The 242,735-nt window shown below is 35.9% G+C and overlaps 1 protein-coding gene and 1 long non-coding RNA gene across 4 annotated transcripts; both read right to left on the reverse strand.

Annotated features, from left to right (window-relative positions):
- Positions 1 to 95,847: 95,847 nt before the first annotated feature.
- Positions 95,848 to 114,456, reverse strand: LOC138693825 (uncharacterized). Its single transcript, XR_011330527.1, has 2 exons — positions 114,296 to 114,456; positions 95,848 to 96,220 (listed from the first exon to the last, which is right to left on the reverse strand). It is a non-coding gene; the product is annotated as an uncharacterized lncRNA (long non-coding RNA).
- Positions 114,457 to 115,417: 961 nt separating this feature from the next.
- Positions 115,418 to 219,202, reverse strand: LOC138693824 (conserved oligomeric Golgi complex subunit 4-like). 3 transcript variants are annotated; one of them, XM_069817655.1, is made up of 13 exons: positions 219,056 to 219,202; positions 207,593 to 207,809; positions 178,850 to 178,977; positions 169,151 to 169,348; positions 166,998 to 167,156; positions 156,595 to 156,791; positions 151,646 to 151,787; positions 144,376 to 144,599; positions 142,311 to 142,533; positions 138,945 to 139,141; positions 134,508 to 134,709; positions 125,651 to 125,888; positions 115,418 to 115,579 (listed from the first exon to the last, which is right to left on the reverse strand). In XM_069817655.1, the coding sequence occupies exons 9-11, from the start codon at positions 142,317 to 142,319 to the stop codon at positions 134,508 to 134,510; spliced, it is 408 nt and encodes a 135-aa protein (XP_069673756.1). In that variant the 5' UTR covers positions 142,320 to 142,533; positions 144,376 to 144,599; positions 151,646 to 151,787; positions 156,595 to 156,791; positions 166,998 to 167,156; positions 169,151 to 169,348; positions 178,850 to 178,977; positions 207,593 to 207,809; positions 219,056 to 219,202; the 3' UTR covers positions 115,418 to 115,579; positions 125,651 to 125,888. The 3 variants fall into 3 exon arrangements, with proteins under 3 accessions (XP_069673756.1, XP_069673757.1, XP_069673758.1); XM_069817656.1 differs by lacking the exons at positions 138,945 to 139,141; positions 207,593 to 207,809; positions 219,056 to 219,202 and having other exon boundaries at positions 178,850 to 179,509; XM_069817657.1 differs by lacking the exons at positions 138,945 to 139,141; positions 207,593 to 207,809; positions 219,056 to 219,202 and having other exon boundaries at positions 178,850 to 179,506.
- Between the last annotated feature and the right edge of the window lie 23,533 nt (positions 219,203 to 242,735).

A 242,735-nucleotide genomic window follows, 5' to 3' on the forward strand; every position in this document is an offset into this window, starting at 1 on the left:
GGACTGCGTGAAGCATGTGGCGATGCAGCGTTGCCAAATCGCACAGTTGCACGATGGGTTAAAGCGTTCCGGGAAGGCGTTGTTGCAGCGGTACCAAAGGTAAGGTGACGACTTTCTTGGACGAATCGTCGCTATGGACGAAACCTGGACTCGCTCGTATGAACCAAACTTGAAACGCCAATCAAATGAATGGAAGCATCCCGGTTCTCCTCGTCCAAAGAAAGTGCGCCCTACACAAAGTGCTGTGAAGGAGATGTTCATTGTGACGTATGACATTGATGGGGTAATACTGCACCACGCTGTACCTCCAAGGCAGACGGAAAACGCGGACTACTGGAACATCCACCGTACTCACCCGATATGATCCATGCGATTACGATCTTTTCACCAAAGTGAAAGAACCACTGCGAGGGACCCGGTACAATACCAGAGATGAACTTATCCGTGCTTTAGGGCGGTAAATACGTAACATCAACAAAGATGGAAGCGCTGATGGTGTAAGGCGCCTTCCAAACATTTGGCAAAAGGTAATAAATAAGGGGGCGACTATGTAGAAGGTACGTAAATGTTGTACCCCTGTGAATAAAGCCATGTCAGAAATATCGAACTGTTGCCATTACTTTTTATCCAACCCATGTATTTAAAAACAAAATAAGTCAATTTGTAATCTCTAACTTACTTTAATGAGTCTCCGATCAACAGCGTCCATGACCTGGCCTTATGTATGTACCACTACTTGTAGTTATCCTGTTTAGCCAAAGAAGGACGCATTAACCTTTCCATTTTACAGTTTTTATTGTGTTGGTAGGTAACGTTTTACTAAGAAATTTTATGTAAGTGACATCTTAGAAATTTGTTTTAGGCCTAAACATGAATTAATTAAAATATCGTGTGTCCCAAATAAGGCAAGTCACGGAAAATTGGAAAAATACTTTCAGCCATTAATAAAACTGGCATCATGCATCATTCTTTGTTTCACCCGCTCGCCACGATGAGGCACAGGATATGAGCGGGGCCTGAAACAAAAGAAACAAAATAAAACAAAAAAGAATTGTATTAGTGAATATACATAGTTTTATTTCTATTAATATCATTTGAGCACTACCTCCATTTTTCCTTCACTTACATTTACTCTCCCTTCATAAATCAGGATCCTGAGTCTGGTGGCTTCTGAATGCTGCATATAAAGTTGTAAGAATTATAACAAACGGGGAAAACCAAATATTGCAATGTGTTCAAGATGTAAATCGGATAATTCCATAAATAGACACAAAATATTTATATTTTATTTGCAAATAATTTATTATTATATTTAGGAATTGGTTGGGTCACTGGCTGAAAAGAAACTGCCTACTGAAGGATGCACTGAAAGGAATGGTGAACGGGAGAAAAGTTGGGGGCAGAAGAAGATACCAGATGATAGACGACATTAAGATATGTGGATAGTATGAGGAAACTAAGAGGAAGGCAGAAAAGAGGAAAGATTGGAAAATGCTGGGTTTGCAATGAAAGACTGCCCATGGGCAGAGCACTTATATATATACGCACACACACAATATATATACATATTATACAAAACCATCACGATGGTCCAGTGGCTATAGCGCTGGACTCAATCCCGTGAACCCAGGTTCGATCTCCGTCATAAGCACGCATCCATTAACACAGGTATTCTCCGGAAGCTCCTGTTCCTCTGAGGTATCCTACAAATCTCCCACAACCTCTTCTCAAAGTGGGTGTAGTGAATATCAGTCTTCTATGGCGCACCGTGGATGACTGTCTGTAAATTGGTCTACACAACTGGCTTCATATCATGAAACATATTGATAAACGCACAACAATTTAACAGAACCCATCTACATAGAGAAGTATTCATTCTATGCTAAAAATATATATCAAGAGAATTTTAAACTGATTTATGCTGAGAAGGAAAAGTAAATAAATGTAATAAAAATTTATTGAGGAAAGAAGAACACTTATTTTAAATATTCACGTTATTTTTACATACACTCTTTAGAGAGGGAATTTCAGTATTTTATAGGGCAACATTTTACTTTTAATTAAACTATCAATTCTACGGGGAATAGATTCTTCCTTTTCTTTTGTTCTACAGCCGGGTTCCAGCCTTGACCGCCCCAACGATGCTTTTCCATGTCCTTTGATCTAACACCTTTATTTTCCATCCTCTAACACCTGCTGCTATTATATCCTTCTCCACTTCATCCAGCCATCTTAGCTGAGGTCTCCCTACTTTTCTGGTTCCAAAAGGTATAGTGAGAGTTAATTTCTTGCAAGGATCATTTTCATCCTTCCTACAGATATGGTCCAGCCACCTGACTCTCCTAGCTTTAATTTCTCTGCAAACATCTGTTGCTTTAAAAGGTTGGTATAATTCATAGTTATATCTTTTCATCCAACTGCCCTCATCATTTACTGGTCCGTATATCGTCCTCAGAACCTTTCTCTCAAATATACTCAGCCTACAATTGTCGGCACTGCCAACTGCCCAGGTTTCAGATCCATACAGCAAGACTGGTCTTATTAATGTTTTATATAATTTGCACTTAGTGTTGAGGTTGATATCATGGGAATAGATTCTACTAATTCTAATTTGTTTGGCAGTCGTAGCTCAAAGTAAGATGTCCTTCTTCATTAGACTTAAGTAGAAGAAAAATACATCAGTTCGCTTTTCATATAGTTTAAGGTGTAATCGAAAATCATCTTTTGTTGCAGGATTTGCACAGTTTTTAATTTTCTCCTTCATTCGTAAACATGTTGAACAACAATCAGTTGCAGGACTTGCAAAGCTTATGTTGTACTCATTAACAAATATACTTCGAAAGTATTCATAATTTACATGAAGCTCCTAGTCATGAGCTTTCTTGTACTCAACCCACATAGCTGAAATACTTAAATGGCTGGTTTACATTTTTTGATCTGCAGTAGTGACTCTGAGATGGTTATTTCTCAATTAATATTTTAACTGATTGTCTCTTATGAGCAAATTTGTTATTTCGAAAAATGCCACCTCTTGTTTTTTTGACCAAACACCTTGCTTGAGAAATTTGTTACATAAATTTTGAAGACGAGACCTTCCTATTTGAAGTGCTTCTAGGAACAGAATTACTTCTACAGAGCGGTCTGTGACATTCTCTACGGCACTCGGCGGCAAGCGGGCCCAGCGTCAGCGCTTGTCATTCCCGGTGAACGGGGTCCGCCACAGTCGCACGCTACAGTCTTTCTCTCTCTGTCCCTGCTTTCTCTCTCTTTCCCTGCCTTCAAGGACACATTGCAACAGATAGCTGCTCTTCTGTCGTCTATGAGCTCTGTTGACGTTTGGATTGATGTACGTACGTCTTAGATGAAGAATAAAGATTGTGGCTGAGTATGGCATCACAAAAGTTTACATGCCACAGTTATTAAGCCACAATCTTCAATCTTCATCTAAGACATAGGTACATCAATACAAACGTCAACAGAACTTATAGACAACTGAAGAGCAGCTATCTGTTGCAATGTGGCCATGTGCTATGTCCTTGAAGGCAGTCAAAGAGAGAGAAAGCAGGGACAGAGAAAGAAAGACTCTAACGTGCGACTGTGGCGGACCCCGTTCACCGGGAATGACAAGCGCTGACACCGTGCCGGGCTCACTTGCTGCCGAGTGTTGTAGAGAATGTCATAGACCGCTCTGTACATACCTGAGTGAACATTATCCTCTCTTCATATTTACTCGGTAACATTTTACTGATACAGACTTGCTGAAAGAATTCTTGCCAGATCGTTTGCGTTTTGGTGATAGCACCGTCACATACCTCAGAACCATTTCATTTTGCATGTAGATCTGGCTCCTGGAAGAACTTCTGGTTGATTAATCTCACATCCTGTAATGCAAATTCAAAGCATCTGAATTTTGAATTTGTGGATGCTGACAATTTGGGGGTCTTGGGAAACGTTTGCAGTGTATCTGAAACAATATAAAGTAATATTGTAAAATTACTTGCATTATAGAAACGATAATAAACTAAGCAAGTTATCATAGAGCATAAAATAAATTATTTATACTAATATTTGAATACAGTAGGCAGTAACTGAACATAGCTAAACTCATTCGTTGCGCCTTGTTTCCTTTCAAGGATTGTTCATTTCTCGTCTTTTTTCGAGCTCTGTCGGGAGCAGCAGATGTTACTTTGTTGTCTGAGGTTGCCACTCTATTTTCCTCATTCATGATTACTATCAATTCACTGTATTAAATGGCAACAATTAAAACTTCAATCGTATCTACAAAAGCACTTTTCCTTTTAACAATAATCAGTACATAGCTGTTCTTCAATGCTGAAAACATTACAACATTATTTTTAAAATTCTCTTCAAATCATTAAAATAACATGGTACCACAACAAAGAAGAAATAGCATGAATTATACACAAAGAAATCATTTATTGGAGAGTAATTACTTTGGTTGCAGATATAATAGTGGTAGCAGAGGATTTATGATTGAACAAAACACATTTTGCATATTTGAGGAATTAATACATTATGTAACTGTAGAGTAGGAGGACAAAACATTCCTTGCATATGCACCTAACTTCTTCAATCGTTTTCTACCATGGACAGAACACGTTTAGTCGCTTTATTTGTAGCTTTATCGATAGAGAAGATAATAAGGAACAATATGTTGCAAAAAGCAACAAAATATTATCAGTGGACATAACACGTTTTGCAAAGAACAACTAAAATGTACTAAATACTCCTTCGGAATTTAAATAAGAATTGCCACGTTATTAATAATATAATGCTGCAAACAAAAGTACATGCAAATAATATGCATAAAATAAAATCTTATAATGTAATACCAATTAAACTTATAATCCCAGGATAGAACTGGCTTTTCTTAAGAAACGCTTCGATGATCACTATACCTTAGGTTGCAGATTGAGAATTCATGCTATGTCTATAGTTAACGCCAGACTTCATTACAAATCACATTGCAGTGAAGTTTCTAAGTTATTGTATCTTACTGGACTCAAAATCAAAGTATTTTGAAATAATCACACTGAAAAAATACCTACTAAACGCTCCTTCCGAAATTAAATTTCGCATATGTTCTACAAGAATGCCACGTTATTAAAAATATTGCGCTGGAAATAAAAGTACCCGCAAATAATATGCATGGAATAAAACTTTATAATGTAATACGAATTATACTTCGAATTCCAACATAGCACTGGTCTTTTTGATGATACGTTTCGATAACCACTAAACTTATATGTTAGGCTATAGATTGAGGATTCATGACATATCTTTCTTGAATTAACGCGATGTTCCTTTACAAATCATATTGTAACAAGAGATTCTACGTTATTGTTCCTTTCTGTACTGAAAATCAAAGTTTTTTAAAATACATACACTGAAAATAAACTTGTACTTCATACACGTTTCGAATTAAATTATCGCACAAGTTCTGAAGAATTGCTAATATTCATAGGAAAAAAAAAAACATCACAATTTAATCCGAAATCAAATTCCAATCTTAAATATAGAAAACATATTAAAAAACAGAACTTGTCTTTCTAATAACACGTTTCCATTATCACTAACTTATATATTAGGCTGCAGACTGAGGATTCATGCCATGTCCTTCTGCAAGTAACCGGAGACTTCATTACAAATCATATTGTAAGAAGAGATTGTATCTTACTGTACTGAAAATCAAAGTATTTTGAAATAATCATACCGAAAAATTATGTACTAAATGCTTCTTCCGAAATTATATATCGCATAGGTTCTACAAGATTGTCACGTTATTAATCATATTATGCTGGAAAGAAACGTAGGGCCTACACGCAAATAGTATACATGAAATAAAACCTTATAATGTAATATGAATGAAACATCGAGGCTGACGAGAAGTGGAGTAACGCAAGTAGGAGATAGTTCAGGGAGTAGTGATGAAGGAAGAGGGAAAAACAAGGTGAAAAAACAGCATGACTTAAGGAAATGGTGTGGAGGGGAAATAAATTGTGAGAAAAGAAAACTAAGACCTAAAAAGTAGCAATGTGGAAAAGTGAGTAGTGAAAAGTGCAAATAGACTAATTAGAGATGTTGAGTGAGGGGAAATGTGTCATACAGGAGGGAGTTATAGTATTTTTGGTATAATAATGGGTTAGGAGTAAACTTGTGGAAGAATTGATGACAGACAAGAAAAGACTAGTGAAAGAATTGCAGTAATAAATTAAAAATAAGTAATTTCCTAAATGACTTGTACGTGAGGCGTGTAAAACGGTGAGTCGGCACTGTATACTAATAATGTGAAGTGCCGCCTCACCAAAAAGTACATTGCTTGAAGACAAATATACATTCATTCACATTCAATATGAATGAAACTTCTAATCTTAGATATAGGACTGCTTACAATATAAATTAAAAGCGATCCTGATGAAACGTTTTGATGATCACTACACGTTATACTGTAGACTGAGGATTCATATCACATCTGTCTTGAATTAACGTGTTTCTTCTTTACAAATCACATTGTAGTAAGAGATTGTACGTTAGGCCTATTGTTCCCTACTGTTCTGAAAATCAAAGCATTTTGAAATATTTACACAGAAAATAATTTAATTATCGCATATGTTTGATAAGAATTGCCACGTTATTAACCATATTTTGCTGAAAACATAAGTAGGTCTACATGGAAATAATGTGCATAGAATAAAACCTTATTAATTTAATGTGAATTAACTTCCAATATTAGATACCAGTATATAAATGTTTCGATGATCACTATAGGCCTACTGCATATTAGGCTGTAGACTGAGGATTCATGCCATGTTTTGCTTGAAGTAAGCGAAGGCTTGATTACATATCACATTGTAGGAAGAATTTATATTTTTTGTCCCTTGCTGTATTTTTTAAATACACTGAAAGTAAAGTTTTACTAAATACCCCTTCCGAATTTTAGTATCTCATAAGTTATATAATTATTGCCACGTTATTAATCATATTGTGCTGGAAGTAATATACATAATAGCATATAGCCTTTGTTAATTTAATGCCAATTAAACTTCTAACCTTAGATTATTTAATAAAAAGGATGCAACTGATCTTTCTGATGAAAAGTTTCATTGATCACTAAACGTGAGGCTGCAGACTGAGGATCCATGCCATGTCTTGCTTGAATTATCTGAAGACTTGATTACGGATCACATTGTAGGCAATACCTACGTCACAGCGTTACTTTTAGATATTTGTTACAGATGTAGATTGATCCTGCTCATATTTCACGCGCTTTGTTACCCACTAATCAAGTCACAATTAGCACGATATTAAATGCATCGATTGAAATAGATGTCCATAACCGTAAAGGTAATTGGTAACCATGAAAACGTAACAATATCATTTCGACATACTGTGTTGTGTATTTCAGCGCTCTACGCTTTGGATAAGCCGACACATAGATGGGAGGGTAATATTAAAATGTATTTGAGAGAGGTGGGATATGATGCTACGGACTGGATTAATTTACCTCAGGATAGGGACCGATGGTGGCTTATGTAAGGCCGGTTTCTGTGAAAGCCATTTATAAGTAAGTTGGCTAACAATTTAAACAAGGCGAATTTCTTTCTGTGCGATTTCACCGAATGGAATGTATCGAATACAAATTATACAAACGTACGGACATATATGAATATATCATACGCTTGAAATACGAAATTTTCTTATTTAGGTCTGATATGTGGATACGATTTAATAATTTAATTGTGCAATTTGTACCATAATTCATGTTGTGTAACTTTGTATCTTGAAATAAAATATGCGGTATTGCAATCTCTTTGTTAATGACAAAATTAATGTTGTCTTACTAAACAAATGAAAAATATTTTACAATTAATAAAGGAAAATTTTATGAAGTATGAAATAATTCTTATACTATGGAGCTTCGATGTAAAACAATAACGTGATGTACTAAAATTCTTTTCACCCAACCCAGGTATGGGACTATTGTTTGAAACTTGAGGTACTATCCCCAAATGAATAAGATTATTTATGCTACAGAAATATTATGCATCATGTAAAGAAGCGAACTGTGAAGGAATCGCTGCGGTTCGCAGGCAGGTCTGCTTGGGCTCCGCGGGCTAGCGGTCTCGGTGTCCGTTGGGCTAGAGTTCATTGCCTCGAGCTCGAACTCTGAAGCAAAAGTTCACGAGGACCGCGGGTACTGCTGTACAGGTGGTCGGCGGGAGGACCTCGGTTTGCCCGTGCTCAACTCTTGGCCTAGCGAAGAAGTCCTGTGAATCAAAGTACTCCAAGTACTCCAAGTACTCCAAGATGAAAGTGGAAGCAATATTGATGTTCTCAGCTATGAACATGATGACTTCTCAACATTAGCTATTAATGTTCTCTTTCTTCTTGTGGTCCTACCGAATACAATTTAATTTTGTAGCTTATGATTTTCAAATACAGGTTAATGTTGTTATGTTTACAGTATGTTTGATATCTACCCACAATTTGTTCTAGTTACCGTTGCTTCAGGATGTAGACTACCTTTTTAACAAGGTATCTGATATATATTATTTTAATGTACCGAAGTACATATGATATTTCCATGCAGATATTCTGCGTCATCATACGATGAAAGAGTAATGGAACGGAGAAAAATTCTCTCCGGCGCCGGGATTTGAACCCGGGTTTTCAGCTCTACGTGCTGATGCTTTATCCACTAAGCCACACCGGATACAACTCCGACGCCGGTTAGAATCGTCTCAGATTAAGCTCCAACTCTTGGGTTCCCTCTAGTGGCCGCCCTCTGCACTACGTCATAGATGTCTATGAACGCAGAATATCTGCATGGAAATATCATATGTACTTCGGTACATTAAAATAATATATATGATATGCGTAAATCACTTCGTGATTTAAGACGGCGCTTATTCCGTCGGATCCCGGCCCACTAGTCACTCATATCGAGTGCACCTCAGCACATGTGTGGACTTCGGTCCTGCGTTCATAGACATCTATGACGTAGTGCAGAGGGCGGCCACTAGAGGGAACCCAAGAGTTGGAGCTTAATCTGAGACGATTCTAACCGGCGTCGGAGTTGTATCCGGTGTGGCTTAGTGGATAAAGCATCAGCACGTAGAGCTGAAAACCCGGGTTCAAATCCCGGCGCCGGAGGGAATTTTTCTCCGTTCCATTACTCTTTCATCGTAAGGTATCTGATGTTTACGTGTCGCGCGGATAACTGTAGAATCGCCGTCTGTACTCGTATTTCCGGACGATATTTTCAATGTGTTCTAAAACGTCCGAAAGTTTGAATGATGTGTTCTAATGATTTTTTTGAAAACGGAAGTGCCACACTTCCACATAATTTATTAGTACTCTTGGCCAGTCGACCTGGTTGGCGAGTTGGTATAGCGCTGGCCTTCTATGCCCGAGGTTGCGGGTTCGATCCCTGGCCAGCTCGATGTCAAGTGTGCTTAAATACGACAGGCTCATTTCAGTATTCAGTAGATTTACTGGCATATAAAAGAACTCCTGCGGGACAAAATTCCGGCACATACGGTGAGGCTGATATGTCTTCTATTCCTTTTCAAACGCTCAGTAAAGATACATTTTATATGCAATAGTAATGTTACTTTTTAACCTAGAATTGCATATTTTAAATTGCTTGAAAAGGAAATACAGAACATTACCATTAATTATAATTAACACAACTTGAAACTGAATTTTTATGTAGACACTTTTTTATTTGTGAATACAGTATTTCGTTCTAATAATAATTTAGCATACGTAATGTAAGTACCTTTCGCTCACTTTAAGTTACTGTGAAGGAAACTGTTTATGCGTTACTATCCGTACTACTGAATTTATCCCAGAATTTACTGCTCTATATCGATAAGCTATACCTTTTAGATAAATGCAATGTGCTTTACTTTGCCCGCGGATTAGAAGTTAAGGACAATACAAGCCTGCATGATATGATGACATTAAACTCTGATGGCGTTGAATGATATGGAACGCAGAAGTACAAAACAGTGGGTGCCAGAGATTTTGGCAGGTGAATTTTGTTAATCTGAACCAGAGACCTGCAAGAGAGCGATGCTTAACGATATCTGAGATCGGTTTTACCGAATGCTCTTCGTGTCTAATCGCTCGAGCTCGGGTTTGGCCTGCGCTCGCTCGAGCTCGCCAGCCAGGGGGATCGCTCCCCTGTCAGAACGAGCGCTCGCTTCAACCACTGTACGCGAAGCAGTATGCTACAGTACTACGTAGTACAGCATTGGTAAAAATAGAATGAATTCATTTGATTATCAAAACCATTCGAAATAATAGAAATATTCACAATATCACTCGATTATTCATTGATTTTGCTTACCACCACAACAAGCCTTATGAAGTTACACAAAATATGTACTCGCATAACAGAATATGTTCCATTTTAAGATAATGATAAGAGCTTCGACTTTAGAATCATATGACGCAAAAATAGAATGATAAGCTTCGAATGTTCTGTGTGGTTGTAGCGTACTGACTCTTCTAACAGCCCCAGTATCTGACCCTGATCTTCATTAAATTAAACACCTGACCTACATGGCGATAAGAAAAAAGAGCGCTGCTCTCAGGCTATAGACCTACGTATAGAATGACTAATCAACATACTGCAATGTTATTGAACAATTCATTCATGCATTCGATGATTTAATCCTACAATGGAATAATCATAGAAATCATTCGATTGTTCTCAACTTTTATATATTTTAGTGGAAATTTAATTAATTACACATTTTTCTTTATTTAGATTGAAACAGCCTGAAATGATTTTCTGTTTAAATATAATTCGTTCCTACTCAGTTTAACATTTAACTTCAAAAACAAACTGAGACACAAATTTAATCGCGATTATAACTGTAAATGCAAATGAAATGTTTGGTTATATTACTATAAAATGTATATAAAACCGAGAAATTACATTTAATACGTGATAACTAAAAATGTCTATCGAAGTATGAAATGCAAATAATAAATTAGTAGCGATATATTTTGTTTCATCTCGAACGTAATATGAACTTTACTCATATTAACTTGGGAATATTTTTATTTTTTATTTTAGTAGCTTATTTTACGACGCTTTATCAACAGCTTAGGTTATTTAGCGTCTGAATGAAATGAAGGTGATAATGCCGGTGAAGTGAGTCTGGGGTCCAGCACCGAAAGTTACCCAGCATTTGCTGTATTGGGTTGAGGGGAAACCTCGGAAAATAACGTTAACCAAGTAACTTGCCCCGACCGGGATTCGAACCCGGGCCACCTGGTTTCGCGCTGACCGTTACTCCACAGGTGTGGACAATCCTATGTACTTTAAGGTATTCTTATCCCTTACTTCTCCGAATTTAGTCCAAGCAGAGCTAGTAATTGCTTTCCCTTTTTTTCCACTACTCTGACTCTGCTGATTTAACTTTATTTTCGATATATAGGCCTACTTTTGACATCGTGTCTTGTAATCTTTTACCATCAACAGAGACGGTGTCCGAGCCTCTGCTTGAGATCGACGTCAATACTATTGAATCATCTTCAACATTCGTTGTGATGAAACGTACTGATTAGACAAGCCTACATTCACCTACTGCTACCGGAAGAGCACTCAGGAACACCGAGCGCTCGTCGTCAGACCCGATCGCTCGCTGTGTTGCTTTACTTCGTGATTTATCGGAAATAGTCGTATATGATCGTCATTCATTCCGTCAGTGCTTCCCTGGACTGATAACGATATCCCGCGCTCGCTCTCTTGCAGGTCTCTGATCTGAACTCCAAAGCGAGTTACTCACCGCTGTTATCTCTGTCGCAAGTAACCTGCAGCTGGAATGGGTGGGATATAAAAATAAGTATACAGGCCGAGCACCAAAGACGTTTTATAGTTTAACCTAGACTCATTAGGAGCGCTGTTCCTCGATCCAAAATTGAACACTTTCGCGCATCGCCATCTTGAAGTCAAGAGATATGTGACTGCTCACGGTCGACTTTATTTTTACCCAAATTAAAGCTTGGGGGTAAAAGGTGTTTGCTACAGTTGCAGTTAGGGCCTACTTTCACTCTTTATCTTATGATATAATAAATAGTTTTGCAACGTGTAGAGAGACTGGGAAAACAATTTAATAAAACCAACCGAATCATACTCGTTCATTTTACAGGCAATTTTGCGGGTCGCATTTAAAAGAACCTAGGAATATTAATATTTTCTTCAGTATATTTGCTAGGCTTCTTGTCATACGTACATTACAATTTTGCCTAGGTTATTCCTTCTAGGAATAGCTCAAGTGTTTTGAATTTAGCGTACATAAGGTCTTTATTTTAGATCAAGTTACTAACACATATTTGACGAAATACTAGGTTTTTCCACTTCAGTTTAACTGATTTATGCAAACGAAATTTTGACAGCTGGCGATTGGGCGCTAAAGTTAATGGCGGACGTTCGTACAATTTTCTTCAAACATGGCGGCACAATGGCCACTCTTTATCTCTCTCTTTCTAACTCGTTGTGGGCTATAGTATGGATGATGATTGTGAATCAATGAGTCCGAGGTCGAACGACGAAATTTACCCAGCCATTTTGTTCAATTGGTTGAGGGAAAACCCCGACAAAAACCCCACCAGGTATGGAATGGAATTGAATTTCGGGAGGGGACACTATGACCCAGCACTGCGACATTTCACGATCTATTGTGCTAACCTTCAAGCTAGAGTCTAGACGCATTCCCAAACCCCATCGTCCCTAGGCCAGCCCCCATCGTGCGTCGCCAGCCGGAGTTCAGGGAATGCTATGAGTAGAACCCGGATTCCCATGCACTCTCAAACCTGAAACATGCATACATTCATGCATTATCATATGAAAAGTCATCCACAATGAAGCGAAAAAACAGTAAAAATATGCGGTATCGATATTGAGTTCTACTTTATTACACCAGAAGTATTGTTCAATATATACTTTTAACATTTATATACTCGTAATCTTCTGGTTTCCTGTTGTGGTGGGGTGTGTTCATGATTGTGTCGAAAAGGGTGTGTGTTTTCAAATTGAGTTGAGCGGTCAGGATGTGTTGGGGGGGGGTGTATTTGTATGTTTTTAAATTTTATATTGTTCTAGAGTGTCAAGTTTCTGGTTTATTGGCTGGTTGTGTATATTTTCATGTCGGTGTCTATGTTGCTGTAGTTGTGATTGGAGTTTGTGATGTGTTCTGCGTACATTGAATTGTTGTGTAGTTTGGTTATGGCTGTGATATATTCCTTGCAACGTGTTTGAAATGATCTTTCAGTCTCTCCAATATAAAAGTCATTGTAACTATTGCATGATAGTTTGTATTTCTTTTTAAGTAGGTTATTTTACGACGCTTTATCAACATCTTAGGTTATTTAGCGTCTGAATGAGATGAAGGTGATAATGCCGGTCCAGCACCGAAAGTTACCCAGCACTTGCTCATATTCGGTTGAGGGAAAACCCCGGAAGAAATCTCAACCAGGTAACTTGTCCCGACCGGGAATCGAACCCGGGCCACCTGGTTTCGCGGCCAGACGTGCTAACCGTTACTCCACAGATGTGAACTGAGATGATAGTTTGTATAATCCTGTTAAGTTGTATTTATTTGTGGGTTTTGTCTGTGTGTTAAAATGTTTTTTGATGATTTTGTAGTATGTTCAAGAAACTAAAATACAACATTGCATACAGAACATTTTACAAAAACATCTTAACACATAGTCAAGACACACAAATAAATAAAACTTAACAGGTGTATACAAACTATCATGCAACAGTTGCAATGACTTTTACATTAGACAGACCAGAAGACCATTTCAAAGACGTCAAATAAAATCATTTAACTCATAGCCCATATAAGAAGGTAAAGCTTCCTTTTTCTGTATCAGATATAAAAGGCATTCTCTTTAATTCCAAATTCAAGACAGTTGATTTTTTATTTCATGCAGGCTGTAATTTATACGGATTAAATAGAAACAGATTATGCCTACATAAATTTACATGAAGTAGCTTTGACATGAAGAGATATAAAAAAAACATAAGTTCGACAGATAACGAAGCGCGAAACGTATTATACCTGGTAAGGTTTATCTTGTCTCAGTAGCAATAAAACCAAGTCCCTTCAAATGAGGGTGGAGATTATGGGAGGGTTGTAAATTTTCAGGATTCCTTTCAAAATCTTGTTATTGTACAGGCTACCGGAACTCAGTTTCTTGAAAGACAAGCTCAGTGACGGAACTACATAGTACGAAGAGAGATATTTTGTTATTTTATTTTGCGCTACAGAATGTATCAACTAGTCCTTTCCGCCACTGGATGGATGGACGGCACCGCTCCACTCCCCCATCGCCATAACAACACAGACGAAGTAAGACATATCTCCTTTCTCTCTCTTTTCATAGTGAGACAAGATACATCACACAGCCTTTAGTAGCTGACATTGTGTGCACAACAAATGACGCCAAGAACGCTATTGAGCCTCATCAAGTGGGAATTGTAACTTTGGCTATTCAACTATTGTTACCATAGCAACAGGCATTCCACGCTATATTCAGTTGTTTTTCCGATCGCAGCGCTAATGTCATAGCCCATCTTTAGAAAAAACAGGTATAGACAACTCATTAGGATAAAAAATCAGCTGTTGCTAGATAATTAATTCTGCCAGTGAGTTATAAGTATAGTCGTTAGTACCAGGTAGTACTTCTGTATCTCTCTACCCACTGTAATGTTGGTACAGATGGTGAAAGCAACAGTTGATAGGCAATTTATATAGAAGTTCAGTTCTTAATATTTAGTGTTTAATAAATTTTGAAACACCCTGTGAAATAGTATGCATGAAGGTAAACTGACATCAATGCCATCTCTACACAGCCACTTTCTAGTTTATAGTATTGAATCTGTCGCACAATTTGTGATTGGTTTCTTTGCGTTTGATCGAAGTGTCTGTCGTTGTAATGTAAATATTTTCATATTATTATGATCTACTATCTACATATTGAGTTCATTTTAAGGCAAGAAAGAGTTTCAAATTTCTTTAAGTAGTTGCGCTGATGAGCCAAAATCAAGACAATTTTTTTAAGTTTGAGTTCACCAGTATTATTGTGTAGTGCGTAGTTTTCCTTCATAGTATTCATTCGTTGGAATCGGTTTGTGTACACGTAAATAGTTTCATTAAAGTTCAGTGTAAACTTGAAGATAAAGGAACATATTACGAAGAAATGATGCAACATAACGGTAAGTTACATACTGATAATTTCACAGGAGAGGCGGTGTAAATATATAAAATAATTATATACATTAAAATTTTGTTTTTTATTACGTTTAACCTCCAAGTTAAAAAAAAAACTTATTTGTTTTGTACGTTTATCATTATAGTAGACCCTACTTATGTCCAAGTTAGAAGTTGAAGCTTGCTGTGTATTATGTAGGTATTTATTATTATCTGTATTTTAAGGGAAGTGTTTTGGACAGAGCTACAGTATGTATTTTTTTTATTTACAATACGGGTAAAAAATATTTACGCGTTGGAGAAGAAATATTGCCAGTAGGTACACGTTATATAGCCTATAACTGATTTATGGTCATATTTCTGACGTGAATTCTGACCATTCCAGAAAATTCTTCCTTAGAATTCATTGTTTGCTTTATACATTATTTGTTAGTATAATAAGGAAACAAGTGCGCAGTACCGGAGCAGCTAGATTTTCACATATGTCGGTTATGCATTAACTCAAGTAGATTGCGAAAGTAAAGAGGCGGGGAATAAAAACTATTCTCTTTTTTCTACTCTTTCTTTCTCTCATTTCCTCCTTTCTTCTCACTTTCTGCTATCTTTACGACAACACTTATATAAGCTATTTATACGGTAATTTTAAAGATATGATGAAAAGATATGTCGTAGATGACGTCACAAGGTAATTACAGTAGGTATATATCGCCATGTTTTTTTTTTCTTTCAAAATTGATGATTTCATTATATATTTATAGAGTTATGCTATTAAATTAAGCGTATATATTATTTAGTACTCACCATTCTGTTTCATTCATAATCTACTTCGAATACTCCTTCACTAGTACAAGCTTTGGAGTTAACTTGTGCTTCCTGTATCCTGGGTAAACTTTGGCGATGTCTTTCAAGAATGTGGGTATTGTTTTGGAAGGCGTACCGTATTCAAACCATAATATGATCCTTTCAGAAATACAGATATGTTGAAGTTCGATTTTTTAAAAGTTTGCCCTTTTTGTATTTCCTCATAACAATATGAGATTCATCGAAATCTACTATCTGTCTTGGCCCACCGATAGGAGTCGAATTATTTGTTGGTATTACCACAGTCTAGTATATACAATCACGAAGCTTGAGTTTTGAGGGTACTAGGAACAATAGACTGTGCAGGTACTATTTCTCATTGTCTGTAATGAGACGATAGTAACGATCCTAGTGGTTAGCAACTATCTATGGATGCATATTTACCACGTATTGAGCTTCGTGACTGTATATACTAGACTGTGGTATTACGTTACAAAATTCTCTACAAAACCATAATAATCACGAACGGTAACCATGCTTAAACAGCTATTTCTAATGTAATTCCAATGAAACCCAATATATAAGCATGATATTTTGTTGAATTGAAAATTTGCAAGTATTATTTGTAATACCAGTCTTTGTATTACATTCACTACATTGCACTTCGAAAGGACACTGTGGTATTTTTTTAGTAGGTTATTTTACGATGTTGTATCAACATCTCAGGTTGTTTAGCGTCTGAATGAGATGAAGGTGATAATGCCGGTGAAATGAGTCCGGGATCGAGCACCGAAAGTTACCCAGCATTTGCTCGTATTGGGTCGAGGAAAAACCCCGGAAAAAAACCTCAACCAGGCAACTTGCTCCGACCGGCAATCGAACCCGGGCCACCTGGTTTCGCGGCCAGACGCACTAACCGTTACTCCACAATTTGATGTTCTAGTGATGATAGGCCTATTATATGTATCCACATTAATATGTGTTGTGTATCTTGAGCACTTTCCACAGTTTCAGTAGTACATGCTGCCATAGTAAATTAATGTTTGCTACTGACAGTACTTAGCAATTTAAAATCGATACGCATCAAAGAATAAATATTTAATTTTTAAGGTTCAATTATTAAAAATTTAATTGTTTCCCTGAAACATGCAGCTCTTTTCTCTTTAATTATAAATAAATATAAATCTTTTATATTTACGCATCTATCCATACTGATTTCGACATAAAATTGAAAATCACGAATATATAATTTACTATATTTTGAAACTACAGCTATCTCTTGGCTGACCGTGTTAAACAACTGGTAGAAGTAAAAAACAAGTTTTATAAATCATATACAATAACCGGGCTGGAATCCATGGAGAAAAACATTATTGAGGCGAGCTATGAAGTTGCGTGGGAAATTGCCAAAGCATATGGAAAGAGAATTTATTTAAAAAAGTATAGTGTCATCTATTGTTTCGTTTACAGATTATTACCTACAAATAATCGATGTAAATTGTACAGATAGATTATTCTGACGGTCAGTTTGTAGTTTGTCTTCTTGACCTAATCATTCATTCATTCATTCATTCATTCATTCATTCATTCATTCATTCATTCATTCATTCATTCATTCAGTGTTCTGCTCAAGGGCAGGTCTTTCACTACAAACCCAACATTCTCCAATCTTTCCTATTTTCTGCCTTCCTCTTTGTCGCCTTTTCTTCTCTTTGTTGGGTTGCTTCGTAATGTGTCCTTCCCCAGCATCCCCCTCCCGGACATCCGAATGGGAGCATAGTTTACGTCTGGAATCTTTTAGCATGGAAAGACTCATCCTGCCATGTTTGCAGTTTTTCTTGGGTACAATAAATACGGTTGCTTCCCATTGTTTTTCACACACCACTCTCTCTTTCGCATCTTAAAAGATCCCAGGGGGGGCCAGCGTGGAGATGAGGAGAGTGGATTTGACTAATTAGGCCCTCCGAACTTCATCAAATTCACCGCAAGGGTTAAATATAGTTCTATCTGGGTTTTTGTTCCAATCAGAGACCGGAGAATCCCAATTAGCCTTTGCCCCCTCTTAATGGTTAAGGCAGTGACCGGCATGTTCCGTGCTCTGTGACGTCATACCACGGAGCCGCCACGCTCTTTGCTCGGCAATCTCTGCATACTGAGCACAGCGAGGAGAGAAGGTTCAACTGAACAGTGGTGGTACGGCGCCTATGCACTGACAGAGCGCGATCCATTCGTCTGAGGTAGTATGGGAACAGCACAATTACAATACATTTGTACGAAAACAAAACTGTACATCCGTGATAAATCAATGTAACAAAATATTTTGGTTTGTAATCAAATTTAATATACTTATAATAATATGAAATTCATAATACAGCCAGCTGCAGAAGCGTTCGCATTATGTAAATGAGGCTCCGAGACTGCTATAAATATACAAATATAGAAATAAATAATTTGAGCAGTACTACAACACTTTGTCTAGTCGGAAACTTTTTAACAGACATTTTCCTACACAATATACAGATTGAACTATCTAGGCCCTAACTTGGTGAGTAGTATGCAAAGTATATTTCAACTTTTGAAACACACCATCACTTTGTGTTACTATCGTGCCCAAGCTAAATGCTTTGTCGAGATCAAACTGTGTTATGGAGTATGGAGGAATGGCGAAGTGTTTGATTTGTGGCAAGCTGTTTCAGCATGTAAAGAAATTCAATATACAACGCCATTATCCTGTATGCCACACAAATGATTATGACAAATATCGGGGAGAATATCGACAAATACTAGTGCAGCAATTGAAAGATAAATTGTTAAGTGAAGCTAGGGAACACACTGTCAGTGAATCAATGGTAAGCTTAAGGCTTAAGATATAGGATTTCACTAGCCATTGCAAAGAACATGCGTTCTTTTAATGACGGGGAATTTGCCAAGAATGTTGCCATCATGACCGCAGAGTAGTTATTCCCTAACAAAATACAGGAATGTGATTCCATCAATTTATCTCCAAGAACTGTCGTATCATTGCTGCACTGACGCCACTGCGCTGGTGCTTGTTAACAGTAATACAACTCAACTGCTCGCTCTTCCAAGCTCCTGAGGTCTGACTGGCTCTTACGTCATAACTGCAGCTTTTGCCGGCCACTGGGTTAAGGTGTCGAATATCTGGTTGGATGTAAGGATTCTTGGTTCGAATCCCGACGTCGCACAGTGTGCAATTTGCGCTATCTAGCTGGATGTGGTATAGTGTAGAGCAGTCTTTTTAGGCACATGGGTTGCACCCTTAAGCCCTAGCTGTCGATAACAGAAGTAACGAAGAGTCAATAGTAGATACAGTAGATATTTTATTCTGGTAGATGTGTTACAATTTAAGTGGACTTTAAGTCACATACGGGCTACAATGTTCCTTCTCTTTTATAATATTTTGTCAGCATGTGAAACAACCTTTCAACCCTTTAATTACTTTGTTGAGTAAAAAGTGCTTTCTCAAGGGACGACATTCTCGGGAAATTAGGTCTGGGCAGGGTCGTGTGAAAGGCTATTTCACCCCCTTCTCACCACATATGTTCCGTGAAGCAAGACGGATATTTCCTCCGAAGACTTCAGTTTAAGGGTTGCTTTAGTTAGGTGCATCTTTCTTCTCTCTCTCTTGTACGGAGGAGGGACCCGAAGACTTACACTTCAGCCTGAGGCTTATTGTGCTTCCCACTCCTATCCTTGTGAATGATTGGGTAGCCGAACGGCCCCGCTCTTGTACAAGTACAACAAGCTGCACCGTGAACTTAATCCGGACTGTGGTATGGCTGATGATGATGATGATGATGATGATGATGATGATATGTGAATTAATGATGGCGAAATCAGTCTGAGGTCCAACGGCGAAAATTACCCAGCAATTCTGCTTCAATCAGTTGAGGGAAAACCCCGGAAAAAACCCCAACCAGGTAATTTGTCCCAACTAGGATTTGAACCCGTGTCCGCTCGTTCTTAGCCACACTTGCTGACCATTACTTCACAGCGTTGGACAGGATCCATCTTATTTCCTAATTGTTACATGGTACATTCTACTAATCCACTACATTAACTGACATGGTTAGACTTGCACAAATATTACATTATAACCTTGCACTTGCGTATGGTACAGACACATTTCATCACACATACATATTTCATCATATGTACAAAAATGAATTTTCGATTTTCTGATTCCGGCACAAATGAGTAGGTCTTTTGATTATTGTTTTGACTGTATAAAGAATTTTTAAGTGCATCCCTTTTATAACTGTGTCAGCTATTTGTTACCTGTACTGTCGGTGACTCAGGAGAAGACGAGAGCGGACTGAGGAGGAAGGGATGTGAACAGATAATGTACGACAACAAGTGCAATATTTGTACTGCAGTAAGCGGAAACATTAGGTCTCCTTCTGTTCAACTTAGCTTTAATTTCCATACACATTGTTACTCATGTTTCCTGCACGAGTAATAACCTGGATACTGGGATGCTTATCTGAGCGATGTTTATAATAATCAACAGCGATAGTGAAGAAAGTCACATTCTTTCCGCTCGTCTTCTCCTGAGTAACGGACAGTATTAGCACAGTCTAATATATACAGTCGCGCAATTCATACGTATACAATATGCCAACATTTGACAACTGGCGCGATAGTAGCGCTCTGGCGGCAGGCAAGGTAAAAGTGTGCAGACGACGTATGATAACATATCAGAAAACGGGTTTTGCGTAATTTATTTTACACTTAAATGTTTTACAGTAAGTTTATATGGTTCTCATTAATTTTACTTTAGAATCCTAGAAGAATTTCACACGCAGTTAATCTACAAGTTTCAGAAGCTGGGAATAAACGTAATTCTTTCTGTTTCTTACAACTGAATCACGGCCCTGGTCACGTATCATGGTTTGAAATAATTGTTCTTACGTGCACGGTCATTTCAATTCATTCCTAAATATATTTATGCATCATTGGAACTCTATAATTCCTGTGAGAAGAGTAAAAAATAGGAGCTTCAAAATTGTAGGGCATATCTCGCGTAAGGTACTACATCGCGTGGCGAACTCCTCTCCCTATTTCCTGAGGAATTAACTATTTTCCCTGCCGCAAATTGGAGTAAACTTGACCACTGAGATAAACTTGAAAATAAAAGAGGGGAGGATTTAAACCTTAATATGATAGACACTGATTTATAAAGTTCATTATTTTTTTCCATTTCTTAAGAACCGGTATTTCCTTAATTATTTTGAGTCACAAATAGTGCTGATATTATGGTTTAATTTTTTATGGCAAGTTTACCGCATTGTACATTACATTTCCAGTTTTCACACATAGGCTTAATTTTAACTTATCCTACCTATTTAGTACGTAATTTACATGCACTTACTGTTAATATGACGTAGGTGAGAACAAATAAATGAACACACAATTTTGTTGAAAAAATTTTAACTTCGATTAACTCAGAAATATACTTTTATTTTCAATAAATAATCACTGGAACTGTAAAATCAACACCAATAACAGTCATGCAAGTTATTACAGAAAATATTGCTATTTTATATTAAATTTAAAAAGGATCTTTTATTTCTTGAGAACTTAATGCGTCTGTCACATGAATCTACACCATCACATCAGAAATATATCGACACAGTCTGAATTTATCTCAAGAAGTGAATAACTTGCAAAAGGATTACAATACTCCATGAATTCTTGAAAAATTAACACCATGATCTCTACTTGAATGCAACATAACATTCAACTTTTGAAAAACATAAAGAAAAAAACACGAGTACAAAAAAAATTATGAGATTACTTGCAATAAAAACTGTAGATTCATTATCCAAAATCGGAATGGTTACAAATTTACACATTAATATGATCTCTGCAACAAAATAATATATTGTAACAGGTATTTATTTCCTTTTTATTTAAACTGTAGATTAACTGCGTGTGAAATTCTTCTAGGATTCACTGTAAACTGTCCTTCCTGACTTACAAATAGGTAACTGATAACTAATAAATGTTTTATAGAACACAATACGTAGGCTACCTAGAATGTGGATTATTGGTTATGACTGAGTTATGATTTTCTGATATGCATTTAGGCCTACCTCTCTTGGTCTTTAGGGAATATGAAGAACGACAAATTCGGAGATTTAAACTTGTTACTGCAATTTATAGCACTGCACACATTGCCTTTATTCCTACACATGATTAAAACGTTATTATAACATCTCGCATCCCTTAAAAGCACGTGCTGACTGTATCAACACTATGGTCTGTGCCTTGCCTGCCGCTTGGGCGCTAGTGTCGCGAATGTTGGCAAAAAAGTGTTGAAGTTGCGCGACTATATGTACTATAGACTGTGGTATTAATATAAACATTGCCTTATCGCTTCGACCCTCCACTGCGAGTTAAGTCTTGCTGCAAAGCGCTCTTTGTAAGAATATTTAGCTAATTGGTGGTTATTGTGTGATAATTTGATTCACTGTGATGGAATCTATTAATCCAAATATGTTCTTTATGATAACATACTGTATCTTAATCACGTTTCTGTGGTACACTCTTATTGTAGAACAGCATCATTCCGATCTGAAGAGTATTGCAGCTATTCTTAGAGACTACTTTTACACTACTTTCATCAGGCGGTAGGCGAGTTTGCCTGCTGATGTTGAGCTGAGCTTGGGTGTGGGTTTGATTCCTGCTTGGGTTGATTAACTGATTGAGTTTGCTCAGGTTTTCCCCAACTGTAAGCAAAATGTCAGGTAATCACATGGCGAATCGTCGATCTCACACTCTTCAAATAATATTTCGTTATATTAAATTTCCATAATTCATATGCGTAGAGTGTTGCTAGCTAACAGCCCCCCAGCCGTTATAGCTGGTTTGCGTAACCGGATTTCGCTACCTATCGTAGCTCCCCAAGTGCATCACGATGCTGGGTGGGCACCGGTCCCATACACTGGCCGAAATTTCATGAGAAAATTCTTCCCCCATGAGGACTCGAACCAGCGCGCATTCCGTAACGCGAGTCCTAGACAGGATGCCTTACACCGCGACGCCACGGCGCGGGACCCAGAATTACCAAACTTTTTTACAATAGCCAGGGAGTATAATAAGTTGGAATTACATTTTCTTAGAGACGAATTCTGAGACTCCGAGGCAAAATGGTAAATGGAACAACTAGATAAGCCCAAGAGCAACGCCGACTGCGCTGGCCACTAGTCACCGGACCGTACCGAGCTCCTACCACGCCGTAGCGGAGAAGTGAGAAATACAGAATGTCCCCAAATAGGGATATCTTGAACTAGCACCAACAGATAGCAGATAGCGCGCGTGTACTTTGAGGGATGCGCTTTGCGTGTGCATTTGTTTTCCGTTATTTAAACATTGAGGATTTACGTAGATATTAGTACATTAAATACTCTTAAAAACAACTCAAAATGCCAAATTTTTGTTGTGTTCCTATATGTAAAAACCAGGGAAAGCCTTTTGTCTTCATTCAGGTCCCGAAATATTCTGAATACATGTTTTAAACCTTAAAAATGTAACTAATTAAATTGTGCCTCGAAAGTGCTAGCTATTAAACAAACATAACACTTCAAGTAAGGAATTGCTGGCTACAGTTTCATTTTGGAAGAGGGAAAAGGAAAATTAATAGAAGCATATGCAACCTCGACAGCAAGCTATGTTCATTTAGATTATATTCAGTACTTCTAAGACTCTCCGAAGTTTATGCCTGCAAGTAAACTCTCGATTAACTGGGATATTTATTGTCCAGGTGAAATCCATTTCGTGAACAATGTTTTTAATATGCTCTATATTTATTATTAAAATCATATTTTTACTTCAAATTTTCAAAATCATCCTACATAGTATTCAAAACTGCATGTCCTTAACCTACAAAACACGGAATAATCGTGATACTGCGATCACATTATATCATCTTATCTAACATCGCATTTGGTCTTTCTGCAACTATAAAAAATACGAGAAATTCAATCTCGAACAAACATCATTGGCTCCCTTTCGAGCCTGTCCTTCGTGATACACGTACAGCACACATTGGTTGGATTTAAAATCATGAAAGCAAAATATGTTAACCTATAATTGCCTCATATAGAAGACTTCTTTGAATTGGTAATTGGGGGAAGGGCAGGTTTATAATATTATGCTGACAACGTTCATCACGTCTTTGTATTTTAGGGGTCATCTTAGCGAAATTACTGGCTCATGTATTGACGCACACAACTTTCTCTGTTGTGAAAATACTTTAAGAATAAATAATAATAATTATGTAAACAACTTATTACTTTATTATTACCTTTATAAACATACATTTTGCTGTATAAATACATGTTTCGTAAGCAAGTCTAACAATATACCAAAAATTAATTTACCGGTACCATAACAGAGTTACAAACGATATGTTGTCATGTTTTCGATGTCCAAACGGTGAAGAAACGCACTAACTTCCTGACTTAGTTCTTTTCTTTACCGTAGTATAAACATGACAGTGATGTTAGAGAAGCATGGAAAGGTCTAAGTTCCTTTCTTCGCCAATCAGTGTGTCTTAGAAGTAGTAACCATTTGGCTAAGAAGTACACTCTTAGACAAAAAAAAATGACCGGGCTCCAGACTCTATGTCCGATTCGGAAGACTTCGGGTGCATTCGTCAGAGCATGATTCACACACGGATGAATTTCTTCTGTCGTAAATGTTTCCGATACTCCACTGCCACCACTATATGATGATTATATAACATGCTTCTTAAAGTCACATCGTCTCTCTCGCAAAGCGTAGTCGGTAGCATTGTGGCCTTATATTCGAAAGGTTTCGAGTTCGAATCTTAGTCTATACTTTTTTTTTCATTCTCATTTTTTACTTCTTGTATAATGATATAACCAGTATTGTGAAATATTTAACAGAAAGTTAATATTTACAAAGGGCAAGTTAGATACATAATAGCAACATTTTCCCTTGTATCTTGTATTTAAAGAGACTAAACGAAATCTTCTCGGATAGAAATAAACAATAATAAACCTTAAGTAAAAAAATCCTTCTCGGATAGGAATAAACAGACATCATCCTTTTCTTTGTATTAAACAGAATAAAGAAATACATCTCGGAGACCAATAAACAAAAATCAAAATAGGCAAAAAAATTCAAGACTGGCTATGTAATCCCTCCGCATCTATAACCGCCTGCATTCTACGGGGTATGGATGCGATCAGGCGTCTCAGGTACTGTCGACGTGAAGATACACGGTCCCAAGCGTCCTCAATAATGTTCCAGAGCGCATCTTTTGTGGTCGGCCGACGTGGTATTGTATTTATCATCGCGTTCACAGTTTTATTCACCTCCGACCACACATTTTCTAGGACATTCAGATCTGGTGAACAGGGAGGCCATTCTATCAGTCTGATATATGGCCTCTCTGAAAACCATCTCATGACCTCGCCACATGTGTGAACACGATGATTAACCTGTTGAAATATGATATCATCATCATCATCATCATCATCATCATCATCATCATCATCATCATCAGGATGTATCATCCGTACAGAGGGAAGCATAACATTTTCCAATAAGACCTTGTATTGTTGGGCATTAAGAACTGCGAAAGCGAATTGCCACATGCGTAGGATCGTACCGGGATCCCCATGAACGGTAGACATTTGCCTCCCGTAATTGTCGGAGGAAAAAGTGACTTCATCTGAAAATATAACCTTATTCCAATAGAAATTAACATTTTCCTCTGAAAATGCAAGGCGGAATAATCTGTGGTCATTATTATTATTATTATTATTATTATTATTATTATTATTATTATTACTACTACTACTACTACTTATACAAATTATAGTAACTGATCAATATTCCTTATGGAGAGGGGAGAAGATCCAAGAACTGAACATCTATTTTAATTCAAGGGTAATTAGGAAGAAGTCTCCGATATTGCTGAATGTTTTTGTTTAATTGTTCAACTAATCCAAACTCCTGTGCACGTTAATAAATGTATCATTTGTTTCTAGCCAGAGAAGAAATAAAACGAAATAAATATATATACTTAGCCTACACGAAGGCGGGTACGAACCCGGGTTTTCTGTGCGGGAAGCCAGAGTTTTACCACGGAGCTATGACACATACACAGTTCAAACCGTTGTTTGCCGGTATAAGAGTATGTTCTTGGATCTCGCTGGTTTCGTCCTTACTACTCTGATTTTAGTCTTGTGTATCAGGCGCACAGCCGAACGGAACTTAGAAAAATTTACGCTTCAAGAGTCCGGTCATTTTTTTTTTTTTTTTGTCTAAGAGTGTACAAAAATGGCAAATTTTGATTTAGTGATTCAATTACGTTTCGGATAAAGTAGCTGTTATCAGGATAGGCATCCTTGGTCCATGGGTTTAGATTACTTTTACAAATCTGTAGGTCTGTACTGTACATTCACTGATGTTTTAGCTAGGGGTGGGGATAGCTGTTCCCAGCAGTCAATGTTTGTAAACAAAACGCAAGGACAAATGATGCCTGTGAGGAAACATTGCAGTTTTCAGATGAGGGCGCTCGTGTGTCGTGAATGCGATACTCTCAGTCTCGATGCGTGGCGAATCAGCTGGAGAAATATTGGTACAGTCTGACAATAAAAACATCAACAGCTGTTATAATCAAATAAAATTACCAATGCCATAATTGAATTTACTTTTTCTGTCATATGTACGGTATATACACGTACAGTATCTTATTCCAGAAATAGCTGTATGCCCGACGCAGAGCCTCAATTTCATCTGCATTATCAGTTGAACTGCCTTCGTCTGTGCTGCTACCTGGCCTATCATAATACATCTCAGCTTCATCACACTCTTTATCACTACTCATGTGTATTACTGTCCTGTCAACTTCCTCTTCCATTAACGCGTCACGATGCCAATATTCGTCCCCGATATGTTTAATAGATTGGCAGCATTTTATCCAGTCTTCTTTGGTGGTTTTGCATTATCTAACACAACAATGCACTCTGATGGAAGATTTGGTATGAGACGTTTCAATAACCATTTATAATAATTTTCGCCGTTCATTTCATCACGATAATCTGCAGATTAAGATTTGGAGTCATATATCAACTCAGCCCCTTCGATGAATTCTATTTCGCCACCAGCGTGAACAACGATAGCCCTATGCCCAACACTTTGGTGCACATGCACACCTTGCACTTCATCATGCTGCCAACACTTTTATACGGTGTAATGAGTATGGATGGACCCATGTGTCATCTGTATAAACAATTGGCTTCTTTGGCCCCTTTTCGTTTTGTTTTAGCATTATCAGGTATGCTGCACGACGTGCAACAGTGTCCGACAGCTCCATTAAAACATATCGTATGTTTCTGCATTTCTTAAATTTGTATCCCATGGATTTCAGCAGTCTCCAGAATGTATCTTTTCCTTAACAGCATTCATAAGCTTGCTTAGGGTCGGAATTTCTTTATCTCTGCTCATAAAATTCTAAAAAAGTTCTGCGGATGACACATTTTTCAAAATCATCAAGTACAATTTTCTTTGGATGTGGGCGGCTTTCACCTCCAATGCGCTTTGCTTCCTCACCCTCCTTAGCTATAATATGTTTTGTTCTTTCACTCTTCCCCATCGCCGTTACTGTTCTTTTCACAGCGTTCGTTAATGGAATGATAAGACCTTTCTTGTTCTCTTTACAAAATTTTAGCACATTGTATGTAATCTTCTGCTTTGCGTGACGAGTGTCTCGGCGGAGTTTCCATTCGCTCTTGTGTACACACACACTTCCGATACCGACTAGCAGACTGAACGAACTGAACTGTGGCATTTCTTTACTGCAGCGCTGTGCGTAGTACGTCAGAACAGGGTGACGTAATGCAGTATCGATCGCATGTTTATGTCCAAGCTTACTATACCTGCCGTCTGCAATGATTCTTCAGACTTCATCCGAACCGTACTAATAATATTGCTGTATCATTACTGCTGCAATTTAGTGCTATAGCTCGCGCAAGAAACGATTACCGAAAACCAACCCCGGGCTATAAGCTTGAAACGGTGGAACCAAAAAGGTGTGCTAGTATGGCCGCCAAATTACCCATAGTTCATATCTTTTTCCGGTGTGTTAAACAGCTATTATGTTCGTAGTATTACGATTACGACTTCTGTTTTGTGTTGTGAATATTTTGAAAGTCTAGTAAAATTAAGCGGGTGTTATTTTTATAAAAGCTAATATTCTTTTCTGTTGGTGGATATAGTGAACAGCAATAAAAGAACGTAGAAATGAAGTGTTCAGTCCATGTAACAACCATAATACGTTTAGTAAAGCTACAGTAAAATGTACATTGATATAATAATCTACTAATTTACTCCTGTTCTTTCCACACCCATTCTAAGTCATTTACGTAAGACAAAATATAATTTTTGAAGCTTCATATGTTAGATAGAGCATAGGTGGACATATTGTGCTGTTGAGTCTAATTTTTTTAATACCTGGCTTTATAAAATACCGTAAGTTACTATACAGAAAAGTACATTTTTTATAGTACAAGGTGAAGGTCAACCATGTCAAATATAATTATGTAAGGTAGTTCGACAATAAAATATCATTATAGGCTGCAGTATTTTCAAAGAATGTAGGCTATTATTTTTATCGTGTAGTTGCTACATGGCCTAATACTGGTAAATTACATTATTTTTTAAATATAGGCTATAAAATATTTTACATTTTTATATACAGTACAAAGAATATATACAGTCCTATTATAATGCTAAATTACATTTTTAATGATCAATTGTTTTATTAATAATGTTCAGAAAAGTGTAGGCCACATTTTTATATAGGTTATGTAGTAGGCCTATCTTGTATATAGATGGACCATTATACGGCCTAACACAGTACTAAGTTATATAGCTATACTTTATCATGTCTAAATTTACAGAAAAATGAGAAAAGTGTGCATTTGTTGCATAGGCTATAGCCAGTGCTTTTCTTCTGCAGAAAAAAGTGCTGGAATTCTGTGTAGAATTATAACAGACTGGGAGGTGATTACTGTCTAGTGTCGTTTTTAACCTCCTTTTCGCCCAACTTTCTTGGTGTGTCAGAGTTTGATGGCAGTTCTGATGATGTTGAAATTATATAAGGAACTTCTTTTAGAGTCTCTGGATTATGATGCCGAACCTCAAACGGAAGAGAAAAAAACTAGGCTAATTTGTATATGAAATCTTATAGACTATAATTAAATGCACTATACTTCATCATTGTTAAATTCTATATATATATATATATATATATATATATATATATATATATATATATATATGGGTGGATGATATCTTACATATTTAAGTCTTTCCACATGCAAAGTTGGAACTGCATATGATTTCAGTCTAACACTAGAGCAGGAGGAGGACCTGTCAAAACATTCTTCCAGGATATGTTGCGAACAAATAACGCTTCTTGCCGTTGGCTGCCAATTTGGCTTATTTTTAAACTTTAGCCATTCATTTTTACGACTTAAATCTTTCGGAAATCTGTAAAGAACGTAAGCCATAATGGTTAGGCTTACATACTATTATATCAGTTCCATTCATTATACATAAATATAACAATATAATGCTTAGATATGAAAGGTCAAGGCATTTCCTGAAGATTTTGGTTTAGCTGTTACACCACAAACGCAACAATTAACCATTATTAAAAATGTGAGTTAGACATTTAAATTTCGCCATGTGACATAACAGCCAGTAGCAAAATTAAATACTAGGCGGTATTTCGCTTAGAATTATGGGACAAAAGGTGTAGTTTGACGTCACATCCGTCCCATCGCTTGCAAGCATTTCCCCTTGGATCGCTCTCTCCTTTCCTTTTATCCTCTCAGCCGAAAACCAATGGTGGCGTTGCTGTCTGTTTTGACGTGTGTATGTAGGCATGCCGAGGGAGGAGAGGTGCGAGCCGATGGAAGTACTGTCTCTTCCAAGAAGATGAACAAATGAGGACATCGCTGTGAAAATAAAGAAGGTAGCAAGAGAAAAATTCGAAGCTAATTAAACGCGCAACATATGTTTACGAATGAAATAATAATGCCGTGCGATACAAGACACGCATTCACATGCAATGGAACAAACTAAAGTCATAATGTAATAATCACAACGCAAGACTGATTCTATCGATGTCATTTATTTTCCGACTGTACTCTTGAATATCATTCAAGTTATCTCGTGACCTTTCCTCTCGCCCGCTCTTCCTTATCGCAGTGTTTGATTCGCATTCCTTCCGTCGCCACAGTGGGGTATTTGCATCAAACAGTTGGCCAAAAGTCGATATTGTCAATGTTGTCCTACACCTGAAACTCTTGCTGCCTGAAAAAAGTAAATAGTGGGGGAGCAATAGAATAAAAGTTTGTGTTTAATTTACTTGATCATGTGGCCGTCAGCTCAGTCCAAAGTTGAATGTTTGTGACACTATACATGTCTCGTCTTGGCGCTCTGCGCAAGTTCACAAGTTCATTATTGTTTTTCTACGTTTTGAAGACACAGTATGTCCTGTTACAAGTTGGATCCTTCTCAGCAAAGTATATACTTCACTTTTGAGCAATTTTTATGCTTATATAAAGTATCTTTAAGAAGTTATTGCGGTTAGAAAACCATCTATATTTCAGTATTTTTTTTTTACGAACGTAAATTTTCGTTTAATGATTTAGTCCACTTCAGGGTGAGTCCCGATGTTTCTTCTTGTGTTATTACAAAGACTAGATCTCTGGGTATGTAATAGGAAAGAAATTGGCTGCGATATCGTGCGAATTTTATATTTTTATACATTTTTTGTTACGAACACTAATTTTCAATATTTTAATCTGCTACAAATAAATATTTTTTTTCTTTTACTAGGGCCATCTACAATCAAAACTTTGTTAAGGAAACAGTTATATGATATCATGAAAGAGCAAAAAGACTGTGATATCAAGGAAAAATTTGAATATCGTGTTAATGTAAGAGAATTGTTCAGGGGAACAAGTTAACGCTTTTAAACAAACATTTTCGAATGTGAAAGCAGAGTTAAAAATGAGATGGTTGAATGCACACAGGAAAGATTATTTATTCAGAAAAAAGAATGAAAGCTGACGTCAAAGGACCTTGGAGTTAGGCCTACCAAAAACAGGACAACGGCTACGACGCGATCGAGACGGCCACAAAAATCTTTCAGCGACTCTAGTGAACGAAGTAAAAGAAGGAAGACACAAGGACTTAGATAAATAATAAACATTGAGGAATTAATTTTTGCCACCCAGATATTGTTGTGAGCCTCTGTAAAATCCCACGCACTAAAAGTTAACGAAATTACTAAATCTCCTAAGTGAGCCACAAAATACAGGAATGCGTACTCCAGCATTTCACAAGAAAAAAAGTTTCATCTCCACAAGCTCTTTCTATGTTTGTGGAAACTGGTAATTTATTACAATATTTCCAACTAATAATTAAATTAAGAAATGTTAGTTTGTATTATGAAGTCAGGGGGGAGTGACACAGTGCAAATTGTGCCATTGTGTATGCTATAGAATAGCAACTAGTGGTGAAGAAAACATTTATCTTCTTCTCTCAGCAGCTTTCTAATGTGCCAGTTGATACAAACAGCAATAAAATGAAATATTAACACTTAGTATAGGCTTTCGAAATATAGATTACCGGTAAACATTTTCAATAATAAAATTTTGTCACTGTGTTGAAAGTCAATTAGTCGAACGTTAGTAAGATGGACAGTAGCAGCTTCCCCTTCAGTGATGGTAGAGACTGTGAGTAGAGGGGAAAGCCTATCAACCAAACTGAAATGGGGTTTAGCTACAAATGTCGCAACGTGTGGCATGTCATGTGGCCACACGTAGTGACATTTAACGCAGAAACTAGCAATAATTGTAGCGCCCGTGTGGCCACCCATTTTGCGATAATTACGCAACTACATTTGTAGCAGAAAACTTGCCACAAATGTAGCTCGTGTGGCCTTACCCTTATGACTGGGACCTTTGTTTCGTGAACTCTTTGAAATGGATACTCAGGTCGCAGTTTAAACAATTATAAATTAGACTCGCTGCCTAGCAGTGGCCTATGACGTCTGATCATCAGCTGGATGTGGAGTGTTGCTGAGTTCCGGTCCTCCGCGATACTCAACGATACTCAATGCAGAATCAAACATATAAAAGCATGCCGAAGAGTGTTATAAATAGCCTAAGTGACAGCTAATACGAATGCTAAAATAAAACAAAGCAACATCGACAGTGCCGAGATTCCTGTTGTTAGGTTTCTTAACAATTTAGTTCGCTATTAATTGAAAAACGTATTGCAATATGTAGGCCTAATTACACTGAACAACAAGATTTTGCTCCGACTTAAAACACTGTGTCCCTTATGGTTTGATCTGCGCTGAATCCGAAAATGCATCTCTTTTCTTCGTATCACGTAAGGTTTTTAAGATAAACTATGATTTCACTTTTCGATAAGCGCTCTGGCACAGGTTCGGGGTTGTAAACCAAAACAAAAGCTAATGCATTTTATGACTTTATGACCTATTTCCGGTTTCTTATGTTTGTTGGCATGTTCTTTTGTACCTACTTCTAATAAATAAATATATATTGGTATCTTCTATTCAATAAATTTCATAACCGTTCAAAGTGAGGTCTACGCAATGAACAAACGAGGATGTGGTTTTCAGTATTTAAAAGAAAAGTTTACCAGTTTGAGTGAAAACAAATTAAAAGAGGGCATTTTCATTGGTCCAAAATTCGCAAAGTTATGACTGACTCTTTGTTTGAGGAAAAACTTTCCGTTACATAAAAATGGTACGACACGCTTTCAAAGATGTTTGTTTAAATTTTCTTAGAATAAATAAATTGTGGTTTATTTAACGACATTCGCAACCTCAGAGGTTATATCAGCGTCGCCGGTGTGCCAGAAATTTGTCTCGCAGGAGTTCTTTTACATACCAGTAAATCTACTGACATGAGCTTGTCGCATTTAAACATATTTAAATGCCGTCGACCTCGCCGGGATCGAACCCGCAACCTAGAGCATAAAAGGCCATACCAACTACGCTATCGAGGGTGAAAAATTTTCTTAAAATGTTCTAGGGTAGACAACTGCATCGACTTGTGGAAACTATGTTAAGTGCATATGAGAAGAAGGGGTGTAATATGTCTCTCAAAATACACTTTTTACATTCTCATTTGGATTTCTGTCCTCCTAACCTTGGAGCGGTAAGCGAAATACTGAAATGAAAGGGCGATATGAGCCGTTCAGAGCAGAAGTGGTGTAAGTCAAATTTGGATAATGAGGTTTAAAGTAAAAATTCTGTAAAATACACCGCAAAGTAGCAAACAATATGTCCTTCGTGCTATCCATCGACTACTAATAGTTTAAATAAACTGAATGTTAACTGTTACTTTGCACTATATTATGTAAAATCTTTACTTTAACCCTCATTACCCATTTTTTATTTACACCACTTCTGCTCTCAACGGCTCATATAAAGGTAGATCATCATCCAGCATGATTGCAGACTATTGTTGGTTCATTTTCAAAGACAGTCCTGGGTCTAGTTATACACTGGTCATTTTTTTTATTTTAGTAGGTTATTTTACGACGCTTAACAACATCTTAGGTTATTTAGCGTCTGAATGAAATGAAGGTGATAATGCCGGTGAAATGAGTCCGGGGTCCAGCACCGAAAGTTACCCAGCATTTGCTCAGATTGGGTTTAGGGAAAACCCCGGAAAAAACCTCAACCAGGTAACGTGCTCCGACCGGGAATCGAACCCGGGCCACCTGGTTTCGCGGCCAGACGCACTGACCGTTACTCCACAGGTGTGGACCACTGAAGTCATCCTGAAAATCATTTTAAATGGGAAGTTCGAATTTCGAGATTTTTCTCATGCACATGAAATATTATTATTGTTGTTCTGTTTTTTGTGTTTTAAACTATGTAATATCATTTTTGTATCCAGTAGTCTACACATTTTTTCAAGTATTAAGAGGCATTTTGAATCCTTAGTCTGTTGTAATTTTATCAGTAGCAGCGAAAATAAAAAAGAGAATTTTTTTCATAAAAAAATTCAATTCATTTTCGCCGAAAGTGGTACGTGATGGGGCAATTTGGATTTTAATTCAGATTTAGGGCACACATATTAGTAATATTCACCTATTTTTATTTCGGAGCAAGACAAAAAGTGAAAATTTGTTGTTCAGTGTTATTAATAGCTAAGACCCGGAACAGATATTAGAATTAACTAATGAAAAAGTTGAAACTTGGAAGAATGTTGGTCCGTAAATCGTACCACCAGTACGAGTTAAGAAACCTCGGGATGGTACGAGTTAAGAAACCTCGGGGTGGTACTAGTTAGGAAACCTTCTGTAGATAGAAAAAAAACACTTGAAACCTAATCTTATAGTGGTATTCCACCAGGAATAAGCTATTGAAAACTTGAGGATAGGGCCTATGTCATTTTAATATAATTAATGCTTGTAAGTAAATACCTTAGCCTAAAGCTTACCTTTTGGCTTCGTATACAGGCTTACGAATGATGTTTGAAAGCTAGGTACTTCCAGAGGCAGTGAAACAATGAAACTTCGGCAACGTAAATCCACCACAGCGTTATTTTCCTCAACTGGCGGGAACAGGAGCAGCTTCACTTATTAGCCAGCAGAGTTCGTTGTCATCCACATTTGTCAGAAATACAGAGGTGGAACCATTTAGGAAGTGGTACGAAATAGGAGTCTTTCCCCATCGAGTGTCATTGCATGATAAGAGTAGGGTCTACTTTTATCATAGTTTTACGTACTTTCGGCTCTCGCTGGCCTGAAATCCACCACTGACACAAACAAAGTGCCTTACCTTGGATGAATATATAACAGGATGCGAAACTTTATGTTCACTTATAAGTTTCTGTCTGCCATCTCGCCTTCTCCAGCAATATCTCGAACGGATAAATAGAGAACTCTGGGTAATGTACCCAACACGTAGCCTAGTTCTAATGTTCACCACCTACGACGTTTGGCGCTGATCATCTTATTTCAGTCCCCCATCGCCAGATGGTGCTGACCGCAGTTTCGCATCCTATTATATATTCATCCATGGCCTTACTTTGCGCTTGTTTATGAGGAGGTGTAAGAAAAGAGGACGTGGGTGGGTGTTTCCCCGTCTCCATCCACTTCCCCTTCGCGCCCAGGGCTGTAAGGGCTGTAATAGACCATTATGACATCTATATGCCTATCTTACTACGATACCAAAGAAATAGTAGCTAATCTATCAAGAAAGCTCATAATTTCGTCTGTTCCGTATTTCAGTAGATAGGCCTAGACCTAATGCACATCTCATTATTTCAATTAAAACTAGTAGTGGAAATGGAGGCAGGTTGGCTACAGAGGCACGTTGGTACACCAATTTTATTTCGGTAGTTAGGGGATGGATTGCAGCACCACGCAGACAATATGGTCCCTGCTTTATAAAGCACGCTCCACGGAAGCGTCAGAACTTTGTGGCAAGTGGTAGAAGAAAGAAGTCATAAAGTTGTTTTTGCAGCAAGTTAAGTAGATTTCCACCGTCTCGTGATTATTTTTTACAGGGTACATAATGTAATATTAGGTGAACTTTAAATAAATCGTTGGAAAGTACATTTAATTGGTTCTGTTTTGTGTTAATTTCATTTCGATCATTCATTACTTTAATTCGTAATTTTTAATCCAAATCAAATATCTAGACCATAGGCAAATGGCACAGTTGTTAGGGAACAGATTGGCACGGTGTTAACCTACCCCGCTGTGTTCCTTTAAATGATCAGGCCTATATAAATTATATAATACTTACATAATTTATTTATTCGTACAATTTGTTATTATGTAAGTTCAATTTAATTGATTGTAAATATAAAAAATATGTTCATTGTAGTGAATGAGAAAATGAGGACTTTAAAAAAACTGACAGAACTACTACCTCTACTGATAATATGATGCTGCGAGCTGTCAGTCCTGTAAAGTTACAAAACAGAAGTGTGGCCAAGGGGCCAAGGATTTTAATATCCAATTCCATACTCCCACTCGGTATTGTAGGTAAGCTATGAATGAGGACATAAGGGGAAAATTGTCTATTGCGATCTTTATTGACTCTCCAGTTAAGAAAGCACTGGAGGAGAGGATATCGAAATAGGATAATGAATCTGTTCAACAAAAACACAAGAGGAGACTTTAGTAGTGAGAAAAGGAATCTTAAGACCAGTCGAAAGACAAAGAATAATTCAAGAACGGAAAGTAACGAAGAAGACAGAGATCTATATTGCCTGTATCGTGTTAAATCTTATTCAGAATGTGCACCATGTGAAAGGCGGATAGACTACTGTGTCTGGAGTGTAAATTATGTCACGTAACAATTTTACAGGTGGAAACAGAAACTTTGTAATGCATAAACTCCTTCTTAGATATTTTTCATAAGACGATATGATATGTAGTCATTTACATGTTCAAAATTAATTTTTCTACCCTGTTTTTTTAGGATTCAGTTCTTCTTTTATCTGAGTGTTTAACTCCGTGGTTCTAGGCTGTAGTGCGTTCGTCATATTGAATCATTTGCCTGTGTAAAGAAATACATTCTAAATTTAAAAAATCTAATCTTACAGCCTATGCAGTTTGCTCTTATTTAACATTTAGCCAATTTAACCATAAAATGTGTCAATCTGCCACTAGGGCGCGGTAAGTTGACTCAATCTGCACGTTTCAAAATAATAGCTACATTTCAAATTTAAATCGTGGTGAAATCTAAATTAAAATATCTCTCCACATTGCCAAAGAACCACGTAGAACGACCATCTTTGAGAATTTCATAAAATGCAATGCAAATTAGCTACAGAAAAAAATGAAACATAAAATTTGAGCCAACCTGCCTCCCTCTTCCCTACACCGAAAAAATAGGCTATGATTTTTCAAAATGTTGCGGACATAGACTAAGTGGGTTTAACTCACATTGTGGCAGCTGAAATGTTCAGAGAAATAACACGGACAACAAGTTGTAGGCTTACCAAGTTAAGAACTGGACATAACAACTCGAAAAGATGTAGGCCTAGGCCTAATAGCCTACTTTGCGTAACTCCTTAGGCCTACTTGTCTCAGTTTCTTTGCGGCCATCCTTTTTTTACTTCCGGACTCATTATTGTGCCATGTAGGGCTTACACCAATTGAGGAGTGTGAAAAAAAAAGAGCAAGAGAAACTCACGTCCGTACGCCATACTGACGTCGGTGAAGGCGGTACAATGTCTCGGCTTGTGTTATTTTATCGACTTCAGATCAGACTGATTTATCCTTGGTTAAACACGTAGCTATATTGGATAACCAAACTCATTTCAGGCTGTCCTGAAACCGTCTCCTTTATTCTTGCCAATGTTTGTTATCACATTTAGGCTACTTAGGTATGTCAGGCATAAAATTATTAAAACAATAGTAGGCCTAACTTATTTAATAACCCTCTGCTTAATTTTGTACTTACTCCAATATGGCGATCACAAAGTACGTAGGCCTATGTGACCGTAAATCCTCTACGATTTTTTCAGGGTATCAGTGGCGCACTTAGACCTATGATAGGAGTCGACCATGTAGGAGATGGACAGACCAGTTTTTAGCCTCGTAACAGGTCTAAAGGCCTAAACTTTGTCTGGCAGAAGAAGAAGACTATGACAAGCCGCTAGACGTGAACAGGGCCTATTGAGTTCCTGGAGAAACAGTGATGCTAAAATGTTTATCGCTAGTTAGACTTTGCCAACCGATATCCGAATAAAAAAATAAAGAAAACGCAGCTACACTTATAAAATGGCCGTAGTATTGCTGTACATATTGTGAGCAGCAGTAACACTAGCGACAGTCAGTGGCGTATCAAGTTTATATCAGGCAGAGCGTGGCTCTATTAAGTCTAGCCTATGTTATAGGGAAAAATCTGATGTCTCATTTTACCTTTTTGCAGGAGAAAAAGATAAAAGTTTGAAGATTCATTATTCTATTGTCTTTGAGAGTTATCATTCTTCAAATTTATTTGGACTAATGAGGTTGTTTCTACAGTTAAACCACATAAATCTCTAGAAAACAGGAGGCGGCGTCTGGACGCGCGCCGGGGTGGACGGGATTACCACAGTAGGCTATATACAGTGACGAAGCTCAATGCGTAGTAAAGATGCATCCACGACCATTCCGTGTCAGACCAGCAAGTTACTGTGCATTTGGAATAGGAAACTGTACTGTTTTCGCTGTAAGAAAAATCCTAATGTAAACATAAGCACGTTGCTGTCATACCCGTGATTGGCTCCCAGGCGAAACACTCACATGGCGCAGGAAAATATAGTTCGCGTTTGGATACCACAATCTTGTATTATTTGAGAATAAAAAATTGAATTCTAGTTGTTAAATATGATGAAACATTTAACGTCACTCATATGTAAAACGCTATGTAAAAGAAAAGTTACTTTTATATTTTGTTATGTACTATGAACGCGGATGAATACCAACAGTAATACCGAGGTAGTCTGTTCTAGTAACAAGGTGGCGTCACTTGAGCTCGTAGTTGTTCACGTAAGCACGTGGTACTGAAGTATGGCTTCTGCATTCTCAACTGTCCTTTGTGAAGACATAAGACTTAAAAAATTTAATTACAATAATTATAAAATAAATGTTTCCTAAGCAAACGAATGCATAGTAGTAAGGTTAGGCCTACTTGACGAGTAACGGGAAATGTTTAACATGAAACAGAATGTACAACAGTACTGAGAATCTATGGCGCCAAACAGCTGCCAATGAAGCCTCACTTCAGTCACGTGCTACTGTTTACATTAGGATTTTTCTTACAGCGAAAAGATTATATGTTGCTATTTAACAATAGCTCTTGGAAGAAATATTTAAAGAACCTTAGTATATTGGAACTCAGCAGGTATAGAATTGTGAGCTTTAAACCACTACCGCTTGTCGCTGGGTTCGTGCAAACGTATTACTATCCAGTGTCGATTGCCAATCTATTCGCTGTTGTAGTTTGTGTAAATACTGCGTGTTGTTTTGTATAGGTACAATTAGTTTTTAGTTTGGTTTAGTTCATCTTCAAATCGCTGTGTAAGAATAAGTCAGTGTAGTGCTTTTAATTAGTTTGCTCTTTTTGTCGTACTGAAACAATAGAAAAGTCGCCAGAAAGCTTAAAAAAATTGCGAACCCGGAAAATAATATTGAATTCCGACGAAAGAACTATGGTGTTAAACGTGTATTTGTACTTTCGTATTGCATTTTTATTCAGTGTAACTGAAGCTGCTAAACATACCGCGTCAGTCACAAAATTTTCTTACAAACTGGTGCTAACAATAAGAAGGAATTTGAACTGAAGGGGAAACTTTCAATACCCTTGAAAAAGAAAAGCCAGGCATTCAAAGGACGAGAACACAGATATATGACTCAATGACTTAGGCTGCAATAAGCCAAGTGCATAATAGATGAAATGGCTCGATCACATGGACATGAAGTATTGCGACTCCTACCTTACTATTGTGAACTAAATCCAATTGAAGAGGTGTAGAATCAAGTCAATAGGAAGATTGCGCAAGAAAACACCACCTTCAACATGAATAAAGTGCGAGAGCTGTTGGAATCAGGAATCAAAGAAGTAAGTAAGTAAGAAGTTCCTATTTTATTTTACTTATTTATTTATATTATTATTATTATTTTTTATTTTAATATTATATCTGAACTGCGACCGAGCACGAGCGCTGCTCATTCGGTCTCAAATTTTGTTAATACTACTGTATCTTCTTTTTATATTGCTTGTATTATTTTATTTGTATTTATCTTTGTTTGTTTTTGTAATTATATTTCTTTATTCTGTATATTTGAATTTAAATAAAATTAAAACGCAACAGCAATGGACCAATTACGTGCGACATGTACGAAATGTGGAACAGCGCATGTGGCCACCTGGATTTAATCCACGACGATGTAATCATCAATCTTCGCGAATCATCTGAAGAAAGTGACAATGAGGATGAAGATATAGGAGTCGCTCCTCTTCCTGATTAGTGTGGAGTTACACTAATTTTATTCTTTAATTCAATTAGTTTAATTGTGTGCGTGATGTAAAAGAAAACGTATTTTTATAATAGATAGTATACACAAGGAGCCAGTACGCTCTACCGTACTTGCCCTCCCCCACGCCCCTGGACTATTACTGTTACTGATTGTTTGGCTGTGGCTGTGGTGTGAGGGTTTGTTGTCCCATAAAGCCTGCAGTAACTTGTTGGTCTGACACGGAGTGTAGGATCGCTACTATCGCCTCATCACAGACAATGCGAAATAGTACCGGCACAGTCTATTGTTCCTAGTACTCTCAATAACTCAAGCTTCGTGACTGAATAAAGCCTAGGCCTACTAGATTGTGGGATTACGGAACACCTTCCACGGCTGGGGTCCTCGTAGGACTTGTCGCCAAAAAAAAAAAAGAAGGTCTAAGTCGAAAATCTGCTTCATTACTCATCATTATTCTTATTATTATAGCCTATTATAAGTTATAGGTATATTTTTGTCATATTATTACTTAGGCCTATGTTTTTATTATAGGCCTATAGGGGAACTAGGCCTAAAATGACATACCTTAAGGAAAATGTTGAAAAAAATAGGCCTATGTATTCTTACCAAATTTGTTTTGGCCAATTATAGGCTATATAACTGATACTACAACATTAACACATATATTAAGATCAACAGAAAGTGGAAAATACTGACAATCTTTAACTGAAATGTATGTTTGAAAATAGACAAACTATGTCGTTTTACCCAAGTTACTAGGGTAAAATGACACACTTAAGTTAATTTTTACATAGTTCAAAAAATTTTTTTTGTTCTCTTAGATACACGTGCACATTCATTGTGTGCCCATGAGAAACATTTCTTGCACTGTAGCCATGTTTCTTCTGGTTTATATTGGCTGTAAAATTCATTGCAGTACAGACAAGGTGCATCGTTCTCAACATCACCATCGAAGTCACTCTCTTCATCTTGTTCCCCTTTGCTTAGATCAAACTGAAGATGTGTTTTTCCTCTGTTTGCTGAACGCCTTTCTTCTACAGCTCTTCTTTCAGCTTCCTTTAATTTTAATTGGTTAATAAAAGAGATGCTCGATTTGGGACCCTTCATGTGTTCTCTTTCTTCTCGCTACAGATCTAGTGCCAGAGGGAATCGGGGAGATTTGCGTGTCACATGAGGTGAAGGCCTCGTTTGTGACGCTTCCGCAGCTGGTGCAGTTAGTGGTGATGGCTCTAACATATGTTGTTTTGCATTTCTTGTTGTTGAACTGCTCTTCTGTGTTACACCCTTTGGCCCGTCTGTAGGGACTGCATTCGTTAGAGGACTGTCTGTGGGCGCTGCAGGACTAAATAAGTGATCAAGAAATATGTCCGAATTGAGTGGACAAATTCCTGTTGAAGAAAATCCACCCAATGCATTGGTGATGGTTTCAGCTTTTCCATAGACTTCAGAAAATAAGTCCGCAATTTGAAACTGTGTAATCACCCATCCAGGATGGTTCTTCAGTCACTTTGTAACGGCCTGATCATATGTTTCCAAAGGCCCGAAGAAGGAGACATCAAGTGGCTGGAGTCGGTGGGTGCAGTGACGAGGGAAGGCTAACATGACGTGTAATCACTGTTGCCAAATTCTGTGCACTATAAAGCAGTAAATCCTAACATCTTACAATGTTTTCCACAAAAGCGCTTTTTGGTGAAGTAGGTGCAAGTAAACTTCAGACTCGCCAAGCCTAGCTCATTCATAAGAGGATAAATCAGAGTGACAGAATTCAGTGCATATAAATATTGAAAATATATTTATTTTAGAAACTTTAGGGTTTTATATATTTTTAAGAAATCCCCATCTCACCTATTCTAAAATCAGTTAGCTTTACGAAAAATTCAGTGGAGCAATGAGAGAGATGCCACTATATATTACATAATTTCACAAAATGTAATCACTAATCAGCCATTGTAAACAAATTTGACACCAATTTTGCAAATCGCTATCGCCCATAATATATGGCTTCTCATTTCCAGTCAGAAACATGCACTTGGGTAAAATGACATAGTATGTCATTTTAGCCAAGTAGGTGGTATGTCATTTTACCCGGAATGAAGAAGAATAAGAAGCAGTGTTAGTACGACCTAACCTCTTAATGAATTTGGATATTGTAATGCTTTTTATATAGAGAAATATTCATGTTTTCAGTCACGAACATTAGTTCACTAATATCTGAAGCTTAAAAGGACAAAAAAATACATAACATACCTCAACAATATTATATCGTCTTGTACTTTTTTCCTTTAGTTGCACTTGCTTCACCAAAAAAGCCTTCGCTTGCTAAAACTTGGATGTAATCACTGTTTCCAGCTTCAGTGTACTATAGAGCTGTAAATTCAAACTCAGCTTACAGTGTTTTCACAAAACACATAGTATGTCATTTTACCCAAGTATGTCATTTTAGGCATAACTCCCGTATTATATTAGGCTATTATTATTATTATTATTATTATTATTATTAGGCCCATTATTATTATTATTATTATTATCATTATTATTATTATTATTATTATTATTATTGTAGTATTATATGTCCATAATTACATTCTTAGCCTATGTGTCAGAGGAAGACGAATTGTTTGCGTGCATCTGAAGTCTGATTAGTGAAATATGTAACTAATCGGCGATGTAGGCCTATGCATTGGAGAGGAAAAGGAACTGGCCATTATACCCCATTATCTCCTGGCCTAGTTGCCTCATGAGCAGAGGGCGGATCAGAATGACCAGGTTCCGTGACTTCATGTTACTGATGCAGAGAGCAGAATGTCTCGGCACTTGTTCCCTAGGTATAGAGGATAAAGAATTATACAGTAGGCTATGTAGTAGGAACATCACGTTCCGCTTCGCAAACAGGTGGCGTATGCTACTACTAGTGAAAGCGAATGGTATTTGTGAATACGAGGTATCCGATGAACTACACATAGTAATGGGCCTACAGGTAAACAGAGCAGTTAGGAACAAGCGTGTGCTGTTGGCGTTGTTATTTATAAACTGCCAGAATGCCTAAGGAAAAACGTGTGCAAAGTGAACGCTTGTACACCAGTTCGAAGGTAATATCTTCAGCAGTGATGGAGAAATAATTACGTGTAATATATGTAAAGTAAAGTTAAGAGCTACGAAAAAAATAACAATTAGAAAGACACTGCAACAGCAGACATCACAGGGAATACATACAAGAGAATCCGTCAACATCGGATGCAAATTCAAATGCGACATTTTGCAGCGACTTGTGTGCTATGATGATCGGTGCAAATATTCCATTAAAAAATTAGATAATCCACACTTTCGAAGTTTTCTACGTAAACATACAAAGCAACATATTCCGAGGGAGTCAACACTACGGAAAAATTACTTCCCCCCCCCCACTTGTACCAGGACGTTGTGAACAAAATTAGAAACGAAATGGGTGACAACAAAATATATGTTAGTATGGATGAAACAACTTGGTTCTACCAAGCGCTCTAGCAATTGAGCTACGCCGAAGTTCAATCCACGGCGCCGGAGTAAATTTTTCTCCTCTAATATCAATTGTTACCATAACATAAATTCTGTACGATCAAAAATTAATCTTTATGTAGAGTCTTCGCCCAACAGTGCATATTACTGTGGAATCTTGGCCACCAAGTTACTCAATTGAGTGCGCTCCTCGTATAATGGCAGTTGACTTAATATAAAATGTCAACATACATGTCGAACTTGGAGTCAGACAATAAAGGGAAAAACACTGAAAGAGAGAGATTCGATCCGGTGCTGTGGATTGAACTTCGGCGTAGCCCAATGGTTAGAGCGCTTGGTAGAACCAAGGACCCGGCGCCGGAGCGAATTTTTATCCTCTAATATCAATTCTGCCATTCTGTTATACATTGTTTTGTTTTTTGCGAACAGGATTTTATCCACCTTCGAAACGTTGCAAATAAAATAAAAATCTGAACATAGGGATGACCTTTTCTTCGAGGAAAACAATTTATATGAAATGATGACTGTAACATGTAAAAGTATAATTTGGAACATTGTTAAACAATATACTTTCGATGAAGTTCTCCAAAGTGTGTGTGGATGAGAGATTAAAAACGATAGCGATGTAGTGGCAGTAACCATCCAAATAACACACAAGCACAAATTGAAACATCGACTACGTGTAATGTTCCTTGTGTGATACTGATCAGACCCACAGCATTGCAAATGTAGTACAAAAGTTCCATGGTTCTAAACATTTCATTTTTTCCTAACGGTTTTGTCACCGTAGATAAAGACGATACATCTCTTCAGTTTTTCACAATACTACATGACTGTCGTGTCTAGATTAGAATGTATCCACTGCTACCAACATACTGTTTACGATGGTAATCCGCATTCTAATTCGTGACGCGGTCAACTCGTAGATCGTGCCACATTATTCACGCCGGTTAGATGTGTTTCTGTGACGTTCTTGCAAATTGTCCAACAGTCCGCAAGCAAGTTAGATTTCCACCTCCATTAGATACAATGTCTATAAACATTTATTTGTTGCATTTACACTTAGTAGACCTTTCCCTCTCAAAATCTTAGCTCGTCAGTGACGAACACGGTGAACATTTTCACGAAGATAGAAATTGAATCACCAAAACAATTGTTGTTTAAGAATATCTCCTAAACGACACGTCTCAGAAAATGTTTTGTCTGACAAAGAATTGTCCTCAATGCGAGATCTATCATCCCTCCAGAGTTTGGTGCGGAAAAAAAACAAAAACTTCGGAAACTGCACTGTACGAGGCGTGTCCAGAAAGTAAGTTTCCTGTGGCCGTTTAGAGAAAAACACACAATTTCATGAAACATTTTCTGGAGGATATAGCCAACAGCAATTATTGAGCTATTTTTAACATATTCCCCACCGAAATTGAGACATTTGACATAACGTGGGATCAACTTTTCTATCCTTGTGTCAATTCAATTCAATTTATTTGGCCATTACACATACAGTTTTAGGCTTCGTCAGAATACATTGAAAAACATATAAATACATTTTTTTAAAAAACACTAATAAAAGAAACAGTAAAATTTAAATAATACAATGAAAACATGAAATAATTTGAAACTTTTAAATTAAAGAAAACTAACTAAATTTCAATTAAACTTATTTATTAAAATACAATTTCATACAAATTTGTGTTGAAAAACTCAACAACAGAATAAAAAGGATTATTTAATAACCAATTGTAAAATCTAGTTTTGAAGCTATTGATTGGTAATTTATAATATTGACTTGGGAACTTATTATATAATTTCATCCCCATAATTAAAAAGTTTGTGTTGCTCTTGTGTCGCAGAAGTCTGCCGCCTGGGATCGGAACAAGTGTACGAGAGCCGCCTGAACTTCTGTCCCTGTGAAAATACTGACCGGACAGGAATTTCTTGAAGTGTACGAATAGATGGTAATCGCAGGGTGCGAGATTCAGGATGCAGGGTGGATGTTGAAACACTTCTCAACTCGTGCAGAAGATTTGAGCCGTAAGTTAATGTGGCCGAGCGATTACCATCTTTTGGCCTAACGACTTGACGACTTGACCTAACAACAATCTTGTCACCATGGTGAATTAGTGACAATGCCATGTAGCGAGTTCCAAAGCAAGCCATATAAAGGCCCGTCTCCACTATTAAACATTTACCTGCAAAATGTAAATTGTTTACAGTTAAAATCTCAACATGTTGATTGAACATATTAATGCTAATTTCATTCAACGCTTTTTCCACACTGGTAAACATGTTAAACTTGACTTTCTTTGCGTAGTCCACCATAAAAAAGTATAACATTTTAATGTAGATAATGTCTTATTTTCAAACCTTGGACAATGGACTCAGATGATGATTTGACTTTTGTAATTGCCTCTATTGCTTGAAAAGGAAGAAAATGTGATTGTGGGTGCGGCAATATCTTAGTAAAAGACACTATGCAGAAGATATTCTAAACGAGCTTAAAGTTGAAGATCGATTTGGATTCAAAAACTTGCTGAAAATGTCAGAACACGATTTTAATATAATGCTGCAAAAATACTTCCTGTTACATCAAAGAAAGACACAATTTAAGAGCAGCCATTTCATCTCAATTAAAAAACTTACAGCGCGATTGGTTGACTATCATAGAACCTACGACATGATAGATGTTAAAGGAGCGGGTAATATCGTATAATTATTCTTTCCGAAGTTTTACGAACGTTAACATACATCACCAAATACGACCATTACTGACGGCAACATAGCATTAACGTTTAGCGTACGACGAGAGTGCGAAAACTCTCTATTGTATTCTCGAGAACAATTAAATAATTATTCCAGTTCTCTAAAACAGTCGGCCTTCTTTGTTTTGTCTCTGTATTCTTTTGCAGACACATCTACAAACAAGACCTTTCCATCGTACAATAATGAGCTATCATGTTTCAAGTTGTATGTCAAAATTATTAACAAAATAATTTTATAAGAAATTTAGACATAATTTTAAGGGATCTGTTCACTTCATCCTTTTTCTGGTACCATTCTCAAATTTGTATAAAAATTTTACAGAGCAAAATTATGCAAAACAAAATTTTTTGTATGTAAAGGTGTACATATACTTTAACATGTTGTTGTTAAATGTTTAATAGTGGAGACGAGCCTTAACACAGTGGCGTCAAGATTTCCGAACTTTTCGACAAATGGAAAAATTATATTCTGCAAGGCATGTAACAAAGAGTTTAGTTGTAGGGTAAATTAGGGTCTGTTGGACAGTCGGGCATGTTGGACACTTTGTAATTTAACGTGTTACCTCGCCACTTGTGGGCACCACATTCTGCTAGAAGTCAATGACAGAAGTAGCCCCACTCGTGGCTACTTCCGTCATTGACTTCTAGCAGAATGTGGTGCCCACAAGTGGCGAGGTAACACATTAAATTACAAAGTGTCCAACATGCCCGACTGTCCAACAGACCCTAATTTACCCTATGTTTTTTTCGCAATTTTTTCTTGTCTTTAGTTCAGAGTAACGATTTTCTTTTCAGGACACTATTAGAAGAACGCGTTACACCTAATATTACAATAAGCAAATATCAAGCAGATGACAGGCCTATTAATTTATCGACAAACGCCAAACTATTCTCTAGAACACTTAGAGAAGATTTCAGAAATATTTATTGCCAAACCAACTATGGTTTGAATAGTTGAAACAATTTTTGTCGAGTTTAAATGCATTTACATTGAAACGTATTATTTTAAGTGATAGTACCAGTGCCTAGGCTATGATAAAGTTCAATGTCTTATATAAACATAGTTTGGACAATCAAGTACTGTTAAATATAGTTTACAATCCTATATCTAGGTCTAATGTTGGTTTCTTTGCCTTCGTCAATGTTGAGGAAGAAAGGTGTGGAAGCATGAGGAAAGAGTTTGTTCCACATCCACAATCCCCCTGCCTTAGTTGTTGGTGGCCATGACACACCCCACCTCTTCCCATCTTGATATTCTCGCCTTACTCCACACCACACGATTGCCATCTCGCCATGGCATAATATGTGGCGGGAAGTTCCACTGTCAGGGCCTTAGTTGTTGGTGGCCATGACACACCCCACCTCTTCCCATCTTGATGTTCTCGCCTTACACCACAGCACACGATTGCCATCTCGCCATGGCATAATATGTGGCGGGAAGTTCCGTTGTCATGGCCTTAATTGTTGGTGGCCATGACACACCCCACCTCTTCGTCTCTCCATTTATTTGCCTTCCACCACACCAGACGTATAGCATCTCGCCCTGTCATAGCACTGGCGTGGTGTTGGTGGCTGTGGTGGTGGTGGTGGTGTTGGTGTTAGTGGTGGTGGTGGTGGTGGTGTTGGTTGTGTTGGTGTTGGTGGTGGTGTTGGTGGAGGGACGGCAAGGTTAATCCTGCAACAAAATTATTAAAAAGTAATAATATACCAGACATAGTATTACAGAATTATAAAAGTAATTCATACATAATATATTACTACAGGAAATAGACATTTTGTTCTCAGTAATAAAAGGGAAAAGCGTGAGACTTGAAGTATTTTATTGAAAACTATGCACGATCAGGAGTTTCCTGGTTTTAGTATTAAAGATCTTGTTGTTTTGCATATTGTTTCTTTCCATCTGGAATTTTGTTAAAGGGTTTATCACCTGTCACAGAAGGTTTCTAATTTAGAAGTTTCAGGTTGCAGTGCTTTTTTGTGCATGTCGCTTTATTCTGGCAATTTATTTTGTTAAGTTTATGTATACACGCTTTATCACTTGTGGTCATATAACGTTGTTAGGATCTGTGGGTATATCAGTAGGTCGTTATTTCTCTTGTTAAGTCCCTGTTTCTATTGTGTTTTGTAGATGGCTTGTGTTCCTGTAAGTGATTATAAAAGTTTGATTAATGTTCGTGATACTCGTGATTGAGGCGGTATGGATCATGGCATGTAAATTTCCAATCTGGCATTTGCCTTTGTGAATGAGGGAAACCATGGAAAACCCCAGTCAGATTGGCTGGCCACGGGATTTTTAACCTGCGTCTGCCGAATACGAGTCTCAAACGCTACCATTTGTGTATGAATGTTTTTATTATATTATATACTTATCACTTCCATTATATGCAGGAATTTAACGACCTTAATCAGGGATGCGATGCTTACTGGTAATTCCGAGCACGAGCTTTTTTAAACTCTCTCCTTAGGCGGGCGGTATTCTGTCTGAGGCACATTGCTACTACTGCAGTAAGAAAGGGCTACAGTAGAGATTGACAACGATCGGGAAAGCGAGATTAACAGCGCCCGCAAAGCCGAAATCCCGCACGACAATGTTGTATTACGTCGCGGCCTTCACGTAAAGACAGGTTGTGAGTGTTCCGAGACTCGAAATTGATCACTCCCGAAGTCAACCTTGAATCAGAACATTTTGATAACTACGATACTGTTCTATTTTGTCTTTTTGTCTCATTTAAACATTTATAATGTTATTTATTTCAATGATGTACGTTATTCAAAGTTACGAGATCTTTCCACGCCGACAAAATGGTATTTCGAGAATGATGAGCGAGACTCGAAGCGCACGAGAATGACGAGACGAGACTCAAAAGATAAATGCGAGCGAGAGCGGCAGTTAGTTTTGTTCATTTCTAGTTTACAGCACATACAACTTTGCAGACCATGACAGATCGCAAGCGAGATTACAATAAAGATGTTTAATGATAAGTAGAAGCTTCAGTTTTTATATAGCCTATTGAACATGACGGTGAAGTACAGTGTTTAATGAATAAAATTATATTATTTGTAAAAAAAAAAGTCAAAGTACGAAACACAACACAAACACCGATATAGGCATTATTCTGGAGAAGAGATAAATTGACTTCAGACAAGACATCACATATTTACGGGGACACTGTGTGAAATAATGCTGACAAATTAAGAAAATCCAATTTTGTGTTTTTATGATTGTAATTATATTTGAGACTGTTTTAAAAGATCTAACCATATGCGGCCAAACACACGGTGCGTGAGTTTAGAGAAACGCTAACATACGAAAACAAAAACACACATAAAATTGCAACTTCATTCAAGAAATTAAATTACAACATCGCACACAAAACAAATAACACTCTACAAAAACATCTCAATAAACAAACAAATACAAACACACAGGCGTATACAAACTCAAATGTAACACCTGCAACAACTTCTACATAGGACAGACAGGCAGATCATTTCAAACACGTTACAAAGAACACATCACAGCCATAATAAAAGTTACAAAACACCTCCACATATGCAGATCACATCACAAATGCCAACCACACCTACAGAGACATCAACACAGACATGAAAATACTGCACATCCAACCAAAAAGCCAGAAACTCAACACACTAGAAAAATATGAAATAAACAGACACACGAAAAACACCCCAACGATATTCTCAACATACAACTCAATTTCAAAACACATACAGTCTTTGACTGTACACTATGAACGCACCCTCACAGGAAACAAGAGGCGCCAAGACCAACAACGACCAGTTCTGAAGATGACCCAAAATAGGTCGAAACATGTTAACAAGGTACGTTAAAATTTAACACAAAGTTCTTATCATACATATTCCGAAAATATATAATTTCAAAAGTATTGTTAGTGAAGCCTTTAGATATAGCAGTGGTTCTTCTCCGTTAGGTAGCGTGTTATTCTTTTGATTGTATTAGTGAAGTGTTTATATTTAGCTTGATCACATGGCACCACAGAAATTTACATTAGAGCAAAGAGATTTCATGGTAGAGATTTATCTGTAAAAAGTGATTGCAGAAAGGAAAACAGAAGATTTGCAAGAAAATTTCCAAATTTCACCGTTCCACATAGAAAAAACATACATAACGTCGTTAAAAAATTTATAGGAACGGAGACAGTATTTAATAAAATAGCAGAAGATTACGGCGTGTAGGGGAAGGAAAGTTATTTTCGTGATATTTTTAATATTATAGCTAGTTTTTCCCCATTTTGAGAATGATACTATATTTTTCTATTTCTATGGCATTATTGTAACAAAATATATAACAGAGAGGTGTATTTTCTATTTTTTTATTTTAATTATTAATAAAAATAGGATTGAAAATATGCGTGTTTGGTAGGTCATTTCGTGATAGGGGTATCTAATTTCGTGATTGTGGTAAGGCAATTTCGTGAATGAAAGGCATACATAGCTACTTCATATTAAACCTTCTGTATATTTATATAAACACTAAACTATTTACTGACCTCTTATTTATGCAAGTCTATAAATATATATCAATGGTATAGAATATTTCATCAGTTTTAACAGTTCATAGGATTGTTCACGAAAAAAAAAAAATCTTCTAGATTACTGTCTTTGAAATATATTAGGCTCAATAAAGAACAACAATGAAACAAAGAATAAAATATGAAACATAAACACATTTTTTACCGTCATGTAGAAATAGGCCTATTTTGATTAATTTGAACATTTTACAGGGACTGTCGATGTAAAAATAAGAGATCGTCCGGACAACAGTCTAAAACATCTTAGGGCTAATAAAATTAAACACATTTTACCCGCCAAAATTATTCCAAATATTTTTTTTATTAATAACTGACATATTCCTATTCGGTGGGATGATATTACACCGAAAAATAAAATTTTATTAATTTTCTGCACATAGAGTTCTTACAAATGACCGTCCCATAAATGGGACATTGGCACATTGCATTAGCATAATTAACATATACATATACGTTATTGTAATTTCAACTTTGCATGGTTATTACTTGAATGAGGTGATTTCCTTGGTCAAACCTTACGTCCGTGCTCACCCTTCCACTCAAAAATTTACTACCTTGAAGACCTATACTTTTTGGTGTGGACTTAGTCTTTCGTTGAGATATGTTAGAACTAACTTCCTTCGGACATCCAAAAGTGAAACATTTTCTTCTTTGTTGGCAATTTGGTAGGTTCGCCAAGCATTTACAACCATTATATCAATCATCATAATAGATAGAGGCCGCCACCATTTTTTTGAGTGGACCCGAATGCGATTCAATGATTTTTTTTATGCAGCAAGTCCACTCCACCCATATGCAGATTATATTCTTTTATAGCTTTTCGGATGGGTATATTTATTTCTTTCTTCTCTTTCTGAGAATATCTACCAACATTAGTGAACGGTTCTACTGCACTGAAGTTAGTACCTACAGTGACGACTTTGTTATCTTTCCACTTTAGAATCAATATCTCATTTGTTGCATCGAATCTGAAGTCTCAAAATCCTCTCTGTTCCTTCTTCTCTATGTCTTTAGTAGACATGACTGGACACTTGCTCGTGCGATTGTCCCTCATTGTCCCTGTCGCTTTGATGTTCCTGGCTTTTAGTTCTGTAAGTGCATCTACACTAGTGAAAATGTTATCAAAAAACAACTTGATCTGTTGTGTCTTGTCCTCTGGAATTACAGTAGTGAGCTCAGAAATTACTCTCAGGCCTAAAAGTCCTTCTTGATTGTCTGTTCTTCCACAGCATGGTGAAAAATTATACAGGTAACCATTCGAAGTACATAAGCACCATATCTTGTATCCAAATTTGATTGGCTTGCGCCTCATGAACATTTTTGACGGGTGTCTACCATAGTAGCGTTCCATCATTTTATCTAAAGAAAGTTCACCATGAAAAATTTAAAATTTTAAAAATTCTTCTCGAACAGTATCAAAAAATAGCCTCAATTTGTACATTTTATCAGATTTATCAATTTTTGAATTATTGTTCAAATGGAGGAACTTCTTAATTTCTCTGAAACGATTTTTTGGCATCGATTTATAAACTAATGTAGCTAATTTCTATATCTGGAGCTTGTTCCCAGTACAAGTCTGCCTGAGGTAGTTTATGGTAGCCGGAAAGCAACAAAATACCTATAAATGCCTTTAGTTGCTCTTTGTAATAATAATAATAATAATAATAATAATAATAATAATAATAATAATAATAATAATACAATCTGTAACATCACAGTCCTTGAAGGACCCAGACCGACCAGCCGGCTGCTGACATCATGGCCACATGCCAAAGCAGAGGTGGCAGAGGTGGACGATCATCCAACCAGAATAGAGGTATCGTGTGGTTAGCATAATGAGCCACCCAGCCGTTATAGCTGGTTTGCGTAACAGAATTTGGCTACCTATCGTAGCTCCCCAAGAGCATCACGATGCTGAGCGGGTACCAGTCCCATACACAGGGCGAAATTTCATGAGAAAATTTCTTCCCCCATGAGGACTCGAACCAGCGCACATTCCGTAACGCGAGTCCTAGGCAGGATGCCTTAGACCACGACGCGGGACTTAGTTCCTCTTTACTTATAGAAAAACCAGGATGAGTCTTCTGATTAGCATAAATTTCACTCTGATTTATAACCATCCTCAACACTTTGTCAGAAAAAAAAAATCCTCAAAAATATCTACTACGCTTTTCCCTTGTAGATTAGATTATCTAAACTGTCATCAATTTCACAGTAAGTACTGTCTGCACTGTGTGTTGCTTCACATTTCATCCATTTGTAGCTCAATTTTTTTTTATGATGTTGGTTTTTCAGTACCAGCACATGTTTTTCTCTTTTTATTATGAGGAATTTCTGAAGCCAACGGAAGAGTTTCATCTTTTCCACAATTTACTGATACTTCTTCAGCTCTTACAAATACTTCTATTATTCCAGCTACATCCTGCACTTCACTTTCAGTGAGGTCATTCTCACGCACCTCTTCCTCGTCCGTTACTTCATCTGGATCTGGGGGTACATTTACAACCTCAATATCATCCACAGCCTGTTCGTCTCGTTCCAGGTCTTCCATAACACTCTGTATCTCTTTGAGTGTTAGACCCTTAGTGTAATAACGAAACATAATGTCGTTTACGTATCTGAAATAAGAAATATAATAATGTTGTTTACTTATCTGAAATAAGAAATATAATGTCCGTTAGGGTATATAATGTAGTCCTACCATACAAGTATACTAGTCTATAGTAAATTTGACGCCTTTATGTCTCGTTAATGGGTCTCAGAAAATTAAAATAATAATAAAATATCGCTAAATCATTCGTGTAATACAATAAATAATGAAACCTGAAACTGCAAGTGTACTACGCCAATGTCCCAAAAATGGGACGTTATAGAGAAAAACATGTATAATAATTACCTATGAATTAAAATGAGTGAAATGTTGTATTGTAGTACTTCTTAGAATTGTAACTAATGATTAAGACACAGTTGGAATTACTATAACGCATTTGCAAATGCCAATGTCTCACGCCAAATAAAAGAAACAAAAATTAATAGAAATATCTGATAATCAATTATTCCTACACTAGATAAGGGCAATCAACAATGCAAAAAGTGTTTCCCTCTCTTTAACAATATCCAGTACTACCAATATAAACACAAAAAGTATGACCATTGTTGTTCATCTTGTGTAGAAAAAATAAAATATAAATGTCCCAAAAAAGGGACAATGGTAGGAAATGGGTTAAACAAAGAACAAAACATGAAACACACGTATTTACGACTCTTGTGAGTTCATGGCAGCAAGACTTTTAGGAGCCCTTATTGTGAGATTGTATCTCTGTTTAAAATGAAACCATCATCATTACCTGGCACTTTCGCTAGCTGCATTCAACAAATATTTTCGCCCGACACTCCAGGCCATCTGGTGTGCTACTTTCATAATTGGCGCCGTCAAGCCAAATCCCAACTCCTGCAATTGTATAATACGAGAGTGGATCGGAAAGTAACGCACATTAATGTTTTTCTGCGTTGGTATTGCAGCTGGGATGTTGACATTTCACCTAGATATACCTAGTTTGAAGTTTTCACTACAACACAATTTGTTTTGCATGTGCAGCTCTAGCGAGAGAAGCGTGTTCGTGAACTACGCAACAAAGATGACGCGCATGTTACTATCGTCAAATTGTGAAGAGCAGCGAAGTGTTGTGCGATTTTTGTGGGTTAAAAGACACAACCCGAGTGAAATTCACAGGGACACGTGTGGCTGTAAGCGGAAGACTATGGACTGTAGCAATATCTCCAGGTGGTGTGCATTATTCTCAAGCGGCCGTGAGAACCTTTGTGATTCGCCACGTTCCGGGCGGCCGATAACAGTTGCAAACCAGCGGAATGTCACAGGCATTGAGGTAGCAATTTTGAAAGACCGGCGGATCTAACTGCGAACCTTATCTCAGCAGTTCAGCAGCAGTAAACCAGCAGTAAACCGTCGAACCAACTGCACAATAGAGTACGGACAGAATAGTATACCTGTGAGCAGTGAATTGCCGATGCACATGGGATGCTCGATCCTGACCCCTAGCATAAACAGCTCTCCTGCCTCATTGAAGCATAGTCAAGAAACGAAAAGTGGTAGATATGTGTATTCCTATGAACTAGAGCGGTCAATTAATGCAATCTTTGGAAAAAGGGCACATACGCCCATGTTCCCTTATTCCGGAACCCGCCTCAATTGTGCGAGATGTTATAACTTCGTGTGTTTTTATATAAAGTCGTTCTTAATCTTTACAAAATTACCAGATCAGGATCATTTGAAATACAGGTGTACTAATTACATTTATACTTACATATCGAATGAAGTACTGTAAATAAAAATGATATTAATCATTGGATAAAGCCAACTGGAATGTTAGGATGTAGTGTTTCTTTGTAATTTTTTTACGTAGACGTCCAATTCCTAAGAGCAAAGATTTTCAGAAAAAAGCTAAGACAGCCCAGCCACTAGCCTTCTACAGAGGGGCCAGCAGAAACGGGTGGGGGAAATCGGGAAGGGACGTAACCAAACGGACACAGTACCTGTGCGAAAATATGATTCAATAATGAAGGGTTATTCTTTGATATAATCCAAACAAAAAAGTTTAATAGAATTTTACTCGTGTTTGCTTCATTTTCGAGATATATATTGTTTTATATGAAACATTTCATAGCGTGTTTTGAGAAAGAAATTGATTTAATTCCAAATACGCTCAGTCAATTTATGAGAGCAGTTACTATGATAGCAAATAATTGAAATAAATTTATTTATTTTTCTTTAGATATGCAGAAACGATGGCGGGCTTATGCTAGGGCGGCAATGAACCTGCGGGTTCCTTAAAAGCCATTTGTAAGTAAGTAACTAAGATATACAGAAATTTGATCCGAACAAATGCAACATTGTAAAATTCCTTTGCAGAACATCAGTAACTTGCAGGATTCACTGTTCTTGAAGCATTATCTTGATCCACTTTTTTAATTACAAAATGAACAAGGAATGTCTTTAATAACGATATAACAGTCACAGTACAATACAAATCGTTAGATATATTTCGATTATAATTATCAATCCAGTGTCATAGGTAAATCATGCTTGGCAATAGTTTCTTTTTTTCCAAACGGGCCACAGTCTAGGACTGACGTCCATTTGTAATAGAACAACATTTCTATACCCACATTTCACATATAACTATCAACTGGACTGAAGTTATTTTGTTGTAAAATGATGCGCCGAACTCCTAAACTGCCAACTCCAACAGAAAACTCGTTTTTCGAAAAGATGGACTGAAGCCCTTTTGGAAAGAAGGATTCAATTACAAAACTTCGAGGCTTCTCTTCCGCTGGGGCATCTGTTGGTGAGCTGGGGGTCTCCTCAGGTTGAGGTGGAGGTGGGGGTTCTTCTCCGAGGATTTCCTCTAGAGGATCGGCAAAAGTTACATGTTTTTTGCCATCTTCCTCAACCGTTGGTCCCTCATCCGAGGCGTCTTCCGTGCCGGCATTCTCCGGTCCTATTGCCTTGTCTCCCAAGTCAGCACTTCCCGGTTCTATTGTCTCGTCTTCGACGCCGTCACTCGCAGGTTGTTTAGTTTTGTCTTCGGCGCCGTCACTCGCAGGTTCTTTAGTGTTGTCTTCGGTGCCGTCACTCTTGGGTGCACTTGGTTTGTCTTTTGTGCTAGCACTCCCAGGTTTTCTTTTCTTGGCTTTCATGGCACTAGATATTTGACCACTAGTGCCTGGGTTGCTTTTATCATCCTGGTTCGGTTTCAAAATATACAGTCTTGTCATATCTCGGAAGGGTGGCTTTTCTTTGCAGTTGTTGTAAAGAATGTAAGCCCCAACTGCAGCCTCTCCGGTGACCGCCAGTTTACTGAAGGTCCCTGCATTGGTCCAAGACCTTGCAAGCGTACTTAAAATAAACTTAGTGCTCCACATCTATACTAATAATAAATCTGTAGCCGAAATTTTTCTGGTAATTTTCGAATTTCCAAAAATAATTGGTCCTAACATTTATAATTAACCACCCTGAAACCGAAAATCGCTTTTTTGAAATTTTTGTTTGTCTGTCTGTCTGTCTGTATGTTTGTTACCTTTTCACGCGATAATGGCTGAACGGATTTGGATGAAAATTGGAATATAAATTAAGTTTGTTGTAACTTAGATTTTAGGCTAAATGGCATTCAAAATACATTTAAAATGGGAGTTATAAGGGGGCCTGAATTAAATAAATCGAAATATCACGCTTATTATTGATTTTTGTGAAAAATGTTACATAACAAAAGTTTCTTAAATAATTTGCGATAAATTTTATTCCTTGAAAAATTTTGATAGGACTGATATTTAAAGAGATAAATGAGTTTTAAAATTAAAATAACTGCCATCTAAGGCCGTGAAATGAATTAAAAAACAAATGACTTCGTCTATAAGGAGCCTTGGACAGCAACAATCGAAAGCTATGAAAGATAGCCTACAGAGAATGTTTCTGTATTTGTATAAAGTAATATCGGAAGCTAAATTAACCGATTTGTATAATTAATTATTATTTCACCAATGGAAAGTGTAGTTTCTCTAGATGGACACAATGCTATAATGTTATTACAGTAACTTATAATATAATATAATATAATATAATATAATATAATATAATATAATATAATATAATATAATATAATATAATTTAAGTTATTTGAAGGGTTCAGAACCATAGTGGGCCAAGCGCCATTTACTGAATACGTAGAAAACAAGGGTTAAAATTAAGTTATTACCATTATTCAATGGAAACCTATAACAAGTAAAATAAAATATACACATTAAATCTAAATGATGTCAATCTTCATTAAACTATGGTTCCATGTAATAAAAGTTAAGAAACATGTTAAAGGAATTGTCATTGCACCAAATGAGTGTCTCTGGACCAAAATGATCGCATTTTAATTATTTGGATGCAATTCAAATTAAGTAACATATTAAACGATGTATCCTTCTATCAAACACGAATGTTCCCTGGATCAAATGTCCTATTTTAATTATGTAATTACTTTATATTTATTTCTAACTTGTGCAGCGGAGCGCACGGGTACGGCTAGTATTTCTATATTATGATTTGAGGAATGTCTCCAGGCAACGCACCGCATAGGCTCTGTTGTGAATGCATTATTGATTAAGCATATCACAGCCAAAACAATAGGTTTGTTTCCAGCATGCGCCAGTTGTGTACGGTGTCAGAACTAGTTCAGAATTTTACGTTGTTAGAACGTTTCTTGAACTGTTCTTTCACGGCTTTCGGAGTTTCTTCTCATTTTAAAATTATATTCATCTTCCGAACTTAATTTGTCATAAACTATATCACTATCACCTTCCACATCACTCATGGTCGACCAATTTCACTCGTTCTAAAGCACGTTGGAACAGTGATCTGGGAGTTCAGATCGGTTCTAGTCTTGTTGGAACACACATTGGGCTACTGCGCATGAGCAGGCAGTGCTGGAACAAACCTCTTGAGACGAGTCCGTTGTCACTCACTGGTTGAATGTTTTATTTATCTGTCAATTACCTTAAACAGAAGGATTCTTCTCTGCAGTGGCGGATTAGTCGCAGCATAAATGTAGTCAATATATAGAGCCGCAAGTTTCGGGGAAAGCAAGTGGCCGCAGCATAAGGCGAGTTCCGAAATGGCAGGAAAAGTTCGCAGTTGAAGTAGTTTTCAACGTTGTAACACAAACCATGCTCTTTTTAACTCTCGAATTTCCGCGACACAAACATTACGTTACAAGGTTTAAGCTCGGCAATTAACTGCTGAACTGTGGGGGTGGAAATTTGCACGTTATATGGCAAATTCATCTTTTATAAGGCGTTCGCCTGCCTTGCATTGACAATATATGAAGGGCTCAGAGCCAAAGACGACTAACCCACAATTAAAAAGTGAGTAAATAAGAGTTGATATTAAGATATTCCTGACAAAAATGATTGGTTTCACAATTTTTTTTAACTGGTCTACATTGAATAAATACAAAAAATATCACGAATCTATAACAATGTATAGTTTCGAAAAAAAGGCTTAATAATGAACAATACAAAATTGTGGGTTGGTCGCCTTTGCCTCTGAGCCCTTCAATTGGTCTACATTGAATAAATACAAAAAATATCATTAATCTATAACAACAATGTATAGTTTTGAGAAAAGGATTAATAATGAAGAACACAAAATTGTGAGTTGGTCGCCTTTGCCTCTAAGCCCTTCATATAGCATTTTGTAAACATAGTCTTCAAACGAATTACCAAAGCCTCCCTCGTCCATAATCGCCATTTCAATATATTTTTTTGCAAATTTATCCAATCGAGAAAACTAAATAATACAACACCAGAAGCTTAGTTCAACTTTTCTTTTCTTCATTTCATTATTTTAAAATACGGTAATTTATTGTTGCTCATTAATTTATTATCTCTTTACTTGGTAATTTAACGCCGCTGTATCAACTATTAGGTTATTTAGCATCGATGGAATTGATGACAGCGAGATGGTATTTGGCGAGATGAGGGCGAGGATTCGCCATAGATTACCTGACATTCGCCTTACGTTTGGGGAAAACCTCAGAAAAACCCAACCAGGTAATCAGCCCAAGCGGGAATCGAAACTACGCCCGAGCGCAACTCCGGTTGGGCAGCCAAGCACTTCAGCCGACTGAGCTACGCCGGTGGCTACAACTAACAGCAATGCAGATAATATCATTATGTTGCAGATTGAGCTTTAAAATATTCACACAATTAAGTAATTTACTATTTATATCCTAATAATTCTACTTTATGGTAGGTCTAAATGGCAATTTTTCTTGAATACTATTTTATTACACATTTGTGAAAAATTATGTAGCCCTGAATTGAGCTCTTTTTGAGTGTCCATTCAATATGAACACCAATGTCCTCTGTTGTGAGCGACTTCTTATAGTTGAATGGAAAAGAATAAGGAAATTATCACTACTCGCGGAAGCATGTTATTTGTAAGATTACGGACAAAATACTTAAACGTTAAATAATATCGTCATATAGGCTAATTACGTAGCTCCATGGGCTAACTATTTTGTCAGTATTCCCGTCATTCATTCATTGTGGAGTGGAATACGTAATGATAAGGCTAGTCATACATCATAGATACTAAATATAGACGACTGATCTGGTTTATATAACTGTTCCAATCTTATAAATAATGTGTCCGCTAGAATTTAAGAAGTCTGATCAGTGTAATATCTAGCTAACTCGCGATATATATGATTGAGGGGAAAAGAATTTGGCCACCCTACCCCATTACCTCCTGCTTTGTTAGTATCACTTTAGAGGTTCAGATATCTTCGAACAGTTGACTGAACAACTTAGTTAGCCTAATTATAATTAACCTAAACCTAAAATGCATATAAAAGGGTTAGTACGTAAATTTAATTACTGCCATTTTGAAATAATGTTTACAACTTGTTGAATGAAAGAGAAAATATAATAATTAATTAAAATAGAGTTTTAACATCGCATGTGCACGAGGGAATAATCTCTGCACTAATAAACCACGAGGTGCAGACAGAATGGCTTTATAAGGAAGGCTATTAGTGGAAGTTAAAGTAAAATTTTCATTTTTTCATTGTCACATCAAAGTATAATTTACCGTCCTTGTTTAATTAATATATTATTCTTCTATAGCGATAGGTTTTAATATTACATTTTCTTTTGTCAAATTCAACATCTCGTCGAGCCTAAAAACCAATAAAATTGCTGATTGCTAACAACAGAAAACGTATCATAAAAAACTGGTCGACGAGAAGCACACCGATGCAGTGTCAGTCAACGTGAGATTGTACCGATAGTGGAATAAAATTAATATCACTTGAAACTATATAAAAACATAAAAATCAAGCAATGAGCGCGATTGGAACGTCGTAATATTCGTTTGGTACCGACAAATAATAAAACATTACACCATTGAGCTATGACACACTTCGACTACAAGGCTTTGTCGATCTCCATTCCACATCTATACCTGGGCAGCTGGAAAATCTATTCTTGGTTAAATTCGTGTATTTGGAAGTTTCGTGAGTTATATCATTGTCTAGGTTAGCAGACACAATGGCAGAATAGAGTTAGATTGTTCGTAAAGCCGTGGGAAGTAAAACAGTAGGCTAAGCGGGGTCATGAAGATAGTTCGGTAGAGCTATACTCCATGGCCACCATGAAGACTTCTCTAAACCGGTCATTTTTCTTTCCATGAGTGCAGATAGGCCCTAAATAGAACTATCTTAGTTATATCGACTATCTTTGCTTTACAAATTTGTGACAGTCCTTGGGAAAAGGGATCTTAACTTCCCAGACCTCATTTTTGCAGAAGAAACAAAACATATTTCATACGATTATTAGTTTTTTTGGCGAAATATAATTTATTTTTCTTATCGTTTAGGTAGATATGGAAAATCAAGACTTCTTAAGACGAATTTTGTGGACGACTGAGAGCACATTCGGGAGTGAGGGCAATACCAACGAACACCACTACGCATACGTCACGCTCCACATTATAGGAAGAAGGTGCACATTCAAGGCTGCTTATCCATCAATGTTTCATCTTATTTTTTTTATTTTATTGGGTTATTTTACGACGCTGTATAAACATCTAGGTTATTTAGCTTCTGAATGAAATGAAGGTGATAATGCCGGTGAAATGAGTCCGGGGTCCAGCACCGAAAGTTACCCAGCATTTGCTCGTATTGGGTTGAGGAAAAACCCCAGAAAAAACCTCAACCAGGTAACTTGCCCCGACCGGGATTCGAACCCGGGCCACCTGGTTTCACGGCCAGACGCGCTGATCGTTACTCCACAGGTGTGGACTCCATCAATGTTAGGATGGGTATCATTAACGGCTAGAATATTGGGTCCTATATGATCGATGAAAATGTCACCGGCGCAGAATAGTCGGTATTTCTGACTCAGCATTTGGTAGTGTTACTCGACAATATCCCTCTTGATATTCGAGCGAATATTATCTTCCAACATAATGGCCATCCAGCACACAGAACAAGATTTTGTCAAAGTTTATAAAAATATGGAAATTATCCTCGTCTTAGTTTTAATAACCATTTGCATGAGTGGTCACCAAGATCGCCGGATTTCTTTTGATGTGGCTATATGAGCGACAAAATTTACGCATCACTACCCCAAAACAATGATCGTCTTTTGGCAAGGATTAGGGAAGGAAGTGAAAATATCACAACCTTCATGCTGTCAAGGATGCAAGAAAGCGTTATAAGACGTATAGTGCTTTGTGCAGAACAGCAGGGTGGTTATTTTGAACATATGAAATAAATAAAATGTTACACAATAACAAAATATTGCATTGTTTATTTACGTTTTTTCTTATGCTGTACTCTAAGCTTTCGCCTTTAGACCACATTGTCCCGTTGCACACGTAAAGCAGTGAATTGGCCGACATGTCAGGGATTTAGACTGTAATGACCACGTGCATCACCATCGGTTGAAAATGTAGTAACCAGGGTTTACGAAACCACGATTAGAAAATAACTATGGTTAAAATATAATAGCTATGTACAATCACAATCACGAGTTACTTAAACATCGTTACCCTACACCTCATTTAACCAGGGTAAAGCCTGTGGGGGTACACAGTTTATACAAAACTGCTGAAGTAAACCATCCATACCTCTGCGAAGATAATAGTCAAAGTCTAAAAACGAATGCGTTTACTCCGTTCTACATCGAAATGAATGTATCATACAGTATAACTTACCGTATTTTGCGTTGGATTTTTTAGTCATTAGGCACTGTCTTCCTTTGTTTTTCAGTGCTGTTAGATTAGACTCGTACAAAATGGGAAATTAAAAGCGAAAATGATTACATATCCCAATGTGGGTGTGAAGTATTGATAGATTTCATTACTAGATTTAAATATGGGGAATCCTTAACATTCGTACAAAAATTGAGTATTCATAAAGGAAATGGATGAAGAATATTAGTAGGAATGTGTCTACAATCCAAGGCCGGAATTATATCGGGGAAGTACCGGTATGAAATATTCTAATATCCATCCAAAACGTCTCTTCGTTCAGTCTGTGACGTAGGAAAAGAAATAACTGAAGTTTTCCCCATTAAAATACTGAAAATATCAGTTGCATAGAACCATAATGTAAACAGCCGATTCATGTGGGAATGGAACTATTTGTGGGTTATTTCAGTGATCCACTTGTTGCAGCAGAAATGACACGATAGATTCTGATAAACGAAATCGCTTCTGAAATTTCCCGTCACCTAATTCCCAGTAAGAACTCTCTTTCCACTAATAAATCTTCACCTCATCAACATCCCTATCCGAAATAATTAGCGGTAGCTCTGGTAGCCATTTTGTTTTACTAGGTCTGTTAATCACTGGTTATTTCCTTTAACCGCTCGAATACGGCCGGTTAGAGATTACCGTGGTTAATCTCCTTTTTAAGTCCTAATGTAGGTCAATACAGCATAAAAATGCTTAACCAGGGATTTGATGTTAATTTTAACCAGTGCAATGGTTACACTAACCGACATTGATGCACGTGACCATAAGTCTGCTTTTCCCCAGCGCCTATTATTTAGGCAACCTAACCTACTAATCTGTATGCAGCAGTATCTGTTACGAGCTCTACTGTGCACAACGCAAAACAAGATGGGTTAAAGCAGTTTGTTGACACAAAAAACTGTAGATTTATTCTGTACGTACACTAACTTTGTAACATTTCACAACTTCAGTGTTTGAAGATTGAAACCAAAATGAAAATCAGATACTATGAATGTAGGTTTAAGATTAAAACATTGGCCTGGAGTTTCAATTCACTTTCTTTAAATTAACTGGTATCATGTCAAACGTGATATGGGTAACTATATAATTTAAAACGTATTGTACATTTTTAAACACCTTCAAACTGTAAATTTGTATACAAACGGAATTTTATAGATTATTAATCAATTTACAACTAATTTATGGTATCCGGATCTCTACATATAAACCTTTGATTATGCCTGAAATTGCAAACTCTTTCTAAATTTTTTATTCGTTAGAATTTTTGTTATTGCAATGGTCATTTCCAACTACATGCTCGGTGACGTTATAGCAGGCTTCTCTTGTTCTCCGTAGCAATCCATGTGGACACTTTGGAGCAGAGAAAAAACGCATGACCATGGTGAAGCAATGGCGTATGGGAAACCAGTGTTACTGAAATAATATCGTAATACATTACCGATGAGGTAACTACATGCTATTCATTCATAGCGTTCTGCTCAAGAGCAGATCTTTTTCTGCAAATCCAGCATTCTTCAATCTTTCCTATTTTCCGCCATAGTCTTTCTTAGTCTCCGCATGTGATCCATGTATCTTAATGTTATCTATCTTATGATAAATTCTTCCGCCTCGAGCTTTTCTTTGGTTCAACATTCCTTGCAACGATATCTTTCAGTAAACTGCAGGCAATTTCTTCTTATTGATCAGTTTCAGCATCATTCTTTCTTCACCCACTTTTTGTAGGACAGCTTCGTTTCTTGCTCTGCCTGTTCATTTCACACGCTCCATTCTTCTCTACATCCCCATTTCAAAAGCTTCCAGCCATTTCTCCATACCGTAATGTCCATGTTTCTGCCACCATACAATGCCACATTCCACACAAAGTACTTCACTAGTCTCTTCCTTAGTTATGTTTCCAGAAGTTCGCAGAAGAAGCTCCTTTTCCTATTAAAAACTGCATTTGCCATTGCTATCCCCCTTCTGATTTAATGATATCAATTGGACTACTCCGCGAGACGGAATACCTTCGCATACTGTCCGTAGCGCAGGCTTTCAGCAGCAATATATAATTTCTATTTTTCGTAACAATTCTAATTTGAATATCTGGAGCTACTTCAACCGCCATCCAGTATCTCATTGCATCTGTACTAAGATAACTATAATACTTTCATTAAATACATATTAAACAATAAACGCTATACTTCAAAGAATTGCACGTATCCACAAATTTAACGTTTTCGATATTTAGTCTAATATTTGAATGAATCGATGCAATACTGCCCTAACTCACCATTTTGCGCAATTTGGTTTATGTGCTGCTACGTTTTACCCTGATTGGTTCAAGATAATACGTGTTTTGAGTAGTTTCTGACTTCTGTTGGTAAGTATTTAAAAGCTGGCTTTCTTGCCACTGCTCTGTGCAGCACTGCTCTTACTCATTTAGCCTGTAGTACCCAACACAACTTCGTAATGGATACACCGAGGACTGACGTTCTTCTGTCTCGTGGTGTGATTTGGAAATTTTATTGATATAGATGATCCTGATCATAACCCAGTTACAGACGATGTTTTTTCTTCTTTTTAGTATGTTATTTTACGACGCTTTATCAACATTTTAGGTTATTTAGCATCTGAATGAGATGAAGGTGATAATGCCAGTAAAATGAGTCTGGGGTCCAGCACCGAAAGTTATCCAGAATTTTCTCATATTGGGTTGATGGAAAACCCTGGAAAAAGCCGAAAACAGGTAACTTGCTTCAACCGGAAATCGAACCCGGGCCACCTGGTTTGGCGGCCAGACACGCTAACCGTTACTCCACAGGTGTGGACCAGACGACCCGACAGACAGCGATCGACAATTAACTCTTTCACGAGGAATTGAACTCTCGCCTGAAAAATGAGAGAGGAGTCGAGAGAGAGAGAGAGAGAGAGAGAGAGAGAGAGAGAGAAGGACAGAGAGAATGGGATGGAGAGAAGATCATAGTAATAAAGAAAACTAAAAGCGAATTTAGGCCTGGAACATAAGAGAGCTCTTAACGGAAATGTGTTTCCAGGAAAACAACTTTGGCCACAATGTGATTGTCAAAACCAGTACTGGAATACGTTAAATCAAAGGCTGAATTCTTTTTGGGATATGAGAAGCCATCTTGGCCAGAACACATACTTGTTTCAGGCAATAAAAATGTAAGCAATAAAAATCGTAAGTAAACATTGTTGAGACATACATGTAGGATTTATTGTAATACTGTTGTCTTAGAAATTTCTATGACTATTCTATTATTTTTTGTATCTTCCAATACAGGTACGTGAAGAAAAGAAAATCGCAATGAATTGTATTATTTATGTATACGGTGAAAGTAAATGGAGTTGAAACAAACGTATGCAAGCACATGTTCGCTTCTTCATAGATTACATCCCAGCTCTACCAGAATAAAGACTATCACGAAGCAGATTAAAGATGGCAGCACAGCTTCGTATAGTGACCAACGAGGCAAGCACAATAAGAGGTACAAGAAAAATTGAACAGAATCTGTAGAAACTTCGATAGATCATCTACCGTAAATATCAAAGCCACTATAGTAGGCAACAAATTTCACATATAGTTTATTTAGATTGTAATCTTACCGTTAACCCTCTCTTACTGGGGCACTATCATAAGTGGTGTGAAGAAAAGAGAAACCACAAGTGAGTTCCGACAACTTCCGGCAAATTTTTTGCGAAAATTTTAATGTTGGATTCAAGTTATCGAAGTCACATACATGTGCCACTTGTAATAGATTCAATATTCAAGTAAACCTGCAAGGAGTAACTCGGAGATGGATCAGTTCTACCTGCACTTTAAACACAAAGAAAAGTACCTCTACAAAAGACAGCTACAGCCCCAAAACAAAATTAAGAAACTATTTCAAGAACCTCTGCATAACTCTGAAAAATATCAAGTAATGAATTCATATGATTCCATTAATTTGTAACACTCAATGCAAGTATTGCATAATATTTTGTTTCAAAATAAAAGAATCTGCATAAATGCTTCAACCAAATATCAAACCTCAACGTTTCTATAAGATCACAAGTCTTTTATAAACACTTCTTTTTACTCCCTGACAGATTATGGTTCAAATGTAATAGTGGTAGTGACGTAGGTAGTAGCGACAGTAGTAGCAATATCGGACTTCATTTATTACAGCGACACTTCTCTATTGCAGAGGCTATTCAGTGTCCAAATTCAATGTATATGCCCAAAGCACTCCAACAGGTACAGATTTCTTTTACGTGTCGGAAATCTTCTGCACGGACGTCCCAGTCTTACTTCCCTCAGAGAGGAAACCATGCAACAGGCTTCATCTACATCGGTCGGATCTGCATATTTTTCATTTAATTTCTTTTCATTTATTGTATTCCATATATCTACATTAGCGTTGAAGTTTTAAGATGTGGAACAAGTGAAGATTTTACAAGTTTACAGTCTTTTTTTTTTTTTGCCAGATGAAGTGAGCCGAGGATTCGCTGTAGATTATTCGGCATTTGCGTTATGATTGGGGAAAATTCGGAAAAACTCAATAAGGTAATCAGCCCAAACGCGAATCTAACCCAAGCCCTAGTGCAGCTCTAGATCAGCAGGCTAGCGAGTCTGTCGACTGAGCTACGCTGGTGGCTCTACAAAAAAAAAAAAAAAATACGCAGTACATAGCAAGCAGATGATTCAATTTACAATTATTCATCAGTTGAGCTAATGGTTAAACTTGAAGGAATACGGTACGCTATTTAATGTACCAGAAGTAGAATTAATTATTATACTGTAAAATATGCTAATCTGCAAATATCATTTCAATATTTACTGTCAACTTGAAATATTTCTCTCCATTCTTACAAAGATACTGAAAGTTATTTATATCCAAAGAAATTATTATATTTTCCCGATATGGTAAATTTCTGCAGACAACGAAAGGACGTCTCTAGCATAAAAAAAATTATTCACATCCCATGTGATTCAGATGAGTGAATTACTCACAAAAGAGATGTAATATTAGAATTCCTACACATCTGTATTGTCAGTACCTGTTTTGATGATGATATGGGAACAAAGCCACGGTGTGATCAAGTCACTGTCCTTTAATATTAAATGTAGACGATGAGGGGTGAACGGCTGTATCTTCTTAGTCAATATAGAGTTTATTTGTATGTGTTTATTCAAACTGAAAATGTTCAAACACCTTGTGACACTGGTAACATAATTACACACAATAATTACAATTAATAATAATAATAATAATAATAATAATAATAATAATAATAATAATAATATTTTAATGTAACCACATTAATTAAAGTAAATCTAATTTGCCATTACAATTCATATGTATATTATATTATATTATATTATATTATATTATATTATATTATATTATATTATATTATATATTTCATTCATTCATAATTTTCTGCAAATCCAGCTGTCTCTAATCTTTCCTATGCGCTGCCTTCCTCTTAATCTCTGCACATGATCGTTTATCATCCGATTTCTTCTTCCCCGAACTCTTTTCCCGTTCACTATTCCTTCCAGAGCATCCTTCAATAGGCAGTTTTTTCTCAGCCAGTGACCCAAACAATTTCTTTTATTCCTCTTTCTGATCAGTTTCAGCATTATTCTTTCTTCACCCTCTCTTTCCAACACAGCTTCATTTCTTATTCTGTCTGTCCATTCCACACGATTCATTCTCCTCCGTGTACACATAGTATATAATTATACATATATGATATATATTCATAAATGCACATATATATAATTTTGGCACTGATACTCTTTCACTACATTCACTTCACTCTCATCTCACTTCCTCACTTCACTGGCACTATGACACATTTCACTCACACTGATAGTGGAACACATTTCACTGATCAAAACTTTTCACTACCAGTATATAGGCCTAACGTAACCAGTGTTAAGATATTGTAAATAGCAAAGTCAGTATTAGTGAAAGTGTAAGATAAGTTTTGTAAATAGTTAAGTCAGTGTTGAGAAAGTGCCAGGTAAATAGTGTAAATAGCAATCAGTGTTTGTCAAAGTGCCAGTGTCAGTATAATGTGTGTAATACAAGAAAAAATGAACAAAGAACAGAGTGCTGAGACTGGTTAAAGTCTAATAGAATTATTAACCATATCACAAAAGTAGTGTACACGACAAGCTCGCCTGGATTGGCTCACCAAGCGAGTACACTTGAGCCATCCCTGTCGAAGGGGGTTCTAACCCCATCACAGGAGGCCGGTGCCCAACATGGGACATCATGGCTAACATTCACATTCATTCATATAGGCCTACTAGGAACATTGCAATCAATCTAATGAGTACACACCAACTAACCCGATAAAAAGGTTAGCCTACACAGTCGATTTTACGGCTGTATTTCAATATCTGTCACATAGTAGTTTCATTCACAACTAAATGGAGAAATTTCAAACGAATTCCAATACCAGAATATTAACACCGTTGATTACAAACACAGAAATAGATTTTTTGAAGTGCTGCAACGGATACACTACGGCTCGATATACGAGATACGTCGTTCTATATAATACGAGTATAGTAAGCTCAGACGCTGTTTCTCTAAATGTTATGTGTTACGATAATTAAGTCACACGTCAACACTTATGTCATACGGTTAGTTTCTTCCATCGAAAAGGAAGACTTAAATATCTCGTGATGATAGATTGTCTGGAAATGCTTTTTTTTTTTTTTTTTAATTAATATATTTATTTGTCTCATTAAAAGACATTCATCTATAAGGTAAAGTACCCAAACAAGAGACAGGTTCCTAATAAGAGATACATTGTTAATTTCTCCGGTATAATTTGCCATCTCTCGACAACTATGGGAAATCAATGTTTGTGCTTCTAAGACATCGTGTTCTTTGTCTAACCTCAGTTGAAAGTAAGTAGCGCAGCTGAGAGCAAGAAAAGTAATTTTTCACATTTTGAACTTTTTGATGGTCTTTGTTGAGGAAGTGAACAGCAGTTAATGTAAGGTACAACAAATTTATTATTAATTTTATAAAATTGACCTTGGGTAGCTATTTCATTTTTATTTATTCCGGTCCCTAATAAGAGATACCTAGGGGTCCTATTAAGAGGTAGTATCTCTTATTTAGAACCCTTATTTGGTTTTATTATTATGCTCACCATTGAGAGGTTACGAAAGGCGTTAATGCTTCTAGTCGTGTCATTTAGTCTGCCATAAACTACGTAAGAACCAATGAAAGATTAATTGAACTATTCATTAAAATTAATTACGAATTAGGTCAATTTTTAATTATCCATTGTCCTCAATTATTCATTACAAAAATTACTAATTTAAATTATTAATTTATCATTATTAATGACTAAAATTAATTATTCATTGAGATGACAATAATATCAATAGCTAAAATCAATTAAAATTGGCTAGTCTGACAATATTTACTTTACTTAAACATCAAAACATAAGTGCGTAATTCGAGAAATAGTCTCTACATATTTCAAATAAAAATCTTGTGCAATTATTAGAGCTATTAAATTTAATTGTGATTCCTGGTTTCGAAAATTTGTTGGACCTGTGTAAATATCGCCACTACACCGAGTGCCAGCGTTTGTGGCGCTTGTTCTTGAATAAAAAAAGTCAGTGAGCAATTGTTGCCACTGTAGCTGAGAAAGGTAATACCCAACACGTCACGAAAGCAATCTGCCAATCAGAGTTCTCTGTCTTATTGGCCACTGACTGCGTCAAAGGCAAGACACTCGCACTTTGCATATCTGGGATGTGTTCTTGAGTAGCTACACTGTCTAGTCAGTGGAATTTATTACAACTTCGGCTGAGTGTGGTACCATCTCCTAAACAGATGTGACGTTAGCCATCTGCCAATCACAGTTGTCAGCTTTCATGCCCACAGACTGAGGCAAAGATAAGTTATTCGCTGTCAACGTTCCCATTACTTATTTCACGTGCCAGAAATGGTGACTTTGGTTATATCACAGTTACAGAAGCAGCAACAACCACCTCAAGAGCCGCAAGCTTCAACCAGTGTGAAGTCGCATTTAAAGTATCCAGGGCAAGAAAGCAGCTATCATAATATCAACTCTTTATCAGAAAGAAATGAGAAAGAATTTAGATAAGGAAAAACAAAGAAAAGATGGAGCTCGCAAGAAGTTCGAAAAACAAAAAAAAAAACCACAGAAAAAATCAGTCCAAGAAGCATTGCTTGAGTTAGTCCAGTGATGAACAATCGACTGTGGAAATGCAATTAATTAACTCTAGTGACTCGGAATATGGAGAAAATTATAATGATGGAGAGTGCTTGTTTTGCACTGGATTTTTTCAGAGGACATTAGGGCCCAGGGGGGAGAACTCAGTGTTCAAAATGTCGTCGTTGGGCACACGAAGACTGCGGCACTGATGAAGAATTTTTATTTGTCCAACTTGCTCAATACAGCCAAATAAGACTTGTATCAATTAAAGGGGTCGCAAAATAAGTGCAATCAACTTAAATTTAAAATATGGAGATCGAAGTTTAATATTCTATCTTTTTTCTGTCTCTAGCAAAACATTAACGTTAGCAATAGTAGCCTAAGTAAGATTAGTACATTAATGTCCAATTTGACCGACTTTGTGTTATTTTCGTAAACTATATTAATTTCACTAGGAAAATTTTCAAGTAAACAACAAAATTGCTGTTGAGAGGAGTTAGACCACTGTTGCACTAACCCCTTCAATTTTAAAATGTTCCTGGATTTATTAAAGTATCCACATGATTTAACAATGTTATATATTGCTTCATTTTTCACCCAATGATAATAATTTTTGTCCATGTTAAAAAATAAAGTTAAATAACACACGTATCTCTTATTTGGAACCTTTTTCCAGAACATCATTATTTCTCAGTTTTATTTCTTTTAATAATTTAAAATAACAATAAAAACTGACTAAAATTTGTATTGTCAATTCTAAAAATAGACGAAATGCTGTATGTATTCCACTCATTCAGATTAAAAATGTCTACACCTATCCTCACTTATAAGCAGTTAAAAAAAAAAGTGTCTCTTATTTGGGTACTTTACCTTAAATATATTTTCCACACGGCATACCCAGTCATTATTAAAAAAAAAAACTTGCCTTACATTCGACGTCGACAGATCTGGGCACTCGGAGGGGTCGCTTACCTGCAACAAAACAGAACACCTTATATTACCCTTATACGACAATACTTTATCACAGCATTATTATTATTATTATTATTATTATTACTATTATTACTATTATTAGGCCTATTATTATTATTATTATTATTATTATTATTAGACTAAAGGAGGGGATATGGAATAGTAGGAGGTAATGCCGGCAAATCATCACTATTTGGTTCTTCCATCTCGTAACTTCTTCCTTATGTTTGAGTTAGCGTCATAACGTGGCAGGTGCGCTTTGGGAAAAATGGTTTTACAATAATAGAAGAAAATGTCTTTTGTGGTTGGAAAATTTTTTTGCAAAAACTGTAAAAATTATATAACAAAATAATACTGTTGTGAATTGTCTGATTCTTCATAGGTTGTCTTGAAGAGCTTGATATGTGCTTCCAAATAATGCAGTTAAACTTTTTTGTGAATGACGTATAAACTAATTTTTGCGACCGAAGTTAACGGCGGGGTGAATCCTAAGTCGTTACTGGTTGAGGCGGGTGTTATGAATACATCAGGAAGCAGAAAGCTACGGAGCCCTCGACAACAAATTCAAACCACCGTGAAGTAAAGTTGAAAGAATCGTGTGATAAAGATTTTGGAAGTCTGCGTTCCAAACCACAAGACAGCAATGCAGACTGCATATTTTGTGGGAGTCAATTTTGTTGAAGATACCAGTGGAGACGTTTGGATAATGTGTATCAATGTGAGTTGTAGCCCATGAAGAGAGCGCAGAATGTGAATCATTTTAATAATATTTTAATCTTCGCTCTTGGATAAACTCTTTTAACACTTGCATAATCACTGATTAAAGTTGTAACTTTTTTACTTTATTAATATTACAAAAAAGTACCTGCCTGACTAGTTTCGAAGTGGTGTCATTCATTGTCCGAGCCTAGTGACGGGCACCACGTCGAAACCAGTCAGCCAGGTAATTTTATAATATTAACATTAAAGAAGTTATAACGTTAATCAGTGATATTATTTTCAATGGTTTTCTCATGGGTAATCCATAATGTGGAATAATACATTATATCCCTCTCTATTCCATAAACACTTTCTTTATTCTATCTTAGTCTTTCTAAAATTTTCTTTATGGCATGCATCGTGTGTTTTCTACGTCTATGATGTACTCAAACCTAAAATGTATGTAGTACATACTACCACAAAAGATCTGTATTTTCACAGAAATATTTTAGAGGATAGGATTACAAAATAAATGATATTCCATATCGCTCTCATTTACTCCACTATTATTATTATTATTATTATTATTATTATTATTATTATTATGATTATTATTATTATTATTATTATTATTATTATTATTATTATTATTATTAAGTTTTAAAACCTTGACTGCTAACCTAACAGTGTAGTTCCGTGTCGATTTGTTTCGAAAAACTGTTTCCAGCCACTACTCCCTGCAAGTGAAAGGTGAACATCGATTCTAGTCAGAGTTCTATGCTAAAGAGTATCTTAAGACAGGGATAATATAATATGTACAAGAGGATGAAACGTAAGTGGTGTCATTAATTTCAGTGTATTATTTTTTTAGACATTTCAAAGAAAAAAGTTTAATACAATATTGTTCTTTTTGCTTCCTTTTAGAGACAAAAATTGTTTTATATGAAACATTTCATTGGGAAACCCATTGATTTAATTCCCAATATGCTGAGTCAATTTAAGAGAACAGTGTATTATGATAAGTAAATGAAATAATTTTTGTTTCGTCCTTTAAATGTACAGAAATTTGATCCGAACGAATGTAGCATTGAAAAATTCCTTTGCTTTTAATCTCACAAGGAGATGAGGACGCCATGGATATATTTACAACTCCCTAAGTTATCAATATGTTTTAATATTCATTTAGCAATAGTTATTTACGTAACTAAGACAGAAAGTGATACTTTGTGTATGAGTGTCATGTTTACTTCACTTGAGTTGGCCTCTTTGATAGCTACCATTGTTGGCAGGTTTGTTTCAATACATGTAGTGAGCAATCCAGTATCCAGTGAAAGTGAGGAATTTTTACTGCAAGTTTTAGCATGACCGACTCCTGACACAGAAGTAACACAGTTTGTAAAAATTTGTAACAATTTTAACTATTTTTTGTTTTCTAAATCAATATTTTGTGAGCTCTTTAGATGCTTACTTCGCGTCTGGCGTCAGACTGTTATTTTGTTGTAGTTCCAGTTAAATTTCCTCACTTCCGCTGGTTACGTACTGCAATTTAGTTTTTTTAAGTCTGTAATACATGCAGAGTTATATGCAAAAAAGTCCTGGACTGAGGCCATTTCTGCACATGTCACTTAAAACTAGCAACTTGTATTATTGTATAGCCATAAATGATCACAGATCGATGTAACCATGGGTAACATACCAATTTTCAACAATAACTCATATTCGATAAAATAAGGACTGAAGTCCTTTTTGCATAGAGCGATTCATTTACTGTCAAAGTTTCCACCGTAAATTGTACATAGAAATCAATGACATAGAGAGAAAAAACGTACTTTGAAGTAGCTCCTCTATATATCAAACATCTGTTGTACTGTGTAATATTTGTGTGGTAATCTTCCAACTTAAGATTTGACTATTATTTTCAGACAGGAACCGTGTATTTTTTATAATAATAAACATGAAATTAACCTCTCAACTCGCAAAGAGATTCTTTTGTAGCCCTGTATTTTCTAATCTTTCACCACACACATATCTTACGATATATTTGCATGATATATATTTAGTTGTTTCCTAGTACAATGCTTATCGAAAAGTGAAATCATTGTATATCTTAAAAACCTTATGTGATACGAAGGAAGGAGATGTATTTTCGGATTCAGCGCACACAAAACCATAAGGGACACATTGTTTTAAGTTGGACCAAATTCTTGTTGTTCAGTGTTAGAGCAAACGGAAGAGAATGAGAGCGAGAATCCGTTCCTCACAAACTGGAATCCTCTGGCTATGGGATCATACTACTGGGTGTTCAGTTCAAAGTGTGTCATGGCTCGCTGTATGCCGTCACGTGGCTAGTCGATGAGCCTAGAGTATTCAATCTTCCTATGCTTCCGCAGAGGTGTATTACTTATCTGCCAGAGAAGTTGCCTACCAAGTACAGCGTTCATTCAGAAGAGTACTTACCGATACGTATGGTAACGCCGGTAGTGGCAAGAATGTGAACTGTTTCGAAACATGTACCGAGGTGAGTTTTTTCTTACTGTCGGGATATGGGGAGAGGGTTAAGACAATTACTTACGTATTTGTTGACATTAACTTCGACGGTCAACATGGACATGGAGCATTTGATTTGTGTTGTGGAATGTTGCCATACGCAACCAATGATAACAAATACCCTGCGTACCACGTGCCCGCGCAAAACAAGTTCTAAAGACGTTATGGTAGCACACAGACCGTACAGACCGCCCTCTGTTGCTACGACATTCAAGTTATACAGTACATGTTCTCAAGTTCAGATTGAACGCCCTTCCACATGATTCGTTTCGCGGCTAGAAGATGTAGGTTAGTTTATTTTACGACACTTTATCAATATCTTAGGTTATTTAGCGTCTGAATGAGATGAAGGTGATAATGCCGGTGAAATGAGTCCGGGGTCCAGCACCGACAGTTACCCAGCGTTTGCTCATATTTGGTTGAAGGAAAACCATGGAAAAAACTTACCCAGGTAACTTGCCCTGACCGGGAATCGAATCTGGACCACCTGGTTTCGCGGCCAGACACGCTAACCGGTACTCCAAAGATCATAGAGAACTACAGTAAGTACATGGGTTGATTGGAGCATGATAACTGGTTAGCAGGAAAATATGCCACTTCAATCCGTGGAAAAGAGTGGTCAGAAAGTTGGATATGGATATAGTAAATGGTTGGATTATCTACAGAGAAATACATGGGCGAGACTCCCTTGACCTATTTGAATTCCGATGATACTTGGCTGTTCAATATCTCAAGATGTTTTCGAACTGCAAGAGAATGGGGCGCCCTATTTCATCACCTCGAGGAGTGAAATTTGATATGAGGTTTGATAATAGAGATCATTTCATGGCAAATCGACCCTATCAGAAATACTGCCGGATGGAATGGTGTAAATGCAGACCAGTAACATTCCGCAAGAAGTGTGATGTAACTCTCTATCAAAGATGCTTTGAGCCTTACCACACTCGGTAAAGACAGACATTAATAAAATAAATGTTTTTTATTACTTTATTACTTACTTACAAATAGCTTTTAAGGAACCTGAAGGTTCATTGCCGCCCTCACATAAGCCCGCCAGCGGTCCCTATCCTGTGCAAGATTAATCCAGTCTCTATCATCATACCCCACCTCCCTCAAATCCATTTTAATATTATCCTCCCATCTACGTCTCGGCCTCCCTAAAGGTCTTTTTCCTCCGGTCTCCCAACTAACACTCTATATGCATTTCTGGATTCGCACATACGTGCTACATGCCCTGCCCATCTCAAATGTCTGGATTTAATATTCCTAATTATGTCAGGTGAAGAATACAATGCGTGCAGTTCTGTGTTGTGTAACTTTCTCCATTCTCCTGTAACTTCATCCCGCTTAGCCCCAAATATTTTCCTAAGCACCTTATTCTCAAACACCCTTAACCTATGTTCCTCTCTCAGAGTGATTACTTTATTTATTTTATTTATTTATTTATCTATTTATTTAACCTGGTAGAGATAAGCCATCAGGCCTTCTCTTCCCCTCTACCAGGGGGGTAGATTGCTGCAGCATTGTATTGTTGCATTAATACTTAAACCTCATAAATAAATTTATTTATATTGGTGTAAATGTTTCTCGTTATAAAACATTAAATATACAAAAAATATATTTACTTTATTGCAAATGAATATGCAGATATCATAAGTGCCCAGAGGTCTATTTATAGACTACTTGGTGTACAGGCAGAAGAAACAACATATATTCTTGACTTCTTATGAAATAGATACATTCTTTTAGTTTTTTAAATAAAAATAATTTGGGCTTTAATGGGTTAATTGAAAACAAAATTCTACAGAAGAGGTCCTTTGAGACTCCAAAATAACTTTTGAATTTTGTTTCACTATCAATCAGATGGCAGTTTACAAGAATATTGTAAGCACCCTCGCTTTTCCTATTCTTGAAGATATTAGTCTTCACCAAAAAGAATGCAGGGTCATTTCCTCTTCATCATTATCTTCCTCTTCCAGCATTAGCAAACAGGTGACGAGATCCACCATGCGCTCAGCGACTGATCCACGTGATCTCGCAGCTAGAGAAACCACAAGCCTCGCAGCGTCATTGCGAAGATGGTTCGCAGCGGTGGCCTCGCATCTCGCATGTCGCATGCGTCGGTTCAGAGAAACCAAGGCTTAAAAAGCATAAGGCGATAAGAGTTTTGTTATGGAATATTAGTTGCACTTAAAACATATACAGTACTTAGGTAACTTCGCTTTGTAGTATAATATTGTTTCGATTACTTCATTGATTTCTTTTATAAGGCTAAAATACTATCAATACCAATTCCAATTTATCATGTCAAAGTCAATCTCTATTTTTTGGGAGATCATTTTCTTTTAGAATGATATGTTTCATTCACTTAGTTTAGTATACATAGGTGTACTGCTATGGAATTTATGTAAATATTCCTTCTTAACACTTTATTATGTTATTAACATTTAAAACACAACTGCAATATTAAGAAATTGATTTTAGTACTTTTTTTTTTTACAGACAATATAGATAATATCAAACAGAAAGAATCCATATAAAGATAACGACATAAAATTTAACGTTCCGTTTGAAATTTGTGCACCACTGTTTTCTTAATTCTACAGGCTGCTTATTTCTCCTTCCATACCTAGCGCTTGATGCCTGCGCACTACGTCAAGGTCAGAAATTCTGCTTGAATTGATTGAAGGGAAATCCGAACCGGTTAAGATTATGGGTTGGTTCCAATATCATTTTTTGCAATAACACTTTTAAAGTAGAGATTGCCAATCTGTCTGTTTATGGTAATCCCATTTGCAATGCTGTTTACTCGTACTGCCTAGCCTGGAACAAAATCAGAATTGTAGACTACTGTGCTACTTAATAGGAAGTAAGCAATAAAAATAAACTTCTTCCCCACTTCGTCAGACTTAAGACTGGCAACGTAACAAACATAGGTGTGCTTTAAGTTTTATTTTTATGTATGTATACAAGATGTCTTGTTTTTGGTAGTTCCTAATATGTAAACGACGTCCATGGTTGAAGACAAACAGTAACAGACTAACTAACAGACGTTAACCTATCGACCATCGCTCTTCACTGAGTATTTGGAACCAAAGCCCTCTAAGAAAAAAAAAAAAAAAAAAAAAACTTAACAGCGCCACGTATCGGGTGTGTATCGTTCAGTACCCTATTGGAAGTAACATGGCACTACCTCCTATATTATGAATGTAAAACGGAAATTATATTTGGTATTACAAACGACATAAAAAATCCACATTCTGTTAAGTATTGGAAGTAACGTGTAATGCCGGGTAACTTGTGTCAACCAGGGTTTAAACCCGGGCGCCCTTCCTTTCACGTTCAGATATGCTAACCGTTACCCCACAGAGAAGGATTGTTGTTGTTATGATTATTATTATTATTATTATTATTATCATCATCATCATTTGTACATTTGTTGAAAAATGTTTATTTCCCTTTTATACTATGTCATGTATAACCCGAACTAAAACGTGATGCACTTTTCAGTGCTTTTTTAATGAATAAAATTGTGTAAAATTCTTCATTTATGCTTCTTGTGTCATTACTGCTTAAAGAAGAAGAGAATTAGCTACATCTTATAACAAATATTTCTGAGACGAAGGATAAACTAAATGAGTGGTTCGTAAGTAACATCGTCTTCACTTCCCCTGCCTGCTTCACTCCATCTCTTGCGAGGTCGACCCTGGTCCGTGGTTTATAGCCTATTGCCATTTTCGGGATCCTATTTTCGTCCATTCGTAATATGTGTTGTCTCCAATTATGTCTGTAATCCAAAATTCTATTATTCATAGAATAGATGTCCAAGATAAGTAAATTTGACCAAAATCGGATTTTTCATCCTTAGTCACTACCTGTTCTGTTACGTTTTTTGACTTGTTCCATATTCTAGCTGTGAAGCAATGTACGAATACCATGGAATGTTAATAAATACAATACAATACAATTCAATTCTTTCCTGATATCTTCATTATACAGTTTGTCCATTCTTTGGCTTGACGTAAAATGTCATTTCAGCAGCTTGAATTTTGCTAACATCCTTCTGAGTAGGAACCCCAGTTTCAGACCAGAAGAAGAACAGAGTGGCCATAACTTCGTGCTCTTTGGACTGTCCTATTAATTGTACCACATATTCTCTGGAATGAATGTATTTTCATTTGGATATCATTTTCATATTTATAGCTGGTATTACATCCTAGTATTTGAATTCTGTTACTTGTTCCAACATTTTATTTTCTATCATGATCTTCGATCTTACAGTGTATTTACCACAGAATGCCATTATTTTTGTCTTCTCTATTGAAATTAACAAGTCGTTTTCTGATTTGATCTAAATACGGATAAAACTGTAATTCCATTTAAAACCTTGTTGAAGTTCAATAAAAACATGATATTACAACAGTATTTGGACACTGCCATCCAAAATCCTACAAAAATCTTGGGTAAGCCCATTGTTTGCTTTTTGGTTATTTAACGACGCTGTATCAACTACTAAGTTATTTAGCGTCGATGGAATTGGTGATAGTGAGATGGTATTTGGCGAGGTGAAGCCGAGGATTCGCCATTTCGCCATAGATTACCTGACATTGCCTTACAGTTGGAGAAAACCCAACCAAGTAATCAGCCCAAGCAGGAATCGAAACTACGCCCTAGCGCAACTCCGGTTTGGCAGCCAAGCACTTCAGCTGTCTGAGCTACGCCGGTGGCTACTACTAACAGCAATGCAGATAATATCATTATGTTGCAGACTGAGCTTTAAAATATTCACACAATTAAGTAATTTACTATTTATATCCTAAGAATTCTACTTTATGGTAGGTCTAAATGGCAATTGTATGTTTCTTGAATACTATTTTATTACACATTTGTGAAAAATTATGTAGACCTGAAATGAGTTCTTTTTGAGTGTCCATTCAATATGAACACCAATGTCCTCTGTTGTGAGCGACTTCTTATAGTTGAATGGAAAAGAATAAGGAAATTATCACTACTCACGGAAGCATGTTATTTGTAAGATTACGGACAAAATACTTAAACGTTAAATAATATCGTCATATAGGCTAATTACGTAGCTCCACAGGCTAACTATTTTGTCAGTATTCCCGTCATTCATTCATTATGGAGTGGAATACGTAATGATAAGGCTAGTCATACATCATAGATACTAAATATAGGTCAGCACGTCTGGCCGCGAAACCAGGTGGCTCGGGTTCGAATCCCGGTAAGGGCAAGTTACTTGGTTGAGGTTTTTTCCGGGGTTTTCCCTCAACCCAATACGAGCAAATGCTGGGTAACTTTCGGTGCTGGACCCCGGACTCATTTCACCTGCATTATCACCTTCATTTCATTCAGACGCTAAATAACCTAGATGTTGATACAGCATCGTAAAATAACCCAATAGTAAATATACACGACTGATATGGTTTATATAACTGTTCCAATCTTATAAATAATGTGTCTACTAGAATTTAAGAAGTCTGATCAGTGTACTATGTAGCTAATTGGCGATATATATATATATATAATTGAGGGGAAAAGAATTTGGCCATCCTACCTCATTACCTCCTGGTCTACTTCCCTTGTTAGTATCACTTTAGAGGTTCAGACATCTTCGAACAGTTGACTGAACAACTTAGTTAGCCTAATTACAATTTACCTAAACCTTTGTTTTTCTTTAAATAAAACTCATAGTATATCTACAGTATTTGGTATTTTTCACAACTGGAATTATTGCATAACGTTAATGGTAAAAATCTTAATGACGAAATATAAAACAAAAGAAATAGTAATAAAATGCATAGAAAAGGGTTAGTACGTAAATTTAATTACTGCCATTTTGAAATAATGTTTACAACTTGTTGAATGAAAGAGAAAATATAATAATTAATTAAAATGGAGTTTTAACATCGAATGTGCACGAGGGAATAATCTCTGCACTAATAAACCACGAGGTGCAGACAGAATGGCTTTATAAGGAAGGCTATTAGTGGAAGTTAAAGTAAAATTTTCATTTTTTCATTGTCGCATCAAAGTATAATTTACCGTCTTTATTTAATTAATATACTATTCTTCTATAGCGATAGGTTTTAATATTACATTTCCTTTTGTCAAATTCAACATCTCGTCGAGCCTAAAAACCAATAAAATTGCAGATTGTTAACAACAAAAAATGTATCATAAAAAACTGGTCGACCAGAAGCACACCGATGCAGTGTCTGTCAACGTGAGATTGTACTGATAGTGGAATAAAATTAATATCACTTGAAACTATATAAAAACTTATAAAAATCAAGCAATGAAAGCGATTTGAACGCCATAACATTTGTTTGGTACCGACAAATAATAAAGCATTATACCATTGAGCTATGACACACTTCGACTACAAGGCATTGTCGATCTCCATTCCAAAACAATAATCTTAATCTTATGCGCAAATTAATAATAATAATAATAATAATAATAATAATAATAATAATAATAATCTATACAAATACATATAGGCCTATAAAATTTGAAATAGTAATGAAAATTTCCGAAAAACGGCTGAACATATTATAATTAACGACCCCTCATTTTGAAGCTTGGCATCCAAGGATATGCGGAAAAATAGTAGTTTTCAGTGAAATGTCATTTTTCCTACATAATTTTCCTATTTTCCAAAATTCATCTGTCATCAGTTTTGAGAACTAATGGCTTTTCAGAAAAAGACCAAACACACGCACTACAATAAGCAATATCATAGGAAGGCCATGACCTGAATTATTTATTTAGAGTTATTTGTTGTTGTTATTAATGACATATTTAGAGCTCGAATTCTCTGACATCATAATCCCAATATGTCGATCTTCATTTGGGTAATTTATTTAGAATGTTTCTATGTTGGTTATTAAAAACTTTAACACTTATAAAAACAATCTAGGTATAGGTCTGATTCTATGGTGTGTAATTTTCTGAGTACAGCTATGTATTAACCACAAAACTTAACCCTTTGATGCACGCATTTGGGAGGAAAATAAAAAATTGTGTTTGCAGTGAAATTAATCTTTTATTTGTCTAAGAGAACTACCTCAAATTTTAAAAATTTGAAAAACTTCAATTTTTGACACAGAAGATGGGTGGTTTCATGGTAAAACCACTATGCAATACTGCAGAACACAATGCCTTCAGACTTATTGTGAATGATACGAAAGGAAACAGTTTCTGGTCTCCCGTGTGGTTGAACTTCATTGCTACAATAAGCACAGCGTCTTGAAGATCGTCACATTGGTGTATGTGCCACCTTGTTGAATCTTTTCTCATACGGGACCGTTGGCTTGAAGTGGTGCACAGGTTTTAGTACTGTCTTCCTCCCTCTAGGTTTTGGAATATTAGCTGCGACAAAACCAACAACAACAGCCAACCTGAAATTCTTCAGAGTCATTTCTCCACCTTCACCTCTCAACGAATATACCAAGAAGGCATTAGTCACAGTGACATCAACAAAATACCAAAAAATACGGTGCCACTTTCTTCTGAATTTTCTATCAATCTCGTACAAAGATTTCAACAAATCAGCTTTGTCAACATAACCCATATGTTTGTTGCAGTCCTTCACGAGTTGTGGACTATCAATTTCAGTGGTTGTTCCATTCTTCTCTTTCCTTGAAACAGAGGCGCCGATAGATGGATTGTGGTAATTAGAAAGGAAAATAATGGACCTTCTATCCTTCCACTTGAGCCAGGACACTCCAGCATATGACGTACGGCTATCACTCTCACCACGTTTCATGTCGCGATATCTTCTTTCGTCGTGTGGTAAACCAATACGCCCATGTCTAACTGTACCACACGCATAGATATTTTGCTGCTTTAGAGATCATCAGATTCAAACTTGTGAAAAAGTTGTCAAAAACACTTTGTGATTGTCACCAAACATCTCTTCCTTGTAGCCATGATGAATAAGCTGACACGAAAATGGAACATTTTGTTGGATATGGTAAGCATAACTACCCTGTTTGCATGGTGGTTACGTTTTGAAACCACCACATTATTTCTATATTGATGCCACATGTGTCGAAGAAATTACAATCTTGTTACTGAAATATATTCTAAAAGACCGAAAGACAAATAATACTAAATAGAAACTTACGTAACTGTGATACTTTAGCATACAACTGAAATAAAAACACGTAGCGAGTCTTCCACACCCCAACTATACACAACAACATCGGGCATCTTAATGAACAGGCTCGGCAACACAAATATAGGGAAAATAAAATTCTTCTACAGTTACTAAGGATCAGTGAACGCAGCGCAGTAGTTTTAAAATAAAAGCCACTCTGTAAGTAGGTGGAAAACTCAAATTTAAAAGGTGGTTGCGTACTGTAACCACTGCGCTTCAAAGGGTTAAGAATGTTTCGGAATATGTATGATAAGATTTTCTTGTGTTAAATTCTAATGTAACGTCGAAACATGTAAACAAGGTACGTTAGAATTTAACACAAGAAAGTCTTATCATACATATTCCGAAGTGATACAGTGTTAAAAGTTGTGTAATCAGGATGTATAAGAATGTTTGTTGGTATTATTTCCATTAAAAATGAAATATTATTGTACTTAATGTAATGATGCGAGTATTTGTCACTATACACACTAATGCTATATTGATGATATGAAAGGGAAATCTTTTGGAGTTACATACATAGACATAAAGAATATCTAAAATTAGATCTTCATTTCTATAATTTACTGAATGACGGACATAAAGTATATGCATATATTACTGAAAACTACAAAACTTACGTAAGATAACAATATTGTTGTTAATATTTTTACAGTCATTAATCAAGTGGTGTGAGTTTTTTATACTGTATTTTAATGACAGTGTCGTGTAGGTATTTATGTGTGTGCTTCTATAATTTTCGTAGGCAGTAGTGCAGTGCTATGGAAGAGGAATTAGCAATTGGGTCATGCTTCCTATTTAGTTACGTCTTTAATAATTAATTACATATTGAAATTAATTTGAAGTTCCTTTGGTTTTATCCACTAGATTTGTGATCTCTGCCAAGCATATCATTTTGTTAGGGTGATAATAGCAGGACATTTCACTTCTTGCTGCCGTGATGAGTTAGTTTATTTCCCCCAACCAGCAAGGAATGAAACACTGAAATTGCAAATGATTTACGATGAACAATTTTATCTACTTAGGACATAAATGTAAGATTCTACAATTATTATATAGCATTCTTCTGTTTTCCACATCTCAGGAATAGATTCCTCACAACAGGAGGAAAATGTATGGGATAATATATACGTAAATAAACTTCCGACTCTGACCTTCCGCCATTAACAATTTATTACGAGTTTATGCCCAATTATACGTCATTGATTCAACATATGCTAGTGACCAAATGATGTCCAGCATTTACAGGTACCTAATATATTCAAAACGTGTCAGATATTGTTGCTAACAACCTTTATGCTATTTTCTACAAAAATGCGGGACAAATATTGGAATATGAAGAAAACGTGTGATCTGCAGATTTAAGTTTCGTTGATCATTGGGTTAAATCAACGGCGACACAATAAACTTACTGCAGAGGACATTGCGGATCTGCGAAGATGGTGAGTAACCAAAATACAGTTATGTTGTGCATGGCAGACAATTAAGCCCTCACTGTGATATGATGATATATCCCTTTCTCTTCCCTTATGAATCACAACTGCAACACAGTGCACCACGTCAGCAAAGACTTTAATTCAGTTTGTATTGTTTCGAAATACTGTTCGTAACCATTTCTCACACATTCAATATTCATACAAGTCAATCCAGTAATATTTGGTAGATCAGTAATATCTGGAGGAATCGCAAAAATTACAATTCCTGAGGAAAGACCAAAAGGTATTAGTTACTGATAAAATAAGAGGATTACAACATTTTGTAGTCTCCCGATCACCTGAGCAAAATCTCTTAGTGGGAAAAAGTGATTCTGCCCTCTACATTTCAGGTAGTTCACGAAACATGCAGCAGCAATACCACGATGCTATGTCTAATGTTCGGAATCTGACAAACTTGACATTTTCTTAACTCTCACCTACAATCCGCAATGACCTGAAATAGCTACTGCATTACTCTCATATGAAAAACCCACTGATCTTCCTTACATTGTTATTTGCGTTTTCGCATTGAAACTCAAGAACTGAAGGTGGATAGCTCAAGAACAAGTATTTGGCATAAAGAAACCATTTAGAAGGAGTATCTTTCATTAGTATGGAAGCAAATAACTTTCAAAATATCTGGTATTCTTCATTGAAAATAAATCTGAAAAAATTTTATTTGAACTTGTAATGAACTTAACTTGCAGCATTTGCTGCACAAGCCACTAATATATGTTATAATTAGAGTTACATTTTCATGTGATATGCTTAAATTGATTTTCGCGTCCCAGAAATTTGGTAAAGGAGATGTGTTTGGTTGTTACACGACGACAGATATATTATTTTTTCTACGATATTGCGTAGAGTTGCATTTTATTTACTGGTATCAATGCCTAAAGTGAGCCTTTAAAACTCAAGTAAGTAATCCCTTTAGGCACTGCAACTAATTTTACGCCCTGTCAAAGAAAATGTAATATTCAATGTACAAATTCATTCATTAAGAAATTAATTCATTACCCCGATCCTTCATTACTTAAATATTACAGGTAACTAGTGATGTAAAAACTGTTTTCATCCGTTTAAATCCATATGCATCGGTTTTTATGGGTTTAAAACCCTGTTTACTAGAATTAATTGGATTTATTGAATGCTTTAGTTTTGTTGGTGTATGCTGCTGGTCATTAGATGTCTTGTTTGTGCACAATACATAATACAACTGATAGATCATTTCAGTGCGGCGCTTGTAGTCCGTAACCAGTCGTGTACGAGACCTCGTTCAAGCATTTGGAGTCATTCTGAAACAGCAGTCTGTGAAGGGAACCCAAAGGTAAAAGCGATATGTAAATATTGTAGGAAAGAATACCAATACGCAATTGGCATCTCGTTTACAGCAGCATATCTTCAGTTGTGGTCTTTGTCCACAGTCCGTGAAAAGGTAAGCTGAAAATGCGAGTAAAACATCAACCAAGCGTACGAACTCCCTTCATGAAATCGTTCTTCCTTCAGATCCATTACCGTCAGACTCATTATGTACTTCTGCAACTCCGTCAATGCCCTCTACTTCATTCTCAGCATTACTTGTTTCATCTACATCTGTGACTCTATCTTCACATTCGTTGTCGCCACAAATTCTACAGACATCATCACAACAACACATAATAAATGTGATAATGAATTAGACGAACTCATTGCTAGAGAGATTATTAACATGTCAGCTTATTTAGCGTCTGAATGAGATGAAGGTGATAATGCCAGTGAAATGAGTCCGGGGTCCAGCACGGACAGTTACCTAGCATTTGCTCATAATGAGTTGAAGGAAAACCCCGGAAAAACCTCGACCAGGTAACTTTCCCCGACCGGGATATCTGCGGTGGCTGAATGGTCAGACCTTCAGACTGTCAAGCAGGTGGCCCGTATTCGATTCCCGGTCATGTCTGGAATTTTTTCATTGACAAAGTCCATAGGGACATTTATGGCAGAGAAGGTCGCAGTTGGGGGTTTTCCAGTTTTTCCCCAAACTAGGCATTTACATCATTCTGTCACCATCTCTTCATTTCATTATCACTCCATAGCATTCCCCGAACGCCGGCCGGCGACACATGGAGGGGGTTGGCCTAGGGACGAGTGGGGTTGCCTGGACCAGAGAACCTTAGTGTGGTCAGCTGGTGTGGGTTTGGCTAGTGCAATAGATCTGAACAAGATCGCAGTGCTGGGCCATAGTGCCCCCTCTGTTAATTCAATTCAATTAAATTCAATGCTCCAATCGGGAATCTGGTTTCGCGGCCAGATGCGCTAACCGTTACTCCACGGATGTGGACTCTTAAAAGTTGATCGAATGTTTCACGTTGGTTAGTTACTGTAATGTAGTTAGCAGTGTGTCATCATGTCGTTTTCTGCGTTACGCTGGCATTACTCCACATTCCTACCAGGGCTGATCTCCCCACAGGAGGTACTTTTGTAAGATGTGAATGAGGAGAGGAGGAGGAAGTGAAGGTGGCGAAGGAGGATGGTGATAATGGCGACGGAAACAGAAAGACTAGGGTGTATATTAAAAATAGACGTTTATTCTTGGAAGAGGTATAAATCATTATAATAAAAACATTTCAGAAGTCGTCTGTCTTGAAAGCTACACTGAATTTCAACGTGAGATGACAAAATCACATAACTTATATACAACAATATATTATTTATTTATAAAACTGGCATGTAGGCCTATGTCTCCTCTAACAGATGAGCACAACATTAATATTGCTTATTGCAGCCCCAAAGAGATCAAAGATTTTTTTAGAATGTAGGCTTTCACGGCTGGCGTCAATAGAATTGGTATTTTCCGGGCCAGAGGGCCGTGGTCTGTCAGTAATACAACCAAACGTTTCGTCGACTACTCCGGTGCACATCTTCAGTGGCGTGGTACACGTGAGCGGAGAGATCTGCTGTGTGTATCAAGGACGACTGGTACTGAGACTTGAATTGAATTGAAAGAGGAGAATTGGGAGGGCAAATTTAAAAGGTACGCAAAACGCGTCCTTGCAAGGGGTTCGGGGCTATAAGAAACTAAATATGTGAGCTCCAAGCCTGTTGGCTACTTGTCTCACTCCGGGTTACGCTGCTCCACTGAAGGAGCTCTAGAAAATTTTGAAGGGGGAAAAACCGAAAATGGATGTAACCTCTTAGGTACCACATATGCGAGGGAACGGAAATGTGATCAAAGTGATCACGGGACAGGATGAGGAAGAAATGGCTGGTGTAAATCTGAACACTGAAAGGAACTGTGTCATTTCGCAGTGCAGGAGGAGTCGAGAAGCCTCGTTTGTTTACCGTTAGGATGGCAGGTGTAATCTTGCACATTGAAAAGGGCTTTGCCATTTCGCAGTTCAAGTGGAGTCGAGAAGACTCTGTCGTCTGTTGTTCGATGACAAGGCAGGTGAAGACCGTCAAAAGAAACGCCGTGAATTCTGAATCTGCAAATTCAAAGGTTCTCTGTCCTTTCGCATTGAGACTAGATGAGTGACCTCGCATATGTAACAGGCAATTTATAGATTCTGAACTAGGCATTACGTCGGGTCATATCCCCATGAGCCCGGTACTGAGACTGGTAGCACGTCGATATTTAAGGTGTGGCAGGGTTGTGGCCTGTCCGCACCACTGGCTTCGGTGTTCTGATTGGTTGTCATAGTGTCCAATTGTAGGAGAAAGGGTTTGGTGTGTGTGCTTCTGAGGGCCGGGTACCAAGTTTTGTTGACCTTGAGTCCTTCCTTACGATTAAAGTTGTTTTTGTGTTACTGTATTTCAATAGCCTCCCGATGTAACCTGGCATAGAAGTGTGGTGTACTGCTTAGGATGTCGGTGTCCTTGAACCTGATGTTGTGATCGTCATCTTTAAAAGCGTGTCCTTGAACCTGATGTTGTGATCGTCATCTTTAAAAGCATGCTCGGCTACAGCTAACTTGTCCACATGACCTAGACGGCAGTTCCTTCTATTCTCGGTGATTCGGGTCTTGAAGCTACGCTGTGTTGTACCTATGTACACTAGGGTGGCCCTTATTTTTCAACTTTCTAAAAGTTTAGCTCCCACCCCTCTATCTTGTTCCAATCAACAAAAAAACGATCTGTGCAAATTTTCAGCTCAATTGGACAACTGCAAGGCAACCCTCATTGACCATGAAGTTTTGAAATTTTAGCTCGAAAAATATTTTTTCTAATATTATTAGATAACCTATATTATTATTATTATTATTATTATTATTATTATTATTATTATTATTATTATTATTATTGTATGTGCTTTATTAATTTATTTTATAACTAAATATGGTCTTGTTGATGAATAATTTTTCAGTTATTGATTCAGAACTGTCTGTGCTGACCAGCTGACTGCTCGCGTAAAGTGACTTTCAAAACTTTTTTCCTAGACTTCTAATATGCCATCAGCCTCTTCACATAGTTCGTCACATAAGTTAAGACAATACTTTTATGTCTCTCTTTTGTTGGCTACATCTCCAATCAAATCATCGGAGCCAAACTACCTTCAAACCGGCAAGTTTTAAGCATTTTCTTCTACAATGTACAAGTTTTAAATCTTACAACAAAGGAAAGTGTAGCATTGGAGATTCAAGAAGTTTTAATTTTTTGGCAAAAAGCACGAATCCGTACTAGAAAAAGTGACCAGTGTTTATAAGTTATTCAAACTCTATGATGATTGGAAAGGTTTATAGAAATATTTGAGTAGAAGTGCAGGCAAGGGAAAAGAAAAAAGAGATATTTTTGTGGAAATTATGGACGATCTCTTTGACATAGTTCATTCAGAGCTTTGGGACAGATGAAAAATGAAGAGGATAAGAATTTTGAACGATGATTTTTCTTGGCAGCATTCCAAAGAACGGGATATCGTTTCATATACTAGGAGCTGGAATTCATGCTAGGTGAATGGCAAAAGCAATTTTTGCATTCAAGATATACTTGTTTCAAGATCAATTTCAGGTATCTCATAAGGAGAACTCTTTAAGAAGAATTTGTATTTTTCTTGCTTGAGTGTAGGCTATGTTCGAGCCTGATTTCTGTCATCAGAAGCAATTAAAGCACCTTATCATGATTTCCTATTCATGTGTGAACTGGTAAATTATCAGGATATTGATCCAGAAATCAGGCTGCTGCAAATAAGTTTTCCAACTATCTCTGGTACTTAGTTCCCGAAACTGTGGCTCTATCCTTATTTGATGACTATGTTCCAACAGCGGTTAAAGCAAATATGGCTCAAGTTATACAGGAAGCAAATTAAGGTAAAGAAGAAAAAGAAGAGGAAAATCAACTGAAGAGCTACATTACGCAACAGAATGATTTTTCTTCCTTTACAAATATTGAGTTTTCGTCTTTTGTAACTCCTGGTACTAAAATTTTCTTCACGAGATTTTCCATCAGCACCGATTTTCTCAACAAAGACCTTTCAACTTGGAAGGATGATCCTGTTTACAAAAGTGGAATTTAAAAAACTTTAGAAGATAGTTGTTGTGAAGGACGTTGCAGAAAGAGAAGTCAAACTTATTCAGGATTACAATAATATTCTCACAAAAGAAGAAACTGAGAAACAATTTGTTTTACAGATTGTTACCAGAGACTGTAAAAAATATCCAACTGCTACTAAATCCTCCCTTAGGATAAAATAATGTTCAATGTTTGTTCATACACATAGTGTTTTGATTTTGTAGAAATTATTGTTGTAAATAAAAATGTGCTTCTCTTATAGAAGTTGTGTGCATTACTAAAAAACCTTATATTTCTTAAATTTTTCATTTTATTTTCAGGAATTTTTCGAATTATTGGGAAATTTCGTTCAGAATACTTTTAAACAATTGCTGGGGTCGCCAGAATGTCCACATAAATTTCTCTAAGAAGAAAAAAAGAAATGGTCGAGACAGGAAAGAGTATACCGCTTTTGTATGGAATTAATCGTTTTGTATACTATGTTCCAAATTCAAAGCATTTGAGGGTCGTCAAGCAGTTGCCCGATTGAGCTGTAAATTTGCACAGATCATTTTTTTGTCGATTGGAACAAGATAAGGGGGTGGGAGCAGCACAATTTTAACTTTCGGAAAATTACCTATAGCTAAGGGCCACCCTAATGTACACTGACCCACAGGAACACGGGATTCTGTATACTCCAGCTGATGAAAGTCAGTCACGTTTGTCCTTGGCTGACCATAAGCAGTTACGAGTCTGCCTAGTAGGTATGAAGATTGTCTCCACATTGTGTTGTTGTAGTATCTTGCCACCGGAGCAGTGGACGCAACGTTTGGTTGTATAACCGACAGACTAAGGCCCTCTAGCCCGGAAAATACCAATCCTAAAGATTTTTTTCTTTTAATTTTTGGAATTAAATAAATTACTACCTACATCTGGGCAAATGTACAATTGAAGACCTTCCTCAAAGAACGTTGTATGTCATATGATAAAGTATATCATATACAACCTTATTTGAGGGAGGTCTTCAATTATTATTTATTCTGTATCTCAAGTAAGTTGAGAGGGATTCAAACCACAACATCACTCCCCCCACCACAGCTAATCTTGTTGATATTTTACATCAAATAACTGAGATTAATTATAGCATGTTATGCTTTACCTGGCTCAGAAATCGAACAACAGCTGTTGTTTATGACTGCATTGATATGAAAGAGACGTTTTGTTGCAAATAAAATTTATTAATGTTCTTGCAGAAGGTGACTGTCTATCGGTCCATCCTTGATCTAGGCATTATTACCAGCTATTACCACATTGACTGCCTTAGCTTTGCCAGGGCCAGATCCGGGGTGGATCTTGTACTTAAGTTTACTTTGGCTAATTAAGGAACTTTTTTTTTTTCAAATGCAGATAACTACAGTTTTTGTGAAAATCGAGATTTTTATGTTTTCAAGAAATACAATATTTTCTTTCTTTACAAGTTAAAGTACAGATACTATGTTCTAACGATGCTGGATTCGACATTTATATAACGAAAGAAAAAAAGAACTTTAAAATAATTACAACTTTCAAATGTAGACGAAAAAAAAATATATATATAATTATGAAATCTTCAGTTCAGGTAGATATCAGTTTTTGAAAAAAGAAACTCCTCAATTCTGCGCCCTATATATGCGATGATTGTCCCAACTCCGACAGGTGGAATAGGTGGCATTTGTGAATCCGATGCTAACAGATGGGCCATCCTAATTTAGCCCTGGCAGAGCCAGAACGAGTCCCTGATAAGCCCCAGGGCCTAGAACCCAAGCCTCTCCTGTATCAGCATTGAAAATCTGTATCCCTCCCAAAATTCCACCCCAACTTATTTTTAACTATTACAGATGATAGATGAAATGAGGAGGAGGTGGAATGATGGAGGGAAACGGGAATACCCCAAAAAAACCCTCTGGTCTGCTTTGTCCAACACGAATTCCATCATGACCTGGCCGAGTATCAAACCCAGGCCACTTGAATGAAGTACTAGCATGCTAGTGCTTATGGATACGACACTGGCACAATCACATCCTAATATTGTAATTTTTTGTACAGTCGCCCCAAGAAAAAGTGTCCGAACTCTTGTTTAGATCGAAATTAAAGTTTTAACGCATAGTTCATCCACAGTCACTTTAAAGGAAGATGGGTATCTGGCAGTAGCGGCCAGTGATCGAAATCCTCGGTGAGGCCAGATGCAACTAGTTTAAGTGCCTCTGATAGGAAATGTTTATTTATGATATTAATTATTGTTATATTATTAATATCATGATTACTGTATTATTATTAGTATTATTATTATTAGTCTATTATTATTAGCCTACTATTGATGAAAAATAATGTCACTCACCAAATAAGCTGTTATGCTGTGAGTTACAGTGATTGTTTCAGTGTGATGAAGCAACCCACATTGTGTGTTGAAAATCCCCTCCTTTCTGTTCTTTTTATTTTTTTCCCTTGACAGCAACGAACAAGGCCAACAGAGAAGTTTATTTTACACCACATTACCACTTAACCATTTATGTGGCCCATACCAGGATGCAATAGAAACTCGCGTTTTAAGATTATCTGTCAGAAAAATTGTCAGCAATGTCGTAGGTATCTTGGTAGTCTCTCTCTTTATTTAAAACTTCCTTTCTTTCAATATTATTTCTTCTTGAAAAAAGGACACTCTAACAATGAATTAACTACACCAGCATTATTTCTCGCATTTGTTTCTGTTTATATTTTCCCAAAACACATAACAACATTGGCCTAGATTCACTACTGTACTACGAATTACAATAGTAGAACACCCTCGCTTATGTCATAAACTGAGACATAAGGGGAGGGAATAGTGTGGGTCTCTGCCTGCCAAAGAGCTGGAATTTGTTTTATTTATGACCTATTTAGGAAGACAAGTCACCATTGCTATTCCCACCCCACACTTCCCTTGAGGCCAGCCCATGGATGGGAGGAGTGAAACCTGACCAGGCCACGAGGCCAGACGAATTGTGCCTCAGCTACAACATTTTAAGCGAAAGCTCAAAGCCCGCGAAAATAGAGGAAATTCAGAAGACAGACCCGACACGAACGATTCTGGCCTCAGGAGTAAATTTTGCTGCAAAACAAGTCTATATACATCACAACCAGACTCGGCACGAGGTCTATATACATCACAAAGTTTTAAAATGCTTCTACAGCGATATATGCTTCATTCAAATAACTAATACATTATATAAAAACACAAAATTTGATTTCTGTTAAGCCAAGTGACTGAGGCCTGGCCTCACTTGCCTCAGTCAATCAGCCGCCACTGGTATGTGGCCTCCTAACTGATAATGGGTCATCGAGAGTTAAATGAGTGATCTTCGTAATGATGTCTGTGTTCTAGTGGACAGAACTCTGGTCTCATATGCATAAGACTGGGGTTCAATCCTGGCTGGAAAACTTTATTATGTCATTTTTAATTCCCTGCGATTCTTATAGTCTCTACCATTTTTTATTGTATGGCACACCACGTACACACAACAGTTTTTTTTTTTTTTTTTAACTCTAGAATAGCGATTCCCAAAGTGTGCTCCGCAGCAGTTATGAAGATGTAAAAAGTGACGAACTGCATGCAGTTCAGACAAAATTTTTATCTCATATAAAGACAAATAAGAGAAGGCACTGTAAGCGTTGTACTTGGTTAGTCATGACCTGGCCCTTGCTGGTAAACCTCACACCCTTGCTGAAGCTAATAAAACCACTATTAGTGACGGTAGTAAGTGCATGGTGGATGGAAAAACTGCAAACTTAATCTCCGGTGTGCTCTTATCAAATAAATTGTGCGTAATCGAATCCAGGATCTATCAGACAATGTTAAAAATACCATAATTTCCCGTATCAGTCAAAGGAAATTTTCGCAACAACTTGACGAATCCACGGACATTGCCGGATTAGCTGTGTTAATGACGTTTGTGTGGTACGAATTTTCAGGTTCTTTTCATGAAGATATTTTGTTCTATAAGCCATTACCATCCTCTACAGATGGTACTGAATCCTTTTCTCTGGTAGATGTCAATTTCATTGACGTATGTACAGATGGCACAACGGCCATGGTAAGTCCTGTTGCTGGCGCTGTTACAAGGATCAAGAAAGCTTAAAAAAAAATTGCACAAATAGTCATTGTGTACTACACCGACATGCTCTCGCAACGAAAAAAATGTCAGCGTTATTAAAGCAGGTACTAGGCAACACTGTCAAAATTATCACCTTTATTAAGGCACGACATCTGATGCAGCTACTCAAAATTCTGTGTGCAGATATGACAAGTATACACGAGTCATTGTTATTACACACATAAGTGCGGTGGATGCGTGGTAAAGCGTCCCGTTTACTTGAACTTCGAACGGAAATTTCTTCACTTTTGAATGACCAAAACAGTTTTCTAGCAGATTATTTGAATGATCAGGAATGGTTGTGCAAATTATGTTACTTGGCAGACATTTTTTAAAAAATAAACGAATTCAGTACATCCATACAAGGGAAACGGAAGACTATATTCGATGCTAATGACGTAATTGCCATGCTGAAGAAAAAGATAGCATTCTACATAGAAAGCATGATAATAAGGATCTGGCATGTTTCTCATGGACTTCAAACTTTATAGAAGAAAACAACATAATCATGAATGATTCATTCATAGCAATAATAAAAGAACAGCTTCATAATTTGCTTCAAAATATGAATTCATACTTTCCATGGGACACTCAGGAATCAATTCGAATTAAATATGAGTGAAATGTAGAGCCATTTCCATTGAAGTCAAAACCAGCAGCCCTCACTGCGGCAGATATGAGGTCCTTATAGACATGGTTTCGGACAGCCACTCTCAGGCATCATTTAAAAGCAAACCACTTTCCGAATTTTGATCTCAGTTAGAAGAAGATCTTTCGATATGAAGTTCAAAAGCTAAATTGCTCTGCTGCTTTTGGTACTATGTACCTCTGTGAAATGGCCTTTCGAGGTACACGGCTACAAAAACAAAATATCGAGCTCATTTGGATGCAGAAGACGATATGAGTCTTCAACTAACTTCTGTGACATCGGACATTGGCAAATTCTGCCGCAAGGAACAGGAACTTCGAGTATGCATGTAACACTGTAACATTTTTTTAAATATATTAACTAGTTATATCATTTTGTAAATTGAAATAATATTGTCTAGTTTTTTTTCACTATTGTTTCCTTTATTAATATATGTACCTTATTATTCACACTTCCGTATATGTTTCATGCTTAGCATGCTTCATAAAACATAGAAGACAGAACTAAACACTAAACATTTCTTGGGGCTCCACGAGAAACTGAACCATTGCTGGGTCTGGTTGGTCTTCTTTGTTAATGAAATAAAGGATAAATATCCTAATAATACCAAATAACCTTGCCATGAAACATTATGTTCAGGATGGTAATCTGCGTGTTGAGGTAGTTAAGTGACAACTCACACTCCCTATGTTAAACACAACCATTTATTTAAAATAAACAACAAAATAAATTCGTAGCACAGAAAATATCTTCTTCACAGAGTAATGTTAATCAAATCCAGCTAATTACCTTACATAGGTAGGTACTCCCCCTCGCTGGCATCCATCTTGTCATACAACCTTGACATAACCAACACTCAGCACACACACATAGCCGTTACACTCAAATTGGCCACCCCTCAAAAGTCACACAACAATGGGTGCCTTCAGTGTGAATTTCATACTCTTCAAATTCGTTCTACTGCAATAACTAAGTAAAATGTAAACCAAAACCAACTCACAGAACTCTTTGTAGTTTGTGGTAGACTTTTAATTATATCACAGCTAGAGAAACAATAACCTGAAATAAAAATACCGACCGGTATTTAACCAGAGTTGATTGCACGCTAGTCAGACAGAAAAATGAATGCCGTTCAAGATAATTAGTACATCACAAAACTCTCCGCTAAACTCCACACGAATATCTTCTGCGATACACTCGCAGGTTCCCACAACACGTTGGACTACGTAGCTACTAGTAGACTTATCGAACCCAGTTCGATCCCCGGCCTACATAGGAGCTCGTGCCCATCACAACACATGTCCTACCTCCAAGCCATCCCTCTAGCGTACTGACTGCAACCTCTGCGATACACTCGCAGGTTCCCACAACACGTTGGACTACGTAGCTACTAGTAGACTTATCGAACCCAGTTCGATCCCCGGCCTACATAAGAGCTCGTGCCCATCACAACACATGTCCTACCTCCAAGCTATCCCTCTAGCGTACTGACTGCAATAGCCCGAACAACTCGCTTCACAGGTGAAATACCAAACGGCGTCTCTATCTTAACCAATTGGGTAATGTAATGAAAAATACTAAATTCTCCCCAGGGTATCAACCAATCAGCAATAAATACTAAATTCTCCCCAAGGAATCAACCAATCACTCGCCAGCCATAGGCTAGGCCCTTGTTTTCAACTCATCACAGATTACAAGAAAGAACACCATAGACTACGGGAAAACAGAAAGGTGAGAGGAAAGAAGCCATCTACGAGAAGTAAGAAGAACTAGATCAGAAAGGAAAAAACTACAAGCCATCTATGAAGAGTTAGAATAATTAAAACTAACAGAGAAAAGTATAAAGATAGAAAAATGTAAAAGAAATAGAAAGGAAAAAAAGACGTGCCGAAATAAAACGGCACAAAACTTTTGGTTCAAAAAGGGCTCTGTGGCTGAAAAAGTTTGGGAACCGTTGCTCTAGAACTAAGTCACACTGGTAAAGTCTTTTCCATTGAAATGTCTGAAAAATTAAAACGTGTTCTCCTCAATGCTTTAGAAGAACTGGCTGTATGCATCTCCTGTGACTGCCGATGAATTAGAACAACTAGTCCAGAATGCCTGCGATGTCCTGGCAGATTAATTTCATATAGACCTGTGATATGGTCCATGTCCTAGGGATTGCGAGGAACTCATCCAATAGCATGAAAGATAAACTTCCAATCAAATGTGTTTTTCTTAAGATATTTTAAATTATTTTATTTCAATTACGGAATATGATGGTTTTATTTTATGCCATAATTATGTTTTTTGTTGTAAAATAATACTTTATTATTTAGTTTCCTTTATCAGTGCCTAAAATGCATGATTTTAATTTTAGAACCTTTAAAAAAATCTACAGATGCAAGTAACTCGAACCTTGGAATTCAGTGCGTGATCTAAGACAAAGCATTGCAGTGAATGCCTTTTCCACATTATGACCTTGCTCATAAAAGTTTAAAGACAAGAACTTAAAAAAGAAGTCGTGCTTATGGTAACTTCCTTTGTTATTTCACTGCTTAATGACATAAATTAAATCATATTAAGATGTAGAAAAATAACAGACAATAATTCATCTACTGAACTCAGTCCTGAAAACCAAATCCATTTGCTAAATACTGAATGTTTAGAGGGTTCTTAGGTAAGCTAAATTAATATGATTATACTACATAGATATGCTAAAAACAATATTAAGTAATTCTGTCACAATGTGGATTCAAACTCATGATGGAAAGATTACAGAACCAAAGCTCTTGCTTTGAGCCACTCTGTAGGCTTGCAGATACTCGCCTATTTACATGTACAGTCAAAACTGGATATAGTGAACTCGGTCATAGTGAACATTCGGCTATAGTGAACCTAAATAGTTGGTCCCGACCTTCATACATTAAAAAGTACATTTATATTTCCATTTATAGTGAACCCTCGCTTTGATTATAGTGAACCTAAAACTACATAACTTTCCCAAGAAAATGTAATTTTAAAATGGTCAAAATAGTAATTTAGGAAACCCTTTCTCCTATAAACTTCCAAGAATATGTTCAGAACAAAATCTCAAACCTTCTACTCCTTATGTGCATTGAAAGACAAAGGATTTGTTCAGATTCCTGGACAGTATGAAACATGTTAAAGAAAATAGTGTATGCAGTGAGGAATAAAGGAAGGATTAGTTCTGACCTCTTTAAAAGAGGTTATTAGATGAATAGGAAGAGGAAGTCTTTTCTTTTGTAAAAGGGAGTATAGTGATGACCAATGGGTAAATACAAGAAGGATTACAGTAAAATGATCCTCAACCCTTCCTCCCGCATCTTTGTAAAAGTGAACCCCGGGAAATTCCAAGGCTGAGTACACAGTAGCATACCTCTAGTGGGAAGAGGTGCGAAATCGGTCAATGCCTACTACCTACATGACCAGATTAGATTCAAGTTTCGAACTGTGCACATCAGGATGTCGAAGCATAAAGTGTTTAAGTTGGAAGATAAAGTGAACATTAGTACTGTTATTGCAATATATCTTGAACCTTACATCCCCTAAGTCTGTCTTTCCAAAACTGCTCGGTATGACATGTACTCATCAAAGTAACGGCACAGCAAGGATGCCCATCCCTTGAGTAACGTGACTCTTTTCAGAAAACGTTGGTTCTTTCACTTTACGGCCCTCTACTGTAAAAGAACTTGGTTCAATACGACATCATCATCTCATAACACTTCGATTTTGAGAGGAGAACATGTTTTCGTAGCAGGTTTTAATTAACCTGTAATGAGTAAGTATTTAAATATAATCATGTGTACACTCCTCTCTCATCCGGGCTGGGGATTGGCAATGGCGGAGTTACTACAGCTATTTCTATACATTATATAGGCCTACATGACTTACACCTACAGCTGATATGTACATATTCTTATAACAATATTTTACAGGCCTATTATTTGAATTTACATTAATTCACAATTCTACACAATCCATATCACTATCATTGCTGCCATCATCGTCATTGTCTTCATCACTTAGTCCAAAATTAATTATTATTTCGTCAATAACATCATCCATTCGGAATTATCTTCTTAATCGTAGATACTACTTTCTGAACAAGATAGAATTCTTTGATTGTATCCTGAATGACATGTTGATCGAAGTCCACTTCAACTTTACACAAGTCCTAATTCTGGAATGAAATAATATGTTTTGCAGAACTATAACAAAATAACAACTTACAACAGTAATTCATTTTGTCGCTCACAGTGCACACACTATTGCACATAACTATTATAGCAATAATTTGTAAACATTACATACCTATTCTTTCCTGGAGTAGTGTGAGGTTCATTCGGTTGTAATTCAATATTAGTGTTAATTCTCTTCAAGGAACTAATACTTTTGTCAGAGTATTTAGCCACTCTCTCATATTCCTTATCAAAAGGTTCGAGCAAACATTTGTTTAATTATTCCTCCTCACAACACTTAATTATATTTGCAATAATTTCTCTTTCTCTGCTGTGCATAACAGTGTTACTTTGTCTCCGCGGTGGTGTGATTTCACCATAATTTATTACTGCCCTGTTGTTGCTGCTCCATGTTAACACTACTGGTATGCAGTGAAAGAAATAATTCCATGTTTCTTGACAAGAGATTATGATGCGGAGCATGCGCAAACAACTCAGTTGGCTCCACCCACGTTATGCACTTCCTTCCCTCTGCCCCTCTGTCCTCGCTCAGGAAGTTCAAGAAAACTTGCAATAACAGTACTGATATTGAGCGTGGTCTGATCCAAAGGGACGTTAATACTGTATGTACAGCAATGTCAGTAGTATAAAAACAGACATTTCAGATTTAGTGAACGAAATATACTGGTCCGCAGAGGTTCACTATAACCGGAGTTGACTGTATATACCAAGGGGGGGGGGCATTTCGAATCTACTATAACGGGCAATTTAATTGGCATTTTAAACCACTATTCTGCTTTTTTTACAATAGAGTAAGTTGGAAAGGAATGATTTATCCCTTATTAGTGCATATCTAGATTGAAATTATTGACATAATCCTTTAAAAATACATTATCTTGTGAACTCAGCTGGGCCTTTCCCATGCATGCTCAAATCTATTTTTTTGAGACTTACAAAATTCCAGCTAGCCATTTTTTTTGGGACCACTGTACGAGAATGATTGCCAGCCATCTGCTCTCCAACATCCTTTTACTCGACTTTCTATTTCCTGATCATAGTAAGCTGTGAACTCGTGAGGTTCTGTTAGCTTCGCTTGTTGACAAAAATGATGTCATACTTCTATTCAAATATAACACGCTATAAATTACGAACACTCATTCCATTTGAAATTAAGTTAACAACAGGTCTTACAACATATGGAATGATGATAAGACACCAAATTTCTTACTCAACTAATTATGTTGTACAGTAAAAAAAAAAAAAAAGTTGTTCAAAATACAGAATAAAATTGGGTTATTGACAGAAATGAAATTATGATACTGCATACAATAGTACTAGCATTATGGTACGTGGTACATTGTGTCATATGATGGTACAGTTGGCATCACTGAGACCGACAGCAAACGAGTACTCTCTACAGTGCTTACAAAGAGAGAACTCAAATTTATGGAAAATTTTGATCTCATGGGGAACTGCAGATAGTACTGAAACTTCAATATAGAATTAATTTGACTCTTCATACAAATGTTAATCACAAAATAGCACAACAGTTCAAACAATGGAAAGATTTAGATAATACACAGAAATTTAATTTGTCTTTACAGTACAGAATATGACATATTACTGGATACGTGGTTGATTGAAACTAATGACTTTGAGAAAACAATTAGGCATGATGATTGCTCAACAATTCCAACATAGCCTAGAACATTACACCACTATCGACAACAAACCAACAACAGTAATATATACAGATGGATCCAAAACTAAGCAGGGCACAGCAGCCGCCTTTTTCAATGTGCCATTCAATACCAGCCAACAATTTAATGTTCAGGATAATTGGTCTGTTTACTCCACTGAAATCCTCGCAATAACCACAATATTATTACATGTTCCGATTTGATCAATATAGACAACATTCACAACTCTACAAGAACAGGATGGTTGCCAATATCTATTACACAAACGAGGAAAATAACAATAACATCGATCTATTATGGAACCTTAGACATGTCAAAATCCCAGGCAACGTACAGGCAGATCAACTTGCAAACACGTTATTTATATCCACCTCCTATCCCATGACATTATATCAAAATTAATTAGGAACTTAAACAATAATGAGAGAATGGGACTCAACCTGATCCAAAATGGGATGCAAAGAAATTCAAACCGTGGCCTTATGCTTTGAGGTATTCTACATAGGTCATTCAATAATTAGTGGCAACATTTGAATTAACAACAAAGAAAACATTTTTGGAACAGTCACAGTGTTGCAGTGCTCAGAAGTAATCTCCTTCAACACGAAGAGCCCACCTCCACACCTCAGGGAGACGACAGATGCCATCCAGAACTAATCTTCGAACAGACTGCACTAGCTCTACTGCTGCTATATTGCCTGTCTGGTTCTAAAACGAACCTCTAAGTGGGAATTTCATTTTCGCGAAAAGTTCAAAATTACATGGGCTCATATCTGGGGAGTATGGAGGATGCTCCATAATTTCCCAGTTTCATCTGCAAAGTAAATTAACAACAGGGGCAGCTATGTGAGAGCGAGAACCATCATGTAGGAGATTTGGACGTTTACGGTACACCGCTGGTTGTAAATGGTGTTCCAGAAAGTAACTGTAATATGCACCATTCACATGATGACCGAAACTGAATGAATGAGAAGGATTCTGACAAAATCATAACCAACAACAGTCTGCCAGGTCCACGTTTATGATGAACATCTTCCCTCCCGCTGCAAAATGCATCTACGTATGGAGTTAATCTTCTCAACATAGAGACATTTTTAATCATAATTTTTTTCTTCATAGAAAAGTGGAATTTTTGGAATTTACAGTTTATCTGAAAAACTGCTTATCCGAAATCACCTCTGCCCCCATTGTTTCGGATAAACAGGGTTCTACTGTAACCCACATCTCATCATACTGATATTCAATTTCTTGCTACCCACTGCAGAATATTTCATTATCAATTTTAATCCATGTATCTTTAACCTCCTGAGTCCTGAGACATTTGTCGTTTTATTTTTAAAGTTCAATATAATTCTACACTTCAAAAAAAAGTCACTGACATGAGACAATATTCTGCAAGTTACAGTTAGGGTACAAATGCAAGTATATTATACTATACTTCGGGTCTCTACACATAGATCTTATTTCATTTCATTTTTTTTATTTCATTTATTATATTCCATAGATCTTACATTAGCAATGAAACTTTAAGGTGTGGAACAAGTCAAAATTTTACAAGATTATAATTACAATTTTGCAATTTTCTACAATTTTTTACAATTTTTTGGGGAGATGTAGTGAGATGAGGTGAGACCCGAGAATTCGCCAAAAGATTACCTGAAATTTGCCTTACGGTTGGGGAAAACCTCGGAAAAAACCCAACCAGGTACTCAGACCAAATGGGGATGAAATAAAGTGAGGCCAAGGACTCGCCATAGACCACCCGGCATCAGTCTCACGGGTTGGGAAAACATCGGAAGAAACCAATCATTGGCACCAAATGGGGGATCCGACCCAAGCCCGAGAGCAGCTCTGGATCAGCAGGACTGAGCTACATCAATGATTCTTAATCATCACGTATGAAATATAGTATAGTATACTATACTCTGAGGACTCAGAAGGTTATTTTGTATCTTAAACTTCTTCAGTGTTGTTGACAGTGTGGACATACACATTCTTTCACTAAATCCCATTTTAAGAGAAATTCAGTGGCTTCATAACAGGAGATTTCATACAACCTCTACATTCAATTTAATACCTGTTCTTTGGTATGTCATAAAATGACAAGTCTAAGATACTTCTGAGAGCTTCACATAAATGACTGACAAATGACTTTATTATGTTCTTCACTTATGAGTGGTTTGTTTGTATTTACATACACAACCCTCATACCAAATACAAATTGATGGTTTGCTATGCGCAGCTTTTCCATACTTTCGTCTAAACCCTCACAGCACTGTAGTAAGGGGTTTTCTCTCATCAGAACACACAAATTGCTTTCTCTGGCCTGATGCTATTTTGGTATAACCAAAAAAATGAAGAAAAACCTTGCAATCAAGTGACAAATGCTAATTTTGACAGTTCTTTCATATGCTTTCATATACAGTCGACTTTCGATAATTCGCAATAATTAGTGCATGAACTTCCGCGAAATATCAGAAATCGCGAATTGTCCTCAAAATATTTTATTATTATCTGAAATCCAGTAAAAGTTACTCTGACAGGTTCAGTTACTAAAATACGCTTCAAAATGAAGCGCAAAATGTGAAACAGTGCAAAAAGACTTTGAACCATTATAACCTGGGCTTGGAAGTTGAGACTTAAAAATCACAGAAAAATGGCCTATAAAATGACACTAAATTTCTGAAAATATGACATTAAAATTTAGGAAAATGACCATGATTATAACGGTAAAAAATAAAAAAATAGTATACTCTCAACTATGGAAAATACATTGTCACCAAAGTCAGTCACTAACTGTAGCAAAAAAACTTTGCTTTATTTTACTTTCGGAATTTTTACATCTTCACTTGTGTGATACAATATGCTGCCTGCAAGCACTTTGGCTGCAGCATTTGTTCTGTTTTGTTGAATGGGGGAAGCACGTAACACACGTGATCAGAGTCCAGGCTTATGAAACCATAAGGAAAATTCCTGTAAGACGCAATCGAATTGCGTGAGCAATCTGCAGTAGGTTCTTGAATATAGACTACGACTACAGCGTAAAAAAAAAAATCCGTTCATCAGGAGAAAAGGGCAAAAAATGCAACAAAAAGTGGAACATTTCCTAAAAAATTACCAATAGACAATAAAAGACCGAAAAATACAAAATAAAAGTAGGCTATATTGGTTCGTGTTGAAGTGAAACACGTTTGTATTGCATTCTGCATTGTCTGTGATGTCTCAGAAAAAAGGTGATATTTCATCAACTTCCGAGCCCTAATTATAACTATACAGCAAGGTCCGTGGATGGTCGGTCGCTGTCGCTCTCACAGGTCCCTTCATAACAGTGTTTAAAGGGACAGTCAAGAGGGTTGTAAATCTGTGACGTCACCACGGGAACACTATACACATTTTCAATCCTCGGCTTGCACTTTCTAGTGATAACCAAGTGATTTAAACATCTATATTTATATATTTGTTAGGGCCACATATACACTGGAGGAGTAAAGGTTTAGGGGTATAACTCCCATTACAATATCTCATTTTTTTTTAATTCAGTGATGGTTTACTTTCCAAATTCTTAGCAATATAAAAACTATTATGAATGCTTCATTGTACTTGCTTTTGTATCTCTAACCTTTGTAGAATATTTCAGTCCAATTTTAAAGAAAGTTCTTAACGAATACTCATTGCACAATATATTTAGTTTATTTTACATTTCAATTTCTGTTTCCGAGCCTCAAAATATTAGTTAGGCCTATATTAAAGTAGTATTCAATAAATAAAAACTACACATGTGAACGACAGAATTTACATTATGCATGCAAAATGTATTAAATTTCCCTTAATAACATTGGAGTAGAGTGTGCACTAAAACTAATTAATAATAATTAATTTTATACAGGATTGCTAAATAAATATTTTGTAAATTAACCCATTTCAGTGAAGTGGTTGAGGAGGGATTTCAATACCAGCGGGGAATGAAAATATCCCAATTTTAACACTGATTTTACAAATAGAACAATTTATTTTAAGACTGTTTCACAAAATTTAAACTGACTCACCTAGTCTTTAGAAGGACGCGATGTCCTGTTTCCTTCTATTTAGGTAACGAATTCTAAAAGATGTCCATGCTCTACTAAATAACTTCAATAATTTCGGATCTTCATTTCGAAGCTTTTTCCTCAAAAGTCTAAATAAACGGGCTATTACATTCTTTTTTCTTTTGACTGATTTTTTATGAAATTTTTTAAATATAACTTTATACTCTTCAATAAAATTGTTGCCATCCACTGAGAAGAGGGATAAACCAGCCCACCACGTGAAACGATCTCTATCCATCCTGGAGTTTATTGACTGGAATTGGCATCTGAAACTGCACTTTTGTTATTACATTTTCTAGGAATATAACCAGCAACATATCTGAGTGTTTCTATTTCTTTCCTTTTCATTAGATCTGTAATGTCAATTCTATCATCAATATCTACCTCTAATGGGTTTATTTCCTCTGGGATTTCGTTCACGCTTTCATGAGAAATGTCCACGAGATCCTCAAAAACTTGCTTTGTTATTATTACTCCACCTGAATCTTCTGCTGGGGCACTTGTAGGGTGGGGAAGGCGACATCCTAATATTAATAGGCGCAAGCAATTTTTCACTTCAACGGGCAGAGGGTTATTATAAAAAGTTCTATCCCACGAATTTGGAAAAACAGGTTTTCCAGGGCGTCCTGATTGAGTTTCCTAGTCATTATATAATCAATTCCTTTTTCTTTTAAATAGCTATAGACCTATAACACTTTCAAGCCCTTACTAGAAGTAAGGAAGCCATTCTGAAAAGGTAGAAGAGTATTTTTGCTTCTGACTCTCAGTTCTTTTATTGTTTTCTCCATTCTATCTAATATCTCTACTTGTTCCTTGTGGTTAATCCCGAAGACATATTTAAGTTTATTGTGTATAGGATGTTTTGGAATTCCCGAGTTCATTACATCTGTGAAGTCATTTATGAGTTGAAAAAATTCATGTACTTCTTCACATTCAGGTATAAAATATTTAATCAGAGCAGCAGTGTAATGTGAAAAAAATTCCATGGCAGGTACAACTCTTTGGCTATCATTCTCTTGCACAGTAATGTGACCCCAATGTAATTTCGGGAATAGCTACAACTCCGAAGAATTGGATTTAATAATCCGTCCAATTACATTTTTTCTACTACATTGCCATTTGCCATTCAATTGAAACCCACTGTTAATAAAATGGTTCCTTAATGACTTAATCAGGTGGGGCAAATCTGCAAAAACCCAAATATTTTTATCTCAAGCAGGATTTGAAAAGCAGGTTTGATTTACATTTATTTGTAACTTATTCCACAGTCTTCCATTGCCGCCACCCAGATCAGAAACAATTGCAATTGCTCTGAAACCTGCCGCTTCAATTTCAGATATAATTTCGAACAGTAGCTCTCTGTTCATTGTTTTATCGAAATCATAATAGAGGGGCTGCTTCCACTCACCTGTCAATCCTCGGATCATTACAATTTAAGCATTTCTGTGAGGACCCTCACGATCCTAACAAATGACACCATTGACATTCATCTCATCAAACAGTAACATTGATAACTTATCCATTTCACTCAAAGACAATCCCTGTTCTTTTAAAATTTTCAGTAACGGTGTAAGAATACCAGGAGAAAAGGGCAATTTTTTTTGTCCAACGCTGCAGGGTAGCAACGCTTGGTAGAGTAATTCCCACCTGTGATCTCAAATGATTGTAATGCTAATACAGGGATCATGTCTTGTTCTTCCCATCTTTGCTTCCTTTTCCCACTAATAAGCATTTTTATTTGCCCTGGAGTGAACACTTCAGCTAATAAATATTTTACTTTTCCATTTACTAAGTGATTTAAACACTTTCTTTGTCAAATTATGTTTCTAATTTAGACTCTAACTTTTCGATGTCTAATTTAAGTTTTTCATTTTCTTTACTTACTTCTTCATTTTCTTTTTTTGAGATTCAGTTCCTCATTTTCTAATGAACAGACGAAATATAACACGCCCAATGGATCGTCCCGATGCACTATTGTCTTTGCATCTAATTAATGTTCACTTATCTAAGATAAAACCTTTTTCTGCAAGTTCTTTCTTCTACATGTTTACTTCTAGCACTGTTTATCTCACTGTTTTTCACATAGCACACTCATAAAATCAGCGACGGTTGGGCATTTAATTTCATTGTTTTCTTTACTGGTATGTTCAAAAGCTCGGCATTCAAATCACGCTCATAGAAATCAGATGTGAAATGTTCGGAACACAGTTTCAAGATTAAATTTATCCTTTCGATAACACTTAATCTCTAAATCTTTCGCAGCTTTGGATCAGAGGGAAACGTATGATAAATAACACTCGAGCCTTTAATTTTCCTGCTATAATTCTGACACTCGCTCACCACACAATTTGGCATTTTTCATGCTATAATAGTAACAATATAGGCCTATTATAAACAGCACACTAGCAAAGTCTATACCAAAATCACAAACGCACTCCACGTTTTCTAAATTCCAGTAATTACAAAAAAAGGCAGCACAAGCCAAGGGGATGAGAGTGGAGTGTGTTCCCGTGGTGATGTCACAGATTTACAACGCCTTCACTTTCTCTTTAAAGGCTGTTATGAAGGGACCTGTGAGAGCGATAGCGAAAGACCGTCCACGGACCTTGACTATACAGTACTACAGTGTGACAGAATCTTAAAACAAGAATGTTTATTTGCTATGAAGGTATTAAATATATATTTTCGCCTTATTTGGCATCATCAGATATAATAAAATACGTGATCTGAAGCTTGAATGAATTGACAAACGAGCAGTATAATGTACATGGTAATTGAATCTTCATGAGTTTTATGTATGAGGCTATATATAAGGTTGTAATAATTGATTTCAATACAATACAAGTTTGAAAGAGTCGAAAGTGGTTGTATATACATATAACTCATGTTACAGGTGTACATACATGATTAAATAGTGAACAATTGAATTATACAAATATCGGCGATGTTAAGGACATCAATTAAAGTTTGATTATGAATGAAAAATGAAGAAATATCATAGATTTAAAATTTGCGAAGGATAGAATGTATTAAAATACTATGTAATTAGTGTAATACTATGTTACAAATTGATAAGTCTTGTGTTGTTAACAATTAATCATTATCAAGAACATATGCTTGTGACTTCTGCTGTGATGTATTGAAATAAAGGGGGAAAGATATGAATCAGTTGTGAATCGTAATTAGCGTGTGTTGTGCACTTGTGAATTTAATAAATTGTTTAAGATTAGTTACGTATATGTACGCTTGGATTTTGGACATGAGTATTCTATTTGATTTAATGCGTGCTGAAAATAGTTGTCATTGGTGGTTTGTTGTGCGTAATCATGGTTATCAGGAACTGTATATATAGATGCTTTCTGAAAATAAGGAAATATTGGTTTTATAATGTACTTCGATCAGTATGAACAGTTGGTCATAGGGGAGGGGAAGATTAAATGTAAATGTGTATTAATGAATAACTATTATGATCAGGAGTGAAAATTTGTAGTAAATAATTAAGATATTAATAACGGTTTGCGATTACTTACGTGTGTATGTGCGTCTATTTGTTTGTAGATGTGTGTTGCTCGGTGGTTTGGAGTGTACTGAGGACAGGGTGATCGTATGTGTTTAGCTGTGTGATGGCGTAGTGATTTAAAGGGGAACTATATTGGCTAGCATGTCGTCGACGTTGTATCGTGGTGCCGATGGGTCTGCTTTAAATTGTATATAACAGATTTCTAAAATTTAATAAGTTTTCGTTAATTATATTTCTATCTTCATTATAATAATATGAAATGAAATATTCTTTGGCTGCATTTATGTAAGTATTACCAGGGCGGGTAAAACAATAAGTGTGAGAACTGTTATAGTTCACCGTTTCCGCCACGTGGTGGTGCTAGCTCTGTTTGATGTGGCGCTCTGCGTAAAGCTATGTGATTTAACCGCCCTGGCTCGACTGTGTTTAAAGGGAGTGAGAATATTTTCTCCACTTACTACATCGTCAGTGTATGGAAACATGCATGTGTTTTGTTTCCTAAAAAGAGAATAATTATTTCTGTGAAGTTAAACTAAACAAATTACGAAACTAATTGAGTGGAAAGAAATCTTACCTCTAAGTAGAAGAAAGTTTTGCGAGTTTCCGCGTGGATTTTGCACTTGTCTTAGATTTCTTCTCTCTTGACATTTCTCTAGCGCAGAAAATGAACCGACACTTAATATAGTGAAATACCAGTTGAGGTAAATATACAAATAAGTGTTCCTCTGAACAACACAGAGAACGAAAAACTGGGAGTTCATACATCATTTCGACAGAATCTGAAAATACATCACCCCACAATGCGTTGTCATTCTTTAACTTACTGTCAAGAGTTGTGTCGATTCTTTTTATTAGGCTACATCATAAAAAGCCAGAGAAGGATATTTCAGAAATTTTGTCGTTTCTCCAAAGTCCCTTACTGTATTAAGATGCTGTAAGTCGAAACTAATTTCAGTCTCTTCTCTCTGCAAAGACTTCAAACATTCCTTACATTGCAAAAATCTTTTTTGTGCTGTGTGAAGTAGGTACCCACACAAATAATAAACAATATTGTTGGCTGATCTTGTTGCGCTGTTATCAAATGACAGATCCAAAGGCGTCAACTCCGGTTCAATGTCTGTCAGTGAAATTTTTTCTCTGATTTGTTTCTCGATATCCACCTTAATGTTCCTACTTTTCTCAACATTAATGCGTGCCATATTTCGGATTTGCTGCGTAAATGATGTCAGCTTATTATCAATTGTATCTTCACAATTTGCTTTCGATGACAATACACCTTTCTCTGGCACGTAGATGGACTGGAGCTGGTGTAAGTTTAGGAAATCAATTGACGTTGGATGGTCATCACTGCTCAAACCTCGGATAAGACCAAAATGTCTTTCAGCAGGGTCTTGGTTTAATTTGGCAGGTAGAACATATTTATAACCTGCCGCCCAAAAACTTTCAGCCAAGTCAAGTGTACTCTTCACGGTAACTCTAAGAGATTCCAAGGTCTGATTCGATGCAAATGAATTATCGTTGTGCTAGAGAACTTCGTTGAATTTTTTCAGGGTTCTGTGTTACTTATCATCATTTTGCAGTCCTTTAATTGGTAATTTAGAGTTCATTGCATTGAATAAGTCGTTCATATCATTTGTAAACATTTCAGTGTTCTCACTGTTCTCGAATCCATGTACACTCATTCTCTGCAAAATTTAATACCCAAAGCCACGGACCTGCTAAAGAGCTGCGTCGCTAGTTTTACGCTCATCTTCTGAAATGCCTAGGGTCTAAATGACTTGATGTTATGTGCGGAGCTAGCCTCTTCCCATCGCCTGACAATATGTCAAAACTGTAGAGTTTCCTGTAATAATCATATTGTATGATGTTGCCATTGTACACAACGTTATTTGACTTGTGGAAATTATTTCGGACACACTTCATTTCATGGCAAATGTCGCCAAGAGCAAAATTTTTCTGTCGGAATCACAAGGATTGGTTACATAATTATTAACCTGGTTAATTTTCCCGGAAATTCCAAGTTCCTTCCATGCTTTTTTGTTAGGTTGACTACCATCACAAGTGAAAGCCACCACCCTTATATTGTTCTTTTCTAGTTCCACAATGACTTGTACGATTATCTTTGCTAGGGTGGCGCCGTCAGTTGCGTTCTTACTTAAATAAATAGCAATAGGCTGCACCCAGTTCTTCATTAAAGGGACGAGGAAAAATACCAAAGCATGATCTCCTAGAACATTTTTGGCTTCTTCCTTTGTGAATTGGCCCATATTAACAAATCCATCAAAAGTGCAGCTACTCGAATTATATCTGATATCCTCTCTTAATTTCACCTCATCGAATATTAGAACACAATTACGGCGATTGTCATCATCTCCTTCCATATTATTAGCTACTGCTGAGAGTACATATGGATTAACACCATAATTGCATTTCATCCCACAGGATAGCTTCCTTAACAAAGAAAGTGAAGGCAATGGCAATAACTGATGGTTCAAACAATATTCACAACCTTTTCTCGATTTTATTAATAACATCAAACTCTCTAAGATAAATTCTGATTCATACCTCATTCCTCGTGGACATGTCTCACTCTTCTTAGTCATAGTTCGAACCACGAGTTTTTGTTTATCATTTAACAAATTTATTTTATATCTGCTTAACAACCTTCTTAATTTATTTATTTCATTTACATAACCCCGCTTCTTTTTCCTACTTTCAGAGAGGAGAAGTCGCAGCCGCTTTACTTCTTTCCGAAGTTGAATCACTTCATCTGAAAGATCATTGTTTATAATCGACGAATACTTACAATCGGCTTCATCCACTGCTTCACTAAATGCATTCGATTCTTGTGATATAATTTTGGGTTCCTCAGTCTTTTTTCTCTTCTGTTGATGAGCCTGATTATTTCGTATTTTAGGAGCCTTTCTTTTGCTCGGTTTAAAATTGAAATATTTCGGAATTCCAGGGAATTGGTGTGGTACAGCATCTGTTGTTAATTTCCATTTATCTCATTTTAGTTCAACTGTTTTCCCTTGTATTACAAATGAGTCTGCCTTCACTATCATGTCATTGTTAAAGTGAACATTGCAAACCCGATCTTTTTCTGTCAATGAGCGGTCACTTCTCGGAATTACCCTGTTCCATTCATCGAAACTATTTTTAGGGGGTTTAAAGAAGTGTCTACCATCTCCCTGATTTACAACCAGGCACAAAACAGCTGGGCATCGTGAGAGTTGACTAATACTTTAAACCTTTTGTCCAATATAAAGTATAAAATCATAAATATACTATTATAGCATAGCATTACGCTCAACTGGTATACTCACATGCATTTACTCTCACTTAATTCCGCTTAATTCACATAAAACACACTATTCTCACAAAAACGACAGCGATTCCACTCACATTACTACGTGAAGTCCATAGTCACTGCCAGCCATATCGTCCGCTATGACATCTGTTGAGGAAATTTGGAACTATATCAGCTGAACTATGGGTTCTTATGTATGTTCCCTCACTTAGTGATTTACCTGCCCTGGTATTACTATTGTAAGTTTTTAAAATGCTTAGTGTATCGTGACGTTGACCCAGTTCATGTCCTGTATTAATTAAATGTGCCGCGTATTTTGATTTATCTTTATTATTCTTAAAATTGTAAACATGTTCTTTGTATCTTGTTTTAATATTGCGTTTAGTCTGTCCAATGTACTTCTTATCACATGTGTAGCATTTGAGCATATATACACCTTTACTGTTTAATTTATCTCTGGTATTTATTGTATTATGAATATTATTGTTTAATTTATTATTTGTTTTAAATGTTATGTTAATGTATTTGTTGTATGTTAGTGTTGACCAAGATTTTGATTTTTTATTGTTAGATCTTGCTAAGGTTGTGGCTGTTTGTTGTTGTGCGGTATTTTCTTTTTTCCGAATTAGCTTCTTAATAAGAGTTTTACTGTATAAATTTTCCTTTGCTATGTCTAATATTCTTTGCACTTCTTTTTTATATTTGTTTTTGGACAAAGGTACATGTGTTAATCTAGTTGTTAAATAATTAAACATACTTTGTTTTTGATTTTGGGGGTGTATTGAATCAGCGGGTATACTGTGTGTTGTGTGAGTTGGTTTTCTGTAAATTCATAACTTAATTTGGATTTATGTTTTATTATTTTTATATCTAAAAATTGTATTGAATTATTCATTTCATTTTCTACTGTGAGTTTTAGATTTTTGTGTAACTCATTAAAAGAATTTACAATTGAATTGTCTATTGTCTCATTTTCGTAAATTATAATTGTGTCATCTACGTACCTATAATATGATTTTATGTTATGTTTATTTAAAATTTTGTTAATTTTGTTATCTTCTATGTTTTGTAAAAAGATCTCAGTAAGAGTACATCACAGCAGAAGCCACAAGCATATGATCTTGATAATGATTAATTGTTAACAACACAAGACTTATCAATTTGTAACATAGTATTACACTAATTACATAGTATTTTAATACATTTTATTCTTCGCAAATTTTAAATCTATGATATTTCTTCATTTTTCATTCATAATCAAACTTTAATTAATGTCCTTAACATCGCCGATATTTATATAATTCAATTGTTCACTATTTAATCATGTATGTACACCTGTAACATGAGTTATATGTATATACAACCACTTTCGACTCTTTCAAACTTGTATTGTATTGAAATCAATTATTACAACCTTACATAAAACTCATGAAGATTCAATTACCATGTACATTATACTGCTCGTTTGTCAATTCATTCAAGCTTCAGATCACGTATTTTATTATATCTGATGATGCCAAATAAGGCGAAAATATATATTTAATACCTTCATAGCAAATAAACATTTGCAAAGAGATATGTCTTATGATTGAACTCATATATATATATATATATATATATATATATATATTTTGTACTATATTACCAGACCTATCTGAACATAAAAATGAACTGCAAAAAAAAAAAATACTCTGTCGCCTTCCCCCCCCCCCCTAGTGGATTATTCATTTTTTCTGATTTTAGACCGAAAATTTCTTGAGGAGGAAGAAAGCATAAACGAAGTAAAAACGGAAATGACGTTAGTTTCTCCTCCTCCCCCCTACAAAAAAATGACTGTGAAGCAAATTAGCCGCATATGAATTATCAGGAGTCGATTTCCCAGACGCACATATTAAAAAGTTAAGAATTAAGAATTAGCCATGAAATCCCGTGAAGGGCAAGGGCCTCCTGACTATGCAGGTTGGCTTGTCAAGCAGCTCCAGGTTACTGACTCCGGGAATGATGGTCACTTTAGTAACGTAATAGTTTGAGATGCTGTCTGGGTTAACACTGACCTGTTCACTAGTTACTGTTTGGAATGTAATTGACGGTATTCGACAAGTTATAAATATGTTTGCATTTTGATTGCTTTTTATATGTTAAATTAGATAGATATGGATTATTCAACAATTACACATACATATTACGAATAAAGAATTTACCCTTAAATCCAGTGCATGGGTCTTTTGACAGTACACTTCACTATTAACAAGTAAGAATACTGGTAGAAATTCAACAAGCAATTCTTATTTATGACAAAAATATCACAATAAAAAGAACTCTGCCTCAATTGACTTACCTAAGAGCCATTATCTGACGAACTTCAGTAGGCTTGAGACTCCAAGTGAGAGGTCCAGAATTATTACCACAATATCTGATATTTCAATTACCCTCTCCAGGTTGAGAACAGTTGCCATCTGTGTCAGACAGGCAAACTTGTCACGTATAGACCACGATGTAGTGCACGAACTTCCTTATCAAACACAAGACCTCCCAACTGCAACGTTACAAAATATTCAGAATCCTTTATTTCACTAACTTGTCATCTGCAATGAAAATGTTCCCCTTCCCACAAGCATCTTACAAACTTAATATGGCTGCAAATTTCAAACCATTCAGTTATATAATAAAAATGACATGACACTTATGCATACAAAATAATCCTATAAGTGTAAGATTTTAAGCTTTCATGGTAATTGTGTTCAAAAGCAGACATATGGTTATTTCACTGTGTACTGGAACTTAAAGCCCTGGACCAGTTTCTTGGGGTAGCCAGACATAATGAACCTGACAGAATAGGTCATCCTTCAGGTCGTACTAAATGCCCTGAAGATGCAGTTCGAAACACTGAAGACATATGGTGGGATACCCAAACTCTGCTTCTACTTTTAAAGAGTGTTAATACATGCCTCCCGTTTCAGCTACCTGTCATCATATCATAATCTCTTCATATGCACGCAAAATAGCCTCATACTAGCCATACCAACACATACGACATCATCGTATTCATCATCATACACAATCTCGCTTTTGCACTTGTGGAATACCTTACCCAGTGACATCAGAGACTGTTGGAATTTAGTAGCGTTCAATAGCAAACTTATTAAGCATTTTCTTACTGCGTAGAGTAGGTTTAATTTTTACTTAGTTAATAAAAAAAAATTTTTTTCTCTCTTCTTAATTTTTACAATGAACTGTCTAGCTTTTATTAGTCTGTTAATTCTTTTAGTATTTTGATTTTTATTGTATTTGTAAATTCAATATTAATTGTAATTATAATTGCAATTGTATTCTTTATATTGTAGTTGTAATCCCCTGGTAGAGGGGAAGAGAAGGCCTGATGACCTTATCTCTACCAGGTTAAATAAATAAATAAATAAATAAATAACAATCAGTCTGTGTACATCAAACTCACCCTGTTAAACGTGGATTTGAATACAACTTTCTCTATGTGACCAGTGACCTCAGCAGTTAGAATACTTGCTTGTAGTTAAAGAACCTTTAAAAATTCCTAACAATCCAACTAAGTTCATTATGAGGTTTTGAATAAACGGTTCATTGGCTTCATAACTAGCAAAGTCTCCTGAAAACATAAGAAACTTAACTGTAGTCCTGAAGTGCCTGATCTCATACATAACATAAAATTTATTCTCACACAAATCAATGTCGTCAGTGGCTGAGTGACTATTATGCTTACCATTAGGTCCAAGGATTGTGGTTTGAAATGCAGCTAGACTAGACAGCATTTCGAAAGGCGGTCAGCTACTATATGCGCCATAGCATTTCTGTCACAAGCTTGTACAGTAGAACCAATTAGAATTAGTCTATAACAAGCACTTCCCGAGTTCGTTTCTTCGCATGTGAGTGTTTCAATACATTGAATAAGTAAAACTAACATATAATGTATGTGTGTGAGATAAATAAATGGAAGAAGAGACTGTAAAAAGAAAAGTATTGCACAGGTAGGCACGGAAAAGAGTATTTAAGGCATATAATTATTTTAAAAATGTTGAGCAGAATGCTGCTGGCCATCTTGATCCTGGCTGCAACGTTGCCAATGTGCAAGAAATGACTGCAGAAGCATGTGGTGTGGGATTCAGAACCGTGCAAAGAATAGGCCTATTGTTAGTGAAGGAAAGAGGGTTTGTTTGGTGTCATGTTTTACAGTAATCAATGGCTAAGGTCATCATTGTCTTTTGATAATTTCAATTCTCTCCTGCGCTATTTGTATTGCATGTGCTCGTGAAGTACGATGTGGCAATGTTCTACGCTGCATTGCTCTCTCTGTCTCTCTCGACGCAAACGCTAGCAGACTACTGCCTTCTGAATTCCCATCGACTCTAGGGGCGATAGATTCTTAATGGCGATATAAATCCTTAGGAAATGAAACTGTCCTTTAATAACAAAGCTTCAGACAAAATTTACAATCTATGCCGCATATAAAAAGCAACCCTGCCCATCATTATCTCCAGCTACCATGTCAATGGGGTAATGAATTCTACTGTTGAAGACTCCAATCGTGGAACTTGCGCGATGATGAAGCGAGGCTAAGCGGGGAATAAAAAACAACAGATAACGTACTGAAGCTTGTGTATTATCATTGCACATGTTCAATATTACAAGATATTCTGAAAATAATTTCACCCATCGTAGATTGGAGATCGATATATCTGGTGCAAATAAATGAATTCCGGAGCAAGGGACATTCAGTTTTTTATATAAACGAGACCTGGGTGAATAGCAATATGACATTTTGAAAATGTTGGCAAAATGAGAGTGTAAATGTCCACACGAATGTAAACTCTGAACAAAGATTGATCGTGGTACATGTAGGAAGAATTAATGGTTTCCTTCCTAATGCAGAACTTATATATAAAGCCGGAAGTGCAACGGGAGATTACCACGGTCAGATGAATGCCGAAAATTTTTAAAGATGAGTAATACAAAAGTTGATATTCAATCTTCCTCCTCAATCAGTTACTGTTCTCAACAATGCTCCGTATCACTGTCTCCATCAACAAACCGCCATCTGCATATGCAGTAAAGACAGACATGATCTCCTGGCTTTGCAAGAAAGAAGTGAACTGTGATGAAAGTATGAGAAAGAACGACCTCTATAACCTTATTCTATCTCTGAAGCTAAAGCAAAAAAATTACAAAATTGACAACATTTTGGAACAACATAACCACAAAGTTCTTAGATTGCCGTCTTACATGTGCGAGTTGATTCCAATTGAATTGGCTTGAACTAAAGTGAAATGTATTGTCAGGGACAATAATGTCATGGATGATTTAAATTTACAGAAATTAATGCAAGTGACAAAAACTGCACTTTCTCTTGTGACAAATGAAGACTGAGAAGGATTCTGTACACACTTTGAAAATATAGATAAACAATACTGGGAAAAAAATGAACTCCTATCATATGTAATTAATGAAATTATTATTAGGCTTGTAATATTGGGGACAGATTGTACAAATTGACTGCAGCATAGGCCGGGGATGTGAGCTAGTACGAGGACATTGACTTGGTTTTGCGAATTACACGAATAACAAGGTGCATATAAACAAAACTGGACAGGTCTAAAAGTAAATATATGCTACATGGCATTACAAAGATATATTTTTACGCACCTTTCATTATGTGCAGAAGAACTATCATACTGTAGAATTATTCGTGGGTTTGAGTTTTTGCCTTGATTTTCTTGTGCTATAATGTCTCTGAATATAATATCACTTGTAACCTCGTATATTTGTATTACATAATTTACATATAATATTCCCGTCATTCACTTCAAAATACTCACCAAATTCCGCTGCAAAAATATGCGCCTGAAAACATTCAGCCTTGGGCATTATTATTCAGCAGGTACGCTGTTTACGCATGCTAGAGTAATGACTGGTGAACAAATAGCCAACTTAAAAATCCTATAGGCCCCCAACATTACAAGCCTAATTATTATAAATTTAAGGGGGCTTACAACAGTGATAGTGATAGTGATAACTGATAACATTAGTAATACTGATGACGGTGATGGCAGTAGGGGTGGTGAAAATAGTAACACCACACCTGAATGTGACACTGACATGGGACTTGCTCAACAGCTTCCGCTATGAGGTAGGAACAGAACACAATTTTTAGGCAGCTGGTAGCAGGCTAGCATTACTAATAGGGGTCACTATCACCAACTGTAGGGTCGCGTCGCATTTCTGTCAGGTTCCAAGATTAGAGTCTTCAACAGTACCTTAGACATTTCACACCTCAAAATAAAATTCAAAACTGTTGTTTTAGCAGACTCAAGGAATGTCACAGATGTTAATCACACCCGAAGGAATTGGAGACCAACCAAAATTACTCTTGTTTCATGTACATTATCTACTGGGTGGTCCAAAAAATATCTACCATGTTCAAAAAGTTGTTGTTTTCTAATGCCAGGCATTTGACAATAAAGTCATTTGACCTCTTGCAATCCAATATTTTTCAAAGATATAGTCATGGTCAGCCACTGAAGTACCGGGACAGATTTTAAGGTGTTCTGAATCCATTTCTTGGTTTGAGTTGCACAATGGGGAGTTAGGGGACTGATATATTCCAATTCTATGCAGGTGTTTGGCCAAAGAGTCATGACCTGTTGCCAGTCTAAATGCAGCTACAGATGATTTCGTGGTAAATCGGGAATTAACTGTGGATTATGAACCTCCAGAACCAAAATATATGAGATGAAACTTGTACAATGTGTTCATTACGTTGCCCTATTTTGTTCTAGATGACAGAACTGTGTATAATTCGTGATTCTTGATCATTGACGAAATGACACTTAATATCCTGAACATCGTGTATTTACCATTACAGAGTATTACAGATCAAATGAAAGTCCGAAGATAATTTCAAACAAAATTTCACTAAAAGAATGGTCAATTCTCTGTGTTATGACGCAATACTGGAAGCGAGATTATTTCTTTTCTGTATCATATTATCTCTGGTGAGAAAATGGAGTACCATTTGTTGATGCAGGATGACACCCAGCCACACCGCACAGATACTAATGAATGAGCATTTTGGCAATAGTGTTCTTGCTTCACACTCTGCCTGCCAATTCGGAGATGGTGTGGACTGGTCAGCTATGCCCCAGATCTCAGTCCTTGTACCTACTTCCTGTGTGGATATATCTTAAATACAGAGTGCACTGGAATCGATCAGCAACAATATTAACGATATAAAACGTGCAATTCAAGAAGAAATTTATGTAATTTCACCACAACTTCTTCGAAAAATAACCTTCAATTTTGCAATCAAACTGTGTTGTATACAATAAGTAACAGGAAGACACTTTGAAAATATTTTCCTCTACATGAGATAAGATATTAGTAAATGTGCATTTGTAATTTCTCTCTAAATCTTTTCATTTCTGCATAATCGTACATTAATTTTGATTGGTAGGTATTTTCTGGACCACCATATGTGTGGCTCGCTTCAGATGATGAAATGTCTACTGTGTGTTCAAAAAATTCTTGTGGATAATAATAGTTTGTTATTTGTAATCAAATATATAGCTACACTGGACATAGAAGAGCTACAAACAATTAAACAAAATTAAGCAAAAATGATAAGATCATAAACACAAGATGAATGAAGATCATGTCCTACAGTTAGCCTCCAATCACCACGAGGCTATCCAGGTCTGAGAAGACCAGAACAATATTGAAAACGTCAGTAGCATTTTGTAAGAAATAGAACAGACCTTCAAGATCCCTGAATCAGGTGAGGACAGAAAATTAGGCACTGTTGAACTATATATCAAATCTGAAAATATACTAATTTATTCATACATATAAATTTAATAAAATAATAGTAATACAAAGTTATATGTTTCGGTAATGAATTGTGTTAATGTGTTCCCGCATCTCAAAACGACTCACTTAATTTCCCTCTGAAAATCGAATACAGAAAACTAGTTACATATACCAGACTCTTAGGACATTTGTGGACCTTCCATCAAAATATTGGGAAGCAAGAAGGATGATGACTTCATTGTTAAATCCAGATTGTACATTTTCCCGTTTTCTTACTTCTTTTACCTTAAAATAAATCTTCGATAGTTTGAGAGCCATCTATGTTTTTTCCCCGCAATATAATTATTTTCAACATGGACTCTATTAGCCTATATACACACATTTATTTTTGTGTTTGTGTTTAAAAAGAAGTAGACCTAATGGCTTATTAGGAATGGTAATGACCTTACACCTTAAACAATAAAAAATCAATTATATGCTACTAAATCTCTGGGAACTTCATATACATCTTCCTTATTTTTTTATGCAAACCTTTCTTTCTTTCTTTTTTTTTTAATGAAAACAAATCTAGCAATCCTAAAACTGGTTTTTATGTATTTTATTTCTCTAGTGCAGCATGATGTCCAAACGACTTTCAGTTAAAAAACAGAGCCAGGCATAAGAGCGGCTCTGTTTAGCTGGCCAAAGCTGCTCTCGCTCTTCATTTGCAAGCCAGAGCAGAACACTCACAAAGTGGCAGACTCACATTACAGCTACCTTCCCTGCACTAATATAACATGAGCCACAGTTGTTCTATTCATTCAGTCTGTCAGCACATAATAGTTTATAAGAATATTACATCACTCCATTGTAAGTACAGACTTTATAACACTCTTATTAATTTAAGGGGTTAGGTATAACTTACAGCAGTAAAAGTTTGGTAAATATTCAACATTTTTTCCTCCATTACTGTATCTTGTACAATAATGACAGTTGGTATGTGTAAAACACTGTCCTTCTGCTACATGAAAAAATATTTTTACAATTTAAAATATATATATATATATATATATATATATATATATATACACATTTTTTTTTTTTTTTCAAAATTCATAACGGTGGTAGTTCACTGCGCAGTGATGAAACAATGCCCTCATAACTCATAAACTTGTAAACTTTTTCATGTTCTCTTTTTTATTTTATTGCTGAAACTCATGTTTACAATATCATGCTCTTTCAACTACATTCCTTAATAAATAATATTTTTTTTATTTTGTGTTAGAAGAAAATACTGATATTTGACCATTTTTTAATTAATTAATTTTTTATCAGACAATCTATGAAAAATAAAGAGGTGATCTTGCATCACATTGTAGATATGGCATGCATAAATACACACAACAAATTTCATTACAGAATGTTGGATAGTTCTTGAGTTATGTGGGAAACGCTTCGTCACTGCACAGTAAACTGAATTTTGAAAAGAAAAAATGTAAATAATTTTTTTTAAATTGTAAAAATAATATTTTCATATAGCAGGACAGTGTTTTACACATACCGTACTAATTTTCATTATTGACAAGATACAGTAATGGAGGAAAAAATGTTCAATATTTCCAAAATTTTACTGCTGTAAGCTGTACCTAACCCTCTTAACGCAATAAACTTCACTCTATGCACACACACACATACACAAACCATTAGGCTTATTTACAGAATCTATATGCATAAAGGTATTAATAATATAAACATATATAATAAAGGATTTCAATCAGAAACATAAAAAGGAAATTAATGATAAACACTCTCTTACACTTTTCTTTTGGATGAATAAGCTGTTGTGATAAAACCGTACTTCTGCCAATCTGAATTCAATAAATATTTTCTATTGAAACAAAACTATTTGAAACTCAACCAAAATAACTATGTGGTTGTTTTCCGAGACTTACGAGGTCGTTTCATTTGCAGAAACCGTTCAAAGTTTGGAACAAATTAATTAGACATGTTCAATCTCAAAATATAATTCAGGTTTTTGTCTGACATACAGTTTCTCAGGTGGTGCATCTTCAAAGTTCTCCATCGTACTGGAGTGACAGTGAGTGACGTACAGTATGAATGCGTCACAGTGCTCGGAAGTATTGCTCATTAAAGTAAACAGAATCACGGAACGTGCCCAGCCCTGAGTTAAAAGAACTCATGCAGTCCTGCTCCTTGTGTATGTCTAATGAAAACAGGAAGAGCCAAAGAATAGAATCCAAGTAGATCATTATTGTTGTGGCATTGGTAGTGTGATGAAGTTTTGTCGTCATAAAAGAGTTTTATTTGAATATGAGCATTTTTTCTGTCTAGTTCTTAAATAATGCTGTTGCTTTGCAACGCTCAGCTAGTTGGCAATGAAGCCATTTACCATCTTGCAGTTCCATAATGTCTTGATTTGCTTGGGATGATATTGTAGACAGCTAGATGGTCTTTGTCCAAGTAAACATCCTTGCTGCAAAGTACATATTTTGGTGACTACAGAAGCCAATCTTATGTAGATACTTTGCCATGCAGTCATGGCCAATTAGCAGGCAAGAAGTTGCAATAGCTGATTTTTTGGTTCTTCCGGAATTAGATTTGGTTTCTGGAGGAAACTTTCCCATGATCTATCTTTAGCTCATTCTTTCATTTTGTCCTTGAATTTTTGTTTGTATTGGTGTTTAATGTTAGATTTTATAGAATTCTTAAATTTGTGTGCATCCATGCCTACCCACATCAGTTGCATGATTTGGATTCCACATATTATGAATAGATGGCATGATTGTGAACCATTTTCAAGTTGAATACCACTTTGGCAGGCTATGCTGTGCATGATGTGTATTTGTGGAGAGTTATTCGTGTACTAGTGTGAGTATATGTGTACGTGTTCGTGTAAGTGTAGTGTAGGGAATGAGTGGTGATGATGATGAAGAAAAGGAAAGAGAGAAGGGAAAACCCAGTATCAGGCTTAATCTCCTTGTCCGACAGACGAATCACTATCAACAGTGACATATGCCTTCTCTTCATATGCACTATGGAGAGATTTGGAATTTAACCCAGGCATAATGGTGTTGTTGTTGTTTTCTAATGCCAGGCATTTGACAATAAAGTCATTTGACCTCTTGCACTCCAATATTTTTCAAAGATATTATCATGATTGGGATGGTATCTATTGGAATACAATTCTTTTATTGAGTGATATTAATTGAGAGAGCATTTTAGTTATTTCTGCTGTTTGAGATGAAGGTGTGTGTTTAGAGACGATTGATAGAATAGCTGCTTTGGAGTCTGACAATATAACTGCATTCCTAAATTTATTGATGTGGCATAGATGATTCCTGAGACATTCACTTATTGCAATGATTTCACCATCAAAATTTGTTGTTCCATATCCAAGAGATCTATAAAGTGAGAAGAGACAGCACGTAACACCTGCACCAGCACCTTGTTCTCTGGAGATCAAGGATCCGTTGGTGTATAAATGAAGCCAGTTTTGTGGAGGGTAAAAAGGTAAAAAGGTAAAGGTAAAGGTATCCCCGTAACATGCCATGAAGGCACTTGGGGGGCATGGAGGTAGAGCTCCATGCTTTCCATGACCTCGGCACTAGAATGAGGTGGTGTGGTCGGCACCACGCACTGACCGCCTTTTACCCCCGGGAAAGACCCGGTACTCAATTTCATAGGAGGCTGAGTGAACCTCGGGGCCGTTCTGAAAGTTTGGCAACGAGAAAAAATAGGGTACCTAATATTAATTGTCTCTAAAGACAATTGTTTCAGTATTTCAGTGTTTACTTCTGATTTCAATATTTCTTCTGTTAAATTTAGATTATATTCTATATTTAATAGAGTTAAAGGGTTTGGTTTAATTTGTAAGGTTTTTTTAAATTCGGGATACTGATTTTCTGTTTTAATTCTTGAACAATGGATATGAAACTATTTTGAGTTTGGCTGCAAAAGGGTATCTATCGGATACAGGGGGGAGAGCCATTAATCCTTCCCATTGAAGGCTTTAAGGAACCAACCTGGACAAATACCCAATGTCCCATCCCTACCTTCCTGTGGTGCAGCTGTTAGTAAGCATAATTTTACGAGCTAAACTACTCATCCATTAGCACTGGTCAGTTTGATGAGTTATTGGCTGAATTTGGTATAATTTTCCTCTATTCAATACCTAATTCCCTCTTTACCCTTTCCTATCCAGTCCTCTGACTGAACTCTTACTTTCTTCGATCCCGACGGCATTAGAGCATTTGAGGCCTAGGGGTTCATTTCCCTTTCCTTCCTCCTCTTTCTATTTTTCTGTTCCTAGTGCTGACCTGCTATGGCACTAAAATCGTCCTCCAGTGGCTTAAGGAGGGAAAGCTGGTGATCAACAAGATCTCTCAGCTAGGTCCAGTGGACCCGTCGACCAACAGCAGGTGTGGTCCTCCAGATATTCTGGGGGTTGTGTGTGAATGAAGTAGCCACCAAAACGTTAAAATATGGTGTTCACTTAAATCGGCTACAACTTGCCATTTAACTCCAATTTGAAATGAGTACCATTAAGGTAAAATTATCCAGACATAATGGTGTAAAATCTAGTGATTAGAAGTTGTGAACCTCCATCTCTCCTAGTCCTGAGGTAGAAATTTTTACACAAAAATCTCTGACCTCACAGGGGATCAAACCCAGGCCAGCTAGTCTGAAGTTAGACTGCTACCACTGAGCTAACTCAGCGGACGAATTCTTAAATATGTTGTTGTTGTTTTCTAATACCAGGCGTTTGACAATAAAGTCATTTGACCTCTTGCACTCCAATATAAATATATAATATATTAAATATAATAAATCATATTTGAACCTCCTTTAGGATGTTCAACCCTCCTGTATTTCCCTGGAGCTCCCGTATTTGCCCCTAATTTTAAACAGTCTCCCATCTCCTGTATTATTTTTCTCTTCAAGCATTTTTCTCTCTTATTTTAGCATAATGTAAAAACTGTTATTCTAAACATTTGATTTTGCCGTGATTGATGAGCTTTGTTGTGCATTACAATATGCAGTCTTTATAGAACAAAATGCTTGTCAGAAATGGGTTTAAAATCAAATCATGTGAATGTCATAAATTTAGAAAAAAACGGCTAGTTTTGTTCTAAGCATATCAAGTAGTATTGCCCATACAAAGAGGATGTTTCACCTCGTGAACAATTGGACAGATGTTCGAAACAGGAGCACCACACATCTAATCAAATCAGAGCTGAAAACTGCAATCAATTTCAATTATTACGCGAGACAAAATGTGTATTAAAATACACTTAATTTAAGCTTAGCTGCCGAAGTGTAGAATAAAGATGGGTTTTAGTAACTAATCTGAATAATTTGTCTATTTTCTATGTGAAATTTTGTCGATTCCTTAGTCTCCTGTATTTTCTTTGAAAAAAGTTGGCAACCCTAGTAATATCATATGTGTACTAAGTTTAGTTAAAATCGGTTCAGAACTTAGTTGATTACTACTAATACTTCCAAATATTTCATACAGGTCTTCCTGACTAGCAGAGTTGACTTTTGGTATGGGTGGGAAAGACAAATTTTGCCCTCTTACTTTGGGACAGTGTTCTTTTATGTATGCCTTAAAATATGACATGAATTTACCAGTTTTACATCCCTTCTGAAGGAAACTGCGCTCAGCATCTTTAATGCCATTAAAAATCCATCAACTTCATCTGGTTTGTGCCCACGAAACTTGGCTCTAATGGTCAGCATGTTAACCATTAGACTATCTACCAATGATCAGTTCATGCATGTGGAAGTTATTAGGACACACACATGAAATGTATTATTTTATGAAGTTTGTTATTTTTAAAAAGGAAAATAAGAAGCTCACCTCTGAAAGCTGATGATTGACAGACAGGAAAGTGTCCACCCATGGGTTCACATGTGGCTTGATAGCACTATCCTGCATGCCATAGTCGATAATAGCTTTAAGACTGGCGGCAACTGAGCTCAGGCCTGAAAAACAGCTGTCCAACTTCACTCTGACATGTTCGACAGCACTGTAGGAATCTCATCTACCAAGCTTCTCCATAACGTGTCAATGTACTCTGTGCATTGTTCAAGTATGCCTGCAAGACAAGTGGGTCATAATCAACAGTAATCTCACTAGAAGTTTTGATTTTATCAATAAATCTGCGAGTAGAACACGACTGACTTACTAAAATTCTATTTCACTAATGTTAGCTTCACCAAAAAGTTTGAGACCACCTCTGTAGTGTAGGGGTCAGCATGCTGATCTCTTATTCAGAGAGCCCGGGTTCGATTCCTGGTTGATGTTTTCCAGAATTTTCCCTCAACTGTAAGGCAAATGCCAGGAAATTCGGGCCACAACATCCCTGAATGTCTCTGGTCTCATTCATCACCGAAATCATATTCATAACAAGTCAGTAATACATATACAGTCGCCATCTAGTCTACAACAATAGAACCAGTCTCAACAATAATACACAGGCCTTCGGATTTCACCCAAAAGATTAACTCGCGATATGACCAAAGATGTTAAAGTTAGTATAAATAAGAGCGAGACAAAAAAAAAAGTATGAATGGAGCTGCCATTTTCAGTTGACTATCAATGCGGGAAACAAATTACGATGCAAAGCATGTTTTATAGTACTGTAAAGAATTTGCAGTTTGAAATGTTGGCAAACAAAGAAACAAATGGTAGGGAGGTGACAAAAACAGAAGAAAGTATATAAATATTAGAAGAAATAAAGTACTCCAATACAATAAAATAGATATTAATTGACTTACTAAAATTCTATTTCACTAATGTTACGTTCACCAAAAACGTTTGAATGAAGCCTATGCGGGAAACAAATGACGATCACAAAGCATGTTTTATAGTACCGTAAAGAATTTACAGTTTGAAATGCTGGCAAACAATGAAACAATGCTAAGGAAGTGATAAAAACAAACAAATGCTAGTGAGGTGATAAAAATAAACAAAGCTAGGGAAGTGATAAAATTATAGCAATAAACAGACATGACTGGTTGAAACACATCCTTTCGTACCGTTTATTGGTAAAAAGTAGTATGACATAGTAAAAGTGTAATAGTCATTAAAATATCGATATTGAGTATTGTTGAACAGGTTTACTTTTGACAATGTTGTTTCCAGTTATTTTATATGTACATTTTCTAGTTAGTATTAATTTCGGAAAATTTCAAAGATATCATTCATATGTAAACTAGAAACTAAGGTACAGTTATCCAACAGGAAATGACTTTTATTTAGCTTGGTATTGAAACAGTCCCAGGGAGGAATTTGTTGCAATAGATCAAGAAACAAGCTGTAAAAGCAGCCCAATGATGTGGATATTTAAATAGGTTGAAATGAAACTCTAAAATCTTGTCTTCTGACAGAAAGTTTAGAATAGAACACCATAACATCCTTTACTTACTTACTTAAATGACTTTTAAAGAACCCAGAGGTTCATTGCCACCCACACATAAGGCCGCCATTGGTCCCTATCCTGAGTAAGATTAATCCAGTCCCCAGCATCATATCCCACCTCCTTCAAATTCATTTTAATGTTATCCTCCCATCTACGTCTCGGCCTCCCCAAAGGTTTTTTTTCCCCCTCGGGTCTCCCATCTAACACACTATATGCATTTCTGGATTCACTCATATCCGCTACATTGCTGCCCATCTCACGCGTTTGGATTTATGGGTGCACAAGATCATAGACACACCATGAAGAAACAAAAAAACAAAGCAAACCTCTTCCTAATAACAGCTGGCCAAGGAACTGGCAGGTGTTGCACTCTATCAGTAAAGAACAGAACTACTTCTGAGTATACCAAATAGAAATAAAAGTAGTAGTAAATGCTGTTACTGCTAGTTTTTAAAAACTTGCATTCCAGTTACAAAACATTTCAATGTGCAATGTGTAAGTACTGCAATTAAAAGTAAGTATTTGTTTGTGCCAGTATATACTAGGGAATTTTCAAATATGATACAGACTAGTGTCGTGCAATGTTCGAACATGAGAGGAGATATCAGGATACTACAAACTTCGCCCTACTCCATAGGCATCCCAACAGTACGTGGAAGTGAAGCATGTAACTAAAATAACCAAGTCCATTAAAAACCAGTAAGAGGGCTTATGTTAATTCATGTTTTCCGAGTCTCTGTAGAACCGAAGCTCCCTTTGCGTTTGTTCAATCTTTCCCTTTCCTTACATATGTTCGGTGCCATTCTCTTTAGTTCCTACTCTCCCTGCACCTTTATGCTTTAGCTGCATAAGCATATCAGGCACATATCTTGCGAAGTTACGCATGGTAATGAGTATAGATAAGTTTTCTTCTTATTAATATGATTAAACATTCACACAAATATAGGCTATGTATACATAAATCAAACAAAATATATTTTAAAAAAGTATGTGTTAAAAATACCGACTAGTACGTGCAATGTTCAAATGTAAGAGAGGAAAACAAGACATTGGAAACTTCGTCTTATTCCATATGAAAAAACTAATTGCAAGATATGTGCTCAAATCCTTAAGCGATTTAAAATAGTGTCCTGCAATGTTCGAACATGAGAGAGGCAACCAAGACATTGCAAATTTCGTCTTATTTTATATGAAAAATTAAGCGCAAGCCTATGTTAAAACATGAAGGGATGAGAGTGGACAGCCAGTATTTTTATAACAAAATGGAACAAATATGACATGCCTTCTTCTGCAGAGCGAACATCGATGAACGTCGAACTTCGTCAAACTCGACCAACTTGAATCGAACATAGTGCAGGTAATACTTCCATTCATCCATATAGTCACACAAATATTGTTACCGAGTAACTGTGATTTATTTGAATATTATGTGAAGAATGTAATTATGTATGTATTTATTAACACTACAATTGGGTATACACCCGGTGGCAGCGATATATAATATACAATAATACCATTACAATTATACAATAATTACAGCAATAAAAGAAAAAAAAATAAAATGAAACAAAATAAAATAAGCCTAAATTTATTTCTAACTATAAATAAATAGATGTAATAAACTAGCTATTTTCTTTCGGTAATTGGTATAGTAACAACTGTCATGTATTTTAGAACATTATGTGATATACTTATATGTACATATATTTCTGTTGAAGTTTAATAATATTTTTGTAATAAAAATTATCTCTCCTTAGAACTAAATAAAATTTCACAAGATTTGTTTTAAAATCCTTACTCGGCTAAAAGCATGAAGGGTTGGGAGAGGAGTGTAAGAGAGGTCAGCGAACTTCAAGAGCACAGATCATACAAGGCGCAAGACTGAGCGAGCGAGACAGATCCACTTCTTCAAAGCAAACTTCGGTTCTTGTCACACTTGACAAACTTGAACTGAACATAGAGTATGAAATGCACGATACTAATACAGACAATACTTACAGTATGTTTTACAGTAATTGTAATACCTTATCCTAATTACTGCTTCAATGAAAATAGGAACGCACAAAGTGTAGAGAACTAATCATAACTCGAGAAGAATATAACCGCAGTTTGTTTAGATTCACGGAGGAAAATTTATAATGGCTTACATCTCACTTCTTGGAAGAAAGTAATTCATTAAACACGAGAAGGTGCCTTAAACAACGAACAGAAGATGGAAAATTTTCTTAGATTTGTAAGTGGAATTGTAGTTGATAAAGATATTGGTGTTCACTGCAAAACAATATGCAAATCCAAATTGGGGAAGTAAAGAAGATTTGGGTAGTCCATCTACTTGTGAGGGAAAGGAAGGAAATAAGGAACCGCAGAACTACAGTCTAAGAAGTTGATGCTTAAGGGGGTGGAGTGATAAAAGTGTGGCAAAAGACATAGAAACAATAAAGTGAATGTTCAAGGAGTAAGAGTAACTAGCAAAATAATCGGAGAGAGAATGTATGAAAGAATAAGTGAATTAGTGTCCAGAGAAACAAGAGTTGATAAAGGAAGTGACTAGAGAAAATTAGAAGTGTTTGTTAATAGTAATTGGTAGTGAAATGTTACTAATATTGGAGCGTCGACTAAGTTAGCGTACAATTAGAGAAATTGAAATGATAGGAAGACAGCAAGTATTTTAATGTAAGTTTACAAATGAAGGTTGAGTTGACTTACAAAAATAGTGGCAAACGGAAAATTTATCGGGGGTGAAAGGGGACAGTTTAACAAAATAAACATGTGATTCAGTGTTTAATGGAGAAATAGGGGCTAAGAGTGATGACAGAAGTGAGGAGAGGTAGAACTGATTGTAAATTAGTGATGAAAGTGAATGAGTATGATTAAATAGTGTTAGTAAAAGTTAGTTCAAAATTAGGGAAATTTTAGATGATAGGAAGTACTTCAAATATAAGTAAACAATAAAAGTGGTGAGGTGTTCATTAGAAAGAAGGGAACATTTTAAGGGGAGAGGATAGAAAGCAAATTGAGAGTATGTATTATAGTAATAGAGGTAAAAAAGGTAAAATAAGATGACTGCACACGTCAATGAAAGTTTATTGTAATTAGAAGGTAATAGGAAGCACGAATACAGAGATGTGGTGGCGACCCATTACCAAATAAGAGTTGTAGAAATAAATATATCAATATCAAAATCCAAGTTGAGTATCATTCTCATTATTTACACTCTTCTCTGATCAAGAACTCACACTGAAAAACTAAAATTCATTAAATTATTACTAAAAACTAATTTGACAGACATTGTTGTTTTCAGATAAGTTACTATTAGATTGAATATTTATCAGGTATACTGTTGACCTGAAGTTGCTGTTAGGCAAAAGCGCTTGTCTTAAAAATATGTTATATAATCAATGATGTAATTCATTGTTTGTAATGTGGTAAGTGTAGACTGAACAATATAAACAATATAACTGATAAATATTACAAAATAACTAAGTTATTGTTAAAATTTAATAAATGAAGATTGAGATTAAATAAATCTCACATTATACACTGTTGTTTTAAAAAGTCATAGCCAATTTTAAATAATCAGTGTTGATTCGCTGATTCATTCATTCATAGCTTTCTGCCCAAGGACAGGTTTTTCACTGCAAAACCAGCATTCTCAAATCTTTCCTATTTTCTGCCTTCCTCTTAGTCTCTGCATGAACTTTTCTCATGTTCCCTTCAGTAGGCAGTTTCTTCTCAGCCAATTTCTTTTTCTCTTCCTGATCAGTTTCAGCATCATTCTTTCATCACTCACTCTTTCCAACACAGCTTCATTTCTTATTCTGTCTGTTCATTTCACATGCTTCATCCTTCTCCATATCCACATTTTAAATGCTTCTATTCGCTTCTCTTCACTTCGTCATAATGTCCCTGTTTCTGTCTTGTACAATGCCCCACTTCACACAAAGCACTTCACTAGTCTCGTCCATTATTCTTTTTCCAGAGGTCTGCAGAAGATGCTCCTTCTTATATTAAAAGCTTCCTTTGCCACTGCTGTCCTCCTTTTGACTTCCTGGCAGCAGCTCATGTCATTGCTTATAGTAGTACACCCCAAATATTTGAAGCTATCTACAGAGCTATTATTATCATAAGTCCCAGAAAAGAGTGGCCGGCCGGCCGTGCCCTGCGTGGTTTCCGCCGAGCGCATAACCATTTCTCCGGTGCTTCTCCAATATATAACAGTACTAACAATAAATGTTCAATAATTTGGACTTGCCATCCTCACAGTTGTTGCTGAAAATGGCCCCCGTTTGCAGCCACACACAACTGACATCTTTTGATGAATGAACAACACTTTGAAGTTCCACATCATTGATAGCTTGGATTTCTTCTCGTATATAGTCTCTTAATTATCTACAGAATGAAGACTTTTCCTATAAACCCTACCTTTTAGTGTTCCCCATAAATTAAAGTCACAGAGTGTTATATCTGGGCTTTGTGGAGGCCTCAAATTATTACTGATTACTCTCGTATCGAAAATACGCTTCAATTCCCTCATTGACATGGCAGTTGTATGAGCAGTGGTGGAATCTTGTACCGGTAGGAAATAAACTGACAATCGTTCCGTGTAAGAACACTATTTTTCCTGCTTGATTTTCGATTCTTCACTGAGCCTGTTTCTTTAAATCTTTTATAATAATAATAATAATAATAATAATAATAATAATAATAATAATAATAATAATAATAATGATTTATTTTAGCTGGCAGAGTTAAGGCCGTAAGGCCTTCTCTTCCACTCAACCAGCAAAAAGTGTATATACATATGCTTGAACTTACAAAGAATCCAACAATTTGATTTAGATGAGAGTTACATGTATACAAAAGTTATTTACAAATTAAACAACAAAATACTATGAACTATTAATTAAACACTGAAATAAACTGTGTAGCAGAATTAAACTAAAATACATAGAATGTTAATATATTTCAAATAATATTAGGTAATAGAAAGAGATTATTACGAGACAATTAAAATACAGCACAATCAGGATGATGTCTAAAGAAAAAAGTAACAATGTAGTCAGTGATAGTTTAAATCAGTATGATTGGAGTGAAATGCTAATAAGGTTATCTTTTAAGCTGTTCTTAAAGGTGTTTATTGTCTTGCAGCCCCTAATACTTTGTGACAAGGAATTCCATTGACGCGAGGTGGATATTGTAAAAGATGATGAATAACAAGATGTTCTATGAAGAGGTATACTTAGTGTGCCACAGATAAGTGATCTGGTATTTACGTCGTGGTTAGAGTATAGATAAGAGAAACGAGACGAAAGGTAATTTGGTGTTGAAGTGTGCAGAATTCGAAAGAGTAAAGACAAAGAGTGTAAAGTTCTACGTTCTTTAAGTCGGAGCCACGAGAGACTTGCGAAGGATGGTGATATATGATCATACCGTCGGATGTTGCACACGTATCTGACGCACATATTCTGAGCTCGCTGTAACTTGACTGACAATTCAGAACTTAGGTCACTTAACAAAACGTCACAATAATCGAAGTGCGGCGTTACTAGGGTTTGCACTAGGGTAAGTTTTAGTTGCTGGGGCAAGAAGTTTCTCAAGCGACTCAAACAGTGAATGGAGGAACAGATTTTTTTTATCGTTTCTTTAACTTGAAAATTCCAACTTAGATTATTATCAAAAAAGAAGCCAAGATTTTTTACGACAGATGAATAAGGGATTAGCGTGTTGTTAAGGGTAACAACTGAAAGAGCGACTCATCTAATTGTTTTGGCAGAAGGGACAGGTCTGTTTGGAAACTTTATTCGAAATTTTCGTCTTGTTTTCGCACACGACCTTCTGCCTTTTATGAATGTATTGTACATATACACACGTTCACACAATGAGAATTTGTTGCTAGGCATTACCTAAATACACACTAATCCTAAACTTTATACACTAACGTTGTACACTTGAAGAATTGAGTTTCATTACACGACTTCCATATAGCTACTGGAGGTCGATTGCACGGGAGAAACAGTTAGCATGCGGCGGTAAACATGCAGGGCACTGCTGGCCGGTTGCTCTTTTCTTGGACCTATGATAATAATAGCTCTGTACTTGCTCTACTGTCTCATTTAGAATTCGCAAGTTCACCTTCTTTATTTTCTTCTGATAACCATGTTCTTCTTCTTGTTTGTATTTATCTTCATTGCATACTGCTCATAGCTTCAGTGTTGATAATAAATTGTTTTACACAATTGAATGGGAAGCAATTTTATCCAAAAGATAATTGACACAAATTAAAAAAAAAAAAAAAAAACTACTACTTGTAAATATCAATCAGCATTAATTACTAGTACTACTAGCAGCTACTTCAATTTTTATTCACTCCACCCGATGAGTACCAGAACTGATGTCATGAAGCAGATATAGTACATTTACATCTTGGAACAACAAGTTTTGATGGAGAAATCATTGCAATAAGTGAAAGTCTCAGGAATCTTCTATGCCACATCAATAAATTTAATAATGCAGTTATATTGTCAGACTCCAAAGCAGCTATTCTATCAATCGTCTCTAAACACACACCTTCATCTCAAACAGCAGAAATAACTAAAATGCTCTCTCAATTAATATCACTCAATAAAAGAATTGTATTCCAATAGATACCATCCCATTGTGGAATCCTGGGAAACGAGAATGCGGATGCTTTAGCAAAGACGGGCAGCACTGCTACTTACAGACCTGTTACTAAATCTACGTATTACTCTGTGAAAAGATTTATTAAATCTACATACTTAGACTTCAACAAACAAAATTTGATAACACAATCTCAAGGGGAAAAATGGAACTCTCTGCATCATAATCCACAGTTAATTCCCGATTTACCACGAAAATCGTCTGTAGCTGCATTTAGATTGGCAACAGGCCATGATTGTTTGGCCAAACACCTGCATAGAATTGGAATATATCAGTCCCCTAACTGCCCATTGTGCAACTCAAACCAAGAAATGGATTCGGAACACCTCAAAATCTGTGCTTCAGTGGCTGGCCATGATAATATCTTTGAAAAATATTGGAGTGCAAGAGGTAAAATGACTTCATTGTCAAACGCCTGGCATTAGAAAACAACAACAACATTTATATCTAGTCTATCAACATTTCAAATCTTATTTCTGATGTCATGTATGAAAGAAGGATACAGAACTGGAAATAAAACACGTAGCAGTATCACTACAGTCTCTCCAACTGCAATTTTTCCAGTATGAGGAACATAAGGTCAAAATTTTAACAACTCCAAGATGGACAACTCACCTAGAACATGAGGCGTGCTTGTTCTGAATCTAATCGCCCTTGCTGTATGGAAGTGTGCAGCACACTGTATGCCAGATAACCTGACAGGTAACCCTGTCGCAGCTGCTGCCTCAGAACTTCACGGAAGTCTGTCTCCAGGAGAGCAAAGGCATTGTTGATAACTGCACAAACCCTGTCCAGACTGGAACTTGTGCTAGCTCGACTGGAAGAACAACAGTAATGCATTCAACTTTTAAATAACGACTCCAAGTTCATTCCTTCTATACTTAAAGCACTGCATGTAAATTAATACACAATTTAAGTGTTCAATATTACTTAGCAATAATAAAGTCTTCAACAGTCCACTGGCAATTATTCTCGCTATTAGCCCCAATGTTCATGGGTTCAACCTGACTGGCAGTGAAATATTACTCCCTGGGAAACAAGGAAATAAAAATTCTTTATTATGTAGATGACGTTGTTTTATTTGCTGAAATGTTGATGATCTCCAGCGATCATTTCACCAGTTTAACATGACTGTATATCATCAAAAGACTAAAGCTATAACAATCTCGATTTCCTGGTATAATACACAAGTTGTTGTGGTTAATAATGTTATTGATCAAGTGTCAAAATTAAAATTTTAAAAAATAAATATTACTACTTATGCAAGTTTGAAGTAACCATTTGAACGAACAAATAAAGGTAACAGAATTCCAGTATATTTAAGGGAAACAATTTGGAAAAATTAACATTTTAGGGATGACCCAAAAGGCAAAAGTAAGCATAAACAAATCAATTGTGAAACCAATTTTATTACAGTTGAAACTAATTTATATGTAACCCAGATTTACGTAGTTCTGATTTAAGCACAGGATTTTGTTTGTCCTGGCAAAGCAGCATTTTATTATAGTCGCGTTGCTGTTATTTCCGGTATGACTCCTCCTCTTTGCTTAAGCCTTAGGAAGTAAAGGCTCTATAAAGACTAGGTAGGTATTATCGTTCGCCATTTCCGTTCTTTCGTTCCTGAACTACCAGACGAGGAATCGATTTGCCACACCGTTAAACATTATCATGTCGTAGCTCCTATGATAATAAATCAAATGCACTGTAATTGAGCAAATAATTGAGTGGCAAATAATGTCCTTGTGTGTTTTCTGCAAACGCCAATGAAAGAGGCAAAATGGCGGGCGATTATATTAAGTATTTATCGAGCCTTAGGAAGTGCATAACGTCATAAGCAGCGAATCACAAGACACACACATTTAAATGTAGCAACGTGATTGGCTGTCGGAAATGAGAGTAACAGGACTATACCTATAAATTTTCTTTGAGTTATACCTAACTAATTTAATTGAGGAAGGATATTCAATTAATGAAGGGCATGCATTTTCATATGAAGCAACATTCCAAAATTAGTCCTGGCTTCACTGCGGCTCACTCAACATGCCTATTATCACGAATTACGAATCACATGAGTGGTCACAAAGGCCTGCAGCTGCTCTCGATGCTGATCACGCCCATAGCGAGGGGAGGTGGTGTCGCTGGTCACACAAATTGCATTGATTCACGGCCTAACATTAGCATTCCACTGTGGCTCATAGTCTTCCTAAAGTAAGCATTTTAAATTCTGCCTTTTTTTGTTTCATCAAAGATCCCGGAACAGTGTCCATTAAATCGGTGTGGGGAAAGACATATTCTATGATAAAACATAATAACAGAGGTTCTCAAATGGAATAAAATCGAAAAAAGATGACCATAAGACAACATTCATTGCAATTACGCGATAATATTGAATCTGACTGTGAATAAAAATGTATATTTACATGGAAAGATACTGCTACTGTTTTTCAATAGCAACTCTCTTGATAGCTCATGCTATTTTTTTCTCTTACAGTAGAACCCCTTTTTAAGGAATCTCTGAGGGATTACTTTTTTCACCTTAAATACTGCTTGCATAAAATGGGAGGAAATTCTCTTCAAAATATGTGACTGGTCTCAGTCAATAAATTAGTATTAAATTGTAACAAAACTAACATAATTCAATTTAAATCCTCTCCAAATTCGACGTCGCAAATTTCTAGTGCAATAATTAATAATAGATCCCTATTAGAAACAACAACAACCAAATTTCTTGGCTTAAAAATTGATAATGTGTTAAATTGGAAAAATTATATTAAAGAAATTACCCCCAAACTAAATTCAGCTTGTTTTGCTATTAGATCTATGCAAAAGATAGTAAATATCAATACCTTAAAAACAATATACTTTGCATACTTCCACTTGGTAATGAGTTTTGGAATAATAATCTGGGGAAATTCCACAGATGGTAACAATATATTTCTATTACAAAAAAGAGTAATTAGAATAATAGTAGGTGCCAAATCTAGGGAATCGTGTAGGACTATTTTAAAAAAACTACAAATAATCCCCATGGCTTGTCAGTATATCTTTTCATTAATGATCTTCCTCGTATGTAATTGTGAAAACTTTGTAACTAATTCAACAGTTCATAGCATAAATACATGTCAAAAAAATGACTTTCATACTCCATCGGCAAGTCTATCATGCTATCAAAAAGGAGTGCGTTATATGGCAGTAAAAATTTTTAATAGCCTCCCTATTGATATAAAAAATGAAACTCAAAACATAAAATTATTTAGGGCCAAATTAAAAACGTAACTAATTTCTCACGCCTTCTATTCTGTAGGTGAATTCATGACATTCAATAACACTTCATGAAATTGATACTAAAACTATGTGTTGTACTAGTAGACTATATTGTAAAACTCGTCTGTATATATTTCATCTAGACTGTGACTATAAATTAAGATTTTATAATAGTATTAAGTTTTTTGACTTGTTCCATATTCTAGCTGTAAGCATGTATGAATACCATGGAATGTTAATAAATACAATACAATACAATACAATACAAAGCTTAAATTAATTAGTACTAACATGTGCGTTATATACCAAACATTATAATTAATTAATTAGGCCTACAATTATTATTTACAATATATTTCATTATATTTCTTAACTCTTCAAATGGTGAGACATGAATGATTTTCCATCTGGTTGAACCCGAACCACAATGAAACTCGGCATTGAAAATTTCTTCTTTGTTCTTCATTATTCCCCGTAATGAAGTAGTTGGCAAACCATGCTTTTCTGTCATATGCGATACTGTTATGTGAGGATTAACCTCCACATTTCTTATTATTTTCACTTTCCGTCTGATAGTTAATTTCTTCCATTTAGTTGCCATTATAACAGTGTATAAACAGTATAAACTAACAAATGAACATGGAAACAGGATCCACACAACTCACGAGAACAAAGCAAGCAAAGCAACCACTCTGCGAAAGCAAGACCATAAAGAACTGCAAAGAATAATGTTACTGCGTGGCACCACATTACTATCTGATACTACTGGTTACTGAAAGTCTATTCAATATTTCTGGCTTCATTATCACAAAATCCACTTCAAAAATATTCCTTAAAAGTGGGATTTTTCTTAACCCAGTTTCCTTAAAAGCACGAATTAATTACATTATTCTTATGGCAATTTGGCTGGGCCTTAATAGATTATTCCTTAAAAACGGAATTTCTTAAAAGTGGCAATGTTAAAACGGGGTTTTACCACAGTCTAATATCATACAGTCACGAAGCTTAAGGTGATATTTGGCATTTCTCGTGATACAGTGCTGCAAGCAGTTAGCAACTGGGAGTACTAGGAACAATAGACTGTGCCAGTACTATTTCGCATTGTTCCTTGTGAAGAAAAGTTGTGTAAACTGTGAAATGTTCGTTATCGGTTGTAATAAATGTTAATGGCTAAAATACAATAATTAGAATAATAATATGGGACAAGGAGGAGACGTTTGCAGTGCTATAAACTGTAAGAAAAAGAGGCCAGAGTTATCCTTCTTCTGAAAGAGCCAGCAAGCTGAGTTCATAAAACATACTATGTACCGTACTTCATGAAAATAATAAATAAACCTTATGTATTTAATATTTCAATAAAGGAAGGGAAGTGTCAAAAACAAGATAACGAAAGTATAATACATTTTGTCGTCTGCTAGGGAAGGGGTCTGTGATGAGTAGAGCTCTATATAGACAGAGTACCGCAAAGGTCAGTGGCTGGACCCAAGCCCTCACTCTGTTAACATTGTTGGAATAGGGAAATTGATGCTCTCTCTGTTTTTATGCTGCAAATTCCATTCTAGGGCACTGATAATAATTGTAAATACACTGACATGTAGCTAAATGTCTCACGTATGACCTATGAACTTTTAAATGTAATATCTCAATTAGAAGCATTGCAAATACATGTTACTCGCATATTAGCTCTGGCAAAGAGAGAGAGTAAATGTACAATGTAGACCTACTGCAAGTATTATTGTACCCCTTTTTAGGAAATATATTTTGTTATCATTTAGAGACTTATCTAACCTCTCTGTCAGTGATTCACTTTCTTTCAAGGCTTTGTTTAACTTCTTTTTAATCACATCAAGCTGACATTGAAGCACACCAATTTCCTGCTCCATCTGCTGTGAATCTTTCTTCAGGCCACAGTTGCATTCTTCTGGTGGAATGGATAAATCTGCAGATTTCTCTGTAGTCCAGGTTTCCAATTCGTTAGTGCCAGCCTGTGTCATATTTAAAATGGAAAATATTATGAAAAATAAGAAAGCTGCAGGCCTAATACAAATTTTATTATTTAATTATATATCATTATAATATAGTTAAGATATATAATATATTATAACTTATGTATCACATATAATATAGTGTTACTATAAATGATCGTTTCGATTACAAACTTGAATAACTATCGTTAAGAGACACTTAGAAACATGATATTGGTATCAATGGAAAGAGAAACTCAAATATTTTTTGTTATGTTGGTGAACCTGTCGCATATTTATTAATTTCGTTGCTAGGAGGAGATGTAACAGAAATAGTTGCAAACGAAGATAGGAGGGCATTTTATGTGCTAGATTTTCACATATCCCAGTCTGTTGCCACTGTACAACGCAATTTTAGAAGAAAATTTGGTGTTGATCCACCCAGTGGGTCCAGTATCCGTAAGTGGTATGCTGACTTCAAAACGAGGGGATGCATCTGTAAGCGGAAATCAACCGCTCGTCCATCAGTAAATGAGGCAAATGTGGAGCGTGTGAGAGAGAGTTTCACACAAAGTCCACAGAAATCCACCGTAAAAGCCAGTACAGAATTAAACATCTCCCAACAAACTGTGTGGAAGATTTTACGGAAACGTTTGAAGTTCCATCCATACTGTCTGCAATTGTTGCAGGCTCTGAAACCAGACGACAAAGCCAAGCGACAGTCTTTCTGTGAGGAATGGAAACTGAAGGTTTCATCGAATCATTGGTGTTTAGTGACAAAGCCACTTTCCATCTGTCAGGAAAAGTACACAAACACAATGTCAGGATATGGGCTTTGGAAAATCCTAACAATTATGTGGAACATGTACACGACTCCCCCATAGTGAACGTGTTTTGTGCTATAAGCTGTGAAAAGGTGTATGGCCTTTTCTTTTTTGTCGAGGCGACAGTCACAGGTAATTCGTACCTAGACATGTTACAGTTATGACTTCTTCCACAACTGGAACAGGACATCGAAGGTCTCATTTTTCAGCAGGATGGGGCACAACCCCATTACCACTTAGATGTCAGAAACGAACTGAATACACGACTTCCAAGGAGATGGATTGGACGTGCTGGCCGTGAAGACTTAGAATGTTTGCATTGGCCTCCACGTTCCCCCGAACTCACTCCTTGTGATTTTTTCTGTGGGGTTTTATAAAATAACAAGTGTATCAGCCACCATTACCATCTACCATTGAGGATCTTCGTGTCCACATCACAGAGGCCATTGCACTGGTGGATGGTCCAATGCTACAACATGTATGGCAGGAAATTGACTACAGACTTGATGTCTGTTGTGTGACACATGTGAGCACATGTGACTTACGGTTGTGAACCAAATGTTTCTCTTTCTGTTCCATGTTACATGTTTTGCAGTGAAAAAATTGTTGGAGTTTCTGTTTCTGTTGATACCAATTTAATGTTTTTTTAATTTTCTAATTTTTGCTGATTTATGAGTAGCACATGTGATTTAACCGAATGGATAACAAAAAATATTTGAGTTTCTCTTTCCATTGATACCAGTATCATGTTTCTAAGTGTCTCCTAACGATAGTTATTCAAGTTTGTAATCGGAAAGATAATTTATAGTAACACTGTATATTGTATTATATTATGTTAAATTTTATTGATTTATTTTATATATTATTATATTATATTATATTATATTATGTATAGGAAATAATCAGCATTTGCGAGGAAATAAACCAGCATTAATACCATACTCACTTCGCATAATCGTGAGTGTTTAGTTGGTGTTCATTTGCACCAGTTTATCCTTGCCCTTGAGGTATCCGATAAAGATGTAAATCTTTCTCTTGCCTTGTGTTATATCCATATACACAACACTGAGGCATTTTACTGTCTTTAAACTAAGAAGAAAATTACTATTTAATTCAGTTTAATGGTTTTCTTATGCTACTACTAGTAGGCAAAGTCACGTGAACCAGAGTGCCGCATTGTTGGCAAGTGGCAAGGAAAACAATTAAGATACTCTGTCTATATAGAGCTCTAGTGATGAGGCAATAATAGTGATCCTAATGGTTAGCAGCTAAAGTTCAACTGTCACTGGATGCATATTCCATACGTACTGAGCTTTGTGACTGTATGTACTAGACTGTGGTTTTACTGTACTTGCCAGTGATGTCTCTTGCTACCCTAAATTGAGATTTCTGTAGTGTTGTCTGTGATTTTTGTTCATGGTTGTATTATTCTTGCAGACGGGAGATAAAATAGTCCACTTCCACGTGGTATTCCTTAGGCTAGCTCAGTAACTCTTCCAGAAGTTAACAAGAGAAAAACACAATTTTACGGAAGGTAAAAGATCAATACAAAATTAATTGCTACACTGACAAGAACACATTCGCAGTAACAATTAAAAAATACTCTCCATGCTTATTTTCCTATTTCTACAAGGTGTTAATCCTTTTCAAAAATCCTGTTTATTAAACAAACAGCATTCTGGTTTACTGTACCAGATACTGGAAAATACAATAACAATGTCAATGTATAACGATTGCATAATACTGCTCTTCAGTTTATTTAGTGTGTGAGTCCCAGCAGTGTGACACAGAAAGAACTGCAACTTAAATATATATATATATATATATATATATATATATATATATATATATATATATATTCTTTAGTGACAGACACAACAGACACTTCGCCAACAAGAATCTCAGAATAATTCTCGTTACATATTGCAATGGCAGAAAATAAGGTAAAGTCACAGACTTTATGTCTATTCTATTAAAATGCTTCTTAAACATTTTACTTTATGGCTGATAATTTGGGCACTAGCACAAAATACAGTAATTACGATAAAATATACAGGTAGCTCAAATGAAAGTTTCGAAAGAAAATGTAAGAGTTGAGTTCCAAATAAATTCGGTAACGAAGTTGTAGGATGCAGCGTGAAATGGACAGAACATAATTTACTCAGAATGAAAAAAACTACAGACTATTTAAAACAGCTTCCTATTACAATCCAAAGTCTGAACAAGATCAATAAGAGTACAGATCCAGTGAACATTGAAAGAGCTGTAAAGCTAAAAATTTCAGTGTTTAGACTCTGAAGTGTAGAAAAAGAAAGTGACACCAGAAGTCCATATTTACACGAAAGGTAGATGCTAACTCTACTTACCATATACATATCCTAACTATGAAGTAGACATCATCAACCATACTAGATGTCTGTGAACCCTCTTCTAAAGCATCCATAGCTACAGCCTTCATGAAATATCTTTCTAGCAACAGATAATTTCCCAGAAGCTCCTGCATGCGGTGACAGAGCTCACTTCCCTGCAGCATGGCTTCCAACTCTGACACCAGAGCACTTCGATTAGCACACCAATTTCCAAGTCATTCTTGAAAAAAGTAAAACGAGTAAGGTAACACAAACAAGCAAATGTAGTCAAACTACTATCAACAACAAGCACAAAAAACATCATTATGACCTCTTCTTCCATCAAGGATGTGGGAGATGTCAGTGAAAGCTTCACAGCATCCTTACATTTCATTGAAGTTATTAAATCACATTTATCTATAACAAATTACAAATATTCTTCAAATATAACTGAAATATGATAAATAGTTAATACAGTTGTATGAACACAATGTTTTCATCAAGGCTTCTTTACTCAGACATGTTTTGGGGTTACTGCTGTCCCATCATCAGTAATTAACAGTGGCTCCAACAGAAAAGGAACCCAGAGGTTCAATGTTGCCCTCACATAAGTTCGCCATTGGTCCCTATCCTGTGCAAGATTAATCCAGTCTCTATCATAATAACCCACTTCCCTCAAATCCATTTTAATATTATCCTCCATCTATGTTTCGGGCTTCCCAAAGGTCTTTTCCCCTCCGGCCTCCCAACTAACATTCTATATGCATTTCTGGATTCGCCCATACATGCTACATGCCCTGCCCATCTCAAACATCTGGATTTGATGTTTATAATTGTCAGGTGAAGAATACAATGCGTGCAGTTCTGCGTTGTGTAACTTTCTCCATTCTCCTGTTACTTCATCCCTCTTAGCCCCAAATATTTTCCTAAGTACCTTATTCTCAAACACCCTTAATCTCTGTTCCTCTCTCAAAGTGAGAGTCCAAGTTTCACAACCATATAGAACCACCAGTAATATAACTGTTTTATAAATTCTAACTTTCAGATTTTTTGACAGCAGACTGGGCAACAAAAGTTTCTCAACCGAATAATAACAGGCATTTCCCATATTTATTCTGTGTTTAATTTCCTCCCAAGTGTCATTTATATTTGTTACTGTTGCTCCAAGATTCTTGAATTTTCCCACCTCTTCGAAGGATAAATTTCCAATTTTTATATTTCCATTTCGTACATGAGACATAATCATATACTTTGTCTTTTCGGGATTTACTTCCAAACCTATTGTTTTACTTCCTTCAAGTAAAATTTCCGTGTTTTCCTTAATCATTTGTGGATTTTCCCCTACCATATTCATTCATCTGCGTAGACAAGAATCTGATGTAACCCATTCAATTTCAAACCCTCTCTGTTATCCTGGACTTTCCTAATGGCATATTCTAGAGCAAAGTTAAAAAGTAAAGATGATAGTGCATCTCCATGATTTAGCCCGCAGTGAATTGGAAAACATCTGACAGAAACTGGCCTACATGGACTCTGTTGCACATTTCACTGAGAAACATTTTAATTAATAGAACTAGTTTCTTTGGAATACCAACTTCTGTAAGAATATTATATAAAACTTCCCTCTTAACAGAGTCATATCGGTATGCCTTTTTCAAGTCTATGAATAACTGATGTACTGTACACTTATACTCCTATTTTTTCTCCAATATCTGTCGAATACAAAAAATCTTATCAATAGTTGATCTTTTACGCCTAAAACCACATTGATGGTTCCCAATAATTTCATCTACATACGGAGTTAATCTTCTGAAAAGAATATTGGACAAAATTTTGTACGACGTCAACAAAAGTGATATTCCTCAAAAGTTAATATCAGTCTTGTCTCCCTTCTTAAAAATAGGTACCGGTACAATTATGGAATCCTTGTTCTGATACAATTTCCTTTTCCCAAATAGCAAGCTCAATATATTAAAAAGTAAAAATGTCTGACTTCTTAGTAAGGACGGCTGCCTCTCCCGATCTCCAAAGCTGTCCCTGATGGTCAGTATATACGTATAGCAGGCGAATTATTGTGACTTACCATAATTCTCCCTCTAATGAAATGAACACAGAGTTCAGCATGTGAGTGCATGATAGTTAGTTCTCCAACTCCTTGGGATCTAGCTGGTCTGGAGGCTTCCCATACATATTATTGCTGCATTCATTGCTGCACTATCTTTTCCAAACGACGATATTTGCTAAACTCAGACATGATTCGTTTGCTCTCACAAACACATTCCCTTTGAAGATATGTCAGCAATCTTCCTGTATAAGAAAGAATACATATTATCTCACATCCTATAATGAGACAACTCAACTGTGTCACCTTCATAATAATATCGTGACTACAAAAGTTCTTTTTTAATCAGAGAATATGAAATCATTAATGTTAATTGTGGTTTTAGGCTTTATAATTTATTTTCCAAGTTTCACATCCCAGTACCATTCAGCAATGAACATTTCACGATTAACATTAAATTGTCAATATAATGTGAAAGAACAGTTAAGTGAAACATAATAAAATTAATATTTTGTTCTTTTCTAATTTTCTATGCTTATCTCTTGTCCAAATGTCATGGGTTCTAATCTTGCTGAAAGCAATGAAGTTTTAGGGGGAATATAATATCTAACTCTGGATTATATCAAATTAGGAAACTGTAAAAGATTTCTCTGTTAATGAATAAAAACGAATAAAGGCAAAATTCTATGTTCAACCCCATCCATTACATGTACTCAATTTTCAACTTTTCTTAGCATTGAAGAGACCTCTAGTAGGAAAGGAATGGACACATTTTTACTCAAAATCTCACTATCCACAGTATTCTGTGTAATAATACCCACTGAGGTGCACAAACTGAAAATGGATATCAGTGGAACCCAGATTTCCATGTTTTTATATAAACTTGTTACACTTCTCAAATATTTGTTTTATACCTTACTGATTCCAAATAACCATACTTTTCCATGCCTGTTTGCATGTTTTGGCCTTTTTGGGAGTAAATTCATGCATAATGCATGTTTTGAATATATTAGATTTAATAGCACATATTTAGAATTTTATATTGCATGTTATGTTCTTTTTTCTGGATTTAGTGGATATATTATGTTAACTTGCGTAATAGTACCTTTATGAATGTTGCTTCGTAAAATCTGCTATTTCCACGGTATTTGTTTATTGAGGAAAAAAAATAAAAGAAAGCTCCCCGTAATATGGTTTTGTAGCAACCAAAGACTTCGCACTAATCCCTCCCTTTGTTACACTGAAATTTCCAACCCCCAACTCTCTCTCATTACACGCCAGGGGTCAAAATATTGAAAGAAAGGAAGCCAGGAGCAGCATGCTTGCAAACTGCAATTTAGTATACTTTTGTGTCGAATTGTGAAGTGTTGCTATAGCTCCTGTTAGAACTGCAAGAATAAATCTTGTGTTAAAATGCATTGAGGAAAAGGAATTTCTAAAGACGGACAGTGATGCAGTTTATTGTGATTGTTGTAATAAAGACGTAAGCACTTGTGTATTTTGGGCCGCATCGTGGTTAAGATGTAACGCTGCAAAGCCGGAAGATCACAGGTTCGATTCTCGATGGAATCATGACCATGCGGAATGCAAAAGACTTACAATTCGAATAATTTCAAGGGAAAAATTGTTCCGGGACCGGGTATCGATCCCGGGATCTCTCGTTGAACGTACCAGCGCTCTGCCAACTGAGCTACCCGGGAACTCCACCCGACACCGTCTCAACTTTTCCCTTTATATCCACACAACTCGCGTGGACTGACGAAACGCCAGAGACCCACATCGAGTGCACACAATCTCTGTGTGACTTGGAATTGTGGTTGAGACGGTGTCGGGTGGAGTTCCCGGGTAGCTGAGTTGGCAGAGCGCTGGTACATTCAACCAGAGGCCCCGGGATCGATACCAGCCCCGGAACAATTTTTCCCTTGAAATTATTCAAATCTGCTTTACAGGGCGCTTTACCTGAAAGACTAGATTTGCATAATATATACGTCACTGTGTAAGTTAACAGAAAACCACAATTCCAAGTCACACAGAGTTTGTGTGCACTCGATGTGGGTCTCTGGCGTTTCGTCAGTCCACGCAAGTTGTGTGGATATAAAGGGAAAAGTAGAGACAGTGTCGGGTGGAGTTCCCAGGTAGCTCAGTTGGCAGAGCGCTGGTACGTTCAACCAGAGGCCCCGGGATCGATACCCGGCCCCGGAACAATTTTTCCCTTGAAATTATTCAAATCTAATTTACAGGGAGCTTTACCTGAAAGACTAGATTTGCATGACTTACAATTCGATCTCACTTTGTCCCAAATTTCATCTCTTAAGTATGGATCTGTCACTTCTTGTGATGTAGAACGATCATTTTCTGTGTTCAAGAATGTGCTTCAGATAAACACATGAGCTTAAGTGAAGAAAATTTTGAGAAATTAGTTGTAGTAAGCTTATGTTGTTTCAAAATAAAATATAAATGTAACATCATGTAGAACTCAATTTTGATAGTGCATATTTTTTTCTTTCACTTCATTGTGCATGTCTTGTCATATGATAGTGCACGAATGCATGCATGTTTTAAGATTTGACAGTGCATGAAAATCCGGCTCTAGATATCAGTTAAGCCAAGACAAGAGAAGAAGAGCCAAAGACATCAGAGAGTTTTGACAGTCCGCCTGTCTGTAATTCTTTAATGCTATCATGACGCCATTAATTGCAGAGCCTATCAGAATCAAGATATATATGCTAGTGTAATAAGTAAAGCGCGGATTTCTAAGCACAATCAAATAGTAAAATAAGCACGAAAAATGGTGAAAAGAAGCCCCAAAATAACCAAAAACGAATACACGGAAACAGCAAAATAGGCACGAAAAATGGTGTGAAAAGAAGCCCCAAAATAACCAAAAACGAATACACGGAAACAGCAAAATAAGCACGAAAAATGGTGAAAATAGACACCAAAATAAGCAAAAACGAATACACGGAAATATGATAAATTATTTGTTTCGTAGAACTCTCCCCTTATTGAAGGCTGTCACACTGGAAAAAGAAGATTCTCGTCTTTATACTGACTTCTAACAGTTTCAGTGACACAGGTAAACCGTGAGCAAGGCACGTCAAGTGAACTAATTTAGGGTAAAGAACTTTTAATCCAGCTCCTGCTTTAACAATATATGCAGCAGCATCACTGAGAAATAACAATAAATTGTCATACCGAATCCCTTCTAGCCACAAGAAAAGTAACGAGTCGTTGAAAAATTTTGCAACAGTGGAATGATTTATTCAGTCAAGTAGCTATTTGTATATTAAGAAGAAATAATCTGCCGCCTGTTTTCATAGCACCAACTACAGCACTACACATGCACTGTCCCGATGCATCTGTGGTTTCATCAATAGAAATTAGTATGTTTTCGTCCTACATTTTATCCCGAATATTACAAATTACTTCTTGAAAACACTGTGGCATATAGTTTTTGCGCAATGTAGATTCGTCCGGCACCTTTTTGTTTGTGTATTCTTCTAAAAATACCCGAAGCTGCACATTATTCAATTTCCACAATGGAATGTCAGAATCTGCTAATGCTAAACACATGTCTTTAAAAAATGTATCACTAGAATTCAATTGTACATTGCTTTTAATCAGTTGCTGGTTTAACTTAGATTTATTCTTAAACCTGTCCTTATGCTGCACAATGTCATATTTTTTCTTCGCAGAAACACTCTTTTCACACACCAAACAAAATAAAACACTGCCGTCCTCATTGAAAATATTACTTCCAAACTCATTTACGCATTTGCATAAGAATGCTGATTGAGAGGTTTTTGTGGGTGGCATTCCTTAACTACAACAGCAGCAATCTCACACACCTTATCAAACCAACGCATGTTGCACAACTTGCACACTGCAGCTTGGAACTCGGAGATTCACCATCCGTGCACATGACATCATTCCGATAAGTGCGATAACCGATTGACCTGCCTAGTCGTAGAAGCTTGGTGGGGAATCCCAAGGTTCTCTCCTAATTAGAACTACGCAGTATTATTTCGCATCATCCTGGGTCATTGCTTTCTTACACATTCGACTGAAGTCACCTTTTATTAGCCAATAAAAAAAGGGAATCAGTGATAAATCACGGAGAGGAGTGAAATAACACACTTTTAAAATTACAGCTTTGGGTAAAATATGCAGTTTGAATTAAAAATCATAAAATAAGTAAGCAAAACGTTTTCCTGCGAAATAAGCATTTATTAACACTAATAAACATAGTTAAAATTTCTTATCTAGGTGTGTCTTACAAAGAATAATCTTTCTGCTTACCTTTAAAAGTGTGGAAAAAAATATGCATTCTGCTTAGAAATCCGGGCTTTAGTAATAAGCAGTGACTATTCAAAGCAGATAACGTGAACCCTAATGCTGTGAAGATACAATGGCTTCTCCTTTGAGATTGAATATTACCAACAATATTAGGGTGCTGCCAGTACTGTCAAGGTAATTTTTTTCTTGATCATACGCCCTCCCCCTTGTTTTCTCCCTTGAAATATATTTTACTCTCCTCTATCTCGCCAACTGTCATTTAATGATTTTTTTTTATATTAAAGAAGAAGTAAAGAAATTGTTTTGCTTTACATTTTAATTGTACAACAAGATTTAAAGAATACACCATGTAGCCCCACCATAGATGCACACTTGTCTCGTGAATCTTGGAATGTGTATTTGGAGCACTTCTTGTTTTTCAACCATTATTTTATATAATTGTGGATTCCAGTGCTGCAGAGGTGGACAATTTTTGTTTATGAACATCAAACAAAATACATTAGGAATAGCAAGAGATGGTCTAAGATCTGTACAGATCGTGTACAAAACTTAGGCAACCATATGCTGTATGACTCCATACAGACAAAATTTTCTTTTCTCCATACGATTAAATAAAAAAAATTGTGGGTTTCCATCGCCTCCATGACAGCACTGGATGCTGCTCTTTCTTCTGAAAACATTTGCATCAACAAAATGTCTTCTACACCTAAATCTTCACATAATGCCACAATTTGTAGTCTTTCTTCCATTTCCTTATGAAGGAGAAACATATACAATTAAGATGACTTAACAATAACAATAAACAAATAAGCGCGAATGTTATTGATGACTCAGCAGATTTGGAGGTATTTTCTATTCATGACGAACCTGCTGTCATTACAAAAAAAATGTATTTTGATTGTTTTAAATTTCTATTTTATATAGATGTAATAGTAGATAATTGAAGGGCTTAGTGGAAGAAGGGGGTATCCCTCAAAAGTATGTTTTTGAGATATTTAGCATTTTGTTAGATTCTCTGTAACTTAAGGAAAATAATAAGAATCACAAAGTCTTTTGGGTAATGTGTTAGGTAGGTATTGAACTAACTTTCTGCAAATGTAGAGCATAATATCTTCATTATTATTGTTATTGTAGGAAAATTTCACTTACGATATACTATATTTTACAACAAAGAAAGAAACTAACTTTGAAAGGTATTAATCAAAAGACACTTAAATAAGATTCATTTGTTTGTCTGTTGAGTCAACTGTCCGAAGACAGGTCTGAACCTCATAAGTGATACCAACAAGGCACCACTTATGAGGCAACTAGACCAGGAGGTAATGGGTTATGATCATTGTTTTCTACTTCACATCCATTATCTGATTTCAAATTTAAATAACAGTTGTGATGAATTGGAGGTATGAACTTTAAAATGGACAGTATGTCAGGACACTAAGCAGCTTTGATGAGCATTCCATCGGGGTGCTTTGGTTTCATAACTGTGCTTGCTATACAGGGTGTTAAAAATATCCAATATTTTAGGAGGTGCTAGTATGCATCAAAACAAGAAAATAATGTCTAATAAACATGGGTCCTACAACACATACTTTCTGAACACTTCTTCATAGGAGGTGCCTAATCTGATGTCCACTCAATCACAATGCATTTCTCTGCCCTTTGGCGTAAGGAATCACGCACTCTTTGAAATTGACCTGATTCCTTTATGTGTCCCCATAACAAAAGTCTAAGAGATTTAGGTTTGGGGAACGAGCAGGCCAAGGTGTGGGGCTTCCCCGACCATTGCAGTGGTCTTGAAATGTCAACGTCAGGTGTTCACGCACATTGTGGTGAAAATGTGCTGGTGCGCCATCGTGTATGAACCACATCTGTAGTCCTGCTGACATGACACATTCTCCAGCAAGGCAGGCAATACGTTAATAAGAAAGTCCTAAAAGTCTCTGTGGTAGCACATATGGCCCTATTAATCTTTCACCAAGAATGCCTGCCCATACGTTGATTGAGAATGGGTGCTGATGCCTCGTTTCTTCAACTGCATGGGAATTTTCATCAGCCCACACATGCTGATTATGAAAATTCACAACACCATCTCTGCTGAACCCTGCTCATATCCGCAACCAGACTTTTGTTTTCAGTATTCCTTGCGACGTATCATTATTCCATGCCAAAGGTGTCAACTACGGTATGATTTTCTGGTAGTCTGCTGTATTGTAGGGCAGAGAAATGCATTGCCATGAATGGACGTCACATTGAGCACCTCTTATGAACAAGTGTGTGTTGTAGGACCCACGTTTATTAGGCATTATTTTCTTATTCTGATGCATACTATCACCTCCTAAAATAGTGGATACCTTTTAACATCCTGTATTTGGTGTCTTTTCTTTTGCTGTATGTTAGCGAACACTTTAGCAGACATTACTTTGTCTGTGCGTGTAATATATTCTTGTCCACTGTTTCGTGCCTTCTGTCTGCTGTTGTCTTTCCATTTTATGGATTTCTTTTCCTCTTTTTGCTATTATTTGTCTTATTTTCACCATTTCGTCACTTACAAAAACATTAGTACGGTCAACATCCGCCATGTTGCTTGGAAACTTATTGTATCAAAGCAGTATTCTCCCATTGGTCAGTTAGGTATACAGCTGGCCAATCAGAACCAAGGTTTCAAGGAACTGTGGGATACCTCCTTATTCCATTCAGAATTTTGATACAACTTACAAAGCCCTTTCATATGTTCATATTTACTTTAAAATGGGACTATCCCTTACTTAAATAGCACATTAAACTAACAGTAGATGGACTCAGCTTTCTTAATATGGACTTAGTTCATTTTTTACCAAAATGTGGGATACCCCCTTATTCCACTAACCCCTTCAATTGTATATTATTATTAACCTGGTACATTTGACATAAAATTCTTCATGGCAATACTAATTACGTTTCAGACAAAAGTATAACATGTTCAAAAAATATTTGGAATACAAAAATATTCACAAACCATAATGTCTCCACAAGAGGTTGATGAATTTCACTGATCCGAGCAATTCCTTCAAACAGTAGAGTCAACGTATCATCATAGATAACACTAGCTCGCTACTCTCCAAGGCAACTAGCAGATTCTTATGAGCTGTTTCTTGAAGCTAGAAATAAAAAAGGTAAGTGCTAAAATTGTACAAAATGTATAAGCATAACATATTTCTTAGTTCGCTTTCCACTCAGAAAATATGTTACTTCAAAAGAGATGCAATTCCACCGAAAAAGTACAGAAAACACCTTTAATATACAGTATATGGGTCATTCTCACGAAACCCATCGCAGTTCTTTCCCCTGCATAGATTTCTGTAATATCTTGTAACTTGAAAAATATCTCCTGTGTAAAGAATACAGCACTATTACACTTAGTTATCCTCCCTGAACTTTGGTCGATATTACATTTTCTTACCGTCATGCATAGCTTGGAATACCCAAACATGTGGACACCGTGGATATCCTGCACTACAAAATATAAATTTCAATAAATATCACCTTTAAACTATAAATCCGATTACAAAGAAACACATTGTATTGAAAAGTGCGTTAAAGGAAGTAAACATCTCATATACAACAGTTTTATAAAAGTGCCCAATGTCACTACAGAAGTGGTGTAGTTTTTGTCCACGAGTTTTTGGCTTTGCCATGGAGTGGATGATTCTTCGCTTTGAATTTGCCGCTTTAAAAGAGAAGTTCAATGTGGTGCTTCCAGAACATTCGGGAGATGAAGACGGTGAAATGTCAATATTTTCTCAGACATACAAAAATATGCACTTGTGTATCAATTTCAAAAACAGCATCGACTAGCAAGTGTTATTTTTTTTAAGTGGACACCGTTGATAAAGTGCCAGCTAAACTACGGAAGGGGAAATTACCAACTCCTGGGTAAGTAATGATTTCATAGGCTATTTATGAAATATGATCGGAAAAATTAATATGTTTAAAAGTAATTAGAACACACCTGTGCGAAGTCTGAAATGTGAACACTGTGGGAGTGGACACCATGGCTGTAAACACCGTGCATTTATTTGGAACGGGATATTTAGTTCACAGGCCATGATAATTATTATTGATGTGATGTTTATAATGTAGCTGGAAAAATGCAGTCTCTACATAGTTCTATATGGATACAACATTGCGACTGTATCATGTATCTGTATTACACGATGAGTGGTGGTGAACTGACTAGTGGACGGAAAAAAACGAGAATAAGGGAAGGACAAGAAAAGAAAGCTTAAAGACAGAAATTTATAAAAGTAAAAAATTTCACGTTTCAAGAAATGGCAAAAGTCGAAACGTGCAACTTGCAAGGAAAATAGAACCAGAGTGTTTAACGATGGAAGCAGATCCTGAAAAGCATGCTGCTTACATAGCGTCGAGAGTAAGATATGGGCTGAGAGGAAGAAGGAAGGAAAAATTAAGACAGTTTCGGCCATGACTAATAGAGAATTAAGAGAGCAAAGGAAAAACAAAGAGAATAGATGAGAGAATATTGCACGAAAATTAAGAACAAATGTATTCAACAATGTAATCATAGTAATTTGGGAAAAGATGCAAAAAGCTCTTCTGCTAATAAAAGGTAGTGAAATTATTCGAAAACTAAAAGCCGAAACATTAAGCTTAAACTTTTAACAGAAAAATTGGAAAAGCTTTATTCACGTGTAAAAAAAAAATGAAAAAGGCCTATGCTGTACTCCATCTCGTATCACAGAGAAGAAAAAAGCAAATCAATCTTCCTCGCGCACTGCAGTTCATACTTTGCTAAGAGGGCGTCCAGTTCCTTCTGACATAAAGAAGAAACTGATCCTTGGAGAGTTGCTAGAACAACAATTAAAATCTTCATTTTCTTCTGTAGGATATAAAAGTAAACAATTAGTAAGACGCATCATATGTGGCAAAATAATTAAGAAGTATAAATGCTATAGCACTGTAAGAGAGTAGTTTCTCGCACAGCTGTTCGCCAGAATAATTCCTACAGACACAAGAGTAGCCACAGTTTGGAGTACAAGCATCACGTGATACAATAAAGGCACATCAGTATCAGTGGTGTAAAGAAAATCCAAATTTGTTAATTTTCAATGAATTGAGTTATATATATATATATAAATTTCAATGTGTTTACTGTGGTATGGGTCATTGAAAATTTCCTATTGTGTAAAGGTGTTGGTTTGTGTCTTCTACAGAAGTGGTTCTTACTTTTTTGTAGGGCATACGTGTGTATGTACTTATAAAAGAATCAAAATTAAAGGTAAAATATTTATCATTATTGTTATTACTATAAATGTAAATCATTTCTTATTTCTATTTCATTATCTTCATGGAATAAGTGAAATCAGTCACCGGCGTACCTCGGTCGGCTGAGGCGCTTGCCTGTCGATCCGGAGTTTCACTTGGACTGGACTTGGGTTCGATTCCCGCTTGGACTGATTACCTGGTTGGGTTTTTTTCGAGGTTTCGTCAACCTTAAGGTGACTGTCAGGTAATCTATGGCGAATCCCTGGCCTCATCCAGCCAAATACCATCTCACTATCACCAATTCCATTCACGCTAAATAGCCGAGTAGTTGATATAGCGTCGTTAAATAACCGAGTAAAAAAAGTGTAATCCAATATGGTACTATTATTAATAAATATACAAATTAATGTGTATATCATTGTTGTGATGCTTCACAGTATTAATTAAATATGTTTGCGAGCGAACATAAATAGCCTACTTATTTCATTTTGTAATACGGCTCAATCGCATTATATCTAATAATAATCAGTTAATATTATTATGAATAATGAAAATTTGTGACTTATTTCATTTTCAGTATTGCTTTCAAGTCGGTGTGTAAATATCAAATTGCCTTTACCGAGCCAAAGGAATAATCCACGGATTAAAACTGTGGACACCGTGGAGATGCCATGGACACCGTGGAATCTGAAAATTGATTTTGTTTTATTTCTTGTAGCACACGAAGATTTAGACATGGCCACTAACACACCTGACTTATCTTTCACACCTTTAACTAATACCCATCAAAAAATTAATCTCCTTACAATTTCAGTTGTTGCCATTTTTGGGTTCCAAAAGTGACGGGTTTCATGAGAATGACCCATATACACACCTACGAACAGCCCAAACCTTCTATGTTTATGTCGATAAGTGTGAGCTAGTAAATGTTCTTAATATGCAAAATCAAAATATAGTAGCATCTTGTAGAATTGCGCTCAGTTAATGTTTTCTCAATAGAACACTTTTTAATATACAAATATAACAAAATATCTTATCTCTCAACACGACATTTTTTGGTTGAAGTTTATATACAGTCAACTCCGGTTATAGTGAACCTCTGCAGACCAGCATATTTTGTTCACTATATCCGAGGTTCACTACAACCGAAGAGTGTGTTTTTATACTATAGACATTGTTAAAAACACAGGATAGATTACGTTCAATGTAAGTAATAATGTTCACTTTTTTATAGCCATTTAGGCAGTAGGTACTGACTGACTTCGCACCCCCTTCCATTAATCAGGAAGGTAAGTTTACTGTGTACTCGGCCTTGGTATTTCCTTGAGTTCACTTTTACAAAGATATGGGAGGAAGGGTTGACAACAGCTGTAATCCTTCTTGTACTTACCCTTTGGTCATCACTCTACTCCCTTTTACAAAAGAAAACATTTTATCTTCCTATTCTTCTAATAAACTCTTCTAAAGGAGTCAAAACTGAACTGAACATTAGTTCTAGTGTAAAGAAATTCACCTCAAAACAATCTTATTATCCTACCAAATTATTCAGTTTTAACAAATTTATTGTACGTACGAAAACACTCGTTGCACACTTTTTATTTGTAATTTATTGTCCATTTATGACAACAGTCACTAATAAGAATAATATTTTAAACTCTAAAATGACTTAATAATATTTTTTCTTTTATTGTGAGATTTTATGAACACAACTCTCAACAATTGCGCATCAAACCAAAAAAAATTTACCAATAATTACTGATGAAAGGGTAGCATCAGTGGTGATATTCAAGAAGTTTAACAACCAGTTCTCTCATGTGTACCTATGTTAAAAAAATACGGTATATGTCCATGGTAATTGCAAATATTACCTAAAAATAATTTAACAACCGGTTTATCTAAACTGGTGCGAACTGGCCGAATATCACCAATGGGTAACATGACGTTAGTCATTGTCAATCAAGAAGTAAGGGAGTCCCTTTATAACCTGTCTTGATAATGTAATTTTAAACTTTAGTGGCTTTTAGCACAGATGTGTATTATATTCGCCAGTTTTTTTTTTCTGGATTTTAGGATAAAAAATTGGTGTGCACATTATATTCAATGGCGTAAATACGGTATTTTCGCGTTCTCACATTTTCATGGAAAACTTAATTTCGAGCAAAATTGAATTAGAATGTATAAATGAAGTTTTGTACCTCTCAGGGTTTAAAATACGATTGTATAAGTGCGAAAAACGTATAACTGAAATAAATTACCATGGAAAGTATTTATTTTGCCTGAACTTAAGAAAAAACGTATAAGTGAGAAAATGTATAAGTGAGAATGCACAAATGAAGTTTTACTGTATTTGTACCTCGCCTTGCATATTTTTTTAAAATTCTGAATCTAATTTTATTTACTCATACTGTCAAAACATATAAAACATCTCAATATAATTCTAACTGAAGCTTCTTTGGTGCTTTGTATATGTATATCCCAATTTCGTACTTGACTCAAATATAATTAAATTCATAAGAATTAGCCAGATCTCTTTATGTGGGAGATGTCAGAGCTAAAGCTCAGAAATACTAAAGCATAAATAAAATTATCCTACCAAAACATTATTTTTGAAGATAAACATATTAGAATAGAAAACAAAGACAGAAAAATTGAAGTAAGAACTGCATGATTTTGTAATATTACCTTTGAACATAGGTACAATGAGAACTTAATCAGACCTTCATCTTGCATTCCAAGAAGAGGAAAGATTTTTAAAAATCTCGCTAGTGATGCTAAATCTTCAGCACGTACTGCTTCGTCAAATTTCTGTGTAACGACAGCCCCAAGCTGGGTTGCAGCTTCATGCAGTAGTGAAAATGAGTTCGTAACACTTGTGCAATCTAGAACAGAAAATCAATTCAATTACCAATTGCACAAATATTTCCCTCAAATGCCACCACATTGTCTTTTTTTTTTTTTTTTTTTTGGCAGTGGATTATCTATCTTCGTAGTGTATCCAGCTATTTGCTGACAACACATGTTCCACTTTTTCACTATAAAATTCCTCTTCTTACAAATGATGGGTAAAAAGCATGATGCTGGTTGTATATGGCAGTGGATTATGTGTAACCCACTTCTGAGGTTGGGATTCCTGAACGCAGAGTTAAGGCTGGTTCACAATAAACCGGGAACGAGAACCAGAATGAAAACGGGAAGCAGAGGACGGGAATATAACAATTTTTGATTCACAATAAACTGAGAATGTAGACGACAATGCATATCGATATGCATGTCAATAACGATATGTAAAGTCGATATTAAGCCTTCTGATGTTATTTGTGTATAATTAACCAATGGCGTTCTCTCATGAGTACAAGACAGCCAACATAAACACAGGTTAACCAACTTCGAAATTTCATCTGAAACATTTCATTAGGTACGGTACTATAAATATGCCCATGCATCTTTATTATCATAACCTATTTTAAGTCTACCATAACGTAAAATAATTAGAGAAGAAACATTTGTAATAAAACAAAAATGAACACAACAGTAGTTATTGAATTGAAGCATGAATATGTAGTGTGTAATACAACCAATATAGTATTAAATTTTAATTCACTTACGATCGGTGTTCAAAGATGCAATTATTGAAAGCCATGTATTCTCCTTCATTTTCTCATCTTTATACGAGATGCGCCGCTTATCGTAAATGCGAGGATTTTCCTCAACACTCGATATTAAAATCTCGTCAAATAAAACTTGCTCCATGATGCACAGCACAGAACAAAATAATGCTTAGGTTATGGCACGGTCTTCTTGCTACAAAATATACGGCGACAAATTAGCTTTTAGATGGCAATAGAATGAATCTAGTGGGCTGTGATCGGAAACGTGAACGCCAAAGTTGAAACTTGGCCAACTCTTTGTTCCCGATCCCGGGCTCCGGCAAGCTTTTCGTTAATTGTGAATGCTCACATTTAAATGTACACATTTTAACAATTTTACCGTTTTCGTTTCCAGTTTATTGTGAACTAGCCTTTACACTGCCTCAATGATATTGTACGATAAACATGTATGATCTTAAATCTAGACTTAACTTAAATTCCAAATCATGGACGAACACAAGAAGGAAAAATTCCTGTGCTCTAACCAGAATCGAACTTGGAACCTCATGAACTGTGGCCAGAAACTCTGAGGCTGGTCACAGCACAAATATAAGATAAGTTATATAAATTTACATTTATGTAGGTTCTAAATGTTTTACTTTGATTATAAATAAATAATGTTGCATATGTAATGATTAACATGTAAACAAAAAGAGATAATGCAATTGCATCACCCTGTCTACATATGTATAATCCTGATTTAATGTTCTTGTATTCAATGAATTCGCGGATTTTATGGCTTGTTTTCTTTTACCCTAGAGAATATACCACACACCTTTAAAACCCAATTTAAGCCAACTCGGTTCTATAACATACCCACATTTAACAAAAGAATCCTTGGAGAATTTTAGGCTGCTACACCTAGAATTATTTTTAAAAATTTAGAGTGTCCCCAATACTCTCTCCCTCCTCACTCACCCCTCTTTTATGATTAACTCTTATATTTAGTGGAAGCCCCATTTAAGGAAATAAAGAAAACAAGGTCCCCAATGATTCATTATATAGGGGTTGTACTTTATTTAAAGGTATGTGCTACTGGTTTTTAAAATTTCCACAATTTTTATATGATTTCAATTAAATTTTAATCACCAATTTCTTTTCTTTAAGATTAGATGATGATGTTGAAATTTTAAGATTTTTTGGTTTGTAAATTTGGTCAATAAAAAAATTAAATAGACAAATTCATATCTTACCATAAATTAGATTACACAAGAAAGAATAAAGATTTGTTTCTAGTTTTATGGCTTCACATCTAGCTGAAGAGTAATGAGACTGTGTATTCGATTTTTGTTTCTATTTGTGGTTCCGAATAAACAAATTATCTTGGATTTTTTTTTTAATTTTTTCTTAAGGTCATGCATAATTATAATATTGACTGTATTTTTCAAGCGACATAAAAATAAAAAAAAAATAAATAAAAAAAAAATTCCCTAGAATATAGTGTTTAAAACATGTAGTAAAAATGCCACTGCATTATCTTACTTAGTTTTTGATAAGTATGAATTCCTAGATTGAAAAATGCAAAAAAATATTATATCCCAGAAACTGCGTTTAAAGGTTAGATGGCCCAATTAGCTTACGGCACTTTAAAAGAATTAATATTTAGGTCACCTACAATTCGAATAATGAAACGAAACTTTGCACAAATATTTATTACAGATCATATGAGTTTTTGGTGGGAAAATTGAAAAATGGTAAAAATTGAAATATTTCATCAGAACTCAGTAGGACACCCTTAAGTGAGAAATATTCTTCCTTTTGCAATATTTACAGTATATGGGCTATATAACACACTAACTGGATGTATTAATTATAACTGAAAGTCCAGTTATGTGCAAAAATAGAGCAACATTTTTTCAATGTCATGTTCAATAGTCGAATAGTTGGTTACCATGCTTATTCAGGTGTCTACCAAAGATGTGAAACAAAAATTAGTTACATTTTAGTTACGTACTACCAGGGGCGTCCATGGATGTGGGAGATGTGTTACATACCCTGCAATTTCCTTCAAGGTGACTCTGAATTATGAAATATAATATTGCAACATATAATCGTTTTCAGACAGATCAAGTTTTCCCAGAATGTTTGATTTTGAATTCGAGTTTTAATCACCTTGAACAGAAGGTGCGACCATTAGTAAGAATTATATTGTAACTATATGGACATGGCCCGCTTGATGTTTAAAAACACTTCGCAACGTCTCAACGACATCTGTCGTCAGCCCGAGGAAACTTGTGCAATGAGCATGCTCGTGACCCTGGGTATGTATAGCGTTGTAATACATATTGTCGTATAGTCATGCTTGTGTTATAATTTCATTTTTGTTTTGTTACCGATAAGCTGCTATAATTTAATGTGTAACACTTTTATTAAGCCGCCAATGCTTATCTACTATAATAGTCATTTACATGAATAAGATTTTTATATGAACATTTTCGATACTATTTTTTGTATCATCTTCAGATGCATTATAATTTAGTATTATTATTAGTATAATACTAAATTACTATCACTAGACATAACAAACTTATATACAAACATTCCAATAGATGAAACCATGGACATAATAGCCAAAAAACTCAACGAAGCTCAACTAGATAACAACCTAATTCAGCAAGTCATTCAGTTACTGAAAACATCACTGAAACAAAACTACTTTAAATTTAATAATAAAATATACACTCAATCAAAAGGTTTAGCCATGAGTGACCCGCTTTCCCGATACCTAGCAAACATATTCTTACAAAATTTAGAAAATGAACATATACATGATCTAAGTAACAAATTCCATTTTAGCATTTACGCAAGATATGTCGATGACACTTTAATAGTATATGAAGCCCCCCAAAATTTGAACACACAAATACTATATGAGTTTAATAAATGGCATCAAAATATCAAATTCACATTAGAACAAAGCAATAAAAACAGCCTAAACTTCCTAGATTTAAATATAACAGTTAAACCTCCATTAATAACCTTTAATATATACAGAAAACACAACCACACATTCAATAAGCAAAAACTCTATACACCCAGCCACACATAAAATCAGTAAATTCCGATTACCTTATCGACAGATTACTTACAACTCCACTCAATAAAGACCATTACAATAAAGAAGTTAATTACATACAAAAACTAGCACTCGAGAACGGATATGAAAAACAACTAATTAACAGACTAATTCAAAAAAGGAAAACAAAATTACACAAAAACAATTTTACCACACTTCAACCAGAAAATGCAAAAAATAATAAACAATGGCAAAGCATGACGTATTACGGCAAAATCTCAAATAAACTCTGTAAGTTTTTCAAGAAACAAAACATTAATATAGCTGCTAGAACCAACAATAAATTAAACAATATAATTCCCAATAAAACCAACAGTAACGAACCATTCCTAAATAGCAGCATATACCAGTTAAAATGTAAAAACTGCACAAAAGCATATATAGGTCAGACACGACACAACTTCAAAGTCAGATACAGAGAACATACAACGGACTTCATTTACAATAGAAACAAATCTAAATTTATACACAACATCTTATTGAAGAAAATCACGAATTATCCAACATAAACGACACATTAAATATAATAAAAATTACAAACAATCCCTCAATAGACACGGCTGAACAATTTTATATAGCAAAAGAATATATCTCAGGACAACCCCTCCTTAATGAACAAATAACTAATACTAACAATCCCTTATTTAATTTATTCAAATTGCTCCCGCGAAAACAAAAGCATACAGTCACCACACAGGCACCTCCAACCTCCCCTCCAACTTCCGGTATCAACGATGTATTTCTAACTCTGTGAGCGAGCACCGTTATTCCAGCTCAGCCACGCAACCGACAAGTACACAACATGCAAAACAGCTGAATTGTAAGTTTATTTCCTATTATAAAATATAGCTAAAATTCAAAACATCTAAATTCTAACATTAATTATATTAACACTGTTACAGAGAAGCACTGGCTTTGCTTGAATACGGAGCTCGACATCAAACCAAATTGTAACTCAACCTGTTAGACGATCGAATTTGCATAGGAAATAGTGGACAACAGTGAACTCCAAAATGGTAATGTTAACATGTGGTTACGTGACAAGTAAAAACTAGATAAGGTTTAATACAACAACAACAACACACAGTGAAATTAATAATTCGTAAGCTACCCCAGTTCACTTCGTAAAAAACCAAGTGATTAAAACAAGTGCTCTACAAATTGCTTCTTACACATCGATTCAACATTTTAATATTATGAGGTTTTATATAAAAACAAAGAGAGAACAGTTATAATCGCCCCATTAAAAGGCAAGACACAACAGAACTCAAAGACAGAATAACAAAAACGACCAAACAAGTGATCTTTTATAAAAGTTTTATATTGGTGTTAACTATAAGTTTTATACTGCATTTTAGAAATTGATTGATATTAAGTAAGCTTAGTATTACTATTAGCACTAATTACTAGTAGACAAGCGACATCCATAAATGTATCACACACTTAATCACGAAAAGAAGTTCACAGAACACACACACCAATGGCTAGGTTTTCAATCATTTACAAATGTTAATTGTTAATTTTAATTATAATGCATCTGAAGATGATACAAAAAATGGTATCGAAAACGTTCATGTAAATGACTATTATAGTAGATAAGCATTGGCGGCTTAATAAAAGTGTTACACATTAAATTGTGTTATAATATTATTTCCAGTGACTTATAAAGAATGATGAGTGAGTTATTTGTTCCAAAATGGGTACTCTTTTCATTTGTGAACACTCAAGACTGTTTTGAAAGCTTAATTGTTTAATGTTGAAATAAATTATTTAGGTTAAGATCTTTGTGTTATGCGCTTATGGGCTCAAGATATGTACGCTGACAATATACATCCAAGAGGTCACGCAGTGAGTGAAAGGGAAATTGTTTCGTGTTCATTGTCGCAATGTATCAAATATGGAAACAAATTGTTGTATAATCGACAAATTGAAGGTAAGGAGCTTTCAGACTTTAACGTTCTGTAAAAATGAAGACGTAATTAAAGCAGGCCCTTCAAAACCAGTACTGAATATCACTACCAATATAACAAAGTGTGCAAGACATTTTAATGTAAAGATTTATGAAAGTGAGTCGTGGCTGTGCAGTTGTAAGACTTTAAACAAACTGTTTTGCTGGTCTTGTCTCCTCTTTTCTAATGAAAAATCCGTTTGGAATACCAATGGCTATGAAGATTTAAAAAGTATTTATAAGGCAGCCAAGAAACATACCTATTTTTGTAACCATATAATATTTGAAAAAACGACTAAAAATGTTCGGGAAAACTCTAAGGAGAGCCACCGGCGTAACTCAGTTGGCTAAGGTGGTTGCTTGCCGATCCAGAGTTGCAATCGGGCGTGGGTTCGATTCCCGCTTGCGCTAATTACCTGGTTGGGATTTTTCCGAGGTTTTCCCCAACCGTAAGGTAAATGTCAGGTAATCTACGGTGAATCATCGGCCTCATCTCGCCAAATATCATTTCACTATCACCAACTTCATCAACGCTAAATAACCTCGTAGTTGATACAGCGTCGTTATATAACCAAGTAAAAAAAAAACCCCCAAGGATAGAATTTTCTTTAAATAATCAGTACAAACTTTCTTTTGAGCAGCACAACAATGAAGTTAAAAAAACAGAGATATACTTTCATATTTCATACGAGCTGTTTCCTTTTAGGAAAACAAGGGCTTGCATTTCGTGGTCACGATGAGAGTGCGGGATCTTCAAACAGAGGAAATTATTTTGAGCTGGCTATATAGATGAAGTTTCAACATATGACATGTCTCTGAAAGAATGTTTAGAAAAGTCAACTGTATTTCGTGGAACTTCACCTGATATTCAGAATGACTTGATATCAAGTGTGAGTGCAGTTATTACTCTTGAAATTAAGAAGGAAATTTCAGAAGCCTCTTTTGTTTCATTGTTTTTAGATAAAACTCCTGATGTAAGCAATAAAGAACAACTCTCTACAGTCTTTCATTACGTAACTGTTGGCGGTAATATTGAAGAGAGATTTATTTGCTTTTCAGAGAAAAGTTTTGGTAGAAAATCACATTCTTTCCTGACTCATGCTCTCAATATTATTAATGACTTTTCTTGTTCAGATAGGCTAATTTCCCACACACATGATGGGGCAGCTGTCATGGCAGGGGAACATAATGGATTGCAGTCGAAGCTCAGAGAACATTGTAAATCAGCCATATTCGTTCACTGCTATGGTCCACCAGTTAAATAGTGTGCTGTCGCAGTCAACTAGTTTTATCAAACAAGTTAAGATCTTTATTTCTCCGGCAGGTTTTGGAACATTTTTTTCTAAATCAACGAAGAGGGTTCATGCTTTGGATTTGCATGTGAAAAAACGAATTCCATATGTTCCTCAGATTCAATGGAACTTCCAAAGATCGGACAGAAAAAGAACACAAAATTGACATGGAACATTTATTTGAAACAATGGTCAAAAATGAAAACACCGAATTGGTATGGGATGAAGATACTGTTACATGTCCAGAAGGCTTATTGACCAAGTTAAAAGAATTCACTTTCAATTTCCTTTTGACAGTTTTTTCCAACATATTTCAGTACTCTGATGTCCTCTTCCAAGTACTCCAGAGAAAGCTTTCAGATATTGCTTACTGTAATAGGATGTTAGAAAATTTAAAACTTTAGGCCTATTTGCATAATTATAGGAACGAATTTGACGGACTTTGGAAGGAAATGAATGAGGATGGCTATGAACCTCAAGGAAAGAGAATTCATACTGGCAGTGTCTCCGACAACGACAATGAAAAATCCAACTATATACGATTATTTTTCGAAATCATTGATACCATAGACAAACTATATCTCAGAGATTTAGTGAAATTTCAAAGCTACAATTTGTCTGTCTTCTTGACAATACACAATACTCTAACTTCAAAAAATGGTTCCCGGAAGAGACACTTTCAAGTCTGAAAGTAAATTATGAGACCTTTTTTATTTCATTTGAATAAAAAGTGAATTGTGTGTGATTTAGGGTGATCCTGTTATGAAGAAAACTAGTGTTTTTGAGCTACACCAGTATATGAAGACAATGGATCTTTCTACAGTGTTCCCTGAAACTTTCAAATTGACAACTTTGATTATTACTATACCAGCAACTAGTGCTTTGGTAGAAAGAGATTTTTCCTGCTTGAGAAAAATAAAAGATTACCTTCGCAGCACTCAGAATGAAGAAAGGCTCTCAGCCCTTGCTCTGACGAACATTGAGAGCAAACTTCTGCAGAAGCTACGTTCTCGACCTTCATTTAAGGATGATGTATTTGACGTATTCTCTCAGAAAAACAGGAAGATCCAGCAGATTTACAAGAAGTAGGCTGATAGTAAACGTGAGCTTATTAATTTTATTTTTACTGCATAGTTCTAAACTAAGTTTATTAAAACACTTTTCAGTGTGTCTATTATTTGTCGATGTTTTACTAGGTACGTAATATACTTGTAAATTTGTATTAGCAAGGAAGATATATGCATGTTTATACTACATGATACAATTGTATTCTATCAATAGTCTCTAAACACTCACCTTCATCTCAAACAGCACAAATAACTAAAATGCTCTCTCAATTAATATCACTCAATAAAAGAATTGTATTCCAATGGATACCATCCCATTGTGGAATCCTGGGAAACGAGAATGTGGATGCTTTAGCAAAGAAGGGCAGCACTGCTACTTACCAACCTGTTACTAAATCTACGTATTACTCTGTGAAAAGATTTATTAAATCTACATACTTAGACTTCACAAACAAAATTTGATAACACAATCTCAAGGGAAAAAATGGAACTCTCTGCATCAAAATCCACAGTTAATTCTCGATTTACCACGAAAATCGTCTGTAGCTGCATTTAGATTGGCAATAGGCCATGATTGTTTGGCCAAACACCTGCATAGAATTGGAATATATCAGTCCCCTAATTGTCCATTGTGCAACTCAAACCAAGAAATGGATTCGGAACACCTCAAAATCTGTGCTTCAGTGGCTGGTCATGATAATATCTTTGAAAAATATTGGAGTGCAAGAGGTCAAATGACTTTATTGTCAAACGCCTGGCATTAGAAAACAACAACAACAACAATTGTATTCGGTATATATGCTATGCTGGATACAGATATGGGAAATTCCATTTTCAAACTATATTAACTGGGTTACATACCCCAGTCTGAAAAGCAGGCTACGCCACTGCATACTACAACTTATGAATTATTCATAAGCACAATGAAAAAACATTAAACACATTTTATTTAACTAATGATTTGTGATCAGACTTTTTTTTTTTTGTTAAGTTTATTTATACACGCTTTAACATTCACGGTCATCTCGCGTGTTTTAGTATCTGTGGGTATATAAGTAAGCCGCTTTTACTATTCCTGTTTCTATTGTTGTGTTGTAGATAGTTTGTGTGTAGGCAACTGACTCAAATTTTCGATTAATGTTTATGATATTGGTGATTGAGGTGGTGATGAATCATGGTATGCAAATTTTCAATCCAGCCCTTGTGACTAAGTGAAACTATGAAAAACACCAGTCAGATTGGTCGGCCATGGGGTTTGAACCTGGGATCTCCTGAATGCGAGTCTCAAATGCTACTACCTGAGCCAACTCGTTCGGTAACATCAGACTTGTTCCACAAGTCATCTGATCTTCAATTCAATGGACGAGCAGCCAACTTTTCTCCCAGCCTTCTAGACTATATCAGACTTACATATGTAATTACTAACTATCGACCACTGTAACAGAGGCAGTTGTGACAACATTAAATAAGTGAAGCAATTCTGCGTAATTTCGTTATTCACGACTATTCAAGTCTTTTAAATTCGTTACTTTCGTTACCAATTGCTTAAATAGTTATTTTTAGTTACATTTGTTAGCAGTAGACGGCCTGTTATTTTTGGGCCTATCTGAACACAATGGTATTTTTAAGAATGATGAAAACTCTTATCAAAACTTGCTTTGAAAGAAAAGTAAAATCAGGTCATACGTCAGAGTTTAACAAGTGAAAGAAGCCTGTCCCTGAATGAGAGACCTCCAGGCAAAATTTACCCATTGCTTGTCGTCGTCTATATTAGAATTCACTTCTATTCATCATCCTTAGCTATCATTTCACCATCAAGGTAATCTTTCAACATATAGTATATAAAGAGCTTCTCTGATAAAGTGGCAACAATAGACTACAGAGTACATAAAAAATCTAAGCCACTGTATACACTAACACTACCAGTTATATCTTCATATGTGCAGTACGTTTTGGCACTTTTGATTACCAGCAGTTACAATAACTATCTCTTGAATCAGCAACTGTTTCATTTTACATTAAATTTCTGTTCATTACGACGTTAAAAATTCATACCTTCAGCTACAGTCTGTTTCAAAAGGTGTTGATCCATTGAAAGAGAGTGATGTACATGGGCTGCTGCTTTCTCATAATCTTCATTTCGAAGAGCAGTCTGCATTCCGTCACTATACAGCTGAAGATCTGAACTCTCTGCTGGCACTCTGACACCTTACTCTTTAGAACACATGTAATATAGGATTAAAACAATAATACTTTATAGCATACAGTAATGCAACAGCATATTGTGAAAAAAGTTCCATTAAAAACTACACAATGAAAAATAATCATAAGATTTTACAGTAACATAACAGTATAGTGAGACAGAAGTCGCATTAAAAACTACACACAATTTTTTCCTTCCCTTTTTAAATTTTCTTTCTCTTCCAACCATTCCATATTTCAAACCTAACCTTGATGGTTACATTTGATTTTAACCACTCAAAGTAATTCAAGAAATAATGAACAAAATGTACATTAAATATTACTGCCAATATATAGAAAACTTCGATCTGTGATTATTACAAAAATAGCCCATTATCACTATTATATCAAAATGAAAAAAAGATCATTAGCCATAATATCCAACTACTGAAGATAAGAAAGGAAATATGCTGACCTGCATAAATGAAATTTCAAGATGGAGGGAGCACTTTAGCGAAATGCTAAATTGTTCACCCCCAAACAAGTTTATTAAATATCAAGCACAAAACAACGACCAAGATACTGAAGGCCCAGACTTGACGGATATAAATCTATTAAAAATTTAAAACAATAAAACTTATGAAAGGAAATTATCATATATTATTATCCCCATTCATAAAAAAGAGAGATGACAACTTTCAGAATTTCTATCACTGTGTAACGAAATATATGAGAAAGGCAAATGGCCTCAAGATTTCACGGAGGCAGTGATGCTGCCAGTATCAAAGAAAAATAATGCCCAAAAATGTAATGAGTTCAGGACTATCAACTTGATATCGCACTCGGCAAAGATTCTCCTGCGAATACTGAATCGATGTTTATATTCTAAGAGGAAGGAAAGTTGAAAGAGGAAAAATTTGGCTTCAGGAAAGGAAAAGGTACGAGAAATGTAACTGGACTGCAATTAGCAAGACATATCTGGAAAAAAAGTAAAGAGACGTATGTAATATCTGTGGTGGTAGAAAAGGTTTTAATAAAGTGCACTAGAATAAATTTATGCAAATCGTGAAGAAAATTGGTGTGATTAGGAAAGAGAGGAGGCTATTAAGTAATCCTTGTATGAAACAGCAAGTCAAAGTTAGACTAGGTCAAGAAATGTCATAGGGAAGTGCAGTAAGGACAAGGAAGCTCTTCATCACCTTCCTGTTTAACATCTACTTGGAGGATTTAGAGAAGAATTATTTTCAGAAGGGGTGATAGTAGGAGGAAGAATAAAGTGCATAAGATTTGATGACATGGCGTTGTTAGTAGAAAAAGAAGATGATAATAAGGAATATGCTAATGGAGCTAAATGAGAGCTGAGAGCAGTATGGGATGAAGATAACGAAGACCATGGTTACTGGTAGAAAAATAAAGGTGATAAATGTGCGAATTCGAAATGAGTCAGTAACACGTAGACAGCTTCAGATACTTGGTATAGGAACATGAGCTGTTGCCAGGAAGTCAAAAGGAGAATAGCAATGACAAAGGAAGTTTCTAATAGAAAAAGGAGCATTTTCTACGAAACTTTGGAAGAAGAACTATGAGACCAGTGAAGAGTTTTGTGTGGAATGTGACTTTGTATGAGACAGCAGACAAAATAAGAAATGAAGCAGAGCTAGAAAGAATAGGTGAAGAAACAATAATGCTGAAACTGGACAGGAAATTAAAGAGAAATTGGCTACATCATACATGCACGCATGCAAAGATGTGTAATAAAAGGGTTTTAAAACACACTACATTAATTGATTTCCAATATACACTATTCTCTCTTTGTCCATAGATCTTTCAGCACTCTCTTACAGATGGGAGCTCTCCAGTTCCTTCAGTATTGTCTTCATTTCTTCTCCCTCGTCCTTATTTAAACTGTTCGATAATCAGCTCTTATCCACCTTTCATACCATAGTCATCCCTTATCCATCCTTTATACAAATTCAAATGTTAAATCACTTATAACTGTAATCTCTCTGTTTAAAATCATCACTCACCCTGGCAATATCTAGCCGACGCACTTTAGCACTAACATTCTCTGCCAGAGTTGAAGTAAATGTTACCATCTCAGCAAGTTTCTGGGCATCAGAATGCACGATCTGAAGATTTGGCAATACTTTGGTAATGCCACGAAGTTTTGCTTCTAGGTGACACTGTCTCGAAAGAAGGGTCTCCAGTCCATTATTAATTTCATCCTGTAATAATTTACATAACAGTAGATTATTCTTTATCATTTCCGTATTATTTCAGATACCCTGAGTTAGGAATTTGATTAAATAAGAACAATTAATATAATTGTTCATTTAAGAGTTCCAGAAATTTACATTTTAAATTTTCATACTAGGACCCTATTGTATTACGTACAAAATCAAATAAAGTGTTAATTACAAAAGAGAAAAAAAAAATCTATCATTTTAATTACGTGGTAATGAAACAACATGCGAATCTGCAATACATATTCAGAAGGTACACACATATTTAAGACAAAATATAATTTGAATGAGCATTAATTTATTATCCAAAATTAACCTTGATCCTTACATTTAAAGCTGTGCACATAATGATAGGCCCTAATGGACAACAGGAACAAAACAATTACTCTGATCCTCCAGGTTTCAAGCAGAGAAGTTTGTTAGCTCAAAATAAACTTCATGGAAAGTGGTGGCGGCAGTGGAAAGAGAGAATGACGCTGAAACTGCCTTCTGAAGGATACATTGGAAGGAATGATGAACAGGAGAAGAGTTTGGGTCAGAAGAAGATATCAGATGATAGATGACATTAAGATATATGGATCATATGCGGAGACTGAAAGGAAGGCAAAAAATAGAAAAGATTGGAGAATGTTGGATTTGCAGTGAAAGATCTGCCCTTGGGCAGAACGCTATGAATGAATTGGTTGTTATGCAAGTCCAATTTTTCAGGTAAAGCTCCCTGTGAAGCAGACGTCAATAATTTCAAGCAAAAAATTGTTCCGGGGCCAGGTATCGATCCTGGGACCTCTGGTTGAATGTACCAGCGCTCCACCACCTGACCTACCCAGGAACTCCACCCGACACAGTCTCAATTTTTCTCCTTATATCCACACAACTCGAGTCTGAAAAGATGCCAGAAACCCACATCGAGTGTACACAAATTCTGTGCAATTTACAATTGTGGTTTTCTGTTAAGGTACCTACAGTAACGTATATAGGCCTATTATGCAAGTCTAGTTTTTCAGGTAAAGTTCCCTGTGAAGCAGACTGAACAAATGCAAGGGAAAAATTGTTCCGGGGCTGGGTATCGAATTGTTATTGCGTAGGAGTGCATCTGTTAGACGAATTCTTTCCATAGCCTAATATAAGAAAAAACTGTATTTGAGGTGGATGAAATGGAAACATAGTTCTGCCAGTGCTCATCGTGGTTTGTTATAATTATCTGCCACTTTGGCGAAGATTTCCCAAAGCTCGATTTGGTGAAACGAGCATTGAGGGACTTCCGTCGATTTTAGCAAGACTTCTGACTTCTGTTGCATTCAAATAATTATAAAATGCGATAATTTGGTCCAGGGAGGATCCGTTTTTGGTGCAAAGATAATTCGTTTGGCATGTTTCTTAATTGAAATTAACCTAAGTGGGTCAGTGTCTATTCCAAAATCGGCGGAAGTCCCTCAACGCTCGTTTAACCCTCGATTTATGTATGTGAATGCTGAACTTGTAAAATCATTTGTTAACCTATTCACGTAGACGCAATAAATGAAAATAATCATAACCTTAAAACTTACAGACATGTGTATTCTAGTTTCTATTATAGGTGGAATAGCTTTTTTAATAGACAAATCAATACAGATATTACAGACATCTACAATTACAATTACCAATTACACAAAAACTTTTCAGGCAATCCAAATTGAACTAGACATCATTCTGGTAATAGGGATATATAATGCATCGTATAACTATGTGTCTTGGATCTTTTGGGAACACCATTTTGATCTAACACATCCAAATCTATAATAATCCTGGGAGATTTTAATCTTAAACAATCTCTGCAGATACTCAGGCCTTTCGAAAATACAAATTTTTAGAATACTTTGAACTCCATAACCTCAACTTAGTAAATGAAGATACTCCTACTAGATTAAGACTTCCACATCAAGAGGATAGTTCCCCAGACTTGACATTTATTTCCAGCAAACTACTACCCCTAACGACTTGGAGCATATCACCTGATACGATGGGCAGTGATCATTTTATAGTACAGATTCAGATTGCTCAATTCCAACAATGACATGGATATAGGAAAATTCAAATTAATCCGCAAACGCTTCAAGAGGAACTAGATTCACCCAGACATCACCCGATAGCCCAAGAGAAAGATATGACGAAATTCCTTGCTATATTCAAACAGATATTGGATAAACATACTAGTGCTCCATCTTCCCCAACCAAGGAAAATTTCAAAGCTCGAATGAAACCACCCTGGTGGAACAAAGAGATTATGATGCATATAAATAATAGAAAGATAGTATGTAAACAATTTATGAAGCATAAAATACTTTCCAATTTTACTAAATATAAGCAAAGCAACGCCAGGGTTAAACAAAGCATCAAACAAACCAAAACCAGATCATGGAAAACGTACGCTTCCAACGTATATAGTCCATACTACAGAACATCCATATGATAAAACGTCCGTAAGGTCAAAATGTCCATACGGTGAAAATATCCATACAGTGAAAATGTCCATGTACTGAATGTCCATCCAACAGAAAGCCCATATGATAAAATGTTCATAAGGTCAAAATGTCCATATGACAGAAAGCCCATATGATAAAACGTCCGTAAGGTCAAAATGTCCATAGTGTTAAACGTCCATAATGTCTGAATTGAAAAGAACACAATCAATTTTATTCTGTAACTCGCACAAATAAGTTATTAATCATCGGAAACCAGAGCCCCACTTTTAAGATGGTATCCAATACTTTTAAGGTATATGAGAATTTTCTCCATTTTCTTTGTATCTGTTGTAGTTTCTCATAATTTGGAGAATTTGTCTTTGATTCGTCAAATACGTTTCATTCACCGGCTCTTTAATTAGTGTATGCCCTCCCCCCTCTTGCTTGCAATATTTGTGCCCAAATTTCATTTTCTTCGCTCTTTAGGCATGTATAAATCGCCAAATGGATGAATAATGTACAGCCACGCGTTGAAGATGACTGTGCCAGCCTTCTATCACATTGTTTGTGTGCGGCATGATTCACGATATCTCCCGTGCACTGTGAACAATTGTGCAAACCACTGGGGCGCACACTTCAAAGTCCCATCACAAATTAGCATATTACACTGAGACAGAACCCTTAGGGAATCATCATAAGAAAATATTAAAACTCTATTTTCGTCATCCTAGCCTGAGCTAAACAACAGAAACTGTTGACCCCTTGCCGTAAGGTCATAAGGAGCTGTTACGACTAAATCATTCAGCGCTGTTGGATTGGGACGCCGCTCGTGGATTTGTATACGGTTTATCGTTCTTTTCAAACTTCTGCGCTCAAGCATCTTTTGTGCTACCTCCTCCACAGGAGAACCGAGAGTTGCTACCAAAATAGTTGATGGAGTTTCATTTGGCATTGCTCTTGCTCTTGCCTTAATACTGTTCAAGATGGGCTTTACTTCTATACCTGCTTCATCAGCACTATATAAATGCTTATCTGTGCCATCCTGCAAAACCCAAATGTTATCTAGGTTGCTGTTGATCCTCATGAATACCATACGAGACAAAACTACAGTTTCTTTCTAAATACTCCCAAATGCCACACACTGCTGGATTAAAACACAGCAGAAATTTTGGACTCAAAATATATAATGCATTAATTAGAGCTTACCTTGAGCTAAGTACACTTAACACACATAGATTTAAGAAACAAATCAGATTAATTATTTAATTGTTTAAGCTAATTGAGTTAAAAATTGATATCTTACATTTATGTACTTTTGTATTTTCTATTTGTATATAGACCCTATTATTACATGCAAATACAGCTGTAGCATGGATCAGGAAGCAAAATCTCCACTTAATTGCAACCGATGTAGCCAAAGCATGTGATAATGTTAACTTACAACTTCTAGTTCCCACATTAGAATACTTCAAGATTCCACAAAAGTTAAATCAATTAATCATTAACCTTAAGTGTAACAGGAAAATCAGTTTCCATCCAAGATACCAAAATACTAGTAACCGAATTTCTAACTCCGGTTTACCACAAGGATCATCTCTTAGCCCCATTTTATTTACAATATATACTCATACTCTGTTCCAGTTAAGCCTTCAGATAGCCAGACTTACAATGTTTGCTGATGACATTTTTATAACAGCCCGGATACCATTAAGAAATAATACAATAGCTTTGCACTTACTACAAGATGACATAACCACTATCTGCACCGCAATCCAAGATATTGGCCTACAAATTAATCACAGAAAATCTCAACATATAATAATTTCTAAAAATCATAAGAGACATCCTAATGTAAACAGCTTTAAAATATCCAACCAAGCCATCCCCATACAACAAAGTATAAAAATTTTGGGGATTACCATGGAATCTAACCTCAAGATGAATGAACATTTCTCTACTATTAACCTCAAACTTCAACAGAGAGTGAAATTATTCAAATGCATTGTGCATAGGAAGTGGGGGTGTCACTCGAATCAATTGCAATGTTTATATAACAACATCTTCCGCAGTGTAACAGAGTATACATTACCAATACTACCATTATCAATAAACAAACAAATCACAAACAGGATGGAGATCTTAAATTATCAAGTGGCGAAGAAAATAATTGGTGTGAATGGAAAACCAAACAAAAAACATACACTTCAAGAAATAGCATACGTCCCGCTTTACATCTGACAACAAATTATGGCACATAAATTTTTTAATTCGATTTTAAACAATTGTTCGCACTGTTATACAATAAAAATGAAAGGATTGATGACCCTGCACACTCACAACCCTCACAATATCAACCTGACTCTTCCTACAGTGTATCACCCCTTTCAAGAATATACTCAAAGTCTCTCATACCAAATATTTCCGAGATATCTTATATATTCTGTCGCTTACAAAATATTGACAGCCCCAATTTAGCACGACCTAGTGTCCTTCCAGAAGGGAGAGGTTCAGTCACCACAGCTATTTCAAGAATGGATTGACAATGAGAAGCAACAGAATCCGAATGTAGTTATTATATTCACTGATGGTTCAAAAACAAAAACAGGCGTTGGAGCTGCATGGCTCAGTTGGACTGATAACACTCATGCCAAATTCAAAACTTCCCCCCAACAGTTCTAGTTATACAGCCGAACTCTCAGCCATCTGTCAAGCTCTTATTCCTTTAATAAAAACTAAAAATAATCACATAATAATGGCCTCGGATTCTAAAAGTGTACTCAGCAGAATTACCAAGTGACATACACACAAAATAAACATGGCTAGAAATAAACATCAAGCAAACCATATTTAAAGTGAATCAAGGGAACTCACTCAAATTAATCTGGATACCAGGACATGCCGGAATACAGGGAAACGAGATGGTGGATGGTCTTGCAAAGGACGCAATAAACATGTCAAATAACAACATATTAAACATCACCTTACAGGATCTTACACAGAACAAACTCTGATACACCATAATATACAAAGTCGCCCATGGTATTGTGATTATAAAGGACACCGCCCCCCATCACTTTTATCAGTACTATAAAACTAAGATGCAGCCATACGCCTTACTACTTACACAAGATTGCTCTTTCAAATTTACCTTTGTGTACATGTCAACAAGAACAAGGAGACATTAATCATATATTCCTTCAGTGTGGACGATTTAAACAAGCCATCGACAAATTAACAATACAACTTGGAAAGATTTTAGGATATGGTCCATGGAAACCACCAGGAATGCTATTTGAACGTGAGGAAACAATAGGAGGACTATTATATCAACACATGAAAACATGTAAAATGAAAACTTACTCACACATCGCAGTATTGATGGCATAACCATACATTGCAATAACTGAACAAACGCCAAAATCTTCGAACAAAGAGAATATGACGTCCAAAAAGATGACGAAGAAGAAAATTTTCCACTTTCAAAACAGTGTGTGCAGGTTTACGGGATTCATCATCTTGTACTGTGGTCATTTTAAATGTATATTCTGCTGTGTGTCAGTGGCGGACAGTACGTTTGAAAGTTGAGGAGGCCAAGACGTGACTGATGAGAGTTTGCATTACATTTATTAAACTATAAGGCCTGTAATGTACCTCATTACTAAGCACAGAACTTATAGGTTTTAAGATACTAAAATTAGGTTTTCCAATTTAATTTTTAGGATTGTAAATCTCATGTTTAGGAATTTATATGATTTTACGGGGGAAAAATAAACAACATACTGTTAATATACAGGGTTAATCAAAAGTCTGGGAATATATAAATATCTTCCATATGCTTGATTTTAGATTACTATTGGTGTTACCATTATTTCTAAGAAAAATGCTCTACCAATGACACATTCGATTCTAGCCCTCACCTATCTCAAAAGCCGCCATTTTGAATGCAACTTTGAAATTTTAAATGGAAAGAGGGTCATGTAGGTACTCAAAATCATGTGAACTATTCTGAGAAAAACAATAGTGCAATTCGTTTTGAGATATCTCTAATCATTTTCAAGTTATTTAAAGATACCATAACTGTAATAATGACACAAACATTAGTTACTGCATCTACAGATATTTTGTAACATGGTACAGTACTGAGGAGGCTTTGGAAAAGGTGTTTTCATGCAATTCTGGTAATTAACTTTTCCTGCTTTACTGTTTGATTAACCTGTGACAGTTTCAATGCACTGCTGTGATTATTTGAAGCTTTCCTGTAACAAATTTCTTGATTTTCGTGATGACATTATCGAAAGAGGAAAGAATTGATAACATTCTTCATTCTGGTAGGTTAAGTCACAGAAACGTTTTAGCAGACAGGACGAACAGTTCCCTGGACATTGGATTGGTCGATGTGGACCAGTAGAATGGCCGGCCAGGTCTCCAGATTTAACACCGCTTGATTTTTTTCTTTTGGGGTTACATAAAGAGCTTGATATATGAAGAGAAAATTGAGAATGTGGAACATTTAAAGAACAGTATCATTGAAGCCTGTGCTAAAGTCACCCTGGAAATGCTACATAGACAATAGAGTTGGGTCGATTCGTTCACGAATAATAAAGAATCGTTCCCATTCAATCTGAACTCCATCTTCTCATTTTACAGTGGGGCATCTTTTGTTTTCCTTTCTGTAAGTTTAATGCTGTAATTGAGGGAGTACCATTCAAAATTTGCTAAATGCATAATTTTAGATCAAGAAAAATAAGAAAATAATATATCACAGTAAACATGATTAATAGCATTACCTTTTAATATAAGTTTGCAAATATATATTATTTTCTGTTACAACACAAATTGTTAATAGATTTGTTCAATTAGTTTAGCAGATAATGATCTTTCAATTGTACAATAAGCTGGGTTTGCAGCGGAGTTTCTATAAAGCAAAAATAAAATAAACTTTACAACAGTAGGCTATGTTTTACTGAAATATAATGTGGTTAATTGTTATACTTTTTTCATAAAACAATAGCTACTATTTTTAACACAAGAAAGATTGAACCGATCATTCTGACCAGTAAGTGTTCTTTAAGGCTTTACAAATTGCACGCGATTTTATTTATCGATTTAATTACTTTTATACAATTTTCGGTTTTAAACTTAAAATGAAATCTCTAACACGAATTTTGAAGGGATTTATAAATGTTTTTAACTGTAATTGACGCGACAGTTCATTTTGATCGATAAGAGCTACTGTTGTTGTTTTTTTTTTTTCTTTGTTGGTAATTCTACAGCATCTATTAATGCTTCATGGTTGTGCTGGCCGATGGAGTTACTTGTCAAAAATGTGACGCTGAAACGTGTGTTCAGGTTACTGCCCAGCGACAGCCCTGATGTATTTTATGTTTTTGATAATTGGCTAATTAATATTAACCTGGCACACTCACAATCACACTCACATTCAAAGAAATTTCTTCTTCAAGAAAAATTCACTGAGAGCCGAGCCTGGGAATCGAACAGGGACCTCCAGATCTGGAAGCCAGCATGCTGACCAACAGACCACGGAGGCAGTCACTGTTGTTGTAATGTCTAAATATGTAATAATGAGATTATTAAAATTTCCTAATTTTATTTTGTATCAATGAACAAATAAGTAAATAAATAAACAGAATGAACGGAAGATACGAAAGGAACAAAAAAACAAATAAACAAATACATAAATAAACAAAAATAAATAATTAAGTGAGTGAGTGAGTGAGTGAACAAACCCAATGTTGGAATAAGTGCGTGTAAAACATGTTTATTTCAGTTACAGAAAAATATGTTTTCTTCATCGATTAATAACACTGCAGAAAGACTTTCTTAAAACATGCATTCTTATTTGTCATTTCATTGGATACATTCTGATACAGGGTATTGCTACTATCTTCATATATTACGCAAGTTTTGCAGCGGAGCCTAACACTTATACAGCTTTTTATGTGGGAGTATGATAGAATTTGATATCCATAATTAGTACATTTAGTAAAGTGTGTCCCAGAAAGCAGATAAGCCTCAGGCTGCAGTTCAAACCTTCGGGTCCCTCCTGCGTACAAGAGAAAAAAGTCCCATAATACCTGATATGGTACATAACTCAATTTCATCAGAAAGTACATTAAGCAGATTTTGAACTGGACGCCCTCCATTTTTCTTGTCTGTTCTGGATAATTTTTTCATTAATGTAAAATACTTTCCCCACTCCTACTCTAGTAAATATATCGTTCTTGCATTGATTCTAAGGAAGGAAGTCTATTTATCGTCACTTCCTTGGTGTCTATAAGCAACAGGAAGTAAGTAGGTTTAATTTACTTTCATTCATTCTTCTGCCGACAACTGAAATTTACAGAAAAAATTGCAATTATCACATTTATTAATATTGGTCAAAACATTTACATAAATATTATTATTAACAGCTAACAGACCAAGTTATGTCATTCATTTATTCATTCATTCTTGTGCTGACGACTGAAATTAATATAAACATTACATTTATTACAGTTATTAATATTAGGGCAAAATTTCGATGAATATAATCAGGATTTATTTCTTTGCTTATTTCAAAGTCCTTTTTCACAGCTAACTGGATCCTTCATAATAACTGACCTGTTTCTCCACAAGGAACTCTCTTTCTTGTTACTCAAACTATCAGCTACATAACTTTCCTCAATTCTAGATGTCTCCCATCCTCCATATCTCTTAAGTGCTAAAATATCCACACCTCTGTTTGCCAAGAACGTAGCTGAGTTCTTATAAATGAATGGCCTGTATACAGTTTAGGATTTTCCAAATTTAAAAAAGCTGCTACCTTGCTAGGAATTGTAGAAAGAGTACTCCTCTCAACTTGATGTTTGTAACATTGTCCTTTGTTACATCGCATAAACAACCGCGAATTGTTATTCCCAATCTTTGACCTAATCATAATGTACTGTACTTGATAACGATTTGTAAACCACAAACACCATTTTTACTAGAAGTAATTGTGAATCTACGGGACATAATCATTTTTAGAATCCTCAATACTCACGATAATAACATCAGCATTCACCTCAACATCTTTCAGTCTCAATCATAACAATTCTTCACAGCCACATGCTCCACCAATTTCCACAACTGCCACTCCTTTCACTAATAAGTATCTGTCATCAGGAGCATCTGTAAGGAATTCAAACACTAGATTTGTTCAGTTTGTACGCGTTATTCTTTCGTCTCAACAAAGCTTTCAGTTTACAGTAGCTATTTTGACATGTCAATATTATCCCCAGTAAAAAGATTTGCCTTTAACATGGAATATTCACGCCAGGAACTAGCCGCTGAGTTTCCTATTTCTGACTTTTCAAAGAAATATGCTAACAAAGAGGTTTCACAAATAATCGTCTCCTGAACACTGCGCCATTCCTTAAACATTTTGTATGAATGTTCATATTGTTTTTTTCATTTCTGTGGCAGTAAAAATTCACAAGCAGTTCTTTAAGATTCTCCAACATCACCTAAAATCATTTTTAAAGACTACAATACATTTTTCAAAATGCCTGCCACACTTATTTATGTATAAACTGTTTTGCAACTTCAACAACTAACGGACTAGAAGGTCCAGGGCTCGATTCCTGGTGGTGACGGAATTTTCTCGTTATCAAACTTCCAGAACAGCCCCGAGGTTCAACCAGCTTCCTGTCAAATTGAGATGGTCGGGGCGTGGTGCCGATCACACCACCTCATTCTAGTGCTGAGGTCAAGAAAGCATGGGCCTCCACCTCCATGCTCCCCAAGTATCTTCATGGCATGTGAAGGGGATACCATTTCTAAAACAACAATGTAATAAAACAAAAAAACAATATTAAATTTGTTAAATCTTTACCAGATTTTGAAAAACCCCATAAGTTATGTGAAACATTTTCAAACATGAATATTGAGTCATATTCTCTTTCAAAAATATTTTTGGATACAGAAATATTCGTTGTGTTTTTACTAACATTTTCCATTCATATAGTCCAATTCTTAACTCATGCATTTTTTTAAACAGTTTTTTGTGTTTCCCCAATATATATATATATATATATATATATATATATATATATATATATATATATGCAATAAGGGGAAAACAAAGAATTGTACGCACATCAAAAAGCAATTCTATGATACTTTTGTCATGTTCCTAAATATGCGAATACACATAAATCAACTAAAAAATTGCATTAATTCTAAAATACACGTCTCCCAAAATGTTGTTGTTCATGTCCAAATATGTGTTACTGCGAAATTCTGTGTAATCATGTTGTCAATATTGTATGTTAGATGTTATGGAAAGAAAAATATTTTAATTTCTAAAATATATGTCTCTCAATGTTACACAATGACTTCTCGCGAAATTATACTGTATCTTTCTCTATTCTGTATATAAAATAAAAAAATATATGAGTAATATGACCTGAATTTGTGAGATAATAATAATTTCTCAAGTCATATTTTGAAAAAACCGGATATGATGTAAACAGGCATACAGGAGTAAAAAATTTTCCAATATACATTTAATTATATACGTATAAGGAAGATTTTAACAGAAAAATTAGCAACTTCTGGAGAAGAATGGAGAGTATGAAATGGATAGACAGCATAAGAAATTAAGCTGTAAGGAAAGAATGATGCTGAAACTGATCAGAAAGAGTGAAAGGAATTGGTTGGGTCACTGGCTGAGAAGAAACTGCCTACTGAAAGATGCACTGGAAGGAATGGTGAATGGGAGAAGAGTTTGGGCAGGAGAAGATATAATATGATAGACGACATTAAGATATATGGATCATATGCAGAAACAAAGAGGAAGACAGAAAGTAGGAAAGATTGAAGAAAGCTGAGTTTGCAGTGAAAGACCTGTCCATGAGCAGAACACTAAATGAATGAATAAATATTGATTCTTGGTACGACCAATAGTGAGAGAAATTTTTGCTCACGATGACACCCCAACGGGTTAAGACTGAAAACAAAGTAATTCCTGGTTGAGTGTTAGAGAAGGCCGTATGGCCTTAACTCTGCCAGGTTAAATAAATCATTATTATTATTATTATTATTATTATTATTATTATTATTATTATTATTATATATATCGTCAGCCGTCTCTGAATTTCAAGTAAAAGCACATATAGACATAAAATTACGTAAAATTTATGTCAGCACAGCTTCAGATCAATGTACAGATCTTATTATTATTTTATATCTCTGTACAAGATCACATTTACAGTGGGGAGGAAAGGAGACTGCAGAAAGTTTATAATGTTTTTTTAATAGGCTGACGTCCAAGAATAAGACAAGCCACTTGAAATTTAACGGTCACTGACAGGCAGAGATAAAATATAACATCTGCAGAACATTGAGTCAACACTTAGTGGGCTTGTAGGTACCGAGGAGTGTGTTTTTGTTTTGCTGAACTTCAAGACAATGCTAACTCATTTAAAGTTTGTGTGACTGTAGCCTGCATATATTTTCGTTTAGTTTTACTTTGTGTATATTTTGATTTCTTCTATTATTTTATTTGTACTCCTGGTGGTGGGTGTGGAAGAGAAGTTCTGTTGGCCTTAAATACACCAGAAAAATAAATAAATAAATATATATATATATATATATATATATATATATATATACATATTAATTAAAAAAACAGTTGGATGTAAGGCCCTGATGAAATGTTTTCCTTTAGGCGTCTGATGTACAACTGTTTTCATTTGAGTTGACCCTGACAGGCATTTGGCTAAGAAGTTTATTAATTCATGTAAGGAATGCTATGTAAAGATTCATCTTTATTGACGAGAAAAGATTAGTAAAGGCAATTTATTCGTTTTGTTTGTCTATAGTTGAGTTTCCAAGATTTCTGAAAAGTCTAAACAGTTTACTTAAAAATGGAAGCAAAAAGGTGCTTTCAGCTAGTAGAGCTCTACCTTCATGTACAAGAAAACTTAGTAAAAACAATTCATTCTGGTTGTCTATAATTGAGTTAACGAGATTTCTGCGAAGTTTAACAACCAGTTTAATGCAAAACAGAAGCAAAGAAGGAAAACTCAGACAACATAAGGTGCTTTCAGCTAGTACAAATTAAAAGTTACATTATTTTGTTCTGTTATAAAATAAAATGAATTACTGTACTAAAGGACACTAAAGGATTCCAGAATGGACATATTTTCGTTGAAATTATTGAATTTTCCAAAAATGTAAGCTTCGAAAATAGAAATGGAACATACATCTTGATTACACAACTTTTAACACTATATCACTTTGGAATATATATTATATGTCTTTCTCATGTTAAATTTTACAGTACCTGGTTAACATATTTCGGCCTGCTATTGGCCTCTTCAGAACTGGTTGTTGCTGGTCTTGGCGGCTTTTGTTTTTTTTCCTGTGGGGGTATGTTTGTGTAGTGTAATGTGGAGTCAAAGAGTATGTGTGTTCTGAAATTGAGTTGTGCATTGAGAATTTCATTTGGATGTGTTTTTGTGTGTCTGTATATTTCGTATTGTTCTAGTGTATTTAGTTTCTGGCTTTTTGGTCGGATGTGTAGAATTTCCAAGTCTGTGTTGATGTCTCTGATATGCAGAACACATCACAAATGCTAACCACACCTACAGAGACATCAACACTGACATCGAAATTCTACACATCCAACCAAAAAGTCAGAAACTAAACACACTAGAACAATACGAAATATACAGACACACAAAAACACATCCAAATGAAATTCTCAACACACAACTCAATTTCAGAACACACATCCTCTTTGACTCCACATTACACTACACAAACACACCCCCACAGGGAAAAAAACAAAAGGCGCCAAGACCAGCAACAACCAGTTCTGAAGATGGTCAATAGCAGGCCGAAACATGTTAACCAGGTACGGTAAATTTAACACGAGAAAGACATATAATACATATTCCGAAGAAATGCAATGTTAATTATCAATTAGTTGTGTCATGAGTAAGGGGCGTCTCTCTCATCATTCATCGCTTAATGATATCATTACAAGAGCATTAACATCCTCAGGGGTTCCATCCATCTTAGAACCTTCCAGGATCAGCTGTTCAGATGGCAAAAGACCCGATGGTCTGATTCTAGTCTCATGGTGTGTAGGCAAATCTTTAATTTGGGATTCCACATGTGTGGATACACTGGCCCCTTTTCATCTGTCTTCAACCTCTAAGACACCAGGATCTGCAGCAGAAAGCACTGCTATCAATAAACATCATAAATATAAACATTTTACAGATAATTATATTTTTATCCCTTTTGCGGTTGAAACATTTGGATCACTGTATAGTGAAGCCGAAGCTCTTATCTCCACCACAGCCAGAAGTTTAGTGCAGCTTTTTGGGGATCATCGAAGCAGTCAATATCTACATCAGCGCATTGGTATCGCCATTCAGTGTGGTAATGCAACAAGTATTCTTGCATCCTTCCCTAAGTCCCCTTATTTAGATGAAATTTTATTTTTTAATTAATCAATTTATATCAATACACCATATTTTATTTTATTATACTTTCATTCTGTATACTGAAAATTTATGTAATCAGTTAATTAATATGATTTAATAATAATAATAATAATAATGATTTATTTATTTATACTAGTATTAGCCAATATGTTGACTGTATATACCTCTAACTTAAGTTTCAAAAGTAGCAATATTATTTTTTGTGTAACTATAATTGAAATGTATTTTTATTTAAATAAAATTATGTATTATCAACATTAGTTTTAGAAATAATTACTAGGGAAATAGACATTTATTGGAATTATCCAATATCGAATTAACCTATTTGTACTGTATTATAATTTGAAAAAGTTTCCAATCTTACCGACTCTATATTTTCTATCAGTACCGGTACGTTAATTAGCACATGACTGACATAAATTTACATTGAGGACCCAAAAGGATACATACAAGAGGTAGAAAAGCTTAAACAAAATCTAGAAATACCAAGTGAAAAGGAAAACTTGATGTCTCGATATAATCCACTTAATAACTTCAAAGTAGACTGTTGCCTTGATCTTGATGAAGTCTTCAACAAAAAAGATATAAATCCAGAAGTAGCAAAAGCCATTGCCCTACAAACAATTAATAGAAAATATCCACAAAAGGACTGATAGTACATTTACACTGATGGATCTCTCATGGATTAAATGAAGTAGCTGGAGCAGGAGCTACTTGTCAATACTTTTCTCTTTATAAAAATGTTGGCAAGTACACAACAAATTTTGATGGCGAAGTTGAAGTCATTTACATATACATCACTTCAAAATGTATTTGTTTGGCTAAACCAGTACAAAAACATAGTCATCCTGTCTGACTCCAAAACTGCAATCCAGTCCATCAGCTCAACTACATCCCCTAAAATGGAAAAAGTAAAAGAAATTCATTGCATGGTAAAACAAATTCAAATGCCAAATAAAAAAGTGGTCTTCCAATGGATCCCGGTTCACTGTGGACTGAACGGTAACGAGAAAGCAGATATGTTAGCAAAGAAAGGAACTTATATCAACTTAAAAACAAATTTAAAGTTCCCATATGAATAAATAAAACGAGTCATAAAAAGAATAAGTAACAGCCAACAGGCAAAACATCAAAATTCAAAATGGAAAGAATCATTTAAAGACCCAAAACTAATTCCTGATCTACCTCGAAAATCTACCGTGGCCATGTTTAGATTGATTACTGGTCATGATTGCCTCAGTAAACACCTCCATCGTATTGGAGTACTGAATTCACCTAAATGCTTACTGTGCGCCAGAGAAGAGGACATGGAGATGGAGCACCTGGCTAATTGTGAAACTCTTAGGACATTTGTGGATCTTCCATCAAAATATTGGGAAGCAAGAAGGATGATGACTTCATTGTTAAATCCAGAGCATTACACACACGTACGCACATGCGAACGCGCGCACGCACGCACGCACGCACGCACGCACACACACACACACAAAAAAAATGTATTGTGATAAAAAAAAGGTGAAATTTCAACTGTCTACTTTCACTTGTTCCAGAGAAAATGGGACACATGCAAAGAAATTTAATTTTTTTAAAACCATATACACAAATGAACACGTGGGAAGAACTATATTTCCTTAACTGCACATTAAGGTTCATCTTCTCTAATTTAATGTAATATTTAATCTTCCTCAATTTGGTGAGGTTGCCAAAGACAAAGAATGTTAAACAGTAACATTTAAGATGACATTAAAATGTCTTACAAGAAATTTGTTTACAATAAACTAAAATTTACAGTAGATAATATTTCACATAATGAAAATTTGCAGTAAAATAAAAAATACAGATAAAATATAATGAGAAAATTCAATTTGAATTGAAATACAAGTGTTGCCGTAAAATCTGCAGAGAACCCTTCAAAGCTATCATAGAAATGATATGAAAACGCTGCCAATATAGTACAGAATGAAGTTTCTGGTAGAAAATTAATAAAAGAAGAGAAAGAAGATCTCTAAGCCAAAGAGTTTTGAAGTTAATCCTCTCGGAAAAAGTAAAGATTTGTGACTTTTATACTGATAAAAATCATGTAACATGAATGCAATACATAACTGCATCATAAAATGTAGGGTCATATCAATTTCTTCAGAAAAGTTAAAGATATGCTTTAAAAACAAAATATGGAAATGACAATATTTAAATTCCCTTGCAGCCAGTTGACTACATTTAAAATCAGGTCGAAAGTTCTCAACCCAAGTACTATCAATTTTCTTATCTACAGTTTCTACCCACTGATGCTAGCTCCATTTTTTCATTCTCTATGGAATTTGCATTCATCACTCGATGCGTAACAATGTCATCTTCAACTATGCAAATGACGTATTGGACCGCCATTATGGGTTTTGATTTCATTTAAAGCAAGCAAAGATAGCACTTTACGGAGAGTACGTGTATTGAGGAGCTCGGTTCGATTTCCATGGGACAACTAAGATAACCTCTTCCCATTGAGGTAAGCTTTCTAAGTTATGGTATGATTCCTGCTTGAAAACTGCAACAATAAGTAGAGAATAAAAACATTTACGTTTTGTAGCGTCAGTGACGATTCTAGGATTAAATGTATATATTGGGGACTGATAATTAGCCTCAATTGTCTAAAAACACTACCGAACGTGAGATGCAATTTCAAAATTACTGGAGACAATGAGGTTTTATAGTTTTCATACACTACATTGTTTTACGACTATCTTCCTTAGTAATAAATACAAACAATATAAATCGTACAATGCTACACTTCTGAATGTTTGGAATTCTGTGAATCGTAAATTGTATTTAAATAGTATTTTAAATGTGGATTATACTGCAAAATGTAGGCCTACACAAAGTCACGAAAACAGGGAACAATAAGAACATGGAACATCAATAATAATAATTATCATTATTATAATATAATCGTAATATTACAAAATAAATATTAATAATAATTATTCATATAATTAATACTATTAATATCTAAAAATAAATATAATATTTATGAGTTCCATATCTGAATTCTCTTCGTATTTATCCATGAAAATAAATTACCGAAATAGGTAAAATGCAGAAATTTGTAGCCTCTTTAAAGAACATATTCATCCCACCCAACAGAACAATTAAGTTCTAGATTTTATATAATTTACTTACTTACGGCTTTTAACGAACCTGGACATTCACTGTTGCCCTCACATAAGCCCGCCATCGGTCCCTTTCCTGAGCAAGATTAATCTAGTCTCTACAATCATATCCCACTTCCCTCAAATCCATTTTAATATCATCCTCCCATCTACGTCTCGGCCTCCCCAAAAGTCTTTTTCTCTTCGGTCTCTATGCATTGTGGATTCGCCCATAATTGCTACATGCCCTGCCCATCTCAAATGTCTGGATTTAATGTTCCTAATTATGTCTGGTGAAAAATACAATGCCTGGAGTTCTACGTCGTGTAACTTCCTCCATTCTCCTGTAACTTCATCCTTCTTAGCCCCAAATATTTTATTTTATATAATTATGTGTGTTAATTATTAAAATTAAAATATATTAACATTTATACATCGTAAAAAGATTATTTGTTTTTTTGTTGTTTTTTTTTTTTATTTTTTTAAAGATATTACGAAAGTTCATAGTAGGCCTACATACTGTTTATAGTGAATGTGCACTTTAAACTAAATTGAAAATGCATTATTAACAGTGAAGTTCACGTGTGACTTACACAACATTGGAAACACTTAATAGACATTGTTTGCAAAAAATATGCCAGGAAATGTATTTTATGATTCAAAATCTTGTAGAAATGCAATTATTATACATCAGAGTTGTAGATGTAATAATAATAATAATAATAATAATAATAATAATAATAATAATAATAATAATAATCTGTGGTGCTACAGCCCATGAAGGGTCTAGACCGACCAGCCGGCTGCTGGCCACACGCCCACATGCTGAAGCGCAAGTGGATGATCAGAATGGAGGTATCATGTGGTTAGCACGATGATCCTCCCAGCCGTTATAGCTGGCTTTCGCAACCAGATTTCACTCCTACTGTAGCTCTCCAAGTGCATCACGATGCTGGGTGGGCACCGGTCCCATACACTGGCCGAAATTTTATGACAAAATTTCTTCCCCCATGAGGACTCAAACCAGCGCGCATTCCGTAACGCGAGTCCTAGGCAGGATGTCTTAGACCACGATGCCACGGCGCAGGACTGTACATATTATATTTTGAAAAATTTACATCACACATGAGGTAAGCTAATTATAATATTTTTCATAGTGTGATTTACACGACAATGAAAGACAAAGAGAATGCATTCCCTACTATAATTTCACAATTCCTGCTCTTTTATTTTCATTAAAATTATGAGAGGTGGATAAGATTTTCAGCAATGATGAACTGAATTGCAATGGAAAGGAAATTAAATTTTGAATATTATTTTAGCGCTTATTCAGCAAAATATGTTGTGACTTACACGACAGGTATATTGTGACTTACATGACTTGTCAAGGTACTTACAAACATAATATTCTCAACCTTCTGTATGTTTCTGTGTCCATAAACAAAGAATAAAAGAAATGAAGAGAATACAATCACATCTTTGTGCAACATAACAAGCTAATATAAAGCATAACTCCATACTATATAGTGGAAACTAATGACTTTTCATGCCATATAAAGTGTAACTCCATGCAATATAACACAACTTATGACTTTTCTTGCAACATTTACATATCACCTAGCCTAAAATTATTCTTGAAATCAAAATTGAAAGAATTTTTAAGCCTGTTATCAAAACTTGGCTGTGGTAGTACTGCTTTAATTTTTTTTTTCTCTTCGACTATACTCATCTCATCATCCTTCACTGGCCGTTGAAATTTAGAAGTTTCTGCATCATATCTTAAGAATGTAACTTGAATTTATTTTCATTTTCAAATTTATTCACCACATTTCCTGCAAAGTATTTCACAGTTTTCTTTCCAGAGAATGGTACCAAAATCCAGCCCCCTATGTTCACTCATTTCTTAAACTCTCCCGGTGTCAGTGAAATGCTAATACCAGTACTATCACTGCTGCACTTACTGGTATATTTAGCTGCTGGACAGAGAACACCTTCTTTAAAATCAAATAACCTTTTTGGCGCTCCGTGTGCTATAACAGAATATTTAATTCTGCATTTTGATACAGAGTGAAAGTAATGATAATTTCTAGTATCAGAGATAGTGCAGATTTCCTTCCCGTTGTGATTCCACTTCCTTAGTTTTTCTGATTTGTTTGAATTGATATCACTTGCACTGCAGTATCTTTGTGCATAACTGCCGTGTACAGTCAGCAAATTGCTCAGCAGTTTCAGGATCAATTGTTCTGGCACAGATAGCTTCTCATATCCGTCATTCTACCATATCACCTAACCCATCTATTGGCCCCTTTCCATGGGCAGTAGTTGAAAAGTTCCTAGTAACCTCCTCTGGCTGTAAAGTTATCCAGGACAGAGAATACCTCTGTTTGAAATGTTGGGCTGTGCCATCAGATTGATACTGTGTATGTGAAAACAAAATGTTTGGATGCTTTGTCTTGAAATGATCAGCCAGCAAAGTATTGAAGTGGGCTACTGCAAACTTATCATGCTGCATTTAATCAGATACTATAACATAGGATTCATGTTCTAATTGTTCAGTTTTGCAGCAGTTCGTGCAATCTATGACATTACATCTCCAACTCTGTTGTCGCTAAATACAGCTATGAGGCTTTTCGAAGCGAAAGTGTGTCCTACACTCATGTATGGGCTAGAGCTTATATGGGAGCATCTAACGTTAAGCTGAATGAGGGCAATGGAGGGTCTCAAGGCCAAGTTCCTGAAGAGGATAATGGGGATTTAAAAATTTGCACCACCGAGATTGACCTATATACTAGCCCGAGAGATTTATCTAATGGAGGATTTGAGGATCAACCTGCAGCTGCCATCTACAGAGTGCCAAAAGAAGCTGCTTGAAGAGTTGCGGAGAAAAAAGGATGAAGTATGGGAGGAGTTTTACACTACTGAGGCAATGACACGACGCGAGGGACTGAGACAAACTTTCAGATGAGACTAGCTGTGCATGGTTTCCATTCCAAAATGTGTGTGACAAGTTTTCATGACCCAAGGAATACATGCGTGTGTAAACTGTGTGCCCAACCGTGCAACAGATACCATATCACGAGATGTCCAGCAAGAATATGTTCCATCAGTGAACTTGTAAAGGACATATAAATCAATGCACATTGTGCACTATTTACTTCTATAATTGTTCAGTTTCTGAAGTAAAATATATAATAGCAGTGTACAAAGTACAACTATGTGACACCCAATGAGCAGACTGTATCACATCTTGGTACTGGAAGCAATAACTTTCATTAGTCATCTGAATAATTATTGTATTGGGCACAATATTTTTCTTTAGGTTTTGAAAATAAGAAGATTGTTTTGAGTTAATAAATTTGCATGTTTAAGGAATCGTGGCAGTTTACCTCTTACTGCGTCCAGTATCTCTGCAACAGACCCACATATTCTTTTTCTGAATGTGTCCTCCTCTGTCTTTCACCCATTGTTTGTAGATTCATTCATCATCTCTGATATCTTGTGAAAATACATTAAGAACGTAATGGTCAAACTTTCTAGCAGTGCCACAGACATCATGCACTTCATTTTGTTCTCATTGCATACCAACGTTTTGTATAAAATCTGATATGCTCTTAGACATTTCTGATAATGATGCAAGTAGCAGTGTCATGTTCTCATGATAAATACAGAGGCATAAATGTTCAGGAGTGTGTTGTGGACGAAGTTTACCAAATCTTGCCAATTCAATTTTAAATTCTGGGTAATTGTTTTGAGACTGTTTGTAGGTTTCACTCACACTAAAGAACAGGAATCACTTTTGTACCTTCTTTTTTTCAGCTTCTGAAAAAATGATGACATAATCCTTGGTCCCAGACATTTGATAGGACATGCTGTCACTGTCATAGAAAGCTCAAAAGCTCATAGGTCCCTTGAATAACAGCTAAATTGACATGAACTCATATTTCTTCTTTGGTGCTCCTATTATTTATCGAAGTGGTCTCAAAGTCGACAGAAATTGAAATACATTGAATCCCATAACTGCTTGTATCCCACTTGGTCTGACCACTTGTTTGGATCACATAATCCTGTAGATCATCGTGGATTCATTTGGCCTTGATATCACCTCCATTCCACCAATTTAGCCGATGCTGAGTGACCTTGTTAAATAATAGACTTACTAGTTGCCAGAAAGAAAAAAAAAAGTGCACACCGGTACATTTTATGTTTCACGTTCGAATGTGGAAAGCTGGACAGTGTGTACTGCATTTTCGGCACTGCCTCTGAGATTGTGAAAAGAAAAAATATATGCACATCATAATCTCTCAGCTGGAGTGTAATCAAACTCACATCCCCAGCACACGAGTCCCTTTCCCTACTCCAGCTACGCTGGTTATCACTAGCTGTGTTAAATTAAATTCCAAACATTCCAAAAATTGTAGGCGAACATTACAAGTCTTTCAGAACTTTCGAAACAATTCCAGGAATTTACATGTATTTCACTGATTCGATTATCGAAGTTTCTTGCAGTATTATAGGTTTACAGAGACATCTACCTGCACCAGAGAAAATTTTCAGAGAGTGAACTCTATATGTTTCATAGAGTCCACTCATTCAGCAATAAGACTAATTTAACTGCATCAATCTACATCATGGGACACCCAACTTTAGTTTTGTTCTAAAGTGAGCCAAATTACGGCATTTATAGCCCTTAAAACTTCTCCATCGTCGAATAAAATTTTACTATTTACTATTCCACATTTCTGAAATGTTTCAGGAACAACAGGAGTCCATGGAGTGAGAAGACATCGACGCCGAGAATGACATGCAGTCCATGGAGTGGGACCCTACAACTAACCCAGCCAAACATCTGGCTACACCAGGATACCAGACAATGGAATGGGATACCTAACAGAATTAATGATGGTGGACAAAGCATTTCGCCAACAAGGTAAGACCCTGTGGCTTTCATCTTCTTTATTAGATCAAATAATTGAATTATCATGAACTATTACTCCAGCAGTATTCCTGGTCTGCATTTCAGTAGCAGGAAGCTGAGGGTTTAAGATTATTTACCTCTAGAAATATAAGGCTTTTGCTTTGAGAAATATTATTATAGCATTTTTATAATGCCTCCTTTATCCTTGAAATTAGTTTTTACAGATTTTTTGATAGCTTGCATGTTTGAATGTGTGGAAATATTTAGATTTTAACGACGATAAAACAGTATGTTCTTCCATATAGGGTTTTGTGTCTTTTGGGATTTAGGCAACACCAGTTGTTACAAACCGCACACAAAAAAATCAACCACAGATCTACGAATATGTACAGATACGGAAACAACCATTGGAGTTTCCTTATTGTCTAAGTTTCGCTTACAACACAGTGAGCATGTGCAGTTAATAAGAGCCCCTGTATATATGCTACTTGTGAGCAATTGTGCGAAACTGTTGCCTACATACAGGTGGACTCCCATCAAGACTCACTCCATGAAAGAATTTCGAGAAGACTAAGTACTCAGAGCGTATGAGAATGCGTAGCGTTTCTTTTTTATTACGATTTTGTTGAGATGGACTGTTCCCTCTTTGTAGCACTTGTTCAGTCTGTTTATGATTTTCGTGTAACCTTAATGCATCAGTCCTGGAAATGAAAAGTGCTGTAATTTTAACTATGCTTTTCTGGTGTGCACAACAAATACAGAAAGGCGAGAGTAAGATTATTGCAGTATTCATATTAAATAGTGTAACATACAGAAATTTACAATATGAGTAATAATTATACTAACACTGGGCAATTCTGCAAAGCATAGCCTACGGAAAGTGTTGTCTGAGCGGAAGAAGTGCTGACCACCATGGAGACTTGCAATGTGTAGGCCTACCTGTCTTTAGTGTCAGTTGGAAGATAAGTGCACAGCACATAAAATACTCTTCACAAGCAATTTCTGCTACACGTCAAATGTGAGCTCTGCTAGACATATTTTCATTCATGGACACCAAGAGCCAAGGGGCTTTCGTAGCACAATCAAAATTACCCCATGTCTACCTGTGTGCTCCTCACTCCACACGAATATAAAAATTGAAGTTAAAAACTTGTTCAATGTTATGTTGAGTTTGCATTGCTTGACAGGTTCGGTGGAGACCAGGAGCCTGATAGACATCCGGATGGCTCTAGAGAGGGAGAGCACCATCTACAGCTGTACAATCATAGATGCAGATGACGCAGGTAATATTCCAAATAATGGTGAAGAGTTACGCTCTGTTCACGTGACTATAGTTAGTCAACTATATCCACCGTAACCATTCAGTTACGGTTAACAATAGTACCTTCAGGGCAAAATTATATATTTTTATTTCAAATATGGAATTAGTTAAACAGAAATACTGGTACTCTCTTGCACATTTTCTAAGTAAATTCAGATGAAAATGAAGTGCATGAAAAGAAGAAAATCGGAGCAATTTCTGAATTTAAATTCATGATTTAAACAATAAAAAATAAGGTTTAAGCTGCTTGTGTGCGATCAAAGTTTTTCTTCCAATTCAATACAATAGAAGAAAACTTCTTAAATTTTGATCAATATTGAACAAAATATTTTTCAAAACTATTTCAAATTGCTAACGATTTGACAAGATTTTAAAACATGCGCTTCAAGTTCATTGTAACCTAGCCAAAGCCAACCTACCAAATATTACAATATTAATATATGAATTATTTGGCAAATACATGCCCATACAAAATATCTATATTACTTAATACTGCACAGCACCCTAAAACTAAGAATATTATGATTGCACATTGTTTCAAAACAAAACATTTTCAATTAGTATTCGCCTATGTTGTAGATTTAGAATTATCTTCATTCAAAAAATACATAACTGGTACTTAATATGAGATAGTCTATTATATGCTTTGCAATTTGTACATACGCATTATGTTTCTTGCAGTTATTGTAGTATGCCACAGAAGTCAATGGTGTTTCAGTTTCAGAAGCATGGCCGTATGTCTCAGTACCTCAGATGCTGTCTGTCATGTGGATGAGAGCAAGTTCGAACCTCATGCGAGTAATTTTTTTCTTGAACAATGTGGAATAATAAAATTTTATTACTGGCCAGTTTGTTTGGGTTACTATTAGGCTTGACCTTACATAAAGTTAGAGGTAGAAAATTCAGTTCCATCTTTTCGCCCCTGTCGAATATATATATATATATATATATATATATATATATATATATATATATATATGTACTTTTTTCTGGTAAAAGGCCACAGATTACATAGAAGGAGCTATTACATATCTGACGAGGACAAAGTGATTTTTGTGAAAGATAGAGCAAGTTCTTGGCCACATATGAGGAAAAGAGGTAGTGATGACATTGTGTAATTGTAAGCAATAGTAATGACACTTTATACAGAGTGTTTCAAATAAATGGAATGAAAGTAATCCCAGTGTTAGGGAAATTTTAGCTAAAAACAATTAATGGTTGAATTGTACTGTAACTTTCCTGAAAAATATGTTAAATGCAATCATCTTATGAATCACCAGTATTTTGTCCTGAAAACTGACACCTGGTCCAGCAGAGGAGCGTCCAAGGGAATAGTTTCAGGAGAGCAACAAGAAACCTAAGAGACGAAAGTGGAAACATCATTAGCAAGTACGAATAGACACAAACTAACTTCTTCTGGTCAGATTAGTTTACAATAGGAATAACATTAAAATTATGTTTAGAGAACAATCTTTCATAACTCTCTTTTTTTTTTTGTTTTGTTTTTTCTTTTTTAAAGAAGACAAACTATCTTCTAAGTAATGGTTCGATTTTTTTTTTCTATGTAAAGCCTAATAATAACTAATAGGATTTGGGCAGTAATTCTTTCACTTTCTCTTAAACAAACTGAAACATCGGTCCCATGACCCAGTAAAACTCCACTTTCGAGTTATTCAGGAAATAATAATCACTCTGAGAAAGAGACGGAACACTTCACATAATTTTACCTAATTAGCATGTAGCGTTTCGGTTTTGCATAACTTCCGATGTTTGGTTATTATAGTGTAACTGTAGCCTAAGAGACAGGAAAATTTGTCAACAATACATCAATTGCTTCTTGTAACTTTCCAATATACACTGTGTCCCTAAAGTCAAGGTGGGGTTACCAAGTTTCCTAGGTGTATTAAAAACAGAATACAGGGGAATAACTCCAGGACACTAGTAAGTAGCTTAAAATCATGCCATAATGTTGCAGGAAGTCATGACCAACTGTACAAAGAAAAATCCTCTTAGTCATCCTTTTGTACTTCAGTATAATACATCGTTACGACAAAATTATATTGAAATAGACAACATTTCCGTATAAAACTAATGCAGTTAATTTACCATGCGCTTTTGGTGTAAGAATACTTTCTTTGCTGATATCAAATTACATTGGTCAACGGCCATTTTGCGCCACAAATAAAACTAACAAATTCTTACTAATTTCGACCTCCCAAATTAAAAAATAACACAGAAAATGTTCCATCAGTTCGGGTTTTCGAGATGACAATATAATTAATTTTATATGCATTCTATTTATAAAATCACCATATTTCGTCTGTAACTACTTTGTTTTACAAATGTGACGACCCATTATGTGAAAACATGTTAGAAGCTCTTGTAGAAACGGAAATTATTTTATTGCCCTTTTACGAGTCTATTTGGAGGGTGTGAAACAGGTTCACAGTATGAATTCGCTTGTGTTTACCTGATTTTACTCAAGATGTGTATTTCTTTCACTGTGAGCTTTAATGACATTACTGTAATTTATATTTTGCAATAGACCACCTTGTCAAAATGACTTCTAAAAGTGGAAATTGTTTTATTGCCCTTTTTGGTTCCATTTGGAGGAGGAGAAACAGACTTGCTATATGAAATAGCTTCAGTTTACCAGATTTCCGTGGTGTTAGTATTCTGTGTAAGGTGTGTATTTCTTTAAAGTGTGCTTTAATGATAATATTCAAATTACGAATGGTTTATATGTGCGGATTTGAAGATTGTAATATTGCTTCTTGGAATTCAATTAGGCTACACAAAATTTTGCTGCTTTCTGTGCAAATGGGACAGTTGTACTCGAGAAAAACATTATAAAATAAAATGACAATCACTAGAGCCAGGGAAGAAAAATATTATACATCAACCCCATGTACCTCAAAGTAAAATAATTTTACTCCCTTCACACATTAAGTTAGGGTTAATAAAGAATGTTGTTAAAGGGATGAATCATAAAATAAAGCATTTAAACATATCCAGGAAAAATTTCCTACTATTAGTGACTTGAAAGTAAAAGAGGGAGTTTTCAATGGACCACAAATTACAGAAATAATGCAGGACAATCACACCGAATCTTTGTTGGAAGGAAAAGAGAGAGCCACCTGGATTGCATTCAAGGAGGTTGTATGAAATTTTCTGGGTAACTGTAAAAGTGAGAACTATAAAGAACTAGTGCAAAATTTACTGTTGGCATATGAAATTATGGGTTGTAACATGTGCCTGAAAATTCACTTCCTTCACTTCCATCTTGACTTTTTCCCCGAGAATTGTCACGATTTCAGTGATGAGCATGGTGAGTGCTTTCATCAAGAAATTTCAACTATGGAAAAAAGATACCAAGGACAGTAGAGTGTCAATATGCTTGCAGACTATTGTTGAACTTTATCTCGTAATTTACCTGATTCCCAGTATGAAAGAAAATGCAGAAAAAGAAAGCTGTAATCTTCTGAACAGTGAATATTTGACCTTAGTGTCATTATATAAAGCAGTATTTTGAATAGATATAATTCGAAAATTTCTATAAAACCATAACCAACAACTGTTTTTTATTGTCATATTCGTATTCAGGAGTCTCAAATTATATAGAAAACATGTATCACATGCCCAGCACAAAAAAAAAGTTAAAATTTGTTACGCAGTATTATATTAAGGTATAAGGCAGGACTAGACACATTATGTGATTCTGAGAAATGAGCGCTGTGTGCTTTAAAGAGCCGGTCTTGCGAGCGCTGTGACATAAGCATACTGTATGTCATTCAGTGTCGGTGCAGTGGTGACTCTGCAGTGTGATGGCGAACTTTGAAGACGGAGTTTCCGCTCATACACTAAAGCGTCCTGCTACTCCCAATGCTTTTAACGTATCATGGGAGGAGGAGTTCTTTTTGGTAGAGAGCAGTGGATTAGCAAAGTGTTTAATTTGGCATAAAACACTCCAACCGATTAAGAAGTTCAATATCCAACGACATTATTCTTTACAACATGCTACTGAATATGACAAATATGTTGGTAATGAACGCCATAAATTAATACAAAATGCTTCTCAGGTACATTATATTAGAGTATCTATTTGATATTTATATTGCATTATAAGTTATTATACATTTAGTAATATATAATTTTAAATTATACAAATATTATGCTATATCATAGTATAGTATATTACAGTTTATGATATATATGATATATATATATATATATATATATATATATTGATATTGATATTTATTTGTCATTCAACATTACAATTCACAGTTATGGTGGACCTTCACATTTCTGTTTTTCGATCCACCATCCCTTTAATACATATAACTCTTTTCTATTAAGGTATTCTTTGCCGAGAATTTCTTGATTGCTTTCTAATGTTCTATTATGACTGAATTGCTATATGTCCTTCCCCCTCTATCTTCTTCTATTCTCTCCCTCCTACCTAGACTGTTTCCCTTCCATTCCTAAATTTCCTATTTTATTACCCCTATCCATATATTTATTTCGATAATACTCCTACAGTTATAGTACCCCTGCTACTACTCCCAATCCAAAACATTGAAAAACATCAAATATCTAATTCACTTAAATTACACTTCCAATTTCCCTCTCATTCCACTTCACATTTGTTCAGATATCATTGTATTCATTGTTTGATAGTTTATCTTATTACACTCTTACCCTATCTTCTTACACTAACACTTTCTTCTCTGTTCCTTTTCTTACACTTTTGCCACCCCTAAATTTTCTGCACTCACTTTTTAGCACTCTTCTTCTTCGCTATAACCTCTCCAACGCCCTATCTATTCAGTCCTCACAATCACTAATATCTGGTAGTCGCTTCATTCCTACACTCGTTCTTCTCATGTCTTCTCTTGCATTTCCTCCATTAGTCTTGTCTATTCTCCTGACCTTAGACACTACCAGTTGTTTCCCTAATCCTTCGTCCGCAGTGTTTTATATCTGCCTCACGTTATGTTTTCCTCCTTGGTTTATTCTGGTCAGCTGTTTCGTACTCGAAGTAGACGTCAGGTATCGTCATTGTCCATCTCTCGTTTCATTGATATTGAAGTTTTGTGTCGTATGCATTTTTCCATTCTTCCTAGCGTGCTGCCTTGACGTACGCATATTTTCGCGTCCATTGAACCTCCGTTTCAATGCGCCTTGATTCACCTGGCTTTGCTAGATTTCGGTCCGAAACTCTGGTTTGTCACAATTCTTTCCACAGTATTCGAGAACGTACACTTTATCATTGATTTTCAATTTATCTATGCCTCAGACTAAGCAGATCTTTCCTCTGATTCACTTTTACACTTCACACGTCTTAGTTTGCACTTCCTTGTTTCTTTACTATCACATGACTCGCTGAATTTTTATATAGTTTCACCTATTTTCTCGCACATCTTTTTTTTTTTTTTTTTTTTTTTTTTTTTAGTTTCCTCTCCAAAACCTCCACGATTTCTGAACTTGACCCTCTGCGCTCTCGTTGACAGTTGTCCTTAAATATCACATAACTCACTGCATTTTATATAAGTTTCGTCTACTTTCTCGCATATCTTATTTAGTTCTCTCTCAAACATCTCCACGATTGTTGATCTTTGACCCTCTGCGCACTCGTTGTCAGTTATATACTCGACTTCTTTCTTCTCTTCCCCGCAGTCCCTTTCATAACTTCCACTTGTATCTGCACTCGCAAAGACTCCTTTCCTTATACTCTCCATATTCCCCTTCGATGATTCTCCTATTATTCCCAACCCTGGACTCCTCTCCTTCTCTTTCCTTCTTCTTACCTCTATTATCCTCTCACACGGTTCATAACCATCAGTAGCTCCCTCTTCTTCACTAGACTCATTCATCATTACACAACTTAAACCTTTCTTTATCTTCTCATTCGCACATTTCTTTGCCGCTGTAGCCTTTATGCCACTCTTCATAGAAGTGTACTTCTTCCTGTCTGTTAGCTTGGTGATCCGTTTTTTGCTCCCTGGTTCAATGTCTTCTTTCTGCGTGTGACGCCTTCTTGCTTCGACTTCTGATTCATCATTTTTCGCCGCATGCTTCTCATATTCTACATTAGCTCCAATGTTTTCTTCCGAAGCCAGTTGAACTGTTCGCTTGATTTCCTTCTCTACTCCTGCTTTCGATTCCCGCTGCACGTGTTTGTCAGTCTGCCTCTGATGTTTCTCTACCACGTTATTTAATCCAAATTCCGGATGATTTATATTCTTCTCACAAAACTCCAGGTCATAGTATCTCCCGTTGACTTTCAGTTTATCTTCATATATCTTAGCAAAATTTCCCTTATTTCTAGCAACTATCATGAACGGTATCAGCGCTTTGCGTCTTCTTCTTGTTTCATGGTTTACGTCTTTTTCAACCCTTATTTTCGTCATTCTTAATTTTCTTAAGTTCCTTAAGATAATTTCTCTTGTTCTCATGCTTACGAAAGAAATTAAAATAGGTCTAAATCTTCCTTTCCCCATTCTATAAGTCTGTTCAATATGGCCCACTCTCACATCGATACCAAAAATCTTATCGCACACGTTGCATACAGTCTCATATGTATCCATTCCATATTCATGACCCTCTTCTTCCACCCCGAAGAATATTAAATTCTTCTTTCTTTGCTTATCTTCATAATATTTGATTTTCTCTTTCATTTGCTCATTATCCCGTACCAGATAATCAATCTTCGCACAGATGTTATTTATTCTGCACGTCAAGCTTCCTGATGTTATATCCACTTGATTATTCGAGTTTCCTGTACTGTTCTGCATTTGTAGTCCTCCATTCCTAGCTTCATTTCTCCCCTTCTTTATCACTTCTCGTTGTAGCACTTTTTCCATTTTCTAATGTACCTTCCGCTCTATCACTCGTTCATAGGTCAATGCCTCTATACGCTGTTCAGACTCCGCTCCTTCAGCACACGTCCTTACTCGGCTAAAACTCGTTGATGACTGTATATATATGTACATATTACTAAATGTACTATAATAACTTATAATGCAATATAAATATCGAATAGATATTCTAATATAATGTACCTGAGAAACATTTTCTTTAAGTTGTATTAATTTATGATCATATATTATATTATATTATATTATATTATATTATATTATATTATATTATATTATATTACATCATATCATATCTTATCATATCATATCATACACCATACCATACCATACCACATTATGTCTTATTATATTATATTATATTAAGTAGGAGAAGTGGAAGCCATACAACTGTCTCGTAGAACCGTGGTGAGGAGATTGCAGTATGTGCGTATGGGTTATGTAAATAAGCCTAATGATTTGTGTGTGTTCATGGAGCAAAGTTTATTTCATTAAATTAATAAGAGTGTTATAAATTCTGTAATGTACAATGGATTGATATAATATCCTTATAAACTATTACGTACTGACAGCCTCAATGAATTGAACAACCGTGACTCTTGTCATATTAATGCAGGGAAGGTAGCTGTAATGCGGGTCCGCCACTGCATGAGCATTCTGCTCTGGCTTGGAATTGAAGTGCCTTGCAGAGTGAGAGCAGCTCTGGCCGACTAAATAGAGCAAAATTTGCAACTGTAACCCATGTGTGTTGTGAGTAGTGTCGTGTGTTTAACAAATAACCACTGCACAAAACTAGCATTCGTTGTCGGGATAGACAGCTGAAAGAGACGTAAATTTTACTAGACAAAAGCATTTAGATTTTAATTTTTTGCACTTTATTCTAAATTACCACATGGTCCCAATACTGGACACTACCAGTGTTTCCAGTACCAAACAGAAAAATAATTATTGTGGCACATAAAATAATGCCATCATTTGGTTTCAGTGACTTCTAAAAGGATGATAGCATCTAAAAAGGGAAAATGACTGTCAACAGAGTACTGGCAGGGAGTGAAGCAGCAGATCACTTCTCTGTGCCAAGAAGCATTTTGGGAGACCGTGTTTGGGATTTGTGCCCTTAAGAGGGGAGAATGAATTAAAATAAATCCTTTAAAGAACATTCGACAATGAATTGGAAAATAAATTGTAAAATATCTTAAACATCTGGACAATTGTTTCCTATCCTGAACAAAATCGAACTTCTTACTCTAGTCTACGATCTTGCTGAGCACTTGAAATTGCCACACCAATTCAACAGAACAAAGCAGATAGTGGGAAACAAGTTTTATCGTGGATTTATCAAGCAGCATTCCGAATTTTCTTTGTGTTGTGCTCAATTAACAAGCCTGCAGAGAGCTCCAGGCTTTAACGGGAACAAGTGAATGCTTTTTTTGCCGAACTAGAGGAACTAATAGGAAAATATTCGTTCCCTCCAAGCAGAATTTTCAACTGCGACGAAACTGGTGTAAGTTCAGTGCATTCAAGTAACTTGAAAGTCTTGGCTCTTAAAGGCAAGAAGCAAGTTAGGTAAATGTGGCAGAAATATCACAATGTTGCTTTGCATCAATGCTAGGGAAACGAATGGCTTCACAATTGACGAAAGACACATCAGAAGGAAGGACACTCAATACAGCAGTTGGATCAAAGTACCAGGCTTTCTGAAATGGTTGAAAGCATTTGTCAGGCCGAGCATGGATTTGAATATCAACAGGATGCATCAGGCATTTAAAGAAAAGTATCCAGGAAGTGTGGTTAGTTACGTAAGTTCTATGATAAAGTTTCCAATAAGGAGTTTCCAAATGCTTCAGTTCATCGGCTAAGAACTGATACGTGCAAAACATGTGATGGATTTGCTTGTGAAATTTCTTCAGTCAATACAGATTCAGTCCCATGATGTGAAAAGGTATCGAGACTTACGCCATACAAAATGTAAGGAAGTACTTGGGACTGTTATGATACCCGTTTTCCACAGTAATGTCAGTTGATCTTCAGCAAGTGTTACTAGTTCCAAACCTTGCCCACAGCAACATGTTTTACAGCAGACAGCTCAACTGTTATAATTTAGGCTTACATGTTGCAGATCCTCATGATTGTGTTATGTGTGTGTGGGATGAGAGCATTGCCTCTCGTGGGACTAATGAAGTTGCATCGTGCTTATTGAAATTAATAAGAGAAGGAGGGAATTTGAACAAGAGGAAATTAGTCATTTAGTCTGATAATTGCGCAGGTCAAAACAAAAATCGCGTAATGCCTTTCCTTATTATGTCTTTGGTACATCATGACAGAAACATGGACATTACAGTGAAGTGAAGGAAGCGAATAGAAGCATTTGAAATGTGGATATGGAGAAGGATGCAGCATGTGTAATGGACAGAGTAAGAAACGAAGCTGTGTTGGAAAGACTTCAAGAAGAAAGAATGACGCTGAAACTGATCAAAAAGTGGAAAAGGAATTGGCTGGATCACTGGTTGAGAAGAAACTGCCTATTGAAGGATGCAGTGGAAGGGATGGTGAATGGAAGAAGAGTTCGGGGCAGAAGAAGATAGCAGATGATAGACAACATTAAGATATATGGATCATATGCAGAGACAAAGAGGAAGGCATAAAATAGGAAAGACTGGAGAATGCTGGGCTTGCAGTGAAAGACCTGTCCTTGGGCAGAACACTGTGAATGAATGAAATGCCCTTTGAGGAAGTTACACTAAAAGTTGCTTATAATGCTCACAGCTTCTTGATCTGTGACCGTGATTTTGATCTTATTGAGATGAGAAAGAGAGTCTGGAAGGCATGCATTCCAAGAGATTTGCATTATGTTGTGGAAACTGCTCGACATCTTCAATGTCATGGAGATTGAATCTGATGATTTCTTCGACCTAAAATATGCTGCAGATTCTGTCATTACGACCTCAAAATGTGAGATCTCAAAATTAAATATGATTCATGTAACTAAATAGTTACCAGGAAAGCTTCTTACCAAGAAAACTCACAGAAACCTAAGTGGAAGGTGATGAACAATATGAGGAAAGGAAAACTTCCTACTAAGATAAGAGACACTTTTCTGCATGCACTCCCACAACCTATGTTACCAGTTGCTAAAATAGCAGATCTGAAAAACATGATATCGTTTCTACCAAAGGTACTTTTTATGAAGAACTTTGCAGAAACTGAGTATTGGAACAGTAATCCTGAAACTATAGTCCCGTCGCTCTAATTTCCGGCAGCCAATCGCGTTGCAGATCAGCTACATTTAAACATGTGCGTCTTGTAATTCACTGATGAAGATGCTATTCATTTCTTAAAGCTCGATAAATACTTAATATAATCGCCCGCCATTTTGGCTCTTTCGTTGGAGTTCGCAGAAAGCACACGAAGACGTAATTTGCCACTCAATTATTTGCTCAATTACAGTGCGTTTGATTTATTATCATAGCAGCTATGACATGATAATGTTTAATGGTGTGGCAAATAGATTCCTCGTATGGTAGCTCGGCAATGAAAGAACAAAAATGGCGAACGATACTACCTACCTAGACTTTATAGAGCCTTCACTTCCTAAGACGTAAGCAAAGAGGAGGAGTCACGCCGGGAATAACAGCATTGCTACTGCATAATAAGACTTTTTTTTTAGTCTACAGATCTTATATTATCACCCCTTTATGATGTACAGTTGTCAAAAAAAAAGTTGCCGCACTAGTGAACAGAGAATATTTTCAAAGGCCACTTCGGGTCGCGGTGATGTTACACGATGCATGTGCTTGTACAAGCAGTTCCGGAACTATGAAAGTGTTCCATATCTGCGCCTCGTAGACCAGCGGTAGAGTGCTTGTTTAATGATTCAAAGGTTGTGGGTTCGGGCCTTCTTCAAGTTTTCATTTTATTTTTTTATCGTTCTTTAGCGATGTAAATGATATTCAAATTATCATTTATATCCAGTTATCATTCTTTATGGCTATCACGTTATTTATATTTTGTTATCGTTCTTTAGAGATATGAATAAAATTAAAGTCATCATTTGTATTCTGTTATCGTTTTATAACGATATGAATAATAATTATTATTATTGTATCTCCAATGGGGGTTAGCCCTATTTTACATATGTATGTTAGGGCTATAGTTTTATACACAAAAAAGATAAGCAAAAAGAGAAATGGAAAAGAAAATTAAATTAGCTTACGAGATGTAAACAAAACATAAACAATCCGTAAATTAGGCATTGCGATTGCAAAACAAATATCAGTTATCAATTTGAAACATACAAAAATATTAACAACACACATACGTAACACTTCTATAACACAAATATGCAGATTTCCATACCATACATCATAAATTAATACACAATAGTCACACAAACACAATCAAACTATAATTACGACATTGCGACGACATCAAGCATCCCATAACTGACTCACATACATAACAAATCAAGCATCTGTTGCAACACATACACTTCAACATAGTAACCACACTTTTAAAAGTTACAAATTTGGCTCCAAGAAAAATAAATAGGACACTGTTACTAATTACTATTCTTCTACAATTTCTTAAATACATCTGTAATAAATCTGTGAAATTCCGATATGAATAATATTCACGTTTTTTATATTGTTATCGTTCTTTAGCGATATAAATAATATTCAAGTTATTTATATTCTGTTTTCCTTCATTAGCATTATAAAACAATATTCAAGTTATTTATATTGTTATTGTTCTTTCGCAATATAAATAATCTGTATTTTATGTAAGTAATTATTATAACACAAATAACCATCTCTCCTTGTAAAATAGGTTATTTTATTTAGATAATTAAATACATATTATATAATATCTTATATTAATTAAACAAACCGATATTTATAATTTATATTCTATTATCGTTCTTTAGTGATACTGTATAAATAATATTCAAGTTATTTATATTGTAATCATTCTTTAGCGATATAAATAACATAAATTTAATGTTAGGTTTGGAAAAATCCAGTTGCATAATACTGGTATTAGTTTTTCTTTTTGTATTATTACATTATACTATCTTGAACCACAATAAAATGAAAAGGAGTTACGAGGAATTGAACCTGAGACGTTGACATCTAAATTCCGACATTCGTCCGGTGAGCTATGAGGGCAAAAGTGTGGAAACATTTTCGGAAAAATTGGCCCAACCACACTCTAGGATTTTCTGATGATTCGTAGAAGCTAGTCCAGGATGCGGGGGGCAAAGGCTAATTGAGATTTCTCGGTCTCTGATCGGGTCAAACATCCTGACAGAATTAATATTTAACCCTTGCCGTGACTTTCGGTGAAGTCCGTAGGACCCAATTAGTCAAATCCACTCTCCTCATCTCCATGCTTGGGCCACCTGGAATTTAATAAGATGCGAAAGAGATAGTGGTGTGCGGAAAGCAACGGGATGTTACCGCATTTAGGTCTATCCTTCCCAAGAAAAACTGCAAACATGAACAAAGGAAGCTTCTAATAGAAGAAGAAGAAGGATCTTCTGCGGACCTCTGGAAAAAGAACTAAGGAAGAGACTAGTAAAGTGCTTTGTGTGGAGTGTGGCATTGTATGGGGAAGGAACATGGACATTACGACGAAATGAAGAGAAACGAATTGAAGCATTTGAAATGTGGATGTGGAGAAGAATGGTGCATGTGAAGTGGACAGACAGAATAAGAAGTAAAATTGTGTTTGAAAAAGTGAGTGAAGAAAGAATGATGCTGAAACTGATTAGAAAGAGAAAAAGGAATTGGTTGGGTCTCTGGTTGAAAAGAATAATAGACGACATTAGGATATGTGGATCATATGCGGAGACTAAGAGGAAGGCAGAAAATAGGAAAGATTGGAGATTGCTACGTTTGCAATGAAAGACCTGCCCATGGACAGAACACTTATGTATGTGGGTATGTTCAGAATGCCTGGAATATCGTGTCTAAGAACAGTCACTATTTGCAAAGACTAGTCAATTCCATGCCCACTCGACTGCAAGATGATCGAGATAAGAGGAAGATAGACTAAATATTGAATTGTGGCTTTTTGTTTTGTTTTTTGAACGATTAATTGTTTCAATGTTTTAAGGCCGACGGCAGTAAATTTATTTTGTTTATGCCACGGAAGATATTTTTATTGAGAATAAAATCTTTTTTCTTTCCATTTGCAGCCACAATATCATAATGATAAAGTCATGGCATAATATATTAATGAACCTGATGTTAATTACTAAAATAATCGTAAAAGAGAAAGGAGCCATTATGTATAGTTTGTCTCTCTCAAAAACAGAACAAAAAATAACATAAAAAGCACGAGGTTGTAGTCAAACGCAGGACCTCATGAATAAGAGGCCTGAACGCTACCATTATGCTATCGAATAACACACAGAATACTTCAATTATAACTGTAGATATCAGGCAACGTGGTCCAACACCATGTAACATCGCCTGTCTCCGAATTGTAGCGAAGATACCCGAAGGGAACTTTGTTTCAGGAGAGCGGCCACTTTTTCTTTTGACAGCTGTACATGTTGTAATACCTAACTACAAAACATGGCATTTGGAACACTATGAGTGAGATGGACAAGGCACTTAGAATATTCTATAAGTTTCATTTTTTTATATTTTATACTACATTCCAATTATCAAGAAAGTGTGTTTAAGTCTTATACTAACATATATCCTGTACAAATATGTGTCTATTTTGAACACAAAACATTAAGTTCAGAAATTGAGAAGTTTTTATTGTCTCCTGTGAAATTTTCTGAATGGCACTTAGAACTTTTGCCATTTCCACTCTTCAAATAATAAAGAAGGCTTTCTACATACCTCGATTTTTGTACTTCCAACCTGATGTAATACTTGAAAGATTTCACTCTATTAGGTTTCTTCTCATTTCTCGTCCCGTGTCGTTTTATATCACTGGCACATATACCTTGTAAGAACCAGTCTTGCTGATCCTTGCTAGCAATATTTAAAGACATTCAATTGTCACATTCACCAATTTTTTAATCCCTCAGACCTAGTTGCCATACGCATATATGCAGCTCTCTAGGTTAGTTCTGAAGTGATTTTACATACACGTGTACATATCCTGCATGGCTGCACAAAACCGGCCATAGTTCGTAATCAATTTCAGATATGAATATGTGGTTTTTTCAATTGTATTGCAGAGAGTACGTTTTTTACTGTCATATGGATATGGTTATATTATGTTTAACCATTTCGAAAACTGAAATAAAGGAGTGAAGTAATATAAATTCCATTCTACTAGAGCATTTAAATACCACTTTAGCGCTTAGTGCAGGGACTTTTAAATACCATGTTGTCGGGTTAAAACACTCTTTCTGGCATTTGCAGTCTTCACTAGTCACTTTTTAGGGACATCCTTACCGCTGTGGTTAATATGTTCTCCACCATGAATTCTGGCCTTTTCAACATTTCTTCTATATTCCGAAGAATGTTTTGTTCTTTTCTTGCTATAAACACCAGTGAACACACATGCAGCTGGACATGTATAGTACTGTACCCAGATAAAGAGCAGTTCTGCAGTAGTGCCAACTGTTTCCTGTTTATTGCAAAAACAACTGGAATCCTGCACTTCAGATGAATATTGATGCCTTTTGCTTTACAGTATTAACTGTCACTTCGGTTGTTTTTCTGCTCAGACTGATGTATCTATGTGTGAGGTAGTCATTACAATGCTCCACTTATTTTCAACCAAAATGTGACTTAGAGTGTTTTTATAATCAGTATTTACTTGATTACACCACAGTTCACTGTTACTGATCACTTACCTATGTGCGGAACTTTCTCAATATGTTACAGTCAACTATTCCTGACTACTTATCTCTGTGGAAAGCTTTGATGTACTGTACTGCAATCAACGGCTCCTGATAACTGAACTTTGTGTAGAATTCATCTGTATTACAATCCACTGTTCTAGGTCACTTATCTGTGCACGTAATTTTCTCTTTGTGCTACAATTTACTGCTTTCCATGACTTACCTGTGCATAGAACTTCCTTGCTGTGTTACAGCCCAACAGCTTGGACTCCACTGCACTTCTCACTTTATCAATAACGAATCTTCGTGTAGAAAGTGCACTTCATGTTTGGCTGGGTGGACATTCACAGTCACATTCCTAGAGTCCAACTACAGACTCATGTTTATGAATGGTTGACGTTCTTGTGGGATGTACATCTGCTCAAAGGACTTCTTCAATGCTGCCAACATGTTATAAACGTCAATTTGTTACAATTTGTACATTTGTTTACTGATGCTGCAGCAATACAGAAAACAAATAGGAGTTCAATCTTGGCTAAAGGCAACAGATTTTTAGGTGGCAAAAATTTTAAATGTGACTATCATGTGATGAAGAAATAAAGCAGTTGACCCACGTAATATATTTACTTTATGTACCAAAAAAAGCTATTTACTGTATGTAAAAAAAAAAAAACATGTTTTTCGTTCATAAATTAAAATGAATAATGGCAACATTTTCATCTCTATTACTCTGTTCTCAACTTAAAAACAAAATGTCTTTACATACTGTATGATAACAATTCTGGAGAAAGAGACCACAAATTACAAAATCACTGTTAAGTACTCAGCACAAAAATAAGCCACCAACCAATTTCGCATGGACTTGGTAAAATTGAAATCTGAAAATTCCTGAATGGAAAATTAATGCTGTAGCTATTTAGAATGCTGTACTTTACATAAATACTACAATTTAAGTGTAAATCCAAATTTAATTCACTTACAATGGGAGAAGAGGTTAGAATTAGGCACTTGGGTATTCACCGTGCCCTGGAATTTGACATTTCCATTTCAGAACTACATAAGGTTCCATCTTCAGAGCAGACAGGTAGTCAACTACTCTGTTTGGACTCATTATGTCTGACAAATCTGGATGACTGAGCCAAGTCTAAAGACGAATATGGGAGAGGAGATTGCTTTTAACTTCTCTAAACACTACAGTCCATAAAAGCTTATTTCTGTTCTGTTTTGCAGCCCCATGAGACAGCTGCAGTCTCAATCAAGATACAAACCACAGGGGCAACTTTAGTGCAGCAAGGGACTTGCTTGGCGACGAGTAGAGTATACTCAAGAAGAGCTGCACAAACTATCAGCAATGTTCGTGTGCACTCGGCTTCACTTCGACTGCAAGCTGTCGACAGTTCTCAGTCATCTGCTGGCTTGACAACATTTCGAGCGAGATTTAACACAGCGCATGCAATGTAACTTGAACCTTGTTGCAGAGTAACTAATAACACAACATGGTTGAAAAAAACCTACCTCCCTCTCTCTCTCTCTTGCCATGCAATAGTGATGTAAACCAAAACATGTAGTATTACAAACTGTAATGGAACATGTTTAATAAAAAATTCTCTCTCTCTCTCTCCTGCTGTTCTGTGGTTTCTAGTCAGAAATTACATTAATCATATGTCACAATAGAGGCTCCTTTAGTGCTAAACTGGCGTTAATTACATAAAATTAGAACCTACATGTTGAAGTACAAAATCTATACCAAAGAACAAGAATGAAATCATATGACAGAATTCCAGCACAGCCACAAGGTTGACTTAGTCATCTATCAAATAGAGTACCGGGTCTTTCCTGGGGATAAAACGCGATCATAACTATATAAAACACAGAATATTTAACGCTCATGTTGGCTTCTACCTGCTCTGCACAATACGAACAGCTCAAGACCATGCTTTCGAATGCGCCCTGTAATCAGCATTAGGTATTAAATGGCAGAAAATGCCCGAGTTGTTGGCTTAGCTGACTGCATAACCAGCAAATCCTATCTCGTAAGAGGGTGGGTGAAGGCGAGTTCCCTGCGCCTTAAAACAGGGACCTCTCGGCTAAGGTATGGTAACCCTGACAGAAGAGTCCCTGGTCCTCCAGGTTGGAGGTTTGGTCGTGGTGCTAACATCCCCACACCAATAAAATCTATATTGTTGAGAACCTGAAACGATGGCCTTGGAATGATGGATACAATAGACGACGGCTAAGGCATGATAAACGGAAAAACGATTTGAACTTAGCGACTTGAAATGTGGGCACGATGTTAAGACCAGGAAAAATTATTGAAATTGGAAATGAGATATTGAAATTTAAACTAGACATTGTTGCTTTGCAAGAAATACGGTGGGAAGGGGAGGGAATAGTGGATAAAAGAGAGTTCTCCATCCTCAATAGTGGTTCCCGTACAAGGACTGGACTTTATGGAATGGGTTTTATAGTGGCAAAGAGGATTAAAGCTAGCATCTTGGAATTTGAAGCCTTTAATGAAAAAATTTGCAGATTACGTCTATAAGAACAATTTAAGAATTTTACAATTATATCTGTTTAAGCTCCTCATGAAGAGAAAGATGAAGAAGAAAAAGAGGTATTTTATGAGCAACTTGAAACTATTCTTAGCAAAGTATCAAAATACGACATTATTATAGTAATGGGCGACTATAATGCACAGGTGGGGAAAGAAGATTGCCTAGGCTCTACTGCTGGGATTTTTTTCTTACATGAGAACTTCGAATGAAAACGGTAAATTGCTGGGACAATTTGCAGCCAGGAATAATTTTATTATTAAAAGCACCTGTTTTCCCCATAAGAGAATACATTTAGGTACCTGGAGATCACCAGGTGGTGATATTACTAACCAAATAGACCATGTGCTCATCAATGCTAGGCATTCCTCATCTATTATAGATGTAAGAAGTTGCAGAGGTCCTAACTGCGATTCAGACCATTACTTAGTTAAAGCAGTACTTAGAGAGAAAATAGCTAAAGTACATATAACAGATGTCATGAAGAAAAGGAATCTGGCCATCTGTAAACTCAAATGCCCGGAGTTTAAGTTATTGTACCAGGAGAAGCTACAGAGGAAGTTCGAGGAAGATTTGGTGATAGAGGCTGGTGAAGAACGGAGAGGTGACAGGACAACTGAAGAAGAATGGGAGCGAATTAGGAAAGCTATTTTAACAACTGCTGAAGAGGAACTCGGGACACAACAACAGACCTGTAATGAATGGTTCGATCAGGAATGTAAGGAAGTAATAGAAGAAAAGAATAATGCTAGGATTAAAATGCTACACAGAGAAACACGGTCAAACTGTGAATCATACAGACAACTAAGACTTAAAGCCAACAGAACAAGCAAAAAGAGGAAATGTTAAGAAAACAAGTTGAGGAAATAGAGCAGTTAAATCAATCGAATGAAATTAGGAAATTTTACGCAGCAATGTCAAAGATCAGGAAAGGTTTTCAACCCAAAGACAATAAATGTAGAGATAAGTATGGGAAGATACTATTTGAAGATAAACAGATTGAAGAAAAATGGACAGAATATTTTAAGAATTTATATAATAAACACAATGACCCAGATAATTCAAGATGAGACAAAAGGACTCCTCACTATCTAAGTGTACCAACTTTGCAGGACACAGAGAACACAGCCATACCAATGCCGGAGGAAGTATCGCATATAATTGGACAGCTGAGCAGCAATAAAGCCCCAGGAACCGACCACATTACAGCTGAATTATTAAAGAAGGAGGCAATGCCCTCACACATGCAATTTATAAATTAATAGTGCGGATATGGGAGGAGGAGATTATGCCAGAAGATTGGAGAGAAGGCATAATTTGCCCAATATTTAAAAAAGGAGATAAGAGGAAGTGTGAGAATTGCAGAGGCATTACACTGCTTAATGTGGTATATAAAGTTCTTTCAGGTGTTTTGAATGAAAGACTTAGGAAATATTCGGAGCAAATTCTTGGAGAATCACAATGTGGATTTCGACCAAATAGAGGCACCTCAGATCAAATTTTTACAATCAAGCAAATGATGGAAAAGTTCTATAAATGGGACATAGATCTTCACTTGCTGTTTATCGATTTTAAGCAAGCTTTTGATAGTGTAAACAAACAGGAGCTTTACGGAATGGAATGTTGGGAGAATTTGGCATCCCATTAAAAATCATAAGATTGGTACAAATGACCATGGATAATTCTATGGCCCATGTTAAAGTGGGAAATAAAATTAGTAAAGCTTTTACACTCAATACTGGAGTCAAACAAGGGGATGGTCTTTCCACAGTATTATTCAATCTGGTCATACACCAAGCAATAGAAAGTGTAGACCAGAAAGACACCATATTCACAAAATCAAGTCAAATCTGTGCGTATGATGATGATATAGCTATTATATCTAGAAATGCTTCCACACTCAAACAGTTGTTTATTGAATTATCCAGGAATGCTAAAAACATGGGATTAACAGTGAATCAAGGAAAAACTAAATACATGATTATGTCCACCTCTAAGTTGAGAAGGACCCCTAAGAATATTACCATCCAGGAGTATACATTTGAAGGTGTATCCCAATTCAGAATATCTTGGAGTTATTATTAATAATAACTGTGATGTGAGTGGTTATGTCAACGACAGAATACAGGCTGGAAATCGGGCTTATTACGCTAACCTCCCACTGTTTAAAAATCAGTTGTTATCGAGGATGACAAAGATTAAAGTTTATAAAACATTAGTTCGTCCTGTAGTTACCTTTGGTTCAGAGACATGGACATTTACAAAGAAAGACGAGAACTCCTTAAGAAGTTTTGAACGGAAGATTCTGCGTAGAATCTTTGGCCCAGTCAATGATCATCAAAGATGGAGGATACGCTCCAACAATGAACTTCTTAACCTGATAGGAGGTCAAGATGTTGTAAAATTTATGAAAGCTCAAAGACTGAGATGGCTAGGACATGTAAACAGGATGCCTGAAACATGCACTCCTATTAAAATGTTAAAGGGTAGACTATATAACAGGAGGAGAAAGGGTAGACCAAAGTTAAGGTGGATGGATGGGGTATCCAAAGTTCTTGAAATTATGGGAGTGAGAGGATGGACTAACATGGTAAAGAACAGAGTAAGATGGAAGGCTGTTGTTAAGGAGGCCAAAACCCACCCTGGGTTGTAGCGCTAACTGATGATGATGATGATGATGATGAATCAGCATTAGGTGGTTCGTAGCAGCCTGAGGAGCGAATATCGTTCTCTGTGTAAGCTCTTCTTGCATCTACTCATTTTCTTGGATTAGGTTACTTTTGCATCCCCTGACACTTCCTTCCTAATGAAGCACAGTATTCCTATCAACACTACTCTCAATCAGAGTTGAATCCATGAACCTGAGATAACCTAAACACTAAATTAGAAAAACAAGTTATTTACCAGACTATTTTTTGCAACAACAAAAAAACTGTACTAAACTGAAAAGTAATGAAATCACTATTATCATAATTTGATAGCCAAAAAAAGAGAGTAGCAATATGACAATGAGACGACTTCATCATGTCTTGGTAATCGAATACTTAATGTTTAAAATTAAATCTGAATTGACAAAACTGACTACAGGAACATGTTTTATCAAAAAGTATGTGCCATACCACCTGAGTTGCTAAGACATGAGTAAGAAATCTCTACTTCAGAACGCTTACTTCAAATACATTATTTGGTTCTAGTTATATTTATGCAGTTACATTCAGCTATAATGGCTGGGGGATCATCATTCTGCCGCCACACCCGTACTGGTTGGATGACTATTCACCTTTACTGTGGCATGTGGGCATGAGGCCAGCAGTCCAGCTGACTGACCATAAGCCTTGGCCCTCCATGGGTTGTTGCATCACAATTTATTTTATTTATAGTTATATTTATAATAAAAATAATGCAACCAGAGGAGATGTATTAGTTGGCATAAACTAATTTTCTGAGTTTGTATTTGGAGGAAGCTGGACATATGAGACTTGAATTAACTTATAATAATTAATAGAAAAACTCTGTTGACAGCTGTACTATTTGATGAGCTGTAAACCTATAGGCAACAGTATTTTTTTGGGGGGGGGGAAGTATACACAAGACATTTGAATGGCCTGAACTCAATTAGGTATCCCAAATGTACAGTATAATTATATCACCGCCCACACTGTCTCTCTACTCAGATTGTTCTTGTAAAATTATCTCAAAAAACTATGGCGAACACTGATAACAGAAATCGAATATATAAAACAAACAGAGATTCAAAACAAGTGAACTCCTATAAAAATTTGAGAATATTTCACTTCCAGTTGTTTCGATGCACACAAACAATAAAGTTAATGTTATCACAACACAAGAGATATATTCAACAATTAAAATCAAGCATATTTCAAGTCATTATGTTTCATGGAAGTAAAAAGACATCATTTATTATTGCTATGCTGTTTGAATGATTTTAATACACCCAACATTTGTATCATGTCACAGAATGTGTGAGTACAGTTTATGTGAGGGGTATAAAATATGAGTCATTCCACGTCAAATCGCACAGCAATAAAACACGACCTTCTCGGAAATGGTCGAATTTTTTTTCATGAATTCCAGACATCAAATAAGGAGACCCGTATTTTTTTATTTTCACAATTATTAATTATTTGTGTAGTTATGAATATTTGAAGTTACGCAAATTATGCACGCACTGTTACATAAACTCGCTTGGAACTTTGTGTCTACATATAATTGAGATTTGCGGTTTGGCGCATTTGAAAGACGAAATACAACACTTTTTATTACTTTAGGCCTATCACAAATAAATTTAAAATTTGGCCTATTTTTTTAATCATTTCTTTTTCAAAGCAAAATTACTATATTAAATAGCCAAGTTAAAAATCTGAAAAAAATATAGACTTGTTCGCCGATGTATTATCTGTAAACTGCTGCATTTATAAATATGGGATCGGCACCCATACATTTGTAACAATTTATTTTCCGGAGGCATGCACGCGCTCGCGATGCCCAGCTAATGAACTGCTTGCAGCCATAGGCTAGAAGGCTGCCCGTGGAAATTTCCCGTTGCATCTGATGTCACCATACTAATAATCAAATGATTAATACCTTAAGGAACAGTAAATATCTTATCTAAAATTATTTTATTATTGTCAGCTCAGGGGGAACCCTTCACAGTTTATACTGTAATATAGCCAAGTGTTTGATGATAGCAAGACTGGGTAAGGCAGTAAACTTTATGGCAGTAAACAGATGGCATGAGAGAAAAATAATCAGTTTGGGTTTGAATTTCGCGCAGTGACGTGACTTCTATACAACATTAGTGATGGTAAAGATCGCGTAATATATAACAAGTGTTTAAATCCATTTACCTTCCTAATCACGCTTTTAAAAAGAAAAGTACACTAAGACACGTAAGTCGCGACTTATTGATAAAGCTCAATTTAAAGGAGTCTGAGTGTGCAAATATGTGATTTGTTCCGTAAAAATCAATCAATTTCCGCATAGGTCAAGTGAAATTATATGTGAAGCCAGTAGTTCTTGTGATATTAATAAAGATGAATCAAATGAAAGTGCGGACAGAGAAAGTGATTATCCCAGTATTTCTTCTAGCAGTTCTATGGATACAGTGCTAGAAATCAGTAATATTGAGGAATTAAACAAGAGTTTGATGTCAATAGAATCCCCTATCAAGAAAAGAAAGATACAACAAAACGATACCCCCGTGAAAATTTTCAAAAGTAAAAGGCTCCCTAGCATGTTAAGTTTTTCATGTAGAAGATGCATCATCATCCATTCAAAAGTCAGCCATATTTTACTTTTGACGGAATGCAAAGAAAGTACAACCTGAAAATTACATAGTTATTGCAGACTTTTCTGAAAATTATTCATTTGTAATACAAGATTCAATACAAGGTGTGCATTGGAACATATGCCAAGCCACAATACAGTACAATTTTAATTTTACTTCCTACTTTATTTTATTTTATATTCTCTTATAGGCCTATTAATATTATATCTGAACTGTGACCGAACACAAGCGCTGCTCATTCGGTCTCAAATTTTGTTAATACTACTGCATCTCCTTTTTTTATATTGATTGTATTATTTTATTTCTATTTCTCTTATTTGTAATTATATTCTTTATTCTGTATATTTAAATAATTAAATAAACCCTTTCGTAGTATATTTCAAAGGAGATACAGAAATTCGTTACAAAAGTAATGTCATCTCAGAAACCATGAAACATGACACTGATCCCTTTCACTTTTTTCAATCCGAAGCAATCAATTTCTTAAAGCAAGAATTCAACGATATGAAAAAAATCATCTACTTTTCCAATGGATCAAGTTCACAAAAAAAAAAAAAATTAAAAAATAATTGCTTACATGAAGACGATTATGGAATTAGTGCTGAATGACACTTCTTTGCAATGTCGCATGGTAAAGGTCCATGTGTTGGCATTGGAGATACTGTTAAAAGACTTGCCACGAAAGTTAGCCTATACAAGATCCTACAACAACACAAAAAAAACTGTTTGATTAGTCACAAAAAACATTTCTAACATGTCATTTATATTTTGTCCATTCAATAAGCACAAAAACCACACTGAAAATTTGCAGGCCAGATACCATAATCTAAAACCAATAACTGGTACATTAAAATTATATTCTTTCATTCCTTTGTCAAAAACTGAAGATTTAGTAAAACAATTTTCTTTCAAGAAAGAAGGTAGGCGAATGAAAATTTAAAATGTGAATGAAAGGAAACATTTGAAAAGCATAATGTAAAATTATTTGAAGATATCATAATAAGTAAATTAGTAGTGTTTCCTCCAGTAACTTGATCCGTACTGGGTGTAATGTTGCAATGTTAAGTCAATTATCCAGTGCCGATAAACCTCAGCGCGCTTTAACGCTTCCCGTCCACTGCTGCTGCGCCAACCGCTACACATTCTGTCATAAGTAATTAAATTTCCAGTAAACTATTGGAGATCCCATTCTGATTTTTTCTGGAATTATTAAGAATACTTCAGTGCACCTAGTAGGCATTTTTTTAGATTTTTAATAGGGCTATTTCACATTGATGTATATGTTTTAAAAATTGAATTATAAAAAAATGTTTGAAGTAATTATATTAAAATTAGTTAGTAAATATTTAATAAAATACAGTACTTTAAGCTTTTAAATGCATTTTTCAAAAAAATTTTAACATCAATATCGTCAGAAATATGACGCTTTAAATGTTGCATTGAGCGACATTTTTAACAAATTCTAACATGTAATATTTTAAAAACATGTGGACTTAGGAGGAAATAAAAATACACTTGTTGGTTTATGAGACCCATAGAGTTGGTAAAAAAAATATAAACGCAATCAGAAATATGAAGGTCAAAATTTGTATAATTTTGTGCGATTTTACGTGGAATGACTCATATGTGTGACTTAGGAAGGTTCAGTTATGTAAATCAAGAGTATAGGCTATATTTAGGGAGGTCGAGCAATAAGTGTTAGTGAGTGTTAATATGCGACAGTTTGTGCTAAATACGACTAAGAACTTATTCTATCAAAAACAAGAACATCAAGGCAATGCCATACTGTAAATCACTAACTGTGCCCAGTCAAAGGGCTGTAAGAAAGGAAGAGCTTACAAGTGGTAGTGGATTTAACATTCTGCAGACGAAGAGCATATTGATCAACTATGTCAGACATACGCGCCCAACAGTCCCCACCATCTGAGGAGAAGATACAAAAGCAAGACGTCTGCCCTATATGTAAACTAAAAATTGATGTTATTAGAAACAGCAGTAGAATGCAACAGATTAGCCTGGCATAATGAGCCAAACAGAGTAGGCGACCCCTCTGGTCTTACTTATTTGACCTGACCTGTATGTAGTTGTAAAATGTTAAGTTTCAGGATATGGTGGAATATATCCAAAAGCTTAATTTTGAGGCATAAAATTGTTTCGAAGCAAGTGTGTAGGGAAGTGAGTGATGTACAAATGTACACAGTACAGTCTTACAGTGGAGTGTTTAATAAGTGAGTGCCAGAAACGTTTATGCAGAAAGCGATCTTATCAAGATGACTCACCAATGGAGTAAGTAATAGAAAGCTGATTTAATGTGAGTGTTGTTAAACAGAATCCCTGTATTGTGGGTCCCTATCAACACTGCATGGCGTGTCCTCAGGTTGCGGATAGAGGAGATGGCCTCCAGATATGGAGGGTAGCTGTGAATATATTGAATAAGCAGTCATAGACAGCCGATGAGGGGTGGTCCTCCAGCTTGGGAGTCAGCTAACAACCCATCACCATAAAAAACAGCTTGTTACGAAATCCCAAAATAAGCTTGGACTCTCACTTTGAGAGAGGAACAGAGGTTAAGGGTGCTTGAGAATAAGGTGCTTAGGAAAATATTTGGAGCAAAGAGGAATGAAGTTACAGGAGAATGGAGAAAGTTACACAACGCACAACTGCACGCATTTTATTCTTCACCTGACATAATTAGGAATATTAAATCCAGACGTTTGAGATGGGTAGGGCATGTAGCATGTATGGGTGAATCCAGAAATGCATATACAGTGTTAGTTGGGAGGCCGGAGAGAAAAAGACCTTTGGGGAGGCCGAGACATTGACGAGAGGATAATATTAAAATGAATTTGAGGGAGGTGAATATGATTGTGGAGACTGAATTAATCTTGCTCAGGATAGGGACTGATAGTGGGCTTATGTGAGGGCGGCAATGAACCTCCGGGTTCCTTAACCTTTAAGAGCCGAGCAACCATTATAGTGGTACAGCTAGTATGATGATCATGACATGATATAATATGTTATAAATTGTATATGATATATAAAATACGTTGATATTCTTTAATTTTATATAACATTAAGGACATTGCATTTGATTACAATAATTTAAAATCCCCCCCCCTTAAAAAAGGAGCAAAATCATTTCAACTGCAGTCAACTGAAACTCCGTCAGCTTCCATGCGTACCATTACACTGATTGTTTTACATGGGCCCTCCCCATCCTTTACCACAGGCTCAATTGACTTCAGTGACCAAGACGCGAACCTGCGATCTTAGGCACGATATGCTGGCCAGACATAGCTTGTGCACCTTAAACCATTTGGCTAACGAACCCAACACGAATTTACCTGATTATGCAGCTATACGAACTCCTGTTTAAGAATTAGAAATTTGCGTGCAATAGTGGTATAGGTCTTGCAGCTTCTAAACGTTAAAAGCCATTTGTAAGTAAGTTGTTAAACAGAATATTTTGTACTTATTGCAGTTTGTGGGATGTCATTTTGTTTTTCAATTATGTGACAAAATATTTCATTTTAACTTCATATCTGAATAATATGAAAACATGTTCAAAACAACAAAAAAATTAGGACCATGGCACTTACGCCTTGAAGTGGTTTCACTGTACTAAAACTTCCAGGCCGTTTAATTCCTTTCTCTTTTATATAAATCAGGTAACAATAATCCGTCCTTCAGCTGCGGTAATTATGCACTTGTGAATAATATGATCTATCCTCTTCTATATCGAAAACTATGAGAAAAAAATTACACAAGTATGTCATGCCATTAAGAAATAATAACATGTGACATTATCATGATTCATATAAGTTACCTGTACGCACGCTGTCTTGGTCAGATGAGCAATATGGCTAATGCTCTCCTCTGAAACTGTATGTTGCCATGGTACACAAATCTTCAAACTTCTGAAGTTTGCTTGCTCGACTTCACTATGGTTTTTATTGCAGTAGCACAGGCATTCAAACTGGAATGAAAAGTTCTCATTATGCATAATATAAGCCTCTCAGTGAATGCTGCTAATTATGAAAAATTATGTAACTCCAGAAAGTTTTATTCAGTATCAGCATGTATAGCTAAGAATTATACAGCTTGTACAGTAGAACCCTGATTATCCATCACCCTATTAACCGATTGGTGGATTATCCGACTGTTTTTGTTTCACTTTTATTTCAGAACTAATTTACATGAAATACTGTTTTGTACATTATAGGCCTATTAATACAGCCCTGGCATAAGACGGGAAGTTAAAGGGTCAAAGACACCCACACCCATGTCCTTTTCGCTTACACCGCCTTATAAACAAATGCAGAGTAAGGCTCTTTGCATCAGTGGTGGATTTTAGACGACCAGCGAGGGCCGTAAGTTCGTAAAAGCCTGATACAATCCGTCACTGACTTCCTCTCCACTCATACCGTACTGAAACAAAACTGTCTAAGCCAGGGAAGGTGGAGTTAAAGGATGATCTGCAGTGACTCAATCGAGTTAATAACGCTCAAGTCTGTATTGGTACGTATTTTTTAAAGAGAGCATTATTACAATCCTTTAGCGTTACACACTATGGTCTACTGTTCGAATTTCCGTACTATGTAACTTTTATTTTCTTGTAATTGTTTATTTTACGATGGTTTATCAACTTTTAAGGTTATTAGCGTCAAAATGAGATGAAGGTGATAATGTCAGTGAAATGACTCCAGCGCCAAAAGTTAATGGGTTGAGGGAAAACTCCGGAATAAAACTCAACCAGGATTTGAATCCAGGCTCGCTCGTTTCACGGTCATGCATGCTAACCATTAGTCCACTGCGGTGGACCTACTGTATAATTTCTATATAAAATGTCTTCCACGGGTGTCAAGAGAAAACGTATTGAAAAACGTGCAAATAATTTAATGGTTTGGGAATGGGAAACTATGGCTCATATCACATCAGAATACGAGATTGGAGTTATAACTGCGATATTTAATAAAAAAAAAAGTATAGAGTGTATAAAGTATGTAAATCTACAAATGAGACCTCCATTATTCCTATTTTTCTGCACACAGCCATTATAAAGAGTTTTCTTGCCCCTTAAAAACCCGTTGTTGACAACCAGAATAACATTAGTGAACTGTCCACTATTTAGCGTCTTAAACACAACATCACGGAGAAAATTACGAAATATTTATGGTACGGATTATCTGATTTTTTCGATTAACCGTTCAGCCCATCCCTTTCATTACCACAGATAATAGAGGTTCTACTGTATAGGGATGGTCGAAATTGAACAGCATTTTAGTTTACACTTAAAATTAAGGCTGCAAGGAAAAAAAAAAAAGTTAAATTAAGGATGCAAGGGAAAAAAATGTTAATCTTGTGAACCAGTAATCATGATGTTTAAAGATTCTAATTGAATCAAAATGCTACAAATATTATGTATTCCAATAAGAATAATTGTGACTTGGTATCCAAATATCCAACATGTAACTGCACCTGAGAATATTTTCTTTTCCAATACAAAGAAATGACACTGCTCAAACACAAATACAGTACATAACAAATAGGCCTAATGCAAGTGAAAAGATAAAAGGGAGTACCAGTAATGATTAATTGGAGGTTTTTTAAAAAAAAAAACAACCATAGTCCTGGTTGAGGTTCTGGCTGATATGTACATCTATTATCAGACAGTACATCTCACTTGATATGTGTCAGAGGAAGAACAATTGTTTGTATGCATCTGAAGTCTGACTAGTGTAATATTTACCTAGTCAGTGATGTATGCAATGGAGGGGAAAGGAACTGGTCACCCTACCCCATTATCTCCTGGCTTACTTGCCTCATAAGTAGTGCCTTCTTGGTATCATTTGTGAGGTTCAGACCTGTCTTCGGACAGTTGACTAAACAACAAGAGTCCAAAAACATACATTTTCAGAAGAAACAAGAAACTATCTGGCAGGAGTGTTGTTGACACTTCAAGGTCTTGTTAAAATTCATCATGCCCCTTCTTAAGGTGTTATAAAAACTTGTGGAAACTGAAGTACATATTTTACAATGTAAATTGTCTCATAGAAATACATGTGTAAATATAAGTAATTGTGGACAATGGTTGTTTTAAGAAAAAATACTCTGTTGTGGATGAAGTGTGCCTCCCCTTTAATCTTCTTTTTCTTTATTCCTGTTTCTTCTCCTTTCCTTGCTTACATTTCTTCCATGGGATTACTTCTGCACCTAAAGATGACGCATCAAAAAAATGACTTTCATACTCCATCGGCAAGTCTATCATGCTTTCAAAAAGGAGTGCGTTATATGGCAGTAAAAATTTGTAATAGCCTCCCTATGGATATAAAAATGAAACTCAAAACATAAGATTATTTAGAGCCAAATTAAAGAAGTATCTAATTTCTCATGCCTTCTATTCTGTAGGTGAATTCATGACATTCAACAATGCTTCATGAAATTGATACTAAAACTTTGTGTTGTACTAGTAGACTATATTGTAAACCTCTTCTGTATAATATTTCCACTAGACTGTAACTATAAATTAAGACTTTATAGTAGTGTTAAGCTTTTTGACTTGTTCCATATTCTAGCTGTGAAGCAATGTACGAATACATGGAATGTTGATAAATACAATACAATACAGTACTCCATAACGACCATAACTAATACAACAATTCACGTGCCAAAGTATTTTTCTCCGAGGTGGCTTTTGCAGCGAATCTACTACAGTTTAAAATTGAATGGATATTTCAAGGTGATTCAGTCATTCATTCATTCATTCATAGTGTTCTGCCCAGGGGCAGGTCTTTCACTGCAAACCCAGCTTCTCTAGTCTTTTCTATTTTCTGCCTTCCTCTTAGTCACCGCATATGATCCATATATCTTAATGTCTATCATCTAATATCTTCTTCTGCCCTGAACTTTTCTCCCATTCACAATTCCTTTCAGTGCATTCTTCAGAAGGCAGTTTCTTCTCAACCAGTGACCACAAGGTGATATGAATTAGATATTTGTAAATGCTACAATCATCCTGGCTGGACAATGACTGTTTTCACAAAAAAAAAAAAAAATTCTTTGGACTATGGCTGTTTTATGAAAACCAGTAAAAATTTCCACACTTACAACATAAGCCCATGGTGTTTTTTCCCCCCTAACAACTAATTCTGTAGATGGCTGCTACAATACACTCACCATATGCTTAATATCTCACATTTGTATTTTTTGGACTATGATTTTTTTTCAAAAAACCCTTCAATTGTAATAGTTTCTATAGTGATTTTGAATTTATCTCCACTACTTTAATGAAGTTTCCGCAGAAATGTGTTGTTAATTTTAGCAATGAAGCCACTGATTAACTCTCTCCCATACACAAAGTGGGTTTAGAGGAAAGGACTGGGCATCATTGAAAATGATTCTGACCCATTTCTTCCTGAAGACTGCACAATGGACAAAGTGATGAAGAAATAATTCCAATTTTGTTCAGGTACTTTGAAAAAGTGGCGTGAAATCTTGAGGAGAGTCCATTGCGTAAAATTCCCTGTAGCACACACAAAACTTATCTCTGCAAAGCACTTCAGATGCCTGATGGCTTTTAAATGAGTAATTTCCTGACCTCTTTGATTCTGTCATGAAACAACAACTAGTTCAAAAAGGAAAACATCCTGAATCAACATCTTACCTTCCACCAAGGGTTCAGAATGAATTCATCCACCCAATGGCAATCAACGTTCAGCAGAAGTTACTAAGAAGCATACTTGAAGTCAAGTTAATGTTTTACTCGAGTCCTGATCAAGCACATCGAGAGCAATTGTCTGAGATACACTACATGGAAATTGGTTTTGAGAAAAAAAAAAAAACAGTAGTCTACTTGTTGGAGAGTCTTTCCTTGGCTTCGTTGAAATAAATCAGAAGGATGAGGAGAGCTTGGTTGAAGCAAGCTATAAATGGACATATGAGATTATTGATCCCACTGCTACAATAATGCTGGACATAGAAGTGGTTTAAGTCAAAGAATTAAGGACGGTAATTCGGAAGGCTAGCATTTGCGTCAAGAGAGACAGATAGAGAGAGCAAGGCAAAGTACAACATTGTCATATCGTACTTCACGCGCACATGCAATACAAATAGCGCAGGAGATAATTTAAATTCTCAAAAGACAATAATGACCTTAGCCATTGATTACTGTAAGCATGACACCAAACAAACCCTCTTTCCTTCACTAACAGTATTCTTTGCACGGTTCTCAATTACACACCAGATGTTTCTGCAGTCATTTCTTGTGCATTGGCAATGTTGCAGGCAGCATCACGATGGCCGGCAGCGTTCTGCTCGTCAATGTTTTTAAAATAATTATACACCTTAAACACTACTTTTCGCACCTGCCAGTGCAATACTTGTCTTTTTACAGTCTCTTCTTCCATTTATTCATCTTATATACATAGGTAAATGTTAGTTTTACTTATTCAATGTATTGAAACACTCACACGTGAACAAACGAACTCTGGAAGTACTTGTTATACACTGATTCCCATTGGTTCTACTGTACAAGCTTGTGACGTCACATACCAGAAATGCTATGGCGCTTATAGCAGCCAACCGCCTTCCGAAATGCTGTCTAGTCTAGTGAAAGAAGAAAAATGTGACATAAAATTATTTCTTTTCGACAGACATAGAAATGTACGATATTTTCTCAGCATTCAATATCTGAACACAGAATGTACTTTTGATGTGTGAAATGTCAAAAAGTTTGATGAAAAAAATTAAAGCCGCACAGAAGAAATGTCTACAAATTCAAGCATGGAAGAGCAGTATAAACAATCAATTATGGTGGGCAGCCGAATCCTGTAAAGGAACTGCTTGAGAAATTCACTTCTCTGCTTCATCACATAAAAAACAAACATGAATAAGTGGAAAATTATGAAAAAAAGCCACTTAGTGAGGAAGAAATAACAAAAGGCATGGCTGAAAGGGCACTCAGATGCTTATTTAACATTGAAGAAAATAATTCTGAACTAAACTTTTTGAAAGATTTAGAACATACAAAATTTTACGTCCATAAAAGTAATTTGAAAAGCTACCATAATCTTAGGCTGAAGTATGCACACCAAAAAGGATTCATTTTCGATACAAAGGCATGTTATTTAGGCCAATTATAGCTATTCTGGATCATAATTCGAACCTACACAAACAGAAGTCAGAATTCAAAACTCAGTATTCAAAAGTGTATCTTCTTGGGTTGTTATTTAGTGAACTGTCCGAAGACAGGTCTGAATTTCACAAGTGATACAACATGGCACCACTTATGAAGCAACTAGATATGGGGTAGGGTGACCAGTTCCTTTCATCCTTCATTGCATACAACACTGATTAGCTACATATTACATTAATCAGACTTCATATCCATACAAACAATTGTTTTTTCTCTGACACACATCGTCAAAGTGAGATGTATTGCCTGATAATACTTAGATGTCTTCTTGGATTATGAAGCAAAAATATTCGTTTGTGATGATAGCAGCTAATAATAAAATATATAAAATTGACTATCTAAAAGTGTGTACCATATGTGGGAAATGCGTGTTATTATTCGGTTGAGAAGCTTTTATCATCTAGTCTGCTGTCAAAAAATCTGAAAGTTAGAATTTATAAAACAGTTATATTACCGGTTGTTCTGTAAGGTTGTGAAACTTGGACTCTCACTCTGAGAGAGGAACATAGGGTAAGGGTGTTTGAGAATAAGGTGCTTAGGAAAATATTTGGGGCTAAGCGGGATGAAGTTACAGGAGAATGGAGAAAGTTACACAACGCAGAACTGCACGCATTGTATTCTTCACCTGACATAATTAGGAACATTAAATAAAGACGTTTGAGATGGAAAGGGCATGTAGCACGTATGGGCGAATCCAGAAATGCATATAGAGTGTTAGTTGGGAGACCGGAGGGAAAAAGACCTTTGGGGAGGCCGAGACGTAGATGGGAGGATAATATTAAAATGGATTTGAGGGAGGTGGGATATGATGATAGAGACTGGATTAATCTTGCACAGAATAGGGACCGATGGCGGGCTTATGTGAGGGCAGCAATGAACCTTCGGGTTCCTTAAAAGCCATTTGTAAGTAAGTGTACCATACCTGAGAAAGACATGCTGGCCACTGGATTTGTCTCTACCACGGAACATCACATCTACACCACGTCCATCCCAAGCAATTCTGATGCAGAGGCACTTCACACGTTTTTCTGACCATCATTCAATTATAAGTTAAAGCCGTGTAACTTTTATTTATATACTTTTTCATTCATTTGCCAGCACAACGGATAAAAACTAATATTTTACATTTAATATTTTATTGGCATAACACTAGCGTTATTTTGTCCTGATTTTCTTTGGCCAGTTTGCACTTGACGACGGCATTAAATACACAAGTAGGGTTACCAGATCTAGGACGGAAATTCAGGATACATTAAAAAAATAAAAAGCACATAAACTTATAATGAATTTCAATGTAAATACACTTGTATTTTGATGCTCAATTAAACAATTAGAATTACCTTCATGTTATTATTTGGTTGTAGTGGTGTAGCCCTATATTAAAGAACATGCCACAAGTCTGCACATACGGTATTGAAAAACACAGGGGTTGATAAATACATCTCTCTACACTCACCACATTAACATTGTTTGAAAGAATACTTGTTGCTTCCTTTGTTTTTGTTCACTGGTTATTTTGTTTCTTGAAATATAATAAAAAAAATCTCTACATGACATATTAAAGTTCGTCTTTACTAAGAGTTCTGACATTACAAGTTCTGGCCTCATCTGGTTCCTCTCGTCAGTTCAGAGATTCTTCATTTTTGACAAAACTCGCTCCACATGAGCATTGCTAATTGGAAGAGCATGTAATATGTGTTCAGAAATTTTCTTTAAATTTAGCACACTACGTGTCTTCAAAACAGTGTTCCAACGTTCTTGAGGAGTTAGTAGATCTTTAAGTATAGGCAATACTCTTGGTACAATGCATCACCATTTTCAAAGTCCAGTTCTGCATTAACATGCAATATATTCACAATTTCAGTAAGGACACTGAATGTGAAAGTATCATTAAGACTTAGAAAAGTGAAGAATAGTAATCAAACCATTTTTGCAAATAGTCAGTGGCCCTCTGATACACATTCAGTGCTTCCTTGTTAAAGAGATGCACATCAGAATCACTCAAGTTATTCAAGTGCTGATTTACTACCAAGCCATGTCACCAATGAGTGCCACGAACTCGCTTCTGTGTTCTATCCAAAGAGCTTATAATACTTACAAACTCTTTGCTTCTATTCATAAAAAAAGTGTATCGTATAATTATAAAATGTCTTTGGTAGCCATTGCAAACTACGGCGGATTTCTAATAATTAGAGCATGTACGTGTTCAGCAATTTTCTTTAAATTTGGCACACTACGTGTCTTCAAAACAGTATCCCAGCATTCTTGAGTTGGTAGATCTTTCAGTATCGGTATCATCTCTTTCAATAGGCAATATTCTTAGTACAATGCAGCACCATTTTCAAAGTCCAGTTCTGTATTAAAATGCAATATATTCACAATTTCAGTAAGGGCACTGAAAGTGAATATATATCAATATGAAATTTCAGAATGTAATACTGAAATGAACAAAATTCCAGATATTAAGAGTCCTGTAAGCAATTTAATTTTTTTCGACAATCCGGAAAAATTCCGGACGGTTGGCAACCCTATAGGCCTACACAAGATGGTATGACAACTCAATTTTTGTGTCCAATAACTGTTCATGAATTTACACAACTTGTAACTTATATAATGCTAAGTTTTATTTATAGGGTTACTTGGTGAAAGTAAATGTCTTTTACTATTGTTTTTGTCTTTTGCGCTCAAATTATGGTGGGTCAAATTTAGAACATCATTATCAAAAATACTAAGCTTTTTAAAGGAAGAGTTTTCAGTAACACACCCTTAGGTATCAGTTTTTACAGTTCTCACATTTTACATTTCTACACAACACACTCATTATCTGTTTTGGGTTCCCAGACATATTGGAAAAAAATTACAGGATACTTATCAATTATCACTAAGTAAGTTTAGTATGCACATCCACCAAATATACCAATCTTTCAAACTGTGTATGTAGGGGAGGTCGGGGCAAGTTTGGCATGTTACGCTAAACACTTACATAAGCACAATAAAAATGCGATTTATGTTTCAAAATTTTAATGATATATTTATAGTATGTATATGGACTAGAATTCACAAAAAAGTGAAGCATTGAATTAAACACAAAAATAAATTGAAGGTGCTACATTTGCCGAAGTTGCCCCACACTCTGGTGCAACTTCGTCAGTATTTGTATCCTCAACAAAAAAAATTATTTCCGAGTTCAGATTTGATTTACAACATAACAAACTCTCATGGGACGAAATTTAACATCTGAACATATAATAAACGAAGTGTCCAAATATATTTTTAATGTCTGTGCATGTTCATACGCCCATCATATGTGTGGCTAATCTTTGTTTAGACAGTTTTCTAACTTCATGAAAGCCTCAAGTCAGGCAGATCCAGCAATCTTCTCGTTTGTGTTGAAAGGGTGCTCTATATCATTGGATTCTGTGAAATCGAAGGCTAATCTTCGAAATTCCACTCTAGACTTTCCAAAAAACTTTTTCTGCAGATTGATTGCATGCTGCTTCAAATTTTCAGCCATATCTGAAGGAAACACTCTTTTAAATCTGCCTTTATTTTATACACCTGGTGCTGAAAGATCTACTTTCAGCGAATACTGAAGTGTAGTTCATGGCACTCCAATTTTTTTTGGCAGATGACAGGCTTATCTTCCCTTATTTATGCCCACATACAGCTTTCTTGAGTGTGTCCTGGTCATATTTGTTTTCAGTTTTCCACTAGTAATTTAGAACCATTTAACTGGTAATAAATAGACAACTAAAATGTACCAGGGTCACTCCAAAAAGTAATGCACAACATTTTTTAAATTTATGTTTTATTCTACACCTTCGCAATTTATGGAGGTCATAGATACAACCTGCCCACTTGTAGATATTCATATTTGATTTAAGTCGTTCCCGTGAGTGGCGCCATGATAGCACTTCTTCAAGATGGCTGCTGTACTTGACATTCGTCAGAAGCAACGTGCTGTTATCGAGTTGCTGTGCTGTAAAAACGAGACAGTGGAAAACATTCACAAGAGGTTGAGAAAGGTACATGGAGATGCAGCTGTCGATCGCAGTACGCTTAGTCAGTGGTCAAGCAGATTATCTGGTGAAAGAGGACACGCCAATATTCAGAATACTCCTCGCAGCGGCAAACCCTTCACTGCACGAAGTCCTGACAATGTTCAGCTCTTAAACAACATGGTTGTGGCTGAGAAACGCGTCACAGTGAAAGAATTGTCAAACCAAGATGGAACAGGAGAAGCAATTGTGTCCAGAATATTGAAAGGTTTGTGCCAGGTGGGTTCCAAGGATGTTGACAGAAGCCCACAAAGAAACCCGAAAAACCGTGTGCAGCGAACTTTTGGACCAGTACGAGAATGGTGGAGATGATTTTCTTGCAAGAATTGTGACAGGAGATGAAATATGGTTCCACGATTTTGACCGGAGATAAAGAGGCAGACAATGGAGTGGATCATACCAATTCACCAAAGAAAAAATAATTCAAAACTGTGCCTTTGGCAGAAAATGTTATGGCTACTGTGTTTTTTCGATTCAGAACTCTTGCTTATGGACTTCATCCCACACGGAATCACCATTAATTCTGACGCGTTATGTGGCAACTCTCAAGAAACTTCAAGCTCAACTGAGTCATGTTCGACCACATCGGAGCAGGATGTTCTGCTATTTCACAACAACGCACGGCCACATGTCAGTCACAAGACCACAGACCAGATAAGAAAACTTTGATGGACAACATTGAAACATCCGCCTTACAGTTCTGATCTGACACCATGCAATTGCCATCTCTTTGGTAAACTGAAGGAACGAGATTTGAAGATGACGACTCCCTCGTGCACGCTACTAAAAAGTGTTGGTCCAGACTTTTATCGTGTAGATATACAGGCCCTTGTTCTAACGTGGAGTAAGGCAGTTGAAAGGGACAGGGATTATGTGGAAAAGTGACATTTTGTTCATAAAGGATGTAACTACATTCTGAGAAAATAGCAAAGCTGTAGGATAAAAATTTAATTTTTAAATATTGTGCATTACTTTTGGAGTGACCCTTGAATAATAGCTTTAAATTACTTTAAATGTTATAATTACTTATTTTATATAGTTAAGGAATAATACAGAAACCCTATCTTCCTGCTCTTTTCCATGGGTCAAGATCAACAGCTTCCTGCCGAAGTTGCCCCAATTGGCAAGAAAAAAATTATTAATCAGTACCCTTACTAGGGGCGTGGAACCAGCTTGCCAAGCGCATAGTCTGATACAGATTTAGTCGTTCTAATTAATGATGCCACTCACTAATATCGTCAATGTTATCATTACGGTTCTTTAAGACATTCAATATCGTAATTATAATAAGCCATGAGTTAAAAAATTATATTTACCTGTCAGAACTGCAAATATCTCTCCATACCACACAAGCATTATTCACAGCAAGCGACCATGTTTTCTCAATACCCTACCCTCTAAACAAGCCCCTATTTGCTCAGGTCTTCGAAACAAATGCCATGACGAAGTTGCCCCAATGCCGAACTTGCCCCGACCTCTCCTAGTAAAGTTTACTACACAAACACTTTACCAACTAACTAAGGGTAAGTAAACAAATAGTAAACATAATTCTTAGGGAGCATAAGTTATTTACATTAAGTTTAAGCTTTCTTATGTAAAGTTATTTTTTATTAATTTGTCCTACAGAATAATATCTGTAATATTGACAATTAATATTATAGCCAGCAGTGCATTTCTGTACAGATTACTGTGCACTTAACTGCGGAATCCCGGCCAAACAAGTCACTCAATTGAGTGCGCTCCTAATATAATGGGAGTTGACATTGGACATATATGTCAACATATACTGTACGCCTAACTTGGAGTCAGGCCAAAAGGGAAACATTCAAGGAGGAAGGTTCGGTCTGGTGCTGTGGATTGAATTCGGAGTAGCTCAGTGGTCAGAGCGCTTGGTACGTAGAACCAAGGACCCGGGTTCGATCCCTGGTGCCGGAGCGAATTTTTCTCCTCAATATTAATTCCTAATGTAAGTTGCTTTCAAATTGGTTTTAATAAGTTATTACAGAAATAGTTACACAATACACTAAGTTACTCATGAGACAATATTCTTATAAATCAATCCGCCTTGACCTTGTAATACTTCTCTAAAGAATGAATTTCACTTAACAATTGTTTATTTTGAAGAATCATGTCATGAAAAGCAACACAGTCCTCACTGAAGAATGATTTTACAACAAGCATTGATTTTACTGTTTTTACAGACAATTTATTTTTCTCATCAGTCCATAGAGCATTCACACAGGAAAATAATCTTTCGACATACGCATTCATTCCAGGGATATACATAATGAACTCCACTACTCTCTTCAAATTTGAGAGTTCTCCTTCAGTACTTTTAAAAAGATCCACCCAGACTTCATCTAAACATTTGATGTTGCCATCACTCGCCTTGAGAAATTAATAACTCACAATAATATTGTTTCATAACAGACCACCTATAGTCATCTGCAATGATGAAGTGCAATGTTTGTAATTTGTAATATAGAATAGACATTGTAACTTCTCCGTTTTTTCTCAGTTTAGAACTCTAAAATACGAGACAAAGCTGTCCCGAAGACTTTTCTTGGGAAACGGGACACATTAGCGAAAAACAGGATGATCCTGGTATTTTACAGGACATCTGGGAACCCTATATCTGTTGGCATTTCAATGCAACGGACATATTTATATCAATCCTTTCCACATGCTCTCCCAACAGTTATTAACGTTTCCACTTCATTATCACTATAATTATATTATCAAAATCGCATTTCTCCTGTTTGAACTGGTTCGGTTGAATACTTTTTTAGTAGGTTATTTTACGACGCTTTTTCAACTGCTGAGGTTACCTAGCATCTGAATGATGTCAGCAAAATGAGTCCAGGGTCCAGCGCTAAAAGTTATCTAGCATTTGCACTTAATGGGTTGAGGGAAAACTCGGGGTAAAAACCTCAATCAGGTAACTTGTGCCAACCAGGATTTGAACCCAGGCCCGTTCATTTCAGGGTCAGGTATGCTAACTGTTACTCCACAGCAGTGGATGGTTGGATCCCTGAAGCCATAGCACACTATAATTTATCTCAAAATGAATATCATTTGTATATCTGCATAGAAACAGGCGTATGTATGCAATGTCGTCACCAGCAGCCGAGCCCAATGATATCATTAGGTACTCGCTTTTCTCCCTCTTTCCTCGGGTGTTTTTGAAGGTACAGATGCCACATTTGAATTAAACTGATTGTAGGCCTAATTCCTTCCTATGTTAAACTATATGGTGAAACTAGTGCTGACGCTGAGGTAGTTCCGGTGATTTCGGAAGTGAAATTCCTTTAATTTATAAGGGATTTTGGTAATTCGGTATAAAACGTTGGTCTATATGGCGGACATCATCTAGAATCTGTGACAGGTTAGGTTTGGTTTGTTCAGTTTTTTTTATATGCCTATCAAGAAACGTATATGCAAGGCAGTAGCGGCCCACGGTTATGAAGGCTGGCAGTTCTGCATGAAAAATAGTGTATTTAGTAAAAGCATGCTGTTTATTGCATCTAAATCGGATAACGTGTGTAATTACAGCGCCTTCTCGAAGTTGACTGTGCACCCAAAATTGTACTCCGACAATCCATGCGGCCTACCCATCCTGTGTACTACACCTTCTCCCACCTGGCACAACTAGTCACGTAGTGGAGATATGCCCCACATGTTAATACCTGAATGAACAACCATCAGGAACTTTTTATCTTCGAACACTTTTAACTCCTACCTAATTTCGTTACGCCAACTTTTCTAGCCTACACCTGTACCGGTTGACGGAATTATAAGACAGAGAGCTGGGAGTTCCTACAGATTTGCAATAAAGTATCGTAACTTGACCAGTTTGTGAACATGTTTGTTGCATTATTAAATTTAATTCTTTGGCATAATAGCGCAAGAAATGAGGTGTGGGGTACAATACAAATTCTCCGTGTTTCCCACTCATTACGTTAGCCCCGCCATTAACCAGCACAATTAATTCATGTGGTTCAATTATGACTGAATTTCCGTTAAGCCTATGTTCCAGTAAGATAGTTTGCACCAAACTTTCAGCATCATGTTTTGGTGGCACTGAAGAGAAATTTCCAATAATTTTATTGCTATCCAGCAATTAATTTTGAATTGTTTTCGTAGTTCCTTTCAATTGTGGCGAGCCCTATAAATGATCTTAGAAAGTTTAAATGTGGAGTGAAATCAGTCAAACCCGAAATATATCGCGGTTTGTTGAATCTTCTGATTTGGCAAGTCCTCGCATCGCTAATTCAAATGCAACACAGAATTTCACACAGTTAATTATTTCAGATAGACAATACTTATTTTTAGAAACATTTTTATCTTGTTTCTAAATGTTAATACAATATGGGGAATCAAGCTGTGTTAGAATATTTTAATATCGCTAGCAGTGACAAATCTGTTTGACTTGAAATGAGATCTCGAATTTTCTTGCTTTTCTAGTTTTTTAAGTGAAATTAATTAAATCCTTCACTCCGGTCTTTGTCCATGTATTTTCTCCTCTAACCAGAATACACGGGTGGGGGAGAAAGTGTTTTCATGAGCGCAGCAAAAAACCAATCGTTTCCATTACACATGTCGGTATTAAAATGACTAGTAGGCCACATGATTTCCTCGACTTTTTCCAGAAATTTCAATATTTAAATTTAGTGTAGGACGTCCTAATTTCTTAAGTTAACGTGCAATTTCTCTTTTAATTTCGAAAAGGGTTGGTCAATTAGGTTTTCATTTCATTCATTTTTAATATAAAATACTTCCTTAGACACACTGACTACACACAGTACTATAACACAATGATAGGCTATACATTAGTCCAGAAGCCTGTGTGTTCTAATGCAGATCATGAAGAGATGAGGGGTTGGCAGTTCTTTTGTGTATTCAAAGAGAGCTGCTTCGGTTGCAGCTCTAATGCAGTCTTATGGGAAGGTGAAGAAAACCAGTTTTCTGCTGCCAATTGCCCTAAGTTGAGCTTCATGAACTGCCAATCACAGACCCGATTGTTACTCTGTAATTTACCAATTATAACTACATTTTACATTTTTGGCTATGATATCTATATTTAACTATTTTTCATGTATTTTATTTTGTATTTTTCATTTTGTATCTATATCTGTATCTCTTATTTACGTAGTCTCTATTTGTCTGTTCTTTTTCTTTTCTTTCCTTTTCTCATTTTCCATTTTAATTTGTATTTACACTTGTATCTGTTTCATCTCTTTTTTTTTTCCATGTTATCTATGTTTTTTATTTTTTGTAAACGAATATCTGTACTGTCTATTATAATTGGGGCTTGCCCTGTTATAGGCATAAATAAATAAATAAATAAAATTCTCGAGCAGTTCAATGCTCCTACAGACAGTAAAATCTCGAATCAAAGGAGAATGAATTGGAAATATAAACGAAACAATGAACTAGATTATATAAAAGCACGTTTTACATTTTTAATTTTACAGGTCCATTTAAATGGCAGTTCTGCAGCTTTGCAATTCTTATTGTAGAACCACCCCTGATGCAAGGCATACCAAAAACCTCAACAAACCATACTTAACCTGTCACTGATGTCCATCAGATTGACCAACGTTTTCTACCAAATTACCAGGATTTTTTAAGTGAAACTAGCACTGAGGTAGTTCGAGTGATTTCAGAAGTGAAAATCGTCTAATTTAAAAATGATTTCTTATGATGATGCAGTTGATCGTATATGCAAGGCATAACAAAAGCTTAAACTAACCAAGCCTAACCTTCATAGATTCGTATAAACAAGGTGTATAAGCGCAGTATGAAGGAAACTACCTCAGAGGTAGTTTAGCCATTTTTTTATGGAAATGCAATTGATCGTATATTGAAAGCATAACAAAAGCCTAAATTAATCAAACCTAACCTGTCATAAATTCATATATGCAAGGTGTGTAAGTACACAGAGAACTAGCTCAGCGCTATGTAAAGATTAACTTTTGGTCTTACAGAATTTATCTGTTATGGTTACAATGGTTATTAAATGAGAAAAATTCGCTCCAGCGCCGAGGATCGGTTCTATGCACCAAGTGCTCTAGCCACTAAGCTACGCAAGTTCAATCTACAGCACTGGAAAAAAACACTAGAGAAGGGTGATTCGATCCGGTGCTGTGGATTGAACTTCAGTCTAGCTTAGTGGTCAGAGCGTTTGGTACATAGAACCAAGGACCCTGGTCCGATCCTCAGTGCCGGAGCGAATTTTTCTCCTTTAATAACCATCGTTACCTCAGCGCTAGTTTACCTAACTATATGGTAAACTAAATATAGGTCCTAATATGTTTTTGTATTGTGATTCCCTTTAACAAGTAGAAAAAATGAAATTGAAATGATATAGCTATAATGTAGGGGGAGAGATGTAACTTCTGCGCCCCATTTGGCGCTGTTTACGCTAGATAGTAGGCCTCTTGGCCACACCTGTGGATAACGATTAGTGCATCTGACCGCGAAACCAGTGGTCGAGGTTTTTTCTCCTCAACCCAATAGGAGCAAATCGCATCCTTAGAATAATACTGCCGTTAACTCTCAAAAACTGAATTTTCAGTTACAGGTAGTTTTGTAATCCTTATTTAATCCTCTATCAAACAATAGAACTGTGGTATCTCTAAGTTCAAGCGCAAAGTCTGCAGGGCTCATAGGTAGGCTAATGATACTTGGTAATTCGGAGTTTTCATACGACTTTGATACGTTTATCTTGCATTTACTCAAACCCAACGGGCGCGCTTCCGAACAGGGCAGTGGCATTTCCCCTAAGGTTAGAGCTCAGTTTAGGGGTGTGTGTGTATTAATCGAAAATTAGGGGCTAGAAAATATTGAAAATAGGACGCATGTTTAAATGACATTTTGTTTGATTAATACACACACACCTAAACTGACTCTAACCTTAGGGGAAATGCCGCTGCCCCTGTTCGGAAGCGCGCCCCTCATTTCATCGGCATTATCACCTTCATTTCATTCAGACGCTAAATAACCTGAGATATTGATACAGCGTCGTAAAATAACCCACTAGTAGGCCTCTTACTGAAATTCAAAAGTATAATGGGTTAAACGAGCGTTGAGCGACTTCCGACGATTTTGGAATAGACACCGACCCACTTAGGTTAGGTTAGGTTAGTCTTTTAATATCCCGTCAAGATGAAGGTGAAAGCGATTGAGTGTGATTTTTTGTCTTCTATGTTGGCAGTTCAAGTGCGTCGGTATCTATTCCAAAATCGGCGAAAGTCGCTCAACGCTCGTGTCACCGTGTAATGTAGTAGCAAGGATATACTTTAGTGCAACTTTTGCTAAATTATATACATTGTAATTATAATAACCTTAAAACAACATAACCTGCAAAGTTAAAAAAAAAAAAAACTTGCCTGTTTTCTATCATTTTCTTCAATGCATTAGCGGGGCGTCGTATAACTTCTGCTGCTATCCGATTAACAACGGTTTCGTCCAATTTCCGAATTACTGCCGGTCGATTCATTGTATAAAATTAAACTCATTTCCTTCCGTTTATTTAATTCATATTATAAAACGCATTACCGCGCCCATTGCTGCCAACACGATAATGCTGAAAGTCTCTAAATGCTACGCAAAAAGACCCCATTTTCAAGTAAAATACCTACCGAAATGTTCAAATAAATAAACATTCTACATTATTTTGCGTAAAATACCATATACTGAATTCCAGATAACAAATATTGAGATAAACAAAAATTTGATGCGAAATTGATTGATCAGATTGCCCTGTCACCACTGCCATCGTGATCTAATACAGGCCGTAAGGCAGACCACGTGACTCGCTTAACAGCTGATCGCGAAAGGCGGTCTTTCAACCATATGAATTAGTTGCAGTGCATAAAGAATAACATATATTTCTCTGAAATGCAGTGTAATTGCGTCAGTAAAATTTTAAACAGTGATTGTGAGACATTTGAGACACAATTTACTTGCAATTTAAGGTATAATATTATTTTTGGTGTGAAAATTACGTTGTTGCAGGCAAAGTTCGTATGTGTAATACCTGCCTTTATTTCGATTAAATATTGCGTCCTTATGTGGTTAAGTGAATTTTTGGTCTTATAAACAGTAGGCTAAATATGTGTAATAATATATACGTGAAAGTGAAACATTGACTGGCATGTGAAGTAAGTTGTGATTAGGCCTAAGTGCAGCGTTACCGATGTTACTCTTGTCTAATCCATTATTGCTAGTTTACCGTATTTGTCTTATTAAATTTAAATTATTGCGCCCTTTTTATTTGTGAACAACCTACATTATACGAGTAAATAATACGACGTTTGATAATATACACAATTTGAACTAAAAACGAGATACATATAGTATATTACGAAAAATTATACCCTATAGTTTTCATTACTGTTACAGTATCTAGAATTGTACTTAGTTGAAATAAAGCACTCATGCTTCATTACGAAATTCTTGCACATTCATTTATGCACGTTTCAACAATTTTCAGTTGCATCGCACGCATATTTTAATGTGTTGAAGTTATAGGTTATGTTTATTCTATCAGTAATATTCGCAATTATGCATTATAATTAAGCATAACGCTACGTATAACTTATAAATGCAATTTGTCTACACTTCAATTGTATTTATTCGTTTCAGACGGTACTCCAGTCTGAAGTCTGATTAGTTTAATATGTTACTAGGGCTAAACTAGCGCTGAGGTAGTTCCCTTCGTATTCATACATCTTGCATATACAGATTAGTTCGGTTCGTTCAGGATTTTAATATGCCTTGCTTATAGGATCAAATGCATCTCCACAAAAAATAAATTCAACTGTTTTCAGTTCAGAAATTACCGGAACTATACCTCAGCGCTACTAAGTAATATAACGTATGTACATATCATAGGAGGGACTGTGGTGAATTTTCTACCTATAAGTAAGGACGGTAACCGTGTTCTGAAGTTTATCCTAAAATATATTCTTCTTTATTAAATCTCAAAACAGTTTTCGTTCTCAACTTTAACCTAAAATGTTGACGCAGATAGGTTATGTTAACATGGTAAATTCTCTTCACATAAAAATAACACAGTTTTATTTATTATTCCTGCCACATTATGCAACACATAAATGGAACTTATGCACATATTACATTGAATAAAAATTTAATTGTATTATTTATTTGTTCCCTACTATACTGGGTTGTAATGAATTGTATTTATCTAATCTACCAGGTTAACACACAACTGTACATACACTAATTTCATAGGAGAGACTGTGGTAAATTTTGTACCTACAAGTAAGGAAGGTAGATGTGCTAAATTAAAATCACAATATAAATAATTCTTCTTTATTAAATCTCAAAATAGCTTCCATTCCAAACTTAAAATGTTGATGCAACCAGGTTATGTTAACATGTAAAACTCCGTTCACATTAAAATAACACAGTTTTGTAATTATTTCTGCAACATATTATGCAATAAGAAGTGTGAAGGGGTCTTATACACACATTACACTAAATAAAATTGAGCGCCGACACGCTATAAAGTAATATATTTCACTCAGCTCCGTATACTCAAATAGAAAAGCCCGACTCATCGAGTGACGTCACACAACCTGCATTACGGCCTGGTCTAGATCACGATGGCAGTGACACAAACAGTACATTGTGAAGCGGGAAAATGAATAGCGACAGCTGAGGTGAAGATATTGTTTTCATACATGAATATTTGAAGAGAAAATAAAGAAGTAGGCGATCGCAGTGGACAAGAGTAATATTTCTTAAACTTGAGATCTTGCAAGAATTCCACCAGCTTGTACCTACGTTGTGGGATGACGAAGAAAAGTTTAAGAATTATTATCGTTTGTCCATTAATACATACAAGGAGATAATAGAGAAAGTGAGGCCACTAATAGATGTTGGGCACACAAATTCAAGGAGAAGCATAAGTTTTGAAGAAAGGCTGACTGTAACTTTGAGGTAAGCATTTAAATGTTTTTTAATTGGAGGTTTGAAAGTGGGGTAATTTCCTAGAAGACGGGCAAAATCCAACATGGCTGACGAAAACTACCAAAACGTTCTGCCAACTATGAAGTTCAAATGTCACCAGACATCACAAAATCAAAGATGGAAAATCAAACATATATTCATATTTTTAAAGAAGAACAAGCCCTTCAAAAAATGAAAATATGTTTAATTTTTCATCTTTGATTTTTATGGTGTTTGGTGGGATTCGAACTTCATAGTTGGTAGTACTTTTCTGGCAGTTTTCGTCCGCACTTTAGCCCCACAAATCACTAAAACATAAAACAAAACATAATAATTTATCATCTTATCAAATAAAATTCAATTCTCATCGACGTCTTCAACGACAACCTCTTCACTTCCAGTATAAATGACACCGGCTTTAAGGCATTCTAAACTTAAACCATGCAGGCAACAAAGAACTAAACCAACACTTTGTCGTACAGTCAACTTTGCATAAATATACCACGTGTTTACACTAAATGAAATTCTCTTCGAACACTTATTACATCTTAACTTCTACAGAAAATTCAGTAAATAATTCCTTTAAACCACAGAAAAACAGTTTTCTTCTCAACATTCAACACAATCCTTCTTCACCAGCGAAAGAACTAAACCAAAATCGACACAAAATTTAATAGATAAATTTCATAACACGGTTTCCTTCCTTTCCCTCTTACTTCAAAATTCCAACCTTGTGCACATAAAATAAATTATTGGCACTGAAAAGTGGCTTTTCGTAAGCATGATGATGCCCATTCGACAAATGCAGACAAATCTACAATGTAACACCACTCACGTCAAACAACAGAGAACAACAGGACAACGTCATTATCCATGAAAAATTAATGATCATTCTAGAATAAATGATAACTATAACCAATCAAATCGAAAGAAAATCACAAAAATCAGAAAATGAGAAACTTTCAATAGCTTTAGCCATCAGACACAACATAACACCACTCACGTCAAACAACCAAGAACAACTGATAACGTCATTATCCATTCAAAATTAACGAAAATTCTAGAACAAATGACAACTATAACCAATAAAATTAAAAGAAAGTCACGGCGACACCTAGTACAAAAACCTAGAACTAACATGTAAAAGTCACTAAAAGATCACTAACATTTAACTCTGAAATAAAGAAGTTGGTAATACTTACTATATTCAACCAAGTGCCCGTCTTCTATGAAATTACCGAAAGTGGCATTCAGTATTGACATAACGAAAAGTATTCATGCCATTTTGTGGAAAGTAATAAGTTAGTAATAAATTTCGTAGCATTAGGCTTTATGACTTTCGTTGTAAATAAATTCGGACAAATTAAAACTAACCTAAACTACACTCTAACCTATCGAAGACCTAATATAACCTCACATAGGCCTACAGTGAGTGCAGTTTGATACTTTAAGAAATAACTTAAGTCTATCCTTATTGCATTAAAATAAATTGCCCAGGACGAATTACTTTATAAGCACCTTCGGTGTTCTATAGTTTAATACACGGTGCATTTATTCTTTGTTATAGATTGAATCGTGAACTGCAGAAACCCAACAAGTCATAATTTTTCTCAAATTCAGTTATTCATATAGTTGTAATATTCATACATAGGCCTTTGAGGGGTGAGGCTCAGTGTGCACAATGGCAATAAGTCACAGTGCATCGCAGTGAGGTCGCAAGTTTAGGACATGTGGGATTTTTTTAGTACCGGTACTGGTAATTAATAAAAAGTCAGTTTGTTTTTCTTTCTTTTTTATAGGTTTACAGGAATTCGAAGAATTACATGTGCTATTCACACAATTTGTTAGTGTAATTTTGGAGGCCGGAGGGAATAAGACCTTTGGGGAGGCCGAAACGTAGATGGGAAGATAATATTAAAATGGATTTGAGGGAGGTGGGGTATGATGGTAGGGACTGGATTAATCTTGTTTAGGATAGGGACTGATGGCGGGCTTATGTGAGGGCGGCAGTGAACCTTCGAGTTCCTTAACAGCCATGAGTAAATATGTATTGACACAATTTAGTATGTTTGTGTACTTTTTTCAATGTCTTGGCTTAAATATGTATATATTTAACATTTTTTTATAATATAAGAAAATGGCCTCCTCTGTGTTCTTCACCTAAAAATTGTTTTCAAGAAATAAAATGATTGTTATTGGTCGTGAATTGCTGAAACCCCACATGTTTAGGCAATTCACATTTTTTTCCAGAAAATAGTAAAGAAAAAAAATTGAAGTTCATGTATGTCATACACTAGAATTTATTATTATGCTTTAATAAAAAAATAATCACTTCGAAATACTAAATGCTTTTGAAGATAGCTAATCAGTTTTTTGTATCACCTAAAAATTTACTCTGCAATTCATGATTCAAATAGTAAACAGTTAGCAGCACAAATTCAAGAAAAGACTTACCTTCATTCTATTCAAGCTAAAATTCGACTTAATACAAGTATTCGGTATTCAAATACATTCACCTGGACCAGAGAACAGAATCAAGAGAATATTCTGCATTGCTTAAAACATAACTGACCTAATTAAGTACATGAACACATCTCTTATCAATGTATCTTAATGTTAATTCCTCACTTTTAATGCGCCACAATTAACAATGAACATATTTATTTTAAAGGTTCCTGGCTACAGATTTAGGATGGCACATAATACTATCAGTGGATTTATCCCTGGAATCTATTCATCACTGTAGCCGAAATTCTTGGCATTCCCAAATAAAGAAGACTGGGCTACCATTGCACACAAATTTGAAACAAAGAAACAGTTTCCTAATTGCGTGGGTGCGTTAGATGGGAAGCATGTGAGGATGCAAAAGCCAGACAACAGTGGATCTTTATATTTTAACTACAAGATGTATACATCCATTATCCTCATGGCACTTGTGCCTGCAGATCTACGTTTCATTGTCATTGATGTTGGATCATTTGGGAGGAACAGTGATGGTGGGGTATTTGCAAGTTCTGCATTTGGGCAGAAAATAATTAATAAACAGATAGCCTTTCCAGATGATAAATCACTGTACACTGGAGGACCAACTACGTCTCATGTGTTAGTGGACGATGAGGCATTTAGATTACTGCCTAATCTAATGAAACCGTATCCAAGGCGGGGCCTCACTCCTGACAAGAGAATATTCAACTTTCGATTGTCATATACAAGAAGCAGTGTAGAGTGTGCCTTTGGGCTATTGGCTTCCAAATTTAGAATTTTTCATACACCTATATCAGTTAACCCTTCTCCGGGCATCCTACTTTTGTAACGTTGATGGGCAAGGAGGGTCCGTCGGACCCACATGCTATTTTAATACATTGACAGAACAAAATCATTTTATTGTACACAATATTAATCTTCTTTAATAATTATATTATTATAATGACCAATGTATCCATGATAATATACATAAATGATATAATTTTAGTAGGTTTTTCATGCGATAAAAGAAACATGTTTAGTGTATGATCTACAATTCTTTTTTTACTTTCGTCGTAAAACGCACACACATTTACACAAATTTTAGATTTTCTCATTTCTAGCACACACACTCCCACACGTCATTACTCTCACACACTCACACGTCATCATTCTCACATGCTCACACATTATCACTCACACTCTCACATCATCACTCTCACACTTACACGTCATTACTCTCACACACTCACACGTCATCACTCATCATCATTCTTACAGTTTTTACACACACGGGTCACTTCTCTGTGCTCATTACACACAGATTGGCCACAGTTGTCACAGCTTTGTTTTTGTTTGCGACTTTTTTCATACTGATACATATGACACCTTTTAGTGCTCTCCTGTAGTTGGGGCACAGTTGATGGAGAGGCCTACTAGCTCTTGGCATGAAAGGAGCAATGGTCATTACAGTTTTTTCTAAAGTCCTACTCTAGGTATTCTTTCAATTTGAGATTGGATGAGACTTTCAGCAACAGCTACAAGGAACAACCTCCTATTGTTCTGTTTTCCAAGATTCCTCGAAGGATGAAGTTTCATCCACACAACAAATGCAGTAATTCCACATACATCTAAAAGATTCATAAAAATGCAAATGGCCAGTGATTTGTACATCCCTTGCACGCATATGCATTCACTAATGATCGAGTGTGTCAGTATCTTCTTTTGTGCTATTACAGTGAAGAATAATTTGTGGTTTCTTTTCTTCTTCCGAAATGGTTTGTCTGTGGTGCATTGCAGAAAGAACAATTGCC

The sequence above is a fragment of the Periplaneta americana genome, unplaced genomic scaffold (genome assembly GCF_040183065.1).
Source record: "Periplaneta americana isolate PAMFEO1 unplaced genomic scaffold, P.americana_PAMFEO1_priV1 scaffold_22, whole genome shotgun sequence".
Classification (NCBI taxonomy): Eukaryota; Metazoa; Arthropoda; class Insecta; order Blattodea; family Blattidae; genus Periplaneta; species Periplaneta americana.

Excerpts from the sequence above, each read along its gene's own strand:
- LOC138693824 (XM_069817655.1), bottom strand. Across the intron at positions 134,710-138,944 it reads AGTGAATCACTGACAGAGAG|TCGAGCTAGCACAAGTTCCA; the intron begins GTTAGATAAGTC and ends TTGTTCTTCCAG.